The sequence below is a fragment of the Callorhinchus milii genome, unplaced genomic scaffold, assembly GCF_018977255.1.
Source record: "Callorhinchus milii isolate IMCB2004 unplaced genomic scaffold, IMCB_Cmil_1.0 Scaffold17, whole genome shotgun sequence".
Classification (NCBI taxonomy): domain Eukaryota; kingdom Metazoa; phylum Chordata; class Chondrichthyes; order Chimaeriformes; family Callorhinchidae; genus Callorhinchus; species Callorhinchus milii.
In genome coordinates this window covers 4,894,432-5,182,789 of record NW_024704758.1, presented here as the reverse complement: position 1 = coordinate 5,182,789, position 288,358 = coordinate 4,894,432, and the positions used below count along the sequence as shown (strand labels likewise).

The 288,358-nt window shown below is 44.3% G+C and overlaps 11 protein-coding genes and 1 non-coding gene across 30 annotated transcripts in view; 8 read left to right on the top strand and 4 right to left on the bottom strand.

The window, feature by feature from the left end:
- syt8 (synaptotagmin VIII) overlaps positions 1–1,716 on the top strand; it is a 12,197-nt gene extending 10,481 nt beyond the window's left edge. The window contains exons 7-9 of the mRNA XM_007887483.2: positions 289–406; positions 503–636; positions 1,003–1,716. Of these exons, the coding sequence (XP_007885674.1) occupies positions 289–406; positions 503–636; positions 1,003–1,224 (474 nt within the window). The 3' untranslated portion in view covers positions 1,225–1,716. The remainder of the gene's footprint in view (positions 1–288; positions 407–502; positions 637–1,002) is intronic.
- Positions 1,717–13,930: 12,214 nt separating this feature from the next.
- Positions 13,931–26,771, top strand: LOC103175080. The gene is made up of 6 exons (XM_007887843.2): positions 13,931–14,092; positions 14,920–14,981; positions 19,205–19,304; positions 19,645–19,725; positions 23,459–23,643; positions 25,908–26,771. Exons 3-6 carry the CDS (start codon positions 19,217–19,219, stop codon positions 26,769–26,771), a joined length of 1,218 nt encoding a protein of 405 aa, XP_007886034.1. The 5' UTR covers positions 13,931–14,092; positions 14,920–14,981; positions 19,205–19,216.
- Positions 26,772–30,799: 4,028 nt separating this feature from the next.
- Positions 30,800–37,867, top strand: LOC103174881 (troponin I, fast skeletal muscle). Its single transcript, XM_007887482.2, has 8 exons — positions 30,800–30,907; positions 32,131–32,160; positions 32,277–32,280; positions 33,567–33,608; positions 33,704–33,835; positions 35,598–35,687; positions 36,475–36,657; positions 37,428–37,867. The coding sequence occupies exons 2-8, from the start codon at positions 32,153–32,155 to the stop codon at positions 37,515–37,517; spliced, it is 549 nt and encodes a 182-aa protein (XP_007885673.1). The 5' UTR covers positions 30,800–30,907; positions 32,131–32,152; the 3' UTR covers positions 37,518–37,867.
- Positions 37,868–86,593: 48,726 nt separating this feature from the next.
- Positions 86,594–114,350, top strand: lsp1a (lymphocyte specific protein 1 a). Of its 4 annotated transcripts, none has more exons than XM_007887478.2 (12): positions 86,594–86,704; positions 87,901–88,040; positions 94,422–94,668; positions 95,403–95,543; positions 98,630–98,665; positions 99,013–99,056; positions 99,408–99,489; positions 99,929–100,060; positions 101,494–101,592; positions 102,909–103,001; positions 103,815–103,904; positions 112,555–114,350. In XM_007887478.2, exons 1-11 carry the CDS (start codon positions 86,597–86,599, stop codon positions 103,899–103,901), a joined length of 1,209 nt encoding a protein of 402 aa, XP_007885669.1. In that variant the 5' UTR covers positions 86,594–86,596; the 3' UTR covers positions 103,902–103,904; positions 112,555–114,350. The 4 variants fall into 4 exon arrangements, with proteins under 4 accessions (XP_007885669.1, XP_007885668.1, XP_007885667.1 ...); XM_007887477.2 differs by having other exon boundaries at positions 102,906–103,001; positions 112,558–114,350; XM_007887476.2 differs by having other exon boundaries at positions 102,906–103,001.
- On the bottom strand, positions 107,401–120,491 carry prr33 (proline rich 33). Its single transcript, XM_042341565.1, has 3 exons — positions 120,216–120,491; positions 112,793–112,861; positions 107,401–110,591 (listed from the first exon to the last, which is right to left on the bottom strand). The coding sequence occupies exons 2-3, from the start codon at positions 112,822–112,824 to the stop codon at positions 108,689–108,691; spliced, it is 1,935 nt and encodes a 644-aa protein (XP_042197499.1). The 5' UTR covers positions 112,825–112,861; positions 120,216–120,491; the 3' UTR covers positions 107,401–108,688.
- Positions 120,492–121,902: 1,411 nt separating this feature from the next.
- Positions 121,903–143,174, top strand: tnnt3a (troponin T type 3a (skeletal, fast)). Of its 10 annotated transcripts, none has more exons than XM_042341353.1 (16): positions 121,903–122,013; positions 127,020–127,060; positions 127,568–127,581; positions 129,190–129,213; positions 129,940–129,966; positions 130,806–130,823; positions 131,790–131,813; positions 135,189–135,210; positions 135,684–135,729; positions 136,144–136,260; positions 136,935–137,012; positions 137,496–137,609; positions 138,182–138,291; positions 138,639–138,729; positions 140,385–140,425; positions 142,827–143,174. In XM_042341353.1, exons 2-16 carry the CDS (start codon positions 127,041–127,043, stop codon positions 142,873–142,875), a joined length of 795 nt encoding a protein of 264 aa, XP_042197287.1. In that variant the 5' UTR covers positions 121,903–122,013; positions 127,020–127,040; the 3' UTR covers positions 142,876–143,174. The 10 variants fall into 10 exon arrangements, with proteins under 10 accessions (XP_042197287.1, XP_007885664.2, XP_042197283.1 ...); XM_007887473.2 differs by lacking the exon at positions 140,385–140,425 and adding an exon at positions 139,571–139,611; XM_042341349.1 differs by lacking the exons at positions 140,385–140,425; positions 142,827–143,174 and adding exons at positions 139,571–139,608; positions 139,876–139,987.
- Positions 143,175–145,957: 2,783 nt separating this feature from the next.
- On the top strand, positions 145,958–153,812 carry gatd1 (glutamine amidotransferase class 1 domain containing 1). Its single transcript, XM_042341637.1, has 9 exons — positions 145,958–145,987; positions 146,536–146,679; positions 147,395–147,471; positions 148,351–148,456; positions 149,122–149,229; positions 150,340–150,434; positions 151,053–151,146; positions 151,589–151,700; positions 152,927–153,812. Exons 2-9 carry the CDS (start codon positions 146,631–146,633, stop codon positions 152,931–152,933), a joined length of 648 nt encoding a protein of 215 aa, XP_042197571.1. The 5' UTR covers positions 145,958–145,987; positions 146,536–146,630; the 3' UTR covers positions 152,934–153,812.
- Positions 153,813–155,890: 2,078 nt separating this feature from the next.
- On the bottom strand, positions 155,891–161,403 carry LOC103174874. Of its 3 annotated transcripts, none has more exons than XM_007887466.2 (5): positions 160,793–161,403; positions 159,807–160,174; positions 159,024–159,123; positions 157,914–158,097; positions 155,891–156,520 (listed from the first exon to the last, which is right to left on the bottom strand). In XM_007887466.2, exons 1-5 carry the CDS (start codon positions 160,907–160,909, stop codon positions 156,381–156,383), a joined length of 909 nt encoding a protein of 302 aa, XP_007885657.2. In that variant the 5' UTR covers positions 160,910–161,403; the 3' UTR covers positions 155,891–156,380. The 3 variants fall into 3 exon arrangements, with proteins under 3 accessions (XP_007885657.2, XP_007885658.2, XP_007885659.1); XM_007887467.2 differs by having other exon boundaries at positions 157,938–158,097; XM_007887468.2 differs by having other exon boundaries at positions 156,466–156,520; positions 157,918–158,097.
- A 1,912-nt stretch (positions 161,404–163,315) lies between these two features.
- Positions 163,316–174,890, bottom strand: taldo1 (transaldolase 1). Its single transcript, NM_001292912.1, is given in 8 exon segments — positions 163,316–163,536; positions 166,289–166,434; positions 167,879–168,076; positions 168,477–168,652; positions 169,878–170,009; positions 170,246–170,353; positions 171,329–171,452; positions 174,720–174,890. Coding segments are annotated over 8 exon segments (1,020 nt in total). The 5' UTR covers positions 174,823–174,890; the 3' UTR covers positions 163,316–163,503.
- A 2,770-nt stretch (positions 174,891–177,660) lies between these two features.
- Positions 177,661–236,937, bottom strand: eps8l2 (EPS8 like 2). Of its 5 annotated transcripts, none has more exons than XM_042341413.1 (21): positions 236,795–236,937; positions 213,944–214,006; positions 211,817–211,866; positions 202,141–202,205; positions 201,593–201,754; positions 200,287–200,436; positions 198,711–198,790; positions 197,201–197,322; positions 196,560–196,642; positions 196,066–196,192; positions 195,332–195,420; positions 193,266–193,340; positions 192,533–192,681; positions 191,744–191,942; positions 190,793–190,920; positions 187,731–187,845; positions 184,832–184,972; positions 183,462–183,594; positions 182,398–182,581; positions 181,362–181,494; positions 177,661–180,697 (listed from the first exon to the last, which is right to left on the bottom strand). In XM_042341413.1, the coding sequence occupies exons 3-21, from the start codon at positions 211,860–211,862 to the stop codon at positions 180,623–180,625; spliced, it is 2,256 nt and encodes a 751-aa protein (XP_042197347.1). In that variant the 5' UTR covers positions 211,863–211,866; positions 213,944–214,006; positions 236,795–236,937; the 3' UTR covers positions 177,661–180,622. The 5 variants fall into 5 exon arrangements, with proteins under 5 accessions (XP_042197347.1, XP_007885654.1, XP_042197348.1 ...); XM_007887463.2 differs by lacking the exon at positions 236,795–236,937 and adding an exon at positions 220,663–220,854; XM_042341414.1 differs by lacking the exon at positions 213,944–214,006.
- A 6,539-nt stretch (positions 236,938–243,476) lies between these two features.
- On the top strand, positions 243,477–267,642 carry ppp1r32 (protein phosphatase 1, regulatory subunit 32). The gene is made up of 14 exons (XM_007887465.2): positions 243,477–243,622; positions 249,065–249,182; positions 250,198–250,252; positions 250,977–251,094; positions 252,051–252,204; positions 253,356–253,484; positions 255,276–255,339; positions 257,986–258,098; positions 261,310–261,381; positions 262,635–262,721; positions 263,832–264,017; positions 265,870–265,955; positions 266,706–266,870; positions 267,335–267,642. Exons 1-14 carry the CDS (start codon positions 243,477–243,479, stop codon positions 267,411–267,413), a joined length of 1,572 nt encoding a protein of 523 aa, XP_007885656.2. The 3' UTR covers positions 267,414–267,642.
- Positions 267,643–284,249: 16,607 nt separating this feature from the next.
- On the top strand, positions 284,250–284,322 carry trnal-uaa. Its single transcript has one exon. It is a non-coding gene; the product is annotated as a tRNA-Leu (tRNA).
- Positions 284,323–288,358: the final 4,036 nt, after the last annotated feature.

Here is a 288,358-nt window from a genome sequence, read left to right as displayed (position 1 = left end):
CAAGAGGAGGTGACAATTTTCCTCATGTATAAAATAGACCCCTATCCTTTTCACAAGCCTTCCACCACTATCCCTACTCTGTACCCTTTTATCCCCATTTCTCCCTTGTACCTCTCCACCCTCACAAACCACATGAAGCACATCCTTGACTACTTCCCCTCCCAGCTGCTGACTGCCCAATTGTCTCTCTTCCGGCCCATGTTGGTGGACATAGTTCCATTAGAAACAATGCTTTTTCCTTACACCTCAATCTCAGGGTATTAAACATTTCCCATTATTCTCCGTCAGCCAGACAAACTTGGTGAGATCTGCTTCTCCCTACGTTACGTGCCTACGTCTAACAAGCTGACAGTGGTCATCCTGGAAGCTAAAAACCTGAAAGTGATGGACAAAGATGGTGCATCAGGTAAGAGCTTCAACTGGGAACGTTTATTCCGACAGGAAATATTATTCCTACAGATCAAATCATCTGAAGACATTTCTTTGCTCTTTGCTTCCACAGACCCTTTCATTAAGATACATCTGGTTGAAGACAAGAAAAAAATCAAGTCGAAGAAGACAAGTGTGAAGAAGAACACTTTGAACCCATATTACAATGAGTCCTTCAATTTCACTGTAACATTTGAACAAATACAGGTAAGGAAAGAGCGTCTGGCAATTTGGAACGAGCAACAAGGGGTAACATCTCATAGAGTCTTGGCTATCCACAATTTTACATTTATATACAACAAGAACAACTTGCCCTTCACTATTACAGTACAATCTGGTGAAGCACTTTGAGATGTCTTGCTGACGTGAAAGGCGCTGTCTCAAATGTGAACATTTAAAAAAAAAAGAAAGTATGGAACTGGAGAAACATTATTGTGTGGAGAATCGGCAAGGCTAGGCTTTATAGGGCTTGAAATGTCCAAAGTCCTTGCGGGAAAAACAATGACGCTAAGAGGATGGATCTCGGTGTGAATGCTGTCTGCTGATGGCTTGCCTGTGTTTTTTTTGGCACAGACGGTGAGGTTGGTGATCTCCGTGTGGGATCACGACAAGATGAGCAAGAACGATGCCATCGGGAAGCTTTTCCTGGGCTGCAATGCCACCGGCAACCAGCTGCAGCACTGGTCAGACATGCTGGCCAACCCAAGGAGACCCATCGCTCAGTGGCACTCTCTCCAGTCCATGGAGGAGGTGAACAGTTCGCTCAAACTAAAGTCTCGTTATCTTCCTTTCTGACGCCTCTTGCATGCAGCTACCTATTACCTATTTATGACAGCTCTTACAATTCCGTGCTGAAGCCTCAGGAGCTGAGAGGAGGGAGCCGCGAGGTATTCCAATCACCTTCCGAACTACAACACCAGCAGAAACCTGGACAAGTCGGACCCGCACAGTCATCTCGCGCAGCCTGTCCATCTCACGCCGGGCACCTCTAACAACGCACTCCCCCAGCACTGCACTGAAGTGTCAGCCCATGCTATCAGCTCAAAGTCCCAACACGGGGATTGAACCCATGACCTTCTGACTTAGAGGAGAGACTGCTGCCAACTCTGCTAGGCTGTCAGCTACAAATTAGCTCTTGATAAGATTGAGATGGTATCTGCAGTTGAGTTTTAGCAAGTAACAGGAAGCAGCCTCAGAATTCTTCAGATAAGCAAACTCAGATCAACAGATTCAAGATAGAAGTAGATAAATATTTGTTAGGTCAGGATAATAAGGGATATGGGGCAAGTGTGGGTAACTGGACTTGAGGTAAAGATCAGTCTGATCTTATAAAATGGAGGAACAAGCTAGAGGGGCTGAATGGCCTACTCTTCTTTCTATGTATCTATGTATAACAACAACAACTTGGATTTATATAGCTCCCTTCATGAAGAGCAGCGTCTCAGAGCGCTTAACAGTGGCAGAGCATGACGCCGAGCCAAAGGGAGGGTGGAGGTTACTGTAAGCACGGGCGAAGAGGGAGGTCTTCAGTTGTGATCTAAGAAAGGGGAAGGAGGGGGCAAAGTGGAAAGATTGAGGGAGACAGTTTCAGAAGTTTCAGTGGAGGGGATGAGGGACAGGCAGGAGGCCAGAGCCACCCGAGCAGAGGCAGTGGATAGCGGCGTGAGGAGAAAGCAGGTCAGAGAGCTAGGGAGGTAGATCAATTGACAAATTTGGCTAAAACCTGATTGCACACCACTTTCAATCTTATACCAGGGCAGAATTGTTTAGTTTGGTATAACAGCGCATTTGAAATGCTGTGTATTAATTTATTTGTGATCTGGATCAAATCCTCTTAACTGTGGGCTATGTGCTTTGTGTGTTTGATGCCTCGTGATCTGATGTCTCGAGAAATCTATAGAATATAATATAATAATTCTTGCATTTGGTATAGCGTCTTATCATGTTTTCGAGATGTCTCAAAGCACTTCACAGGATATACAGTAAAATGAATTGACTGTATACATGTGTCAGACAGGAATAATCTTCAGCCGAAGTTTCCTAAGACACATAGCACTCATCACACCAGGATCTCTCTCACACTGGTGTGCTGGTAGCAGAAAGCTAGAAATTAGATATCACAGGCCTCATTGTTAACAGCGACTCCTCACCCCTAGGGTTCACAGTGCACAGCCTTTATCTGGGAAAGCCTTGTCACAGACAGGCTATCTGAAATATTCCAATCGACACAACTCTTATATAGTAACTTTGTAAGTGTGTGAGAATGTGCATGTGCACATGTAACTGTGTGTGTTGTGTGTAAGGGGTGCGTGTAAGTGCGTTTCAGGAGAGAGTTAGGGTGGAGAGAATGAATCGTAACTCACAGACAAATGCATTTCAGAAATGAAACTCCCTACTTTGCATTCACAGGCCTGAGATTTCTGCCACAGAATCGGCTGCACTAAGCAGTTAGGTTTGTGCATTTGCTTGTGCTATGATTTTCTTAGGTGCAATTTAAGCGGTTGTCACGGAGATCTTCAGCCCTGCATCCTGACTACCAAACACACAGCGACTTAGTCCTGTCAACATTTATTTTCTTCACAACCGTCACAAATGATTTTCGCCAGCACATTCAGCCCTGGGGCAGTGTGTCCTGATAGATAGAAACACACCCACTGTTAAATAACCTTTCCACTGCTTGTTAGAGGCAGAACAATGGGTCTATCCCTGAGCAGCGCTAGGGAACCAATGAAATGAAAAGTAGCCTAATACAAAGTACCAAGAAGTACATTATTGAAAGGCTCCTGAAAAGTATGTAGGTGAGCCCTTCGCAGATGAGTATAATTATGCCCAGAGTTCAAATGCACCGAAAAGGTGTCAACTAATGCTTATCTGAGTATAATGAAAGGCCTTTAGGACTCCAAATATAGAAATAATGGTGAGCGCCAACGTTGAGTGAACATAGAAAATGTTGATGGACGATAAATATCAGTGCCTAAGAGGTTGCGTGGGTGATCAAGGGACCGTCCATAAACACCAATCTTTTGCAGAAGAATTGCAAAGGCTACCTTCACAATTCTTGTCCAAAAGATTGGTAGTTATGGACGGTCCCTTCCTTCCTTTCAAAATTGTGACCAGAAGAGAGTGATGGATTTTTGGGATTCCCCTAAAATTGCCCTTTTTTCCACAAAACACATCGAGAGTGATTGATCACAGAAGTGTCAAAAGGTTGTAAGTTAAAGCCTCAGATATGGACTTTGAGCTACTGTTATAGGCTGACACTCCACTGAAGTGCTGGGGGTGCATTGCATTGTCAGAGGTGTTATCCTTCAGAGGCGGCGTTAAACCAAAGTCCCATTTGCCTGGTTAGGTGGATGGTACAGATCCCATTGCACTATTTGAAAAGAAAATTTGCCCTGTGCAACTTTAAACCTATATTATCTTGCTTCACTAAAGTATTGATCTGGGTTTACTTATTTTATCCCATTTAAAATATTATACACCTCTGTAAGGTTTCCTCTGAGTCATTTTCTCTAGAGTTGTAATTTCACGACATACCCCAGAAAAAGTTTCTTTATCCAGAGGGTAATTAACAACTGAAACAGGTTGAAGGGTGGTTGAATCCAGGAAACTGGACACATTTATAAACAACTTGATGCGGTGCTAGGTGGACAGTAAGGTGGGTATCCTGGTATGTTGAATATTCTGGAAGGATAAATTCAGGTGGGCCAAAAGGCGTTCTTCATCCAAACCCATCTTGTGAATAGTGTGTGTTTGTCACAGTTTCTCGCTGCCTCCTAATGCCAGGCCGTTGACGGGGACTGAATTTCTGTGGTTTTAAGAATGATTTGTCACGTAGCCCAGTGAAACTGCTACGAGAACGAGCAGTCTAACAAGTTCATCTGGGTTTTTGAAGATTTACTTGGATAATATTTTTGAAAACACATCCCTTTTATTGATATGATCTCTTCGTAACATGCAATGCAGTCGGGCATTTTTCTTCTTAAATAAATAATAATAATCCATTCATTTGATATAGTGTGCCTTTCACTTTAGGATGTGTCAAAGCATTTAGCAGGATTTACACTGTATTTTTGTAGGTTAAAGTCATGATCATGTATTGTGCACACAGCAATATCAAACAGCAATGACCTGACTGACTAATTTTATCTGAGAGATTGGTCACTCAATCCACCACTGTTTGTGAGACACTGCTGGGTGCCATTAACTGCCACGTTTTGCACACAAAATATACAGTCTACACTTTACAATATATTTTGTGAAACGCTTTGAGATGTCTCAATGACATGATACGTTGCCATATCAAGTGCAAGGATTATTATTATTATTATTATTATAGGAGGAGGAGAGTTCAATACCCCCACCTCACTGACCCTCTCTACTTTCAAATTCCATCTGAACACCTTTCTCTGTGACTGTGTGAACCTTTAATATTTGGGGGATTGTTGGCTAGGACACTGGGAGAGAAACACCCTTCTCTTTTCGAACAGCACCATGGGATCTATAATGTCCACCTGAACAGGCAGACGGGACCTTGGTTTCAAGTCTCATTCAGCGATGGGCTTGAGTCAAACATCCAGATGGCCAAAAACAAAATCAGTGAGGAAAAATCACAACATCAGGCTTAAAGCCACAACCCTTTTGAGCTAGAGGTGAGAGTGCTAAACTGGTTGCACGAAGAAGGAAGAGGCTGGTGAGATTAAATAAAATCTTCCCTTTCTAGTGTTAAAAAGAGCATCTTTGTCCTCAAGATTAAATCAGAAAGCTTCTCGGCAGCATCGATTCAGCTACTTAGCACCATTAGAGATCCCTCCTGTTTCTGAATGACTACATACTTGCTGTGGTCCAGTGGTGAATCTTGGGGCTAATTAACTAGTGACAAGAAAGTGCAGCGTTACAAATTGCATCCATGCAGTGCGATGTACGTCACTTTCTTTCATCCATGCCCTTTCACACTCAGGACCAGTAGATCTTTGCTATCAATTGGATCCCATCTATGAATCCTCTTCACCGCTGCTGCTATTGTACACTAGACCTGTTGCCGGCTAAACCCTTGCACTCGACTTTAGATTCTCATGCGCATTGCATGAAGCCAAGACAAAGAGATCTCAGAGCGAGCTACCTGACATTTCAACACAATCGCTTCTCAACAGGCTCAGGCCCATGGGAAGAAAACCGTCGGTAATGGAACAGATGAAAGGAAAGTGAGTGGAGAATTCTCTCCACTCTCCAACAACCCCCCTCCCCTAATCCCTCTCCCCACAACATCTCTGCACAAGCACAAACATATGATCCAATTTGAAACCTCAATGCAATGTCAGTGAATTCTTAGCAAGGGTTAGCTTTTGTCTGGATAATATGGGACTAATCCCATTCACACTCTAACCTGAAAAAGTTTGGAGTAGATTAGGCTCTGGGGACTGTTGGGTTCCAACAGCTCAAGTTCAGAGATATTTCTGATGAGGTCTCCGGTGTGCTCCACTCCACTGTTCCACCCAATTTATTTGAATGGACCACAAACCGTTTTGCTTGTGATTTGCTAGTGTTTTATATAAGAAGATGGGAGAGGAGTAGGGTTTACTTGGGGCTGAGATTTCTCCAAAACTGACACACCTGGTGATGGAATATCAGAATCTGACCATTCCTCACTGTGCCAGCCAGGTCTGCAGGCCGTCAAATCGCCGTTAATGTACAGCTTGGCTCATCGGTAGGACCTGAAGGAGTAGACCAGTTACTAGGGAGGAATTTCTTCCCACTTGGACTACTAGTCATTTGGATCCTAAGCGGATGAACAGTTGGAAGTATGAGAGGCCATGCCTACAATGGCAAGCTGCATGGTTTTGGCTGGTTAAACTCCAGCAATACCCCTCCGCATTTGTCTCTCCCAAACCAATGCCTCAATTATCTGTGGTTAAGTGAGCAGGGTACATCCCTCTGCGGAGACATTCCCCTCCAGACACAGGGACATTTCAATACATATGTGAAACTCTGCACAATTTGGTTTGGATACTCCTAAATTGGTTGATGGGTTTCCACGTACGTCAGATACCCGGCTGGTCAAATAAATAAAAAATGGAGTGTCAACATGGACTATGAGCTGAAATCTTGCAACGTCCTTTTGTTCTTGATCAGACGGTTGCCTAACACTCGTGGAAACCCATTACCATGCTTAAGAGTATCCAAACCAAAGGGAGTGATCCACACATTGCTGCCTACACGTGGAAATTTCCCAGTATCTGGAATGGAACTCCCACTCTCCCTCCAGAGGGACACACCCTGCTTACCTAATCCTAGAGAGTATGAGGCACAGGTTGGCAGGAGGTTTGGGGACTCCACGGTGTGCGTTCCTGAAGTGTCTTTAAGGAGAATCCACTCACCTACACAGAGGATAGTTACTAGTTGGTCATTTGACATCCGATAAACACGAGTTTGAGGCCTCACCAGGTTCCAGGTATCACACGTTTGAACCCACAGTCTTCTGACCAGAGGGAAATATAGCAGCCCTCTACAGCCTTGCTCCTCCTTACCTCTATAACCTGTTAACTTCAGACTGACCTGTCCGCTCCTTCCACTTGGCGGACTCTGGTCTGCAACATATCCCCCCAACCCGGACCACCATTGACGGTCAGGCACTTCAGCCCTTCTGCCCCCACTCTTTGGAACTCCATCCCACAGTCCCTTTGCCTCGCTCCCTCCTTTGCCTCCTTCAAGGCCCATCTCAAGACCTTCCTCTTCAACCGCGCCTTTGGGTCACCCTCCTATCTCCGACCTCCCTGCTCTCCACCCATCCTGATCCCAACCACCAGCTAAGCTGCACACCTTTGACTGTCCAGTGATTTTAAATGTTCTCCTGAGGTAAAAGGCGTTATACAAATGTCATTTGTTGTTGTAGAAAATAGTTCAGTGTGAAAAAGATTAGGGCACCTTTCTCCTAAACAACAATCTGCTCAGCAGCTTTGCTCCTTTTTTTAGGAAGCACAACAGTTTGCTGTAGGCGTGTTGGTTGACTCACTTGACTACTGTTTACTCGATTATGTTGAAAAGAAAATGAGTCATTATTTTACACCAAAATTTACATGCACTGAATTAGTTCTGGATGTGAGAGAAACCTCGCATATTATAAAGGAATAAATTAACCATTGTATCAATAGTTTCAGCCATCAGTCAGGGGGCAGTAAAGATCTCGTGTTGGAAACAGAAGGGAGTTTCCTTCTAATGTATTGGCCAACAATAACCCCAGATAAATTGATCATTCTCTTCATGGGGTTTACTGTGAAGTGTAGTGACTGCGCAAACTAGCTGAAGTATTTGCCCCCAGCAGTGTCCACCAAACAGCAATGTAAGTGAATGACCAATTTTATGCAGCGAATTGTTGGCCAGGACAGTGGGAGAAACTACCTTCTCTTTTTGATTAGTGCCATGGGATCTTTAACGTTCACCCAAACAGGCAAAAGGGGCCTTGGTTTAATGTCACCTCTGAAAATGCAGTGCTCCCCCAACCTAGACTGATCTCAAAACCCCGACATGTGGCTTGAACCCACAACCTTCTGACTCAGAGGAGAGAGTGCTACCAACTGTGCCAGGCTGACTCCTGAATTAACAAGCTTGCTAATTTTAAGTTGGATTTGTGCTAAACATCTCATTGCTAAAAGTATTATTGATGGAGCAGCCAGTGAAAAGAATTAGTCACTTTTAAATGCAGGGAGTTTTCAGGCAAAATCTGACAAATACCCTACGGTGAACAACGAGAGAGCAATCCTGCAGCTAAGGGGGCAAAAGTCACTTCCCAATCTTCTGCAGTTTGTGTAGAAAGGGCCACAGAAAGGCGAGACTAATTAAAAACGACGCTCACACATATATAGCAGGGCTACAGTAAATGATCAGATAGATTCACTCGGTGTCTATCACCACCACCCACACCCTCTTTCCCCTTCCCCCCACATAGATGGCTGGTCTCCATAGCAGCAAACACAGGCTTCTGCTGCAACTGGCTGTCACCATGGGAAATCCGCAACCTGCCAGTCAGACAAAGCGACGGCAACATAGCCCAGATGCCAGGCGTGTGTGCTCGCTGTTGTATTTCATGTCTTGAATAGGTGGAGATAATAATAATAAGACAAAGAATTCTTGCATTTGATATAGCGCCTTATCACGTCATTGAGATGCCTCAAAGAGCTTCACAGAAAATACTGTAAAGTGAATTGACGGTGTATTTTGTGGGTGAATGTGGCAGCCAATTGCGAACAGCAATGTTTCACAAATGGGTGCTATATCAAATGCAAGGATTATTATTACTATTATCTTGTGACTACCATTGGGACAGTTCATGTGTGAAGAGAATTATGACTTGATATCAATTTCACCATTATATTAATTAAATTAATTAAAATTGATCCCAACATCTCAGCAGCATTTTTAATATCAATTTAATGCCGCAGGGTGAAATTTAAAAGAAATGGGGAGGGGGCGGGATAAAAATTCTCCAAGGGTTCTTCGATGCAGAGAGTTGAAAGCTCCAATTGAGAGCTCCAATAAACCTCTGCAATGAACAGCTCTGCAGCCTGGAACACACACTGTGATATTCACTCATAGTGAATATCACAGTGTGGAGAACTCTCATTGAACTGAGCAGCGATTGCTTGACTTCTATATGATCCTTCAGCAGAGGCGGTAATCAACACAAGTGGGCAATCTATAGTAATATAGCCATTGAACCATCCATTGAGTGACTCATGCTTGAACAACCTCGAGCTGTTAGTGGTCCTTAGAGATCTCTGATTTGACTTAATATATTGTGCTTTCGTGTCGAGGGCGTGACAACCTTTATTCCCTTACAAAGGACTAGAGGGGTCAGTTTGGTTCTGATGTTACTCTTGTTACTTAATGTTCCAATATTACTTGGATTCACGTTTTCCCCCGTGACCCAGACTGACAGGCAAAAGCTCAAATTTTTTCTGAACTTATTTCAGATGTACTCAACCCGGAACTCAACAATAATGAGCAGTAATTTGGTAACCTCATAAACAGAGAGGCCACAGGAAGACTAGTGTGGTCAATGTACGTACCTCACCCATGTGTGTGTGTGTGGGTGGGGGAGGGGATAGGTTGAGGTGCTGAAGTGCAGAGGATGGTAGAGTGAGCAACATGGAAAATGAGATCATATTGGCGTCAGCTTGGTTCAGTTAGTAGTAACTCTCGCCTCTGAGTCAGAAGGTTGGGTTCAAGCCCCACGTCAGGACTTTGAGCTCTAATGTAGTGTTGGGAGAGTGTTGCGTTTTCAGAGATGCTCTGAGATGCTATACTGTGTGAAGGACACTATTATAAATGCAAGTTGCTGTTATTAATATCTTTTGGATGAAATGAAAAATCAAGGCCATCTTCTTTTTCAGGTGGATGTTAAATGTCTCGAGGCACTACTCAAAGAGTTTCTCCCGGTGTCCCGGCCTACAATCCCCCAGATAAAATTGATCATTCACTTCATGGGTGTTTGTGGGACATTTTTGAATAGCACCAAGGGATCTTTAACGTCCACCTGAACAGGCCGACAAGATCTCAGTTTAATGTCTCCGAAGGGAGACCTCCGAAGGGTGGCACCTCTGACAGTGCAACACTCCCCCAACACTGCACTGGAGTGTCAGCCTGGACTGTGTGAGTTGGAAGTTCTGACCCGGGCTTGAACCCGCAACCTTCTGACTCAGAGACGAGAGTGAGGCAGAAATTGAACCTTTTACATTCAGTGTCCAGCAGGCCGTGGGCCTGAGTCTGAGTCTTCACTCGAGTACAAGAAAGTCAAGCAAAAACTGGATTTACCTGCATTATCTCCTACCAAGCCTTAATGAAAATTTCTCATTGTGCAATCCCCAGACAGGCACTCACTCATTAATGCGGTGATACATACGCAAAGTGTAGTCCAACATCATTACAAGATGCACCTCCTGTTTCTCTTTACTGCCCTCTCCCCAGTAAAGTGGCAGCTTTTATGACATGAAAGAGACTATCAAAAGCCAGAAGGCGACGCCTTTTGTACCCAAAGGGCCATGCTGGGGTAAGTGACTGTCACGTGTCTCACTGCATGCTAATAGCAAACCACATTTGGCTGATGCTGCAGCTACGAAGAAGCCAGTGAGTTGTTTCCAAAGCCTTTTGTTGTGTTAATAAATAGATTTGACATTATACCACAGTTCAGCCATCAGCTCTCTCTCTCCGCATTGCTGAGAGCTCATTAACAACAGCCCCATTGGCTCCACACACATCCCAGAGAGGGTTCGAGCACGCACTTATTCGATACTTTGTCACGAGTCTCTTACATTGCAAAGAGGGAATGACTTTCATGCCACCCCCAGCACGCTTTGCCAAAAGTGCCGTGGCAAATAACGCCTTGCTTTCACAAAAAGGTTGCTCACTGCATCCATCCATGTATAAGCCTGGCTCAGTTGGTAACTCTCACTTTTGGTTGAGATAGTTGTGGGTTCGAGCCCCTCATCAGGGAATTTGAGCTCAGAGTCTAAACTGACGTTCTGAGACAATGCTCAACTGAGTGTGACCATAACCATCCTTTGGATGAGGCTTTAAATCAAAGTCCTCTCTGTCTGTTCAGGTAGACATGAATGTCACTATTTAAAAAGAGAAGGGAGTTTACCCTGACGTCCTTGCCAACAATTCACCTCCTATCCCTTTGTGGGATGTTGCTGTGCACAAATTGGTTGCCATATTTGCCTACAAATACACAGTCACTACACTTTACGGCGATTATCTGTGAAGAGCTTTCAGATATTTTGATGTTACCAGCGCTGCATCTGCTGCAAGGATTATCATACATTTGATCATAAAATCTTTATTGCAAGGACCATTTGTAATAGACTGAAAGTATTGCTGCTGCAGTAATAATAATCCTTGCATTGGATTTCATGCTTTTAATATCAAAATATCTCAAAAATGATTACCGTCAAATCTAGGAAGTGTGTATTTGTGGGTGAATGTGGTAGCAAAATCCCAACAAGCAGCCATGGAGTGAATGATCAATTTCATTTGGGGAATTGTTGGCCAGGACACTGGGAGAAACTCCCTTCACTAGAGAGTGCTAGCAACTCTGAGCCAGGCTGACACACAACATCACATAAGTGTACGCTTTTCGTTATATTAACTAAGCAAACAAGTAACTTCAAATATTCATGCATTTGGACGCTGCATGGTTTTAGTGGATAAAAGACCTTCAGTTGAGACAACACTGCCACTGGTGTGATGGAGTATTTTCAGCTCCAGCGAAGAGCTGCGATTGATGACAGTATTTAACTCCAATCAGTGACACTTGGCTTTCTTGCACATCGAGCTCTTAATTCCCCTGAGGAAATGCTCTGCTCTTGGTGGGTGGTAGAGGATTCCATTGACACCTCTGAGTGGCTAGCACTGTTGGTTGGTGAGGTATCTCTCCAGACACCACACGAGACTCAGACAGAGGGACATGTACAGACGTGTTCAGTGAGATGTCTGCGTCAACAGCCAAATCTCCTGCTGGAAAACTTTTGCAGCACAAAACAGGCGAAAGCTGAGACAGCAGCATGTTCACACTCTCAATCTCAAGGCTCTCACACTGCAACCGATAATCCATCTGCTGCCGACCATCATAGAATCACAGAACTTTACAGCACAGAAGGATGCCTTTGACTCATTGAGTCTGCACCAGCTCTCAAAGCAAAGTGTTCATTCAATCCACTGCCCTGCCTTATCCCCAAAACGCTTCAAACCGTTATCTTTCATAAACCTGTCTAGGTTTAAAAAACTTTTCCCACTCTACCATCTGATTTAGCAGGGCATTCCACATCCCAACAATGCTCTGAGTGGGAAAACAAATTCTCCTGTTATCAAATTTAACTAAATTAAATAATTTATTAAATAATTAAAATATTAAAGTGTCTAGTTGAAAGCACCCTTGCCCGTGGGCCAGAAGGCTGTTGGTTCAAATCCCATCATTACAAAATATTAATCCTTGCATTTGATATAGCGCTTTTCACGTCAGGAGGACGTCTCAAAGCGCTTCACAGAAGACACTGTAAAATGAATTGACTGTATATTTGTGGGCGAACCCGGCAGCCAATTGCGCACAGCAATGTCCCACAAACAGTCATAGATTGAAAATGACCAATTTATTATTTTTTTGGGTTCTTGGAGGGATTATTATTAGGCTCTGTGTGGAGTAAGGAAACTTGCCCAAGGTATCGCTCTGCCTGGAATTGAACTCAGGTCTCTCGCTTGCAAAGCGAGTGCTCTAACCACTGAGCTACAGGACTCCATCATGTTTCAAGAGAAGCATCAATTGCAAAGTTTTAAAATTAAAATCACAGAACCTACTCTGAGTTTGCCAGTTCAGGTGGGCATTAAAAGATCGCTTGACACTACCTACTCCCAGTGTCCAGGCAGATAAACTGGTTACCACTTTGTGCCTGTTTGTGGAACCTGTTGGAAACAAGTCCAATGTCCTGGACTCAACCAACATTCCTGGTTACCTGTTCCAGTCATTATAGACTGGGGAGGGAGAGGCATTGAAATGAGGCATCTCAGAGGGAATCTTACAAAATGAAACGAGAGTGCTTCCAACTGAGGCTTGGCTGACACCTCTAACTGGAGTGTGTGTATGGTGGGCGGGGAGGGGAAGAGAAATTCTGCTTAGGTTTATGATTTTTTAAATTATTATTTACAAAAACCTAGAGAGAGGTGAAATGGCAACTCCTAGAATGCAAATCGACATGATAAATATCCCAACATTGACACCCTTTTTAAAAAAAACGCAAAATCAACACAGGCAGGAAAAATGGGGTTGGGGAGGATGTTACAATAAAAAGTGTCGCTGAAGCTTTGTATCATTTAAGGGTGCAGCAAAGACTCGTTGTGAAAGGGGGTAAGAAAGAGACAAAGGGTTATTATTATTATTATTATTATTATTATTATATAAAGGGTGTTCGCTCCAAAGGGCTGCCCTGACTGTATTGAAAATGGAGCTGGTGTCAAAATAATACAATACAATCCTCGAATTCGATACAGCGTCTTATCACGCCTTCGAGACGTCTCAAAGCGCTCCACAGAATATACCGCCGAGTGAATTGGCTGTGCAGTTTGCGGGCGAAACGCGGGCGCCAATTGCGCACGGCAGAATCCTGCGCACGGCGGCGGATTGAGTGACCAGATTATTGTCGGTTTACCTTCATTTATTTTTTATATTAAAAAAAAAGGGATTATTGCCCCTGGAAAAGCTTAGGGACAGGAGAGAGGAGGAGGAGAAGTAGAGGGAGAGGAGAGGAGAGGAGAGGGAGAGCATGGAGGCTGCAGGGGTTTCTGTGCTTGCCAAGTCGGTGCTGAGTGAGACCTTGGTGCTGGGTGGGTGGGTGGGTGGGGGGTTTCACACTGAAATTACCTTGAAAAGAACTGTATCCAGGAGACCAGGCTCTGGGGAATGCCAACCAATAGCAAGTCAGGCAGTGCACACAGGCATCCCAAATGCATGTGTGATGGTGACTTGGGGTTGGACTGTCCTCTCTCCCCCTCTTCCCTCTCCATCTCTCGCCTTGATTTGTCAATGAGACCCAGGGAGCTGAGGCAGGCAGATGGGGAGAGTATGGTGTGGAGAGGATACACCGATCTGTTCTGGAGAACTTCGAGTGTCCACCAGGTGAGTGACCAGTAAAGGCGACTTGCGAATCCACGAGCTTTTCCCAAGCGAAGGATCGGATTTTAACCCTATCTCTCTGCTTCCCCCCCACCCCCCATCCCACTCCCACTTTGCAAATATCCCTCCCCCCTTTTTGGCAATGCACTGTTGTTTGGGACTTTGCATTTTTCGTTTTAAGTTGAGTCCCCTTTTGAGACGAATTGTACTGCGTTGCAAAAGGGTTATCCTTTCTGCAAATGCGTCTTTCTTTTAAATAAAAAAACGAGCTCGAATCGTGCCCTGATCGTGGTCTTTGAGGAATTAAATGTCCCTTTAAATGATTCTCAATCAATAGGGTATTTTTTTTTAAAAAAAAGGTAATGTGATTTATTCTGTTTAAACCCGACCTGAAGGGAAAAATTAGGATCGCAATGCTTTATTATTATCTGCATCAGTACAGCACAGGGAGAGAGAGACAGAGAGAGAGAGAGAGATCCACACGTTTTATAGATAGCTTTCATTTATTTCTGCAGGTCAAATGCATTGAATGCAATCAGTGTTTAGCTTTGAACACACCACCAGTCGGGGTTCAGTAAAGTGAGCACATCGCAGACCGAATTTTTAAGATCATCAGCATCAGGAAGCCAGGAATCCATTGCAAACTGCAAAGGGTTTAAATGCAGCTTTAGTGAAAGGGGCAGTGGTTAAAACCCACCGGCTGTGCTGTGCTGTGCTGTGCTGTGCGTGTCTGTGTGTGTGTGTTTACTGTACAAACAGCTGCAATCCCCTGAGGCCACTGGCTGGATTCATCCTAAAAAATCCGCAATCCTTCTCCCCACCCGCCACAGGTTAACGGATCGGATGCAGATTTAAGAAAGGGCGTTTATCTATGGACCGGGGCTGGACGTAGGTAAGTGCATGTTTCGCACTGAGTAAAGTAACTGTGTGTTTGTATGGTGGGGGGTGGGTAGGGTTATGTCATCCCAGCGATAGGGAGATATGAGCCTTAATTTCACTCGATTGCACTTCACGCTCACGACCACTTGCATTCAAACCACAACTAATAACGGTGACAGTGATAGTAATCCTTCCGTTTGATGTGGCGCCTTATCGAGTCTTCGAGACGTCTCAAAGCGCTTCACGGAATATACTGCAAAGCGAATTGACTTGTGTATTTTGTGGGCGAAACGCGGCAGCCGATTGCGCACAGCAGTTAGGCAAACAACAACGATTCGCATTTATATAGCGCGCTTCCTGTGAGGAGCGCTTGACAGTGGACGTCTGATGCCAAGCCAGGGGGAGAGGGAAGAGGGTAGGTAACCGTAAGCACTGTCAGAAAGGAAGGTCTTTAGGTGGAATTTGAAGAAAGGTAGGAGGTGACAAGGCAGAGGGATTGAGGAAGAGTTTCCAGAGTTTCGGGCGTAGTAGCTGAAACGGAGGTCACGAGGGCCAAACAGGAGGCTGGAACCAGTCGAGTGGCGGCAATGAGTAGTGGGTTGGGAGTAAGCAGGTCGGAGAGGTAGGGAGGTGCCAGGGCATGAAGGGATTTGAAGAAGAATGTGAGGATCTTTAAATCAACCCCATTGAGAGAAGCTGAGCACAAAGGGGCTCCAACGAGTCAGGGTCCAACCAAACCGCTGGAACATTCAAGGTGAGAGGGGCAGATCTACTAAAGTGCGGTCCATAGTTGGCGACTGGTGTCCACGGTTATGTTGAGCATTGTCAGAGCGTTGTTGCTGGAACAAGACAACAACATTTGGTGCTGCTATTACGTGTTTTTACCACTACAAAGCTCTTATTTGTCTTATTTGTGTTATTGATTGACACAAACAACTGATTGTTGGACACTGCTGTGTGCAATTGGCAAGCAAAACAAACCAGGTTCAGTTCCCGGGCAGGATGAAACCTCAGGCAAGTTCCCTTACTCCACACATTTATTTACCTAGCAGTAAGTGCGAACCGGTTGTTATTCAATTGGCGGATTGATTTCTGGGGTTAATAAGCCCTTCNAAAAAAAATTGTAATTTGGTCACTCAATCCATGACTGTTTGTGGGACACTGCTGTGCTTAATTGGAGTCATATTTTGCCCACAAAATGTACAGTCAATCCACTTTACAGTATATTCTGTGAAGCGCTCTGAGACGTCCCAAGAATGTGGTAAGGCGCTATAGCAAATGCAAGGATTATTAAGAGCCAAACAGTCATCGATTTGTCAATCTCCCAGTATGACTGGAAACATGAAATGAATTGCTCAAAAAGCAGCACGGATATGAAGGGACAATGACTTTCTTCTGTGCTGGATATTTCTATTGTTGTGGGATTGCTTCCCAATCGTGGCCAATTTCTGTGAAACCTTACACAATGTTTTTCTCATATTGACCATGTAAGAACAAATTTCACTGGACCAGAAGACCCTTGAGTCTATTTGAGCCTTAACCTTTCTCAACACTGACCAGTCGCAATCATCCTAAATAATAGTAATAATCCTTGCATTTGATATAGCGCTTCACAGAATATACTGTAAAGGGAATTGACTGTATATTTTGTAGAATCTAACCAGTTTCTATCACTTCATTTAAGCCCAATAGTGAACCAACCTGTATGTCTTTACAGTGAATAAGCTTGTGCTGTCTATGATGTAGTTCAGTCTTATGGCTGTCATGTGTTTTAGATAGAGAAGATCAAGCTGTGCATGAGGCTGTGACGAGACTTGATCCTTTAGATTGTGGAAGGAAAAGAGTAGGACAGACTAGTTGTCTACCTTTATTAAATATCTTTTGTAATAACAAATTCAAGCTAGGTACTGATTTAGGGAAGCAATAAGAATAATAATCTTAACAATTTCAAGTCAGGAGTACATCTCAAAGCATTTCGCTGGATTCACTGTAAAGTGGAGTGACTGTGTATTATGTAGGCAAATGCATTTGATGAAGCTAGAGAAATGCAGGAAGGCTTGCTCTTATTTTCGGTCAATCTATTTCCTCCACTTTCTCTTTGCATTTTAATGAAATCTCCTTAGTCCCACGTAACCCATCAAGTTTTATATTAATGAGAAGCAGAGTCCCAGAAGAATTGCTGTAAAGTTCTTTTTTTCTCTCTCTACATCAGAGCTGTACTTTTAGGACGGCCTTAGTTTTGAGTAAATTGAGTAAGTACGGTACCCATTGAATCATATGTGGATAGCACATTGCTGCAAATTAATTAAGAGCGTATCATCACCTTCTGCCCATTTCTCTGATGTATAATATTCAGCCTTCACTCTGTTGTAGAACGCTAATTGTTTCAGGCGTTACATAACAACACAGGAAAGAATGCTACTCTGAGCCCTTGGAATTGTCATTTAGCAAGATAGGGCAGCTCGCAGGCTCTCAGCACAGACACGAACACAGATAAATGACTGTACTCTTGTAAGCTTACACAGGAGCACTCATTCTCACTCACACAGACACACACACACACACACACACAATAACACTCACATAAACTGGCAGCCACCATATAGAGAAGCAGCTAAACAGGGGACAGATGAACCGAGGTTCAATTGTAAGCACGCAGGCACACCTTTGCAAGCCAGTTACTCACAAGTGTACAAGCAGAGACATACCTATACAAATAATACAGGCACAAAACGCATGCATACATGCATACATCTACATACAGACACACACACGTACAGGCAGACACACAAATCCACAGCCAGTCACACATAAATGGTGTGACACCGAATACAGGCATAGCCCGTTTTCATGTTGTTGTAATATGCTCAAATTGAATTTGCTAGCAAACGTTTACTTGTGCACATAAAATGAAAAGCACTAAAATATATATTTCAAATGCACCAAATAAATGCTACTTCATTCCCAGTGTCCTGGCCAACAATCCCCAAATAAAATTGGTCACTCACTTCACGGTTATTTGTAGGAAATTCCTGTGTGCAAATTGGCTGCCACGTTTGCCTACAAAATATACAGTCACTGCGTCTTACTATAAATCTTGTGAACCACTTTGAGGAATTTCATCGATATGATAAAGCATTAAGACTGCACAGCTAACAATGCAGTGTAGCCCCAGTACTTCCCTGGAGCGTCAGCCTGGACTAGGTAAGCTCAAAGCCCCAACATGGAGCTTGAACCCACAATATCATCTGGCTTAGACGTGAGAGAGCTACCAAGAGAACAAAAAGGCTGACACCTCTAAGTAAGTATTTTTCTGCAAAACAATTGCAAAGGGTTTTACTGTGACAAGGACATCAACAGACACTGGGACAAAATGTAAGTGGCTTTCCGAGTCACCAGTTTCTAACACGCAAGGCAATATTTCCGTTATTTAAAAACAAATTGAAACCATTAATGTCTTTTTTTAAAACCGTAGGCGAGATATCCTAGCAACCGGCTCACCAGCAAAGCCACACATTTGGTTATTACTGTTATTGAATCGCTCTGGAACTTCCAATTCGTGCCTTCTTAAAGAGCGGGGGAGGGTAGAGTGGAGAGGAGGGAGGGGGAGAGCGAGGGAGGGGGAGAGCGAGGGAGGGGGAGGGCAGGGGAGGGGGAGGGCAGGAGAGGGGGAGGGCTGGGGATGGGGGAGGAAAGGGAGAAATGTCTTGTTTGTTTCATCACAAATTCGTAGTGTCTCAGAGTAATCAGTTTAATGCGATTAAATCCCTGTGCTACGCTGTAGCTTAATAATTGTGGAGTCCTGTAGCATATTGGTTGGAGCCTTGCAAATGAGAGGACCTGGGTTTGATTCCTGTCCAGGGCAAAACCTTAGACAAGTTTCCTTAATCCACACGGCTCTGTTTACCTAGCAGTAAGTAGGAACCGGGTTGTTAGTCATTTGGTAGATCGCTTTTCCGAGGATAATAATTCCTTCAAAATATAAATAAATAATTTAATCACTCAATCCACGACTGTGGGACACTGCTGTACGCAATTGACTGCCGCATTTCACCCGCAAAATATACAGTCAGTCCTCTTCACAATATATTCAGTAAAGCGCTTTGAGACATCTCAATGATGTGATAAGGCGCTATATCAAATGCGAGGTTTATTATTATTATGAAGGGCACTGTATAAATGCAAGTTGTTGTTGTTAATGGATTCCTGACAGTCACAATCCTTGACAAATTTCAGGGGTCCCAGAAAATGGAACCATTGGAGAAATGGCACAGAGACTTGCTGGCACTAAAGCTCCTGGACAAAAAGCTGAACTCCAAGAATAATGGAACCACAGGTGAGCAGGAACGCAGCGCGAAAAAACTTGGGAACAGTCTCGGGACGGACCTCAGTACAGAACCAGGCTGGGCTGCTATTCCTGGGGGAGTCTCAACAAGGGGTGTGGGGTGGGAGTGGCAAGGAGAGTGCAACGGAGCCTATCTCCACCGTACGCTCCAAATCTTAGCCTGTGAGACCCTTTTGTCTTACAATTTAATATTGCGCAGGACTAAAATTCCTTAGAGTGCGTCCTGTGAAGGCTTTGAGGCATCCTCCCATTGTGAAAGGTGTTATGTGAAATGAAAGGTTTATTGCCCAATTATTATTAATTATTTTATGCCTTGTGACTTTGATTTCAGGAATGGTAGCAAAACATCTCCAACAAACGTTTAAGACCAGCGACTGCCCGCAATCTTCCATCCGCTCAGAATGTGGCACAGGTCAGTGCAGCCAACGCCGGGTTTCTTATTAGAAGTAGTTGTTAGAATCATAGTTACTTGCTGCAGGCGGAGATCATTCGGCCCATCAAGTCTATACCAGCTCTGAGAGCAAGCTGTCCAATCAAACCCACTACCCTCTCTTATCCCCAAAGCCCTTCAAGCCTCTATCCTTCATATGCCTGACTACTTCCCTCTTGAAACCTGCAATGAACTCTGCCTGTTCTACCTTATTGGAGATCATAACTCTTTGTGAAAAAAATAAGCTCCCGTACGAAATGCTAGACGGAAAAAGACCAAGGTCCATCTAGTTCACCTTCCACCTTCCTGGCGTCTCATGCACAAATGTCCCGTCTACCTATCTCCTTTTGCTCTTCTTGTGACTATCTTTTATCAATGTCCTCTCGTCACTGACTCCGTCACCAGTGGAAATAGCTTCTTCCTATTCACCCTGACCAAACTCAGGTTTCAGCCTCACAAATGATTTGTATAAACTTAGCACGATGTTAAAATGAATGGATTTAGTTAGCTGCTCCAGAGAACCTGCTGCCTGGGTACTGTATATGAATCAGCAGTAGATGGCACCACCCCTTCTTTTCCTACCAGTGAGTTGAGCTGCTCAGCTTGTCCACACTGCTGTTAAAACATTCGCCCACACACACTTGCTCGCTGCTGGGTTAAGGGAGAGATGCATCAGTCAGTAAATAAAGTCAAGGATTGTAACAAGCGCTGTGTGCTTCAGTTAGTCTGGTTTCTCTGGCTGCAGTGTTGGGGTGGAAGCCTGTGTTATACACAGGACAGCCTAGGGCTGTGTTACATAATCTATAGGGAGTCCAAAGAATCCTGTTACCCCCATGTTTTTTTTCTACAGAGTACTGACCAACAATTGGAATGTGTGGAAGAATTGCTGAAAATTGTACTTAGAAGTACTTAAATGTATTCAGTACAAGTGTTTAATTGTGGAGTCCTGTAGCTCAATGGTTAGAGCACTCGCCTTACAAGTCAAGTGAGAGACCTGAGTTCAATTCCAGGCAGAGGGCGAAACCTTGGGCATGTTTCCTTACTCCACATGCCTAATAATAATCCCTCAAAAAAAAACAATAATAAATTGGTCATTTTCAATCTACGACTGTTTGTGGGACACTGCTGTGCGCAATTGGCTGCCGCGTTCGCCCACGAATATACAGTCAATTCACTTTACAGTATATTCTGTGAAGCGCTTTGGGACGTCTAGAAGACGTGTAAAGGGCTATATCAAATGCAAGGATTATTATTATTACTTAGACATTGAAAGGATCGGTGTGAGTGAGCACTATCGTTTTCATGGCAGATAATGATCCATCACTGTGTTCGGTGCGACATCTCCTGTAACATGAATGGAGTGACGAGGCTTGTTTCAGCACCTGTGTAGTTTCATATCACTGCCTTGTAACAGGGGGCAAGAGGACTTTGTGGACACCCTGTACAATAACGATACAGCATAACTAAAAATTACAAGGATCTGAGATCCTCACAACCTGGCTCTGTTGGTAACCTCTGGGTCTAAGATTGGTGGGTTCAAGTACTTCTTTAGAGACTTGAGCTGACACTCCAGTGCAGTACTGGAGGAAAGCTACATTGTCGGATGTCCCGCCATTCAGGTAAACCTTTAAACTGAGCACCCATCTGCTTGTCTTAAGGTGGATGTTAAAGATCCTGTGACCTATTTGAAAGAGAAGGAAATTTTTCCCTCTGGCCAACAACCACCAGATTATTTTGCCCACAAAATACACAGTTAATTCACTTTACAATATATTCTGTGAGGCACTTTGAGCCATCTCAATGACGTGATAAGGCACTATAACAAATACAAGCTTTTGTCTCCAAAAGCAGTCACTACAGTGGACAGCCACGGTGAAGCACGTTGAGATGTATGAAGCAATAAGATGTAATAAAACTTGTCAAGTCCTTTCTTTCTAACAAGTCCCTAACCCATTAATTCTAACTCTTACCCCTGCGTTATGTCTCACGCATCACCTTTTCTGTATAGTTCGCCTACAACCCCAGGATTTAAGATAAATCCTTTGAAGGCACTCTTTGTGGGATTGTACAGATCTCTCTCCTTAACCCCCTTCCCCCACCCGCTTTCCTCTCTATCTATCTCTGTCTCCCTCCCTCTGTGTTCCTCCCCCTATTCTGCCTCTCCCTCACTTAGCAGTAATCACCTCCCTTTGTTTGGCAGATCTGCACAGTTTACGAGGGTGACTCCAGGGTATTAGCCATTTGGCCTGTCCTCTGCGGCCAGACGGTCTCCCCAGTTCACAAGCCAATAGAGAAATCAGCAGTAAACAGCCACATTGGGTCCTGCTCTCTGTGTTGGTTTTATTCAAAGACCCAAGTAGCCTCGTCCAAGTTAATGTTTAACCCAGGAGCGCAGACGGTCCCAGGATTTGAAAGGTAGTTATCTGGCTCTCATACCCCAGAGTAAAACTGCTAACACTGCTGCTGTACATCACAAGTGTTTCAGCTACCAATGCCTGATCGCTCAATGTAATCTTTCTAAAACTAAGTCCAGTTCCATTAATATGTAAACTCAAGCTTTCAGAATCAAGTAACCAGAGGCTGGAGTAAACTCCAACCTGTCTTTACGTGTTGGTAAGTTTTAATCCGTCAGTTCTGGTTTCACTTCTGCAGGGAAGAGTTAGATGCTTTAAGGAAGCCTTTCTCATCAGTATTTCAGTTTCCTCGATGACTGCTGTATAGTGGGGAAGTGAGCCATACAAAGGTTTCAGCTTTGATTTTTGGTTTGTATTCAGTTCCCTGCACTTGTACTGCTACTAATAATACTTGCATTTGATATAGCGCCTTATCAAGTCTTCGAGATGTCTCAAAGCGCTTCACAGAATATACTGTAAAGTGAATTGATTGTATTTTGTGGGCGGAAACGTGGCAGCCATGGAATGAGTGACCAATTTTATTTGGGGGATTTTTGGCCAGGATACCAAGAGAAACTTTTTCCTGTTTTTGAATAGCACAGTGGGATCTTTAACATCCACCTGAACAGGCAGACAAGACCTTGGTTTAATGTCTCATCCTAAGGATGGAACCTCCAACAATGAAACACACCCCACCCCCCCCAGCACTGCATTGGAGTCAGCTTAGACTATGTGATTCCAAGTCCTGGCATGGGGCTTGAACCCACAACCTTCTGGCTGAGAGGCACTGAGCCAAGCTGCCAAATGTTTCCTCAATGAATCAGCTGCCTGTTTGTTTCACTGCTCCGTAAAGTCGGTCTGATTTAACTGCCCACCATTTGGCAGGAATGAGGAGATGGGTGGTTCCAAGGCTCAGAGAGCAGAAAGGCTTTGCACAGCAGAGAGATCCGTGGAAAATGATTGAATGGAAAAGTCATTTACAGGTTTTTGTTGGAAACCTGAAGCACTCTCAATAATGTGTACAGCATACCGATATTACACAAGTTTACACTTACACAGCACCTTTCACATTGGGAGGAATTAGCTACTTTGACGTTATTTGGAAAAGACTTATACAAAAACAAACTAGCATTTTCTTTAAGCTGTGCTGCATTTCAGATCGCACCTGAAGACTTTCCTCTTTAAACATCAGTCACCTTCCCTCTCTCCCCGGAAACTGCCACAGTTAAGTGCTCCGAGATGTTAGCCCACATGAAAGACCCTGTATAAACGCACGTTGTCGTTGTCTGTTTTGATCAACCTAATTTCCCTTCTCTCCCCAGGTTCATGTCCAGACCTAGCGATGAATAGAGACGAGAGACTGGAATACAAACTCGTGACCATGACGTCCACTCCCAAGCTCCCGGTCCGATCCCATCGGCCCCTCTGCCTCTCCGTCTCCTCTGACGGGAACGGGAGATACAAGCCTTTGGAATGTCAGGAATTCAACAGCAGCTTGAAATCCCAGGTACGGGAAGCATGTCTCCTTTCCAAAAGCGTTGCATGATCTTTAATGTCCACAACAACAAATAACGTTTGTATGGCATCTTTCACTTCGGGAGGATGTCCCAAGGTGCTGGACAGTCAAGTATTTGGATCCGAGTTGGGGGATGGAATCAGGAGGGGTGGAGTGCAGGAAGGGTAACAGTAGGCGGGTGTACCGGTAGAGGTCTAGCTGAAGTGCAGGGGTCTCGGTTTAATGTCTCCGACTGTACAAACACAGTGACTACAACAACAAAGTTACATTTGTATAATACCTTCCACATCAGAAGGATGTCCGAAAGCGCTGGACAGTCAATGTTCCGAACTCGAGCTGGAGGTCAGGATCAGGGAGTGTGAAGGGCAGGGGTAAAGGAGGGTAACAGAAGGCATGGTTGAAGAGGGGGGTCTTGAGGTGGGTCTTGAAGGAGGCAACGGAGGGGGTGAGGCTTAGGGACTGCCGGGTGGAGTTCCAGTGGGTGGGGACAGTGGCAGAATGCCCACCCACTGATGGTGGGGCGGGCAAGACTACACCACACTTTGAGATATCCTCTCGACGTGATAGGAGCTATGGCAAATGCAAGGATACAACAACAACAATTTGCATTTATATTGCACCCTTCACACAGGATAGCATCTTGGAGCACTTAAGAGCGCTTAATAGTGGCGGAGCTGGAGGGGGGAGGTGACCGTAGACTCGGTCGAAGAGGAAAGTCTTCAGGTGTGAAGGGGGGGCATGGAGGAGTTAAGGTGGAGGGACTGAGGAAGAGAGTTCCATAGTCTCGGAGTGTTTTGGCTGAAAGCATGGTCGCTGATGGTGGAGCAGAGAGCGAGGGTGGTGCAGAAGGCTGAACCAGACGAGCAAAGTGAGTGGGTAGAAGAGGGGTACAAGCAGAGTGTATTATTCGTATTATTATTAAATGAAGTGGTGGAACAGGCCCCCAACCACCATCAGAACCCCCATTACTGAGCCATCAGCCTTGGGACACCCGAATGCAGGGCTCAAACACCTAAAGTAGGAAAATAGGAGGAGAATATTCAGCCCATTAAGGCCTGTTCCACCACTTCATTTATTAGACTCTGGTGCATGTTTTACACCCAACGGCCTGTCCTTAGACCGCCCCCTCCCAAGGCTCGCACCACATAAGGTGGTGAAATCCAGCAAAATGATTTAGATTGTGTGTTGGCGTGAGCTAATGTCCAGCCTCTAAACCGCAGAGAGAGAGAGAGGGAGAGCAGCTAAACCACATGGCCACATTAGGGAAAGAGACGGCCAGCCTATCCTGGCCTTTCTCAGTTTCTGTTAAAATTCATGGAGCAGAATTCATTAAAAGACTCTAATTAACATGCAAGATCACAAGCGGGCGATGCTTATCCAAACGCAACAATGCTGCTCTATCAACTCTTGAGGAAGCCTTGTCTGGCACTCAGCAGACTGCCTCTCACCCTTATATGGTGCTCACTTCAAAAGAGCTTCAACTACATCAGTCTTAGAGAGAACCAAGCAAATATCTCTTCATTAGAGAGTCGAGGTTAGCTTCGGAGCAGAAGAATGCCTCTCGCCTCACATGCTGTTGGGAGGCCGGCTGGTTTCAGTGCAGTGCAGGTGGGTTGTGTGGCTGAGTTTGTGAGAGGCTTATGGGAGAGGCGATGGTAGGGTTCGTAGAGGGTGAAGAGTTGAGTTAGTGTGAGCCATGGGAGGAGCTTCAGGGGTGATGGAAGTGGCTCAGGGGTCATGGAGGTGGGTCAGGGGTGTTGGAGGTGTTGTCACCAAGGCTGGGGAATACCGGTATTTAGCAGAGCGTATGTTCCGCTTGGTTCATCCCAGTGACCCAAAGGGGATTTTAAAGAGGTTCGATTCCTCTGTCACATCCTGAGAATGTCGGGGTTTAACAGGGGGACTTCAGTTTGGTTGGACATTTAGGCAACAGATGTGATTATCACTCCCTCAGCTCCCACCCCTCAAGAGTTCTTTCCCCCCCTCCCACACCCCACACCCTGGACTCAAGCACGGTGGCTGAGGTTAAGGAGTGTCGTTGTGGTGTTAACAATAACAACAACAACTTGCATTTATATAGCGCCTGGTGGTAGACTGGAGGGAACGAGGGACCAGCAGGAGGCCAGAATCGGCCGAGCGGAGGCCGCGGGCAGTAGAGTGGGGAGAAAACAGATCAGAAAGGTAGGGAAGTGCCAGGGTGCCAGGGGATTTGTAGATGAGTTAGAGGATCTTGAAATCGTTCTGTTGACCTACAGATGGAGCAGGCGTACACTGCGGGGGCAGCGAGCAGTACTGGAGCCCTGGAGAGAGCCTCCCTGTTCTGCGCCTCGGGCTCTAACACATTAAGCCTGTCCGGCTCCAGTGAGACGCTGACCAAGACCAAGTCCTCGAGCCGCTTCTCCCTCTTCTCGGCGCCTTGGAACAGCAGCTCGGAGTCCGACTCCAACCCCCCCTCCCGGTCCGGCTCCAGGAAATCCAGGAACCACAGCCGCAAGGTCTCAGCCAAGACAGAGAGCGGGGCGGACAGGAAGCAGGGAGCTCCGGTACAGACTCCCACACAGGCCCCAGCCCCAGCTCCGACCTTGCAGTACTCTGAGCCCGTCATTGCTCGAGTGACCGACTGCATTTACGTGGGCAACCTGAACGCTGGCTACAGTGGCCGCACACTGTGCAGAAACAGCATCGACAGCATCATCGACGTGAGCAACCTCCCCGGGGAGCTGAACATCTGCCTGATCCCCTGCACCTGCTCCAGGAGCGTCAGGCATAGCTGGTCGCGGCTCAAGGTGGATACTAACTGGGACACTTTCCCCCTAAAGCGCCAGTGCTTCGAGGACATCAACGAATGCATCAACGCCTCGGCCGGCAAGGGCAAGCGAGTCCTGGTTCACTGTCGGGACGGCTATTCCCTGGCCCCCACCTGCGTCATACAGTACCTGATGCAGAAACAGGACATGAGGCTGATCAATGCGTACGAGCTACTCAAGGCGAAATACCCGCTCAACATCAAGGACTGCCACCAGGACCTCCTGGTCACCCTCGAACAGAGCCTGCGTCCCGGGGACACACATCCCGACTGCTTTAAACAAGCCATCTCCCGCAAGACAGCGTGGACTTAGTGACGGAGCGGGACGTCTCTGTGGGAATTCTGTACAAAATGCCTTAAGATTTCTCTCCACTTGGCGGGAGAGAAAGAGGGGACATGCAAATTGCTCACCTATAGGATTTTACGCTACAGAATATTTTTTTTTAGTGTTTAAGAACCGATGCAAGGACTTCTGTTGGCTGGACCCTTCACTAGGACAATACCTCAAATCACTTTTTGACAATCCCACATTTACCTGCGAACTTTGTTGCTTCTGTTCCATTTTTTTCAAGCTTAATATTAATATTGAACGAATGAATGGTCGATCGCGGACAAAGCTTTCCGAGGACTTGCCCAGCCAGGACCTCCCCACCCACTGGGGCACATGGCTCACAGGTAGAGGTTGTATCTGAACTGTCCAATCTTGTTGATGAGCTCGACGGGCTGTCAGCCAGGCTCAATTGGTAGTGCTCTTGCCTCAAGACCAAATGCTGTGGGTTCAAGACTCGCATTAGGACTTTGAACTTGCATTGCTTAGGCTGACACTCCAGTGACGTGCTGGGAAGCACTGCATTGTCGGAGGTGCTGTCATTCATATGAGATGTTAAACCAAGTCCTGTTAGACTGTTTAACTGGACATTAAAGATCCTATGGCACTATTCAAGAAGAGAAGAGAGTTTCTCTCCCTGTGTCCTGGCCAACAATACCCCAAATAAAATTGGTTACTCAGTTGATGGATGTTTGTGGGATATTGCTGTGCACAAATTGGTTGCCGTGTTTGCCTGCAAAATACATGGTTACTACACTTTACAGTAAATCCTGCGAAGCACTTTGAGACGTCCTCCTGACGTGAAAGGCATTCTACCAAATGCAAGGATTATTGTTAGTTATCAACAGTAATTCTGATCGCGTGGAGTTGCTTGGCTTTGCCAGTCATGTCCTGTCCAAAGCCAGTTCAACCCTAGGAGACGCTGTCTTACCTACTGTCCCCCTCCTCAAGGATTGTATTTTGTGAGGTTGTACTACCTAGTGACACCTTCAATATCAAATTTAAGAAAACAGGAAAAAGCAGCATAGAACAGGGGACCTGCAGCCTTTGTCATGTCATGTTCCCACCAAATATCACATTAAGCAATTAGATTTACAATCAAGCTCTGGTACCAAATTAATGTATAAATTCAAATGCAAATCATCATCTCTCTTCTTCATTCCCTCCTTTTTTCCTTCCTCTCTTTCCTTCTTTGTACCTCTCCACGACCTGATTGCAATTTCCCCACTGATTCTGGTTTGGACTCCTAGTTAATGTAGTTCCTGCGTCTTTCAACCCTTTAATGTGCTTGGATTGTGGCCATGAACGGACTGAGGACAATTGAAAATGAGTCCCTCTATGAGGTTACAATTATAGAAGGTAAAATATTAAATATTCTAACTCCCTCTTTGTGAAGCAAACCCCAGTGGGCTAAAGGGAGAGAGTTCCAGAGAGCAGTACATTGCCACAATTAGTTATGAGTATCAACATGAGATGATGTATCAGACTAAAGAATGCACAATTCCCCTGAGCGATCAAGGGGCAAGAATAGATCAAATGTTTTCAATGGATTCATGTTCCTAAAGAATAACTTGAGGATTCTCCAGACATCTCGTAGGGAATGATGCCCTCTGTCCTGACAGAATAATTAAAGCAAGAGCTGAAGAGCTCATTAAGAGGATGTTTTTATGCAGAAGGTTTTGTTACATGGATTCTTTTGTCAAAAGGGGCTATTGAAACCAAAGCCAGAACATTTACAAAGGAGCTGCGTAAATCATAAGAAAATAAAACAATATAAAGGAGTATGGGAGGGGGGAATTGGAAGACATCTCCTTTATGTTAGACAATGTGCAGAGGGAGAGCTCGGTGGACACAAGAACACGATCTGGCTAAGGGCAACCTGTAACCAAGCCTGACCGACAACACAAAGCTTAGCGATTGTCAGTGCTTGGCCACATCTCTCTCTGGTGGTGGGACTAGAAACTGCTTTCATATCTCAGTCATCTCTCAGCATTATTTGAAAAGACAAGGGAATTTCCTCTGGTGTCCTGGCCAACAACCCCCCCACATAAATTAATCATTCATTTATGTGGGGGATTGTATGCAAATTGGCTCTTGTATGCAAATCGGCTTTCGTGTTTGCCTACAAAATATACGGTCACTACACTTTGTACATACAATCACGCCACACCGTTTACATGAATGGGAACCTCCTAAATCAAAGGAACAAAACTTGTTCCGTCCTTCGGGTGAGACATTAAACCAAGGTCCTGTCTACCTGCTCAGGTGGATGTTAAAGATTCCATTGCACCATTTCAAAAAAGAAGGGAGTTTCTCCCAGTGTCCTGTCCCACAATCCCCCAGATAAAATAATTTCATGGCTCTTTGTGAGACATTGCATTGAGCAAATTGGCTGCTGGGTTCAACCGTAAAATACCACTCACTGCTTTGAAGCACTTTGTGATGTCCTCCAAACATGAATGGCGTTTTAATCCCACTTTCCTGTCTTTTCTCCACTCATTCATAACATCCAGCCTCGACTATGCAAACTCCTTGCTTCTCGGCCTCCCCAAATCCTTCCTCCATTGGCTGCAGATCATCCAGAACTCTGCAGCTCCTGTCCTCTCCTGCACCAGCTCCGTGACCTTATCACTCCCATCCTCGCCCGAATCCACTGGCTTCCCATCACACAGAGGATACAGTTCAAGATCTTGATCCTCACCTTCAAAGCTCCCTCCTATCTCTGCGACCTTCTAACCCCATACAAACATGCCCACCCCCTCCGCTCAGTGGGATCTGGTCTGCTTCATGTCCCGCCTTGCCCACCCCACCATTGGCAGACAGACCTTCTGCCACTCTGCCCCCACCCTCTGTATATTCCATCCCGCAGTCCCTCTACCTCGCCCCCTGCCTTGCCACCATCAAGATCCGTCTCAAGACCCTCCTCATCGACTGTGCCTTCGGTCACCCTCCTCCCCTCCCCCCCCACCACCCTTCATTCTCCCCGATCCCGACCCCCAGCTCCGGTCCGAAACACTGATTGTCCAGCATCTTGGGACATCCTCCCGATGTGAAAGATCCTACACAAATGTAACTTTGTTGTTGTTGTCTTTACTTCCCAAGTAGTTATCTCAATAAGAGCTCCTTATAACACATATAAAACAAAGAAAACTTTTTAAGGGTTTTTGGATCTGGTATTATTGTCTTTATTCAATAATATTTGGAGATTTTCCAAACTGTTTTATGAGGATCATAGCATTTGTGTTTCTCCATCCTCTCTTGGGACATATGAAAGAGTTATTTCTGTACAATGCCCCTCAGCCGGCTGTGTGTCTATGTGTGGGCGTGCTGGTTAATCATTTTTTCAATGGCCAGAACATCAAGAATATCCACCGCGTGAAATGCCAGCTCATCAGATAAAATTGGTCACTCGCTTCAGGGCTGTTTATGGGACATTGCTGTGTGCAAATTGGCTGCTGAGTTGGCCTACAAAATACACAGTCACTACACTTCACAGTAGAGAGCTTGACAACAACAACAACAGCAACAAAATCACATTTATACAGCCTCTTTCACATCTGGAGGACGTCCTAAGGACAGAAGGAGCACTACACAGATTCGGGGGAGGTGACCGTAGGCATGGTCGAAGATGAAGGTCTCCAGGCGTGACCTGAAGTTGGGGAAGGATGGGGCAAGTTGGCGGGATTGTAAGAGAGAGTTCCAGAGTTTTGCGGAATCGTGTAATTATAGTGTGATAATTATTATTATTATTACTTATTATTATCTCTCTTCTATCAAATCCATCAATGAATATTGTCCCTCCAAGCTGGTGGAAGGTGGGTGATGGGATTTTTAAAGAGCTCCCAGCAGCTGAGCTCAATGCAGTTCCTTCAAGTCGTCTTGTTGGGATTTACTTATTCTAAAAGGAGAGCTCGGGTATTTCTGGAGGCAACAGTCCATTGGTCTAAGGAGCACTCATTCCCATAAAGAGAAGTGTGCTTTGCTGACCCATCACATACTGCCATTTATACCACTTACTCTTGAAAGCAAGCCCGAGGGTTGTCACTTGTCACCTGCTCTCTCCACGCTCCGGACGGACCCTGTCTCTCTCTCTCTCTGTCTACACCTCCGTTCTATCTGAGGTGAGATTTCATTTGAGTTTTGTAAATGTTATTCTCTCTTTTCAAATCATGCGTCAGTCGCGCTGCTTTCAACCGACTGTCACCTATTTTGATTGAATTTCACGTTCCCCAACCCTCTTTTAAAAAAATATTTAATCTGCGTTGCATCTATCTCTAAGTGGCTACAATCTTGTGGTGTCCCATAGCATAGTGGTTAGCATGCTTGCTCTGTAAGCGAGAGGACCCAGGTTCGATTCCCAGGCGAAGTGAAACCTCAGGCAAGTTTCTTTACTCTGTTTACCTAGCAGTAAAGTAGGAACCCGGTTATTAGTTGATTGGCAGATCATTTTCCAGGGGTAATAATCCCTTAAATAAAAATTGGTCACACACTCCACGACTGTTTGTGGGACACTGCTGTGCGTAATTGGCTGGTGAGTTTCATCACCAAAATACCCAGTCAAATAACTTTACAATATATTCTGTGAAGTGCTTTGAGACATCACAACGATGTGATAAAAGCACTATAACAAATGCAATGATTATTATTAGTATTATTACCTTAGTTCTGTATTTGCAATGATTTTTCAAACAGATGTAATGTGTTTTTTTTCCAATCAGGTGTCCTTTCTTAAGAATCAGATTTCAAACTTGCAGGTTCTGTTTTTTCCTGCGAGTCACAGCGGATTTTAAATAAATGGGAATGTGGGTGCCGACATAAGTTTTATTAAAAAACAGAGCACAGTAAAGGTTTTTTGGGGAAGTAATTTTAGTTTGACACGTCATTCGGTTCTCTATTACCAATTTGTTGCTGGCAGTTGGAACAAAAATAGAATCTTTTGCTAGGCATCTGGAGAGAGTGAAATGACTTACTAACAGATAGCTCAGATCACCTGGTGCTGAGATTGGAATTACACTGGCCTGAGAGTGAGAGTCTTTGAGAATCCAGTCCAGCCCCGGAAACAGCTGCTCCACTCCTCTACGGACCAAATTTAGAAATGACTTTCTCATATTAAGTACCCAAATGCCTATCATTCTTAAGGATACGGTTTCCGCTGGGTTCTTGGAATGAGCTGGGAAACCTTACAGCGAGTTAACATTTTCAGCTTGGCTCTACCTTCCCATTCGTTAACTGAGTAACTCCAGCAAAGATGTTGATAATTTGATATATTTTGAATTGAGTTGCATTCCTTTATAGCACGTTACCTGACTTATCTTAACTCCTTCGATTGTTCTTGTGGTTACAGAGCGTAAAACAAATCCATCAAAATGGCAGAGTGAGTATTAAATTGTCTTCCTCTCAAGTTGATTCCACTCTTTCAGTGTCTTAAAGCTTTGTCATTAATGGAGTTTGATTTGATTTTAATGATTTTTCTTTTTTTTTCCTTTACAGTGAGGTACGTTGACACCTGGCTGGTTCTGGGTAACATTGGTTGATTGCATGTTGCATCGCAAACTGTAACCAATCAAACCCATTAATTATTCTTGTAAGGCTTCCTAAATTCATTTCATAGCAGCAATACGCTCGCACTGTACAATGTGCGGGCGCCTTTTCCGAAATGGCAAGCTAAGGGCATGATAATCCAGTTATGTTTTATTGCATATAAATATGGAAACAGCATGAATGCCACATCAAGTTACCTTGTCGACCTGATCGTTCACAGCCTACATTCGATTCAGAGAAAGCATGGTTTCTACTCACACCTGCAATTGTTACAACAGCTCCAACAGTGTCCTGGCCAGCAATTCTCCAGATAAAATCAATCGTTCACTTCATGGCTGTTTGTGGGAGATTGCTTTGCTCAAAATGGCTGCCACATTCACCTACAATGGAAGAGATATAGCTTCTTACATCCCCTGAATCAATCAGTCATACTGGGAAAGTACGTAATACTCCATTGGGTAGAAATTTCACCAAGGTCACGACTTACTCTCAGCGACAAAGCCAGGTTTTGCAACCGGAGGAAGGGAATGGATCTTTAGTGGTGCTGCAAGTCCGCAGTTCCCTGTAGCAGCTTCTCGTCAACCGGGCCGTTGGCTACCCTCCTACCCTCACCCTTCCTGCCCTTCACCCCTCCTAATCCAATTCGCCAGCTTGGGTCCAGCACCCTGGGATGTCCTCCCGACATAAAAGCCATTATATTTATGTAAATTTGTATTGTAGTGTTGTACGTATTTACAGAACATAAAGGCAAAGTGTGAGTGAAGTTTGCAGCTTGTCATTAGACAAAAAACGCCTTTTATTGAATGATTAGGACACATTTGTTGAAATTTGAGCATAATTTAAATAGCCTGTTCCTGAATGACCGAATGGGATTTCACAGAACAGAACCATTTAATGATCTTTCCAGCTGACTGGTATTTTCACATTGGGGGAGTAGGGTTGGTGGAGATGGGGATGGGGAGTGGAGAGATGTGAGGTGGGGAGAGAGCAGATGTATGGTGGGATATGGAGTGTGGAAATGGGAGATAGAGAGATAGGGAGTGGGAAGATGGGGATGGAGAGATGGGAGTGGGGTGGGGTAATGAGAACTGTCCATGAGAGAACTGGAAGGCATTGAATTTTAACTGCACGGCGTCTGTGATTTGCTAGCTGCATAATGTCATGTAGTTTATCCCCCCCAACACCCTCTCACTCTCTCTCCTTTTGTTTCATCTCTCCACTGTTACCTTGTTTCCGCAGAAAAAGCCCAAGATGACGGCATCTCGCAGGAACCATCTGAAGGTAATGGTAGACCTTTCAGTATTTGAAAACTTTGCTTGGCTTCGATGAGGTGTGAAAGGCCTCAAAGTGATGATCTGATTGTCTTTGCCCCTCAGAGTCTGATGCTGCAGATTGCCAAGGACTTGATTGAGAAGGAGGATGCAGATAGAATAACAGAGAAGGAGAACTACATGGCAGAGAATTGTGTACCTCTGCAACTCTCTGGAATTTCCATGCAAGAGTTACAGGTTATTTTCAAGACTGTTCTTTTCTAAACTGCCGTGTATTTATCTAGCGCTCTTTCAAGTTCTTTTAGGAAATAATATCTTGGGATACAGTATACGGTTTAGCACATGACATGTGCATGCTGCTGTCAGGATGGTGGAAGGTGAACTGGATGGACCTTGGTCCATCTAGTAATTCTATGCTCAAGTTTGGCATTTTGCTCTGAAAATCCTCAAACCCGAGAGATGAACACTTAAGTGTGGGTGCAGGCAAAGGCTGAAGGAGGATTGAGATACACTGAAACTCTGATAACTCATCACTCAAAGGGAAATAGCTGAAAAGACTACTTATTAGAGTCGACTAGATGTCCAAGAGTACAGTTTCTCAAAAGTACAAAGTATTCGAATAGCCTGAAATTGCATAAGTGGCTAGTTATGTGGGGCTGACGACTTATCCCAGGGGTGAGTTTTCAGAGTTTCACTGTAGTTTAATCAAGCAACATAATACAGAAAGGAGCTAAAAATGCACGAGAACCATCTCATATACTGCTCAGCAATGCTCAGCGTTTCCTTTGAGAGAAAGAACATTAATACTTCTGTTGTGGGAATTTAGACCCAAAAATCCTTAATTAAAGGTTAAGTCTATTTTCAGAGGATGATGTGAGTGGGTGAGTGAGTTGGGGGATTTGTATATTCTTCATTGATTCCTTATTACCTAAATCATTTTAAACATTCTTTTTTTGCTTTGCCATGGCTGTGGAAGAACCGATAATTCAAGCAAGGCTTGTTGGTCAAAGTCAGTTATTCAGTCTTGAGAGAAGACGACTCAGAAGGGACCTTACAGAAGGATACACAATTTTAAGTGGAATTGACAAAGTAAATCCAGAACAATACGTTCGGATGCGCCAAGACAGAAGAAAAAGAGGCCAAAGATTTAGAGTTGCAAAGAGCAACTTTAGAACAGGAGTTTTTTTTTCTTTACCCAGAGGGTAATTAACAACTGGAACAGGTTGCCTGGAAGGGTGATTGAGGCCAGGATGCTGGACACATTTAAAAAACAGCTTGGTGCTCTGATGGGAGAAAGGTAGAATCATAGAGTCTTACAGCACAGGGGAAGGTCCGTCTGTGCTGGCTCTTTGAAAGAGCTACCAACTAGTCCTATTCCCCCATTCTTACCCCATAACTCTGCAAATTCTTCCTTTTTAAGTACCTATCCAATTCCCTTTTGAAAGTTATTATCAAATCTGCTTCCACCACCCTTTTAGGCAGTGCATTCCAGACCATAACAACTCTCTGGGTAAAAACAATTCTCCTTGTCTCCCCTCTGGTTCTTTTGGCAATTATCTTAAATCTGTATCCGCTGGTTACTGACCCACCCGCCAGAGGAAACAGTTTCTTCCTATCTACTCTATCAAAACCATCCTTAATTTTGAACACCTTTATTAAATCTCCACTCAATCTTCTCTGCCCTGAGGAGAATATGCTCAGCCTCTCTAGTCTAGGGATGGGTGTTCTGGAGGAATGAGATCAGATGAGCTGAAGGCCCTTCTTCATTCAAACCAATCTTGGGATCTTGTGCTTTTAGATTAGCACAAAATGGATATTGATGGATTACGTGCTCCTCCATCCATTTATCAAAGGAGCATCTGAGTGGATAGGTCCTGAATTAATTCCCAACTGCAATGCACTCAGTTTCAGTCTTGACCTATGAACTGCTGTGATCAGTGCAAAAGAAAGGAAAGATGTGGTTCCCAATATCCAACCTTCTCACCATGTGTCTCACCAGGATTTGTGTAAGCAACTCCATGCAAAGATCGATAAGGTTGATGAGGAGAGATATGATTTGGAGTCCAAAGTTCAGAAAAGTACTAAAGAGGTAAGGACTATCTTTTCACGTGGCCTTGTTTGTCAACCTCGGAAGATGTTTGCTCTTAGAGAAGAATCATTTAAAACAATACCAACACATAAATACTAATAAGAATGTTGGATAGGCATATTGGGTAGGCATTGTGGAGTCTTGTAACTTAGTGGTTAGATCACTCGCCTCGCAAGCGAGAGGACCTGGGTTCAATTCGCGGGCAAGTTTCCTTACTCCACATGCCTCTGTTCTTATTATCTAGCAGTAAGTAGGAACCTGTTTTTTAGTTGATTGGCGGATCACTTTTCTGGGAATAATAATCCTTAAAAAATAATAACAATAATATGGTCACCCAATCCACGACTGTTTGTGGAACACTGCTGTGTGCAATTGGCTGCCATGTTTTGCCCACAAAATATACAGTCAATTCACTTTGCAGTATATTCTGTGAAGCGCTTTGAGACATCTCGAAGACAAGATAAGGCGCTATATATCAAATGCAAGGATTATTATTATGATGGGTACACATATTGGGTTGGCATGATAGGTTGAATGCTGGGTTTGCATTCTCTCAAAGACAGACTAGTGTCTGTGGTACTAATGCAAACTTGCATTCAGTCTTGATAGCCAGACATTGACCAGCAACATCACACAATACAAAGTGCCTTGTGGGCTCCATTTCATGGTCTTCATGATCAGGGAAAAAAACTGTGGGGAATTTGTTTAGGACAGTTTTAGGTGCATGGGTAAATATTATAACATGATTTTGTCTCTTTCTGTGTCCCTGCAATGGTCAATATTGTAGATTGATGACTTGAACATGAAAGTCTTTGACCTGAGAGGCAAGTTCAAGAGGCCACCACTGAAGAGAGTGCGTATGTCTGCTGATGCCATGTTGCGAGCACTGTTGGGTGCCAAACACAAGGTGTCTATGGACTTGAGAGCTAACCTGAAGCAGGTGAAGAAAGAGGACACTGAGAAGGAGAAGGTAAGGCAGTACGAGTATGATTCATCCTTCACCCTTGTGTCTGAATTTTCCCTTGGAGTAAATGTGGAGCCCAGATGTTGTCTGCGAGCATCGGCAGGACATTGATGCTTTTGTGCTCCTCCCAGAGACCTCTAAGCAATAGACCAGACAAGCAAGACCGTTCTAAGCATTTTTATATAGTACATCTCCCAATGGCCCATTTGATCTCCTCCTTCCAGAACATCCACCGTACTGTGTACAATACTGAGGGCAGTGACTCATTCCACTCAGCTTCCATTAATTCTACAAGCCAAAACCTTATGGGAAGGGTGCTCCTCGCTGGACAAGCAGCAAGAAAGCTTTCCAGAAAGTACTTTCAATAGCAAGCTCTGCAGTTTTAACTGGCTAGACTCTAGCAGTACCCCAACATATACTCTGGGGTCCCCAAGCCTCGGCTGTTGCCAACCTGTGCCTAAAACTATCCGGTAATTGAGTAAGCAGGATGTATCCTTCCAGGGTGAGAGTGCACATCTCATTCCTATATACATCTCTGGTATTTCCAAATGTAGGTGGAATGCATGGACCTCTCAGTTTGGATATCTTAAGCATGATGGTGGGTTTCCGCATTTGTCAGACACCTGGCTTATCATAAAAACCTACCATCTACTCTTAATTGATGCCACCACACCTGGGCTGTGTGCCATGCAGTATAGGTTACCCACAGGCACAGTCCATGCTCTATCTCGGTTCAGGGCCTATACTCAATTCTGACCCATCCTCTGTCACCACAGGAAATGCGGGACGTCGGAGATTGGCGCAAGAACATTGAAGAGAAGGCTGGAATGGAGGGCAGGAAGAAGATGTTTGAGGGCGCTGACTAAAAAACACCAACATCAAATCCAAACATTGTATTTTAATATTTGTAATAAACATATATGTAGGTCACCATTCTTCCAAACCAGTGCTTGTGCCAATTCACTTGGTTTCACATGGATTTTCCCCAACCACAGAACCTGACAGAAGCAAGGACTTAAACTAAACCCACCAACCTTTAAGCTGCTGTATGTCATGTATCTCAGTTCAAGCCCCAGCACACATTCTGAGTCTTACTTGCAATGGAAAAGACGGAGCTCATTGGCTTTAAGATACCATTTGCAGAAAATATATTTTATTTAATGGTTATATGTGCTGCACATCTAAATCTACAGTGTAAATAAACTGTTTAAAGCCAGCTTGATTCATTTTGTAAATCATGGGTACCCTGTAACCTCCTTTGCCTTCCCTCACATTCCCCCCTTATAATAATATATATAATAATTCTTGCATTTGATATAGGGTCTTGTCATGTTTTCGAGAAGCTCTTAATTCTGTTAAACTCCAATAAACTCGCTGAAGGAGTCTTTACAACTTTCAACCAGGGTATTGGTGGGCCGGAGTATGGAGCAGGGTGGAGGGTGAAAGATAATAATAATATAATAATACTTGCATTTGATATAGCACTTTATCATGTTATCAAGACATCTTTTCAGTTATTATTATTTACTAAAGAATAATAAATTATTATTTGTTAATAATCCCTTCAAATTGTTTTTGAAAAAAAATAATTTGGTCACTCAATCCACGACTGTTTGTGAGACACTGCTGTGCGCAATTGACTGCCGCATTTCGTCCACAAAATACGCTGTCAATCCACTTTGTAGTAGATTCTGTGAAGCGCTTTGAGACATCTCGAAGATGTGATAAGGAGATGTATCAAATACAAGGATTATTATTACTATTATTATAAATGGAAATTATGTGGAGATTCACCTTTGTTTTAACCAGGGCGGACTGTCAGTAACACGTTCTGACCAGCAAGGGGAGCAGCAATTTGGCCACATTCACATTAAGCAGCTCCAGATGGAATTGAAGCCCTGTTCTGAGGTTTGGTAACTGACTAGTCTTCAACCTGGATGTTAGAATCTACTCCACAACAACAAATGAGCTTCACACCACTTCATCTCTCTCCAAACCCAACTCCAGCTAGACCAGAAAGTATTTTTATAAGCTGGGAGAGTAGAAAAGTGCGGCCACAATTTTTCCTCGGAATCCGTTACAAACACGCTCCTCAGCTACAAACGATCCCCTTCAGTACACACCCCGTCTGCTACACACACACACAAACACACACCTCCACTACAAGCCTGTAAAAACACAGTGTGCTTATGGCCCCAGGCCTCTGTGCACTGATGCTACTTTACCGTGGGCGGAGTGGTTCCTGACAGGCATGCGCAGTGCGCTGCGAGCAGGAAATGGGCTTCGCTCACCCCGAGGATTGTCTGTGTGTCTCTCTCCTTTATATGTGTGTAACTGTGTGAGTGTGTGTTTCTCTCCGTGTGTCTGTGAGTGTCTGTGAATGTGTGTCTCTCTCTGTCTGTGACTGTGTCTGTGAGAGTGTGTGCGTCTCTGTGTCTATGAGTGTGTGTGTCTTTGTGTGTGTGCTTGTGAGTGTGTGTCTCTCACTGTCTGTTTGCGGTGATGTGGTGGGCCTCGAGTGGCAAGAGGTGGTGACCTCCTGGAGCCCCACAGTCAGGACTAATTCCCAGTGGGCCACCCAGGTTTCGCTGGTGTGACATCAGCAGTACCCTGCTGGAGTACCGCAGATCCCAGCCAGAATCAGAAACCCTGGGAAAGGAGAGGGAGAAAATTGGGAAGGAAAATAAATATTTGCAAACATCATCTTAGGAACATAGAAACTGGAGTAGGCCATTCAGCCCTTGAGCCTGTTCCACTATTCTATTGGATCATGGATGATCTATAACTCAACTTCATGTGGATGGAGCAAAGTGGGGTAAATGGGTGGATCTAGCATCCACAGCCGTTTGGGAGAGAGAGTTTCAGATTTGCAGATTTTGTGTGAAAAAATGCTTCCTAATTTCACTCTGAAATGACCTAAATTTTAAGATTCTGCCCGCTTGTTCTGGAGTCCCCCACCAGAGGAAAGAGTTTTCTGTACCTTGGCTAAAGGATATATTTCAGTAACAACTCTTTATGTTGAAGTGGAGCCTGGGCAAGCACTCACTGTTTTCCTGTCTCAGTGCCTATGGTCTGTTTACAATAAGCCCGTGGGTAATTACAAGGAGTCATAAAACTGCCTCCTCAAACTCTCTGGGAACAATCATCATTAGCTTTTTAAAGGGCAGAAAGTCAATCAAAGTACAAATAACGCACAGTACTAATGTCAGAATTCAGAGATTCTCCAAAAGGGAGCTTGGACAGAAAGGAAACTGGACTCTATTTCCGAATAGAAATAGCGTCGCTCCAGGAGGTTACCCTGCATGAAGGACGCTATATAAATGCAAGTTGTTGTTGTTGAATAAGATTGTGTGCAGTCGGGGTTAGGACTTTGAATTCCAGCACAGTGCTAGGGGGAATGCTGCATTCGTGGAAGTTGCCGACGTTCAATCCATCAGTTCAGGTTCATGTAAAGTTGGTTGGCATAAAGATCCCACGGCATGATTTGAAAAGATAAGGTACTTTCTCCCGGTGTCCTGGCCAACAATCCCCCAAATAAAATTCATCATTCACTTCATGGCGGTTTGAGAGACATTAGTGTGCACAAATTGGCTGCTAGGGCACTCAGGAATACTTATAATGATAATAATCCTTGCATTTGATATAACACCTCATCACATCATTGAGAGGTCTCAAAGTGAATTGTGGATGAAATGCAGTTGCCAATTGCGTACAGCAGTGTCCCAAAACAGCCAAGGATTGAGTGAGCACTTCTTTTTAGGGCTAATTACACCCAGATAGCAACCTGCCAACCAACTAACAACCAGGTCCCTACTTAATGCTAGGTAAATAGAGGTATGTGGAGTAAGTAAATTTGCCTAAAGTTTTGCCCCTCCCCGGAATCAAACCTGGGTCCTCTCACTTGCTTAGCAAGTGCTCTAACTAGTGAGCTACAGGTCTCCATTATTTAAATCCTCCACACCCCCTGCCCCCTTCCCCCATCCCACCTGAATCAGGTCCATTGTCAATGAGAGCAAATTAACTGCCATTCACTTCACCTCTAATGAATTCAGTGAACCACGCATTGGGCTGCTTGATTCACGTGAAGGCCGCTGACTGGATGTGAGCTGCCATTAAAAAGCCCTTCCCCCTGTGGCTCTCAGCAGTGTTTGGTTCAGGATGCTGGGGGTGAAATGGGGCAGAACCCCAGTAAGCCTCTGGCTGTGGCCTCCTACTGCTCTAGCGCAGCTGGAGAGAGGCACATCCCCTCGGCTGAGGTCTCAGTGACTGGCTTCCTGTGTGGAGGGGCTGCTCTCTAATATTACAGGAAGAGCAGCCGAAACGAAGCTCAGCACAGTGCCCAGCCAGCTAGGTCCTTGTGCTACACTTTTCTAAGACGGCGAGAGACAAAGGGAAGGAGAGGCAGGATGGACGACTTGGAGCGTAGACGTGAGCTGAGGAAACAGAAACGAGAAGAACTCTGGCGTCAGGCAGAGAGGTACAATCCGCTTGCCTTTTACGTCTGTGCTGCTTTACTGCTCTCTCTCTCTTTCTCTCTCTCTGTGCAGAAGCTTATGCACTGAAAACAAACCTATTCACAAGCTCCGAGGACAGCAACCCTGGCTTTATGTCTCTTTCTTTATTGTATAAAGCAGTCTTCCTAAAACCACAGGCTTTAAGTTCCTGAGGTACCAAATGGGAGGCTTCTGGAGGATTCTAGTGTTGTTGATGGGGGTGATAACGGAGCCAAGCACTGCTGATATAACTGATACGTTGCACTTAAGATGATGTGTATCTGTTTCTGCACAGCTCCAGCTCCTTGCATTGTTGTCTGTCTAGTCCTTATTATGAGCTGACAGCACAGGATATGCATTGAGGATAAACATCACCTCTTAAACTGTCAATGCTTCATGTCCAACTTATTTCTTAGTGGAGTCCTGTAGCTCAGTGGTTAGACCACTCGCTTTGCAAGCGAGAGACCTGAGTTCAATTCCAGGCAGAGGGCGAAACCTTTGGCAAGTTTCCTTACTCCACACAGAGCCTAATAATACCTCCAAAAACAATAATAAATTGGTCATTTCCAATCTACGACTGTTTGTGGGACATTGCTGTGCGCAATTGGGTGCCGCGTTCGCCCACAAATATACAGTCAATTCACTTTACACTGTGTTCTGTGAAGCGCTCTGGGACGTCCTCCCGACGTGAAAAGCGCTATATCAAATGCAAGGATTATTATTATTATTATTTCAAAACTGCACCACCCACATCCTGAACCTGTACCAAACTCTGAACACCCATCCTCACCAGCTCCACTGGCTCCCAGGCTCCAGAAGGATTGATTTCAAGATCCTTGCCCTCTTCTACAAATCCTTACCTGTCCTAGCACCTGGGGAGGGGACATCACAGCAGAATCTGGCTGTGTCCTCACCCCAGGTCCAAGCAGCAAGTAAAACATAGTTGCTGAAGTCAGAGTTGCTATCAACGGGATCCCATAGTGGATATTGCACTCACCTCGCAAGTAAGAGGACCCCGGTTCGATTCCTGGGCAGGGCAAAACCTTTGGTAAGTTTCCTTACTCTACAAGCCTTTGTTTACCTAACGGTACGTAGGAACCCAATTGTTAGTCGATTGTCAGCTAGCTTTCCGGGGGTAATCATCCCCTTCCAAAAAATGCAATTTGATCACTCGATCCACGACTGTGTGTGGGCAATTGGCTGCCGTGTTTCGTCCACAAAATGCAGAGTCAATTCACTTTACAATATATTCCATGAAGCGCTTTGAGACGTCTTAAACAATGTGATGAGGCACTATCATACGCAAGGATTATTATCAGTAGTATTAGTATTATGATTACTAGTGGAGCACCACCTGGCTCTTGCTATCAGTGATCTTCAAGCAGTTTATCAGTTCAGATCGACAGTGCTGTGAGGTACGTTTAGCCCTGCACTGGTTCCTGTCTAATAGCAATAAAATACCACAGATGATACACTTGGATGTGCGCACACAGTTGTTTCTCGTTTGCTTTAGAATATTTGCTTTAACTCTTTCCTGCACTAACCCACAATAGCCAGTGCGTGTTATAGAACCCAGTGTTCTGTAGGACCTTGACCAGTTCAGTCAAGTTTGTTAAATGAGTCACCTTTTACTGCCTCCGTTTTGAGGAAATTGAACTTTAAATAAAAGCACATAAATTAGCAACACTGTCATTTCCTGTTAACCACAAGAAACCCAAATATCTCCCAGTCCTCGTCCTACTACCACAGCGTCTTAAAAATGTAAGAATTTAGGTTTTCTTTAAAAAAAGATTGAGCAGCAAATTGGAAACTGGTTTCTTTGTAATATAAATTCCGACTTATCCAAAGCCCCACCGCCCACATTCTCACCCACACGAAATTCCGCACACCCATCACCCCAGTCCTCGCCAGGCTCCATTGGCTCCCTGTCTCCCTGCAGATCAATTTCAAGGTCCTCACCTTCAACTGTAAATCGCTTCACACCTTAGCACCTCCCATATCGCATCATCAAGACGTCTCAAAGCATTTCACAGGATATACTGTGAAGTAGTGTATTTTATGGACAAACGAGGCACTTAATTTGCACATAGCAATGTCCCACAAACAGCCGTGAAGTGAGTGGCCAATTTATTTGGGGGATTGTTGGCCAGGACACCGGGAGAAACCGCCTTCTCTTTTCGAATAGTGCTGTATTTAACGTCTACCTCAGCAGGCAGAGGAGACCTCAGTTTAAAATCTCATCTGAAAGTTGGCACCTCTGACAATGCAATGCACCCCAGCATTGATTGAGCAGGTCAGCCTAGTCCTGACAGACCTGAAATGGGCTTGAAATCGCAACCTTCTGACCTTGAGGCAAGAGCGCTACCGACTGAGCCAGGCTGACACACAATGTCTATATGTGAGGCACGTGATCTATAATTGCATGTTACCCACATATCTATACGTTAATAATGATAATGTTTGCATTTGATATAATGCCTTTCACATCTTTGAAACGTCTCAAAGAGCCTCACAGAATATACTGTAAAGTGAATTCACTGCCTATTTTGCGGGCAAAACACTGCAGCCAATTGCGCACAGCAGTGTCCCACAAACAGTCATGGATTGAGTGATCAAATTGAGCGATTTGCTAATCAACTAACAACCGGGTTCCTACTTAGTGCTAAGTAAATGGAGGTATGTGGAGTAAAGAAACTTGCCTAAAGTTTCGCTCTACCCAGGAATTGAACCTAGGTCCTCTCGCTTGCAAGGTGAGTGCTCTAACCACTACACTACAGGAGTCCACTAGATTATCCATTCTATATATATGTTATGCTTACTATAGCTACACGTTATGTAAGCAAGGTATATGACATACACATTTTGTATAGTTATATGTTATCCATGCTATGGGTTACCCATACTTTACCTTTGTGTTATTCCCATCATACCTATATGTTACCCATGCTATTGCTATATCCATACAATGAGTATATGGTATCCTCATTTCCTATGGGTTGGAACATCCTCCTGACCTGAAAGGCGCTACACAAATGCAATTTGTTATTGTTGTTTTTGTTGTTATATCTGTTCTAGGGACATTCAACTGCTCCAGGTTCAGTTAACCAAGTGGTTCTGTTTTAGATGTGTCTCAGTAAGTGTCAGTGTGTAAATACAGCACAATAATCAGCACCACAAGATCCTATCTGCCGACGCAGTGCTAACCAAAGCTGAGAACACTGGAAGCTTTGCAGTCGCACACCAGCTGATACCCATTAGTTACTGGGACACTGTGCGTCATTAGACTGATGTTGCGAAGCAGATTGTGCCTAGGAGTTTACAGTGGTTTGGCTGAGCTTCAGACACGATAACGCCCCAAATCAGATTTTGTTCCTCAGCTATTGCGCCGCCACTCCCTGAGTGTTTTTTTTAAAAAAAGAATTTTAAAAAAGTACCAGAAAGAAAAAAGGGGAAGAATTTGCTGCGTATTGACTCCTCACACACTGTTCAGATCACTTCAGATAATGGCTTGGCACAAAACAGGGGATTATTGTGGAAGGAAGTGCTAATTTAATAGCTCGGGGTGGGGGGAGAAGGAGTCTACCTACTTATGGTCTACATTAAGCACCACTGGGTAGATATTAACTCTACTTAGCATTTCAGAATGTCTCAAATTTGGGAAATTCTTAATTGCCGCATTAATTCTGAAGCTTTTTTTGCTGTAGCTTTCAAAAGCTACAGAAACTCAGCTTCATGATTAAGACTGAATTCAACAACAACAACTTGCATTTATATAGCGCCGTTCAGGATATCATCACGGAGTGCTTAATTCAACAAAATAACACCATTGAGCTTTCTCAAAGTGCTTCACAGGATTTTTACTGTATAATGACTATGTATTTTTACGGTACATCTTGTGAAGCACTTGGAGATGTCTCAACCATGTGATAAGACTCTATGTCAAATGCAAGTAATATTTTTTAGCACCAGTTCAGAAGTTAACCGTCGCTCTGTAATAATATAATGATTGCAATTGACTTAGCCATTGCGACGTCTCAAAGTGCTTCACAGAATATACTATAAGGTGAATTGACTGTATTTTGTGGATGGTACACAAACAGTCGCAGATTGAGTGACCAACTCGTTTTTTATGGAGGGATTATTATCCCTGGAAAGCGATCTGCTAATTGACTAATAACCAGGTTCCTACTTACTGCCAGCTAAACAGAGGTGTGTGGAATAAGGAAACTTGCCTAAGGTTTTGGCCCACCTAGGAATCGAACCTGGGTCCTCTCGCTTGCAAGGTGAGCGCTCTAACCACTACTCATTGTGCTACTCTAAATCTCTTCCTCTCTCCCTCTCCCATTCCATCCACCCACTCCCCCCTATACCCCACTGAGATCAGCTATTCAGTCTTGGGACAATTCCAGGTCTGGATGTTTCAGCCACACTTGAGTTTTGGGTTAAATAACTGAACCATCTGGTAGCTCTAATTCAATAAGGAGAAGCAGAAATTGAGATGCTTCCTCTTGCTGTTGAAGTGAAGGAGGAGTTCACCCATCCTCTTGGCAGCAAAGCTAATTGGTTCTCCACCCCTGGCTGATTGTAACACATCGCTGTGTGCAAATTGGCCCCTGCATTCATTATGGGTAGCTGATCTTACAGTCACAATGTCCCTCTGGACAATATGTCTGGTCAGAGAACTAAGTAGCTAAGTGTGATTTAAAGACAAGTAGATAGGTGGCAAGGTGGAGGATGTTCCAAAGGATCTGGGTATATTGGCTGATGATTCAGCCACCAATAGTAATGGGGAGGGAGGAAAAGGGGAACATGAAGCAAGCCCAAGTTAATCAAACAGAACAGGGTGAGCAGAGGAGCGGGGTATGAGCAGATCACAAAAATGGCAGGAAAGAATTGTCCTCTGTGTGGCAGGGCTGCTAATGGACAGTACAGACACCAGGTGTCAGCCTGGCTCAGTCAGTAGGGCAACTCTTGCCTCTGAGTTCAGCAGGTTGTGGGTTCAAGCCCCACGTCAAGACTTTAGTTCACAGTCTAGGGACACTCCAGTGCAGTGCTGGGCGAGTGCTGCATTATCAGAGGTTCTGACCTTCAGATGAGGCAATAAAGTGAGAAGGAAGTTTCTCCTGATATTCTGGCCAACAATTCCCCCATTGCACAGCAAACTTTAGGCTAGTTTCCTTTCTCTGCATGCCTCTGTTTATCTAGCAATAAGTAGGAACCCAGTTGTCAGTCGATTGTTGGATTGCTTTCCAGGGGTATTAAACCCTTCAAAAACAAAACAAAAAAAAACTATTTGATCAGCAAATCCATGACTTGGTGGGATACTGCTGTGCCCAATTGGCTGCCACGTTTTGCCCACAAGTTACACAGTCAATCCACTTTACAATATATTCTGTGAAGGGCTTTGAGACTTTGAGCTCTCAACGACGTGATAATGCACCATATCAAACAAGAGGATTATCATTATTATTAAAAGCCTTATCAATAAAAAAAGACCCAAACTGAAAGCAGTTGCTGACTTAATCATTTTTATGCTTTCACTGTATATGTTGTTTCTATGTGATATTCTCGTGCATTAGCAATGTTCCCACACGTTGTCTTGTCTGGGAAGTTTCTCTGCTCTGTTTTGGCTGCTTGCCTGGAACAGTCGTTTGTTGGAGACCCCTCCACACTGCAGCCTGAACTGCACGAAGTCTGTGACAGATCCCAGGCCGGTTGCAGTGTGACCTCCTATGTCTGAAAAGGGCCGAGAGACTCAGAGCCCAGGCATCCATCTATCTGCAGGGTCAGCTCGGCTTCAGCTTTCAGGGTAGGGCATGCTGACATCCCAGTACCCTGCCCCATCCAACAACACTCATGGACTGTCTCACTGCGCTATCTCTACTCACATTCAAAAGGAAGGTTGAGGAACTAAATACTCAGCTTTAGCAGCTATTGTACCAGTTCAGGCTATAAAGAAGCTCATAACTAGCACCCAACTACATTGAGGTTAGACTGTAATACCCAGGTATAGCATAGAGTAATATAAGGAGTAAATATAAGGAATCAGTGTGATATCAGGGCATAGAGGCATCAGTTTAATACCAGGGTATTAACCTTAGGACCATTTTGCCTTAAAATTTCAGATCGTGGAAAATTCTTAAACCCTGCCGTAATTTGGAAGCCAGTTTTCTGCGGTTGTTAAAAAGAAACCAAGTTCCAAATAAGGCTTGAATTGAAGAATTTTCCAGTTTCTTAAATTTGAGGCTATACAGGCTAGGTGGAATTTTGAGCCTCACGTCAGCTGTGTTAACCTTTCCATAAATGTGGATTTCACATCATTAAACGTTTTTTTTAAAAAAATCAACAGCTGACCCAGTCTTTAGCTACCGTCTGCCCCACCCATTGCTCCAATACATCTCCTTTATTACAGTCATCGAGCGAGTGATTATTATCCCTGGAAAGCGATCTGCCAATCGACTAACAATCGGGCTCTTACTTACAACTAAGTGAATAGAGACAGGAGAAGTAAGGAAACTTGCTAAGGTTTTGCCTGGGAATCAAACCTTCGTCCTCTCTCTTGCAAGGCAAGTGCTCTAACTATTACACTACAGGATTCTGATATACTGTAAAGTGGAGGGATTGTGTGCAAACAGATCCTGGCTACACTCGATTCTGATCCACTCAATCTCAGCTGCTTTGGGAATATCAACCTCTCCATCTATGGAGACAGTTCTGCTGTGGTTTGCTGGGCAGCCCCTCCTTGCTCTTGGCAGGGCCTCCTGTCACATCTAGAAGGTCAGCAGGTATTGGGTTACATTGAAGGAATGAAATGTACGTCTGCAAGGAGATTTCTTCCTAAGTCAGTCATAAGCCAGCATCTCTGGGCGTGAGGAGGTGCTATCTTTGGAATGGCCAAACTCAATACCATTCATGGTAGAGGCGAGCAAGATATCTCATACGCATACCAAGCAACTGTAATAAAATAAAATCTTTGCATGTCTATGTGATGCAGGGACAGAGATGGGGATGGGAACAGGGACAGTATATAATACTAATCCTTGCATTTGATATAACACCTTATCACATTGTTGAGATGTTTCTAAGCGCTGATACAGAATATATTGTAAAGCAGATTGATTGTGTATTTTGTGAGTGAAATGTGGCAACCAATTGCACACAGCAGTGTTCTAAAAACATTCAGTAACAATTTTTTAGGGGGGATGGATTATTACTCTTGTAAAGCATCCAATCGGGCAATGCAGTGCCCACAAACAGTCGAGGATTGAGAGACCAAATTTTTTAAACATCTTTTCTGGGGAGGGATTATAACCCCCAGACAGTGATCTGGAGTCCTGTAGCTCAGTGGTTAGAGCACTCGCTGCGTTCAATTCCAGGAAGGGCGAAACCTTGGGCAAGTTTCCTTACTCCACACACCTAATAATAATCCCTCCAAAAACAATAATAAATTGGCCATTTTCAATCTACGACTGTTTGTGGGACATTGCTGTGCGCAATTGGCTGCCGCGTTCGCCCACAAATATACAATCAATTCACTTTACAGTGTGTACTGTGAAGCGCTTTGGGACGTCCTCCCAACGAGAAAAGCGCTATATCAAATGCAAGGATTATTATTATTATCAATCGACTAACAACCAGGTTCCTACTTACTGCTATGTAAATGGTGTGGAGTAAGGAAACTTGCCTAAGGTTTCGTCTAGCCTGGGAATCGAACCCGGGTGCTCTCACTTATGAGGCGAGTGAGCTACCTAAGTTATTGTTTGGAGTGAAATTTTAAGATCTAGCTCTTTGACCGCACCGATTGATAACCTCCCCTTCTCACTCGCTTGGCTTCCAACCCTGCCACAGCACAGCGCTCTGAGACGCTATCCTGTGTGTAAGGTGAGGTGCAAATACAGGATGTGTTGTCTGGAGTGAAATTATCTTGGATCGGGAGAGTAGCAGGATGGACAGAATCTAAATGGAGACAGGCTGTGCAGTGTGGTGCTGTGCTGGCACACTGCTGAGCTTTACTGCTGTGAATCTTTGACTATGAAGCTAGGCTCACATTCCTTCAGTTGCTGACTGTCTGACCACTACAGAGGGTCAATGTGTCACCGAGACATGGGATATGAACCGTTTGCTTTTCCTCCAGAGGCCCCCTGTTCCCAGAGAGGGAGAAAAAATATTCACACCAACTGACCGAATCTTCACTTTTGTCTCAAAATCATCAAATGGTACAGAATTGTGAAAAACGATTAAATAATAAGGATTATTATTATTACAGCATTGAGACGTCTCAAAGCGCTTCACAGAATATATTGTAAAGTGGATTGACTCTATTTTGTGGGCGAGATCGGCAGCCAATTGCGCTCAGCAGGGTCCCACAAACAGTCGTGGATTGAGTGACCATTTTTTGTAGATGGATTAATACTTACTTGGAGGAAAACCGATCTGCCAATCGGTTAATAACCAGGGTCCCAGATGCTGTTAAGTAAACAGAAGTGTGTGGAGTAAGGAAACTTGCCTAAGGTTTCACTCCACCAGAGAATCAAACCCAGGTCCTCTCGCTTGCAAGATGAGTATGCTATACAACTGTAATATTGTTGTTGTTGTTACCCAATACGCAACTGGAATGCGGACTGGGCAAAGACTTGTGTGGAGTATAAACACTGGCATGAACTAGTTGGGTTAAGCGGTTTGTTACCATGCTGTTCATTTTTAGTAAATTTTTGTAAACTACTGATTCAGATCCTTTAGGGTTGATCTGAGAGCTGTGGTTCTCTCTCAGGGATTAAAGAGTCCGACTACAAACACCACAGAGAGATTTCCATTTGGGATTAGGACGTTCAGGAAATAATCAGAACCAAGATAATTCTTATCAGCGACTGAAATCAATGGTAACTAGGGACTAAAGTGATGGCAGATGTGTTACAGACTCCAGTCCCATGGGGTCTGTGAATAGCCCAGAGAATAAGAGTCCTGCTACACAGACCATGCACAAAATAACAATCCTTTATATAAAAAATAACGTTTGGGATTTCCGGGTGTTGATTATTAAGTACAATCAATAGGAATACTGCAGGATAGATAAAGAACACAACAACTTGCAATATATAGCACCCTTCATGTAGGCTAACAACTCTGTACAATGGTGGATTTGGATGCCAAGCAAGGGAGAAGCATGAGGTGACTAGGTACAGGTGAAGAGGTAGATTTTAAGGTGGGATTTAAAGATAAATAGGGAGGGCGAGATGGAGAGGTAGAAGAGAAATCCAGAGGTTTGAGGTCCAACAGTACATGTGACTGGTCCATCTCATTATCAAATTCGTCCCCATCTCACCTCACAAAATTTATTCAATTCCTCTTGAATACTAGATGCCTCCCCAGGCAAAATATTCCCCGTATGGATTGAAATCAAATCAAATTCACCCTGACTCCTCTATCTGACGCTCTGATCATTCGATCACATTGAGTCTAGTGTTAGAGTCCAGTGCTGGACAGTGAAGAGTCTGCACCCGGCTGGGTTTTGGAATCAAGAGGGTTGAAGGGTGGCCAAAGACATGGTCAAAGAGGAAGGTCTGAAGATGGGCCTTGAAGGAGGCAAAGGAGGGGGCGAGGTGATGGAGTTCCACAGGGTGGGGGCAAAAAGGCTGACGTCCTGACCGCTGATCACTCCATGCCCTTTGTTTCCTGTTATAAGGCGCTGTGCTTGCTCTAGAGTTGTGCTATGATTGTTTAAGAGTCTTTAAGATAGTTTAACAGTCTGCCTGCAGGCAGACACAGAAATTCTCTCAGGATCAGCTCAGCGTTAGATCAAAGGTGGTTGTTATCAGTGGCTAGAATCAGCCCTGACTACAGTGATCACAGGATTCAATTCCTGGGAATAGAATTTTTTATTCATCAATCACTCTCTTAATAAAGCACTTTAAGGTCAAATGCAACATGAATTCAATGCAGACCACAGCTTCCTCTGCACTCTCACACTGACTTCAGAACAGCACGTCCAATAATAATATGTTCATCTTTTCACAATTGGCTGCTGCGTTTGTCTACAAATACACACATGACACTTTACAGTGAATCTTGTGAAGCTGATGTGAAAAGCTCCATATCAGATGTGAGAATTATCATCATTATATTTTTGCCTTTCAAAAGAAACAAAAGTTGGTAGCACTCTGGCCTCTGCATCAGTAGGTTGTGGGTTCAAGCCCCAAGTCGGGACTTGGGCATCACACAGTCCAAGCTGATACTCCATCGCAGTGCTGGGGTGTGTTACATTGTCAGAGGTGTCATCCTTCGGATGTTCAGGTGGACGTTAAAGATCCCATGGCACTAGTCAAAAAGAGAAGGAAGTTTCTCCTGGGGGCCTGCCCAACAAATCCCCCAAATAAAATTGTCCATTCACTCCATGACTGTTTGTGGGATATTGCTATGTGCAAACTGGCTGTTGCGTTTCACCCACCAAGTACACAATCAATTCAACTTACAGTATATTGTTTTGAGTGTGAAGCTCAGGATTATTATCATAAATGTTTACTCTTAAACAGTTAACAGCAAAAACTCTTCCCAGCAAATGTTAGCTTTGGACTGGCTCCTTTGTGGGTTGGTTATCTCTCTTGTTCTCTTTCTCTTTGAAGATGCGGGAGAAAGGGAATGGCTTTGATCTGTAGTGTTGCTAGATTCTGCAGGATGAGCCTTTCATTGCCAAACCCTTTGAGTGTTGTTTCCAGCATTGCCTTGTAGCTCACAGAGAGCACTGGTTCAATGTACACTGCCCCATACTGAGTGGCTTGTTCACATCGCACACATGGTGAGCAACAGAAGAGAATTTCTCCTGGTGTCCTGGCCAACAATCCTTTTTTTTAAAAAAAACAATTTTATCTGGGGGATTGTTGGCCAGGACACCAGGAGAAACTCCCTTCTTTTTTCTAATAAAACCGTGGGAACTTTAACATCCACCAGAACAGGCAGATGGGTTTAAAGATCTTATCCAGAGGATGGCATCTCCGACAATGCAGCACAACCCCCAGCACTGCATTGGAGTTTCAGCCTAGCTATGATAATATATATTCGCCTTGAGACGTCTTGAAGACGTGATGAGGAACTATATCAAATGCAAGTATTATTATCATAACACTGCCACAGAAAGGCAGCATCGTAATGGAGTCTAGAATGACTGTCATTCCAAGAAACCTTTTGGATGAATCCAATCCAACACGAGCTTCCAAACGCCTGCTTCCATTCACACAATGCAGCCACGGGAGGGCGCCGTGCACCAACGTGTCAGTGCTCCCCCAGACACAGGCATCCAGCACAGTAATGAACTGCAGCCCATTGACTTGCTCAGAGACCAGCCAGTGGAACTCTTCACAGATACAGGAGAAACATCTCTCATCAGTGGCAAAATCTGGAATATTAGGCCACTGGTCTGTGACTGTCCACAGTCTGCACTTCCCAATCCCTAGACTGTCCCGCTCAGTATGCTCTCTCCTCTGGAGAGTAATCACAAGAACGTAAGAAATGCTGGACGAATAAAAACCAAGGTCCGTCTCGTTCGCCTTCCACTTTCCTAGCGGTCGCATGCACATACGCAAACTACTTACGTACTATATCCCATAATGCTGTTTCCTAAAAGAAAACTATCTAATCTGTGTTTGAAAGAATCACTACTTCCTGCTTCAACCATAAAAATGTAAGAAAAATAATAGTCATCATAATAATCCTTGCATTTGATATGGCGCCTTATCATGTCGTTGAGATGTCTCAAAGTGCTTCACAGAATATACTGTAAAGTGGATTGACTGTATTTTGTAGGTGAAACGCGACAGCCAATTGCCCACAAACAGTTGTAGATTGAATGACCACATTTTTTTGGAGGGATTATTACCCCATGGAAAGCAATCCGTCAATCAACTATTAGCCAGGTTCCTACTTACTGCTAGGTAAACAGGCGTGCGGAGTAAAGAAATTTGCCTAAGGTTTTGCCTCCCTGGGAAGATTGCTTGTATATTAAAGTCAGATCTTCAGTCTAGACTGACACATGAGTGCAGGGTTATGTCTGCGCCAGGATCAAAATGATAACACATCAGTGTGAAATGATGAAAGCGAAACAAAACATTCAAATCCCTCCACGGTTTTGCCCCTCCCCTCCCCCCCATGACTTCCTTCAACCCAACCGACCTGGCCACTCCCTTCACTCACCTGCTTCTGCCCCCAGCCCTGTCTGCCTTGTGCGGCCTTTCAGCCATTTTGCCCCCGTTCTCCGCAACTCCATCCTGGAGTCTCTCTGACTCATTTCTGACGCCAAAAGCGCTATACAAACGTAATTTTGTATTGTATGAACTTAAATTGTAAAAAAAAAGGTCAGAGAACTTCCTAGAAAAAGGTAGCAGGACATGAAGAGTTAAGGGATGTGCTTCCTTTTCCAGGCCTGTGTGAGGGCAGGATACGGCTTTGTGAGAAACACAAATGCAGTCAAAGGGGAAGGTCAACCCAAGCCCTGGCCTCTCCTCACACAGCCTGAAGGCAGCACGGGAACTAGACACTGTTCCGAGCTCTGAGGCTGAGGACTGATCTCAGAGTCCTGTGCCCAGCAGCGATCGGCATTCTGGGCCTCATTTTTGTGGAGTCTGCAGCATAGTGGTTAGAGCACTTGCCTCGCAAGCGAGAGGACTTGGGTTTAATTCCCGGGCGAGGCGAAACCTTAGGCTCATTTCCTTACTCCACACGCCTCTGTTTACCTAGCAATAAGTAGGAACCCAGTAGTCAGTCAATTGGCAGATTGGTTTTCAAACTGAACTCCCGCCTACAAATAGACTGTCGCTACACTTGACAGCAATTTACTTTGAAGTGCATCGAGATGTGTTGACATTGTATGAGCTGTGTCAAATGCAAGGATCATCATTGTTGCTTTTTATCACCTTTAGAGACTCAATGCAGTAAATTGGGCAAAATGTCCCACAACATATCTCTTGCATGTGAAGCACTTTCTCTGCTGCTCAAGCCTCCTTGGTGATAACACTGTCTCCCTTAATTTTGTTTTACCAAATTTCTTCCTTCTCCTAAAGGGTGTTTGTCTCCTATTTCCTCCTCACTGGGCTTCATTTCCTCCAGCATCTCACCTCACTATTTGTTTTATTTGTGTCTGAGACAGGAAGTGTCATACCAATAAAAATCCTTACAATTAACACGGGGCCTTATCACATCAGGAGGGTGTCTCAAAGCACTTCACAGGATATACTGTAAAGTGGAGTCCTGTAGCGTATTGGCTAGAGGTCTTGCAAACGAGAGGACTCAGGTTTGATTCGATGAAACCGTAGACGAGTTTCCTCACTCCACACGCCTCTCTACTTAGCAGTAAGTAGTGACCGAGTCGTAAGGCGATTGGTGGATTGATTTCCGGGGGTAATAATCCCTTTTTTTAAAACCAATGGTCACTGAATCCATGACTGTGGAGTGGGGGGGGCCACGGGTTGTGACAACACTGCAGTTTCTCCCCCAACAGAATGCCTGAGAGGAGTCAGGGGGCAGGTATCAAAGGTCAGCATGGCATTCCCCCCCAATAGGACATCGCTCCAGCCTCCAGGAGAGGAGAGAAGAAAATCATTTAATTGAAAGAAAAGTTACAGAAATACAGAGCAAAAACTGTCCGGCTGCCTGGGAGAGTTAAATGCTCTTTAAGACTCCACTCACTGACCAACGCTGGTGCTGGGTTGAGACAGGAGCTGACACGCTTCATTTAACTGCTGACAGACGAGCGGGAATTCTCAGCCGGGCTGGGACCTTGTTGGAGCTCAGGCTGTTGTCTGTGGGTGTAGCTTCAGTCGATGAGAAACAACTCATTCACTCCTGCACCACTTTCTTGGTCGTGCACTTTAAAAAGTACTTTTCACTCTCACGGTTTGGTCCCTATGGTAACAAATGTTATAGGCAAAATAATGTTTCTCGTTTGATGCATGTATTATGGGGGGGGTGTGGGGAGGGAGAGGACGGGTTGCTGTGGTGATGAGGTATGTGAAGGACACTGGTAACGTATTACAGCACTGTTAAAGCTCATTCACGTCCTGGCTGTTTGGGGACATCAGCTGGGCATACGTTGTCTGCTGTATTGGACTACAAACTGATTACCAGGAGGGTTAGAGGGTGGCTGCCCAATGCCAAGATTTCCAATTCCTCACCCACCCTCGCTCAAAACCTTGAGGTGTCAGCGAGCCACAAAGCTTCACAAAGAGGTAGATGTAGTGTAACACACACACTCGCATCCACACTCATACACGCGCAAAAATACATGCGCATGCACTCACCACACACATAGACGGCACACACACATACGCACAAACATAAACGCACAATCAACTACACATGTACACACATATATATACACAGACACACACGCATTCATATCCATACACAGACACACACGCATATAGATAAACAGACAGATGTATACAGATAAACACACACACGCATATAGATAGACACACATACACATACAGATAGACACATACACACACACAGACTGGTTAATGCAGAAATCACAGGAATAGAAATCTCTCCACTGCAGGCCAGCAAATAATCCATCTTTCCTGTGGTTAAGGAGGATTTTAAAACAAACAGCATGCAGTATTCAAATGCCTGCCCTAGTGATTTTAGAAGAACAAGTACCACAAATCTACTAAAGGAGGAAACCAGCAAAACACAGCACCACCGGCTAACAGTCACTTGTAATAACACTAATAAACCTTGCATTTGATGCAGAGCCTTTTACCTCAAGAGGATGTCTTAAAACGCTTCACATGATTTTACGGTAAATGTATTTTGTAGGGGAATCAGCAGCCAATTTGTGCACAACAGTATCCCACAAAGAGACGGAAAGTGAATGACCAATTTTATGTGGGTGATTGTTAGCCGGACAACTGGGAGAAACTCCCTTCTCTTTTCCAATAGTGTTATGGGATCTTTAACATCAACATGAATATTGTGTTAAAATAGCAACTAATTAGGTTAGGCGACTGGGAGGGAGTTACACTGGCTTAGAAACCTTTCACCTCTGAGGCCTGTGCCTCAGCTAATGGGATGAATGATTTCCTGGCTTTAATAACTGTTTATATGGTGGGCGTGAACTCACCCCACAGATAACATCATCTCGTAGAGCTCATGAGCAATGGAACGTCACACTGTTGCACATTGTGGTTGTGGCTGTTCTGAGGTTTGGGGCTCAGCCTGTGCACAAGATGACAGGAGGTTTCAATGAAGAACCATTTGATCTTGTCCACCAGAGCATCCACCCGACAGTCCTCCCGTTACAACATCAAAATGCGTCTCAGCGTCCTTGCCTCTTAATTCCTCTCTCGATAAACAAATACTTCCAGTTGTATGTCCTGAAATTACCCCTTGAAGCTCTAAATCTGTCCCCGCTTGTCCTGTTTCCTGTTTTACAGGCTAAGATGAGGTGGAATGTCAGGCCTTAAAATTGTCACAACACGCCAATGAATCAAACCCATCACTTTGCTAAGACACCCTGTCCTGCAGATTAAAACAACACAGCTTTTTAGTTAATGTATAACACGTCAGTGTGTTACTGGAGCCCATTGTTTATAAAATCAATTTACATTGATTGTTTGTTCAGCCGGGCAGCCTGACACACACAGAATTCCTTCACCAAGCATTAGAGTCTCCGACTCAAACCTTTGAGAGTTCCACCCCTGGATGGAAATCTCCCTTTGTCTATGGAGTGGGCGAAACGCAGCAGTCCGTTGCGCACAGCGGTGTCCCACCGACAGTCGTGGATTGAGTGACCAAATTCTTATTGTTTTTTTAAAGTTTTTGGCAAAATCACATCTCTGATTTTATGAGTTCGGACGGTGCCGGTTTGGCGCATGCAGTCTGCAATGTACAACGCTAAAAGTCAGTCTCCCTGTCTCTCTGCTCCTCTCAATTCACAGTAGAAAGCCTTCTAATGACCTGCCTGCCTTAACCTTCATTCCTGCTGAGGATGTTTTATGTGAAAGTCCAGAAGCGAAGCCTGTTAAGAGAACTATAATGATAGGGTAGCCACCAATTTTTATGGTAGGGATAAAGGACGTTCCACATTTCTGTCTGCGTCCCAGTCTCTGTGTGATGGACACTGAGAAACGTGGTTCAATCTACCCTGCAAGGATAAGGCCTTATCGTCATGTTATCCATCGAAAAGTCACTCCACTATTAACCCTTAAAAAGGCTGCTTCCCTCCGTGATGTTGGCATTGTGTGAGATACTCGGCTACACGGTGGATTGTATCAAGGGGGAGAATGAAAAGAGGGAATGAGAGAAAACAATACAATTTATATTGGGGAAAACAACTTTCACATCAGGAGGGTTCTCAAAGTGCTTGACAAAGCTGGGTGGGCACCCAAGCTGGTGGTGGGAGGTGGGGAGGGGAAAAGATGACCGAAAGCACGGTTCAAAGAGTTGGCCAGGACAGCGGGAGAAAGTCAGGAAACTCAGGTCTTGAACGAGAGGAGAGAATCGGAGGGACTCCGGAATGGGGGCAGAGGTGTGTCAATGGAATCACAGTACAATGCAAAGCTTGAACCAAACCCGTGTCCCTCTGAGCCTTAAGGAAAGTGGAATAGTATGTGCACTCGATTCCATCTTTCTCGCATACTGATCTCCTCAGCTGTGAATGGGTGGTGACCTCAGTCCTGATATCTACAGTCTTTGGGAATCTCGTAATCCTCTTTCATCCCTCCTCACAGCATTCCCGCTGCGCATTATTGCCTCAGGCCCTCCAGTTACTGACAGCAACACTCTGCTCCCCTCACCAAGCTACACTTATATTCCTGCTGTTTGTGTTCATCCTCTCATTTCCCATATCACCCCCTCCCAACACTCAGTTCACAGTCTTATTCCTGCTTTATCTCTCTCCCTCCCCCCATTCCTCCATTCCAGCAGAACTCTGATCCCACGTTGTTCTTACAAGTCAGCATGACTAATTCCCTCATTAAGGAACGCTGTTTGAAATGGTCACGTTTTTGAACCCTGTTGACGCTGCAGATAAAGACAGGGCCACTGACTTATTGTGACCAGTCTCACTTATCCGGATGGAGCTATTTGTGTGCCGTGATGTGAGTAAGATGCCGTTTTGCTACCTGACTGCACCATGGATGAGCACTTAAGAGTTAGTGTCAGTTGTACATTAGGGGACAGGATCCATGTGGCCAGTCGGTTATGCAATTAATGAAACATTACAGCAGAAACTTTGCCCCTATTGGTCGGTACCTGCAATCTATACTTTCAGTCACTGGAGCTGGGATTCTACCCACTTGGCTCCCGTTAAGCCTGCAAACCAAAGCAGCGGGAAGCTTGCCAGACAGTGATATCAACGGCAAGCTATGCTGTTCTAATTGGTTAAACTCCAGCACACTCTGGGGTCCCCAAGCCGTGGCTCCTTAGGTAAGTAGGGTGAGCCCCTCCAGGGAAAGAGTGCGCATTCCATTCTAGAAACAGGGAAATTTCGTATGTAGATAGCTTACATATATCAGACACCCGGCTGAACCAGAGCCCCATCAGCGGAGTGTGGAGCTAAGCACTTGTAGTCTCAGATACAGACAAGAGTGTATTCCAGGCCTCTCGCCTTTGAGTCAGAAGGTTGTGGGTTCAAGGGCCACATTGGGACTTTGAACTCAAAGTCTAGGCTGATACGCTAGTAAATCCTGGAAGTGCTTTGAGATTTCCTCCCAAGTGAAAGGCACTGTAACAAATAAATAATCCTTAAAATTGGTCTAGAGCCTTTCATGTTGGGAGGATGTCCCAAAGTAATTTGCAGGATATACTGTAAAGTGTAGTGGATAGTGGAGTGAGGAGAAAGAAAGTCAGAAAGCTAGAGATTTGTAGGTGTAAAGGGATTTGTAGGCAGGTAAGAGGACCTTGAAATTGATCTGTCCTGTGATAGGGAGCCACTGAAGCCTGGCAAGGATGGTGATACGGATTGTGGTGAGTATGTGGGCAGCAGAGTTTTGAATCAGTTGTAGTTTGTGGGTAGTGGAGCTGGGGAGACCGGCGAGAAGGGCATTAAAATATATGAGGCGGGAGGTGACAAAGGTGCGAACAAGGTTTTTGGCTGCATTGGGTGTGAGGTAACCCAGACTATGTGAGTTCAAAGTCCCGACATCAGGCTTTGACCCACAACTTTCTGACATCAACTGGGCTAGGCTGACCACAAAGAATAACGTACTTTTGCAAACAGAGCCCCCACCCCCACACCACATTCTGCAGCCAGGCCTCTCTCTTTGTGATATGCAGAATGTCCAACTGTGCTGTTATCTCCAACTGTGACCTCTCAGCCTCCAGAATCTTGTGTGTCAAGTGGCTAAGCATGTCATAAATCCAGGAACAAATGTAACAAACTGTGCTGTGTCTCAGAGCCCACTCTGTGTGTTCGAAGCTTGTGCTCAATGCTGGGACAATGTGTTACTTCCCATACTGAAAATCATTGACCTCTCCTCAGCCTGGAGCTGAGCCAGCTCCAAGCCAAAGCTTACTGAAGAGTTTCCGCCCTGTTTTCTTTCAAATCATCCATTTAATTGTGTCTCCCAATTAGATCCATCATTGAGATGGTTTATTTTCCTTTGCCACATTCACTCAGTTCCTGTGTTTATTTTTCTCCTCTCCATCTTCATCTTCATCTGGATGCACATATGATAATAATGATGATACAAGAGTCTAGATATGGGGGTGAGCTGCATTGTTGGAGGTACTGTCCTTCAGATGAAATGTTAAAGCAAAGTCCCGTCTGCCTGTTCAGGCGGACGTTAAAGATTCCATGGCACTATTGGAAAAGTCAAGGGAATTTTTCCCGATGTCCTTTCCACCAATTTTCCAGATAAAATTGGTCACTCACTCCATGGCTGTTTTTTGGGACGTTGTTGTGTGCAATTGGCTGTTGCATTTGCCCACAAGAAATCACCCACAAAAATTACTCACTTTAAAATTCATAGGATCCTGCAAAGCACTTTGACATGTCTTGAAGACATGATGAGGTGCATTATCAAATTAACAAGGATTAATATTATAAAAAGGGCTTTGAAAATGGAGATAAATGGTTTCTTTTAGGGTACCCAGTTTTAATTATAGACTATTCATTGAAGACTTGGACTCACAGCCAAATGTAAGGTGAAGGTCCTACTTACTGTCTGTACCCCTATTATGGTATTGTTAGACCAGTGGCTTCTGTACTTTTTTTTGGTCAGCCGGGTATCTGACACAATGTGGAAAACCATCCCCATGCTTAAGAGTATCCAAGCCAATCTGAGAATTCCATCCATCCCACCGACACATGGAAATCCCAGAGATAGATTGTTGGAATGGAATGCGCAGTCTCTCCCTGGAGGGACACATCGTGTGCACCTAATTCCTGAAAGTATTAGGTGCAGGTTTCAGGAGCCAAGGCTTGGGGACCCCAGAGTGTGTGTTGAAGTACTAATGGAGTTTAATCAGCTGAAACCGCATAGCATTGTTTGGCAAGCTTTCCCACTGCTTATCCAGCTAGGATCACCCCACCAGTTAGGGCCTTGGCTTACAGGGTTAATAGGAATTGTGTGAGAGGATTCCCTGCCCTCAGTGACAGTCTGCCCCTCCAGGTCCTGCTGAGCTGTGGTGTCATCGGCAGTGCCCTTCAATACTGCGGACCCGCCTGGCTCAGGAATCAGACTAGCGAGAACCCCTGTTTCTGCGCATGCATCTTATAGAAAACTTAAAGTGTACATATCAATTCTCCCCCAGGTCAGTGTGTATCCTTGAGCTCTGGCTTTTGGCACTGTGGCCCACCCGGGTGATGTTATCAGTCTCGAAGGTGATGGGTGATGGGTCACAGACATATGTGTTGGTGCTGGCACTTCAAAGATTATTTTTTATATTCCCACTAAACATTCTCCCCTTTCCTCGTAAATCTATGGTGTTATCAAAGAGGCTGACGGATGACTGAGCCACAAAAGCATCCCAGGCATTCACTGTGCTGTCACTGCGGTGATTGAGGTTTGGTGATCATCCAAAGGGATTATTACCCCTGGAAAAAACGATCCCCCAATTGACTAACAACCAGGCTGCTACTTACTGCTAGATAACCAGAGACGTGTGGAGTAAGGAAACTTGGCCAACGATTTGCCCTGCTCGGGAATCAAACCCAGGTCCTCTCACAGGTGGGTGCTCTAACCAATAACCTTCAGGACTCCACGGACTTCATAAACTGGGTATTGTGGGTTTACTAGCCAGGTTTGCTCTTGAGTTCTTGTTTCCCATCTGGGAGAGTGTGAGGATCCATTCAGCAGAGTGGTAACAAAGTTTGTGGCTTGTGGCATGGACATACACCAAGCCTGCATTTAGTGGTTTGGTTTTATCTGTAATACAACCATCAGTGCCAGAGCTAGGCTGAAAGCGTACCACTGTAATTTGAATCCAGCTCCATTTTAGGAACAAAAGCAGTCGATCAAGTTTGTTCCACCATTTTATTAGCCTTTCCTCCACTCTCCAGAGCTCCATCTCCGAGTCCCTCCGACTCGCTCCCTCCATCACCTAGTTCAAGGTCCGTCTCAAGACCTACCGCTTTGACTGCACTTTTATCATCTTTCTCCTCCCCACCACCAGCTTAGGTGCCGAGCCAGGATTGTTAAGCACCTTGGGATGTCCTCCTGATTTGAAAGGCGCAGTATAAATGTAAATGAGCATTGTGTTAGATCAAAGCAGATCATTAAACCTATTTCAACAACACTATCGTTTACATTTAATGAACGTCTCAAAGCATTTCACAGAGGTTACTGGGAGACCAAGCTGGGACTGGGGATGGGGGGGGTGGAATCTGAGGTGGGGAGAGTGGGGGACGAAATGACCAAAAGCACGGTGGAAAAGATGGATCCGTTGCTCAGTCGGCTAGCTGACACGTGCAGAAATTCATTACCATAGTTAAGTGTATCCAAGAGTTTTGCATGTGTCACCTACACATGGAAATTTCCTTGAGTCTAGAATGGAACACAGATGCAGCCTACATACCTAATTTTGGAGTCTATTCGGCACACGTTGGCAAGAGCCAAGACTTGGGGACCCCCAGAGTGTGCGTTGAGGTAACTGCTGGAGTTTAAACAACTAAAGCTCCATCTCTTAACATTGGAAGCCCTGTCTGGCAAGCTTCCAGCTGCTTGCTCAGCTAGGACTTCTCTATCCATTGGTGCTTCAGCTTGCAGGATTAACCGGAGCTGAGCAAATTCCTACCACCAATATCATGGTATGGTAAACCATTGTCAGGACATTCGAAGAAACTTCTTTCTGTCTTTGACTAGTGCTCCTCAGCTCCCATCTGAAGAACAGGCAGACAAGACCTCATGGAGTTCAGAGCCAACAACTGTTTAACCCGCAGGCCAGCGAGTGTGCCACCTGTTTGACACTGCGAAATGGTCTTCACCAGACTGTGTGTGGTTGGCAGCCAACTGAACTCCCATTGACCTGGGAGCTGTGTGAGAGAGGAGGAAAGATAGACTGCACTTCAGTTAATTAGTGCTCTGTGCAGTACATCTTTCACTGGAATGAAATCGCATTCCTGACCAGGATTTTTGTTTTGGAACAAGGTCAGAATTTACTGTCAGAAGTTCACGATCCCCCTCCCACCTTCTCCTCCTCTACTTTGATCTGTGACGGGGGCAGGGGGTGATGGGCTGCTTAGGTAAGGCATCAGTACATTCCTTTCGTTCTTACTCTCTGTGTTTTTATCCTTTTAAATTTCAGCATGTCTTGTCAAATCTTAAGAATAACTAAACATCAACAACAAATTCTGGACAGTCATGTTGTTTTGAATTTATTTTCAGGTTTCATGAGAGAGCAAAGTGATTTTCTTTAATTCAATACAGCTCACCTCAACTTCTGTGTGTGTGTGTGTGTATAGGTGTGGGAGGGATGTAATAACTATTTAGACATACATAAACCAGATTATGTTTTGATATGAAACTGCCGACAGGAGTCTAGCCTGGGTTAAACATTTCTCTAGTACAAAGAGAACATAATTTTGCTCCAAAACATGTATTTTTTATGCTTCTTCTGAAACATTTACAGAACGGGATAATAGTAATTGATAATAATCCTTGCATTATGATGTCCCAAAGCACTTCATAGGATTTATTGTAAAGTGTGGGGGAGGGAGTCCTGTAGCTTATTGGTTAGAGCACTCGCCTCGCAAGCGAGAAGACCCAGGTTTGATTCCTGGGCAGTTAATTGAATCGAAAATGAAGTGAATCGAACTTGGGTCCTCTCACTTGCGAGTTGAGTGCTCTAACCAATAAGCTACAGGACTCAAATCATGTAAAGCGCTTTGAGTCGTTCTCCCAACGTGAAAGACGCTACATCGACTGCAAGTATTAATTATTACTGTTAATAATCTCGGCTGACGCCCAGCCAGAGTCAGGGGGACGTTTCCGTGCGAAGCTCAAAGTTGCAAAAAAAGGAATTGAGTGGGGAGTTATTCCTGTAAAGGTTTACAGCCGGTGTAACTTGGAGAAAAGTACAGGGCAAACTGTGAAATCATTACCGTAAAAAAAATTAAAACTCTGAGAATGTGCCTGGCAAAAACTGGCCAAAAGCTTTTTATACCTTTTATCGTCCTCTCGAGCCAGAGACCTAATGGTTTCTGGGCTCTTTCAGAAATAGCAACAGCTCACTGGAAGCTAATGGATAACATCAGCCAACATCTGGAACTGATATAAAAGCAACTGAACAGTGTCCCGTCTTATTTTGTCTCGGAAAGGCTCTTTCGGGGGAGTATTCCTGTGTCACCCTCCCCCAACCTCCTAATAACCCCCTCTCCCCGAACCCTTCCCCCACTTTCTCACCACCCCCTCAAAGAAAAATCTTACATGGAATTCCTCACGTGCTTACCCCGATGAAGGACATCAATACTAAGAAACTACAGTGGCAACTCTCTGCTGTTAATAATAATATTACTGCTGTTACTATTAATAATTGTGGCATTTGATACAGTGTCGTTAACATCAGAACGCTTCAAAGTGCTTCTGAGGGAATTAGTGTTGTATCAAATCAAGTGGCTGTATCTTTTTAGTCAATTTGTTGTAGTCAATTTGACCCCAAACAGTGAATGATCAATTTATTCATTGGCCAGGACATGAGGAGATATATTTTACAGTATATTCTGTGAACTGCTTTCAGACGTCACACCGGTGTGATAAGGCACTCTATCAAATGCAAGGATTATTATTATTACTGGAACAGAGAAGGTTAAGGGGTGATCTAATAGAGGTCCCAACATTCTGAGGGGTCGATGGCGAGAGCTCATTCCAACTGGTTGGATGAACAGCAAGGAGTTTAGAGATCACTACAAAGAGGAAGGTATGGGTTTATCGTGAAGCCCAAATCTGCTAGATCATGTAACGCTTTGTCGAAGCTAAGAACCTAAGAACATTTAAAAGGGAATTGGGTAACTATTTGAAGGTAAACAATGGAAAAAGGTTACAAGGAAAGAACAGGAAATTGAGTTTACGAGATCACAGGAGCAGTTTGGATGAAGAGGGCCCTTTGGCCCAGTTAATCTCATCCTGGTAGAATACCCAACCTCCTGTCTTCACATTACAGCATCGAGTTGTTTCTTTTAAGATTCCAATGTCCTCAGCTCAATCACCCTCCCCGGTAACCTGTTCCAGCTGTTGATCTACCCTCTGAGCAAAGAAATATTTCCTGGTAACTGTCCAAGATATACAGTGAGCTCCAGCAGAGGAGCTTGCAACAGCGGAGGAGTTTCTTAACAGCAAAGGCATGAGTGAGATGAGGAAAAGTCTCTTCTCTGTGTGAGGAAAATGAATCTGCCACGCGCTAGCCCCAGAAAACCAGAGGAGAAATGAGTTGTGGGATTTAAGGTAGAGGTGGATAGTGACTTGGGGGAGAAGTGGCACTGGATTATAAGTATAATCCTTACATTTGATAGTTCACTTTTAAAGTGGAACGATCTAAAAACGCATTACAACGATTAATATAAAGTATAGTGACTTTCTATTAGTAGGCAAATGCAGCAGCCAATTTGTGTACAGCAATGTCGCACAAACAGCCATGAAGTGAACGATCAGTTTGTTTTGAAGGATTCTTGGCCAGGACACTAAGAGAGATTTCCTTTTCTTTTCGAATGGTTGCCATGCGATCTTTAATGTCTACCTGGACAGGCACAGAGGAAACCTTAGTTTAACGTCGCATCTGAAGGATGGCACCTGTGACAATGTGGTGTTCCTCGAGGCTGCATTGGAGGTTTGAGTCAGCCTAGACTGTGAGCTCAAAGTCCTGACACAAGACACGTCTCTCACATGTTAAACATGCCCTTTCCATATGATTGATGCGTGTGTGTGTCCTTGTTGTTCTTTCCTTGTGTGTCTGAGACTAACAGATGGCTGACATTTGCAAACAGAAATTCGATCGAGAGTTCCAGATGATGGATCACACACAATAACATCACGTGCTGAGCAGTTTATGAATATCGGCAGAACTCACAGAAGATTGAATTGCTGCCGGAAAGGCATCTGCTATTATTTATTGTCATGTTTTCCTCCCCCTCCCCTCTGTCCTCTCCTGACTCCGCAGGGGTAAGGTTACACAGGTCCTGTCCCTCCGGTAGCTTGTCGAAGTGTGAGCCCTGACAATGATTGCTGGCAGCCTATTGTGGAGTGAAAGAGAGGACAGAGAAGGGTGTAGGAGGGATGGAGAGGTACGACAGCTGAGCCTGATCCTGCCCACACCCAAAATCCATGCACACGGACTTTCCTGTGGGGATAATTGGAATATCCATCAGACTGGAAAAGGCCATTATGGTCCATCTGGCACATCCCCAAAATAAAGCAAAGTGCTAACTAATCCGATGCCACTCATTCTCTTTCTCAATCAGTTGCCTAGGTGTCAACCAGCCTCAATTGCTAGGACTCATCTTTGAATCAGAAGGTGGACTTTGATCTTAGAGCCAAGGTTGGCACTCCAATAGATTGCCTGGTTGGCGCTGTTTATTGGATGGCAGCAGATGGTCTCCTGATGTGAAAGGTAATGTGAAAGGACTAGTGTTATTATTTTGCTTGGTCAGATAGCTATCTGATTCCCTGTTGAATTTGCTGACACAATCTGCCTTACTGCCCCCTGGGTTGTCCAGTTCATGTGATCAGCACTGTCCGTGCAAAGTAATTGATAATAATGATAAGAATTCTTGCACTTAATATAGCACCTTATCATGTCATTGAGTCATCTCAAAAGACCCCACAGGATATAATGTAAAGTGTATTGTGTATTTTGTAAGTAAAATGAGGAAGCCAATTGCGCATAGCCATGGAGTGAGTGACTAATTTTATCTGTGGGATTGTTGGCTGGGACACTGGAAGAAACTCCCTTCTCTTTTTGAATAGTGCCATGGGATCTTTAAGATTCACGTGAACGGGTAGAAGGAGCCTCAGTTTAACATCTCCTCTGAAGGATGGTACCCCCGACAATGCAACATCCCCCAGCACTGCATTGGAGTGTCAGCTTAGACTACGTGAGTTTGTGTCCTGGCATAGGATTTGAACCCACAACCTTCTGACTCAGAGGCAAGAGCGCTACCACTGAGCCAAGCCGACACACACACACACACACACACACACACACACACACACACACACACAGGGTGTGTGCCCCTGTGCAGGTTATTTGATCTTATTAAGGATATCATGAGATTACAGTTTGGGATATCCTCTTTGATCACTGGATAGTGACCGGGCACTGAAATCCTGACTGATTTTTGTTCCCTTTCACATCCCAGTGATATTGAGCCCAATTGTAGCGTTCTCCCTTCTCCCCCTCCCTATAATTATCACAAGCTACACATTACAAAGTGACGCTCTTTTCACCCCAAGCCATTGATAATTATGCTTTTAAAAAACCTTCCATGTGAAGCAGTCATAAATATTAGACGCTCTTAAAGGAGGAATGTCTGAGAAGTGCCTGAGTGTAGCTGCCAAGTTCTTTATTAAGATTGGTTTCACACACAAAGACACGTTGTAACTTCATAAGTTGCTCTCTGTATTTAAAGGAGGTCAAAGTACTGCACACTCTTTGAGTATGTGTTAGCTTGGCTCAGTTAGTCGCACTCTCGCTTCTCAGTCAGATGGCTGTGGATTCAAGCCCCACATCAGAGCTTTGAATGCATTTTAGGCTGACACTCGAGTGCAATGATGGGGCTGTGCTGTATTGTTGGAAATGCCATCCTTCAGCTGAAACGTTAAACCGAGGCCCTATCTGCCTGCTTGGTTGGGCATTAAAGATCCTATGGCACTGTTTAGAGACAGGAGTATGTCCTCGTGTCCTGGCCAACAATCCCCCAAATAAATTTGGATATTCACTTCATGATTTGTGGAACATGGCTATGCACAAGTTGGCTGCTGTATACAGCTGCAAATATACAGTCACTACACTTTACAGTAAAATCCTGTGAAGCCCTTTGAGACATCCTCCCAACATGAAAGGCGTTGTATCAAATACAAGGCCTATTTATTATAATGTGCAGTGACTCCATCAACTCTCAGCCACCTGGGTAAAAGAGTCAGAGTCACTCACCGACCCCACCTCCCATGTCCCTCCCTTTGTAAAAAAATATATACAAGAGCAACGAGTTATGGGGGAAAAAAACTCACAGGATGAAATTTACAGTGTTTCAGAAGAATTTTGTTATAATTGTCACAGGGACGGAGTGGTCAATTTCACCCCATGTTTGTTTAGCCAAGTCTGATTTCGGAACAGAAACCAGGAGGTATTTCTTTACACAGAAGGGAATTACTGACTGGAACAGGTTATCTGGAAGGGTGGTTGAACCAGCAGGAACGAGAACTTTAGCCGTGTTTTTTTTTTCGCGTGTCCCTTCTTAGCCCGGAGGCACTCAGGTCAATCGTAGCACCCTTAACCATTACCTGGATTAGATCAGCCAACTCAGCCCAGAGCAGGGATCAAACCTTGAGCCCTAACTGATTTAATGAAATCAATTCCATGCTGGGCAGCACTTCTACCAACGGAGGCCTTGGGGGAAAGCTACAGAATAGTTAGGAATGTTCCTTTCGTAGTGAATTCAGAGCATAGGATTTCAGTTATGATGGAATGTTCATTTAAGATCAAGTTACATCTTAGAGTAAGAACCGTTTCCTGCACTTAACTATTTCCATTCACTGCAATGGACAATGTGATGGATCATGTGTTCGAGTGTTAGGATTCCAGGTAAGACCATCCTGGCGGGACATCCCCAAGGCAGACACGCTCATTTTCTGCTTAATATGGTCTGCCATGTGACGGCATGTTATTACCAAAAAAAAACAGCTTGCAAACTCACCAGGATCTTAAATAAACCTGTCTGGGATCGGGGAAACATCAGGCAAAATTCTAAGCTTCTTTCATGTACAGTAGATTATTTCACTCTGAATGTAGAGAGATTTCAGTGTCAGCCTGGTTCAGTTGGTAGCACTCTCGCCTCTGAGCCAGAGGTTTGTGGGTTCAAGCCCCAAGTGAATGAGTGACCAATTTTATCTGGGGGATTATCGGCCAGGACATCAGGAGAAACTCCTTTCTTTTTGAATAGTAGGATCTTTAATATCACCCAAACAAACCTTTTTCAGTTCAATATCTCATCCAACGGTTGGTACCTCCAGTAATGAATAGTAATAATCCTTGCATTTAATATAGCACTTTATCACGTTGTTGAGACGTCTCAAAATGCTTCACGGAATATACTGTAAAGTGAATTGACTATATATTTTGTGGGCAAAATGAATGCAATCCTTCACTGTAGCAGAGTGTCAGCCTGTCCTACATCTCTCTGATCCTGGTCTGATCTCCTCTCACTGGGTTGCAGTTCTATGGCCGCTGTTTGCCCTCCAGTAACAACAACAAGATTCCATTTATAGAGCGCCTTTCACGTCGGGAGGATGTCCCAAGGCACTGTACAGTTGGGTCAGGACCCGAGCAGGGGGGAAATGGTCAGGGTGAGGGGAGGGAGCGAGGATGGGGTAGAGAGTCGAGAGGGGAGCTGAAGGCACGGTCAAACCTTTCCAAGGTGTAATCCCTTTCCAAGTGCCCATTGTTCACGTGTGAGCCTTGGCAGTGAGTGTCACAGCCTCTCCCGACCTCTCCTCACCTGGCTGCTACTCTGACGGAAGAGGGTGCTAATAGCAGAAACTCTGGCTGGTTTTCACCTCCCTAACCCTGGGAAGGTCAGAGTCAATTCCACCTCCCCATGCACCAATTCCTTTGAAGGGAAGGGGAGTCAGAGCGGGTTTTATTCCCTTTCCCAACAGCAATGTTGTGCACCTACCAATCATTGGCACTACCAGAGGGCATCTTTCAAGGGCACAGCTCAGGGAATGAGGTGTGGTAATGGGCGAGGTGAGAAAGACAGGAGCTGTAGTTGAAGACTGGCCATCTTTATGGACCACACACCCTGTGTGAGTTTACATTTTTGCTGTAAATAATGGGGTTTGTTTGCACTCTGGTTCTTATCAGTAAGTAAATGAACAGTACAATGCCAAGCCTTTGAATTGGTAGGTTATTAAGCGATGTTATAAATGGGCTTCATTGTATGCCTGTTTCATGATGGCAAAACGCCAGCAATGATTTTGTACTGTCAGATCAAATATTCCAAGCATTTTTCACTTTTAAAAAAGGTGTTGTTCCCCACCTCATTGGGAAGTTGTTTTGTGTAGGTTCAGTCCCAATTAAAAGGATGGTTCCCCTTGATGATGAATTTTTTGGGTGGGCTCAACTTCTTAAAGAGACGATCTTCATTTCATTGGGGGTATTTCTGGATTGGCTTAGTTCCAATGAAAGCAGCAGGTTGACCTCAGTAGGAGTTTGGGGGAAGCCAAGTTCCAATCAAAGGGTTTGCCTCATCTCGAGTTCCTTTTTGTTCCCTTTGCAATATTCTCTCCCTGAGACCTGCTTGAGCCAAAAGTCCAAGAGCTGGATAAGAGACTTGAAGAGGTGGGCATCGACATGAGGAAACTTATTATACCTTGAACGTGACTATCTGACAGATATGTAAACCACAATGGGTAACCAACACAGGGCATGGTAGGCTTGCTCATATCTGTGGCCTTCGTGGCAAAATCTCTCAAATGGAACCAGAGTTCACTTTAATATCTTTCCTCAAAATATGAAATAATTGAATGTTTCCCATTCTTTCACAAGATCGTGTCTCGCCAAACAGCAACCATGTGACTTACATATAGAAAATATATGGTCTGTCCTAACAGAACGAGGCTGGAAGGCACAGAGAGAGGAGAAACCTGACTCTCGGCTTTTAGCAGGCGCTGATCTCAGCAATCTCTGTGCTGATAAGCCCAATTTTCTGTCTGTAACGTGTGCTGAATCGGCCACAAGTCTCATTGATTGTTGACCCTGCAAAATAACCTCTACCAGAATCACAGACTCATTGCCTGCCCAGGGAGGCATGCTTAATAGATGCTTCCTGCCCGCTGCTATCCAAACAGCAGGGGAAGAGGGGAAGGGGAGAGAGACAGAGAGAGAGAGAGCGAGCAGTCTGTGATGACACCTCACCGAGCTGTGGGGAATGATGGGGAAGCACGTCAAAGAGACGGGAAACCACTTTATGAATCAGCTGCTCCAGATCCCATCCCAGCACAGCAGCAGCAAAAGATTTACTCTCTTACCTTCTGCTTCCATGGGCTGCCTGCTCACCATGGAAACCGAGCTGCGGAGCTCATTGTAAATTAATAACAATTTAATAAATACTGTTTGCCTCTGTTTACCAAGCAGTAAGTAGGAACCCGGATGTTAGTCAATTGTTGGATCGCTTTCAGGAAGAATCCCTTCAAATAATAATAATAATAGTAATAATTTGGTCACTCAATCCATGACTGCTTGTGGGACACTGCTGTGTGCAGTTGGCTGCCAGGTTTCTCACACAATATAACAGTCAATCCACTTTATAATATATTCTGTGAAGGGCTTGAGACAGCTCATCAATGTGATAGGTGCGATATTAAATGCAAGGATTATAATGCTTGCATTTTGATGGCAATCTGTGCAGTTTTCCCTGGTTCAACTCCAGCAATTAGCTCCCAAGGTCCATTTCTAGTGTCCATAGTGTCCATACATTCCATACCAGACTCAGGGCAATTTCCATGTGTACGCAGAACTATCAGTAGTCTGGTTTGGGCCACTTTTAAACTTGGCAACAGGTTTCCATGCGTGTCAGAGACACCCGGTTGACCCCCAAAAAGGTGAATGATTTTGTATTATTTTTGCAAAATAAAAAGTGCATTTACACAAGGGATGTGCGCAATTGGCTGCCACGTTTCGCCCACAATATACAGTCAATCCACTTTAGAATATATTCCGTGAAGCGCTTTGAGGCACCTCAACGACATGATGAGGTGCTACATCAAATGCAGGGCTTATTATTAAAAGCCACAAGCCTTGCTCATAGTATAGAAGCAGACAGTCGTGTCGGTATTTGGAGGGTGACTTGAGGCCTGTGTTATTTCAGGCTCCAATATTAGATGGAATGTGGTAGGTACATTTGCCTGAGATATTTCCTCCCTCTTTTTCCCTTCAGGAAGGTCACATGGCCCCTGGAGTGTGTGGATTTGGGTGAAGGGAGGGAAATGATGCAGCCTGTATATATATATATATACACATACATATGTGTGTGTGTGTGTGAGCAGATCTGAATGAGAACCACATGCAGGTTCAGTCAGTGTGCAATCACTGAGTCAGTCTGACTGCAGAGCTGTGCAGCTCCAGAGGAATTAACACAGCAGTTTGTCTGCAAGGCAACCCAGAACCTTAAAAACCAGGAGAACAGACACTCTCATTCAGGTCTAACCTCACAGAGCCTCGGAATTAAAGGGCATTTAACTCCTCGAGAGGTGGGGGGGGGGGGGGAGGAAAAGAGTGGAGGGAGAGCTTTTTTCTTTCTTTCCTTTGTGTTGGAGCGTCACACACTGAGGGATATGACCAGTGCTCTCTTAAGGAAAGGGTCCAGCAAGGAGGGTTTGAAGAACCTATTGCGGTAAGCAAAGATGCTTGATTTCTGTTCCCAGTTGATTTCTGTTCCCAGTTGATTTCTGTCCCAGTTGATTTCTGTTCCCAGTTGATTTCTGTCCCAGTTGATTTCTGTTCCCAGTTGATTTCTGTTCCCAGTTGATTTCTGTCCCAGTTGATTTCTGTTCCCAGTTGATTTCTGTCCCAGTTGATTTCTGTTCCCAGTTGATTTCTGTCCCAGTTGATTTCTGTTCCCAGTTGATTTCTGTTCCCAGTTGATTTCTGTCCCAGTTGATTTCTGTCCCAGTTGATTTCTGTTCCCAGTTGATTTCTGTTCCCAGTTGATTTCTGTTCCCAGTTGATTTCTGTTCCCAGTTGATTTCTGTTCCCAGTCACACTCGGGAGTTGTTCAATGCTCAGCTCCTTACCTCCAATCGATCTCTCCCATTCCGTGGAAACACCATCAATCCGACCAGAGTATTAATGATGTGTGTGAATGAATGTGCGGTGATTGAGGGAAGTATTCGAGTACGTTTGAGTGAAGGAGTGTGTTTTAAGTGTGTGTGTGTGTATGTGTGTGCGAGTAAGTGCGGGTGTGCATTTGAGTAAGTGTGTGTGAATGAGTGTGTTTCAAGTGAGAGCGTGTGATTGTTTGGGTGTATTTCAGTAAATGTGAGTGAGTGAGTGAGTTACACAGATATAACACAGTAAACGAAGGTCTGAATCAGAGACAGAGACACAGAGAGAGAGAGAGAGAGAGGGGACAGTCCCCTCTAATCCCCTCCGATCTTAATTTCATTCTTAAAAAAAATTACAATGGCAACTGTTGCCAACAGTGTTGCAAAGCCCCCGAGTTAAAGGGACCATCATCTTCGTGGAGAGGGTTGGGGATTTAATTTCTCCTGATTTCTCTGCAAATCACAGTGACCAGCCACCTCCCAAAAGCAACGTGTGTCAGGGTTTTTTTTGGGTGGGGGTGGGGGTGCCTTATGCCCCTTGTGCAAAGCAAAAATAGCCTCTTCTGTCTTTGATCTTCACCCCAAGAAGACGGACCACCTTGTACTATTGTGATCAATGGGCATCTTCAGAAGACCATTAGTAGGGTCGAGTTTGGGTGGTTTAAAGAGAGATTTCTCGCCAGTGATTCCGCTGCACGTGGATTGAAGCCTGTTGTCCACTTTATTAACCCTTTCCCAGCCCATCCTACGGAGCAACACGAACACGCCGGGTGTTTATAAACAGATTGTGTGAGAGGCGAACGCATCATATTTGTAAATCTGAGGGTTATTGCACACACTTTGTTTTCGTTGTTGTTGCAGTATTGGGCTTTTAACAGTTTTTGTAGAAAATAATAGATGTCTGAGAGCGGCTGGGATCTGATCAAGGGGTTCAGGTAGTTTAATAATCCTTACATTTGATGTAGCGCCTTATCACCTCGTTGAGACGTCTCAAAGCGCTTCACAGAATATACTGTAAAGTGGATTGACTATATATTTTCTGGGAGGAATGGTTTATACATAGAGAACAGTAATAGACACTGGCGGTGATTTACAGGCTGAGATTCATTTGAAAGCTTGAGGTGATGCCCTGAACTATGAGGCTGAACTAAACTCGGGGAGAGATTTATGTGGGTTTTGATTGCAATCTTCCTTTGTGCCCCAGGCCTCTGTCACTGCAGGTGTAGGATACCAGGGATACTCCATGCTAATGTGTGACAGCTCAGCCCAGCCCACCCAGGAGGATGCAGTGTTTGAGCACTAATGGTTGCCAGGAAACCACGGCCTCCTCTGTGCTATAATCTTATGATCCTGTAGGCTGTGTATATAGATCATATCTGTCTCTGGAGGCTTTGTTTTCCTGTTGGATTGGTGGTGCAGGACTGAGCCATAGGGATCAGTGGGTACTGTACTGGGTTCAATGCTTGTTCTGTGCTGAGCTAGCAGATCTCCACCAGGATGGTGAGAAGGACTGACCATGGTAGGCATCTCAACCCATAGCAAATCCCAGTGCAGTGCTGTTACAATTGGACCGAATAAAGGATTTAAGGTATTTTTGTGCTTGGTGCTGTGGAGAAGGTGAATTTCTGTAGATTTATTTCCGTAGTCCTTTGCCTGCCCAAAGTCCTTTACAGCAAATAATAATAATATTAATACTTGCATTTGATATAGTGCTTCATCACATCGTCGAGGCATCTCAAAGCACTTCACAGAATATACTTTGAAGTGAATTGACTGTATTTTGTGGGTGAAATGCAGCAATCAATTGCACATAATAAACAGTGGTGGATTGAGTGACCATTTTTTTTAAAAACCAATTTGATGGAAAGGTACAAATGAGGCAATGATGTCAATGATCCCATGACACAATAGGAAAAGAGAAGGGAATTTTTCCTGGAGTCCTGGCCAACAATTCCCCAGATATCGGTTATTTCCTTTCATGGCTGTTTGTAGAACATTGCTCTGTGCATATTTACTGCTGCATTTGCCTACAAAATAAATACATAGCACTGTAAAATAATTAGGACATTTCAAGGCATTTGCTATATTGATAATAATAATAATCGTTGCATTGGATCCAGCGCTTTACCTTGTCAAAACATCTTAAAAGTGCTTCACAATGATTACTGTGAAGTGCGGTGACTGTATGTGCAGGATATGAATGCTAGTAATAATCTTTACATTTGATACTGCTCTTTATCAGCTCATTGAAATACCTCAAAGCGAATTTCACTTTAAAGTGGAGTGACTGTGTATTTTGTATGTGAATGCAGTAGACAATTTGCATACAGCAAATGTTGGACAATCAGCCAGTTGCTGAATGGCCAATTTCTGTTTGGAGAGTTGTTGAGCTGGACATCGGGAGTAACTCCATCCTCTGTCATATCAGCATCCTTCTCATGTTTCAGTTTTTTGTTGATTGAATATTTCTTGATTTATGGCATATATCAAGAAAATTTATTTTGTTGACCGACTATAAAGGTTGGCTACCACTGCTTTAGGGGCTAGAATTGCCACCATAGACATTGAGACGCAGATGGGCTTTGGCTTTGATCCCATCCTAGTACAAGGTCCCTCAGATGGAACTATATACTCCATTCTTATCCTAATTCCCTGTTCTTTCCCCATACACTTGTACCACTTCAAATATTGATTCAGTTCCCTTTTAAATGTTGTATAGTCAGTCCTAGCTTCAACAGCCACTTGTGGCAATGCGTTACACATTGTATTAATCCACATGTGAAAACAATACCTCTTTGAACTCTTTTCAGCATTATATAGGGCTAGGAGTTGAACACATGTAATAATGCCTTGTGTAAGCCCTGATGAAAGGCATTATCAGACTATTACAACAGAGTAGCATCAATTGCTATGCGTTTGAGAAGTCATTGAAGTCCTATCAGCACATATGGATAGAGATTCCACTAAGGGCTGAATTTACTTTTATTAACGTAGCATTTCAGAATTTTGGCAAATTGTTGAATTCGGTCTCAACTTTGAAACCCATTTTGCATAATTTGTTAAAATAAATTTTTGCAGGACACTGGCTTGAAAATGAAAGGCTGAACTTAAGAATTTGATAAACGCTGAAATGTTATGTTAACGGAATCGCTACCCAATACTCCTGGGATTTACAGGCAAAGAACCTATTTTTGTTAGTCTCGTGCCTTGTGGGGCAAAACTCTTAAAAGTGCAGCTTGGATATCTTGTGACAAGTGTTTCACATCAATTGATCAGTGTGAACAGTGCTGTGTTATTCTTAGATGCATCCACTGATTTTTATCAGGATAATGGGTTTAAGGGTTAATGGTTATTGACTGGAAAAGATGACGGTAATGTCTGCCTCTTTCCCCCCCATCCATAGTGACTGATACTTAGTTTAGCGCATGGAGGGGGGAAGTGGGGGGATGTCTGTATGAGAAGGCATGTGGTGAAAGAGCTCCATTAAACAGGATTGCCTTGTGTCAATTATAGAAGTCAGTCCACACAATCAAACCTCTCCTGGTAAAAGCTTTTGTATCTCCATCGCTCAGAACCAGAGTCACAGACCTGTTTGATTGAAGAGTCTCCAGGGTGAAGTTAAGCTGTAGTTCCCCACACTCCCTCTCCCATTCTTCTTGCTCTGGTGTGATTCATAATCCCTCCGTGCGATCCCGCCACCCCCTCTTTCTCCTTTTTTAAAAAAAATCAAGGATATGCTCTTGAGTTGGGTCTGAACTGGGAGATCTGCATGCAGGAATTGTGCAAATAGTGACTGTGTCTCTCCGCAAGTCCATCCCAGGCTGTGACCACAGCAGATTAGTGTCACTGCACCAACTCAGGTCAGTTCTACACCTGCCCCAGGACACTGTGCCCCACAAAACCACAGTCACTCCACTTTACAGTATCCCATGAAGCGCTTTCAGACGTCCTTCTGACATGAAAAGCGCTATATCAAATGCAAAAATTAATACTGTTATTAAAACTCTTTCTCTAAATCCCTCCTCCCTCCTATGATTTCTTAAAATCTATCTCTGCATCTCCACCTATTCCCCACAACCACCCATTCTCTCACTTGAATGCTGTAAGGCTAAATCTATTGTTATAAATCGTTTTATTCTGTTTGATCCTTTTCCCTGGTTTATTTCCTTTTGATGGCAAGTCCAAACCGAGGAGACTTCAATATAAGGGGGCCAGCGGTGAATCTCAAAGGGAGTTGAGGAGGAACTTCTTCAGGCGGAGGGTGGTGAGAATGTGGAACACACTGCCATATGCTGTGGTTGTATTAACGTATTAGAGAGGAAACTTGACGCTTATATGAAGGAGAGGTTGAACAGAGCATTAACGCCGGTACAGACTAGTCGGGCTCAATGACCTGTTTTCATGCTGTAACTTCTACATACAGTAGTTGTAAGTCTTAACCTGTTGTGTATCTGCGGCTTTGAGCACTCCCTGAGGGTCTTCTGTGGCTGAGGTGTAGAGGTCAGCTCTTCTGTTTCTGGTTGAAGGATTGTGGATCTAGTCCCTATTTAGTGACCTTACCTGTCTCACCCCTCCTTGGGTTTCGATAATGTCTGTGGAGGTCGGCTGAGGATAGGATTGGGCTCATGTTTCTAAATGGGGTTCGAGAGGGAGAGGGCAAGAGAGAGAGAGCAGAAGCGTGTCTCTACCTGTTTGTTTGCTGTGTAAAAGAATTGCTGTATCTTGGGCTGTGATGTAAGTGTGGGATCAGTGATTGAGAGGGAGAATGGGTAACCTCTCATTCAGTGACTGCTGAGTTTGAATGGGTGTCTGTGTGCGGGGGAAGGGGAGCTCAGCTCAGCTCCGCACTGCTCTACTCTACTCTGTCTGGGGTTAGTCAAGGCTGCACAAAAGTATGATCTCAGCTTGGATACATTCAGCGGAAATTAGTTGTCACTTGATTTGTGGAGTGCCAAAAATGACATCAGCTTGATTCAATAATGTGCAGCATTCTCTTCCCCATCTCTCTCTCTCACTCTCTCTCTTCTCTCTGCTCCTCCTCCTCTCTTTGTCTCTCCTTCACCCCTATATTTCTCCTCTTTCTCTCTCTCTCCCCCTCTCTCTCCTTCCTCTCTCCTTCCCTCATTTCTCTCTTTTTCTCTCCCACTTCGGCTCTCCCTCTCTCTGTCTCTCTCTCTCCCTCCCCTCTATATGTACAACACATGTCGCTGTTAATCTTACAAGTGTCTCAGACAGAATCAACATTTCCTGCAGGAAAGCTCCTTCCTTTACTCCAGTAAAATATTGGGAGAGGACTGGACGATGGGAGTTGTAAAAACAAAAACTAGCAGTGGGGTTGAAAACTGCTCAGAGCGTTCTGCAGATGTTGCTGGCAGTACGGTATATGACTCAATGTGAATGCTTTTTGGGTTATGTCACATTCCCAGCTATCCACAAGGTGATCACTGGGCGGAAGGTCAGAGAGCAGAATCCACACAGCTGCCTTCCTCTGAGTACTTTTAGGAAAATGACCCTTGTGGAGCGAGTTTCGGCTCTGGACTCCTGGCCGTGTCGGGGACGATTGGGAGACTGGGCCATTTCTGAGCCTGGTAACTCAAGCAGGCAGCACAATGCCACATTTGTTGCACTGTTCTCTATCGAGAGCCCCCAAGGCTGGTACTGTCAAACTGTAGCAACCCTTTCCTTGACCCGACAGTGTCGATTTACACCAAGTATCCAGAGCTCTGTCTTTGGATACGTTTTAATAATAATAATAATATTCCTTGCATTCGATATACCTCCTTCTCACGTCGTTGAGACGACTCAAAGCACTTCAACAGAGTATACTGCAAAGTGAATTGACTGTATGTTTCAGGGGCGAAACGCAGCTGCTAATTGCGCCCAGTAGTGTCCCACAGTCGATTGAATTACACAGTCACTTTAAATCCACTTTACAATATATTCTGTGAAGCGCTTTGAGACGTCACGACGATGTGACAGCAAAGATTATTATATTTTTCCTGCCTGAACAGATAACAGCAACAACAAAATTACATTTGTATAGCGCCTTTCACGTCGGGAGGATGTCCCAAGGCACTGGACAGTCAGAATTTCAGAGGGTGGAGGGCGGGGGGGGAGCAGGGTGATCAAAAGATAGGCACAATAGCTGAGTACTGCCCCTTTAAGCATCGCTGCAAAGCATTCTCTGCCAACCACTCGCTCTTCACCAAGCTCCTGTTTATTTAGCAAAGTCAAGGTTAAAATATTGATTATGATGCTGATAGTCAAATCTAAACGAACAAATGTAGCCTTTGAGTGCTGTGTAATCTCTTTCCTCTCTTCTGCTGGATAAAGAACAGCATAGCTGTTTCCAGCCCTCCCCTGGTAATGGCAGGCCTGTGTTGGCTTTAATTACCTGTTAGGGCCTCATTAGGAAATATGATATCAGTGGAAGATGTTTATCTATCTTCTCTCCATCTCCCTGGCATTCCAGGGTCCTTGTTAGGTGGGGAAGTAATCCCGGTTTAATTTTGAATGAAATCTGAGATGTGTAGGCATGGAATTTGTGGCATTTAATAACTTGTGATAGTTATCACAAGAAACGTCGCAAATTTCGCTCCCATGATTACTTCTGTCCTCTCCTCCACTCTCTTCGCCTTATCTGTTCTTTCTTCTCTTCCCCCTTCTCCCTAGCTAGGATGGTCCTAGTGGGACAAACAGCTCCCTGAACATTTGCGTGAGTCTAGGCCACTTACGTGTTTTCATTTTTTTCCTCAGTTGAATAAATCAAGAAATATTCAATCAAGAAAATTAATTTTGTTGACCAACCATAGAGGTTGACCATCAAGGTTGGCCACCATTGGTCTGAAGGATTTCGATCAAAATGTCGATGGAGTTTTATATAATCCTGAAAAACCTTGGTGTGCCCATTTACACAGAGCTGTTGAAAGACCTTATTGCTATTGGGAACACTATCCTCAAGCCGACTCCTTTTGACAGTCAATAAGAGTTCTGCCTCCAGTCTGAACTGCAAAGAGAAGTCAGTCAAGGCAGGAGCGGTCAGGGGAGAGACATGGTGTTGCTGTTTCTGGATCTCAGCGCTGGGCATGACACCCGCTGTTGACATGGCAAAGCAAGCTGGCATTCAGTGAATTGCGAAGGGCTGCACTCCATGCAATACTCAAAAGGTTAGGATGTGCACAGTTTGCAAATTGGATAAAAGGTAGAAGCTGGATCCTTTGAGAACGTAAGGCTATCGCAGATATGGGGAAAAAGAAGACATGTTAAAACACAGACGGCAAGTTCCACTAAACCGCCAGCTAAGATTATAGACTGATGCTGTACTTGATGAGACACTAATATCTGCGTCATTATAGAAACATAGAATCTTACAGCACAGATTACATTCTTCCTCAATGCTGCCCAGTGCATTGTTTGTTGTCATCTACCCTCATATTAACAGGAAGCTTTAAGCAGGAGGTTAGAAGATTTTTTTCTAGGGGCTTATTAGAGTGCTGAATGGTTTCTCACAAGGGGTTTTGTCACTGAAGTTATCAGGGAGCCAGAAACCCTGAGATCGATTATACCTCTTCAATCCTGAAGTACAGCAGCTAGTTTTGGAGTGTTTGCGATGACTAACCATTTGACTTCTTGTGGTTCCTGGGCTCAGGTCAATACTCCAGTGGTTAAAGAGTTCCAGAATGCTGCAATAATTCCAAGGTTAATTATTCATCGGAAAAATATCTATCCAAATCTTTGACCTACAGTAGAGCTGTAGATTCATTTGGCACACCGTCCCACAGTCTAAAAACAGACACGACTGCTCAAGTAAAGCCATTAATAAGAGTCAATTGAAGATCTGGCTTTGGAAAGGGCTCCATCGTTCTACGAGCATGAAACTATTTGTCACTTTTGTTCGAGACAATGTTGAACGTGTCTGCCTTTCACACACTATCAACAGTATGCTTGGAAGAGCCCTCACTTTGCGCAGTTAAATGCATTCGCTCCCATTAGCTTGAGGGCACAATAGCAGAAACTGGTGTTTGCTGTGTGTAGAATTCATCCCAATCCAAGCACAGCTTAGTTCCCTGGCAAAACCTACGGGGCTGTTGTTAGGATTCACATGGATACAGACTCCGGTGCTTGGGAATTTTCAGTTAGAGACAATAAACAAAGATGGAGAGATGCAGAGACATTGGCTGTGCTAACAAGGTCTCTGAGGAAGAGAAAACATTATGTGTGTGTTTTACATTCAGCTAGAATTAAGTTTTGACACTGTTTTTCTGCCTTGTCAAATGTCTTCAATTCTTTCTTCTTTTTCCTGAAGATTTTTAACTCCCTTTTCCTTCTACTGGGTCCCAGGTTGCTTCATCTCATTGAGGCAGTAATTGGCGCTACAATTGGGCCTTCTTGGTCAGGGAAGGGAAGCATCATTCAGGGGTTCCCTACTATTAGCTGGGCTAGAAAGTGATGCGTTTGTGTGTGTGTGTGTGTGTGTGTTAAGTGCTGTGAGACATCCTTCCAACATGAAGGGCCGTGTATAAATTTAAATTGTATTGTACACCAAGTGTCGACAGGATTGGGCTTGGCTGTGATTTCCTCTCAATCCAACCTGCCACTCCTCACATACGCGAATGAATAGCCTGCCAACACTCACTGTCAAACTTCTGACTTGATTAAAACGGGCGAGATACGGAGTGTCGGCATCCCAAAAAATAAATAAAGAATAATTTGATCACGCAATCCACGATTGTTTGTGGGACGCTGCTGTGCGCAATTGGGTGCCGGGTTTCACCCACAAAATATACAGTCAGTTCACTTTGCAGTATATTCTGTGAAGTGCTTTGAGACATCTCGAAGACATGATAAGGTGCTATATCCAATGCAAAGATTATTATTTTTCTCTCTGCTATCTGTAAGGGAATTGTATATGAAATCGCACACAATCTATATAGGAATTTATATAGTGTATAGTTTGGGACATGACATGTGCAAGCGATAGCCAGGATGGTAGAACTGAATGGACCTTGGTTTTCTTTCATCTAACAATTCTTATGTTTTTATGAACTGCCGATTAAATCACACATAATTTGCATGTGACTATAGGTGAAATCAATTAGAATTAGGTGTCAAATCAGTTTGAAATCTGGGTCGATTTTGCCTGTCCAGCTATGTTGTAATAATAATAATCGTTGCATTTGATGTAGCGCCTTATCATGTCTTCTCGATGTCTCAAAGCGTTTCACAGAATATACTGTGAAGTGAAACTGTGAAGTATGTTTTGTGGGTGAAAAAAAAGTAATTCTTACTTTCCCGATGTGAAGGCAGTACATGACTGTGTGTGACTGTCCTGTGTGCTGGGCTCTCTGGCAGGCTGACTGCGCAGCGGAGCATGGAGGACGAGGAGGAAATTGCCCGCGAGCGGCGGCGGCGAGCGAGGGAACGGCGTTATGACCAGGAAGACGACGCCTCCTACACCAGCAGCACCTTGTCCACTCCTGTCTCCGAGAGTCTGGGACCAGTGGAGAACAGCCAGTAAGTGCTTCCATAATTAATAATAGTAATAATAATAATAATCCTTGCATTTGATACCTCGCTTTATCACGTCGTTGAGACGTACTCAAAGCGCTTCACGGGATATATTGTAAATATTGGATTGACCGTGTATTTTGTGGGTGAAACATTATAAAGTGGGCCAAAAAATTCAAAGTGCTTTACAATTTTTCAACGTTGAAGGCACTTCATCAAGCTCCAGGAGTGCGTAACTAAAGCACACTCTCGTGCCCTCTGAACAAGCAGCGGGAAGCTTGCTGGACAGCGCTCTCAATGACGAGCTATATTTTAGTTGGTTAAATCCCAGCAGCTACGCCTAACGCACACACACACACACTGGGGTCCCCAAGCTCTAGCTTTCACTAACCTTTGTCTAGTACTTCATGGAATTAGGTAATCAGGGTGTGTGTGTGCATTCTATTTCCTGACATTTTGTCCCCACTATCTCGAATTCCCTCCCGGCTTCCCTCCAACTCTTCCTCCCTCCCTATTCTGCCCACTTTTGAAGCCCACATTAAAATCCTGTACCTCTTTGATTGCGCTTTCAGTCATTCCCCACCACCCCCACCCTCTTCAGCTCCCACCCTGGGGCTGCGTGCCCATTTAGCTGCGTAAAGCACTCGAGACGTGAAAGAGAATGGAAAGTAGTGAGTGAGTTTCAGTGCCTGGAGATTGGAGAGTGCAGGTGATTGTGAGGGAGCACAGGTGCTGGGTGGCTGAGAGAGCAAGAGGGCTGGGAACAGCCAAACACCCTTCCTGCCATTGTCCTGCTCATGTTTAGCTTTGTTCAGGAAGGACTCCATTGCCAATCAAGGACTTTCACTTCATTCTGAACCACATACAACGCACTTAATCTCTCCTGGTAGATCTCAGAGGCGTAGGCATGTGGCAATGTTATTTAACCCTCCCTTAAAGTGACAGTGACTGTCCCTCTTGAAACTGACATGGTTGAAACTGACACTGTCAGTTTCGAGAGGTTGATCTCATCCAGCAGGTTATCGCATTGTTGAGACCAAGCATTTCATAGGTTTCACTGTAAAGTGGAGTGATGTGTATTTGTGCACAGTGATGTCCCACAAACAGCCATCAGGTTAATTATTAATTTACCCATTGGATTGTTGGCCACTACCCTGGGGAAACTCCGTCTTCTTTTCCAACAATGTAACAGGATCTTTCACATCCACCTGAACAGACCCAGATGGCTAATTTGTTTCACGTCTCATCCAAAGGTTGGTACCTTGGGTTTGAGCGTGCTATGGCCCATCAGTATAATACAGTGCACATTTATACAACGTCTTTCACGCCGGGCGGACTTCACATCACTTCACAAAGCTGATTGAGCACTCAAGCTGGGAAAGGGAGGGGTGGCGTGGGGTGGAGACGAGATAACTGCGAAAGGTGTTCTCTGACGTTATAATGATAATAATTCTGTGAAGGGCTTTGGGACAGCTCATTGACGTACGTGATCATTGACTATATCAAATACAAGGATTACGATTATCATTATAAATGCTCAGAGCGCAATTTTCACTGATCCTTAGCTGGCTGGATGTGATTAACAAAGGATCACAGTAATAGTACCAGACTTGTTATTTTTATTCTAATAACCATCTGGCAAGACTCCTTATCCAAATCCCCTTGTTCATGGTCTCTCAAGCCGTCTAATCTCTCCCCGCCATCAGCAACACATCCAATTCCCTCTTGAGATTGTCGACACGTTTGCTGGACTACTCTTTTGACGACAGTTTGCCGGTTTCCCAGGACATTTGCCCCCAAGTCTGGTTACCATTAGTCCCTGGTTTGTGTCCAGCGTGTCAGGTCCTGCCATGCTATTGGCCTGGTTTGCGACCTTTCAGCCTGAAACAAATCAGCCTTTGACAGACAACAACCAGAAAGAAGTCTGTAAAGTACTGTGCACCACTGTGTGTTTCATCGGGAGGGAACGATTAGCGGTGGTAATGTAGCTAATGTTGCAAAATCAGATGAGAACTAGCATGTGATACACACGGTCTCTGAGTGAGGGCACTCATTATAACTTCAGAAATGCGGGAATGTGCAGCTCAACTGCAATGCTTTCTGTTGTAAATATAATAATAATAATAATCCTTACCTTTCACATTCACATGTCTCATAACGCTCCACAGTAAACTTTTACTGTGAAATGGGACATTGCTCTGTGCAAACCTGCCGCTGCATTTGGCTGCCAATCACTGTGTATTTTTGTTGAAGAATGCGGGAGCCAATTTGCGCACAGCAATGTCCCACAAACGATGCCCCACAAGCAGCTATGAAGCGAATGACTGATTTTATTGAGGTGATTTTTGGCCAGGACAGCTTTTCCGATAGTGGCATGGAATCTTTAATGCGAACAGGACACCTGAACAAGCAGACGGCATTTTGGTTTTAATGTCTCATCCGAAGGACGGTACCTCTGACAATGCAGTTCACCCCTAGCAATGGAGTTCTAAGTGCCAGTGTGGGACTTTTGACACAGTTTTTCTTACTATACAAGCTACAACCTACATGCAGTAGGAAACCTTGTACTGAACGCTGTGAGTCGGATGGCCCTGACTGCAATGTACAGGAAACCCAGTCATCTTGGTCCATAACACTTAACGCTCTTGACACCTTACATCCTGCTGTTTGAACCGTTAACCCTCGCCTGACTGAATGCTTGTTAGTCCACACTAAGAGCAGGGTGATAGGGTGATAAAAGAGCAATTGGGTAAAATTTGAGGTCTGTGATATAACCCACAAAATGGGCCTGCGTTAACTCGACTACATCACCTAGTCCTATCGTGCTTTAACCCTGACTGCATTGCACTTGAATGCATAATTATGGAAATAACGGTGGTTTCTCTTGCAGTTAATCTTACCATTGGAGGAAGCAGTATATTACTATATTTAAAACCCTCTATTGTTAAATTATTTGTATGTAAACTGCTAATCTCTTGTTCAATGACAACAACAAAATAGGAGATGGATGTCCGATCGACGCAGTCATTTATTCAATGGAACACTTGTGATGTTTCAGGAATTATTCCTTGTGTTAACTCCTCACCCGCCTTCACTGGCTCCCCATCCCCCAGAGGATCGAGTTCAAGATCCTTGTACTCAGCTTTAAAGCCCTCCAAAGTCTTGCTTCTCCCTACCTTGTGGAGTCCTGTAGCTCAGTGGTTAGAGCACTCGCTTTGCAAGTGAGAGACCTGAGTTCAATTCCAGGCAGGGCGAAACCTTGGGCAAGTTTCCTTACTCCACACGCCTAATAATAATCCCTCCAAAAACCAAAAACAATAATAAATTGGTCATTTCCAATCCACGACTGTTTGTGGGACATTGCTGTGCGCAATTGGCTGCCGCGTTCGCCCACAAATATACAGTCAATTCACTTTACAGTATATTCTGTGAAGCGCTTTGGGACGTCCTCCCGACGTGAAAAGCGCTATATCAAATGCAAGGGTTATTATTATTATTATTACCTCTGTGACCTATTAAACCTTCACCAGCCTGTTGACTCCCTCCACTCTCCTGTCACTGGCCTGCTCCATGTCCCCTGCCCTGCCTCCTCCATTATTGGTGGTTGGGCCTTCAAGCTTTCTATCCGCACCATCAACAGTTTGGCCATCGTGCCCCCACTGCGTGTGGGGGCATTCATCTCACCAAACCTACATATGCCTAACTCGCCACTCCGGATAACTCAACCACAACAAACCTACTCCACAGGTTTAATAGATCTTGACAGATATCTTGAACAGATCTTTTGATCCCAATGACCTTCTTCTGCGTTGTAAATGTTTATGGTTCTGTGGTTTATGGTATTCAGAGCTTTCCAGTGAAGCCAGACAAAGATGTGGGTGATCGGTTAATGAAGCTTACAGAGAAGATAACTCGTCACTGAGCCCTTTTCCCTCGGATTGATGAGTTATAATAATAATAATCATAATAATAATCCTCGCATTTGATATAGCATCTTAAAGTGTCATTGAGATGTCTCAAAGCGCTTCACAAAATATATTGTAAAGTGGATTGACTGTATTTTGTGGGTGAAACATGGCAGCCAGTTGTGCACAGCTCTTCAGGGGTTTATTGCATTTTGATTATTATTATTATCATCATTGTCACAGGTTTGATTTCGGCTCTAAGACGGGCAATTCCACCCTGGATGAGGATGAGGGTTTCAGCGACTGGACCCAGAGGCGTGAGGAGCGTCGGCAGAAGCGTATGGAGGAACTGGGGCATGTGGAGGAAGACCGGGCAGAGGAAATGCGGCCAGGACCTCCCTACGTGTTAAGTGACGGGAACGAGCGAGAGGACCCGGAAGAGGCCAGAGGTGGGAAGCGGAAAACGTGGCGAGCGGAGGAGGAACGTCGAGACCTGGAGAGGAAACGGAGGGAACAGGAGGAACAGGAGGAAGAGGAGTGCCGGAGGAGGGAGCGGGAGAGGAAGAAGAAGGAGGAGATGGAGAGAATGCAGAAAGAGCAAGAGGAAAGGGAGAGGTTGCAAGAGAAGCAGCAGCTGGACGAGGAGAAGGAAGAGAGAGAGTGGCGAAAAATGGAGGGAGGAAAGGTAAGGAACGAGAAGCAGGAATAAAAGCCGTGGTTGTGTTGGTTTATATCTTGTTTCTACTCCTGATGTGAAAGGGAGACTTCACAGCAAGATTCACATTGCAGCATCACATTTAAATCCTGCAAAGCTTCACCACAAATCCCCCCGCTCCCCGCCCCCCCACCCCACCCCAGCAGCTCCTTTTCAACCTGGCTGTTCCCTTTGCTCAAGGCTCAGTGAATACCAGCCAGCTTCATGCCCCCACTACCTCCTCCCCCCTGCCCTATCCACCCCACCATCAGCGGGTGGGCTTTCAGCCATTCTGCCCCCTGCTTTCTAGAGCTCCATCGGAGAATCCCTCCGACTTGCCCTCTCCTAACCCAGTCTGAAAGCCTGCCTCAAAATGTATCTCTTTGACCGCACTTTCGGTCATCTCTTCCCTGCCCCCCTAACAACCCCGCATCCCCCCCTCCCCCCCCAACCAACCTCTTGAGCTCCCACCCCTGACTCAGACGAACAATCAGCTTCCACTGCATCAATGGACCTCTTCCTCTTCTCACACACCAGTGTTGAGAGTAATCCCCATTTAAAGTGGGAGCTGGCACTGGAAATTAGTGCCACTGGGCACTGCGTTAAGCACGCCCACAAACTCCTTTCACTTCACGCCAAAGCAGGAGGCAAACACACGGAATAAATCTCCATTGTGCTGCGCTCACAGATTTGAGTCTTTTTAGCTGGGACTGGACCCAATTGGCATCACACCATACTGACTCAGTGCACCATTCAGTTCCCAGAAGCCAAATGTCCGAGAAGAACTCTTCTCTTTATTGGAAGCCTGAGTGAGACAAGCTCCAAAGCCCACGGTTTAATTATGTGCTCACTTCAGGCTTATCTCCTGGTTCCTTCTGAATGTGGAGGTGAGAGATTTAATGTGGGTGACTGGTCTGCTTTTCCCAAGTTCTGCCGACAAGCAGGTTGGCTGGTCCATCATCAGCAGTGCTCAGGAGCACTGAGGACCCCTTCTGGCTAGGGGAAATGAAAGTGTAACACAGATGTTTCTCTGGGGGCAGAGTGCAAAGAACTTTACACAGTATCTGATCTGGGAAGGCTTTGACTGGGTGCATAAAGTGAAAAAGAAGTACCATACATGAGATATCTCTCTCAAAAGACCCCTTTTGGGTTTTTTTTAAGTAAAGTTTTATTTTTGTGTCATCCAGGGACCAAAAGGAAGTGAAGTCAAAGTTTCCTACACATCCAGGACGTGGGGCGACCGCAGGTCTTATGAGAACAATGGAGACATTGCCCGAGAGAAAACAACATCCCAACATGGGTATGGGATACACAAGATGACTCTAAGGTACTTAGAGTAATTAATAATCCTTACATTTAATAGTGAGCCTTTCAAAACAGGAGCATATCTAAAAGCACTTCACAGGATGCACTGTAAAGTTTAGTGACCCTTTCTATTTTGTGGGAACGTCCCACAAACATCTATCAAGTGAATGACCAATTTTATCTGGGGGATTGTTGGCCAAGACATCGGGAGAAACTCGTTTTCTTTTCAAACAGTGCAATGGGATCTTTGACGTCTTCCTGAACAGGCAGACGGTACCTTGGTTTAATGCAGTGCTCCCCCCAGCACTGCAGTGGAGTGTCATCCTAGACTACAGGAGTTCAAAGTCTTGATGTGGAGCTTGAACCCAGGACACACAGACGAGAGTGCTACCAACTGAGCCTGGTTCATGCAGCAGGCACTGATGGCAAAGTAGGAAGGCCCTTGAACCTTCACTTCTGATCTTTTCTGCAAGTTGTCCTGTTGTAAACACTCCTTCCCTCAACCCCCACCCAACCCCCCACCCCCAACAAAACTTGGAAGAGAAAGGAGATTTTCCCTTTCTTCTTTGCTGATTACTTTTCAGGAAAAAAAATCCCACGATAATCCCTGAAGCTCATTCACCTCCGAATTACACAGTCACTACACTTGACAATGAATTCTGTGAAGTGCTTACGATGTCATCCCATGTGAAGGCTGCTGGTCAAATGCAAAGATTATTATTATTATTATCAAAAAGAATTTTGGGGTGAAATGCAGAGCAACCAGGTTTAAACAAACCAGTGTGCAACGAATGGAGTAAAGACTGGTATTTCTTAACACATTTCTTGCGCTAATTAACTCAGCATTATGAAACATCACACTTTACCCCATTATTGCACACAGTAATATTTCCTGAATAACGGGGAGGAGAGGGAGAGGAAAGATAGGAACAAGCAATTGACCTCAGGTTTTTGCTAAAAGCGGACAACATTGAAGGTTCATTAAGGAACCGTGGAATAAACAAACCAGTCTTCGAGGCTTTTGTAACACACCTCCGGCAACTGAGCTATACTGCACCAGGAAGCTGTGTGATGTTTCTGAGCGCCAATAACTTAAGAAGGAAGTTGTGAATTTGTGGTATGTCATGTGTCTTGGACTCTGTGGTCATAATGACTAGTTTACTGGTTTATATTGAGTTCTTTCCGTAGCTGTAGGAGGCGTCTTCAAATTTTGAGTGCAGAATGGCAGAAATATTGTAATTTTCATTAAAAATGATTTGGCTTTCAAATCAAGGCTGAATTTTAGGAATTTTGAACTGTTACTCTGCCATCCTGAATTTTTGAAACATCTTAGTCTCACTTAGTCTCAGGACTTCCCAGCTAGAAACAAGAAAATGTAGCTATTGTCCCTTGAACGTATTTAAGAGGGAACTTGATGCATACAAGGGAGAAGGGAATAGAGAGGGAGGAGAGAGGATTAGGAGGGTTGGAGGTTCAGGTGAGGTATAAACACTGACAGAGACTAGTTGGGCCAAATGGCCTGTTTTTGTGTTATTCAGAGCAATGCAATGTAACCAATGATACCAGCATGCAGGAAAACACAAGATGATGGAATTTCGGGCCTTAAGATGGTTAAGTGTAATCATTATTATTTTTATACAACAAGTACAAGGGTTATGAATGTCATTATTATAGGTGCTCGTTAAATGTCTGACAAACACAGGTTTGGGTGGATTCCTCGTTGAGGCTGTCTCTTTGAGTCTCCATCTAATGTACCGGATGTTTCACGAATTCCTGCGAAATACTTTATCAAGCACATATTTCAGCCCACAATTATCTAGAAGACTATTTCTGTAACTGGGACTTCCGATGACTCATTGGTTGCTTAGTGTTGAAGCAAAATGTTTTCACCAACACTGCAATTGTGAAAGAAGTCTGAGGTCTGAAATTATTCATGACCTTCAATTTAAAATTTATGGATTCCCGCGATCACATCAGTTTGGATGAAGAAGGCCCTTCGGCCAATCTGATCTCATCCTTCTAATAAATTCCCCATCACAGCATCAAGCTGTTGAGTCTCTCCGAGTCCTGGCCTCAACCGCCCTTCAGATAACGTTGTTCGAGTTGTTAATTACCCTCTGAATAAATAAAAACTTCCTGGTATCTGTCCTGAAATTCCGCTTTGCAACTCTAAACCTATATCCTCTTGTTCTACTGTCTTGGGTCATCTTATAGTATTTATCTGGGTTTACTTTTTTAATCCCATTTAATATTGTATGTGTCTCCATAAGGTCCCCTCTGAGTCTCATGACTGCAAAGCCCCAACCTGTCGCAACCTGGCAAGGAGCAGGTTTACCTTACTGTGTGTGTGTGTCAGCTTGGCTAAGTGGTAATACTCTTGCTTTTGAGTCAGAAGGTTGTGGGTTCAAATCCCACAACGGTCCTTCTATTTGCATAGTCTAAGCTGATGCTCCAATACAGTGCTGGGGGTGTGCTGCATTGTTGGAGGTGACGTCCTTCGGATGAGATGTTAAACCGAGGTCCCTGTTCAAGTGTATATTAAAGATTCCATCACAATATTCAAAAAGAGAAGGGAGTTTTTCTCTCCTGGTGTCCCCCAAATAAAAAAAATGGCTGTTTGTGGACATTGCTGTGTGCAATTTTACTGCCGCGTTTGCCTACAAATACAGTCACTTAATTTCATAGTAAGTCCTTTGAAGCACTTTGAGACGCAATAAGACACTATACCAAATACCAGGATTATTATTTTTATTATCATTATTATTGCTATTCCTGGGATTAGCAAACTCAGCACTGAACCAAGATTCGAATTAGCGCACACCTGATATGTAAGCTACAGCTCTATCCACTACACACCACCACAGGAGGTCCCAAAGGTGGGACAAAGGTATGGAGTTATTTGAAAGTGAGAGCAATGATCTTAGGTCAATCCACTGAGGAACAGAGATTGCTAGTTGTTCACTGGGTCTACCAGATGCCTGGCTGACCCAAACCAAAACCTACAATATTCTATCCCTCATCTTTCTCAATCGATTTCTCCACCAGACTCCTATCTGGTTCCCTCTTGCATTCTCTGACCAAATCCGCCTCCACTGCCCCCCTCTTTCTCTCTCTCTCTCTCTCTCTGTCATCCAATACACAGCTTCACTGCTTCCCTGTGTAATTAATTCTTAATAGTTCCCCTTCCAAGCTTTGTGGTGTGTCTGAGGAAAGGGAGGGGAATGGCTGGGGAGACGTAATGTCAAGTGGTGGCAAGGTACTTCCTCAAAAGAGCTGTACGCACTACGAATCATCTTTCAAACACTGTCAGAGGCACCGAATTTCACCTAGCTTTAGCCTTTATTTGCTGTTCAAATTATGGTATAATCAGCTCAACGACAGAAGTTTTCGAATAGTATCTGAACAGGTAGGGTAGGTCCTCGATTTAACCCCTCATCAGAAGGATGGATCGTTTTCTGGGGGTAATAACCCCTTCCAAAAACAATAAATAAAGAAATAAAATAATAATATGGTCACTCAATCCACGATTGTTTGTGTGACACTTCTATGCGCAATTGGCTGCTGCGTTCCGCCCGCAAAACATATACAGTATATTCTGCAAAGGGCTTGGAGACATTTCAAGGATGTGATAAGGCGCTATATCAAATGCAAAGATCATTATTATTAATAAATAAATGGAAGTTGAGTCTTTTTCTCACTCCCAAAAAATATCTGCTCTGCACACATGTCCTTGCAGAGCTGTTGAGAGTTAGCAGCTGCCCTTGATGTCACCACCACTCCCCTGCACAGCTTCCTTCCTCTCTGGTTTCTTCTCTGTCACTCAGCATTCTGCGCAGGCATCAGTCGCTCGCTCAGCTCCATATCTGCAATGGCCGAACCTCGGAAATCCTCCTTTCGCCACTCATCATGCAGGTAACGCTGCCACAGCCCCTTGAATGCGGGGAAGTAGAGGGGCTGGGTGGGGTGGGGGGGTGACTGAGGGGCACCTTAAGCCATTGCTCTGCACGTTACCGAGTGATCACAGTGTGAGCTCTCTGATCCTCTGGTGCTCTGCGTTGAGGCAGTAGGTGTTTTGTCAAACCTTCCCCCTCTATTTCTCCCCTCGCACCCTCTCCCCCGGCCCCTCCCCCCACCTTTGAGCCCATATCACGGTTGGAGCCAACGCCCTGTTATTTCAATGATTGCATGCAAGTTTAGCTCAACGTAGAGATGTGGCAGAGGAAGATGTGGGCAAAGAATTCACCCACATCTAAATTTACTCATGATTGATTGCATTTCAGCACATCCAGAACTTGGCAAATTGTCGAATTCGGTCTTGACCTTGAATTCGGCTTTTTTTTATGGTTTCTTACAGAAACTTACACAAAGACAGCTTCAAAATTGCAACAATAATGATCCTTGCATTTGATATAGTGCCTTATCATGTCGCCGAGACGTCTCAAAGCGCTTCACAGAATAGGCTGCAAAGTGAATTGACTGTATTTTGTGAGTGAAACGTGGCAGCCAATTGCGCACAGCAGTGTAGCACAAACAATCGTGGATTGAGTGGCAAAACTTTTTTTAAGGGATTATTACCCCCGGAAAGTTAGCCGCCAATCAACTAACAACAGGGTTTCTACTTACTGCCAGGGAAACAGAAATGTGTGCAGTAAGGAAACTTGCCGAAGGTTTTGTCCTGCACGGGAATCAAACCCGGGTCCTCTTGCTTGCAAGACCAGTGTTCTAACCAATTCACTACAGGACTCCAAAAATTAAGGATGGATTTAAGAACATGCCAAGTTCTGGATTTTCTGATCCTGACCATGACCACTCCCCTCCTTCCATTTGTTTGAAGACATGGTGTGTTTTATTTGTGTGTTGTGTTGCAAGCTTTGCCCTCTTGTTTCTGAGTCAAAAGATTATGGGTTCATGTCCCTTGTCAGGACTTTGGATTCTGAGATGACATTCAAGTTTACTACAGGGGTGTGCTCCATTGTCAGAGATACAGGTATCTTCTGATGAGACGTTAAACTGTTCAGATCCAGTCAGACTATTCGAAAACAGAAGGGAGTTTCTCCCTGTGTCGTGGCCAACAATCCCACGGATAAAACAACCACTTACTTCATGGCTGTTATGGGTCATTGCTGTGTGCAAATTGGCTACCTGGTTTGTCTATAAAATACACACTTCACAGCAAAAATCCTGTGACGCCCTTTGAGACATCTTGATAACATGGTGAAGGCGTTGTATCAATTATTAAGGATTATTTTTATTATTCTGTAGGAATTTTGTGTGGGTGTGCGCGCGCATGTGTGTAGGTGGGTGTTAGTATTGGGTATGTGTTATGTGTTTCTTGTTGATAAAGGGATTAAGGGATATGGGGACAAGGCGGGTAGGTGGAGTTAGAATAGATCAGCCATGATCTTATTGAATGGCGGGGCAGGCTAGAGTAGCCGAATGGCCTACTCCTGCTCCTAATTCTTATGTTCTAATCTTATTGTGTAATGCATATGTGTACCAATGTGTGTGTTTTGTGTGTGGGTATTTTGTGCATGTATTATGTATGTATGTATTTATGAGTGTGTATGCTATATATAGGCTATGCATTTCTAAGCTTTGGGGTATGATATAATTATCAGACATCAGTCAGCCCAACCACAGACCGGCTGCTGTGTGTAGATTTGCTTCTCCTGGATTGATAAATGGTATTAATAGCACACCAGGAGGGAGCGGTTATATAAGTGGTTCATTAATGGGATCCGCTATTAACGACTCCCAAGTTAAAACTGGAATTTCTTCCCGGGAACTAAACCCTGAACTGCCAATCTGCTCTGCTCTAGAACTTGGCCCTAGAACTCCGGAAGTAAATTGGAATGCAACCCCTGTTCTTGACTCTTGGGTGATCAGGACTTAGTAGCCCGAGTGATCTTCTCACCCTTCCTCCCAGACCAACAGGGTGGGGACTGGGGGATGGGAGGTAATTTGGATCCTACGACTCTTAGCAAAAAGTATCCTTGAAAAATTAACCAAAATCTCTGACTGTCCTTCAGTACACTGTCTTTATCTCTCTGGACTTCTATTGTATTGCTGGGATGTTCCCTCTCTCAATGCTTTACCTTTGCGACCAACTGCAACCTAACCGATCCGGGCACTCCCTTTGCTCAACACCCTGTCCTCCGTACGATCAGCAGGTGAGTTTCTGCATGAGTCTGCCCTGCTTTCTGAAACCCCATCCTGGAGTCCTCCAACTTGCTTACTCCCACTACTTACAAAGCCCAAATCTACCTCTTTGACCATGCTTTTGGCCACCTCTTCCCTCCCTACGTGGAGAGATTCAGACATATTATCATAATCGTTAATAAGTCCCTTTATTTTTCTCTTCCTCTCTTCTCTCCCCTCTCCCTTCCCAAAACAAATCCCTTAGTGACTCCCCTGAGCCTGAAGATGATGGGGAACTAACTCATCTGGAGGCCGAACAGAAGCTGGAGCAGATCCGGAGGAGCCATGAGGAGAAGGAGAACGAGGAGTACGAACGGCTGAGGCGGAGGCAGAGCGAGTCCGAGCAGGAGCTGGAGGAGCTGAAGAAGAAACAGGAGGAGCGTCGGAAGCATCGGGAAGAAGAGGAGCTATGCCGACAGCAACAGGAAGAGGAGCAGCATGCCCGGGATGAGGTAGGGTGACATCTTAACCTCTTGACACCAGACTAACCTTCCTGTTCCCTCCATGTGGTGGGCACTAGCCTGCTTCATGTCTCCCATCCTGACCTCGCTATCATTGGCCTACAACTTTTTAAAAAAAAATACTTTTCTGTCCCAACCTTCTGGGACTCCTTTCCTCAATTCTTCCGCCTCGGTCCCACCCTCGCCTCCTTCAAGGTGTGTCTCAAGATCTTCCTCTTTGACTGTGCCTTCTGCAGAGGCAGAACGAGGGGTGCCTTCCAACCCCCTTAATTCCAACCCCCAACTCGAATGCAAATCCTTAACTTTCCAACACCTTGGGATGTCATTCCGACGTGAAATGCCTCCATAGAAATGTAACTTATTGTATTTATTATTGGGTGCTGACATTCCAGCCAATAAGGAGAAGGACAATCCCAGTGGATGAAGATCTCACAACACTATTTATAAGGAGAAGGCAGTATCTCAGAACAATAATCCCCCAGATGTAGAATCTTAAAATCATAGAATTTTACAGCACAGAAGGAGGCCATTTGGCCCATCTTGCCTGTACCAGCTCTTTGAAAGAGCTACCAACTAGTCCCACTCCCCCGTTCTTACCCCATAGCCCTGCAATTCTTCCTCGTTTGAACGAAATGTGGTCTCTTTGGTGGGGAGGGTGGCAGCGTGATGCTAATTGTGTTCGGGGACGGGGTGAGTTCTGAACGTGTGGGTGCCTCTCAATGTAGGAAGAGAAGAGAAGAGTTAAAGAGGACATTGAGATACGGAGGATGGAAGCAGCAGAGAGACGCCAGAAAGTACTCAGCATTTCGGCCAGTAGCACAGAGGAAGTGTTTGTTCCCCTCAGCCTCAGAAGCCCAACCTTGAAGGTAAGACTTCCCCATGGATGCCCAAGTGTTACAACGGCGCTGTTGTCGACCCTGAATCTTGACCCAGCTGAGGTAAGATCAGAGGTCAACAGTACTGATATCCCTCAGGTGAGCATCCCAGTTACGTAACCCCAGCTAAATATTTTAGGATGTCTCATGACAGTAGAACAAGAGAACAAAGGCTTAGAGTTGTAAAGAGCAATTTCTGGACAGACACCAGAAAGTTTTTCTTTGCACACAAGGTAATCAATGACTGAAACAGATCATTGGGGAAGGTGGTAGAAGCTTTGGATGGTCCTTTACAGTGATGTAATAAAGTAGTTCATTCCCCCAAAGTATTCCATTGAGTAAAAGCTTCTGCGATGTTGGATTTGAGAGAATATCAGAGAAAGTGTTTTAGAGGGAGAAATATCACCCCTGGAAGTTGAACATCAGGGAGCACCTGTTTCCTGTTCCCCTTTTTCAAACCCAGCAGCATGAACGCTGTGTCTCATACAAGACTTCCCCTCAGCTGACATGCCAATAGAGTCATGTAACTGGGGGACTGGCATTCTTCCCACTCTTCGCGTGTTAACCCTGCAAGCCAAAGCCCTAGCAGATAAGATGGTCCTAGCTGGATATCAGTGGGGGGCTTGCCAGATAGTGCTCTGAATGGAAGCTATGTAGTTTTAACTGGTTAATCACCACCAGTACCCCAGCACACACTCTGGAATCCCCAAGCCTTAACTTTTGCCAATCTGCAACTATGACTCTCCAGAACTAGGCAAACAACAACAACAACAAGATTGCATTTATAGAGTGCCTTTCACGTCAGGACGACGTCCCAAGGAGCTGGACAGTTGGGTCGGGACCCGAGCAGGGGGGGAAATGGTCAGGGTGAGGGGAGGGAAGGGAGGGAGCGAGGAGGGGGTAGAGAGTTGAGAGGGGAGCTGAAGGCACGGTCAAAGAGAAAGGTCTTGAGACCGGCCTTGAAGGAGGAAAGGGAGGAGGCAAGGCGAAGGCACTGGGGGATGGAGTTCCAGAGCCTAGGGGCTGAGAGGCTGAAAGCCCGGCCACCGATGGTAGGGCAGTTAGGGTGGGGGATGTGGAGCAGACCGGAGCCAGCGGAATGGAGGGTATGGGCAGGTAGGTAGGGGTAGAGTAGGTTGGAGAGGTAGTGGGGAGCAAGGCCATGAATGGCCTTGTAGGTGAGGATGAGGATCTTGAATTCGAGATGGTGCGGTGTGCGACCCTTCAGGGAAAGAGTGTGTCAGACACCCGGCTGACCAAAAAGATGTAATGCAGTATCTGATGTCACAGGAAAACCCAGCAACACTGAGAAATGGATCGGCAATAATTTTGGCCACCATGGCCTCCGGACATTAATTTCTAGCCATTGAAATCAGATGAAACAACAGTCAATCATATATATTTTCTGATGTTCTTTATGATTATGAAAAACCCACTTTTCTATTAAACATTCAGGTCAGAAATGGTTTTCCACCAGAGCAGAGCAGGGATCCGATAGAGGTTGTTGACCATTGTAAAATACAGTCAGTAATAAAGTGGTTGCAAATTGAGGATTAGCTCTAGAAAAAAAGGAAGACGTTTTTTTTTCTGCAGTGGTGTTGGAGTGGATTTACCACACATGACTATTGTCATTGAGTTAAAATGTCATTTAAACAGGAATAAGTAATAATTGAGAAAAAAAATAATAATCCTTGCATTTGATATCGCGCTTTACCATGTTATCAAGACCCCTCAAAGCGCTTCACAGGATATAGTGTAAAGTGGTGCGACTGTGTGTACTTTGTGGTGAATGCTGCCGAAAGAGCAGAGAGAAGGACTGAGGGAAGCTAGGACCAGTCGGGCAGTTAGTAGCAGCACAGACTTTATGGGGAAATGGGATTGGAATAGAGCGCTCTGGTGAGGGAAGATAGGCACAGTACAAGCACAAGCACAATAGACTCCTTCTGTGCTTTAAGTGTTCTGTGATTCTATGAAGGCTTTAACCAGAATCCCCTGAAGGACACACACTATCAAATAACATGTAAGTGACACAAAGCACAGGCAAGGACCAGAGACCAAAGGGGAAATGGATTGTTTCCGTAATCTGTTTCTATTAGAGAAGGGAGAGAGAGGAGAAATGAAAGAAACACTTTGGGAGGGGCAGTTAATGGAAAATAATTACACACACACCCACACAGTTTCCCAATAACTCATTATTTCTAAATACAGGTTTAGATTTCTATTCCATTTCCATGTCAGCCTCGCTGTGTGAGCAATATTGTGCATCAGTATATCACAAGAGAGCTCCGATGTGATAAGGGGCTATATCAAAATGCAAGGATTATTATTGTATAGCATCAAGCTGTTTCGAGCAATGTGCTACAGCTGTTAATCACCCTCCGTGTCAAGAAATACTTCTTGGTGGCTGTCCGAAATTTGCCCTTCACAGATTGTCACCTCCTGTGCCGCTGACTGGGGGAATCTGCAATGGCCAGTATTGACACACCGAGAACATCCGTTTAGTGCAACCCTCGAGTGAAACTGAGACATATGGACCAGGATCAATGACTGGTCTGTGTTGGATTTTATCTCTGTTAACAGAGGTATCTAAAATAGGCCTCAGTGCCCTTAGCTAGGGAGGGGAGAAACAGCTCGATTTTCAAACAGAAAGCATTGTTCGTTTAGCATTGCCGGCTTGAATTGGTCACATGATGTATCACTGAACCGGAGTCTGTTAATAAAAACACATGAGGTACGGAGAGGTCCCGTGTGACGTAGCCGAGCAACGATTACGACAGGAAGGTCACAGTGCTTGCCCTCACCTCTCTTCTTCTCCCCTTGCTCCCTGACCTCCCTGCTTTCGACCCAGGGTTCATCCAGCCAGATGTAGCGGAACAGCCTCCCCCTCACTGCCCGCCCCTGCCACACCCAATATATTAAACATCTGGCTGAAATTAGGCAGCATGGCCTTGGCCTCCTCCAAATATATTGTACAACTGCTACTCAGCTTCCAGTCCACGTTACGTAGGCTACGCCACATTTCATACACACTGGGCTACTCTGATGCTGTTTCATATTTCCTGTGTCTGTAATTCCAGAAGGAGTTTGGGATGGAACCAGAAACTACCAGCTTGGTAAGTGATGTCCACTCTTTAGTTTGATGTTTCATACTTTTCTAATTTGATGTCTTATACTTTACTACCAGTAATTCTGACATGCATTAAGATGGGGATCTCAAGCTCTTACTGTGTTCGCGTTACATTTACAGGTTGAGGCAGGGACTCTTCCCACCCCGCTCCTGTAACTCTGTAAGCCAAAGCCTCAATGGGTAATGGGGTCCTAGCTGGACAAGCAATGAGAAGCTTCCCAGACAGCGCTCTCAGTGGCAAGCTGTGGTTTTAGCTCGTTTAACTTGTTAGTTGGAAATCTAGACCAGTCTCAGTGGGTACTCATACCTAACCTAAGTTGTTTCCCTTTACAGATCCTTGAGAGAACGGAGTCCCTGAACCGTTCACTCAAGAAGAGGTAAGAGAACTCGCACCTTGTCTCTAGGGGGCCCTGGTGTCAGCCTGCCTCAGGACACCGAAAAAGAGAAACTCCTTTCTCTTCCCTCGAGCTGCAGGCAATCGGTGTCCAATCGAAAACATCGGCCAGTGACACTCACGGGGTCTGCTATTTCCAAATCCTTTTGCTAATCTCGCAATCTAGAGATCTGCAGTTATTTCTCCGTCCCCCTCCCCTGGTCTACACCCCGCTCGGCTGCTGTAGACCGCTGGCCACCTCAAGTTCCCACTTCCCCTGACGCTAACTTCATGTTGTCCTGATGGTGTGCACACACACACACTGATTTACTGACTGCCCTCTCTTTAATTACAGTAACAGTTTGAAGAAGAGCCAGCCGATAGCCAGTGTACATAAGATCGGTGATCGACTGGAGCAGTACAACACTGCTGTTGAGGTAACCCCACTGTAAACCTGAGACTCAGCGATCATACACTTCATCCACACCCCCAAAATTACCCCCCTCCCATTAAATTACAGATGCATTGATTAAATTACTCTATTCCTCTCTCTCTCTCTAATAATATAATAATAATCTTTGCATTTGATACAGCACGTTATCACATCATTGAGATGTCTCAAAGCGCTTCACAGAATATATCGTAAAGTGAATGACTGTGTATTTTGTGGGCGAAACGTGGCAGCAAATTGCGCACATCAGTGTCCCACAAACGGTCACGGATTGAGTGACTTTATTTTTGGAGGGATTATTACTCCCAGAAAGTGATCTTCCAATCGACTAATAACTAGGTTCCTATCAGATAGTGACAGGCGTATGGAGTAATGAAAGTTGTCTTAGGTTTCCTATTTCTCTGTGTCTCTCACAAACTCCACAGAGCACCACTAAGTCTCTGAGGCACACCTCACTGGACATGCCAAATCCTTTGGAGGACGTCGCCACCAAGAAGAGCATGTGGGAGACGGGTGATGCCTGCAACCACTCATCCAGCAAAGGGGCATTGTCTAAGGTAAGGGAGCAAGTGGTGAGATCTGTGGTCTGTTGCCCTCCCCAATCCCCCACACTATCTGCCTGACGGTATGCCAAACACTATGGGCACTGGATCTCGCAACAACGATAACAAATTACATTTGTATAGCGCCTTTCATGTCGGGAGGATGCCTCAAGGTCTGGACCTTTAGGATTTGGACTCAATCTGGGGTTTGGAATCAGGAGAGATGGAGGGCAGGGAGGGTGGGGGTAGGGGGATGACCGAAGGCACCGTCCAAGAGGAGGGTCTTGAGATGGGCCTTGAAGGAGGCAAGGGAGGCCCTGCGAGGCAAAGGGATTATGGGATGGAGTTCCAATGGGTGGGGGGAGAGGGCTGAAGGCCAGACAGCTGATAGTAGCGTGGGCCAGGGCAGGGACATGGAGCAGGCTAGAGCCCACTGAGTGGAGGTTGCTGTCATGCTCTCCTCTGGGACTTGCAGAGTGGTAGGTTTCTACCCTCCTGGCCCTGGGGCGCTTGCTGTGCCAACCCTATCACGGCAATGCTCCACACGTCCCCAGGATACTCTCAAGACACTCCCAGAAATTCCCTTCTCTTTCCCAATGCGATCTGTGATGGCTGCCTGAACAGACAGCTGGATCTCTAGGTTTAACATCTCATGTGATGGATGACAACTCTTGACAATGCAGCCCCCACTCCACCCTCCCCAGCACTGCACTGGAGTGTCAGCCTAGATTGTGTGAACTCAAAGTGCAAATGCGGGGATTTGAACTCACAACATCTGTCTCTCCGGCGAAGTTGCCGGCGACTGAGCCAGGCTGTTCTGAATGTTTAGTGGCCAACTCGTGTGATGTTTTCTGCACGTTGCGTAAATATAGGATGAAGATTTCTTCCTGCCTGCTAGCTTCCAGTGGGTCTGCCAGTCCACTGTGAACCGCTGCTTAATGAGGGACAGAATGAGCCTGCAGCGCCCCCTAGGTGCAGCTTGTTGGCAGAGTGTTGCAAACGGCCAACATTGCCAATCGCCAGTTTGCGAAGCTGCCAGTGGAGGGGATGGATGGACACTGGATACAGTTATAACATGTAGTTTGAGTCCATGACACTCTATACTATAAACAGGCCCGACCCTGCACCAAAGAGACGCATAACAGAGTCCAATTATTCTCCACTGTTCAAACCTCTTGGTGAAGGGGTCCCACTATCCTTTGCTAGGCTGAGTGCATCCTGTGCAGGATTGTTGAGGAAATTAGTTATTGAAGCCTCTCTCACAGTGTCAGATGGGAAACAGTTTTATGCCTCTCGATGTTGATTCACCCTCGCTTTGGGCAATGAATGCTCTTCGAATGAACATCTCTCCTCTTATCTTCACCCCACTCCTCCCCCTGTCTCCCCACTCCTCTCCACCCCTCCTCCCCCCCCCACTTCCCCCGCACACCTCTGCTGTTTCCACCCAGGAAACCGATGGACTGAAAGTGGGCGTCTCTAATCTCATTAACCAGTGGATAAGCAAGCCTTCAGAGCCTGGCACAAAGGCCAGTCCTTCCAAACCAGGGGTAAGTGATCCCGACTGCGATCCGCAACTACAGCCAACGCTTGGAGAAATCCCACCGATTGTTTTTCTTTAACTGTTTAAGGTCACTCAGAGGAGTGGGATTCTACATGGAATAGGGGGACCCCTGGAGTGAGGTACAGGCTGGAATCTGAATAAGGGGATTGGGGGGGTGGGAGAGAGCAGTTATATAACATGTATATATATTATCTGGAACCTGATCCAATGGCTCCAAATTGGAATTACAGATTGTGGGGAGTGTGCAGTACCCAATCGAGGGTAAGTGACAGCTGTCTGTCTGCACGTCTGGTGGCCTTTGATTGATCGTAATTGTTTAGACATGTCTTCCCCTCTGTCCGCTTCCTGGAGAGACCCACCACTCTGTGCATTTTGTGTGGCTTCCAGGCGGGAGAGGGGAAGCATTGAATGTCTCCAAACCAGTTATCAGCTGTGTTTGGGAGCTGAGTCACAGCGCTGCACAGTGCGAGTCACTGTCTGTACAGTGAGAGTGTGACACTGTGTCTGTACAGTGTGAGTGACAGTGTCTGTACAGTTTGAGAATGACAGTGTGTGTGTGTGTGTGTGTACAGTGTGTGATGCTGCCATTCTTTGCTCTGTGCTATTAGCTCCTCTTTCTCTTCTTTTCAGACTTTCTCCAAATCTTGGACTTGCTTTACCTATTCTTCTGACAGGTAACCTCTGCCTCTGACTAAATCCTCTCTCTACGTCTTCCTACTGTCCTTTATAAAACATTCTGTGTCTCAGCATTTCCTAAGTTTCAGTGAAAGACCCGAGTCCACAGTGCTGTGATACAGAGCAGGACACCTCAATGGCTCAGCTGGTAACAACATTGACCTCTGGCTCAAAAGGTTTTGGGTCGGTCTCCACAGCAGGTGTGGCGTGTAATCCAGGCTGACTCCCCACTGCAGTTCTCAGGGGTCTTTGCTTGCTCAGCAGTTGAGATACTGACCAAGTGAATGGTCTGATACAAGTTAAAGGTTGTGGGACAATGTCACCACCTAGTGGTGGTGCATTTGTGGATTGAATGTCCGAAAAACCTCCCAACGTATGCGTGTCATGGGCTTGGAGACTGAGTGAGCCTGTAGCTAAATAAAGAGGGGGTGATCATTAGAGAGAGTATCATAGTCTTCAATGATGGTACAATATCATTGAAGACTATATTGGAGTGTCAGCTTAGACTATGTGATTCCACAAGGCTTGAACCCACATGCATTGAGTACCTTTGTATTGATGTACTTTGGCTCGTGTGTTGTGTGGTGAGAGTTAATGGAGAGTAACTGTTCCTCATCTTTTCAGCAGGAGATTAAACCTGGCGAAGTGCTGAGCAAAAAGAGTATCTGGGAGAACAAGGCAGATTTCCAAACCTCCAGCAGTTCACCAGGTGGTGGCAACGTAAGTGGAGTGGAGAGGGTTTAGGTCGGTTACTACGTCACAATCAAAAGGAAAATACTCGGTAGCTATTTCTCAGACAGAGCTCAACCACTGGCCTCAACTAAGCAAGGTGAATCCCTGATGAGTAGCAGGGAAGGACCCTTGGGTGATGTTTGTGTATTTTTATGAGAAGATTAAAGGTGGACCTGATGGTAGTTTACAGTGAAATTACAATAATCTTTACATGTGGTATAAAGCCTTTCACATCAGGAAAGCATTTTAAAGCATTTCACAGGATATATTGCCAAGTGTAGTGACTGTATTTTGTAGGTGAAACACAGCAAAATGTCCTGCAAACAGCCATGTGAATGACCAATTTTATCTGGGTGATTGTTGGACAGGACACTGGGAGAAAGAAACTCCCTTTTGTTTTTGAGTAATGCCTTGGGATAAGGCACCCTGATAAGGTGGTATAGCTTACGTAAGGGTTATTAACTTTTCTCTGAGAGGGGGCGATAGATAAAGTTGAAACAAGAAAACAATAGTAAATGTAATGTAATGGAGCAGGATCCCTAGGGAGACGGTGGAAGCAGGCTGAAGACCTGATCGTGGAGCAGGCAGGGCGGGTGATGCCCGTTTCTTTAATGGAGAAAGTGCTGAAAGGGGTTTCGAAATGAGCTTTCGGATTTGTTGGTGTCTGGTCACGCTAGCTTTGAATGCGCAAATCTCATTGTGCGGTCGTAACTCCTGTGGTGGAGTCTGTGGTTTGCTCCTAACTCGTTCGCCTCGTTCCCGCGCTTTTGTCTTCACTGAATTTCTCTGGTTACGTTTCAGAACCAGCCTGCTGGAGTGAGGTACAAGTTTGTGGTAACAGGTCACGGCAAGTATGAGAAAGTCCTCATCGGTGACGAGGAACAATAACAAGTGAGTGACAGTTTCATAGCCCGTGATTTATTCTTCTTAACGATAATAATAATAATCATAGTAATTTTTACATTTGATGCAGTGCCTTTCATGTCAGGAGGTTCAAAAGACACTTTTTCGAAAAAGTGTCCTGGCCAACAATCCTCCAAATATAATTGGTCACTCACTCTACAGCTGTACACAAAACTGGCTGCCACGTTTTGCCTACAAAATAGAAGCTCTTTGAGCCATCCTGACGACATGATAAGGCGTTATTTCAAATACAAGGATTCTAATTATCATTTTCAAATAGTGACGTGTGATCTTTAACGTCCACCTGAATAGGGACAGATGGGACTTCGGTTTAACGGCACCTCCGTCAAACCATAGCTCCCTCAGCACTGCGCTGGAGTGTGTACTGTATTAAATGCAAGTTTTTTTTTGGGGTGTCAGCAAATTCAAGAGGGAATTGGATAGCTGTTTGGCAAAGAAAGCATTGGGGTGTGGGGTGGGGTCGAAGAGACAGTGTGTGCAGTCTGGTTTTATATTGAGACTGGTCAGATGGACAGCAATGTTTTTCTGTTCCTCCTTACTCCTATACAAGTCTAAAAGTGTGGGGTGGAAAAGTTTCAAGTTACGTTTTGATCTCGTTGTGCACAGGCAGATGGTAGATGTATCTGCCGCGTTGGCTTCCTGACTTAAGCCTTGTCCAAGTTTAGGCCATCTGCTGCGAGACTTTGGTTATAAATCAGAAGCCAGCTAATGGCTTTTGTACAGTAAAATCTCAAGTAGTAGTTATTCTGAGTTACTCAGCACAGATTTGATGCAGCGTCTTTCATGTCAGAAGGAAGTCTCAAAGTGCTTCACAGGATTTAATAATAATAATTCTTGCATTTGATTTACTGCCGTTATCACATAGTCGAGACACCTCAAAGCGCTTCACAAAAATGTACAGAATTACTGTAAAATGGTTTTATTGCGTATTTTGTGGGTGAGCCAATTTGCACAAACAGCCATGAAGGGAGTGACCGATTTTAATTGGGGAATTGTTAGCCAGGACACCGGGAGAGAAACTCCTTTATTTTTTTCAAATGGTGGCAAGGAGTCTTTAATGTCCACCTGAACAAGTAGATAGGACCTCGGTTTAGCGTCTCATCTGAAGGACGGCACCTTCGACACTGGTGGATCCCCAGGATTGGGTTGGAGCATCAGCCTAGACTATGAGCTCAACGCCCTGACGTGGGGCTTGAGCCCTGTGACTCCCAAGAGTGCTACCAATCGACTGACAAAGAACACCCAAACACATATTTCAATCTGTTTATTATTTGAATAACTTCCAAAGAAAAAAAATCCAAATGCACAGATCATTATACACCACAGGGGGGATAAATAACATTCCTTTTACAGCGCATTGCTACCTCGGTTGCTCTTTATACAAGTTCTGTACAGTCATTGAACCTCCATTCCGATGAGCTGCAACACCTCTTTGACACGTTTCCCAGTCGTCTCTGAATCAGAGGCATTTGGAAAGTCAGGGGTGAAGCCCTCTTTGTAGTTCAGTCAACCCCCTTCTCCTTGCCCGGCTCAGGGCATTTGAAACCTTCACTGACCCTAACCTCAGCTAGCCTGACTTTGCGACATTCATCATCAACATTAGTACAGGAGCGTTCCAGGACACAAAAATATCTTAGAAAGCAGGTGGCTGTCTGAATATCTTGATACTTATTCACAGGAACAGGAGGAGGCCATTCAGCGCATCAGGCCTGTTCCACCGTCCTGGCAGATATTTTAAGCCATTTTCCCCACATCACTCAACAGCCTGACTTCACAAGTACCTGTCCATCTCCTACATAACCATAATAATAATACTTGTATTTGATATAGCGCTTTATCATGTCTTCAAAACGTCTCAAAGCGCTTCACAGAATATACTGTAAAGTGAATTGACTGTATATTTTGTGAGCGAATGGACATGGATATTTACAACACAGGAGAAAGCCGTTCAACCCATCACATCAACCTAACCCATCACATTTTAAACATCTCACTACGCCCTCAGACTCTTTACTCTCCTGCCTCAGATACAACAGGAGGTTGTAACATTCATCTCACTTGGTTACCAACGTAAACTCTGAGAGCATAAAGGCCAAGCAGTTTATAGCTACCGTCTGCCCCCATATTCCGTGACAATCGTTCCAAGGTGTTCATTCTAATAACATGCCTGTGTAAAGTTCATGGGTTTTGGTCCATTAATATGCCTGCAGCATCTTTCAAGCCACTCAGTGTGAGTGAGCATGCTCTGCCATTAACTGATACCTGATCCCAATCTTGTCCTACAGTTGACAATTGTGTAGGGAAGGATTTGGGGGCAAAATTATTGATGCGGATAATCAGGAAGGATGGTGACGATTATTGGTAAGGACAATTGGCAAAGATATTTGGGAGGATGTTTTGGAAGGACAATTCAGAGGGAGAAATAGGAAGGATGAGGGGTAAGAGACTTGTCCTCAATGTAAGAGCACCGAATAGAATTCAGAGCCTTTCCATCAAAGATTTGTAGCCTCTATTACCATGTGGAGACTGAGGTTTTATTCCCTCCTCCCCTTCCCCTCTACCCTAGAGTGCGAATCCACATCACACCACACTGAAGTGAGAGACCTTTCCAGTAACCTGCCCCGGTGAACACAATAATGAGTCCTCCACCTAATTGTCAGTTTAGAAGCTCCAGACTGTGCGGTTCAGAAATAGTAAGTTGTTACTGTACTGAGTTGCCTCAGTGCCCAGAGCCAAACACCCTGACTAACTTCTATTTGTGAGCAAGTGAAAGCATCTGCTGCATTGACATTGTGAGTGGTATCTGGTTTACGAGCAAAAGCAGCACTTCTCCAGGCTGCTTATATAGAAGTAGGCTAAGTAGCAGCTATCCCTGAACAAGATACCAGCGGTAGGACAATCTGACAATGACATTTAAATCTATTTAAAGTGGTGTGATGTCCACAGTTGTGACTGTCCTTCGAGACAACCTATTATGGGATGTCAACCTCCTTGGGATAGCAGAGATGGAGTGGGACAGCTTCCAATCAAAAGCGTTCAATATAATAATTTCGCCCACAAAATACACAGTCACTACATTTTACAGTATATCCTGTGAAGCGCTTTGAGAGTCTCACAAAGACGTGATAAGGCGCTATATCAAATGCAAGTATTATTATTTTTTATTATTATTATAATAATGCTTAAATTTGATACAGAGCTTTTACATCGTGAGGATGTCTCAAAGCACCTCACGGGATTTACAGTGAAGGGTAGTGACTGGATTTTCCAGGCGAAGGCGGCAGCCAATTTGCACACAGCAATGTCCCACAAACAGCAGTGAAGTGATTGACCAATGACCAATTCAATGCAGGAGAGGGTTCACAGTGCCCGTAATAAATTTCAGGACAGAATCAACCCATTGTATCCCTCTATCGATACTCTTTATTATTAATCCTATTGTCCAGCTCTCTTCCCCATATCCATTAACATTTTTCCTGCTCAGAAGCTTATCCATTTCCCACATTGAATGACTATGGATCCAGCCTCAATAACTATTCGCGCTAATGAATTCCACACCCTAAGCGAAGAAATTCCTTCTCAATCTCTCGCTAGTTCTTTTTGCTAACTTTCCTGTGGCTTCATGACTTTTTGCTCAGATTGGTTCAGTTGCTGATCTCAACTGAATCTAGGTGTCACTCCACTAAAGGAGTGGGCAGCCAGATCCACTGCTCCACACAACACATACCAGTGTATAGAGGGTTTGACAGGCTTGGCAGAGGAAGTGACCCAACGAAAACGAGCGTCTGCTTACATGGACAGGAGAAGATACAACATGATATTGGTTCACTCACCTGCACAGGTCTAGATGCTGGTACAAGCTGGTGCAAGAGGGTGGCTTCCTGAACGTTTCTGCTTCCCCTTGGGCTGTGATTAGTAATATAGGGTTGGGATTTGTGTGGGGTTTATAAAACGATTCGCAAATATTCCTGTTGTAGGTGGGGGGGGGGGCCGGGGTGTCAGACGCTGACCCTCCCAAACTCTGCTCATACATCCCTCTCAATATATGGCCACAATCACGCAGGTCGGAAATGAGATCTGCATCGGGATTCTGGACGGTCAGCGAGAGACATGCCCGGAACTGCTGCTTGGACAGAGAGGCTCCTGTGCTCTAGCTCACCTCCAGCCATTGCCTGTAGTGGCCGAACCCTCTCACATCGTCCCAACTAACAGTAGTTCATCATGTTCACATTGGGCTTCCCCATCCATTACTACGTCAGCCTAAACCCTCTGCACCTTCGCTTACCTTGTAGGTGCCAATGAATGATCATTTTACACCTCGCTTTCCTCAGGCTGTACGAACAAATGGCCCACAGTGTGCGAGCCTCTGATCTATGTGCTGCGGCATAGATTACAGCAAGCTGCACATCATTCAGAATTACTTTACAGTTTATTACATCCGTTAATACTGCGTTATATGTTCAAGGATTTTATTCCTTTTATTAAAAAAAGCTTAAATACTGGCAGTGTAGAGGCGGCAATGCATGTGTGAGTGTGTGAATGAGTGTGCTTGTTTGAATGGGGATATATGTGTAATAAAAGTGTCTATGGTGTCTCTATATGTTTATCTGTTTATGTGTTCATATGCGTGAATGTGTGTCTGTGTGTATATGTGTGAACCTGTCTCTTTCTCCATCCCTTAGTGCAAAGACCATTGGGCTGAGCTTTTTGACCACGTTGCCATTGTGTGTTCTGCACCTCATTGGCTTTCATTATGTCTGCCACCCTTTTGCTTTCCGATTGAAGTCCTTGAGCTCATCATCATTAATGGCTTTGCGGTGCAGCCCCGACTCAATGAGCACACTGGCGATCCTCTTCAGCGGTCTCGCCGCTGCCTCCTTCAGCTTCCTGGCGTCAAACCGAGGCCTGAAGAGGAGGAGTGGCAGGCGGCTGGTGAACGGTGTTGCCTGTGGCTGCTTTGTGCCATTCTCTTGGCTCTCCTGTGTCAAACCCTCTTTAGAGGCGAACATATGATACAGGATGGCGTCCCACATCTTTGTCGCCCGCGAACCTGTTGCCTTCTGAGGCTCTGGCTTGACCTCCTGTGTACTCTTCCGATGCTCCTCTTGTACTGTGGATAGAGGAAGCTCTGGCTCTGGAAACTGTGGTGGCTCTTCATCCACCACCATGTGTTTCTTAAGACGGCTCCAGCCACTTATCTTCTTTCTGGGAGGTTTAGCTCGCTCCATCGACTTAAGCTGAGGCTCTGCTGTAGCGAGTGACTTGTCCACCTTTTGGTTAGTGGTGGTGGGGACAGAGATTGGTTCCTCTGCTTTGCTCTTTTGTGCAGCAATCTCAGTCTTCGTGCTGTTGATGGTCATTTCAAAGGTGTTGATTTCAATCTTGACAGTGTTGGGTTTAGGAACTGCGGAGATGAAAAACCTCATAGGGTCTTGTGGCGCCTCATTATCAGGGGCCTTGGCAGCAGCAGGATCGCTGGTTGGGGTCTTTGCTCGAAGAGTTTCATCAGTGGGGGTCTTGATGACCCGTGAGATGTCTGCGGTGGGTGTCTTCACTCGAATATCTGCAGTGGGGGTCTTCACAGGAACATCTGTGGTGGGGGTCTTCACAGCAACATTTGTAGTGGGGGTCTTCACAGCAACATCTGTAGTGGAGATCTTCACAGGAACATCTGTTGTGGCGGTCTTTACAGCATCATCTGTAATAGGGGTCTTTGCACAAATCTCTAAAGTGGGGGGCTTCACATGAACAACCGGAGTGGGAGTTTTCATGTGAACATCTGTAGTGGGGGGCTTCACTTGAGCATCTGTAGTGTGAGTCTTCGCACAAAACTCTGAGGTGGGGGTCTTGGTTCGGGGAACATCTGGAGTTGGGGTCTTTACACGAAGATCTGCAATGGGGGTCTTTGCTCCTTGAGCCTGAAATGTACGAACTGAAGATCTGGTCACAGCAAAATGTGGACCACTGGTATCGAGATCAGTAACGAGAGGGTCAGGGGTCTTGAATGTAAGTTGTTCAACCGTGGGGGTGTTAAGTCGCGGAATCTCGTTAGTAGGCCACGATCTCTGTGTGTAAGAGACCGGGGCAAAGTGGGGTGAAGCCGTGAATCTTAGTGCCTCTTGTGTCTTGAGGATCGCTGGAAGATTTGGAATGAAGAACCTCTTAATAGGAGGGGCAGGCAGCTGTCGCAACAACTGGATGTGATGCTCAGCTGGTGACTGTGGCCCAATGACTTGTATCTTAGGGAGTGTCTCTTCTTTAGCAAAATTAAATCCTTTGCGTGTGGGGTAGGGGCTTGGGGTGTTCTGAGACCAGGCTGAGACTTGCACTTGTTGGTAAGACAGTCGTGGTGGTTGATGAGAACGAGGCGAGCGGGAACGGTCGTTGTGTTCTAGATCTGGGCTGGCTTCATTGACAGGAGACAGGCTGGAGCGGAAAGGCTTGGAGGAGTAAGGGTGGGACTTATCTGGTGCTTCCAGACTATCGGGAGATTCCTGCGCTGCTTTCTGCTTTGCAATCTTCTTCAAGATCTTCTGTAACTTGAGGTTGTTTTTGCCAGGCTTTGGTGCCAGGGGAGGTGGTGGCTGCGGGTGGGGAGATTTAGGGTGACTGGTAACTGGCAGACTGGTGACAGCCATTAGCATATTAATTCCCCTGAAATAAAATGAAATTAAATACATCGTAAAGTTAGGGGAGAGATTTATTATTATTCATAATATGATTAATTAGAATAATGTTAATAATCTTTGCATCTGATATAGTATCTTTCAAGAGAAAGTCTCAAAGCGCTTCACAGGATTTACTGTAAAGTGTAGTCACTTTGTATTCTGTAGGTGAATGCAGTGGCCAGTTTGCTGTCCCAATTTCCCATAAACAGCCATGAAGTAAATGAGCAGTTTTATCTGAGGGATTGTTGGCTAGAACACCGGGAGGGAAAAACACCCTTCTCTTTTTGAATAGTGCCACGGAATCTTTAACGTTCACCTGAACAGACAGTACTAATAATAATAATCCTTACATTTGCGATCGCACCTTATGTCATCGAAATGTCTCAAAGTACTTCACGGGATATACCGTAAAGTGGTTGGACGGTGTATTTCAAGGAGAAACCGTCTCATCCAAAGGATTGGGCCTCTAAAGATGCACTTACTCCCAGCACTGCACAGCCTTGACGTTGTGAGATAGATCAATGTGAGCCTTGCACCCACATCCTTCTTACTCAGAGGTAAAAGTGCTACAAAACTGAGCCAATTGACACCTTTGGATGAGATATTAAACTAAGGCTGCGTTTGCCTGTTCAGGTGGACATTAAAGATTCCGTAGCAGTATTCAAAAAGAGAAGGGAGTTGCAAATTGCTTGCCACGTTTGCTTACAAATCCACAGTCACTGCGCTCTGCAGTAAAATCTTGTGTTGTACCGTGAGACATGTGAGATGTGATAAGTTGTTACGTCAAATGCAGGGATCTTTAATGTTCACCTGAGTAGATGGTCCTAAACCTATTCACTGAAATGAAAGGGCCGATCTGGAAATCAATCAATAATACATTTATTTGTATTTATTATAGAATGTTAAGAAATAAGATACATAAGAGATTAAGATATAAAAGTCCTTTGCTTAACCATGGTTGGTCTGTGGCTCCAGTGAATGCTGGTTTGACATAGTTTGCTGGTTATAGTATGTAACATCTGACTGTGGGAGACTGTCTTAATCTGTTTCGTAGCGAGTATGTGTAACATGAGCTAACAGCAGGAACCTTTGACCTTAGATGAATGTCCCATAATAATTTAAAAGGCCGGATCCCAACAACTGACTGGTAACGTGCAGACTCAGCTAGTCCTTTACCCTGCATGTCCAGTCCGGGTCTGATTACCAACTTCTCCAAACAGCAACCCACTGCAAGTCAGCAAGACGCAACGTTATTAGTGTACACACAGACAATGTGCCAGATGTGTGTTCGATAGGGCGAAACCTTGGGCAAGTTTCCTTACTCCACATGCCAGATAATAATCCCTTAAGAAAAAAAACAATAATAATTTGGTCACTCGATCCATGACTGTTTGTTGGACACTGCTGTGCGCAATTTGCTGCCACATTTCGCCCACAAATATACAGTCAATTCACTTTATATCAAAAGCAAGGATTATTATTCAGCGCCTTGGGACGTCCTCCCGACGTGAAAGGTGCTATACAAATGTAATTTTGTTGTTGTTGCTCCAGTGAGTTGCCTCTTGATGGGGACTCTGTGGTGAGAGTAGGGGTAGGAGGGTGACCAAAGGCACAATCGTAAGAGGAGAGTCTTGAGATGGGCCTTGAAGGAGGCAAGACGAGGCAAGGCGAAGGAACTGTGGGATGGAGTTCCAAAGGATGGGGGCAGAGAGGCTGAAGGCCCGATGACAATAGCAGGGTATGCCAGGAGCAGCCCACTGAGCAGAGGGAGCGGACAGGTCTGTATGGAGTTAACAGGTCACAGAGGTAGGGAGGAACAAGGGCTTTGAATACAAGGACGAGGATTTTGAACCCTTAATACAAGCATGAAGTGAATGCCTGGCTATTAATTGGGGAATTGAAATTACTAATTCTCCTTCATTTCTCTCTGTCTCTGTCTCTCTTCCCAGCAGCTGCAGTTGAATATTACAAGTCATGAATATCAAAGTTGTGGACCCAGCATCTGGACCAAGAACCATCGAGCTTAATAATGTTACATATTAATTTGTTTTCATTCGTTTACTTATAAACCAGTTAATGTTGCTTATATTGTCATACTGCTATGTTTCCCCCTCTGCTGCTGCATTAGTCACAGATGTGTTTGGTTGAAGAATGATCAAAAGAATGCTCAGAGACACAGAGACTCACCTCATGGGCAGTATAGCCCTGGTTTGGTTCATTCCAGCCCAGACCAAGACCCGGAATATCCACCAATGCCTGTGAGAGAATCGTGTCTTAAAACGTAACATCATACGCAGAATTGTGCAAAACTCTTCAATTCCAATCTTAATTAAGAAGCCGGTTCTTTTTGTGACGCAGTGCCTTATCACTCCGTCGAGACGTCTCAAAGCGCTTCACAGGATTTTACCATGAAGTGTAGTGACTGTGTACTTTGGTGACAAATGTGGCAGCCAATTCTGAGCGCAGTAACGTCCCACAAACAGCCATGAAGTGAATGACCTTTTAAGAAAAGTGACTTCCAAATTGAAATAATCCTTACAAATCCAGACTGAATTTGAGAGTGTTCCACAATTCTGTGCAGATCTTGCAATTTTAAGACAAAGGAGGGTGTCTCAAAGGTTAAGGTGGAATTTTAGGCTGCTATTTTCTGAATGGGCGCAGTAATTTAAAAGACACTGATTTCCTCTGTCTCCCACATTACACACAAAAGCTCCTCAAATTATATTTCCGAAGCAGATTGTCTCAAAAGTAATTCATCTCAGAGCTTGCCTTCTTCAATTCAAAGCATTCTCAGTGTAAATGTTTTGGCCGGTATGTTACTGTGGCGATTCAAAAGCCAGCATCAAACACTTGAGACCTAAAATTTCACTGGTTTCAGCTGTAAGGCCATTTTGTTTTGAAATTTAAGAATTGTGGAAAATCTTAAATTCAATCTTCATTTGATAGCCGTTTTTCTGCAGCTTATGAAACTCCAAATAATGTCATACAGCGCTCTCAATGGCAAGCAATGGGTCTTTTTTTTAGCTGGTAAAATTCCAGCAGTTACCCCAACACACACTCTGACGTCCCCAACCCTCAGCTCTTGCCAACCTGTGCCTAATACTCTCTGGAATCATGTAAACAGGAATGCATCCCTCCAGGGAGAGCGTGCTTATTCCATTCCAGATACAGGAAAAGGTCCACGTGTAGGTAGCATACATATGTGGAATGCTCAGTCTGGTTTGGATACTCTTTAAGCGCAGTGATGGGGTTCTGCATGTGTTAGACACCCAGCTGGCCAAAAAAAAACCCTGGCTAAAATTGTGTGAATATTAACTGTAATGCCATCTTCCTTCACTCCTCCTGCGTAGACAAATAGCCAGGCAGCACTCACTGTTTCGCCTTACAGGTGATGAATGACACTTAGCTGAGGAAGTCTAAAGGGAACCCGTCGTTTTGGTCGAAGTCACTTGCTGATGAAATGGCTGAAGGGCGGGAGAAATATACTCCACAATTCATGTTCCGAGGGAGTTTGGCAACACCCAGGACCTGGTGCTATTCAGACCAGCCTGCAAAAGGCTTTTATCCAATTTGGTCAATACTGGAATTCATTCTGAAGATCCAACTGGAGTCAAACAGGGCCGCACTGATGGGCCACCTGCACAACAGTTTACTGTGCTTGTAATTTTGTATGTCGCTTGTCATATAATTGCTTCTCCTCAGTGTTCTGTCAGAATCCTAACAATGAATGAGCCTTTCTCTGGAAGACCACTGTCTCATTTGTTTCAATGGCTGGATAGTCATGTAAGCTGATTGTTGCGTCCAATATCGCGTCTCATGATGTAATTTAAAATGTCATAAAGCTCTTCGCAGGATTTACTATAGAGTGTGCAGACACGGCAGCCAATTCGCGCACAGCAGTGTCTCACAAACAGCCGTGAAGTGAATGACCAATTTTAGCTGGGAGATTGTTGTCCAGAACACCGACAAAACTCTGTGCAATTTTCAAATAGTGCCATGGGATCTTTAACGTCCCCCTGGACAGGCAGAAGGGGTCTCGGTTTAACGTTACATTCAAAGGATGGCACCATTGACAAAGCATCTGCACTATCCTGAAATGTCAGTCGAGACCATGAATGACTCGAAAGTCAGACTTGAACCTTCTTATGCAGAGGTGAGAGTGCTGCAAACTGAGACAGGATGACATAACAACTAATTACATTTATATAGTGCCTTTCACGTCGGAAGGACGTCCCAAGGTACTGTCACCTGGTCTATAACTGGTTTTCAACAATTGGGTACATTATCAGCCTGAAATTCCACCTAATCTTAACCTGCGAGACTCTTTTGTCTCAATAATAATGGTAATCCTTGCATTTGATATTGCGCTTTATCACGTCTTTGAGACGTCTCAAAGCGCTTAATAGAATATACTATAAAGTGAATTGACTATATTTTGTGGGCAAAATGCGGCAGCCAATTGCGCACAACAGTGTCCTACGAACCGTCGTGGATTAAGTAACCGGAATTGGTCACTCCGGATCAGTGTGATTTATTAACAGTTAGCGGACAAAGACACGTACACACATACACAGAAACACACACACACACCTTCCAGGCTTCCTCCCAATTGCACTGCTCAGCTTCCTTATTAAGAAATCACGTTAAGAAATACTGCAAATTAGATTGTAAAGAATAACAAGGGTGTAGCCTGTAAGTGGATCAGTCAAGTCTTACATTAGCCAATATACCATTCGTTCAACTCAGATCAAGCTATAGCCCTGCTGGGAAACGCCCAGCATCCTAAAACTACAATCCTCACGTCTGCACCTCTCACTGATTGCTGGGTGTGAGGAAATACAAAAGCTGTGAAAATCCAGTCCATTTGCACACATTCCTCAAGTGGAGTATAAACACCGTCACAGACTCGTTGGGTTGAATGGCCTAAGTCTGTGCTGTATGTAAATTCTATGTAAATTCAGCCTAGCACCAACTGTTGGAAAAAAAGTTACATTCCAGTAGTTGACAGTCTCATGAAGGTGCGTTTTGTGCCGTGATCCCACTGAATTCTGCTCTTTGACCCTGTCGATGGTAAGCGTCGGTACCTAGATCCGTGATGGCAAAATCCAATTGACCTTCGCTTCCAAAGACGCAAATACTACTCTTGACAAAAAGGAGCATTTCCAAACAAGCATCCCTATCATGTCTTCTCAAATCAGGACCAGCTAAGTTTAGCCATTTTCTAAATAACCTCCCCCCTCACATGGTGGAAAGTTACTTGACCTAATTATAGACAGAGAAGTCAAGTTAAGGGGATATTTGACACTGTCACCTGTTGGCAGTGTCTCAGTGTACCGCAGCTATGCTCCCTGATAGCATCAAAACTTTCTCTCTCTGCCCCTCACTCGCACTTGATCACCTCTCCCATGTAAATTGAAAAGCTAACACTTCTCTTGCTCTGGCAATCAACATCAAAAGAGCAATGCTCAACAACCACACCCCAAAAGATGGTGTTAAAGGAACATCCAATGAGGCAAAAATTCCACCCAGGTTCGGACTTGCGATCTAGGCTGACACTCCAGTGTAGTGCCGGTGGGAGCACTGCATTGCCAGAGGTGCCATCCTTCAGATGAGATGTTAAACCAACCAATCTGCTTGTCCAGGTGCTGGTTAAATGGCACAAATTGAAAAGAGAAGGGAGTTTCTCCCAGTATTCTGGTCAACAATCCCCCAGATAAAATTGGTTGTTCATTTCATGGCTGTTTGTGGGAAGTTTCTGCGCATTGAATAGGCTGCCACACTCACCTATAAATACACAGTGCTTCACAGTAAATGAAGCTATGAAGCATTTTGAGTTCTTGTGATAATGTGATAAGACCCTATATCAAATATAAAGATGGTTATTATTATTAGTTACTTGACTTTTCAGACTGTTCAGCATTTGGTAAATTCTTAAACAAAGTCTTTACCTTACTCTGTCCAGCACCTTGGGACGTCCTCCCGACATGAAAGATGCCATACATATGTAATCTTGCTGTTGTTTAAAGCTTGTTTAAGAAATACTAAAAAAACAGCTTCAGAGATAAGATTGAATTCAACAATTTGCCAAATTCGGATGGTCTGCAAGACTGAGCAAATCAAATTTGCCCTGAATTTCTCCCCCAATATGTGCTCTACATCTAACTCACATGAAACCTAACAGGAGAGAGTCCTTCATTTACAAAAAGCTCAAAAAACCAGAATGCCGCTAACCGATGGTTTGAAATCCGTGGACTCAGTTTTCCAGGCTTCATCGTTGCGAATCCAGGTCATTTGTACACATTCTCTGTTATAAAAATCCGTTCAATTCCAGCAGTCATCACAATGACACTGGCTTTATTCCGTGACCCTACTTACTTCTGCTCTGTGACCCCCTCCGCTCAGTTCAGGCACTGACAAGCGCTCTGGGATGCTACCCTACGTGAGGGGTGCTGTGCAAATGCAAGTTGTTGTTGTTTGACCCTGCCAGCTCTGGGTTGGCATGGCCTCTGGCCCATTCAATGTGCTTTAAGCGCTCCAAGACACTACGCCATGTGAAGGATAGAATACAAAGGTAAGTTGTTGTTGTTGATAGCACATGGATCACTCATTCGACTCAGGATTTTATGAATTTTACAGCAGTTCCTAGTTGGGCAACTAGGGGACAGCCTTCCTCAACAACAGAATGAGGGGCGAGGAGCGGCAGAGTTGCATGGGGGTAGTTTAACTTGCAGTATTCAAGAGCCGGTTCCACTGCATTCAGTGCAGTTTGGCAGATTTTGCATGCAGGCTTGACCTGTTATGATCCAAAATCCAGCTAAACTCGAAATCTAGTAAAAAGTGAGCTTTGCTGGTGTGGGGAACAGGCGATGGCTCCAGGAGAACAAGCCCAGCTTATCAGTTACAGGTTTGTCTCAGCCAATGTGTAGAAAAGGGAAAATAATTTTCAACGCAAGTGGAAAAAAGAAAACTGCCTTTTATAGTGTTCGGCCACAAAACACATATTCACAACACTTTACAGTAAATCCTGTGAAGCGCTTTGAGATATCCTCCTGGCACTATACCAAATTTAACTATTATTACGATTCTGGCATCTTATTTTGGGACATCTCAAAGTGCTTCACAGGTATGTGTTGTAAGAAGAAGGACTGTTTCCATATTATAATAATCTTTGCATTTGATAGAACATCTTATCATGTCGTCGAACAATCTCAATGTGCTTCACATGATTTTATTGTAAAGTGCTAGGGTGTCAGCCTGCCTCATTTGTTAGCAGCAACAACAACTTGCATTTAAAAAGCGCCCTTCAAGTGACGCGGATACCTTTCAGTAACACGTTCGCTTCTGAGTTAAAAGGTTGTTGGTTCCAGTCCCACGTTGAGACTTTGAACTTACACAGTCTAGATTGACCCTCCAGTGCACTGTTGGAGGTGCCGTCCTTCGAATGGGACGTTAAACCAAGCCCCGTCTGCCTGTTCAGGTGGGACATTAAAGATCCCATGATAGAATTCGAAGAGAGAAGTGAGTTTATCCCAGTGTTCTTGCCAACAATCTCCTAAAAGAAATCGGTCACTCATTTCATGGTTGTTTGTGCGACATTGTGTGCAAACTGGCTGCGGCGTTTGTCTGCAAAACACACTCTACAGTAAAGCCTGTGAAGATCTTTGAGATGTGTTGATGACATGTTAAGGCTTTATACCAAATGCAAAGATTAGAATAATAATAATTATTAATATATCAAATGCAAGCCTTATTATAAAGTGTATTTGTAGGAGAACGGTTTGCAGGCAAACCTAAATGAATAATAATAATTGTGCACTAGTTATCGGGCAGTGGCTTATCAGGTGATAAAGAGACTCATTTTAAGGAGTTATTTAACAGATTAGCGCCAGTGAATGTGAAACTGAGGGTCATTTACTTTCAGGAGTGTTCAATGGAGCGGACAGCCTGTAAAATTATCTGCCTCAGGAAAATGCTGTGTTTACTCTATGGACAGCAGGAAACTGGTGCAAGTAGAGCCCGAGGCTGCTGTGACTCAGAATTCCTTCCTGTTCTCCCCTTCTCCATTTACTTCCTCCTGTAAGGTGTCAGCCTGGCTCAGTGGGTAGCACTCTCACTATTAGCCAGTCAGACGATTACGGGTTCAAACCTCAGGTCGGGATTTTGAGCTCACAATCTCGGCTGACACGCCAGTGCAGTGCTGGGGGTCGGGGAGTGGAGCTGCTTTGTCGAAGGTGCTATCCTTCGGATGAGGAAATTCTCCTTGAGAAAGACATCCCGTTAGCATCCCCGTATTACAATCTGCGGCCTTAGAAGATAGGCTTTCTGTTCAGCCTATGCTGTCGTTCTCGCTTCTGACCAACCCACTCACCAAATACAATACAACCACCAGGTGTTTGACCATCAATTACTAATAATAATATCATATAGACCAGTTCTCTATAAGAGCTTATCAGTCCCGTTTCTTTTCATTTACATGATTTTTCATCTCAGTTTCACTCCATGGAACTACAGAGATCCACAATGCAACCATTCCCTCATTCTGTTGGTGTCGTTCGACAGTGTTAGAAAGATTGAACTTGCAATTTGACAGCATGAACAATTGCTACAGTCACACACAACACAAGTATTTGTGGGCGAACGTGGCAGTCACTTTGCATACAGCGAGACTTACAAAAGGCCATAAAGTAAGTGACCAATTTTTTTTAATCTAGGAAGATTGTTGACCAGGACACAGGGAGAAACTCCCTTCTCTGTTACGAATAGTGCCATGGGATCTTTAAAATCCACCTGGTCAAGCAGACACTTTAACTATCCCACTTACAGTCCTGACAATGTTTCCCTGGAACATCTACCTTGATAATGTGCTCAAGTCCCGACTTGAGCCTTGAGCCCACAATAATCTGCCCCAAAGTCAAGAGTGCTACCGACTGAGGCAAGCTAATGCTTTTTGCTATTAACTACAATGCCTTTTTGCAGGTGATCAGACGCCAAACCAAGCACCGAGTATCTTTCAGTCTCAGTTCACTGTTCACATGTAACAATATTCTCCGATAAAAGATTATTTCATATTCAAAACCAACATTAAAATAACTGCAGAAACACCGCATATCCTTAAAATAAAGTCGATTCACTTTACAATATGTATATCCTGTGAAGCGCTTTGAGACGTCTCAACGACGTAATAGGGCAGCATATCAAATACAAGGCTTATTATTATTATTATTATTATTAAAAACAATAACTTTAAACACTTCCATTCTTTCCACAAAGTATCAAATTGGCATAAACGTTTTCGAAAAGTTCGCAAGTAAAATCCAGTGCAATATACACATATATATTATATATATATAACTGCAGGAGAAGATGTGTGCAGGCTATTTTTTTTATTTAAATCGATTGGGTTGCAACTTGCATCCACAGTAGAGAGAAAGTCTTGAGTTATGCTAACCCCTGGTCTTTCCAATGTAAAGCTAGCTTCATTAATTACATTCCCATTAAGAATTGCCCTGTCTCTACCCTCCAACCCCACCACCTCCACTTGCCCTTTTCTCTCCACAGGCTCGACTAGGGGTTCGTATGCCCTTCGCAGTGCTAAATCAAAGCTATTTACCTGCAGCCTGGCAGAAAGGGTTAAATGCGCCTGTTGCAGAGTGCTGAACGCTTGTGCTCTCAGTGGGATATCACTGGCTCAGAGCTCGGGGTTCCAGAGTGGAGACTCATCGGGGCTTCCTGCAATTGAAAGGGTCAAACTGGCATTTGCTCAGAATAAAGATCACATTAGATGCAGCACAGCGCCCCGACTCTGGCACTGAGCAGAAAGCAACGCCACATCTCCAACACAGGGCGTGTTCATTTCACCCCCACAGACCCTTCCTCTCCAAACATAACTGCTGCAACATTACGCACAGACGCAGACAACTGAGCCTCTGCTCACCCTTGGGGAGGTGAGGTTGGATGTTCCTTGGGGTAGGGGCTGAGATCACAAGCCTCTCTCTCTCTCACACACACACACACACACACATACACATGGGCAACCTCCAGTTTAACAGTGATCCATTCCAGATCCATTCAATTAATGCAAATGTTTAAAATTCTTGTTCAAACAAATGCCATCAGGACTCCCCCCACCCCACCACCACTTAACAACAAACTACTACATCTGTATAGATAGCCGTTCACGTCGGGAGGATGTCCCAAGGCACTGGGCAGTCAATGATTTATATTCATAAAATGAATAGACATTTAGATTCATTAAAATTAATTTAAAAAAACACTCTTAAGAAATTCTCTCCCGAAGCTGCAATCATACATCCCATCAAACTCCCAAGTGACACACTTTAAATTCTCAAAAGTTTTTTTCGGGGAATTAAAAGAGACGAGAGAGCTTTTTAAAAAAGATTATTGAGAAAAATGTACGCAATCGATGGCTGGTTCTGTGTCGCTCTGCGTTTTATAAAGTGGAGTGTTTTCTTAAAAAGGGGGCATTTGAAGGAGAAAAGGTGGCTCGGGATTATTGGGGTGTAGGTGGGGGTAAAATCCCAAGCGTTTGATAACTTGTTACTTGTGTTAATGAACAAATCCTGCAAATGATGCCCCATATCGAATAGTCAAGTCGGTGTAAGGCACAGAGATGTCAAAGTGTGGTAGATTTCAAACAGATCTCGATTATAAACGACAACTCTTGCTCCCAGCAAGATCCTAATCTATCAAGACTTTGACATCTCTGCGCTTTCCGCATACTTGACGGGATTTGTTAATTAACACAAGTAACACATTCAAATTTGGAAATGGATGTAAAGACGGGCGAACAGGTGGGCGTTTGGCAAATCGTGATTTAGAATAAAACTAAGACTTTATCTATTAAACCCACTTAGAAACATCAGATAATGCGAACATTGCAGTCAGATGTATCCAGTCTATTAAGTTAATGAAATAGACATGTGTGCCCCGTGTTCAGATCTACAACAATACCCTCAATTGTATTGACATTGCCCAGTGATATTTGCCCCCTGCCCCGTCTCAAAGATCCTTTTTCAAACACTTCAACTTCCAGCAGAATTTAAGTTCACTTTTGCTTAAATTAAGGCTCTATAAATATCTCCCACCCTCTTGCTTGTCTGATCCCCATACACGTCTGTCTCTCAGCCAACGTTGCCTTTGCATCGCTCGCTTTCCTTAAGGCTTGGTTTTTTCTGCTATAATTAGAAAAAAAATCACGCCGATTTGAATTTCTGGCTGGTGTTTGGGAAAGTGCCACCAATAGAATGTGTTTGAGGATCCGATTTCACTATAAGAACCTCACTGATCCACCCCATCACCCGCACCAAACCAGTCGATCAATCGCAGCCACCAGGGAGGTGTGTGTGTCTCTCTCTCTCTCTTTCTCTCTCTCTCAGCGTTCCTCAGAGGTAAGATTATAAATGTGCTGGTCCCAAAGGAGCAAGAAAGGCCATCAACTAATCAGCACAGAGTGGGGGTGAGGGTGGGGGTAGGTGGGTGGATGTTTCTGTCCACTTTGTATATCATTCCTATTGGGAGACATTTGGCACGGGTTGAACTGTTCTGTGTTGTATTCATCTTGTCCCCCACCTTGCCTGCTCCACTGTTGACGGTCACCTGCCCCCTCTCTGGAACTCTGCCTCACCTCCTCCCCACCCCACTTCCGTCGCTTTCTTCAAAGCCCATCCCAAGACCTTCCTCTTTGACCGTGCCTTTGGTCATCCTCCCATCCCCAATCCCGTGCCTTCGGTCATCCTCCCATCCCCAATCCCTTGCCCTCCAACCCTTTTGACTCCAATCGCCAGCTGGGGTGGAAACCCATCACTGTCCAGTGCCGAGAGATGCTCTTCTGATGTGAAAAGTGCTATATAAATGTTGTTGAGAATGAGATTGGTACCACAAGTTCTCACTTGCACCTTATTGTTTGTTTCTATCCACGACGACTGAACTCTGGTGAAGGGATGTCTGGTGTGGTGTGGTATGGTTCTCAGGGACTATGACTATATATCCCATTGAACAACTATTCGGCTGAAGAGCTGTATAGAGATACAGCTATTGTATGCCCTGCAGTTGAATGGCCATTCAATGAGACAGGTCTTTTATCATGACAGCCCCTGAATGATCACAGTTATTTAAAGGCTGCCTTTCATTTGGAGAAATAAGCACAGTCAAACCTGGCTTGAACGACCTCTCATCTCAGGAGACTGGGCCAACATGGCCTTTATATAAGGGTGGTTCTGAGTAAGCGTTGGTTGTGTGTAGAATTTCTGTCTAGGCTTTTTCCAGTGGTTGTTGGCAGGGGGCAGTTGCTGAATGGAGGTGGTTTCTTGAAGAGGTTTGACTGTATCATTGTTTGTGTGTGTAGGTGTAGGTTTGTGTATGTGTGAAATGCTCTTTGAAATCAACGTAATTCACTAGAAGGCTGATGTGAAAGGACTAGGGTGATGCCTCATCGTGAATCGGTGTCTGCTGGCAGCACACAGTGAGGGGTGGGAATGCTTTGAATGGGATTTGTGGTGGAGCCCTTCGCTTTGAGCTGTGGCAAGTGTGGGTGGTTGATTGGGACGATGGGGATAGGTGTGGGTGGGGGTGTAGAGGTGACCTTCGGGTATATTCCAATAACAGCACATCGAGTGTGTATGTCTGTCTATCTGTCTGCCAGTCCTGTGTCCCAGAGAGGGTCAGAGTGAGATCCATTTACTGAATGAACAGATCGTCCCTTGTTATCACCATTCCTGCTTGGAAATTAATTGGGTCAGTGAGAAAGAGAGAAGAGGCTTGGGAGAGATAGAGAGAGAGAGAGAGAGAGAGAGAGAGAGAACGAAAGAGAGGGGCTTGAGAGAAATGGAGAAAAAAAACCTGGGGGAGAGGGATTTGGGAAAGAGTTGGAATAGGGAGACTGGGAAAAAGAGAATTAAAGAGAAAGAGTATAGTAGAGGATCCTGAATGAGTGCACAAGGTAGTTATAAGAGGAAGAGACAGACTTGGAAGAAAGATAGAGAAGGAGGAAGGGAAAAGGAAAGACACCCGGAGAAAAAAGGGAGAGACTGGTGTAAAAATGAGGCAGGAAAAGAAAACAGAAAAGTCTGCATTAAAATAAATGAAAATATCACAGAGAGAGAGAGAAAGAGAGTGCACAATACATTAAGGGAAAGATAGAAATGTAATGCAAGGGAAAGGATTGGAATAGAAGGAAGGTAACCAGATTAGATTTTCCTGAGGAATCAAGATTTAGATCCAAAGAAATTTACAGCATAGAAGAAGGCCATTCGGCCTATCGTGTCTGTGCTGGCTCTTTTAAAAAGCAATCCTTTCAGTCCCGTTTACCTGCCATATTCCCGTAGTTTACTCCTTTTTGGATATCTATCTAGCTCCATTTTGAAAACTAATATGGATTCTGTCTCAACCACTGCTCCTGGCAGGGCATTCCATATCCTAACTACTCATGTTAACTGTGAGTTAACTATCCTAACTGTGCATGAAAAAAAAATGCTTATTTTCTAGCTATCTTACTTACTGTCTCATTGACCAGTGGCAGTCGTTTTTCTCTATTGACTCTATCAAACCTTTCCTAATTTTAAACATCTCTATCAGGTAACCCTCAACCTTTTTTGCTTCAGCAAAGAAAATACCAGTTCCTCCAAGGCTCTGCTCCTAGATTTGTGAGAGGATGGGTTACTGTGAGTTTATTTCCTCTTGTGAGCAGGAGTTAAGGAATACTCTCAGGGAGTGAGTGAAGTCTCAAAAAGCACTTATTTCACATATCATAATAATAATAGTTGTGTGTTTCACCCACAAAATACACAGGCAATCCACTTCACAGTATATCCAGTGAAGCTCTTTGAGACGTTTCAACTACATGCTAAGGCGCTATGTCAAATTCAAGCATTATTATTCAAAATCTTTGTTTATTTGTATTTTGATACAGTGCCTTTCACATCAGATGGATATCTTGAAATGCTTCTCAGGATTTATTGTAACATGTAGTGACTGTGTGTTTTGTAGGCAGCGATGCTTGCATAGTCAGCAAGTGATTGCTGTCACAGTGATTCTTTCTGGTACTCTCTGGGGTCTTGCTCTGAATAAGCAACCGCGTTCAGTAAATGCAAGTGTCAACATCTGAGAGATTTTAAAGAGATGTGTTTAACTAATTCCCTCATGGCTTGCTGTGGGTATTGATGTTTACACTAGGGGCACCATTCTCTAGTGAAACATGCAGGGGGCAGGGAAATGCATTGCTTCATGGGGATGGAGGGATGCGGTGGGGGTTAGCTCAACAGAATGCATAAGATCCTCATAAAAGATTTAGGAGATTGAATGACTGACTATACTGTCCCAGAATTGCAAGAGATGATAGTAAACCAGTAACACTGAAAAGCAGCTGGGCTGTAGTCTGGCTCCAGAGTCCCATTCCTTTCTGGACATTAAAAAGCAATGGCCTAATTAGGAAAGCGAATGTGCACTTAAGAAATAGCCCAGTAATCGGCAGGAGCTGAAGACGCAGAAATATAATCCCCAAGAGAGCAGAGTAACACATTCCCAGCTGTTGGCTTCCATTTTCTTGGTTACGTGCTAAGCGTTCAAAGACATTGAGAAAAACAAAGTATATCAAGTGTTCTTTACGAATTGACTGTGATCTAGTTTCTGATTTGTGATATTTCACTACAGATTTCTTCCCAAGAAATGAGGGAGGGAGAAATTCCACCTGGATTTATGTCGCATTTCAGAATATCCAGAGTTTGGCAAGTTGTTCAATTCAGTCTCATCTTTGAAGTCGGTTTTCAGTAGTTTCTTAAGGAGACTTTATAGAAAACCAGCTTCGGAATGAAAGGCTGCATTTTAGAACTCGCCAAATTCTAATTGCACCCCTGAGTAATACGTCTGCCTAAATCCTTTTCAAGAGTTTATATTCTATGCAAGTTTGACATAACTCATGAAGGGGAATGTAAGACTGCTATAGTATGAAGGACGTAAATGGGTAAGCATGCATTTGGTTAGTCAATGTGTGTCTAAGCTGCAGTATCACACGTATTATATAATCACGTGCAAAAATACTTGATTTTGCCAGAACAATGGAAGAACACTTTTTTATTGAGATTTTGCATTTCTGCAAACGTATAACTAAAACGCTAAGACTTAAACTAACCCAAGGCGCCCTGAACATCATTTGACCTCTGAGGCTAGTGTTGGAGAAATCTCTCAAGGGTAGTGGCTAATAATCTGTAAACACCGTAATATTACTTTACCATTTCATATGACGGATCACTGCAAACCTTGACTTCAAAGTCAAGACTGAATTCAATAACCAGCCAAGTTCTGGACGTTCTTAAATGCTATGTTAGCAGAGTCAGTGTAGCCACAGGTGGAAGTTTACTCCACATAAGTCATTTTAAAGTGAACCACCTGATATGTAGGAGAAATCCTGGCGATGCCCTGGATTTTGGAAGGTGAACTAGATGGACATTGGACTTCTTTTACCTCGCAAATTCTTATGTTCTTATTTTGAAAGGGTAAATTTGCCGATCAACTCGTGTCTGTTATTCAGTTTTAAAAACGTGTATTTGCCTGACTGGACAGGCGAATGACAAATGCGACGTTAATCCTGCAACCAGACTTTAAATAGACGCTTCTCCTGTGTCATCTGAGGAATGAATCTAAAATAAAATCACTCCTTCCTGTACACTGGCATCAAGAATTCTACTTGAGTTCTCGCCATACACTTTTCCTTTAAGACCTGCTCCGTCCTGCTTTTTTATATACTATATATAAAAGAACACACATTTTTTACACTTGTCTGCTTTTAAACCCCGTTAAGTTTTATAACAGGAGAAAGTTTACGAGCCTGAACAACACTTTAATATGAAACATATGTGTTTTTTTGAAAACCAGCTCTGGAGAAAACTGCAGAGTGGTGTATGCTTGAGTGTGTATATGGGGAGAAATTCATATTTTAATATTTTTATAGTTTGAAACGACGTTTTGCAGCAATGGGTTGGGATGCGGTTGAAATTGTCAAAGTCATTTTTTAATTATTATTACTCTATATGCATAGCATAAATATACAAAGTAACAGTAACTTTGAAGTATCTCTGTGCTTGTCTGACCAGCAGATTTATCGCAGAATGATAAAAAATCTTTGAGCTATCCCATTAAGTACGGACAGCTGCAAATACTGTATTGCTGTTCGTATCTAGCTGAGATGGCAGGTGTCGCCTATGTATTAAGGGGTCCCATTGCCTGTACATCACAAGGATGGGCTGAGCTGTTCAATGTTAAGGGGGTGCGGGTGCTATTTCTGTCAGAGGGTCTTAATGAACTGTCACTCCCTTTAAATGGCAGGGCTTAGTAGGATATGGAGCTTAATTGCCAGTGCTGCTTCTGAGGATACTCTCTTCTCCTTTTTTTCCTTTCGTAGATCTAAAAGGTCCAGCTCAAAATGTCTGACACCGAGGAAACGTAAGTGCAGTATTTTGGCAGTGCTTGTTGATATTTGGAGATTTTTTAACTTAAAGGATGCCATCAGCAATTTTTGTTGCTTAGAGAAAAGCCAACTGCTTAGGTTATGGCAGCAATTGAGAATGGCTTGATGTGTAACGGGTTGTAACAATCATAATAATAACATTATTATTAAAAAGTAACTACTTTAGGAAGCTCAAACATATCAAGAAAAGTAACATAAATTTTTATGTAAAGTGGCAGTGTTATTGGTCTGAAAACCATTTAGAAATGACCGCTACAGAGAGATTTAAACCGTAATAACGTAATAATGACAATAATAGATTATTATATATTGTTATATTTGAACTTCCTAAGATAGCTACTTTTTTGCAGAAGGTTGATATTTTGTTCTCCAGGCATTTTGTCAAGGATGCTATATAAATGCAAGTTGTTGTTGTACAGCTGTTAGGTACTGTTAGTCTTTAACCTTTAATTAATTCGATCTTCTTTCCCCATCTCTTACAGGGAACAATATGAAGGTATTTGCCCCATCCTTTCCTATGGATTGCAAGTATAATGCTTGAACCAGGATTCCAGTTGTATAGTATAGATTTTCTTGCATTGTTAAATGACTGTATACAAGACAACACAATTTATTTACACTTTTGTAACTATTTTCACGTCGGGAGGATATCTGAAAGTGGTTGACACTGACTGATAGGTACCTGAGCTGGGGGTGGGAGCCGAGGGTGGTGGGGAGAGGAAAGATGACTGAAAGGGCGGGCAAAGAGTTATGTCTTGAGACGGACCTTGAATGAGGCGAGGGGGGTGGAAACGAGTCAGAGGGACTCAGGGAAGAAGTTCCAGGAATTTTCAGAGTGGCTGAAAGCCCGCCCTCCGTATCCTTACCGAACAGTCTTTCACACCTCGCTGTTTTGCCTTCATTCAGAGAGCTGCGCAATATCCAAAAAATATTGCTCAATTGAGCCGAAACTCAGCTTTGCACAAGAAAAGCAACTCTTTGCTCTCGGGAATGATCCGATTCTTTCAGAGAAATGAAAAAAATATATTTGCGGTAGCCAAGAGCGACAATTTTACTTTGCGTCATGGGGATTTCAAACCCCTAATCCCAATAAAATGGTAGAAAAAGTGGCACTCTCTTTCAAAGTACATTTTGAAATATTTTCATTTTAGTTATTTAATTAACGAGTGCTTTGTAAATAACTGATACTGCGCCATCTAGTGAAGATCTACACCCATTGCTGACTTACTTTGTAACGTAACCTTTCAACGTGTACCAGATTAATATGTATCCATTTTCATTTTGGATCATCGCACTGACTGATAACTAACGTAGACTTTGCATCCTGTTTAGTGTTTTTAATTCTCCACGGTTAATATTGACCTTTGTTTAACCTTCATTTATTTGGGGATATTTGGTCGATAATTAGTGGCCTTTTCGATCGCGAAAGAAAATATGGGTTGTAAAGTGGCCATGGACTGCACTTCCTTTGTGCTGCACTTGCATGCTGTGAGCAGGCAACACTGCGAACGAGGTGACTTCAACAAGGTCACTGTCCAGCGCCTTGGGACGTCCTCCCGACATGAAAGGCGTTATACAAACATTATTTTGTATTGTCAATGGCGCTGCCTGCTCATAGTGCGGCTGTGCAGCTCATAGGAAGTGATCTTATATCCTAGATGACCGAAAGGGCGGGCAAAGAGTTACGTCTTGAGATGGACCTTGAATGAGGCGAGGGAGGGAAACGAGTCAGAGGGACCAAGGCGATTTATATCCTAGATGTTGGCCATTCTCTAGATAAAACAATACAAAATACGTAAAAACAAGTCAACAATGGAAACTCACTTTCCTCGATTTTGGAGAAAAATCAGAAAACCCGACCAAACAACAACTGCCAATGATTAAGTCAGTAACCGACACACCTAAACTGCAAATGTTGAATGTGTTTAATTTATCTTACATATGCTAACAACACTGGAGTGATTAATATATTGTCTAAGCAAGTTACATGAGATTCATAGCAATGTGTAAACCCAGTGATAGATAAGCATTGAGAAAACACTGAATGCTCATCATTGATTGTGCTGTAACTAAACAGAGCTTTTATCTTTTTGCTGAATTATAGAACAGGAGGAATATGAAGGAACAGGTAATTGGCACTGCACTGCGCTGGGCTGTCATTGTCTATTAGTACTGCCTAGCTCCGAGTAATCACTGACACTAACACTGCCTCATGCCAAGTCATCACTGACATTGGCATGGTAGAGTGTTGAGACCTCATTGACCTGTGACATTGCCTCGTGCTGAACCATCACTGACCATCAGCACTGCAGCAACATAAGAACAGGCGGACGCCAATCACCTCATTGAGCCTGTTCCGACAGTTTATTAGATTGCGGCAGATCCATTAATCACATTTCCCCAACAAGGTAAGGGATGTGGGGTGGGAGATGGGATCCAGCCCTGCACATTCAGAAAATTCAGAATTCGGAAGCTTTGCTTGTTAAGAAAAAAAATGGCTTCTAAGTTAAGACTGAATTTAAGTAGTTTTCAACCATTCTGCGCCAGGTTTCAGCTGAAATGCTCCATCAGGGTACAATCAGCTGGAATTTCATGCCTTCTTGAATCTCCTAGGGATTTTGAAGCAAAGCCTTTTGTGTTTGTGTAGTTCACCTGCAACACATTTCCTTTCAGATGTTTGCTCAAGTGTATTTAAGTGAACAGAAGGTTAAATGCCTGCACTTTGCTCCCATGGGCGACAATAATATTTCTCGGGCTGTGAATTATGTTGGTCAATGTTGTGCCTTTCTTGTCTTTCTTCTCCATCTCCTACTCACTGCTCCGCTTCTTGTCGCTTGCTGCATGTTCATCTCAGCTGTCGAAGAGGTTGAGGAAGAAGGAGGTATGTATTGTAGACAGTAATCCCACCCACCCTTCTTTCCTTCCTTCCTTCCTTTCTTTCAGGTAATTTCTTTTTAAATTGTTTTACGGTCTCTCCCTCTCTGTCACATCCACCAGTGGAGAGACAGGTACTCCCCCTCCCCACCCCATGAATTAACACTGAGAGGCATTGGATACAATGCCCCAGTATTGTAGCATTTAGTGCTAAGTGGTGATTAATAACTGGTTGTCTTTGGGTATGAGGGGAGGTGACTAGAAGGAGATAAATTGATTGTGAAGGCTGTGGGTTAAGCCCCACATCAGGGACTTTGAACTCGTAGTCTAGACATTCCAGGAAGTGTACTGCTGTCCATTGGATGAGATGTTAAACCAAGGTCCCGTCTGCCTGTTCAGGCGGACGTTAAAGATCCAGTGGCACTACTCGAAAAGAGAAGGGAGTTCCTCCCTATGTCCTGGCAAATAATCCCCCTCCCCATGACGAAATTGGTCATTTAAGTGCTCTGGGACACTATCCTATGTGAGGGGCACCGTATAAATAAAGATGTTGTTGTCATTCACCTCAAGGCTGTTTGGCTGCCGCATTTGCCTATGAAGTACACACTGACTGAACTTAATAGCCGCCACTCTGAAGGCCTTTGAGGCATTCCAACATTATAGACGTGATATCAAAGGCAAATATGATTAATGTTAAGCTCTCTGATCCAATAGTTGGCTCAGCAATGATTGGTGAACTCCAAGCCTGGCCAGTGGCCCTGCGCTATGCTCTTCATTGCTAACTAAGTCATTAATCTCTTTGCATCTTTACATTTCCTGCTTGCTGCATGCCCTGGCCGCTCATAGAAGTTGAACAGGAAGAAGGTATGTGACTTTCTGTTCTTACAAATGTTTCACTTCAACCAAAAGTATAAATCAGATACATTAATGGAACCCAGTTTCTGCAGGTTGTCTTTGGGTAATGAGGGGAGGTGACCAGGTGGAGATAAACTGGTATTGAAGGTTCTTCGTTTAAGTCTCAGTGGGTTCCTATTGCTGGCACTCGGGTAATGTGGGCAAATTGTGGAGTCCCGTAGGGTAGTGGTTAGTGCATGTGCCTCGCAAGCAAAAGGACCCACGTTCAATTCCTGGGCGAAATGAAATCTTAGGTATGTTTCCTTACTCCACATGCCTCTGGTTACCTCGGAGTAAGTAGAAACCCAGATGGACTTTTACACTTGGTTTAATTCCTATTATTATTTTCAGGAACATTGTCAGATCACCCCTCAACTTCCTGAGCTCCAGACAAAATAACTTGCATTTAGTCACCAAGTCTCCTCCTGGTGAATTGTCATAAATCCAGTGTATCCCTCCTCCAAATACAGTATCAACACAATAGGGTAGATGAGATCTGACCACTCGGAAACCATGTTTAACGGTGAACACCCAGACCGAGAGTTCCACACGTGGATATATGGTTTCCATTTGTCTAGAATGGACTGTGCACTCTCTCCCCAGAGGGAAGCACACACTCACTTAATCCCAGAGATTAGTAAATGCAGGTTGGCAAGAGCCAAGGTCGATTGGCAGACCACTTTCCAGCAGTAATAATCTTTCAAAAGAAAAACAATGTGGTCCCTCAATCCACGACTGTTTGTGGGTACACTGCTGTGTGCAATTAGCTGACGTGGTTTTGCCCACAAAATACACAAGTCAATCGACTTCACAATTTATTCCGTGTAGAGCTTTGAGACGTTTCAATGACGTGATAAGGCGCTATATCAAATGCCAGGATTATTATTATTCATTTCTGTTTGTTCTGTGTTGTTTTTTTTGGTAACCCCCCAACAGGTTACGGAGATGAAGATGGAGACGGTATTTGTTGTTGACTTTCACAATCTAAATTCACCCAATCCAAACTCTAACAGTTCCCTTTCTCTCCCCCCCCATCAATTCCCTAGGAATAATCCTTCCTGGGAATGTAGTGGTTTGAGGTGTTCCAAAAGCGATCTATAACCGCAAGATTGAACAGATCCTTTGACTAACAGATTTCAGTGCATTAATGACATGTAACAATTCTGACCTAGATCTTAGTTGCCTTTCAGTGGTGATTTGTTAACCTGAACATTGTCCTGTGCAATTTGATTACCTATTGTTGGTCCCCTTCATTCTCCAGAGATTTGTTGTGGTCTTCACTGAGAGACATTCCCTAGTGTGTTTGGTGAGAGGAGGGAGGGAATGAGGGAATAAGTGAGGAAAGGAGTGGATGAGGCGGGGAAGAAATGAAAGAGGGAATAAGAGAGCAAAAGAAAGAGGGAATGAGGGTAGGTAAGGGATTAGGGAGGGAGGGAATTAGGGAGGAGAGAAGGAAGGAATGACGGAAGGAATGAGAGAGAGGGAGGAAAGTAGAGAAAGAATAAGGGCAGGAGTGAGCGAATTAGGGAGGGAAGGAAGGAGAGAATGAATGAGCAATGGAGGGAGGCTCAAGCAGGCAACACTGAAACACCAGCCTGTCTTTTCCATCTGTCTAGTTCGGTCACCAAATTGTACGGCAAAAGCCCTCAAAAAACACAGGACCAAAGTATCTGAGATCAAAGCAATGCGTGATCTCACCCCAATAGCAACGCAGATAGATCCTGTGACAACAAACATCCTGAGGCTCTTGTCCAATAATGAGCTTGGAAACAAATATAAGTAAGAGATCATACATATGTTAAAAAATCACTAAACACTTTTTTGGTGAATGAAAGTGGCTTCTTCTTAAAACAAAACTCAAAACAGAAAAGAGTGAACACTATTTATTTGATCCCTGGACCCCTTTACATCTAAATGGCAGGTGACAAGTCTATGACCACTACCCTTGAAAAATATTGGCATTTTCTGTTCCTATCCCAACTCATGTCTTTAATTTTTTCACGTGTGATGTCATTGAGAAGAGTCCACATATTATTGCCAATGGGATCTAAATACCACCCAGTACCTTGGTTTCCCAACATGCCACCAAACAAAATGTCCCCATCAATGTCTGGTAAGCTTTGACCTCAGGGGAGAGAGTGTAGAGACCATTGAAAACTTCTCCGCTCAACCTTTTAACCAAAAACACTTCTCGAATTGTTTATATTGCAACTGCCATGTTAGTGAGACAGCGAGGCTTGAGGTGGGCAGAATCCAAGTTTACCGAAAATCACCCGTTAGCAAGTCACTGCCCCCACTTTATTCATGGTTGAATTTACATGTGTCTGATGTGATATTAAAACCTTTTCTTAGAATTACTAAATTATTAACGTCTAAATGTTTCATACTTTCAAAGTAATGCCTCTTAGACAATTTAACCCAGTTTAGAGCTGACAATGGAGTTGTACAGACTTGTTAACAGCGGTACCTTTGTGATTGTGCTTTGGAAATGTTTTTTTTTCTAAGTTGGCTTATAGCAAATGTATATGTGTAGCATGTCCGTTAAGAAGGATTCTCCTTGCACTCTCTCTTCCCCTCCCCTCCCCTCAGATCAGAGAAACTGATGGACAATCTGCAAGACTAGTTAATGATTGAATGCTGTGTGCTGAACTCTATGATAGCAGCTTTCCATTTAGTGTTCATAAATTCACAAGATTTGCCCACAAAATATAGTCAATTCACTTTACAGTATATTCTGTGAAGTGCTTTGAGACATCTTGAAGATGTGATAAGGAGCTATATCAAATGCAAGGATTATTATTATTATTTAAGATCAGTCCGGCTGAAGGATGCCCTTTGGCCAAATTAATCTCATCCTTCCATGATACCCACCCTACCGTCTCCACTAATTGTTGCTCGTAGCTCATTCCTCTAACACTAACAATCATCCTCGTTGCTCTTTTTATAATGAGATTTCCTATTCAAGAATCAACATAAAGATCGCTAGTTTAAGGAACGTCTTGACTCAGAAGGTAGTGAGAACGTGATACTTACTGCCAGAAGCTGTGATTGAAGCAGAAAGCATCAGTCTGGTTCAGAGAAAATTTGGTGCATATATGAAGGAAAAGGGAATAGAGGGGTATAGGAGAGGGGAACAGGAGAGGTGAGTGCTCGTGTGGAATAGAAGCACCAGCACAGATTAGATGGGCCGAATGGCCTGTTTCAATGTCATAGATTTCATGTAATTCTAGGTGTAATATCACATGATCCCAAGATTGGTCTAGATGAAGAAGGCCCTTCAGCCCATCTGATCCCATCTTTGCGGGATACTCAACCCTCACCCCTGCACCCCATCCCAGCTGTGTCTTTTTGAAGTAAATGCACTGGCCTCAACATAGATCTCAGAACTCGTGGAAGCTTATGCAAGTGAATTTCCAGACTGTAGATTGCAGATGGGAGATCTTTCCAAGTGGGGCTAGGACAGTCCCTATTTTTTATAGTCATATTTTACATGCCAAACTTTCCTTATCATCTGTGAGGGTCAGCAGGTGATCTGGTCCCTAGCTGATGTTGTCCCATGGGCAGGATCTAAGTGGAGGAAATAAGTGTGAGCTGGATTGCGAATTGAGGATGGGGGGGTGGGGGGGTTTAGACTAGAGCTATATAGCTCCCTGGCTTCTGTTTGTGGGAGACATCTGGCAGGCCTCTCCTTAATCCTGGGGTGTTGCATTTTGCCGTATGGGGAAATCATGAGGCTTAGCGTAGGGGACAGCAGAACCAGAACTTTAACACCAACAAGTACAAAATCCTCCTTCAGAGGTCTCTAGACAAGTGTGCCTGACACAAAGGGAGACAAAAAAAAGGTGTTAGTCTCTATTCCACTTTACTCTGTCTCTAACTCATGCTCTAGCTGACATGGGAATGCTTGATGAACAGTGTAGAGGGAACTTTATGCTGGAGGCAACACAGGGTCGGAGCCATTGAATGGAGTTTACTGGGTGGGTGAGCGGACGGGGGTTGGGGACCACAGGCTGAGATGTGTTTAGTCACCATCTCGCTGCAAAGCACAAATGCTGAGTATTCAGTCATCTGTGGTAACATCTGATACTGATTAACACACAGGCCTGTTTCTTAACCTGCACATTCACTGATGTTAAATCATTCTACTGACGTTGTGATGATTTGGAAATCAGGATTTAACTGTTTATTTTAGATTTCTTTAAAAACGAAACCAATTTTGGGTTTTCGTTAAAAACTAAAAAAAACAGTATTTTGATATCACAAACAGTTGGACCGTTATTATTAACCATTCTCTGACTTTTCTTTCCCCTCTCTACTTTTTCCACCGTGCTTCAGAGGAGGAAAAGCCCAAAACAAAGTGAGTTGGTTGTGAATATGGGAGCGTCTGTAAAGCATGCAGTGTGGAACAGGGTTGGAGCTAAGTGACAGATAACTCTCTCTGACTCTCAATGCAGTGATTTGACCTTTAACTACTGACTGAAGCACATTGTCAGTGCAGAATAAAGGGAGCTTTACTCTGTCATTAATCCTTGCTGTCGCTGACCTGGGAGTGTTGGACGGACATTGTAGAGGGAGGTTTACTGTGTCTCTAACTCATGCTGTCACTGGTCTGGGAATTCTGGATGGACAGTGTAGAGCGAGCTTTACTCTTTATTTCACCTGTGCCGTGGCTGATCCGGGAGTGTTGTGGGCACTGAAGGCTGAAATTAAATGGAACAGATGATGTACAGGATAAAACTGAAATAACAGGGATGTTCTGAAATGTAAAGTAATTGTATTTGCATTGAATTTGGTTCCATGCAACCATTAACTTGTGTCCTTCCATTACAGAATTTCGGCCCCTAAAATCCCAGAAGGAGAAAAGGTTGACTTTGATGTAAGTGTGAAACCAATTCCCTAATCGTTAACCGTGTGTTTCATTTTATGGATATTTTCCTGTAAGTGTTTTTTATAAAAAAAGTAGGGCTCTTAATTTGACATGTTCCTTAACAGAATTCCTTAACAAGTAAATGTGGAATCCTGTATAGTACTGGTTAGAGCACTCGCCTCACAAGCAAGAGGACCCAGGTTCGATTCCCGGGCGGGGCAAAACCTTAGGCAAGTTTCTTTACTCCATGCACTTCTGTTTACCTAGTAGTAAATAGGAACCCATTCCTACTTAATTTGTCGATTGGCAGATCGCTTTATCTGGAAATCTGGAATTCTCTCTCCCAAAGGCTGTGGAAGCTTCCCACAGACCAGCCTCACTGCAGTCTCTGATGAATGACCTCTCCCTCTCTGTCTTCTCCAGGACATCCAGAAAAAACGTCAGAACAAAGATCTCAATGAGCTGCAGTACTTGATTGACATTCACTTTGAGAAGAGGAAGAAGGAGGAGGAAGAACTGATTGCTCTGAAAGACAGGATTGTGAGTGTGTGCGTGTGTGTGTGTCGGAGGTGGGGGGGTGGTCAATATGGAAACATTCCAAAGTTTGGAACCTTCCTGGTTAATTACACCCTAAATATGCAGTCCTATAGCTCAGTGGTTAGAACACTTGTCTCGCAAGCGAGAGACCTGGGTTCGATTCCTGGCAGGTTGAAACCTTGGGCAAGTTTCCTTACTCCACACCAGATAGTAATCCCTCAAGAAAAAAAAATTGGTCCTTCAATCCACGAGTGTTTGTGGTACACTGCTGTGCACAATTGGCTGCCGTGTTTCGCCCACAAACATACAGTCAATTCACTTTACAGTATATTCTGTGAAGCGCTTTGAGACGTCGAGAAGACGAAAAGCGCTATATCAAATGCAAGGATTATTATTATATTATAAATGATTGAAGTTCTCCGCCACCCACCACCTCCTCCGCACGCCCTCTCTAGCACGCTTAATCTTTACGTAAAGCGCTCTAAGACGGGGCCTCGCATGGAGGTTGCTTTACAAGTGCAAGTTGATGTAAATTTTAAAAAAAGTTTCAAATACACCAACAGCGAAACACCAACTTGTTACATCCCGCCACCCCACCTTACTCCGCACTTAAAAGTCAATGCGTGCTGGCTGCTTTTAGAATCAATCTTCACTCCTTTGTTTTGCTCAAACTGCAGGAGAAACGCAGAGCGGAGAGGTCAGAGCAGCAGAGGATTCGCGCTGAGGAGGAAAAGGAACGACAAAACAGGATTGCTGTAAGTCACCCACATCGCCGACTGGGTCAGACTTGGAAACTTGGGAGTGTTTGGTTTGCAAGTCTTAGCGATGAACTGGCCCAGTGGCTTCACTGACACTGGGAGAAGCCAGTGGTTTGGAACTTCAAGTTATTGGAGTTGCCTCTGAGGCAAAGCCTATCAGAGATGTCTCTGTTTCCTGAGGTCTTAGCGAAAAAAAAATGCCATCTATGAGAGGGGAAGGTAAAAGTTATGGAGTTCTTAAATACAGTGCTGTCTCCTCTTCCGCTCTGTGTTTGCAGACTCCAGGTGGGTAATATAAAAGGGGAAATGAAGACCCCTAAAGAGAATTATAGAAGTCTCATGACTAGAGTCTCTTTACTAATTCTGAGCCAAGCTTTGTCTCCTAACTTCTACAAATTGTGTGACAATCGTTCAACGACGTGATAAGGCGTTATATCAAATGTGAGGAATATTATTATTGTCATCAATATTATTCTACAGGAGGATAAAGCCAGAAGAGAGGAAGGTGATGCTAGGAAGAGAGCTGAGGGAGATGCCATGAAGAAGAAGGCCTTAACCAACATCGGAGCTCAGTATGGCAGCTACCTTGCCAAGGTAAGAGGCAACATGGGTGACACCAACATGAGGAAGTGCCTGCCCTCTCCTATTGCATCACAGCTGCTCCGAGACACTGAAGGGCACTATATAAATGCAAGTTCTTGTTGTAGCTGAGATCAGAAGCTCAATTGTCCTGGGGATACAGCTGACTTTGTTACTCATCAATCAGAGGCTCAGAATTTCACGTCGCCTTAGCTATCTTAAGGTCATTTGGGGAGAAATTCCACCTGTGTCTGGATTACTCTATTACGTAGCATTAGCTCTTGGGCATCAGCCTTGCTCAGTTAGCAGCAATCTCGCCTTTGAATCAGAAGGTTGTTGGTTCAAGTCCCACATTGGGAATTTTGAACGATGGAATTCTCTCCCTCAGGCATCAGGCTCCAACATTGTTAACTGTATAGAGCCTTGGTCAGACCCCATCTGGAGTACTGCATTATTTGTAAACAGGAGGGAGTTTCTCCCAGTTTCTCCCCATTCACTTCATAACAGTTTGTGGAGCTATGTGCAAATTGGCTCCTTTGTTCACGTACAGAAATGTGCTAACCTTGTCTAATTGATTGGTGTATCAGGCTGACCAGAAGAGAGGCAAGAAGCAGACAGAAAGGGAAAAGAAGAAGAAAATCCTGGCAGAGAGACGCAAGCCACTTAACATTGACCATCTCAACGAGGAGAAGCTTAAGTAAGTCAGGTGTCTAATCGTTCATCTCTAGTATAAATTAATTTTCTTCCTCAGGAATATACAGGACTGTAAAAGATCAGTGTTTACCATCTGGCCCAACTCAAAGTAAAAAACAAGCTGTACTCTGCTCTGTGCTGCCTTCTACCTCAAACAATAGCTTGCTTGCTATAATTTGCAGTTAGATAATTGCAAATTTGTGCATGTTAAGCAATGGATTCAACATGTTTTTGTATGGAGGACTGGGTTTCCATTTACACACTGTGATATAAACTGATATCATCGTGATGGGGGTGCCTGCAATTTTGACATTGTTAAACCTGTACTCTTTCCATCTGTGTTACCTGCAGGGACAGAGCCAATGAAATGTTCCAGTGGTTGTGTGGGTTGGAATCAGACAAATTTGACTTTGCTGAAAAGCTGAAGAGACAAAAGTATGAGGTATGTATCCCAACCCTCACAGAGCTAATTCTATATCTCAGCACTCCAAGACGCTGCCTCACCTGATTAGGTACTATATAAATGCAAGTTGTTGTTGTCTAAAACCGAGCACCTCAAAAGAGACCAAAGCGGTCAGAAAAGGTGGTCTGCGTCTAGTTACAGACAAAAAGTACCCTCAACATTTACAATGTCCAGTTCAATGTGTTTGGTAAAAGGAAAACTATTCCAGTGTTAGAATTAATGAAGCACAGCTCCTAGTCCTGTTTGTTCAACTAAAGTAAACCTCATATAAGTTGTATCTATTGGGGCCATACATTTAATGTGACTTATGCAAAGTATGAGTATATGTCAAACTTGCATAGTATATAAACTCTTGAACGGGACTTGGGAAGATGTATTATACGATTGATACAGATCAGACTGATGTGAGTTTTACTGTGTAGGATGTTTTCAGTCATCATTCATCCTTTTGTTCTCAGGTCTTTGAGCCAAATCAATCTTTAAATCCTTTGCTTGCCCATTGACTTGGCACCATCTTTGGAATTTAACATTGCATCTGGGACTATGCTGAGAATACATTTGCAGGGCTATGGGGTAAGAGTGAAGAATTGGGATTAGTTGGATAGCTCCTTCAAAGAGCTGGCACAGGCACGATGGGCCGAATGGCCTCCTTTTGACCTGTAAAATTCTATAGTTCTATGACATGGAATAAAAGCAGAAGATCTTTTTCCTGCAGTGTAATTCATATCATATATCATATTTAAATGGTGACCTCCTGGCACAATACTTAATTGTGAACTCAATGTTCCACTGAAATACATATCACTGTAATTTCTTATAGATTACAACAGCACGTAAGAGAGTGGAAGAGCTATCTAAGTTGTAAGTACTAAAGACAGTCATGGTCAAAGATTGCAGTTACAGGAGTCCTGCCTGGTACGTGCATGGGCTGGTTGCATGGTAAGCTTCCAAGGAATTTATCTAGGCTGAGGGGGCAGCAGGCAGCCATTCAGATTAAGATCTTTGTAGCTACCACATTGTTTCAAATTATTGAAGAGTTGTGCTTTGCATTGGCGAAGACAGCATTTGACATAACATTGTGTAAGGTTGCCCTGTGAAGATGCTCATAACAGCAGATAGACAGAGGTTCAACAAGATGATGAATGATGGCCACCAGAAACACAATGGAACATCTTGGTTAAAGACTTTGTTTTTTAATCTCCTCGACACGGGTAGATGGTAAACTAAATCGTTTACCTTTCCAGTGCCCCCTCATTCATTAATGTCCAGCATCTTTCTTTTGTCCTTTGGTCACCTGCTGCTTCCTTCAACCTACTTTCAGGTTAGCTACAACAGTTTAGTTCTCAAGTCAGATCCACGGCTCTCTTCTGTACATCCAGGATCATTGTTCAGCCTCTGTTTTACTCCAGGACCACATGAAAGCCTAGTAAGTGAGCTCTAGGTGCATAAAATTGGGACCAGTAACCCGCTTTTCATCGAACAAGTCATTTCTTGAACTGCTTGGGGTTTCTCTCAGCAGTCATTCTTCTGCAGAATTGTGATCGACACAGATATTCAACTGCCAGGAGATCCCAGGCTCCAGCAACCACAGGTACCGGCATTGGTGTAAACTAACAAACGTATGTTATTTTCAGATTACTACAGCCAGAAATCGCATTGATCAACTTCAAAAGCAGTAAGTACATTGATACCCTTTCCCAGTACAATCAGTCCAAACGACCCTACAAGCATGGACGTCTAACACATCTCTTATTGGATGAAGCTAACTCAAAATTCTGTTCCAACAGGCATGGGACAGGTCTGCAGGGAAATACTCACACAATATTGACTACTGTATTATTTTTGTTTTGCATCGACCTAGTGGTGCCTGTTGGAATGTCATTCTACCTTCATAGAACGTAGAATCGACAAGAACCCAAACCTCGTACCTTCCCGTCTCCACACAATTGGATCATCCTGTTTGACTGCCTTTGCCAGTGTCAACAGGTTCATTTTGGCATTGGTTTCTGCTTGAACTTCATACTTGTGAACTTGTACTGTTCAGTGTCAGGGTAGATAGTTGATTGTGTTTTGAGGAGGTCGACTGATCCGTGACTGGAATAGAGCAGGTTTGTATGGATTTCAATGATGACGTGACGGAGTGTGGCTATGATCCCACCTGTACCCACCCTCACCATTGACACACACTGTCCAGTCCGTCTTCCTGTGTAGAACCTTAGCCCAGCACGGAGTTAGCTCCACTAGGAAGTGGAGGAAAGATGAAGGGAGAAAATGCGACAAACACAATATAAGTGGAAAAGATGTATGTTTCACATTTTTTAAAGTTGTGCAAAGCGACCCTGAATTCCAGTTGTGTGGAGACGCCACAAAGGCTTTAACCTCACTAAATTTCATGCTAAATTCCATTCCCTACCCTGTGTTAATCCATTTACAACGTGTGGTGTTATTATTGTTAAGTTTAATCTCTCTACCATCCTACATGGTGCTATCACTTACACTTAAATCACAACTCAGCATATGATTTGTCTCTGCTGTCTATATTGAGAGTCTTTTGAATAACCACAACAAAGGAACAGAAGGGAAGGCCAGGGATGTATTGGATGCAGGCCATTCCGTGGCACTACACATTATCATCTCCTGCAATCTGTGTCCTCTCACCGTGTCCTTCAAAATTTCCACTTCCCAAGTACGAAATCTATTCCATTGAGGTGTCAGCCCGAAAACATTGGATTTGCAAAGAATTCGCGAGACTTGAATCTTCCATGTGTCTCTTTGGCAATGCAATTCTCACACCGTCGCCTTCTGAGTGTGTTGGAGCAGTGTTCCCAAAGGTCGGCCTGATATATATCCCGTTTCCGCCAGACTTCATTGTCACTAATTATTTGTTTCTCAAATCCAGTCAGTAACCCCTGCATTTTAAAGTCCTTCACTACATATATATGTATATATATATACACATACATTCACCCACAAAATACACAGGCAATTCATTTTACAATATATACTGTGAAGCGCTTTGGGACGTCTCATTGACGTGATAAGGTGCTATATCAAATGCAAGGATTTTATATATATATATTATAGATACATGTATATATATAGATTATATGTATGTGTGTGCATTTCAGTGTTCAAATATGAAATATATTTACTGTATATGTAAATGGATATATATACATTGAATATACAATATTTTCTTAACCGGGGACCGCATTCAAATGTATGGGTTAAAAACAAAGATCTTGTTATTCCTTGTTATGTATGGAGCAGTTCCACATTAACTGCTGCACTACACAGTAATATAATCAAGCTGGAATTTCCCCCTTGTAATTCCGATGGAGTCAAACCCAGTCCTTAGTTGTGCAAAGTTCCTGTGATGGGTCAGGACCAAGTAAAGGGAGGTAAGATCCTTGCTGGGAGCACATGCATTTCAAATGCTTTGTTCAATCGCTCTGAAAATGTACAGGGCCTTTAGGTCTAAATCGCTCCTCTGTCCAGCGTAAGTAATTCATTAATCTTGCACTAAAGCCTGCCAAAGCTGTAGATTGGTAAGTAAAGCATGCCTTTTCTCAGAGGCTGAGTTTGCTGTGCATGCTGACTTGGTTTAATATTTCAAACGTGCAAACTTTGAAAAGGGAACTTGGATGAATCTCGTAAAGGACAGTGTGAAAGGAATGAGCTGCTCTTCAGGTAACTGGGAGTGAAAGGAGCAGAACCTTTGACATGGGGATACAATCCTGATTGTTTACCATTTCAACTGTTCATATTCAGCGCCCAACTGATTAATTTCCTCTCCTGTTGCATCCACCTCAATCCACCAACCCCCGGGGCAGGCTGCAGTTTCCTCTAAGACTTGTCCATCTTCCTCTTTGGTGCACAATGAAAAGTTGTTGAGTTGGGGGTTGGGGGAGGGAAGAAAATAATGGTGCATCAATGCTTCTCATGTCACAACACGGTATCACATGTTCCAACCCAGTGCAGATTGGTTGCTCTGCCATATTGGGAAGTGGCTCCCAGTTCCAGTTTCCTCCACAAACAGTTGACTTGGTTTTCTTTGTGTGTGATCCGCATTGCAGCAGCAAGAAGGGAGCCGGCAAGGGCAAAGTTGGAGGCCGCTGGAAGTAAGCAGTGGAAGAGGGTGATGCCTGCTGCAGCATGACCCCCCCCCCAATTGTGTGGCTCCATGGCTTGGATTCTCGCTGGTTGGGGCTTCATCAGCAGCCAAAGCAATCTACAGCACCATTATGTCCAAGGCTTAGAAACCATCCACTACTCTATCTTATTTCATGGTAGACATTGGACCTTATTGGCAGTTAACTTAACCCTTTATTTACCACGATCCTGCAGTGCCCCTCTTCTCCTATAACAACAGTTTTATCCTTGATCATTCTCGTTTTTGTAAATAAAGTGTGGCATGTAATTTATTCCCTCTCTGACTGGAATATTTGCGTCCGTTTAAAGCATTACATTTTAACATGAGATGTTAAACCAAGGTTCCTATCTATTCAGGGAGATGTTAAAGATCCCATGGAACTATTCGAAAAGTGAAGGGAATTTCTCTCGCAGTCCTGGTTAATAGTCCCCCTGATGAAAGCAAGGAATCATTCGCTTCACCTGTGGGACATTGCTATATGCAAATTGACTGCCATACTAACCTACAAATACACAGACTATTACAGTAATTCTCTGTGAAACGTGTTGAGATGTTTAGACCTTATAACTGCTATAACAAATGCAACGATTATTCTTATTAAAATAGAGATGCCCCACAACAAGTATGTTATATACTGTATTCTCTAATATAGATTGTAGCAAATAGGGAATATGTTCCACCAAACCCAGGTTGTCAATTCGAGAGGATTGCAATGTAGGCAGTAATAAAACTGGAGGCTGAACATTGTTTAATGAAGTAATTGAATAATAAAACATCATTATTATAATTATTATTACAATCCCCTATATAAGTTGGTCACACAAATCATGACTCTTTGTGGGTTATTGCAGAAGCAAATAAAAATAATAATCTTTGCATTTTATATATTGCCTTTCACGTTGGTAACGCTTCATAGAATTTACTGTAAAATTTAGTGGCCGAGCGCGGCAGCCAATTTGCACCCAGCCATATCTCACAAATAGCCACAAAGTGAATGATAGTTGTATCTGGGGATTGCCATGGGATTTCTTATTCCCAGCTGAAAAGGCACCGATGGAACCTTGGTTTAACATCTCCTCCGAAGGACAACTGTTGAGTCTGTTTTCAGCAACAGTCACTACATTTAGGGAAGTTTCTATGTGATAATGTGCTATAAACATCTCTTTCTTTACTCACAATCCACAATGAGAACACAAAATGTACAGTCAATTCACTTCACAGTATTCTGCGAAGCGCTTTGAGATGCCTATTATTATTATTATTATTATTAAATAGTGCTCCATTCACATCCGATGCTGGACAGCCCAGTCTGTAGCCAGCAGATCAGTTTGTTATTTCCATTTCTGACATCCCGCAAAGTGTTTGAAGCCCAAGGATAGAAATGTGACAAGAAAATTTATAGGTTCCACTTTTTTGAAGCGACAATTTTTTTTTACATTTCGGGATTTTAGACGTATAAAAAAGTGGCTAGCGTTTTTTTTTACCATTACGACATTGAGGCCTTGAAGGCAGTGCAGAGGAGAGCAACTGGATGATACAACAACAACAACAACAACAAGATTCCATTTATAGAGCGCCTTTCACGTCGGGAGGATGCCGAGTGTTTGTGGAACGAGCTATGAGCTGGGTCAATAGGAAAGTGTGGAAATATTTGCCCTGTTTTGTGGAAACTTGCGGGGGGTGGTGGAGGGTTGATTGATGCGATTGAGGTACATTTTACTGCCAACCTACATTTTTTCACTTTATTGATCAAAACGAAACATGGGGAAATAACACAGTTTGGATTGTCGCAAAACAATTCTATTAATTTCTTCTTCAACAAAATATGGGTGGCCCACTTGGTGGGAGCTACAGGAGCCTCTCAGAGACCAGCGCTCCACACAGACACAGAGACAGAGACCCAGTGAGAGAGATTCACACACTCACAGACAGACACAGGGAGACTCACAGACATAGAGAGACACACACACACACACTCACAGACAGAGACACACTCACAGACACAGACAGAGACACACACACTCACAGACACACTCACAGACAGAGAGAGACACACACACACACTCACAGACAGAGACACACACACACACTCACAGACACAGACACACACTCACAGACAGAGACACACACACACTCACAGACACAGAGACACACTCACAGACAGACACACACACACACACACACTCACAGACAGAGACACACACACACACACTCACAGACACAGAGAGACACACACTCACAGACACAGACAGAGACACACACACACTCACAGACAGAGACACACACACACTCACAGACACAGAGAGACACACACACACACTCACAGACACAGAGAGACACACACACACTCATAGACACACACTCACAGACACAGACAGACACACACATACACTCACAGAGAGACAGACACACACTCACAGACAGAGACACACACACACTCACAGACAGAGACACACACACACTCACAGACAGATACACACACACCCAAAGACACAGACAGAGACACACACACATTCACAGACACAGAGAGACACACACTCACAGACACAGACAGAGACACACACACACTCACAGAGACACACACACACTCACAGAGACACACACACACTCACAGAGACACACACACACTCACAGACACACACACACACTCACAGAGACACACACACACTCACAGAGACACACACACACTCACAGACAGAGACACACACACACACTCACAGACAGAGACACACACACACACTCAGACACACACACACTCACAGACAGAGACACACACACACACTCAGACACACACACACTCACAGACAGAGACACACACACACACTCAGACACACACACACTCACAGACAGAGACACACTAATAGATACTGAGACACACTCACAGACACAGAGAGAGGGACACACTCACAAACACATACACACAGATAAGAGACACAGACATTGAAGGGGAGGAGTGGGGGGACGAAAAGAAAGAGGAACGCGAGGAAGTGGGTCGGGTGGCTCCGGGGGGACGGGATTGAGGGGGACACCGGGGGGGACCGGATAGAGGGACACACACACACAGACAGACAGACAGGGAGAGAGGTGTGTGGGGGTGGGGGTGGGGGTCTGTGTGTGTGTGTGTGTGGGGTGGGGGAGTGACTGTGTGGGTGTGTGTGGTGGGGGGTCTGTGTGTGTGTGTGGGGGGGGGGGGTGGGGGGGTGTGTGTGTGGGGGGGGTGTGTGGGGGGGTGGGGGGTGTGTGTGTGTGGGGGTGTGGGTGTGTGGGGGGTGTGGGGGTGGGGGTGGGGGGTGGTGGGGGGGGGTGAGGGAGTGTGTGGGGGGTGTGTGTGTGGGGGGTGGGGGGTGTGTGTGTGGGGGGTGTGGGGGGGGTGTGTGTGTGAGGGTGGGGGTGGGGGGGGTGTGGGGGGGGGGTGTGGGGGGTGTTGGAGGGGCAGAGATTGGAGGAAAGATAGTAAATAAGGTTTATGAGGATAAATAAAGATAATAAATCGTTATCAGAGAGGCTGCGGGGGGGGGGGGCAGTGTGTGACAGGCTGGGGCGGGGCTTATTATTGTTGTTATTATTATTATTGATGAGTGGTTTATTATCGATAAATCCTTTTAATATATTAATACAATATTATCAATTAGCGACTGGGCCTTGAGTCCAGCCTCAGAGATCCAACACTCTCCCTCCCCCTCCCCCCACCACCACCGAGCGCTGAGCAGACCTCCCCCCCACCCCCATGGCTGCCAAGCCCACCTGCCTGATCGTGCTGAGCTCCGCGGCACAAGGTAAGTTAAACACAGTCGAATCCGCTTCACTGTATTATCCTGCGAAGCGCTTTTGAGACGCCTCGACGACGTGATAAGACGCGACGTCAAATCCGAGGCTTATTATTTGTTGTTGTCATTATTATTATTATTCGATCAAAGTCAATCAAACACTAACCCAAACGTAGCCCCAAGATTATGCCTCGCCGCCTCTATGGAGTAGCAAGGAGTGGTCAATTTCCAATTCGTCCAACCCTCGGGGGCGGTGGGAGGCGGGGGGGGGGGGGGGGATGTAGGCGAGGTTTTCGTGGAGCTGAGCTGGATCCAAGGTGACGCGCTTGGCAACGGAATGTCGTAACCAGACCAGCCCTCCGTGGGGGCCTACAGTCCGCTTCCCAAGCCTGGCAGTACTCCCGGGCACTGCTGATGGCGGGCACAGCATAGCCTGGCTCACCGGCAGGACTTGGAAGGGATATCTTACTTTATGATACCAACCATTCAACGACAAATGACATTTGTACAGCGCCTTTCACGTCAGGAGGACTTCCCACCCTCTGACTTCCACGTCCAACTAGAGTTGGCACCCGTAGCCCAGAAAGAGGCCATTCAGCCCATCTTGAATGCAAATTCACCTCATCATATTTGGTCTCGGTTACGCAGGGATTATGAAGGCTAGGTTATAAGAGAATGTACTGAACTATTACACTTGTGTTTTCTTTTCTGTTTTTCCCCTCAGGTGTGTCAGCCCAATCACTTTATCACTCCTATACAATATGTAGCACAGCCTTTAACTTGCAGATTGCCACTCCAGGGGTGAGTGCTCTTGATTCTTTCTTTATGCCAGGATGGTATTCAGAGCGTTAGAATGAAAGTTACTCCCTTTGCCCCACCAGCTGTCAGTCACTGAGCCACTTTCTCTCTGGAACCTCCTCCCCAATTCCCATTGCCTCACTCCTTTTCTCCCTGATTTCAAAACCCTCTTAAAAACATATTTCTTTCACCATGTTTTTAGTCCACGTTTTTAAATTCTCCTTCCTTTCCTACCAACTTAGTGTTCTCCATCGTCAGAGAAGTGCTCTTGAGAGATATTCACCCTATATGAAAAGCACTGTATAAGTGCAGGTTGGTGTTATTTAAGTTCGCTGGTCAGACCCACTGTGAACACTGTGTTTGGTCACAAAGGCCATGTGTCTATGTTTGAGAAAGAACAGAAAGCAGCACAGCTGATTCTAAGCTAAGAGGGGATGAACTTGTGTCCTTCTCCTGTTGTGTGAGGGAGGGGGCGGCCGACTGCAAATTATCAGCCATTGGGTGGAATCTCATTTCTCTAAGTTTGATCAATTGATAGCACTCTCGTCGATGGATCAAAAGGTTACAGATTGAGTTTCCATGTTAGAGCTGACAGTCCAGGCCGATATCCCAGTGCTGAGTTGGGCGGAGCGCTGCATTTTTAGAGCTATCATCCTTTGGATGAGACATTTACCAAGACCCAGTCCTGTCCAAGTGGATGTTAAAGGATCCAGCGACAGTATTGGATACGAGACAGCAGTTTCTACCAGTGTTCTGACCAGATGAATCAGACATTCACCTAATGGCTGTTCATGTTACCTCCTATATTTACCCTCAAATATTTTGTTAAAAATTCAACATTATAGAATTATGTTTTCCTACAATGATCTGTGTGTGTAACAGGGGAAACCCATGGACTTTGTGGATCTGGATGAGAATAACTTGCGCTGGATTCAGGACTTTCGCATGAAACCATGTTCAAACCCAGCCAAACTGGAGTCCATCGATGGTAAGATTCTTGTCCACTGTGAGGTCCCAGGTTAACTGCTTTGGTATGCGGAAAAATGAACATTCAAACAATTGACTGGCTCTGTTGGTAGCAGTCTGGCTTCTGACTCTTTGAGATCATGTAGTTTACATTGACGCAGTGCTGGGGAACGCTGCATTGTCGGACATTGTGGGAAGAGGTGGCATCCTTCAGACAAGAAGGTAAACTAAGGTGCATGATCCTATTAATAATAATCCATGCATTTGACATAGCGCCTTATCAAGTCGTTGAGATGCGTGAAAGGGCTTTGGGGAATATACTATAAAGTGAATTAAATGTATTTGTGGGCAAAATGCACCAGCTAATTGCACACAGCAGTGTCCCACAAACAGTCGTAGATTGAGTACCGCATTTTTTTTTGGAGGGATAATTACCACCGGAAAATGATCCGCCAATCGATTAACACCTGGCTTCCTACTTACTGCTGGATAACCAGGCATGTGGAGTAAGGAAACTTGCCTTTGAAAAGAAAGGGAGCGCTTCATAGTTTCCTGGCTGACAAATTGCAAGTTTTAAGAAGTTTGAGAGGCACTCAGGAAAAAGAATCATAAGCTAAAGTTTGGAACAGAAACAGTGCTAATCCTCTGTCATGGAGCTTCCTATTAATTGCTGTTTTCCATTCCCAGGAGCACGATACAATGCAATCCTCATCCCTAACTGTCCTGGCGCTTTGGTGGATCTAGCAACCAGCGGATACCTGGCCAAGATTCTTCAGCACTTCTACACTGAGAAAAGTGAGCGTTGTATTCTGTGTAACCTCTATATATATGCACTGCCTGAAAAGGTGTTGGAAGTATATTCAATAATAACTTTCAAAAAGGAATTGGATATGTACTTGAAAAGGAAAAAAATGACAAGGCAATGGGTTAAGAGTGGGACTAATTGGATACTCCGCATTTCAGACATCCGGCACAGGCATGATGGCTCGAATGGCCTTCTTCTGTGCTTATACGAGTCTATGATTCTATTCTATGATATAACCCGGACTACAGTTTACAATAGATATGTGTAACAATCTATAGTGTTTGTGATAATGTCTTTGGAGACAGATATCACTCGAATAAATGTACTGATATTTTCAATACATGTTGGTTTCTTTGTCCTTACAGACTTAGAAAAGTGAGCTATGAGGAATGACGAACTCAATCGTGGTTCTTTGGGGGAAGCTTTACCTTTATTGGGGCCATGTCTAATCCGCTACGTGTTGATAGTGTAGTTTATAATTAAACAGATTTTCAGCAGAGAAGGAGGCCATTTGGCCCTGTGAGTCTTTACCACTGCCATCTGTATTGTTAAATCATACCGTGGTCTTTAGTTTTACTTTGCAGCTCATGTGTTTTCAATAGAAACCTTAATACAGGCTCAGTTCATTATTGTACCGTGGTCCCAGTAGTGAGGTGCACTCCTGACTCCTGGCACTGATGGGTTCAGAAGGTCTACACAGTACAGCAACATTTCATCAATTTATTTTTCATTAGAGGGCATAAATACAAAATACCTAGCAAACAAGCAAATGGGGAGGTTAGGAGACATTTTTTTTTACACACAGAGTAGTTAGTTAGGATATGGAATGCCTTGCTGGGAGTTGTGTTTGAGGCAGAAACCATATTAGCTTTCAAAGAGAACTGGATAAATATCTGAAAAGAAGTCAACTATAGGTGTATGAGGAAAGAGACTGAAAGGATTGCTCTTAAAAGAGCAAACGCAGACATAGTGGGCGAGTGGCTGCCTTCAATTCTGTATCTTTGTAAGTTTTTAAGTATCCGAACTCACAAAGATGTTTGCTCAAAAGAGGGAGGTGGGTTTACCTGCAGTTTCTGAATGTTTATTTGGCGCAATTGCAGAGCTGATTTGTGCCGTGGGACATGGAGTCGCTGCTTTGTGCTGCGCTACAAACGAGGACAAGTCGTGGTCTTTCCAGGGATACAGTGTCACTGGGGTAAGAGCACAGAATACATATTAGTGTTTGACCTCAGATTGCTTTAATGAGCCCTGGGACTTGGCTCTTGCTTGGGAGACCTGCCTAGCGCTGTTTGGATGGCTCCAGCTCTTGTTTAGATGAGCCTGTTAAACAAGTTTGATTACGGTCTCCATGTGAAAGCTCGGCTCATACCACACGTAAGACTAGAATTACCTCTCAGTTTTATCTGTCAGTGGAAATACAGTAATAATCCTTTCCTTATCACGTCAATAAGTTGTTTCAAAGCGCTGCACAGAATATATATTGTAAAGTGGATTGACTGTATTTTGTTGGCAAAATGCGGCAGCCGAACTGTCGTGGATTGAGTGCCCACATTTTTTTTAGTTCTTAGAGCAGCTAAAGCACAGCAGTCACTGTTGCTGTTAAATAAATGCAATGTGTTGGTGGTATTGCACTTTAGAGAAATGAATTAGATGTAATGATGTTCCTGTCGTTGACGCAAGAAATTGCTGAGCTGGGTAACAGATGTGCCATGTGGATGCCAGTCCTGTATAGGCCATGGCAGAAACAGTGCGATCCAGAGGAAATCCCCAGTTTGTTTCCATCCTCGGTTCAATTGTCCAATTCTCTTTACAGATGTCTGTGTTTGAGTTGGTGAGGAGGAAAGACTTTGCCAGCCTCCCAATTATTGTGGAAGACTTTGTGAAGGACTCCGGAGCCACCTTTAGTGGTAAGTCTTACCTGCAGAGTACACAGTCACTAAATCCTGTCAAGCGCTTTCAGATGTCCTACCGACGTGAAAGGCTCGGTATCAAATACAAGGATTATTATTTCATTAACTCACTGCCTAGTTCTGCTTCAAGATTATAATGATGATAATAATAATCCTTGAATTTTATAAAAGCATCATTCACATCAGGAGGACATCTTTGTAAAGGATCTTTGTGAAAAATTGATGATTGTGGTGGTTGGGCTGTTTTGACACTTAGCGTGTACCATGGATTATGGTAGTCTTTTCAGTCACTGGGACTTTCTTACACGCAAAATGGCTGCAAACAAAAGTCACTACACTTGAGAGGAATTATTATGAATTGCTTTGAGATGTTTTGAATATAGTTCTTCAATGATTCCCATTATGACGTCCACACAGTCACATCTGAATTTCCTTTCAGCGAGTGAACCTGATGCCGTCCATGTGGTGGTTGATCGGCACCTGATAACGGGACAGAACGACCAGTCAACTCTCACCGCCGTCCAGAACCTCATTCTTCTCTGCAATGTAAGGTGAGCGGCACCTCCAGCCAAAAAGCAAAACCTGCCATGGAATTTGAGGACGCTTCCCAAACGGAGTGACCGGGTTCATTAAATTGCAGGTGGGTATGTCTCAGCCGATGTCAGGGTCATGAGGAGTTCAGAAGAAGGCCCTTTGATCTCATCCTTCCATCACAGAATTTTGCCGCCAAAATACATAGTCTAAACTTTACTGTAAATCCTGCTAAGTACTTTGAGCCTTCCCACCAGTATGAAAGGCACTATAATAAATTCAGGGATTATTATTATTATTGTTAATTATTATTACCAAACCGTTTCAAAAATGAGTTCCATTGTCTGGCCTCGTCCATCATTCCTGGTAACCCCAGGAATGTTAGTTGTTAATTATCTTCTGGGTAAAGAAATGCTTCTCATTGTCTGTCCTGAAATTGCTCTCTACATTCCTGAACTTATGCCTCTTGTTTTGGCTGTCTTGCTGTTGCATGCAGTCCATCACATGCCTAAGTGCCTCTGTATATTCTGTGTGATAGTTCATAGTGTGAAGTGGCTTCTAAGAATGAAAGTGCAGCTCATGGGCCCCTGTGTCCTGACCTGTGGATGTGGGGGATAATAAATTGATGCAAACAAAGCTTGGCATGTCTGGATCATGCTTTGAAGAGCGATGAAGAAACAAAAGAAGTTCGGGATGGTTCTCTCCAATAAATGTTACCCTCCCTTCTGCTCCATATGTAGATTGTCTACATAGACTTCCGGTCAGTCAATACAATTGACTTTGCGTCAATGTGACATAATTCTGGGTATTGGAAGAAGTCCAAGTCGTGGAGTTCTGTAGCTCAGCAGTTAGAGCACTCGCCTTGCAAGCGAGACACTGGGTTCAATTCCAGGCAGGGCAAAACCTTGGGCAAGTTTCTTTACTCCACACGCCTAATAATAATCCCTCCAAAACAAAAAAAGTATAATAAATGGGTCATTTTCAATCCACGACTGTTTGTGGGACACTGCTGTGTGCAATTTGCTGCTGCGTTTCGCCCACAAATATACAGTCAAATCACTTTACAGCATATTCTGTGAAGTGCTTAAGGATTATTATTATTAAGTCCCCAAATGCGAATGGGATTTCTTAATAAGGAAATCTGTTGGAAATTTTGTATTCTAGATTCCCTGATCTGCTTGTTATTTTAAACCTCCCTTATACAAGTTACATCGCTTGATCTCATCCAAGTTCTTTGACCTTTCAGGAAATAATTCCTCTTTAGTCCATGCTGGTGTGCGGAGTCTGCAGAACATGTGACTGGGCTGGATGAAGTGAATCAAGGGCAGAGCAAGATCCCAACCTCTTCGTTGTCCACCCTTTATAGGGCATATCGCTGGTGGATACCCCCTCCCCCATGAAACCAGCAGCATCCATCAAACATGGGCTCACCCCACACCCCCCCACCTTGGCTTCGTGGAAATAGCTTGCTGGACCAAACTCTGAACGTTTTTACAAGCCAAGAACAACAATCATTTTGGTCAGGATCACTGATGTCATTCTTACCCAGTAAAACTGCACCCACGTCAACTGTGACTAGATGGAAAGCCCTGTTAATGGTTTTGGTTTATACATTCCTGGCTTTTTCCACTCTTAATGCACTATTGTTTAAGACTGTATCCCTGTTAATTATGACATTCTCCCTGTGATTGATGGAGAGAGTTTACTTGAGGCCTGCAATCCCCCAGATGTATTGATCATTCCTCTTGAGGGGTCAATGAGACCTCGCCAGCAGAAATATCTGCCGACAAAAACAGGCACTAAACTTGACAGTAATTACTGTGAAGCTCTTTGAAATGTTGCAACCCTGATAAGGTGCTGTAAAACAATGCAAGTTTTTCTTTTCATCTGTATTTTAGCCAGAAACACTGCTTAATATGGGAGTCAGTCTCCTTGGATGATACTCTAGTCCTGTTGAAGAGGGATGTGACCACAACATAAGAACACGATTGACAAATTGCTGGTGAAGTGTTGGGGCTTAAAGTAGTGGATATTAGACCTATCTGTTATGGGAACCTCTCTGGCCATTCTTCCCCCTCCCTCAAGGATTTCTTATCTGCTTTGAAACTGAATAAAGTACTTAAGATTGCAAATTGCTCTCTGATTCTATTCCTCTTCTTATTCTCCTCTGTCGCAGTGAGACTGGAAGGCCAATACCATCCGAGACTGGCATTCACATGCCAGGCTCCAAGTTGAGAGGTTAATTTGCCAACAAAATACAGTCACAATGTAGCACTTTACAGTAAATTGTGAGACGCACTTTGAGATTTCCAACCTGAATGAAACGTGCTATATCAAATGCAATGATTATTAGTATTCAGGGTTGCAGCAACAGGAATAAAAGCATTGTAGTTTGTAATACTAGGGCTGTTTGCATGAAACCAAAACAAAGCAAATCAATCTCTTATTTGCACATGTATTTCTTTAACCATTCCTCCCGGGCGTTGAGGGGTGAAATCCTGAACAAGGTACTGGAACATTTCCCTTTAAGCCACTTGCTATGATTGTGAGAGAATGAAGAACCGATCAGGTTTTTTGGGCTCGGGAAATAAGGAGGGGTGTTGTGCTTTTTGGGCTCAGGACCTAAGGGGGGCGGAGGGGGGGGCGTTGGGGTTGTGTTTTTTTTTGAACTTAGGACGTAAGGAGGGGGTGTTTTGTGTTTTTTGGGCTCGGGATGCAAGGGGGGATTTGTTTTTTTGAGCTCGGGACGTAAGTGGGGGGTGTTTTGTGTTTTTTCGGCTCAGGACGTAAGGGGGTGCGGGATGGGGGTGTTTTAACAATTCAAAGCACTAATGAATAATAGAAATGTGAAGAGCAGAAGGAAGCCGTTTGGTCCATCAAGTCTTGTCCAACAAAGCTCTCAATACTAAACTGTGGTTTTAGCTGGTAAAACTCCAGTTAAACACTCTGGTCCACAACCTACACCTAATACTCTCCAGAATTAGGAAAGAGTGCTCTCTAAATTCAGGGAAAGTTGCATGAATGTATTCCACATGTCCAGTGCACGGATATGTGGAATTGTCTAGTTGGACGATGGGTTTTTGGGGCTTTAAACTCGGTTTAGCCAGACATTCCACTGCAGTGACAAAGGTGTGCCGTGCTGTTGGGATGCCGTCCTTCAGATGAGACGTTAAAACAAGGTGACCTGGCCTCAGATAAGAATGGTTGTTCACTTAATGTCTATTTGTGGGACATTGCTATATGTAAAATGTCTGCTATAATGGCTTATCAAACACACAATCACTATGCGTTTAGAGTCAAGCCTGTGAAGGGTTTTTGATGTCTTCCTGAAAGGAGCTCTGCAAGGATTATTATAACCGTTTGAGCCAATTTTATGTGCGTGTGTTTAAAAAAAAACTTTTTGCATTTGTGTTTTTCCCCCAAATCAAGCTTGTTTGATTACAAGAAGCAACTTTTTTTAAATAAAAAAATTCCAATCTGCGAGCAGTGTACAATGATCATGAAATAAACCAGCTTTCGAGACCTGGAACAGAGAGCGGGGTGAGTGGGAGGAGGTGAATTCCAGTGCTCTGATATACGAGGCACGCTCGGTGCTAGAATTCACGACCAATTTATAACGTTTCTCCCAAGTAAGGGAAGGGTTCTCGCTGACCCTATTGACATTGCTTTGCCCCTTCTTTACCTATAAATCCCATCTTAACACCAATGGTAGGAATTCTGTAGCATATGCGCCTCGCAAGGGAGAGGACCTGGGTTTGATTCCTGGGCAGGGTGAAACATTAGGCAAGTTTTTCCTTACTCCACACTCCTGTTTATCTGGCAGTAAGTAGGAACCCGGTTACTAGTCGATTCGCAGATTGCTTTCTGGGCTAGTCCCATCAAAAAAATAATAAATTGGTCACTCAATCCACAACTGTTTATGGGATATTGCTGTGCACAATTGGCTACTGAGTTTTGCCGACAAAATATACAGTCAATCCATACATTCTGTGAAGCGTTTTGATAAGTCTCAACAGTGTGGTAAGGTGCTACAGTTTGTATTGTGTATTAAATGCATGTATTATTATTATTAATCCAGTCATCTCCACCCATCCCCTTTCTCAGCATCTAACCCCACCACTGCAGTGCTACAAGACACTCCTACATGAGGGGCGCTATATAAAAGCAAAAGGGGGTTATAAGGAATTAATCCACACACTGAGTAAAAGTTATAACGTGTTTATTTTACCTCACGCCGAAAAAGCATGAGTGGGTCCCAACGGGCTTCCAGTCAAATGCACCCAACTGAGCATATGCAAAACCTTAATTTGATCCCCAGGCTCAACCAGCACATGGTTCACCAGACTTGACCTCCTCTTCCCCCTTACGTCCTGAACCCCAAAAACACAAAACACCTCCCCCTTATGTCCCAAGCTCAAAAAACACAAAACAGCCCCTTACATCCAGAGCCTAAAACCACCCCCCCTTACATCCCGAACCCAAAAAACACAAATCACCTCCTCTTACGTCCCGAGCTCACCCCCAAAAAATACCTCCCAATTACATCCCGAACCCAAGAAATACAAAACACTCCCCACTTATGTCCTGATCCAAAGGAAACACAAAAACGCCTCTTTACTCGCCCCCGAATCCCATTGATGCAGTGGTGCGTGGCCAGACAATTCATGCTCCCCGTTGCGTCCACTTTGCTTCTCACCTCCTCACACTGTGAGTCGGGCTCGGGATCGAATGATGCTTCTGTGCGACAACCCCGCAAACGATTTCTTTACCAAAACCAGTACCACGTAGAGTACCGCACCTCCCAGCACCAGCCCCACCGTCATGGCTGCATAGTTACGGTCTGGGGGTGGAGAGAAAGACCAAAATGTTTGAACTCCCGGCTGAGTGAGGGGCACTTTGGCGGAGATTAGAGCCCCATTTGTGGAGTTAACAGCAATCCTAATATTTGATACTCTCACATTGGGAGCGCTTCACAGGATAAACTGTGAGACCCTAAGTCATTCAACATCTTCCATTTCTACATCACTACAAAGCCTCATTATCACACCAAAACTTACCTTATGAACTATGAATGTCAAATGCAGTCACTGCACTTCTCATTAAATCCTGTGAAGACCCTTTGAAATGTCTCAAATGACAACAGCTTGCATTTATATTGTTAGGTCAGGGTATTAAGGGATATGGGGATATGGCAGGTAACTGGACTTGAGGTAAAGATCAGCCATGATCTTATAAAATGGCAGAACAGGCTTGAGGGGCTGAATAACCTACTCATGTTTCTATAGCACCCTTGAGGATGGATAGCATCACGGAGCACAAAGACATGGGTGGTCACAGAGCGAGAGAAAGGGGTGGGGGAGGTGACCATAAGTGCTGTTGAAGAGGTAAGTCTTAAAGTGGGATTTAAAGAGACAAAGAGGAGGTGAGACAGAGTGATTGAGGAGTTCCAGAGGTTAGGGGCGTAGCACAGGCGCTATATCAATCGCAAGGATTATTATTATTATAAATATTTCCCGTCTCCAAAGTCTGCAAGAATGAATGATCTAATACTTAAAGGTCTAATGCTCTGTTTAAATTGATACGTTAGCGCATTGACTTGGCAGCTTTGGCTGTTGGACTCCCAGCGCCTGTTTATTAACAAAATGGAAAATTCCAGCATACAGAAGCAAAAGGTTAGACACTTTCAGAGTGAACATACTGCTTCAAGCTGTTACCAGCACCTTGCACTGCCAGACAATCAGCTGTAAGCCTGAGTTTGTGTCAACCTATTTCATAGGCAGGAGTAAAAGAAGACTGGTTATGGCTGTGTGCTAAACACCTGGGATTTATTACCTAGTGTTTAGGTTAAATCTGAAGGGAGTTTCTTCCGATGTTCTGACCAACAATCCACCAGATAAATTGACTATTTACTTCGTGGCAGTTGTGGGACATTGCTGTGTGCAAAATTGGCTGCCACATTCACCTCCAAAAACACACTAGTCATTAAGCCTTAACAGAAATTTCTTTTGAGATGTTATAATAATAATAATTTTGGCAGTACAGGTGCAAGGAATGTTATTTCAATGGCAAGCTGTGCGTTTTTAGCTGGTAGATTCCAGCAGTACCCCAACACACACTTTGGGGTTCCCAAGCCTCGACTCTTGCCAATCTGGGCCTAATACTTTCCAGAATGAAGTAAGCAGGATGTGTCCCTCCAGGGAAAAAATATCACTGTAGTGTTATAATAAGCTTACAGACCCGTCGTACTCCACCCTCACCAAACTGGTCCTCTTTGCTCCTGATGTGGATGGGTCCTGCCCTGACTCGCTGTGTGCTGTGCTGCTCTGCTTCGGTCCCACTGACCAACGCACATCCCAGGAGGCATGGGCCAGAGCTGCACACATCAGGACACAATTGGACATCACACGTAACAAATATCTGGCGGAAGAGAGCAGAGAAAAGGGCTGGTTATAGGCAAGGAACCCGTACATAGGTACAAAGGAAAATCGGAACAGGAGTAGGCCATTCAGTCCCTCAAGCCTGTTATGACATGATGGCTGATCTGTACCTCAACTCCAATTACTTAGACAAAATATCAATCGTGTGTGTGTGTGAGGGGGCAAGAAGAAAAGTGATCGGATGCCTCCCTGCCTATAAAACAGGAGAACTTAGTTCATGGGATTATTGAGTGCTTTGTAGTTTAATACAACCATTTATTCTGACAGAAAACATTTTCCATCATATCCAGCCTCTTGCCCACATTACGCACCCATCTGTATACTGAAGAGGGGAAAATCCCACCCAGGTCTAGATTCACTCTATTAACGCGGCATTTCACAGCATCCAGAATTCAACAAATTCATAAACACAACCTTCATTTTGCTGCCGTTTTTCTGCAACTTTCTTTTGAGAAACTTAGGCTGAATTCTACAACTCGCCAAATTCTGGAAACTGAAATGCTCACTTAATAGAGTAAATCTAGACCTGGGTGGAAGTTTAAGATGACACTCCAACAATCCCCCAGATAAAATTGATTACTCAGTTCATAGCTATTAGTGGGACATTGCTGTGTATAAATTGGCTGCCATGTTTGCCACCAAAATGCAATATAGTCATTGCACTTCACAGTAAAATCCTGTGAAGTGTTTTGAGATGTCTTGACGACGTAATAAGGCTCTGTATCAAATGCAGGTATTATTATTACTTCTACCTGACAGCACAAAGTTTAGATGCCAGCTGTCTAGCTGGGTTTTGGAGCGAGTCATACACCAAGCAGTGGTTTACTCCCTGGCTTCAAATACCAGTGAATTTAAACTCTGTGCTGGGATTATTGCACAGCTGAGCCTCAGTATAAGGAAACATACCTGTGAGGTGCCCTTTGGTAATGAGGACAGTTTTATTGAGTAAACCTTCTCCTTCCCATTTCCACTAGGGTGCTCTGCCACTCTTCTGTTATTTAAACAGCTGTAAAAAACACAAACACACATATACATATATATCAGAATCAATTGTTATCAACACATTACACGTTAATCTGATCTCAAACCCATTGACCTGTGTCAACCTGGCTCAGTGATAGCACTTCTGCCTCTGAGTGAGAAGGTTGTGGGTTTAAACCCCACGTTGGGACTTGGAATCACAATGTCTAAGATGACACTAATTCAGTCCTGAGCGGGGGTGGTTGCATTGTCGGAAGTGCTATCCTTTGGATGAGATATTAAACGAAGGACCCGTCTGCCTATTCAGGTGGACGCTAAAGATCCCATGGCACAGTACTTTGAAGGTAAGACTGGGGGATTGTTGGCTTAAAGTCTCATCCCAAAAATAAAGCAAGATTCTGCCAGCTTCTTCAGCTGAATGTCTCATGGCATTATTCAAAAAAGAGTTTCTCCTGGTGTCCTTAGCCGCCAATCCCCAGATAATTCAGTCAGGACTGGTATTAGGTTGGCTTTTTTGGGTCACCCAGGCGTCTGACAAAAGCAGTCACCGTGCTTAACCGTACCCAAACCAAACTGAGAATTCCACGCAACCCATGTACATATGGAAATTCCAGAGAGATTGTTGGAATGGAATCGCACTCTCCCTGGAGGGACACATCCTGTGCACCTAATTTGGGAAATATATTTTATAAAGTATCACCTGCTTACCCTTGGTGAAGAAGTGTGATGGATACTGAGGAATCTTCCTCTGTTGATATCATGCAGGAGTCCACGTAGAGTGAGAGTTGTGTGGCATTGCTGTGTGCAATGATCTTGATGTATAAAGAGTCCTGAATTGTAGCATTGAATGGGGTGTGAGCACTGGCTGCCCTCCCTCTAGAGCCGAGCTCTCTACTGAACTGGATCTCTAAACTATAATCTCCAGACGCATTACCCACAGTGGTGTTCCACACGTCCCTGGACGGGTGGTGGGATTTACAAGTCACCGGGCTGATCACTCCCACCGGCTGGCCTGCTGCCTCCCTTGTGCGACGGGTGACTGGTTTATTAATGGAGATGGAGTGAGATTGGGGTTCCTGTAAAGAAGATATTGGTGACATTAATCTAGGTCTGAAGATCTTAAGCGCTCTGAGACACTACCCTACATGGAGAACACTATATAAGTGCAAATTGTTGTTGAATGCAGAATTTCACCCACAAAATAATCAATTCACTTACCTGTATATTTTTTGAAAAACTTTTAAGACATCTCAACGACATGATAATGCGCTATATGAAATGCAAGATTATCATCAACAATAATTCCCAGTGAAGAGTGTTGAGATGTTGTGACGTTAAAAGAGCCATAATAATAATCCTTACATTTGATATAGCGTTTTTGTGATGTCTTTGTGACGTCTCAAAGCACTTCACAGAATATACAGTAAAGTGAATTAACACAAACAGTCGTGGATTGAATGACCAAATTATTATTTTATTTATTTTTTGAAGGGATTACCGCTGGAAAAGCAATCCACTAATTGACACTGCAAACACAAGAATTACTGTACAGAACAGAAATCACGCCAGCACATGCATCTCACAAAAGCATTACAGCGTAGCCACTTAAACCATTCCACAAAACAATCTCCCCTCCAATCCCCACGGAAGTGGCAGCCCCTTCTGCCACATTCAGCCAACACATCAAATATTACCTGCAACAGGTCACGGATCACTATGTCAGTGCTCACACCCAAACAGGAGAATCTGGCAGGATAGAAGCTGTGAAGGAGGACAGCAGTCAGAACCAGTGTGAACACACAGAAACACATAGTTCCACACAGGTCTACTATACCCTGACAACAAAGGAGGAACTTCTTGAGCTGAGAGGCACACAAGAGATTCTAGTTCAATACACGAGATAGGAAGAGAACTCTGAGGAAAGCAAAATGTGGTATCCAGTTAAGACCCACAAGGGAGCTGGTGCTGAAGAGCTGACACATTGCACAGTGTGATGCGAGCTGGTTAACAGATTGTCTGGAATTGGTTTGAAGAGAAGGCGACCAAAAATCTTGTATTTATCGCTTGGGATGCTGCCAGGATGAAGTTCGTCAGAGCTCACTTCTAGTGTAAATAAGTGTAATTCTGCTGCAGTCCTTAACCATTTGAGGGCTGCATCCCTTCAAGTCTTTAACCATTTCTCACACGCGCACTTAGGAACTCCACACGCCAATTATTTTATCCCCCTGCAATTAAAAGGTGGTGGTGGAGTCAGACTGACATGCTTGAAGTTTACTGGTTCTTTCATTTCAAGGTTTTGGATTCAAGCCCGAGTTCAGTCTTGGCAGTGCTGGGGGAGTGCTACATTGATGGAACTGTCATCTTTCGGGTGAGATGTTAAAACCAAGCTCCAGTGTGTCTGTTCAAGTGGGAATTAAAGATCAAACGGTGCTAAATTGGTCATTCATGAGAGTTGGGGGTCAGTGGCTGTCCAGGGAGAGACTTTAGAATAAAGACGTATCCTTTGCTCTGAAGTGTAGGGAAATACAGCAGCCAAGTAAGCTTTTGGGCGTACATTCACAAGAACAGCCAAAGTCAAAGAGGAGGACATCAGCAAGGTTCAAAAGAATAAGAGAACAGAATTTAAGGCCAGTCTTATTAGTTGGAAACATCCTAAATTGTAGCCAAATTTGGATTAAGTTTGTACTGAGCGTCAGAACTAATACAACCCCGGCTGCTCCGTTCTCAATGAACACTCTCAGTCCAGGACAGTGTATTGTGAGGGTTGGGGGTCAGTGGCTGTCCAGGGAGAGACTTTAGAATAAAGACGTATCCTTTGCTTACCTGCATGTCATTCATGGTGTTGGGTTGAGCTCTGCACCTACCCCAAGAGTTTGGGCAATGTACTGCCACAAATAAACCACCAGATGGTGGTCCAGAGCAGCTCAGAGAACTGACTCACCACCACTCATACTGCATGGCCCAGTCTGTCAGAGTATGTTATATAGCACGTTATGTAGATTGTCAGCCTGGCTCAGTAATACTCTCACCTGAGACAGAAAGTTTTGGTGTCTGGGTTCAAACAGTGTGCACAGTCTGGACTGAGCTTCCAGGGCAGTGGTGTACTTCTTTGTTGGGAGTGCCGTCCTTTCTGTGTTAATCTGTTCAGGGGCAAATTAGATAACCCATGGCATTATTTGACAAGAGAAGAGCATTCCTCCTGTTGTCCTGGCCAACAATACTCAAGAGCTAAAATTCGTCCTTTAGTTCAGGGCGGTTTGTGGGACATTGCTTTAAGCAAAGCACAAAATACTGCAGAATGCTGGAAATCTGAAACAAAACCAGATAACTCAGCAGGTCAGGCTGCATCAATGGAGAGGAAAGTGAGTCGACGTTTCCGGTCCACGACCCTTCATTAAAACTGGCGTTGACCTGCTGAGTTGTCTCAGCTCTCTCTGTTTTTATTGCTTTAAGCAAATTGTGTGCACTTCAGCTGCTGCATTTTGCCCACAAAACATACAGTAAATTCACTTTAGTTTCCAATCATTTGTTTGAAGCACTTTAAAATGCACCCCTGCCATGAAAGGCTCAATACAAAACATTCACCCCGAAAGGGGACTACCGAACACCTGCATCTGTCCAGACAAGTCTGCGTGTTTTCAGGAGCTACCCAGCTATACCCATGGTGGCAGAAATAAAGAAAAATTCAAAAAATAAACATTTTGGGCTGACTGACCACTGGTTTAGAAGGAAGTTGAAGAGACTGGTTTCAACTTTATGCAAACCCCGATCTCAATGAGGATTGCGAAAACCCTCATTAACCAGAAATAGCTGCTTTCATTGGCTTTGCACAGGTAAGACCTCATAGTATGACTTACTATTATTGTTAATAAGCTGTTGTAACACATGAGTACATGGATCTCCAAATGGAATTTCCAATAGCAGCTCTTCAGCCTTTCCTGTGAACCAAAAGCTCAAAACCCTGAAAAAGATTCTTCTAGTTCAACCACTGCGCCAAAATTTACCATTCATTTACCCGCACCAATTCAGACTTCTCTGGTGCTGATCACGTTCAACGTTAACTACACAATACTGGTGTCAGCCATTCGCTTAAAATCCCAGATCACGAGCTGCCACCTCACACTGTTCACCAGAAACCCAGAGAAGAGGGAAAAAGAATGCAATAGAATTGTACTTAGTCAGATTAGGCAAGATTAAAAAAAAATTGCTAACACACTGGATGTTCTCAAGTTTATTAGAAAGTTTTACAAATTACACAAACCCGCTTTTCTAATCACTGTTCAATGATGTGTGAAGGAATGAAGTGACAGGATGTGGTCCTTTTACATGGTAGGTGAATTGAGTATTGCTCGTTGATCCTTGGTCAAACTATCCTCAATTCCCATATGAAGTGCAAATGTGGATCTTAGCTTCCGTTCTCGATATCCTGAATCCGTTCCTATGGGGTGGAAGGAAGGAGAATAAAAAACAAACATTAAACCAAAACATAGAGATGTGGAAACTTTCTCACACATACAAATCCTGCACAAGAGGAACAGAAGTTTCTAAGAGTGTTAAATCCGTCGATATCTAGGGTATATCAGTTCTTAGCTTCATTTCCAAGCCGACTGCGGTGGCAATGCCTGAGCTATCAAAGTATTGCAAAAATAGGGCAGGTAACTGGACTTTAGCCTTAAATGTGACCAGTCACAATGCCATGAAGTTTGGTGGTTCCACCTGCCTCACCCCCTTCCCCAAAGATATTTTCAGCCCCTGAGGTACAGCTCCAATCATACTCTAGAACTTTCTTCTGATTCATACATGAGGTTAGTCAACAGTTTGTTTAATCACCCACAAAGGACATCTCAGTAGAGCACAATATTCCCTTGTTGTAAAATTATTAGCTGGATATTTCCAATTTTAAAATATCTTGTAATATTTATCAATAAACCTGCTTTGTGTATTATGGTACATTTAATAAAGGTTTGAAAACAAAACATGTATTTTTTTGGCCTCAATGGTTTTGGACAGTGTCCAAGCTACTGAAGTCAATTACAGTTGCAGCAGAAATGCAATAATGGATTGATTCAGACAATTATAATCACCCATTGACTGTTAACCGGATGAATCTAAAAGCAAGATTAGATGGGGAATGGAAGCCAGTGTAACTTTGTAACGGTTCCACTTAGCATTTAAAAAAAACAAATGCAATCTCCAGCAAAGAAACCAATCCGTGGAGTTCAATATTACTCAACACGCATCGCAAACCCTCAGGATTTCTAATACTTTAAATCCACAAACCCCCAAAATCTTGATCTCTAATGCTGATTTCTGAAAGAAAAATCCCAAAAGGAAAAAAACATTTACTGGAATACACAAAGCAAAAATAAACTGGACCTTAAAAATGGATATTCAAAGTAATAATCCTTGTATTCGATCTAGCACCTTATCGCAGCTTTGAAATGTCTCAAAGCACTTCACAAAATATACTGTGATTTGCCTCCATATTTTGTGGGGAAATGCAGCAGGCAATTGTGTACAGCAGTGTCCCCAGAAACAGTGGTGGATTGAGTGACCAAGTTATTATTTTTATTTATTTTTGGAAGGGATCATTACCCCTGGAAAGCAATCTTCCAATTGAATAACAATTGGGTTCCTACTTAATGCTTGGTAAACAGAGGCATGTGGAGTAAGGAAGCTTGCGTAAGGTTTTGTCCTGCCAAGTCAATCAAACCTGGGTCCAGTCATAAACATTATGCTACAGAACTCTGCAATTTATGGTTTGTTAATTTTAGGTCGTGTTGTACAGCTCTACTGCTCATGGACAGCAACAGGCTGTATTGTGTGTCAGCTTACCCTCTGGGTTTTGATTAGCCGATGCTGAACACACAAGCAATCTGCCTTTTCTCTCTCTCAGACTGACAAGCCCCTAGCCAGACAATACGGCTGCACTGGAATTTCCTTAGATCACAGCGGTGTCACTCTATTGGCTCCAAATCTTTCTTCAATGAGGTGAAGAGACAACTGCGCACACCCGTTTCAAATAGAAATGATCAAAGTTTATTCACTAAAAGAATTAAATAGGCATTAGAATGAACACATTTTAAAATCCAAACTAGCAATGATTTTCACAGAACAGTATGAAAAAAAATAAAGTACATTACAGTACTCAAAATTACCCAGCTGTACCTGGTAAAGGATTGATCCCACTATCATTCTGCTGGTATGAAGTGATACCTGCTTTAATAATAATAATCCTTGCATTTGATATATAGCGCCTTGTCACGTCTTCAAGCCCTTCACAGGATACACTGTAAAGTGAATTGACTGTAAATTTTGTGGGCAAAATGCAGCAGCCAATTGCGCACAGCAGTGTCCCACAAACAGTTGTGGATTGAAGTGACCAATTCAATGATTTAGTAAAATTCACAAACTATACTGTAAAGTGGATTGACTATATTTTGTGGGCAAAATTCTAGACATTGAAATTTTCTCCCAAAGAATCCAAATTGAAAAAGATGTGCAATAAGACATAAATCTTTACTCTATTCGCTTTATAGTTTTCCAACTGCCTTGGCAGCCAGCATTTCTACCCAATTTATAATATTCCTTGCATTTAATATTTCTCCTTATCACATTGTTGAGGTGTCTCAAAGCGCATCACAGAATATGCTGTCAAGTGGTGCATTTTGTGGGTGAACCCAGCTCCCTTCTCATCTCCTTAAGAGTTTCCCTTTTGCCAGTTAGGTATTTTTGACCATTTTCCTTCCTGTTCAATTTTTATCATTAAATTTGTTAATCATTTACTAGACACTTCTCCACTTTCATTACTCAATTTCCTAGAAGATCAAGGTCTTTCTCCTTCCAAATTAGACTGGAAGCAAAGGGATTAAGACAATTCTGTATACAGACTGGGCATTTACATTATTTTGTCCGAAGGCTTTTAGGATGATTGAAGCCACCAATCATTTTGACTTATTGCTGCAAATCTCCCAAATGATTTAGCCCACAAAATATACAGTCAATTCGCTTTGCAGTATATTCTGTCAAGCGCTTTGAGACATTTCAAAGACGTGATAAGGTGCTACATCAAATGCAAGGCTTATTATTATTAAGTCAAAATAATTGGGAGAGAAATATTGGGGAATAGCAATTAAAAGACAAGTCGTGTCCCAATAAACTGCTCAACAGGCTCAATGGAACATAGGTACCTTCAACATTTCTTCCAGCTTAACAGCATCAGCTGCAAACTTGCGGATCCCCTCAGAAAGTTTCTCCACCGCCATCTGATCCTCATTGTGCTCCCAGCGGAACGTCCGCTCGTCCATGGTTACTTTCTCGATGTCAAGCTCCTTGGCTGTAAGCAGATAATAGCTTGAGGCCTGATGTCACCCTGAGTGACCATTTTCTTAAATCTCAAATGGATACAGAATTGTGGAATTTGAAAGTACTGTTCTTTTGAAAAGGCCTTGCAGCTAAGATTAGGTGAAGTTTCAGCCACTAGAAATCTTAAAACATTTGAAACAAATTGCTGAAAGTGGTCAACACAAGTTTCCGTTAATGTGTCAAAACAGGATGTGATGCAACAAGGAAGATGACTTTTAATACAAGAGCACAGTTATCAGGAAAACAAATAGCAAATTAAGAAGGAGAATATTATGCAGTTCAAACACTACAAATAAAAAGTACTGAGCAATTAGTAAACTTGCCCATTTCAGTAGCAAGTGCTAAACCTTCAGTTATTTCAGCACCGACCACAATTATGTAATCAAAGCTGTAATAATATCTAGTAACTGTAAAAACAATAATAGCAGACAAGTTAGATGCCATATGACCTGACATATTTCCCATAATTCAAGTCAAATTCAGACTTGGTAGACAGAAAACAGAGGTTATAATACAAATTTTACATTAAGCCCCTTCTCTCTCCCCTCCCCCTCGTTTTTGCTCTGACCAAATGACTTTAAATGACATAAGCCATTAGTTAGCAACAGAATTTGAGTTACACAGTGGAGTATGAGTGTTTCGTTAAGGACTTCAGACAAGGGCTGTTCCATCAAGAGCAAGTTATTAAGGTCAATTTACATTGTTGACAAATTCAGTTTTAACTAAAACCTACAGATATTGTTAGCTCTTAAAAACGACCACATGCCCTGAACAAATGATGTACAACAACACAGAAGCATCTCCATTCTGTTAGCTTTGCTGGGCAGTGTCATCAACATGACATGCCAAGTCCCAGTTAGTTATTCAACAGAATGAATGGCGAGTTGGCCAATAACAAGCAGGTTTAAACATTTCATTCTGAGTATTCAGTGCAAAGCCAATGCCAGAGAATTCGAGTGTAAAAAAAAGGAGGATTATTCTCTAGCCAGAGAAACACCTATATAGCTAGTTATTGAAAACTGCAAGCTGCTGAACCCACCATGTGTTATTGATGTTTAATCAATTTACTCTTGTACAATGAGCAATTTATTGAAAAGCAGCTCAACTCAAGAAAATCCCAACTACAATTCTAGACTACTCTACAGTATTGATTTATAGCGCACAGCAGTCTCCCACAAACAGTCCTGGATTGAGTGACCCAATTTTTAAAATGTATTTATTTATCTAAGGGATTATTAGTCCACGTAAGTGATCCATCTATCAACTAACAGCCATGTTCCTACTCACTGCTAGGTGTGTGGGGTGAGGAAACTTGCCTAAGGCTTTGTTCCGCCCAGGAATCAAACCCTCTCGATTGCGAGGCGAGCGCACTAACCACTACGCTACAGGACTCATGAAGGCAGTGAAAGACTTACCATCTTTCTCCCTCAAGAAGGGAGTTAGCTCCTCAACATCTTTGCTGAGCTCTGTTAGCAGCTTTGGAGAGATTGTGAGGAAGTCACAGCCAGCTAGTTGCTTGATTTCGCCGGTGTTGCGGAATGATGCTCCCATGACAATGGTCTTGTAGTCAAACTTCTTGTAGTAGTTGTAGATTTTGGTCACACTCTTTACACCTAGTGTTTGATTTGCAAAAGCAACAGTGATCAAATCAGGCAACTAAACTGAATGAAGAACTAAACCCCAAACCACTTCAATGTAGCAATTTAAAATGCGATATCTGAACATTACATCAGAACAATGTGTGACGAATGATTAACAAAGGTGTTCACTGACTGCACCCCGAAGCTTTGGTACTTTCTCTCCCCCCAATCCCTCCACCTTGCCCGATACTTCGCTGCTTTTAGATCACAACTGAAGACCTTCCTCTTCGACCATGCTTCCAGTCACCTCCTCCCACCCCCTGGGCTCGACATCAAGTGTTAAGCGCTCCGAGACTCTGCCCCATTTGAAAGCCGCTATTTAAATGCAAGTTGCTGTTTTACAAACAAGGTTCTCACACACACACCACACTACCTGGATCCTCTGCTGGCTTGAAACTCTTCTGATCTGAGTTGGCCACATGCCAGTCCATAATACGGCCCACAAATGGGGAAATTAACGTTACTCCAGCCTCTGCACAGGCAACTGCCTGAGCAAATGAGAAAAGCAGAGTCATGTTGCAGTGGATGCCATGCTGCTCTTCAAGGATCCTATAATAGAGGGTTGCTAAAGTTTAACCACGAACAACAACAGTCAGATCAAAGCACTCAAAGAACATTGGCTATGAAAACATTGTGCAAAAAAGGGGAATAGGATTCACTATTAGATTTTCATGGGCAAGTTAACATCCAAACTTCGGTGAGGCCAATTTAAACAAATTTATATTTATTTATTCCTTTCACCTGAGGAGGCCATCTCAAAGCTCTTCACGTAGCTGACAACCCAGAGTGGCCAAAAGCAGAGTTATACAGATGTAAAGTTTGGGATGGGTCTGAAGGGAGGAAGGTTGGTGTAAACACACCTATTCAAGGATGGATCTTCACAGAACAGGGACAGAATGACTGAAAGTTCATCTCAATTTGTTTAGGGAGAGGGCAGGAGAAAGAAACCAGATGCCATTCCAAATGCACATTCTCCTGGAGTGCCAAAAGAGGTTCCTTATTAGTTTAAGGGGATTAGAAACAGACTCCTTTCTCAAAAATAGACACTAGTATTATCAAATATGATCTCATCAGAATGTACAGAGCCATCACTCATCTACAGTTGGGAAAACAAACTGAGTCAGGATGCCTGCAACCAGTGAAGAAGCTTAGTGCTTAGCCTAGAGGGAGAACTAATCCATATTTGAATGCAGAAAATCTGCAGACCTGACCTTCATTCCTCGCTTGGGCCTGGTTATAAATAGCATTCAGGAGCAAACCCCAATCCTGTATATTAACTGCATTTTGCCAAAGAAAGGTTTGAAAGTATGCAAATTGGAATCACTCTTTCATGGATAGAAAGTATTCAAATCACTTTTTAATTTAGCTAGATTGATGTCTTGTTAGCGATAAGTAGGAACAAGGTTGTTAGTCGATTAGCAGATTGCTTTCCAGAGGTAATAATCCCTCAATAAAAAAATGGTCACTCAATCCATGACTGTTTGTGGGACATTGCTGTGTGCAATTGTGTACTGCATTTTGCCCACAAAATGCCCATAAATTCACCTGGCACAGCTCAAACAGCGCCCTTTGCTGCAGACAAAAATCCTATAAACTAATTCTTAAAAAAATTAATGATTAATGGGGCCCTCACTATTTCTACCAGTTTTTAAGACAAATCCAATGCAAAATGTTCTATGTGTATCCAATTTCAGCATAGTTATGAAATGCAAATGGGACATGTGACTGGGGATGCTTATATTGTTGATTTGCACAAGTTGCAAACGGCACTTACTTTCCAGCCTGGATTCCTTCCCACGTAGAAGAGAGTTTGATAAGTACACGGTCCTTGCAGATCCCTACATCCTTATACAGTTTAATCAAATGCTGGGCCTTTTTGATCATGGCATCTTTGTCAAAAGACAACCTAGTGAGAAAAAGGGGTCACATTTATTTCAGTTCACTTTGGCCTTGATACAGCATTTCTCTTTTCCTACACAGCAGCTTCTCTCAAGACTTGACTTTTTTCTAAATATTGGCCACGTACTTTGTGTGACTGAAAACTTTTAGAAAAAAGCATCTGTAATTAACTGGCATCTAAGTGGAGTTAAAATAGTTCAATCAGGTTACTAAAAGCTTCTGTTAAGTATTAGTTTGTTTTACCTGGCATCAACTTCTGTTGAAACTCTGCCTGGGATTTTTTTGAGAATTTCCATCCCAAAGTTGACAAACAGCTTGTCCATCACGTTGCTGAGTTTCTCCTTCTCGGTCCTGCAAGAGATTCATTTACAGATAAAGCCTTCACAGCACTTTAAGAGTTTATGATCAAGTGGTGTGATTGAATTTGTAGGCGCACATCAATGTCCTAAATAAACAGCCATGAAGAAATTCCTTTTTTTATTAAAACAAAATCTGAAGGATGGTTGACCAGGACACTGAAAGAAAGTCTCTTTTCAAATCATGCCTTGGGATCTTTTAACATCCATCTGAACAGACACATCTTAGATAAGTTCGAAAGTACATGAGCAGTGATTTTCACAACGGAACACTGCAACCATGCTCCTTAGCTACATAAAGAGATAAGAATTTATCTCTTAACACACAAGCTTAAATCCCTTGTAGATGTACTGCTTCTAAAATGAACATTTTTTCAAAACAAAGATCTCATCTTCCTCAAAAGGTGACGCGAGATGGATTTAAACTGAACAAATAGTTCCTGCTTAAATGCCAAGAAATTGGGTGTGTCTGATTGTACTACACTTTACTGGGGTCATTTGAATAAATAGTAGTGATAAGTAATGATAAACTGCCTGGTTAAACAGTAACCATAGGACAATTTTGTATATCTTCAGCTAAGTTGCATCTACTGACTCACAATCAGTCAAATTGAAGCGACTCGAGTACATAAGTGGCGTGAACAAACCCAACATTTCTGATTAGGCCAGAAAAGCCGGAAGGATAGGTTTAAGAGCTCTGGGACGCTACACTGCGCTATGTAAATGCAGGTTGCTGTCGTAGGCAAGGACAAGGAGCCATTCAATCCTTCCAGCCTGTTCCACCAGTTTAGTATATAAAATGTTCAGATAACAGGAGTTCTATTGAACAGCAGGTAAGCTAATCCTGAGAAGAACGTGATTATTCCAATTTGTATTTCTGCAAGGGGGTTACAGTAAACAGGGTTCACACCATCTTTTACAAACACTTTTACCCAACCCCCTTTCAGGCCTTTCATTTAAGATTTCTTACCCACAAAGCTTCTTTCCATATTCAATAGCATTCTCCACAAGTTTTTCATAGGCTGGCATCTGAGCAGCAGCAAGTATGAGGGAAGGGTTGGTCGTAGCATCCTGGGGTTGGAACTCTTTGATGGCTGTGGATCAAAGACATTTAATGAACCACTGATCAACCAGATGTTAACTTCATCACTTTAAGAATTGAGAATCTACACTAACAAGTTTCACCCCTCCACCCCAACTTTCCAAGGCTACTATAACTGTCGCATTTGATAATGCTTTGTTGAGATGTCTTAAAGCCCTTCACAGGATTTAATAATAAATAATAATAACATTGTGATATGATCATTAAATAATACTTTATTAAATAATTATTAAATAAGAATAATTATCACAGGATTTACTGTAAAGTGCAGTGACTGTGCATTTTGTATGTGAAACTAGCAGCGAATTTGCGCACAGCAATGTCCCACAAACACGCCATGATGTGAGTGATCAATAAAATCTGGGTGATTGTTTGTTGACTAGGTCCCTGGAAGAAACCCCCTTCTGAGAAGCGCCACATGATCTTCGACGTCCTCCTGAGCAGGCAGATGGGACCTCCGTTAAACGTCTCACCCGAAGAATAACATCTCTGGTAACACGCAACTCCCTCAGCACTGCACTGGGTGGTCAGCCTTGACTGTGGGTTCAAAGTACTGACGTGGGGCTTGAACCCACAACTATTGGACTCAAATGAGAGTGCTACCAACTCAGCCAAGTTGACAATTAACATACTGTTATAGATGGAAACAAAGTCTCCAAATACAGTTCATCCTTTACAGAAAACACCAGTCAGTCTGATGTAGCACAGACCAGTTTTAGAGAGGTGGGGGACATTGTTACAAGTGCTGTGAGGAATTGTTCTTCTAAATACTTTGCCATGGTGCAAGTCAGGCAATCAAAACATTACAGAAATTTGCATTCAAAACAATTACCCGCAAAGTCAGGGTGACTAAGCAATTTACACTTGTGAATTTGAAAGAGCAAAATATGATGTACTTGGAATAAAGGGAAAGTGCAACTGAACCAGACACAACTGTATGTAAATAGATCTGTTAAAAGTCACTTGTTGTCTGCATACATGTACTCAGTTAGTTACCCTTGAAATATTTCACCCTGAACAGTTCCAACCTACTATGCAACACTGTACACTTGTGTTTTTCCGATGCATCTACTGGATCACTATGTGATCTGATAAGTTATTTTTGAAAATAAATATTTCCCCCAAAGATTAAAAAGGTCAGTGCTAAGACTTGAGGAGTATTGACAAGCCTTACATAACACTGGAAACTGGACACTAAAAAAGTTACAAGTGGTATATGTTTCATGGAATAACCTGCGCCAACTACAGTATCAAATGCAAGGATTATTAGTTATTACTTAATACTGTAGAGCACATTTGCTTTGTTGAGATGATGTTCCCATACCAGGGAAGAACCTTGCCAAATAAATATTTTCACCCATAAAATATACACTAACTTCACTTTACAGTATAGTCTGTGAAGCACTTTGAGACACCTCAAAGGTGTGATCAATGCAAGGATTATTATTATGTACCCAGGTAGACAAACTAGTGTCAACAGGACAGTTCATTTAAGCCAAGCTAAATTCGATTTTTATAAATAAACAGGACATTCAGAATGTGATACTGCTTTCAGATAAAGCTCATACTAAAACCTTCCACAAGATTACACTTTCTCTTTCCTTAGTTGGGGAGAAAGAGGGAATCTGGACAAATTTGCAAAATTATTGACTTGTCTTGATTTCATTCACTAAACTTCCCAAGACAGGACAGTTGTAAAAACTTGCATCTGAACATATAACAGAAGCAGCAGGAACCCTTTGAGCAGACGTTAGCTCTGCAAGATTATTCAACATTTCCTACACATTTGGCAAAGCGCTGGTCATCCAAATAATATATTGCCTGACACTGCTGACTAAGTGTTTGGTTCCAGTGGGCGTGGGTGCAATATTTATCGGAAGTTCAGGAAACACTCCTATTGCGACAAAATTAAATAACAGATGACAAATGTTGCAATGCATTAAGCAATATGCATTGCTCAAACTTCAGCACGGAAACCGATAGATTGAAATATTGTGTTTCCAGTCAAAGCTCGCTCAGATCAGCGCATAATCCAGATAAGTCAAAACTTTGAACTTCAACAAATACTGTATTAATTGATCACGGAACCAGAAAGTCCTGTTGATTCAGTTAATCCACTTCCCTGGGCAGAGTAATCCCAGACAGCTCAGAGTATAGTGCACAGGCCCCATCTCTCTTTACTCGGATAATTAGTGGATAATCACTAAGATATGCAGCCCAGCAGTGCAGCAATAACCAGGAGGCTGGGGGGGAGCTTGGCACACAGATCCGACAGCCCTCCCTTCCAGCGTGAGCTCTTGCCTCACTGCTGTGGGTTTTTTTTCTTAAAAAAATGTTGAAATAATACAATACAGTCAAACCTGTTTCCAGCGACTATTCAGGGATTCGAACAAAGTGGCCTTTACGCAAGGTTCGTTGACCAGACAAACCTTGTACTTCCTCATCCCCACTCCAGAGCCTCCCCACCAAAACCTACTGATAAATACTAAAGAGGGTGAGCCAAACATTGGGGGCAAGTCCCCATCACTCTCCCCACCCCCTCCCCTCCTCTCCCACTGCATTAACTGTTGCTGATTCCACTCCTCGGCATCCAACACACCAAATTGGGCATCTTTCATCGGACTGTGCATGGAAAAAAAAGTCAGCTTTGGCTAATTTTTTTTAAAAAAAAGGTTTCAGTTAAACCAGACCCTCGCCCCAAAGTAGCCCAATAATACAACATGCACAGTCTCTTCTGTGGATAGTAGCAGAGCGGCCAATTTACTTATGAAACAGTGTAAGAAAGGGTGTCCAAAAAGGAGGGGAGGGTGTGTGTGGTGGGGGGGAAGAAAAACATTTTGCAATATTAAATTAAAATGGTTTAATCAATTAGAAACCCGCCCAAGACGCCACAAACCCGCCCAAGACGCCACAAACCCGCCCAAGACGCCACAAACCCGCCCAAGACGCCACAAACCCGCCCAAGACGCCACAAACCCGCCCAAGACAACAACACAAAACGCCCAATTGGGCTACATTGCGCGGGTCCACCCACAAGCTGTGCTTCCTTCCCTCCCTCCCTCCCCCTCTCTGTCTCCCTCGCCGGGCGGCTGAGGGATAAATCGAGGGCCGCGGGCTCGAGTGGGGCAAATAGGCCGCGCAGCGATAGTGCAGACAGATTGGACCGGCGGGTGGGCAGAGCCGCCGAGGGTGTAACCGGGGGTCCCGGGGCGGAGAGGGCTGCAGTGCAGTGCGCGGGCTCGGTCTCGCTCTCTCTCACCGTTGATGTCGCCGGTGTCGGCCACCACTGTGGTGAATCCCTTCAGCTGCTCCAGCACCGACGCCATCTTCTGCTTCTTCGCAGGTGACTCAACTTCTGCCATAGGACGGACGGTGGGTGGGTACGAGCGGTAACCGGGTGCGAGGCCTCTATAAGAGCCGGGGGTGGGGTGGGGGGAGGGGGGGGGAGGAGGGGGTGGGACGGTGGGGTTGAAGGGGGCGGAGTGGATGACGGGCTGCGGAGGGCGGGGCGCTGAGGGGCGGGGCCTGGAGGGCGGAGCCAATCACGAAGGCGAGGGCGGGTGGAAGGCGCATCAGCCAATAGCGAGCGGCGGAATGAGCCACAATCGGCACAATTGGAGCGTCTCCGACGCCGGCCAATGGGAAGCCGCCAGTGAGTCCTCGCTCAGCCAGCCAATCGCGTCAGCGCCACCGCCGCCGTGCGCCAATCAGAGGAGGCCGACCTGAGCCAATCACAGTGCAGGGTGAGCCTACGCAACAATGAGTTCTGACGAAGGGGCGTAGACCCCAAACGTTGGCTCCCTTTCCTCTCTCCATAGATGCTGCCTGACCTGACCTGACCGGCCATTCCAGTCCATTCCCAGCGATCTCGGTTTTTGATACTCCGGGTCTGGTGGCCTCCCCCTCGTTCCCCCCCCCCACCGAGTCCTCCGCCCCACTCTCGGCAGCCGTGCCTTCAGCCACTTACACCCCCCCGAGGCTCTGGAATTCCCTGCCTCACTCCATTCGTCTACCCCCCCCGCCACCCCTTCTCTTCCTACTTTCAGGTCCCTTCTTCTGAAGACTTTTCTTTTCGACCGCGCCTTTGGTCACCTTCCTCCCCCTCCCCCCGGCTCGGTCCCGGGAATCTGTTACTGTGAAGCGCTCTGAAATGCCGTCCGGCGTAGAGGGCGCTATGTAAATCCAAGTTGTTGTTGTGGGAGGTTATAATAACCTGCTTAGAATTGCATCATAATAATAATAATCCTCACATTTGATACAGCGCGTCATCACGTCTTCCGAGACGTCTCAAAGCGCTTTGCAGAATATACTGTAAAGTGTAGTGACTGTATTTTGTGGGCAAAGCAAATTTAATGAATCATTGTATAATGTCATTGTGTGATAATACACCCTCAAATCTGATTCATCACCACTTTTCTCTCTCTTGTGTGCTTTAAACATCTCCAAGCGCTTCACAGGATCTACTGTAAAGTGTAGTGACTGTGAGAGTGGACAGGACAGCCAATTTGCACACAGCAACGTTCCACAAACATCCATTAAGTGAATGGCCAATTTTATATGTAGGAATGTTGATCTGAACACTGGGAGAAAATCCTTTTTTTTCCCTCCAAAAACATGGGATGGGATCTTCAATATTCACTGGAACAGCCAACTTAATGCAGCCAATGATACCAGCAATAGCCTCTTTCAATCACAGCTCACTGCAAACAATTGAGGCAAATCTCCAACCTCTTGCCAAAGAGTAATTTAATTGAACTAACACCTTAGCATTAACTTTAGCATTCCTTGTGAGATTCAGGAAACAGCTCAATCAACTGATGACATAATTACATCGTGATCACAATAGATGAACAGTCATTATTTCCTCAATTGGATTAATTTCTCCCTTCCCTCCTGTCATTTCCCGATACTGCCTGCAGCTAAGAGATTGAGTAAGAAGCCTTATCCCAGACCTCACCCAGTGCCACCACTGACCACGAGGAAATGCATAAGATTACTCAAAACACCTCTTGCTTTAATTGCCTCCAGAAACTCCTGTAACTACTTCTGTTCCCTGGATTGGTAGCCATACCTTTCTGTAAAATTGATACTGCCATTGAACATTTGCAACTCATGCAAACGTCTCTGTGAGCATGGTTATCTCAGTGTCCAAATCCAGCAACAACTTCTGTCAACAGTAATTGGGGAAAGCTCTCAGCTTTCTCTATGATCTGGGGGAGATTGTGAAAGAGAAACAGTAGGAACTGTAAGACATATTGCAGGAAGCGGTCTCTGTTTATTTGGGGACCTTATTTCAAATGGCAGTGTTGATAGTAACACACTGTAGCTGCTCTTATTAATGAGTTAAATATTTCCCATTAGAAGCATGAGGAAAACGTTTGCCAGTGTCAGTGATCAGTGCATGTATCAGATGTCTGTGTGTGTGTGAGAGAGAGAGAGAGAGAGAGTGGGGGGTGGGAAAGAAAGTAAGAAAACAACAGGGTAAAAAAAATGAACATGTGCTAAAAGAGAAACAAAGCCCAGAAGAAAATGGATCTTGTCCCAGGATAGAATGGTTGTCCTGTCTTACTCACACGTGAGTACAGTGTTCAGTGTGGCTCTGCATCCAAATGAATATTATTCTCAATGCAACCAGCTCACATCCAATGATGGAGAGCTCTGGAAAGCTCATTCTTTGTGTCGGAGGTGGGCAGGCACCCATAATGAATAATAATAATCTTTGTATTTCACACTGACTTTAATATTCAGAGGACATCCCAAAGCACTTCACGGGATTCACTGTAAAGCGGAATGACTGTGGATTTTGTAAACAATCGCCGCAACCTCTTTGCACACAGAACATCCCACAAATATTCATTGACTTGAATCCACAACCTTGACTCAGAATCGAGTGTTGCCAACTGAGCCAGACTGATACCTTGTGTGCAAGCTACAATTTCTTTGGATTCATTATGGGTGGAGGGAGGAAGGAAGAATGTTTGTTTCACAGGCAACATTTCATTTTGCCCGGGACATCACTGCTGATGACAGCACTGGAGTGAAGTAGACAGGCATATGATAGAAAAAGGCTTAAAGGGGAAGGGGGATAGAGCGAGTCAGTGAGACTAAATGGAGAACTTATTCTGAGAGCAGCTTCTGCGATGTAAATTTCTCTGAATCTACATTTGCTTTAATAAAAAAAATGCCGACAGCAAAACACCTTAACTTTCTAATTTCTAGGCGTCTTTATTTCACGAAATATGTTCATAATTTTTATAACTACAAAGGTTTTCTCGTTAAAAAATAAAACTCAAGGAAAGTACTCTGCGTGTTCTGTATCTCAGCACTTTTTTCAAATGCAGCTGTTTGAGATCGGCCACACAGCAAATGAGGGATTCCTCTATTTAACCTTTATAAACTCGCACGGTTGATCTTGCAGTCTTGGTTTGAAACCCCTCTTTCTTTATTTCCAGACAAAGTCTATAGCATGAAGCAACGCTTATTTTCTTACAGCATCAAACACATAATTATTATAAGCAGATTTCACATCAACAGATTTTCAGATTGAAAAACCATGAGACCAGAATCAGTCTTGGTGTATTAAACAGAGGCTGATGTCTATACAGCTGCAAAAGATGAGGACTGGAAAACTACATTCAGTTTATTTAAATTGTGTATATATAGATAATAAATTCTGTTCGTTATAGCCTGGGCTCACAGAACCTCAAGAAATGTTTGTAGCCATTACCAGACACTACAACAATGGACAAAAAGACTTTTGTGCTCCAATAGTATGGACAATGGTCTCAGTTATATATTCACTCACGCACACACACACACACACACACATACACACAACAAAGACCTCTTGGAGATTTACATGCTCCCAGGCCGATAATTTACTGCCTGCGGCGGCGATAGCGGAGAGAGATCTGGCAATGTCACTTGCACTCTGTCTAAATGTTTAATTCACCAAGGTCAAAGCAAAGTGGCTGCTCTCCTTCCCATTACAGCTAAAAGCCACAGTAACACACGTCAACGTAGAATTAACACGAGCAGCTCACCAGCATGAAACATGGAGAAGTTCTGTGATACAGTACATGTTTGGATAGGATTGTCGCAATTAGACACAGTATTCATCTCATCAGCTTTGAAAGGTTGAGTGAGGGCTGTGAGGAACCACTAGGATTCAACTGTAAAACCTTCTGATTCTAAGTCAATAGAACTCAGCTGAGTGAGTCCCACAGGACTTTTAACACATCAGAAAGAAAATCTGGGTAGAAAATCCTGACTTGTGAAAAGAGATAGAAAGCGTACTCATTCCTTTATTCCTTGTTGGACTATATTGCATCTTCTCTCAACCCGTTCTCCAGTTTAAATCAGATTAACACTGTTCTCATGTTTCATTAGGAATAAGAAATTGGATTCTTTTCACTTTGGAACAAGGAATATTTCAGGGGGAAATCTGCAATATTTAAGGTGAAACTAGGAAAACGTTCTGACTATGTACCAAAAACTATGTTATAAACATTCACATCCAGTTTTAAACATAATACACCAACTTGAGGCAATGACAATATGTTTGCAGAACCAGACTTCGAAAGATCTGTCTAAACTGATTACATTACATCACAAATCACCTCTAACCAGATTTCAAACTCAAAAGCAGACTTGAAAAGACCAAGTTAGTCTTGATATTCAACTCTTGTCAAAATACACATTTAATGCATCTCTAATTCATTATTATTCCTCAATAATAACAATAAGCCTTGGATTTAATATAGTGAGATGGACGTCTCAAAGCGCTTCACAGGATTAACTGTAAAGTGGAGCCGCTGTGTGTTTGTAGGCAAATGCTCGGCTAGTAACGATGGGACTTAAGGAACGAAGAGTGAGCAATAAACCAAAATCAGAAAACAACAATATCCACTTGCATTTATATAAGCTTTTCATGTAAAAGAATGACTCAAAGCGTTTGACAAACATGGCAGGGATCACCGAGCAGGGAAATAAGAGTTTTAGGGTTCAAATTAACTGTGCCCTAAAGTCCCCATTGTTGACTTCAAATTTAGTTTACAACCTTGGACCATCTAAGGTCTCCCATTTCGAGGAATATAAGCAGGGGCTGAAATGGATGTTCTGGCCCATGTTTTGCTGTATGTTTTACACTGTATTTGTCAGTCAGCTGCTACGCTCTGCTATGCTCCGAGTGGTTATTTGTGTATTTATTAGTGGTTTTTACTGAGAAGTGTAATGACTGTGTTTGTAGGTTAATTTCAGTACAATAGGGTGTCTACACCATGTGTTACACTATAGGTATTGGACCATGTGTCAATCTATTGGGTATCTATTGGACTGTGTGTTAGTCAATAGAATATATTTTGAACTGTGTGTCAGTCTATATAGGGTGTATAGTTGATAGTGTGTCAATCAACAGAGTGTTGATTAGACTGTGGGTCAGTATGTAGGATGTATATTGGACCATGTGTCAGGGTGTCTATTAGACCATGTGTCAGTCTGTAGGGTGCCTAGTGAAATGTGTGTGTTCATCATTCTATGTGATGTATATCGGACAATGCATCTGTAGCATAGAGATGTGTAGTGGACTATGTGTTTGTTTTATAGAGGATGTACATTGGACCATATGTCATTCATAAAAATTGCCCAAGGCTAAGGCTTATTGACGAGTTAATATCCGAAGGCAATAATAATTACAGAACAAAGCAACAATCAGTATTTGAGAAAGTGAAAAGCTTATTTCAACCCATTGTGCATTTTCCTTCACCAATTGTTTTCAATAGCAGAACGTTACACAACATCACATGATTTATTATATAAAGGTTTAAATTGGGCTGTGAGCTAGAGAAGGCTGCAATGGGTGATCTCACTAGGATTGAGCAAAAACAGCATTCATTCTGTGTTCACTTGGCTTCCGTGTTTGGCAACGATTGTTCAGACTTACACTATAACAGCTGCATGCATATATATATGGTACATAAAATTAATAGTTCATGTCAACCACACGACTGCTGACAAAGCACTGTGCAGGTACTGAACAGAGTAGTTTTGTTTTTTCCCTTTTAAAAAAAAACACAGGAATAAAATCCACAAAATTATTCTTATTTTAGCAGTTCTCATTTGTCTGCTTTATTTTCCAATCCCAAAGTGAACTGCGGTGAGAGCCTAATCATCAGTAGAGTCAATCCTCTCCTGCCTTCGCTTCATGATTTCTTCCAGTTCCGACTCTCCTCGGTGCTTCTGCAGAGATTAAATTATGGGACAAAACACAGGGTAAACTTATTATTAATGATATGAATAATAACAATAAAAGTTACATTTGATATTGTGCCTTTCACATCAGAAAGCGCTTCACATGATTTACTGTGAACTGTAAGTGACCGTGTACTTGTAGATAAACGTGGCAGCCAATTTGCGCACAGCAACAGACCGGCCCTTGGTTTAAAGTCTCATCTGAAGGATGCCACCTCCAATAATGGAGCATATCTCCATCACAGCATTGGCATATCAGCCTAGGCGATATGGGTTCCAAGTCTTAACATGGGGTTTGAACCCACAACCTTCTGACTTAGAGGCCAACGTGCTACCAACTAACCCAGGCTGACACTCAATTCATGTGGTTTGTGAGTTTTGTCAGTATAGCGCCTTATCACTCTTCACAGAATATATTATAAATTGGATTGAATGTGTATTTTGTGGGTGAAACTTGGTAGCCAATTGCACACAGCATTTTTGGAGGGATTATTACCCAGGTCTGCTCGCTTGCGAGGCCAGCGCACTGACCATCACGCTGTGGGACTCCACAATAAAATGCAATGCAGACAGAACGTCCGTTGAGCATCAACTCATCTTTGGTGAGGGAAAAGAATTCTGAGGAAAATCAACAACAACAGTGGTTTCTTACATCCAGCTCTGCCTTCTGTACTTGGATTTGACTGTACACACGGCCGCCTTCTTCTCCGCACACCATCCGCAGCTCGTCTTTGTTCAGGGAAAAGATCTGTGCCCCTGTGAGTACCCCCAGACTCATTGTCGTCCTGTAATACAATGCTCCCAGATTTAGGAATTATGATGCGGTGCTTGAATTGTCTCAAAACCCTGTTAATAATAATCCTTGCATTTGATACAGCTCCTTATCACGTCGTTGAGACGTCTAAAAGCGCTTCACAGCATATATTGCAAAGTGGATTGACTGTGTATTTTGTGGACAAAACACAGCAGCCAATTTGCATCCAGCAGTGTCCCACAAACAGTCATGGATTGAGTGATTACANTTTTTTCTTCTGTTCTGCGAAGTGTAGTGACTGTGTATTTTGTAGGCACAGGTTGGCAAGAGCCAAGGCTTAGGGACCAGAGTATGAGTTGGGGTACTGCTGGAGTTCTAACCAGTTAAAGGCACATAACTTGCTGTTGAGACTACTGTCTGGCATACTTTCCCGCTGCTTATCCAGCTCAGCTGGGATGACCTTAACCGTTAGGGCTTTGGATTGAGGAGTTAACAGGAACTGAGTGGAAGAATTCCCTGCCCCCAGTGACTGGTCTGCCCTTCCAAGTCCTGCCGTCTGGTAGGAATGGGTCAAAAGGTTATGGGTTTCAGCCCTTGCTGCAGGTCCTAGCTAGGCTGACACTCCCATGTATTGTTGAGTTAACACTCTAGGTCTGTTCTGGTGGTTCAGATGGACAATAAAGATCCCATGACCCTGACGAACAAGATGTTGGGACAGATGAACTACGGATTAGATTTGAGAAGGGTGGAATCCAGGAGGGGTTGGAAGATGACCGAAGAGCAATCAAATAAGTTGGTCTTGAGACAGACCTTGAAGGAGGCGAGGGAAGGGATGAGGTGAATAAAATAGAATAAGGTGGGAGACGTGGAGCAGGCCAGAGCTTGCCGAGCAGAGGGGGTAATGCAACAAATTCTGGTATTATCCATTACTCACGGTTTGCTGAAGGCTTTTGCATCTAACCAGGCTTTGACCTCCTCAGCACTGGACTCGTAGCTGAAGGGCACAGACACAGATGATTGCTTTGGGAGGTGGAAATTCCGGGCCTGTGGCTTGGTTTTGTTGGAGGTGATTAAATGCAGCAACTCGTCATTCACTTCATCCATCTGGTTGAACATCTCTGTGGGGTTACAGAGAAACACTCAACAAAATCATGATTCATATCCACTACCTCTCCCTCAGGCCACTGAAACCCTCATCCACCTTTTCATTACATCCAGTCTTGACTACGCTAACTCCCTGCTCGCCGGACTTCTCAGTTCTTCCCTCCACAAGCTACAGATTATTCAGAACTCTGCAGCTTGTGTCCTCCCCTGCACTAAGCTCTGTGAGCCAATCTCTCCTATCCTCACCTGGCTTCACTGGCTCCCCATGCCCCCCAGAAGATCCTTGTCCTCACCTGTAAAGAACTCCATGCTCTTGTTCCACCCTACCTCCGAGACCTATTAAAACTTCACCAACCTAATCGCTCTCTCAACTCTGCTGGTACTGACTGGGCAGCTCCACGTCCCCCACCCTTCCTGCTCCACTATTGGCAGTCTGGCCTTCAGCCTTTTTGCCTCCATCCTCTGGACTCAATCCCAGAGCCCTTCTGCCTCTCCCCCTCCCTTGCCTCCTTCAAGGCCTGTTTCAAGAGCATCCTTTTGGTCCATGCCTTTGGTCATCTTCCCTCCTCCACATCATTCTGACCCCAACCTGTAGCTCTGGTGCAAACCCCTCATTGTCCAGCGCCTTGCGACGTCCTCCCGACATGAAAGATGCTATATAAATACAATTTTGTTGCTTCTCATAGAAGACACTTACGGTTAATGGAAGATGGAAGAGAAAGCAAACTCAGAACAATACTTTCAGGTACGTCAAAACAGGAGGACACAAGGGCAACAAGGTCAGGGATGTGACGGGCAATTTCAAGACTGGCAGTGGTAATCAATTCTTATAAGGCTGATTCGGATGGCACAATGTAGAGTGTTTGCACGTGCACACATTTGATGAACACTTACGTTTTTCCCGTGACATAGGCTTGCTGATTATTCCTGGCAGCTCATAGCTTCCCTGCCTTACGTGGCCCGTGAAGGGACCTGGGCTGCTCGGCCCCATGCCTCTGACACCAGGCTCTCCTTTGTACCACTGATTCTGCAGAAAACATTGTCATCTGATGTAACTAGATGCTGCTATCAGTGGAGGTAACAAATAATAATAATTCTTGCATTTGGCGTGGCGCCTTTCACATCGGGAGGACATCTTAAAGCTTCATAGGATAATAATAATCCTTGCATTTGAAATAACACCTTATCACATTGTTGAGATGTCTCAAGGCATTTCACAGGTTATAACTGGGTGAAATTCAGCAGCCAGTTTGCGCACAGCAATGTCCCACAGTCATGGACTAATTTTATTAGCGGGATTTGTTTACCAGGGCACTGGGAAAAAACTCCCTTTTCTTCTCAAATAGTGCAATGGAATCTTTAACGTTCACCGGAACAGGCAGATGGGACTTTGGTTTAACAGCTCATCCAAAGGATGGCACTTCTGACAATGCAACACACCTGTAGCACTGCATTGCGATGTCAGCCTAGACTTTGTGATTCCAAGACCCGACATTGGGTTTGAACCCACAACCTTCTTACTGAGAAGCAAGAGTGCTACCAATGAGCCAGGCAGACGCACAGTGAAGTGCTGTGATTGTATGTTCTGCGGGTGAATGTGGCAGCCAATTTGCAGACAGCAATACCTGCATATATTCATGAAGTGAAAGTTCAATTTTATCTGGGTGATTGCTGGCCAGGACACTAGCGAAACTGCGGAATTTGTTTAGGAGGGTGCATCCCTCTGGGAAGAGAGTGGTCATTTCATTCCAGGCATGGAAATTTCCAAGTATAGGTGGTATACGTATGTGGAACTCTCAGTCTGCTTTGGATAACCTTAGGCACAGTGATGGGTTTCCGCATGTGACCAAATAATAATAATAATAATAGTTGTATTTGTTATAGCGCCTTATGACTTCGTTGAAACGTCTCAAAGAGCTTCACAGAATGTACTGTAAAGTGAATTGACTGTATTTTGTGAGCGATACATGCCAGCCAATTGCACACAGCAGTGTCTCACAAACAATCGTGGATTGAGTGACCAAATTATTATGTTTTTTTGGAGGGATTATTACCCACAGAAAGTGATCCACCAATCAAGGAACAACTGGGTTCCTATTTACTGCTAGGTTAACAAAGGCGTGTGGAATAAGGAAGCTTGCCTAAGCTTTCACCCTGCCCAGGAATCAAACCCACGTCCTCTCGCTTGCGAGGCAAGTGCTCTAACCAAATCGCTACAGGACTCCACAAATATTTTGCCTTTGCTTGTGCACAGTGTTACCTACCGGCTGGCCTTGGCTGTAATGCTGCTCAGGCTGGGCAGAAATCTCATCTATGTTCACAATATCCAGCATATTACTTGGGACAATGCCAATTTCCCCAAACTTGCTCTTCAGTTTCCACCAGGTTTTGTGATCTTCCAGCATCTGCAGGGGGCAGGAGAGAGCCAGCAGGTCAGAGAGAGATCGTTCTACCCTAGGGTGGTGCCCACTGCAATGCCTGCGTACCCCATTGCCTCAGGGAAAACAAACATTTTGTTGTAAAAAAAAGCGCAAGACTTAACTGTTCCTGGGAAAAAGTCACCATTGTGAACACTAAGGAGGCGCAAGAATGAAAATTATAACCTGTGATGTAATAATTAGCACATTGTTGATAGATACGGTCGACGAGTCCAGTCAATGAATAAAGATTGGCTAAAGGTGTGACTGTGACTCTCCCCCCCTCCCCCATTATAATGGTTGTCCATTAATGGGACGTTTTTCCGACGTGAAGCGCGCTATACAAGTGTAATTTGTTGTTGTTGTGCCAAACCCAGCCTATGCTGCCATTCCACTTGCTGGGCTCGAAACAGGCCCTTGAGCTGATGGTTACTAGTTTTACTTAACAACAGGAAAAATAAAACTGAGTTGTGCCAGTAACTCTCGTCCAGAAAGTCCGATGGCAGCATGGGGCAGCTTGAGGCCCAACCATTGACAGAATTGGATGGCGGGGTGGTGGGGGGGGGGCTAAAATTCACAGCAGCGACCAGTCTTTAGTTTTGACTTGACTTTTTTATCAGTGCTGTGATAATCATCAACAGTGTATAGTGCAGCCCCATTTATAACGTGTTTATTTAGGATCCATAAAATCCATGCCAGGCCTGCCATGGGGTGTGGTTGCCGGTCTGGGTTTGTACATTCACTGCATGTGTCTGCTGTAATATTAAATGGCGGCCAGTGTATGGGAAACCAAAATGGATGAGTTCAGGTCATATGTTGCCACTGCTGTCACTTCCTGCTGGCTACTCATGGGCGAGATACAGGAAATGCTGGCAACGGTGACCAGGAAGTTGCAACCCTGAACAACAACAACACGATTACATTTGATTAGTGCCTTTCACACCAAGCTGGGGTCGGGGGGGAGGGGGAGAAGGGGGAGGGGAGGGGAAGGGGGGTGGCCGATGGCATGGTCGAAGAGGAGTCTTAAGGCGGGACTTGAAGGAGGCTAAGGAGGGGGCGAGGCGGAGTGACTGGGGGATGGAATTCCAGAGGTGGGGAGCAGAGTGGCTGAAGGCTCTCCCGCCAATGGTGGGGCGGTTAGGTCAGGGGATGTGGAACAGGCCAGAGCCGGCTGAGTGGAGGGAGCGGGCGGGTTGGTAGGGGGTTAGGAGGTCGCAGAGGTAGGGTGGGGAGAGGGCTTTGTAGGTGAGGACCAGGATCTTGAACTGGATCCTCTAAAGGATAGGGAGCCAATGGAGTCAGGCGAGAATGAGGGAGATGGGGTCACAGAGTTTGGTGCAGGAGATGACACGGGCTGCAGAGTTCTGGATTATCTGCAGCCTGTGGAGGGAGGAGTTGGGAAGGCCGACAAGCAGGGAGTTTGCATAGTCGAGCCTGGAGGTAATGAAGGCATGAACAAGAGTTTCAGCGGCCTGAGGGGTGAGGTAGTGGTGGATTTGGGCGATGTTACGGAGGTGAGGGAAGGCAGAGAGGGTCATGGCTTGGATGTGGGGAAGAAAAGACAGTTGAGGGTCGAACAAGACACCTAGGTTCCTGACTGGAGTTGAAGTGTGCAACCATGAAGGTTGATGCTGCCAGAGCCTGAGGTGCTGAGGCGCTGGCGCGAGCCAATCAGGAGGGCCTCAGTCTTGCTCACATTCAACTGTAGGAAATTTGCCCTCATCCAGGACTTGATGTCCGACAGGGAGTCTGTCAGGATAGCAGTGGTACTGGAGTTGAGAGTGGAGGCAGAAAGATAAGAGTTGGGTGTCATCCGCATACATATGGAAGTTGACCCCATGTCTGCGGATGATGTCATCGAGGGGGAGCATGTAGATATTAAAGAGGAGAGGGCCAAGGACAGAGCCCTGGGGGATGCCAGACATGACAGTGCGGGGGCTGGAGGAGAAATGATTAGAGCTAACAAAGTGGGAGATGTGAGAGAGATAGGAATCGAACCAGGCAAGGGCAGGTCTGCGAAGATTAAGTAAAGAGGAAAGGCGGTGTATGAGGATGGAGTGGTCAACAGTGTCGAAGGCAGCAGAGAGGTCAAGGAGGACAAGGGACAGAGGGAACCCGGATCACAGATGTTCAGAATGTCATTTATGACTTTGATTAGGGCTGATTCCATGCTATGGGCAGCACGGAAGCCAGATTGGCGGGTTCAAAGAGGAAATGGCAAGAAAGAAAGGAGCGAGCTGGGACGCGATAACTCGATCCAGGAATGGGAGATTAGAGATGGGGTGGTAGCTGGAGAGAAGGGATGAGTCCAGGGAAGGTTTTTTCAAGATGGGTGTGATGATGGCTGTTTTTAGGGAGGGTGGGAACTGAACTGGTGGACAAGGAGAGGTTGATGATGTGATGACGTCGGATAGGAGAGGGGCCAGAAAGTGGAGCTGGGAGATGAGAGAGGTAGGGATGGGATCGAGGGAACAGGTGGTGGGTTTGAGCTTGTGGACAGTCGTGGTGAGGGAGGAGGGGTTGTCCTTAGCCTCTGAAGTGATCCCAAAACTTCAATGAGATTGTGCGGTTAACTTGACTGCGAAAAACTGCTTGAACTTTGACTTCTCCACCTCCGCCTCAGTCCCACAATATCTCCCGAACCTCTCAATCGGAGTCTGGCTGTGGAATTAATGAGAGATACTGACTGATTCCACACACAAGGTCAGCGCTGCCCAAGACAGACCAGAGAGAAAAGGCTGCTCACCTCCAGGATCTCATCCTTCATGACAGAAAGCTCGCTGGAATTTCTTGCCACAAAGTCATATATCACCCGAACAAGTTTCTTTGCCTGCGGGGGGACTGGCGCATCGTAGCTTCGACTGAAAGATCACAAGACAAGTTTGGATGAAGAAGGCTCTTTGGCCCTCTGATCTCGATCATCCAGAACAAATACCTCTCCCTTCCTGACAACCTCTGGGTAAAGAAATACTTCCTGGTGTCTGTCCTGAAGTTGTCCTTTGCAACTCTGAACCTGCGTCCTACTGTTTTGGTGCAATCTGAAACTGCTGGACTTCTCTGATGTAAAATAGACAGCAATTCAATGATTACTCATCTACTGCCTTACAGGAAAGCTTTATCGAAACGTCTCAGAGGAATATCATAGAATTTCTCTTTCCGAATGATGTCAATGGGATCTTTAACATCCAAATAAAGAACAGGCAGATGGGACCTCGAACAATGCAGTTCTCTCCTAGAACTCAGCTGAAGTATCAGCCTAGACTATCATCTCATCTTCCAGACTCCTTTAAAAGCTTTAAAACTTTAAAAGCTTTGTTGTCACCCTGGCTCAGTCGGTAGCACACTCGCCTCTGGGTTAGAGGGTTGTGGGTTCAAGCCCCGAGTTGGCACTTTGAGCTCACAGTCTAGGCTGACCTTTCAGTGCATTGTTGAGAAAGTGCTGTATCCTTGGAAGTACTCAGATGAGACAATAAACTGAGGTCCTGTCTACCTGTTCAGGTGGCTATTAAAGATCCCACAGCACTAATGGAAAAGAGAAGGGAGTTTCTCTCCACGTCCCGGCCAAAATCCTCCAGATTAATTGGTCACTCACCTCATGGCTCTTTGCGGGACATTAGTGTCTTAAACGCGTGCTGAGTTTCCCTTTACGGTTGGTTGACAGACATGCTTTCCTTTGTTTCTTAAAAATCGTGTTCCACAAACTGAGCGTACGTATCGAACGCTGTCTGTTTCAAGTCAGTCCAGTTAATCATACCTACCAGAAGTCCATTCCCACAGAGATATCTAATCTATTGCCATGGAGCTGTACCCCCCCAAGTGTGTGTCTCTCCAAATATCGTCACTTAGTTTAAACAGAAGGCCCGCACCTCAGGGGAGCCCTCTCCACCTGTTCCCATTCCTGCCTTCCCCACGCTCTCCACCCTGCGCTTACTCTTTGCTTTTTGGTCAGTTTGAAAAATTAAACCCTGATGGAGTGAAAACAATTGATACCCGTCGTCTCCAGTTAACAAAGCACATCATACTGGTACACAGTGCAAGGCAACAGCTTGTATTTATACCAAATACCTATTACTTGCATATAGAAAGTTTCATGGCTGTTTGTGGGAAGTTGCTATAAGCAAACTACCTGCCACATTCGCCTACAAAATCCGCAGTCACTGCACTTCAGAGGAAAGTCCTGTGAAGTGCTTTTGAGACATCTCAATGACAAGACACCGGGAGAAACTCCCTTCTCTTTTCGAAAAAAATGCCACAGGCTACCTGAACAGTAGACGGGACCTCGGTTTAACGTCTCAGCCAAAGGACGGCACCTCTGTCATTGCAGTGCTCCCCCAGCACTGTATTTGAGTGCCAAATGCTAGCTTCCAAATTCAGGCTGAATTGAAGAATTTCCCACAATTTGAACCATCTTAAATTTGAAATGCCTTTAATTCCAGCCTTCTGGTCTCTGCCAGTACCACTATTAACCTAACTCCAGATGGCGTGTTAACTTTGACCCACATAGCTCTCTCTCTCTCTCCCCACTTCCGACAGGAAATATTCTCTAGCCTGGATGACAGGAGCATACTGTGAACAACAGGAAGGTGGCTGTATCTCCGGGCTTATCTGCTTCCATGGTAATTAGAGGCTATTAGCTATATTAAACCACCTTGAGACTTATGGGTCAATGGACCCTTCAGGTTTTCAATGAAGCCTTTCAGTCCTGGCTTTGTTTACAGGTTTAAATGACGTAAAAACATTTCAAAACACAACCTGCAATACAACAAACAACTTGGCCAACAAAACGCACAGTCACTACACTCTGGCCTAGCAGATAATCCCCAGAAGAAATGTAGTCATTCACTCCACAGCTACGTTTGTGGGATGTTGCTGTGAGCCAATTTGGCTGCCACGTTTGCCTACAAAAAAATGTGGTCACTGCACTTGGATCTCCTGTGAAATGCTTTGAGATGTCCTCCTGACACGAAAGGCGCTGTATCAAACATAAGGACTATTAAGAATAATAAGCAAAAGTAATATGGTTTTTACTGTAGTAATAGTAATCCTTGCATTTGATATAGCGCTTTTCACGTCGGGAGGATGTCCCGAAGCGCTTCACAGAACACACTGTAAAGTGAATTGACTGCATAGTTGTGGACGAACGTGGCAGCCAATTGCACACAGCAATGTCCCACAAATTGATAGATAGATTGAAAATTAACAATTTATTATTGTTTTTGGTTTTGGAGGGATTATTATTAGGCTCTGTGTGGAGTAAGGAAACTTGCCCAAGGTTTCGCCCTCTGCCTGGAATTGAACTCAGGTCTCTCGCTTGCAAAGCGAGTGCTCTAACCACTGAGCTACAGGACTCCACAATGTAGTGGATGCAGTGACTGTATGTTGAGGCGAATGTAGCAGCCGATGTGCACACAGCAATGCCTCACAAACAGCCATGGAGTGAGTGAGTCAATTTCGGTATTTGGGGGATTGTTGGCCAGAATTCCAAGAGAAACTCAATTCACTTTTAGAATACTGCCGTGGGATTTTTAACATCAACCCGAACAGGCAGATGGAACCTTGGATTAACATCTGATCCAAGGGACAGCAACTCAGACGATGTAGCGCTTCCGTAACAATGCTGTGGAGTTTCAGCCTAGATCATTGCTCCAAGTGCCGCTATGGTACTTGAACCCACAATACTCTGACCTGGAAGCGACAATATTATCAACTGGACCAGGATTGTGTCAGAAGCAAAAAAACACTGATATAGTGTGTCTGCACCAGTGGGAAGGAGCATAATAGACGGAGCACCAGTTAGCCAAAGGTTACCTATCACGCCGAGTGAGGTTGTGTCTGTAGGAATCCACCGGAGGATTCTGCTCAAGGGCTTGACCTCTCTTGAGCGAGGTGTTGCGGGAAGGAAACCCGTTGGGTGGAACGTAAGCAGGTGGCATTGACTGATGGAACAAAGGGAAAGAATAGTATCAGGCAGGATGGGTTTGTAGATGACAAGCGCAACAACTAACAAAGCAAAGCAACATTAAATTAAATTCAGTTATGCCAAACAGCTTCACGGAAAGAAATAAATAAAATCGCTTGCATTTTTATCGTGTTCATAATATCAATAAACATTTCAGTTCTTGCCGGTTTATGTGGAGCAGCCAGATTTCTGCCAGCAAATGCTATGACCAATTTGTGCAGAGTAAGGCTCCCCCCCACCCAAACAGCCATCAGACAAATGACCAATTCATTTGTAAGATTGCTGGCCAAGACTTTTCAAATAGTGTCACAAGATCTTTAATGTTCAAAACTAAGGAAAAGTTTATGGCCAGTGCCTTGACCAACAATCCTCCAGATCAATTGGTCACTGGCTTCCTGGCTCTTCATGGGAGCTTGCTGTCAACAGATGACCTGTTTTTGCCCACAAAATATAGTCACTCCACTTTTCAGTATATATCCTGTGTTGTGCTTTCAGACATTTCAACGCTACATCAAATGCAAGGATTATTATTATTATATATAATGGCCTTCAGATAGAAAAATGTGCAGCCGTAGACGGGTCTTCATTTTAACATCTCATCCATAGGATGACAGCTCCCCCAATGCTGCATTACAGTGTCGGCTTAGTCTGTGAGGCCGATTCTACCAAACAGGGGCTTAAACCCACGACCTTCTGACTCAGAGGCGAGAATGCTACTAACTGAGCCAGTCTGACACCTCTGAGAGCTTCCAGGCTACGTAACAAAGGCCAGGCTTATTCTGGTTTTAAGGTCTCATTACCTCCTCAGAGTAACGCCTCATGCCCTCTGGCATACGTTGTACGTCGCCCATGCCGGGGCCAGGGCCATGGCCGGGGCCGGCGGCGAGCTCTGGCTCCATCTCCCAGGGAACCCCTCGGAAGTGGTCGTGAGGTGGCTCCCAGCCATTCCTGAACTTGGGCCTGTACGGCGGGACAATGTTCTCCATGGGCCAGTCCGCTCTGCCAAGCAAAATAACAAATTAAAAATCAGTCGACACTGACAACCGCAGAAACTAATTGTTACCATTTTCCTACACTTCACAGCTGTGTAAAGGGAAGTGACCTTATTGCCAAGGCCCTGATGTCCTTTATAACAGCAACTTCCATTTATGCAGCGCTTTCACATCGGGAGGACAACAGTAACAACTACTTGCATTCATACAGCTCATGCAGGGAAGCATCCCAGAGCGCTTGTCAGTGGCAGAGCATGACCCCGAGCAGGGAGGAGAGGTGAGGTGACCGTGAGCACGGTTGAAGAGAAAGATCTTCGGGTGTGACCGACTGAGCCAGGTGGGAGAATTGCGTTCATTCCTGGTCCCCATGCCACACAAAAAAATAACTGGAAACCCCAAATGCACCTTGTGTTCAAAGCACCATGGTCCAATGCTACATCTCCATCTCCCCCTGTGGAGAGATCTACCTCAAATTGGGAGTTGAGGTACAGATCAGCCATGGTCTAATGGCAGGACAGGCTCAAGGGGCCGAATGGCCTACTACTGTTCCAATGTATGTCACTAGTGCACTCACCAGGAGCAGTTCCATGTTCTTACCTGGATCTCGTCCAGCATTCGCCCAGCATTTCCCACAGTGTTATCTCTTTGGGGGACAAGTGACTCCTTAGAAACTCCACAGCTTCTTTGGAGAGCAGGGGATTGACAATGGATGCAGGCAACTCTGGTCCTCCTATAGTCTTTAACATCTGCACCAGAAACAGCATTGCGTGAGAACCCTATGCAAGGGCAATGGGATGTTCACCCCCATTATCAGACCTCGTCCCCACACCCATCACTCTTTTACATAGATTCTAATAATAATAATCCTTGCATTTGATATAGCGCCTTATCATGTCATTGAGACATCTCAAAGTGCTTCACGGAATAGACTGTATATTTGTGGGAGAAACATAGCTGCCAATTGGGCACAGCAGTGTCCCACAAGCAGTTGTGGATTGAGCGACCTAATTATTATGTTTTTAAATTAATTTTTACCAAATCCAACAGCTGCCTCTCAACAGCAGATCGAGAATCAGCCGACCTCCCTTCTTTGGGGTACAAATTCCGTTCAGCAGCGCCCCCATTGCCTTTGATGATTTCTCCCATTATAGTTCAGACACAGTGCGAGATACTGAGCCTAACGCACTTTAAGAGCAGGGACGGTGTGTGTGGTCCAGGGAGACCAGATATCAGGAGGAGTAAACAACAGAAAAAGAAAATCAATGCAACTTCCTCCCACCACCCATTAAACCATCTGCACTCAATGCAAGCTGCCATTTTGAGACCTTACCATCTCGAGTGGACCAAACAAAAAGTGAGTCAGTTCCACTGCGTTAGGGTTCTGGATGTGCTTCTTTAGTCTAGCCTGCAGACAAAATAACAGATTGTTATCAGGATCCACTGTCAAATCTTTATTTATTTGTTTTTAGCCCCATTCCGCTCTCATGACCATGAGAGTGGGATGGTGTAAGAACACTAGAGGATGAGTCAAGGCTTGGGGATCCCAGACTGTGTGTTGGGGTAACTGCTGGATTCTAACCAGGTAAAACCGCTTAGCTTGCCATTGATATCGCTGTCTGACAAGCTTTCCCGCTGCTTGTTCAGTTAAGACCACCCTACCCATTCAGGCTTTGGCTTGCAGGGTTAGTAGGAGCTGAGTGAGATGATTCCCTGTCTCCAGTGATTGGTCTGCCCAGTGACCCTGAGTTACTGCAGACCCGCCTGGCTCAGGAACCCGACTCCGGAGACCGCCACAGAGGGCTGGCCCGATTCCAACATTCCATTGCTAAACATGTCACCTTCTAGTAAGTTAAGCTCCAAGAGACCCCACTTACCTCCCCACCCAAGGAGGATAGTCACCAGTTGGTCATACTCAAATTTACATTAGACAGTGGATGGTACATTCACCACTGTTCCCATTATAACCAAGTAATGAAAAGGATGCTATTTTTAGGAGATGAATCCCATTGTTAAGTTAGCACTCTGGCGTCTTGTGACAATAGTGCACACAGGATTCAATCTCTGATAACAAATGAATAGCTGGTTTGAAAAATACAGTAGAATGCTGTAGTGGAGGTCAGCCACTACTCCCCGAAACGCTGGAACACTCAATCCCTCTGCCTTGTCCCCTCTCTACCCTCTTTCAAGTCCCACCTGAAGATCTTCCTCTTTGAACGTGCTTATTCAATTAAGTCAGGCTCGGAGTCAGGCTCCGTCACTGTTAAGCATTCTGAGACGCTACCCTGCGTGGAGGGAGCTATATAAGTGCGAGTTATTGCTGTTGTTCTTGGATGCTCACACAGATGGATTCCAATACATGTATTCAATGTTAAACCATTAGCATTAAGCTTTCCAAGGAGAGTCGTGATATCAGTCAGAGGCCACGCAGAGCTCAGTCTCTGATGCTCAACAAAGTACTTTAATCTACTGCATTGCCTTGCAACATTCACACTGAAAACTGAACGTCAGAATCTCACAATTGACCGATCCCATTTGCTCCCACACAATCGCACAGCCGAGTCCTTAGTGTAATAATAATAATCCTTCCATTTGATACAGCGGCTCTCACGTCAGAAATAAACTCCCTTCTCTTTTCGAATATTGTCCCAGGATCTTTAATGTCCACCTGAACAGGCCGACAGAAGCTTGGGCTTCCTTGTAGCTGAGCTTCTCTAAGGAGACATACTTGGCAATGGAATATTAGAATTGAATCAACCCTCTCTGGTGATCTTGGTAGTCCATTTCCTGAACCTAGCAGGTCCACCATACTCCAGAACCCAGCCAACCTGCCTCATCGGCAGGACTTGAAGGGGCAGATCATTGGGAGCAGGGATTTTTACCACTCAGCTCCTATTGACCATGCAAGCCAAAGTCTAACTGGTAGGGTAGTTAGTCCTAACTGGATAAGCCGCGGGCAGCTTGCCGCATAGTGCTCTCACCGACAAACTATGCTATGTTTAGCCAGTTAAACTTCAGCAGTACCCCCAACGCACACTCTGGGGTCCTCAAGCCTTGGCTCTCACCAACCTGCGCTTAATAATCTCTTGAATTCGATGAGCAGGGTGCATCTCTCCAGGGAGAGTGCGCATTTCAATCCAGACACAGGGAAATTTCCACGTGTAGGTGGCATACATATATAGAATTCTCAGTCTGATTTGGATACTCTTAAGCATGGTGATGGGTTTCTGCATGTGTCAAGACACTCGACTGATCAAAAAAATGATCACATCTTTACATCTGTCTGTGAACCTTCGGGTCTAAATCAACCTTGTCCTAGCCTATGAGACGTCTTTGTGAAAACCGAATGATCCCATGTGAAGGGTGCTGTGTAATGCGAGTTGTAGCCTTTGCTCTCACCAGCAGATTGAAGGCCAGCTTGATTTTCTGTAGGCAGTCAGTGAACTCTGCCAGCACTGGAGGCCTGGCTCGTAAAGTCAGCATTCCCTCTGTGCAGAGAGAGAAAGAGTCATGTCAGCACACAGTGACTTAGGACATACATCGCATGTAGAAACCCTCCAGCTTTTCTGTCCCTACCCTCTGGAACTCCATCCCTGAATCGCTCCACCTTGCCCGCTCTCTTGCCTCCTTCAAGGCTGGTCTCAAGACCTTCCCCTTTGACCTTTGTGCCTTCGGCCACACTCCCATCCTCACTCCCACTACCCTCGATTCCAGCCCCCAGCTCGGGCACTATGCAGCACCCTTGGATTATCCTTCCGACATAAAAGGCGCTGTATAAATGTAAATTTTTTGTTGTTGTTAAAATTTCTCATCTTCTGAGCCTTAAGAGTACGGCCTTAAAATTTTTTGAAAAATGTCAGAAAACCCTTATATTCGGTCTCAAATTGGAAACTAGAGTGGAAGACAAGAGAAAGAGGAGAGAGAGGAGTGGAGGATGCACTGGAGGTAAGAGAGAGAAGAGAGAGAGAAGAATGGTGGGACAGAGGGAAGGAGAGAAAAATGGAGGGAGGGAGGGAGGGAGAGAGAGAGGAGGAGGAAGGCGAGAGAGAGGAATGGATGGAGAGAGAGATAGGAGTGGAGGGCGGGAGGGAGGGAGGGAGAGTAAAAACAGAGAGTAGAGAAAAGATGGGTACCTGCTGGGGCTTTCTTTTTGTTTTTCTTGGCTTTTTTCCTCTGGTTCAGCTGGGCGACGGCCTGTGTAGATTTCTGTAGGTTGGTGATGAAGAACTCAATGTCGTCCAGCGTGCAATTGAGCATTTGCTGAGGAAGCGAAGAGAAGGCGGGCGTGAGCGGGTGTGAGCAGAGTGTGAGGGTGTAAGAGTGGGTGAGAGCGAGTGTAAGCAGGTGTGAGCGGGGTGAGCGGATGAGAGCAGACGATAAAAAACAGTCACTGCATCCTCCAGACATGGGAGGGGGAATGAGGGAAGCGAGGGAGGGTGGGGCGTGGCGGGCGGGGGGTTGAGGGGGGATGGAGGCAATAAGTGAAGGGAGGGAAGGAGAGGTGGATAAGGAGAGAGTTAATTTTCTGTGGGGTGGGTTTATAATGTGATCACCCCCGGGGAGGAGGGAAAGGAGTCCTGTAACCATGGTAACCTGTGTATGGAGCAACACCTCACCAATCACTCACCACATCTTTCTCAACCCTCTGGGCCAGGATTATAGGAGATTCCTCGTATTCCTGGGAGTTCACGCTTCTCCGGTCAAAGTCCACTGTGGAGCGAGACCAAGGGTTAGTCACTGGATCAGCATCTCACCATCAGGTACAGGGCAGATACAGGGCAGATATAGCACACCAACTCACTCACAGTGTAGATATAGCATAGACATAGCACAGCATCTCACCACTAGCACACACATATAGCACAGACATAACAACGCAGACACAACAGCGCAATATTTTTCCAAGTCATCCGGAAAGACACACATGATTTTGCAGCGTGTATGGTGCCATTCACAGGTCGTTGCTGTCAGGTGTAGTTACTATTTTGGAGACAACTGTGGCAGTCACTTTTGTGCACTGCAAAGCCTCATTTGAAGGACGACATTTCCGATAAAGCAGTGCCCCCCAGCACTGCACTGGAGCAGGGACTGTGAAGGTCCCGATGTGAGGCTTGAACCCACAATCTTCTGGTCCCAGAGACAATCGAGCTGCCGACTAAGCCAAACAACCAACACGGGTAAAGCACAGATTTCAAGTTGGAGAGTCTCATTCAGCTACTCCTGAAAAGCACCCTGTGTGAGTGAGGTCTGAGCACGGAGGAGCTTTACCTTGGTCACTTCGAATAAGTCCCCGGCTACTGACGATGCCGGGAGAAGTGGCAGGTGCGGTTCCCTGAGGGTGAGCGGGGATTATGGTCTCTCGCTGTTTCTTCATTTTCTCCTGATTCACCCTGGTAACAAACACAAGCTTATGACAGGCTGGCAGAGTCCGATCACAAATAAGCACAAGAGCTATTTCGCTCACGATTACGCAAATCCTCACCGCGGTGACTAGTATCGAAATCAGAGAGCTTGGTCAGAGCCTCTCTGACCCTCTGCAATACTCTCTAAAATCCCAACCCTAACCTGCTCTCCTCCCATTGCCCTGCTCTGCCCTCTGTACTGTTTAACATTATTTGTTTTGGTCAGCCGACTGTCTGATACACGCGGAAACCCATCCTCATGTTTAAGAGCATCCAAGCCAGTCTGAGAGTGCCACCGACACATGTAAATTCCTGTCTTATGCTCCTTTACTCAACTTATTATATTCCTTAAGTATTCATTCAATTGCCTTGTAAATGCTGTGGATTCTAATTTCCTTGCAAATGCTGCTATGGACTCAAATTTAACAGCCATGTATAGTGAGGCAATCCACATCCCAGTATAAAAACAATCTTTCTAACCTCTCCTTTTTTCTGGTATAAATTCTCAATTCACGGCCCACTGACTCACCATTCAGTGATGACAAGCTGTGTGATTGCTCTATCAATAGCATGCATCATTATGAAAACCTCCACACGATTCGCCCTTATCCTTTGCTCAGGCAGATAAAACCACGCCAGCTTTTCAAGTATTACTCGTCACGACTAAACCACACAGCTTTGTGGACAGCTGACTGAGGAATCTCTTGTGTGCCGCTAGATGTCACTAATATTGTTAGTTAAGTGACACCTTGTGGTTACCGGGGACAGGGAGTCATCCTCCTCAGCCCCTGTTAACCCTGCGAACCAAAGTCCTAACATTAGGCTGGTCTTAGATGGACAAACAGCGGGAAAGCTTGCCAGACAGTGATATCAATGGCAAGCTAAGTAGTTTTAGCTGTTTAGACTCCAGCACATTCTGGGGATCACAAGCCTTGGCTCTTACCAAACTGCACCTAATATATTCCGGAATTGGGTAAGCAGGATGCATCCCTCCAAGAAGAGAGTGCGCATTCCATTCCAACAGTCTATCTCTGCTCTTAATCATGGCGATGAGTTTCTGGATGTGTCAAATACCTGGTTGACCAAAAAAAGATGTACTGGTGACGCCTTGTGTTCTGCAGTAAGTTTCTCAGTCTGCTGCTGGGAGGTCACTCATTGGTCTTAGCATTGTGAATGTCGCAACGTGGGATGTGTTAACGATCACTGGTGATGTCATCAAACGATAGAAAATCAGCCTTCTGCTGCTTTGTGCCCTGTGTTAACCTGAGCACTGAACTAGCCTGAGCCCTACACTAGCTTGACCACTATATTAGCTTGAGCTCTGCTAATCCGAGCCCTGTGTTAGTCTGCCTTCTGCACATGTTTAAAGTCCTTACTTCAAAGTCTGAGGCCGCATTTTTCGCCCGTGTTTGCAGTCAGAAATTGCGCTGTCGACATCAGCGTGGATCATGTCCGCCTGGGGAGAAAGCGCAGAAATAGATTCAAAAATAGGGTTTTTGTGGATGCATTTGGATGAAGAGGGAAAATAAGACAGGAAAACTACAGTCTCGAGACCAGGGAATTTCATTCTTCCCTCACCACCTTCTGAAGTGGGTGGATGGGTGGTGGGGTAAGGGGGGGATGTGTGGGGGAGGGGAGGAGATGACATGAAGACTGGTTGAGAGGCAAGCGAGGGAATGAGAAATCGTTTTAAAATCCTCCTTTTCGAGTCCCACTTGAAGCAAAGCTCCAGCTCAAACTCACTATTTTTTTTGCGCATTGAACCTGATGACTAAGGAGACAGAATAACATAATCTGTACCCACACAGAAAGCAAACCATTCACCCATATTCGCATTCGTTGTGACGCAACACCTTTCACATAGGAAGAATGTTTCTCACACACCAAACAAAGACGGTGGGTGTTTCCCCCACAGGGAACGAGAGGAAGGAGGATTTAAACAGTGTTGACCAAAGGCACGGGCAAAGAGCTATGTCTTTAAGAGGATTTTTATGAGCAGGGAGAGAAAGTGGAGGGAAAGAGCTCCATAGAGGTGCATGCTAGCTGAAGGCTTGGCCATCAACATAAAACAGAGAGCGAGGAATGGGCAGCAGACTGGAATTGCAAGGTCGGAAGCCACAGGAGAGGAATTAAGCTTGTTAATAATAACTTACATTCATATAACTTTATTCACACCACAGACCATCAAACTGGCTGACGTGTTTGCCTACAAAATACACAGTTGCTGCACTTTACAGTGAATGCTGTGAAGTGCTTGGAGATGTTCTGATGTGAAGAGATGCTGTAGTGAACTTGAGGGTTATTTTATTCGCATGCGTAGCTCTCTCATATCAAAAAATACCGAACACAGTACAGCTGTACACTCAGTGCTCTTGGTGATAGGAGAGGTAATTATAAATCCCGCTTCCTGATCTGGAATCATCCTCCCACTGGAAGGAACATCTCTTTTCTCCAGTTAGTATAAACAACAACAACTTGCATTTATATAATTCCTTCACGTGGGGCAGTGCTGGGAGCGCTTAACAGTGACGAAGCCTGATACTGAGCTGGGGAGAGGGAAGAGAGGGAAGAGTAAGCACTGTCGAAGAGGAAGGTCTTCAGTCGTGATCTAAAAGAGAGGAAGGAGGGGGCAAGTCGGAAGGATTGGGGGAAGAGAATTCCAAAGCTTCGGGGCGTAATGGCTAATGGTGCAGCAGAGGGGACAAGGAATGAGCAGGAGGCCAGAGCTAGCCGAGCAGATGCAGCAGGTAGTGGAGTGGGGAGAAAGCAGGTCAGAAAGCTAGGGAGGTGCCAGGGTGTGAAGGGAGTGTGAGGATCTTGAACGATCCCTTCGGGAGCCAGTGGAGGTGGAGCCTGCCAAGGACTGGTGGGATGGGGGCTACGGACTGTAATGTAAACAAGGCATGTGTTACACCTCCCACCCCTCCCCCATCCTCCCACTCAGTTACTCACGTCCACTTCGTCACAGTTGAAGAAATGTATATCAGGTCTATACTGATCTGGGTCCTGGCACACGAGGAGTAAGATTGACGGGTATTTGGAATGGTTGGGAACCGTCTGGCAGTGCTGCACCGTGTTCAGGGGGAAGTTCTCCAGTTCAACCTACGGGTGAGAACACATACTGAGATCAGGAGCCGTTCCAACAGTGGGGACTCCAGCCCAGGCCACACACAGGCACCGAGCACATCAGCCTCCTATTTCCCTCAATGTCGGGATCGATCAGGGACAAACCAGGAATGCCGTCAAAGGGGAAATAACCAAACAGCAGATGTAACAGACTGTCCGCAGCATGGTGTCTCCTGCCAGCACTAGTGGCTTAAAGAGGCATGTGTTAGCAGAGCGGGGTCAGGCTGGTCCAACAGGCGAGTAATAATAGTAACAATAATCCTTGCATTTCATATAGCGCCTGATCACTGTAAAATGAATTGACTATATTTTATGGGGGAAACGCAGCAGCCAATTGCCCACAGCAGTGTCCCACAAACAGTCGTGGATTGAGTGACCAAAGCATTATTTTTTTGAAGGGATTATTACCCATGAAAAAGCGATCCACTGATCGACTAACAACCAGGTTCCTACTTTATTGCTCGGTAACAGAGTAAGGAACCTTGCCTAATGTTTCACTCTGCCAGGGAATCAAATCCAGATCCTCTCACTTGTGAGGCGAGTGCTCTAACCAACACGCTTCAGGACTCCAAATCATTGGAGAATTCGCACTGAATGGTGCAGCTGGTGATGTGGGCTTCGCAGTGGTTCACTCCGAATCCTTCAGCCCAACTCATTCATGCCCCACTTCCCCATTTAGACACAAAGTGGGGTTTATTCCAGCTATGTGGGGCATTTTGAGTAAAATCCTGGAAAGCATTTTGAGACATCATAAGGCGCTATACTGCACCAAATACAAGGATTATCATTTTTAGATCTCATCCCAGATCTGGGCTTGTCTTAGCTCCCTTTACCCAACACTTATAGACCAACAGTCTGACCATCTGTATTTGAGCTATCGATGCTGTGTGCAAATTGGCTGTGCTTGCTGACAAAATGCACAGTCACTATTTTTTATTATAAATCCCGGGAAACACTTTGACATGTCTCGCCGAGGTGCTAGAGTGCTATATCAAGTGCAAGGATCATTATTATCTCCCTATCTCCCAACAAGTCCAGTTAAATGAATAAAGTTAGTTTAGAAGACGGGAAGGGTGTGAACAAGGTGGAGGGACGCTTGAATTTTCTGACAGAAGCTCAGAAGCCCACTTACCTGACTTTCACAGTCCAGCAATCTGACCACGTTTTCATTGATCTGGAGTAACATCTCTTGGGTCCACACCTTCCCCTTGGAATCCAGGTGAAACAGCTTCTTGATGGCATCGTCTATGGTCACAACGGCCTCGCTCTTGTCCATCGAAAATGTGGCAATGTGCTGCAAGTGAAGAACAAAACAGCTTTATTTTGAGAAACTTCACTCTTGCTCCTGGAGAACCTGACAGTATTGTTCTGGCTTTCCAACAAATAGCAACAATTTACAGTTATACAGCGCCTTTGATGTTGGGAAGATGTCTCATACAGGTGACTGGGGGCCAGAGGTGGTGCGTGAAAACCTTTTCGGTGGTGGGGCGGGGGGAGCTGCATAAAACTCAGTTAAAAGGTCGGTCGGTGTCTTTATCTATCCCATTTAACATCTTCTAAATCTCTAGTCTTCACAGTTGAAGAGGCTCATCTTATCATGTCATTCCTCATAGCTTATCCCATGAATGCAGTTTCTTTCCTCCACACCGCCTCTATAGTACTTTCTTTGTCATCGCTTACCTCCACGTGGTACTGTGATGTCTCTTGCTTGATAACATTGTCGTTGGAATACTTCTTCCGTTGTTCTGTAACAGATATTACGCAGGATTAAGCACACTGCCCTTGTTTCCTCTCTTCTGACAGAATGGGAGGCATCAGGCATCAGAGAGTTGGACAACAACAACAACAAATTGTATTTGTATAGCACCTTTTATGTCGGGAGGATGTCCCAAGGTGCTGGACAATGAGGGATATGCACCCAAGCTGTGGGTTGTGATCAGGAAAGGGTGGAGGGCAAGTGGTGTGGAGGAGGGAAGATGATCGAAGGCACGGTCGAAAAGGAAGGTCTTGAGATGGGCCATGAAGGAAGCAAGGGAGGGCGACAAGGCAGAAGGGCTCCAGGATGGAATTCCAAAGTGGTGGGTGTTTAATGGAATTTTGAAGACAGCAAGTGAGAGCAGTTGGGAGGCAAAAGGATTTTGGGAGGAAGGCACAGTGAGCTGAAAGCTCGGCATTGGTGGTGGGTCCAGAGGTGGAGAGAGAGGGGCAACAGGCCTGGGTTTTGGGAGAGTGGGTGTGAGAGAACAGGTAGAGTGAACATCCCCCTTGCTCTTCCCCGTCTCATGAGTCAAAGGTGTCAGATAGCTGAAGCCAAGAGGAACCTTTGTGAGCGACAGGCAGCCCTGCTATCAATAAGGTTAAATAGTAATGATCTTATCAGTGCACAGAATCACCAGCTGCGAGGAAATGGACGTCCATTTGTGCTGTCATTAAACTTGTCGAAATATAAAACCAGCCATTGTTCTCGCTGCTGAATCTATGGCATCTGCCTCTTTCTAGTTGCACAGCAACTCGAATCACTAATCTGATATCATCTAAACATCCTCATATTGCTGTCATCCTGAGGTGTGTGAGGAAAACTGAGCGTCGAGAGACACCTCTCTGATCATCGTCTCTTCCCTAGAAGTAACTTAATGCCTTTACCTTCGCACACATACCCACACTACACCCAGTGCTACCACGCTGTTGTGTTGACCCTTGTTTGTGAGCCAAACTCACAGTAGGAAGCTTATCAAATGTGCAATGGTCTGAATCAATTCCAGGTCCTAACTGTCCAAATAGAGAACAGGCCAAAACAATGCTCTTACTGGTCTTTTAGCAGCATAAATTTTGTGGGCCAGGTCAAGTGCGTCAGCCTGGCTCAGTTGGGAGCACCCTCGCCTCTGATCCAGAAGTTGTTGGTTCAAGACCTGCATTCGGGGACTTTGAGCTCACGTAGTTTAGCTGACACTCCAATGGAGTGCTTGTGGTGGTGCGCTAATTGTTAGAGGTGCCGTCCTTCAGATGAGATGTTAAATCGAGATCCCATCTGCCTGTTCCTTGTGGGCATTCAAAGATCCCATGCCACTATTCAAAAAGAGAAGGGAGTTTCGCCTGATGTCCTGGCCAACAATTCTTCAGTTAAAAAAATGGTCAAATTCAAATCCTGGCTGTTTATGGGCCATTGTTGTATGCAAATGGCACATTCACCTACAATATTGTTGTCAAATCGAGCTTTTGTCTCAAAGAGCTTCACAGAATACCAGAAGTCCACTTTGACTTAAAACAAATTTAAGTTCCGACGGAATTGTGAAAAACTCCTCAAATCAGTCTACATTTGGAAGCCAGTCTCCTGAAGGTTCTTAAAAAGATTCCTACCTTCAGGTTATAATAATAATAATAATATTCCTTGCATTTGATATAGAGCCTCATCACATATTTGAGAAGTCTCAAAGCTCTTCGCAGAGTACGCTGGAAAATAAATTGTATATTTTGTCAGTGAAATGCGGCAGCCAATTGTGCACAGCAGTGTCCCACAAATAGCAACGGATTAAGTGACCAAATTATTTATTTTTTAATTTATATTTTGAAGGGTTGTTAATCACTTGTGAGGTTAGTGCTCTAACCACTACACTACAGGACTTACAGAGTAGAGTGTCTTTCATAAAGGAGAACATCTCAGAGCACTTTACATGGATGGTGGAGCGCAGCATGGTGGGAAGGGAATATTGAAGGCAGCAAGTGAGAGGAGTTGGGATCCAAAGGGATTTCAGGAGGAACGCACAGTGGCTGAAAACTCGGCATTGACGATAAGTCAGAGTGGGTGAGAGAGGGGCAGCAGGCCTGGCTTTGGGGGGAGTGGGTGTGGGAGAGCATGGCTGATATTGGCCAGCCATGAGGGCAGCGTCTTTGAGGGCAGCCAAAGCAAGGCATTATCACTGCACCACAGGCGGCCTGACAACAGACGCTGCTGACATGATCCCAGAGCACAGTGTGTGACAGGATTTGCTGGGGTCTGGCTCCAGTCCAGCTCTCCTTTGTGTTGTACATTCTGGGGGCAGCTTTCCTTGAAATCTCTACAGTCCGTGGGTCTACCATTCCATCTCATTGGGGAGTCCTGTAGCGTATTAGTCAGAGCGCTTGCCTCGCAAGCAAGAGGACCCGGGTTTGATTCCCAGGCAGGGCGAAACCTTAGGCAAGTTTCCTTACTCCACAGTCCTTTATTTATCCAGCAATAAGTAGGAACTCGGTTGTTAGTCAATTGGCAGATTGTTTTCTAGGGGTAATAATCCCTCCCCCACCAAAAAAACAATAATAATTTGGTCACTCAATCCACGACTGTTTGTGGGACACTGCTGTGTGCAAGTGGCTGCCGCTTTTTGCCCACAATTCATTTTACAGTCTATTTTGGTGATGTGTTTTGAGACTTGAGCTTCATGGTACGATAAGGCGCTATATCAAATGCAAGGATTATTATTATTCACAAACTCATGTGAGGACAAGAAGATCGTGGACGCAGAGAAAAGAATACGGAACGACTGCGGAGATAAAATAGCAGTAAAACATCGTTAGGCAGCAGAGAATCTGAAACCCTCAACCCACAGATGGTGGCTTCTCTGTCGGAGCTGGACTGCATTGTTATTTCACACCAGAAACACCTGATCCAGCTCACAATCTACAGGTTTTTGAAACACAAATCTGGCCTCACATAAATTCTCTCCCACTCCTCATTGCTGCCCCTGCACTATGGGCCTTTGCTCATCACTCAGTGGGGTGGTGGGTTCCAGTTCCACGTCAGTCCTTGAGCTCCTGGTTCAGGCTGACAATGTGACACAGTGCCAGGAGAAAGTAGCACAATGTCTAAGTTGCCATTCTGTGGATGGGACACCAAGTCAAGGTGGACATTGGATGTGACAATGTGGACTCCTGTAGTATAGTGGTTAGAGCGCTCGTCTCGCAAGCGAGAGGACCTGGGTTCAATTCCCGAGTGGGAGGATTCCTGTCGATGACTGCTGTCGATGAGCTGGGCTGGCTGTGCTGTCATCAGCAGTGCCCTGGAATACTGTGGACCCGCCTGGGCTCAGGAATCGGACTACCAATACCGCCCCAGAGGACTGGCTAGATTCCATTGGCGAGCATCTCACCTTGGAGCCTGTTCAGCTCCAAGGAGACCCCATATTCCTCTCCCCGCACCCCCCACCTCCCCAGGAGAATAGTAACCACTGTATCAAATGCAAGGATTATTATAAACATATACATAATATATTGACAGCACCAGTGTTATCGAGAAATAATTTATAGAGGATTACTAAGCAACTGGATAGCCAGGGCTCAGGTCAGGAGCAGCTGATCATATTCATTTCCTTTTGGTGTACATCATTACAGCCTTTCAAAATGGGATCCAATTGCTTTCATTATTATTTCATTGACATTGGAGAGCTCGCCTGCTTTCACCCCTGACTCCAATTTGAATATTAGCAGTGTAATAATGATGATAATCCTCACATTAGGTACAGCGCCTTTCATGTCAGGAGGACATCTCAAAGCACTTCACAGGATATACTGTAAAGTGGGGTGACTGTGTTGGAATGGAATCCGCACTCTCTCCCTGGAGGGACTCATCCTTCTTACCTGATTCTGGAAACTACTTGCACGTTGGCAAGAGTCAAGGCTTGGAGGGCGGGAGGAGGGTGGTGGAGGGGGATGTGGGTGGGGGTTGTGGTCCGAAAGCACAGTCAAAGAGGCATGTTTTGAGATGTGCCTTGAAGGAGACGAACGAGTAAGCGAGCAAGCCGGAGGGATCTGGGAACGGAGAGCCGAAGAGCGGTCACCAAGTGGCCGATGGTGAAATACCGAGATTCCTCATTGGAACAATATCATGGTTCCATTAGTTGGGTCAAATTTCACAACTATTATTGAGGGACTGAAGCTTGTGAGGTTTATGGCTCACAGTGGATACGATTCATGGTTGATGACCTATCACAGGCTCTCTCGGTACTCAATCTCATTAAGAACCTGCAGGAGACTGGCTTCCGAATGAAGACTGATTTGAGAAGTTTTTCACAATTTCACAGGACCTTAAGGCGGACAGAATCCAATCGGCAGTCTGAGTGGTCTCACAGGGTTTGGGCGTGCACATGCTGTGAGAAGAAGTTGGCAAGTCTAGCCGTGGGCACCAATGGGGAAGCGACTGCAGTGGCTCGGACTTTAGCTTCACAGTGACATGAGCTACGCCAGCCCCACAGTAACATGGCGTCACTGCCTTCCAATGAGCGCCGGCTGCCTGCACACAATGGGCTCTGTTTCTGAAGTAATATTGGATTACAGCGCTCAGACCACTCCGTGCAACAATTGTGGCTCCAGTTACTGTGCAGTCATTGTGATTTCCTCGTCTGTTGATACCTCTCACAGCAATATAGTGGGGATCCATGTGCACAGACAAGGCAGAACGACGCTCTTTGCATCAAACCCACAATGTTGTCATTCAAGAGGATCAAAGGCGCCAAATTCCACCTGACCTTAGCCTGTGAGACCACTTTGACTTAAAACTAATTCAAGGTCCTGTGAAATTGTGAAAAACTTCTCAAATCAGTCTTCATTCGGAAGCCAGTCTCTTGCAGGTTCTTAAAAAGATTCCTCCCTTTAGGCTATAATAATAATAATGATAATAATCCTTGCATTTGATACAGCGCCTTATTCTACTGTTTTGTTATATCCTAAAGATTTGATCTGGGTTTACCTTTCCAATCCCATTTAAACACCTCTATAAGGTCCCCTTTGTGTTGTCTTCTCTGAGGCTGAAGAGCTCCAACTTGTCTAATTGTTACTCAAAGCTTATTTCTCTAACACTAGGAATCATTGGCCTTACAGCACTTTGCAAGACCTTGTGTGCACAATTGCTGCCATTTTTCCTTACAAAAAGCCACATAACTATGACCATAACTACGGAACCCGGGTTTGAGATATTTCTGCGTGATAAGCAATAAGAACAACAACAACAAGATTCCATTTATAAAGTGCCTTTCACGTCAGGATATATTTTCACGTCATATATTTTCTTATTAGTTATTTCTTCATTTGTCAAGTCTTCTGCCTTCCACATACTGTGTAGAATAACTATTTTTATTGAATTTCTACACTTTCAATAAGTCCAATGACTGTCTCTGTGTAGACATAAATCCAATTAATATTGATAACCAGTTTACATAGTGGTTCCATAGACTGACTGATCCTTCCTTCCTCTGGGGGGCGTTTAAAACGATTAGCGGGAATCGATTCCTTAACCTTCCAAGGACACGTACTTTGGTCCATGGTTAAGCTGTAAACAATGGGCTGATTCAGGATATGAACAACCTTCACCAAGCTGTCTGCTCCCTTCTCTGCTCCAGGCCCTGGCTTGCTCCACATCTCCCACCCTACCTGCTCAACTATCAGTGGTCGGGCCTTCAGCCTTTCTGCCCCCACCCTCTGGAACTCCATCCCGGAGCCCTTCCACCTCGCTCCCACCCTTGCTTCCTTCAAGGCCCATCTCAAAACCTTCCGTTTCAACCGTTCCTTCGGTCATCTTCCCTCCTACACCCAGCCTTGCTCTCCACCCCTCTCTGATTCCAACCCGCAGCTCAGGTGCAAACAGCTCATCGTCCAGCACTTTGGGACTTCTTCCCAACCGTAAAGGCCGCTATATAAATGCAATTTGTTGTTAATGTTTGTTTGTTGTTGTTGTGACATCCAAGGTTGGTCCTGATAATGCAGAGACAACTGAGGTGACGAGGTCAGTGCAATAATCTGAGTTGAAATAAAGGTCCAGACAAAGGGGGAAAAAATCCCACCAGGTCGAATTTATCTTTATTTAATGTAGCATTTCAGAGCGCCAGGAATATTAAAACACAGCCTTAGTTCTGAAGCTGGTTTTATGTAAGCTTCTGCTTAAAATTTAAACTAGTTTCAAAGTTAAGACTGAATTCAACAATCCTCCAAAATCTGAAGAACAACAAATTATATTTGTATAACGTCTTTCACGTAGGGAGGATATCCCAAAGCACTGGACAATCAAGGACGTGCACCTGAGCTGGAGGTTGGGATCAGGAGGGGTTGGGGGCAAGGAGGGTGGGGGTAGGAGGGTGACCGAAGGTGTGGTCGAAGAGAAAGGTCTTGAGATGGACCTTGAAGGAGGCAAGGGAGGGGGCGAGGTGAAGGGACTGTGGCATGGAATTCCACAGGGTGGGTCACTCTCAAATACTGTAAATCCAGACCCAGATCGAATTTCTACCTGAGATTGTCCCAGTGCCTGATAACACAATCTGAACAGCAATGTAAATTGGTCAATGAACACCTTTGTGTGATCTGCAGAAATGTTAGGAAGCCACGTATAACAGCACGTTCCAACATGCAATTAGTTACGCAAATCAATCTCATTTAAACACAGGTCTGATTGTGAGCAGAGTCCAGTGTAGGTGAATCCATTTCAAATGAAGCGAGATCCAATTTGCATCAAAGATTTCCCAATCACAGAAAATCATTTGTAAGTTGCCACAAAGTGCAGTGACTGTCTGTTTTGTGAGCCAACGCAGCAGACAATTTGAACAGAGCAATGTCCCACAGCCGTAAAATGAAAATTTTTATTTGGGGGTCGTTGGCAGGTCACCGGGAGAAAACCCCTTTTCTTTCAAATAGCGCTATGGGATCTTTAACATCCACCTGAACAGGCAGAGGGGACCTCTGTTTAACATCTCATCAATAGGACGACTCCTCTAACAATGCAGAATCCCCTAATGTTGTTGTTCTGTGTTCTGATTTTTAACCCACTGTTTGAGTGTGAGTTCACTGACTAGATTACGCACAGCCACACTCTTAACCCCATTCCCACTACCTTCCAACCCTTTTAATTCCAACCCTCAGCTCAGGTGCAAACCCTCAGTTAAGGGTTTGCACCTGAGCTGAGAGTTGGAATAGTTGTGCAGCACCTTGGAACTTTCTTCCAAAGTGAAAGGACTCTATATAAATGTAATTTATTGTTGTTGAGGTGACTCAAAGAGCTATACTGTAATGCAGTGGTATTGAATTTTTGGTGCTGAATATGGACGAGAGAGGAATTTGGGGACAGAGGTTATGCACAGACAATAAATTCTTCCCATTCCTTCCCATTGAACTTCCCACTTGTAAGCCAAAGTTCAGATACAGGAAAGAGTTACTGGCAGAGCAGTGAAAATGCTCTCTGGACTGGCAATATCACACCCACAAATTTGTATTGGGGCCGATTCAACGACTCTGGGTTGTTAAAGCGTTATCAAAGGTTTCCCATCCCTTGGGACAAAATAAATAATTCCGACCTCACTCTTAAATCAAAGCACATTACAGAAGATTAGGAATCAGATTTTAACACAGGTTATCATTTCCTTCCTGCCATACTCTCCCAACTTAGCCAGTCTTTATCATCAATGCCTCTTTATTGTCCTATGCTACAATCTGTGTCACATTCCCTCTCTTAGAGTTACTTCTCATCACTTCTCCTTTTAACTTCCACTATCCTCCCCTTTCCCTGTGCTGGCCTGTGTTAGAGTGATTGAGAACTCAGAGCAGAGGGTTGGCTTGTTCCCCAGGTTTCCATTAAGATAAACAAACTCAGTCTCAACTATCATCAATCAGGATCCATCATGTAACAACCTGGCTCAGAGAAAGCACTCTCGCTTCTGAGTTAGAAGGTTGTAGATTCAAGCCCTTCGCCAGGCCTTGGAATGACGTAGACTAAGGTGCCGTTCTTCGAATGAAACATTAAACCGAGGTCCCGTCTGCTGGTTCAAGTGAACATTAAAGATCCCATGTCCCCAAAGCAGCTATTGGGTACAATCAGAGTTATTGGCCATGGGAATCTTTTGTTGGGAGTTCATTCCTCACATTCACCACTCTGTGAGAGGTCGGGGTGGGCATGGGGGAGTGTGGGGGGGGTGGGGGTTGGTGGTGTTGTCTCATATGAGACTTTTGAATTTGAAAACAATCCTTACAAAGGGGGCCTTAACAAGAATAACACAATCTAGTAAAACAGTTTGTAAAAAGAGCCCTGGAGGCCTGCCAAAGAAGTGATATTGCTTCCTGTATTTTATTGTCCGTTTATTGCGGAATGAAATGAAAAGGCCTGTGATGTTTGCTCTAGACCCTGAGCTGTGTGTTCAGGCCGCAGGGTATTGAACAAAACCTCTTGTGTTTGTTAACACTAAGGTTAACAAAAGCAGATCACAACATGGATAAAAGTTTAAAAGTTACACAACATTGGGACTGGTCTTTCACTCTCTCTCTGAATATATTAATAATCATAATAATCTTGCATTTGATGTAGTGCCTTATCAAGTCTTAGAGACGTCTGAAAGTGCTTCACAGTATATACTGTAAAGTGAATTGAGTATATTTTGTGGGCGAAACGAGGCAGCCAATCGCACACAGCAGTGTCCCACAAACAGTCATGGACTGATTGACCAAATTATTATTATTTTTAAAAAATGTATTTTTTTTGTAAGAATTATTACCCACGGAAAATATGTAACACACATATTGTATATATATATGGCTAGCAGGACTAATGGGGTGGGGGGGAGATCCGGTCTGTTGCTATACAAATGTAATTTTGTGTTATTGATACAGAATTTCCGGCTAAGTGCCGAAAAAGGCCATCACTGCCATTGTAATTGCTTGAGAGTTGGAAGCTGGAAGCCTGAAGACATTTTTAGTCGTGGATTTTTTAAAAAAAACATGAGGTTTGGGCCTGGTCCATCTAGGTTGGAATTCTGGATGCCAGAGGGTTTACTGTATTTGTTTATATCCTCGTCCTAACCTTTTCAACCTCCATGGTCTTGCCCCATCAGTCCGTACCAACCTGCCCGCTCCCTCCACTCAGCAGGTACTGGCCTCCATCACGTTCCCCCCCACACATCCACCCCATCGGCCCTGTGTCATTTTGTGGGTGAAGACTAGCAAATTTGTGCATAGCAAACAGCCATGATGTGAGTGAACAATTTTTGAGGGGATTGTTGGCCAGGACACCAGGAGAAATAGCCTTCTCTTTTCGAATAGTGCCATGGGATCTTTAATGTCCACTTGAACAGGCAGATGGGACCTCAATTTACCTTCTCATCTGAAGGACACCTTCGACAATGCAACGCTCACACAGCACTGTACTGGAATGTCAGTCTAGACTGTGAGTTCAAAGTTCTCATGTGGGGCCCCAACCTCCTGACTCAGAGCTGCGCCAGGCTGGACAGACCTCAGCAGATAAACCTGAACTTGGAGCAAAGTGCACTCCAAGTGATACAAATGTATAGTTCTTTCAATTGTCAGTTTCAATGCCTTGTAAAATAATTAAATTTCTCCTCCAGTAAGCACTCACCATATAAAGCCTTGGCACTCATTCTGCTCGCATCGTGCCCCGACATTTTGCTGTGGAATAGAAAGAAAGGCAGATCAGTATATTTCACAGCAAATCTTCCTGCATCCAATTTTGCCTACAAAATATGCATTCGTTACAGTTTCTAGTAAATCTCACTTTGCCTTAACATTTTGTACAAGATAGCAACTAGGGTGTCTAAAAGAGAATTTAAGAGGAACTACTTCAGGCAGTGTGTAATTGTGGAACTCGCTGCCTGAAGCAATGGTTTATTAAGATAGTGTAGATGCATTCAAGAGGAAGCTGGATCTTCACATGAGGGTGAGCAGATTAGAAGGATATGGAAAGGTGTAAAGAATGGGTGAGCACTCGTGTGGAGTATAAACACTGGCACGGACTGGTTGGGTTCGAGTGACCTGTTTCCGTGCTGTACATTCTTTGTGATTTGAGATCGCACAAAATGGTGCAAAAGATATTAAGGATCAGCTTTTTTTCAGTGCTGTGCAAAACGGCCACACCAGAAAAAGGACAAAATGGGTTAAGACCAGCTGGAATTTCAGCTCCAAAGAATCGCACTGAAATAAATGATGGCGCCACATTGTAAGATCTGACCTGACCTGATGTGAGCTGGTATTTGATTGTTGCTCTCCCTTTCTTGTGTGTACAATGACACTACAGTGTCTCAGTCGTGTGGATCAGGTGGAGGTGGAGTATAAACACCAGCAAATTTACACACAGCTATGTCCCTCCAGAATGGGCATGAGAATTAGCAGTGGTCTGGAGTACTGCAGTCCTGCCTGGCTCAGGAACTGGGTTATTGAGACCACCACACAGGGTTGTTGGCTCAATTCTAACATTCTGTTGCCAAACATGTCATCTTGGAGACAATTCAGCTCAAAGGAGGCCTTGCTTACCTTACCTCCCCACCAAGGAAGTTGGTCACTAGTTGGTCATTTGACATCCAACTTGTGCAATTTTGAGCCATCACTAGGTGGATGGCAGGTACCAGGAACTCCCTGCGAGCTTCCTGTGGTGGCATGTAGGAATGGAGGAAGCCCATTAATATTGACTTTGTGTGTCTCAGTTGGCAGCACTCTCGCCTCTGAGTCAGGAGATTGTGAATTAAAGTGCTACGATGGAACATGGAACTCACATAGTCTATGCTGTGTCATATACTCGGGCTGCATTGTTGGAGGTGCTGTCCAGCAGATGGCACGTTAAACCAAGATTCCGTCTGCCTGTTCAGGTTAGGAGTTTGTGGATTCAAGCCCCACGTTGGGACTTGGAATCACTTAGTCTAAGCTGACACTCAAATGCAGTACTGGGGGGGTGTTTGATCATTGGAGGTTTATCATGATCATGATATGGCACTATATCAAATGTAAGAATTATTATAAGTGAGCCCAATAGTTAATGACCCAGCACCAAGTCTGCTCTCACAAGAAGTAAACACCAGTCAGATTTCCAGAGGCTCATCTGAAAATCTGTTGATTTGTATTTTTATTACTGGTTAATTATTAATTGGTGGAGAAATAGGGTGTGGAGTCAGATATTGGAGTTGTGCTAAAGTTCAAACATAATGGTGAGCTACAGTTATGGAAAGTCAATACAGTAAAGCAAAATAAAACATGCTGGATGCTTTCTACGCAATATGATCCTCACACAATAAATAAAGATTACTTGCATTCAATATTGCACTTTTCACATTGAGTGGACGTCTCAAGTTGCTTCACAGGATTTACTATAAAGTGTGGTGACTGTGTATTTTGTAGGCAAACAGAAAATTGGTTCAGATAAAGAAATCCCTTCAAGTCCATTTGACCTCATCCATCCAGAATACCCACCCCCCATCCTCCCCTCACAGCATCAAGCTGTTTTTTTTGAATGGATCCAATGTCCTGGCCTCAACCACCCTTCCTGATAACCTGACCCAGTCATTAACTAGGTGGAATGCCTACCCCTCTTCATGCAGGGTTGCGTCTCAGAGCCAGGGGGAGGGGAGAGTTGACCAATGTAATTTTGTTGTTGTTGTTGCAGGCACAGTTAAAGAGCTACAAGTTGAAAGTCACACCCAACGTTCACAGAGGTTGAGTGCGCTGTGTAGTGAATGGCATACACTGCTGTACTTGCCTTTCTTGTCTCTACTGGTGGCCTTGGGCCCCAATATGGTCTGTAGACAGTTTACTCATTCACCTGGGAAGACAAGAGAGGTCCTGCATCAGACTTGGCAAAGAATGAGTGCAACATTGCAACCAAATGAAAAAACATTGCTCAGCGGGGAATGCTCAAAGTTGAGACTTACAATATATCCTGTGAAGCACTTTGATATGTCTCAACCATGTGATAAGGCACTATATCAAATCCAAGGATTATTACTATTATTATAATTATTATATTGAGATGAGCAGAATTTTGGGAAATCTTCAATTTAATTTGTTTATTATTAAGATGGTTAATTTAAGAGCCAAAGAAAAGTGACTTCCAAATTTAGACTGTATTTAAGAATTTTCCAAAATGTAAGATCTTAAAATGTGAAAACAATGGCCTCAGACTAAGATCGGGAGAAATTGGGCCTCACTTCTTTAAAAGAAGATTTTCCAGTGTCTTTGTTTTCAAATTCTGTAAATCTGCAGATAATTCCACCATTGTACTTTCAATGAGTAGCTCTGATATAAGTGGAGGAGGATTGGATTAGCTGGACAGAGAGCATCAGTGGAACAACATGGGTAAAGTGGAATAAAATGGAGGCCAAAGTTTTCAGGAGAGAAGGGGTAAGAATTGTGGGATCGAAACATGCCCACACAAAGAGCAACCATTTACTATCAGATAATTTGTTGTTAGGAATTTCTAATAAAAATATGTTAGCCTGTTGCAACGTAATAAAAGCTTAGTGGGTGGTTGAAGGTTGTAAAAATGGGAGAGTCCATGGCAGCTCTGATGACCACTTGTCTAAAGGTCCACACACAGCCAGGAAACTGAAATAAACAAGGTACCAGCAACTTCATACTCAGAGTCTCATAAAATGCTGTTTCATTCCGAGCTTTTGATTTTCAATTTGCATCGTATCCTTTTTGTCTTTCTGTTCTTAGTAATACAAATAATAATCCTAACATCTGATACCAGCACCTGTCATATCAGGACATCTCACAGTATGTACTATTAATTGTAGTGACTATGTATTTTGTGGGCAAATGCGGAAGCCAATATGTGCACAGCTGTGTCCCACAAACAGTCATAGAGTGAGTGACCAATTTTATCTGAGGGACTGTTAGCCAGGGCACTGGGAGTGAGAAACTCTGTTCTTTTTTCGATTAGTGCCATGGAATCCTTGACGTTCACCATCACATGGTCCTGAGCCCATTTTTGCTCACTGTCATTACCGACGCACATTTCAACACGGTGCATTCATTACATTGTGATCAGAATCTGGAATCGCGGCTAATTATTATTATTATTACACTTCAATCCTCCTCCAAGCCAGGCATTTCTATCACCCATTTCTTAAATACAAACACTTCAAACACCAGGTCTCTCAGAGTCAGCTCAGAAGAGAGCAAATTGACTCATCAACCCTGTACCACTGCCACCTGTTTTCCTAAATCACTTTCATTTTATTAATCTCACTTCCCAGCTCTCTTGTGCTCCTGACCACAGACTTTCTGAAGCAGAAAGAAAGATGGTTTAGATTCCAAACTTGAAGATTGTCTGGTTTCCTCCAAGGCTCAATTCAGTGTTGGTCATGCCATGGACTCTAACCCTTCAACCACAACAATAAACAGATAACAGATCATATCAGATAATAATTTACATTCCATAGAGAGAACTGAGAAAAATAGAGAGTAGAGAGAAAGAGACAGTAGACAGAGAAAAAGAACAGTGAGACTTAGAGTAGACAGAGAGAGAGAATGAGAAAGAAAGAGAATTCATCAGATTATAAAAGTAGTCTATTGCCCATCCATTGGTTGTACCAAATAACACCTCAGAACATGGTGTGCTGGGGCTTTGACGACCAGTGCAACAGCCACAACCATTTTAATGGCAAGTGGTAAAAGTTGGGAAAACTCAAAGCAAAACTGGTGTTTTCAACCTGCACCTAGTGGCTGACCTTTCCGTACCTCTGCACCCAGTTCCCTTTTGACACAGAACTCAGCATTTTCTTGTCCAAAGGCTTCTCATCACTGTGTTTTCTCATTTGTAACTGGTGTACTAAGGCGTACCCAGGAACTTAGGGGCAGATCATTTCAGCCCATCGAGCCTGTCCACTAGTTTATTACATAACGGCAGATAGTAATAATAACAATAATACTCCTTGCATTTGATGTAGCACATTTCATGGCAGGAGGACACCCCAAAACACTTCACAGGATTTACTGTAAAGTGTAATGTGCAAAGGAATTGTCCACAAACAGCTAGGATGTGAATGACCAAATCAAATCATCTGGGGAATTGTTGACCATTACACCGGGCGAGAGAAGCTTCCTCCTCTTTTCGAGTAGCGTACTTGCCTAGGAAGCGCACTACTGGCTGCTGTGTTTCGCCCACAAAAAACACGGTAAATCCCTTTATGTTAGATTCTGTGAAGCACTTTGAAACATTTCAAAGACGTGATAAATCAAATGCAAGGCTTATTATTATCATGGGATCTTTAACGTCCACCTGAGCATGCAGATAGGACCTGGGGTTAATATCTCAACCAACGATGGCACCTCTGACAATGCAGAGCTCTCCTGGCACCACATCGGAATGTCTGCCTAGACTATTCAAATTCAAAAACCTGATTTGGGGTTTGAACACAATTCCTTCTAATTTGAGGTGAGAGTGCAAATGACTGAACCAGAATGTCACGCAGATTCGACACTGTCCCGACTCCCAAAAAAAGAACAAAAGCAAAAGGAGACACTCCCCAAAGGAACTCATGCTAACAATCAGCTGCGTGATCGAGATGAGGGAATGACAACTCTGAATGGGTTCTGAGAAGCACTTAATCGTGAGCTCCCACAGCCCACAAAGTCCCTTTTGTAACTATCACTGAGTATTTTGGGGTTTATTCTATATGTAAAATGTTTTGGCTGAGTTTGCGCTCTCCTGTATTATCAGAGCATAAAACAGCCTTCGGAACAAAGCCTCCAGTGTGGGTGGTTTCTCTCAAAGGTTCGGAGACAATTAGCACAATTTTAAACATGAGAATTAGCATCATTTTGGCAAGTCATGGGGGCACTGAGTCATTCCGCTCAGCTCCTGTTAACCCTGCAAGCCAAAGCTCTAATGGGTACGGTAGTTCTAGCTGGACAAGCTAGACAAGCAGTGGGAAAGCTTGCCAGACAGCGATATCAATGGCAAGCTATGTGGTTATAGCTGGTTAGACCCTAATGCAAACTCCAGAGGGTCCTCAAGTCTTTGCTCTTGCCAACCTGCACCTAATACTTTCCAGACTTAGGAAAGCAGGATGCTTCTCTCCAGGGAGAGAGTGGGCATTCCTTTCCAACAATCTATCTCAGGGATTTATGTATGTAGGTGGGATGCATGCAATTCTCAGTTTGGTTTGGATACTCTTATGCACGGGGATGGGTTTCCACATGTGTCAGAGAGGACGGCATCTCCGACAATGCAGCACACCCCAGCATTGCATTGGCGTATTAGTTTAGACTATATGAGTTCCAAGTCCCTGACTCAGAGGTGAGAGTACGATCAACTGAGCCAGGCTGATATTATTCAGTCTACCAACATCTCAACAACAACAACAACAACAAAATTAAATTTATAGTGCGCCTTTCATGTCGGGAGGACGTCCCAAAGCACTGAACGGTCAGGTGTTCAGGCCCGAGCATGTGGGAGGGATGGTGTAGGGGTGAGAGAAGGCAGAGAGGTGGGAGGGCGACTGAAGGCACGATCGAAGAGAAGGGTCTTGAGACCGGCCTTGAAGGAGGCAAGGGAGAAAGCGAGGCGAAGGAACCATGGGATGGAGTTCTAGTGTGTGGGGGCAGACGGGCTGAAAACCTGGCCACTGATGTTAGGGCGGGTCGGGTGGGAGACATGGAGCAGACCAGAGCCCGCTGAACGGAGGGAGCGGGCAGGTTGGTAGGAAGTCAACACGTCAGATAGGTAAGAGGCGGCAAGGCCATGTATGACCTTAAAGGTGAGGATGAGGATCTTGAATTCAATCCTCTGGGGGATGGGGAGCCAGTGGAGTTGGGCGAGGGTGGGAGCGATGGGGTCACTGAGCCTGGTGCGTGAGAGTACACGAGCTGCAGAGTTTTGGATGATCTGCAGCTTGTGAAGGGAAGAGTTGGGAAGGCCGATGAGGAGGGAGTTCCCGTAGTCGAGCCTTGATGTGATGAATACGTGGGTGAGGGTTTTGGCAGCCTGAGGGGTGAGGCAGTGGCGGAGTCTGACAATGTTGTGGAGGTGGTGGTAGGAAGTGAGGGTCATGGCGTGGATGTGGGGGAGAAAGGACAGTTCAGGGTCAAACAAGATTCCCAGATTCCTGACTGGCTTAGTGAGGTTGAGTGTGCAGCCATGGAGGCTGATGCTGCCAGCACCCGAGGTGCGGAGGCGCTGGCGCGAGCCAATCAGGAGGGCCTCTGACTTGCTGACCTTGAGTTGGAGAAAGTTTTCCCTCGTCCAGGATTTGATGTCTCTTGCCTAGAATGTCCCTTTCTCCTTAACAGCCTCTTTAATCTAAGATGGGCCTCAATGTTTGGTACTGCCCTTGAGGCCTGTGACAGGGGCTGCCTCTCCCAGAAAGGATTACTGGACCTGCTTCACACCTGCAATGTTTATCTTGTGGTAAGTCAGGAATCAGATTATGACACAGAGCAAACAAAAACACAAAACCCTGTGTGTTCTTAAAGTCTCAACAGAACGATTGCAAACAGACTTAAAATGCATTTAAGAAGTAAGTGGTGGGAACTGCAAAGGATAAAACAAAACTGATACAGAACACAATGAGTTCCTGTACAAAATTATAGAAATCACAGACTAGGACTCACTGCCCCTGTATTTTATAAGGTATTTTCCCCCTTTCACGAATACAGAGTCCTGTAGTGTAGCGGTTAGTGTGCTCACTTGGCAAGCGAGAGGACCAGAGTTCAATTCCCGGGTGGGGTGAAACCTTAGGCAAGTTTCCTTAATCCACATGCTTCTGTTTAATGAGCAGTAAGTAGCAACCAAGTTGTTAGTCGATTGGCAGATTACTTTCTGGGGGTAATAATCCCTCAAAATAATTGGTCACTCACTCCACAACTGTTTGTGAGATACTACTATATGCAATTGGCTGTCGTGTATCGCCCACCAAACAGTCAATCCACTTTACAATATATTCTGTGAAGTACTTTGAAATATCTCAATGACGTGATAAGGCGCTATATTAAATGCAAGGTTATTATTATTATACCTCTTTCATTATTCTCCCTTCCTCCTCCCCTGAAAGTCTTTTGGACTCCACCTTCCATCCCTTCTGTACCTCACCCAATTAGATTAGGTATCAACTTGGCTCAGTTGGCAGCGCTCTCACCTCTGGGTCAGAAGGTTATGAGTTCAAGTCCCACATGAGGAAATCTGAGCTCACAATATAGGCTGACACTCCACATTGTATTGCTGGGGGAGGCATGTGTTATTGGAGGTAGCACCTTCTGTTGAAAGTCTCATCAACAGAATGTTGAAAATGGAACAATACGCACAAGGATTTGTCTGGAACTTCTACTCATAATATAGTAATCTTTTCATTTGATGAAGTGAAGCTGGAAGCTCACTGAACCGGTCAGCCCAGTGGAAGTCGTATGTCATAGTATCGACCAAATATTGTGCAAATTTCATGTGTCAATCACATCCAGGTTTGACTAGGCTAACTCCCTACTCACTGGACTTCCCAACTTTTCTCTCCGTAAGCTGCAGTTTATTCAGAACTCGGCTACTCGTGCCCTCTTCTGCACCAAACTTCGTGAGCTGACCATCCCCATCCTCACCCAGTTTCACTGAGTCCTTATCCCCCAGAGGTTCGAGTTTAAGATCCTTGCTCCTCCTTACCTCTGCGACCTAGTAAGCCTTTACCAACCTGTCCGCTCCCTTTGCTTGACAAGCAATGGCTTGCTCCATGTCCCCCGCAGTACCCACTCCACCATCGGAGGTCAGGCCTTCAGTCTCTCTGCCCCCACCTTCTGGAACTCCACCCCAGAGCTCCTTCGCCTTGCCCCCTCGTTCACCTCCTTCAACGCCTGTTTCAAGACCCGTCTCAAAACCTTCCTTTTTAATGATTCCTTTGGTCACCCCCCTTGCCCTCCACCCCTCTTGATTTGAACCCCCATCCCCAGTGCAAACCCTTCACTGTCCAAAGCCTTGAGACATCCACACGCTGTGAAAGTTGCGTTCTAAATGCAATTTGCTGTTGTTGACTAAATAACCCACTCTCACGCGGAAGTGAATCATCCTTGCGTTTGATGCAGCACCTTTCATGTCGGGAAGACGTCTCTGTTTTTGTTCCGCGCCTTTTTTAATTAGAGGAAGATTGAGCTGCACTTGGCAAATGTTGTGCTGAGTGAAGCTGTCAGAACTGGACGAAGCCTGCCAGGCGACATTCCACAGTCTGCTCCCGAGAACTCAATAATTGCAGTGGCTCGGACAGAAGGGTGGGGGCGGGGGAGAGAGACAGGACTCTGACGCAGAGGATGTGGGACCTCGAGTGACCAAAGTATTATTATTTTTTAAAAAATCTTTGATCTCATCTTCACGAAAATCCCGACCCAAACATCCTCCCATCGCAGCACCAAACAGTGTCCAGACGCAAGAGAAAAGGAAACAAGGCCATTTTCTTTGAAACAGGTACCAGCTACGGTTGACAGTAACGCACTTACCTTTTACGGCCAGAAGTAACTCCCAAAGGCAATAAAAACCGCAGTGGAAGGAAAGATTATCTCAGAGACGTGTAGGTGATTCCCAGCAGGATAAACGTATAAGCGGTTCTTTGTAAAATGATATATATATTTTTAAAAAATCAAGAAAGTCTGGCAGATTCAGACAGAAACTGATTTCCTAGTGGTGAGCAATGGTGGAGTCTAAGTGCAAATGGCTTATATGTGCAAAGCTGCGTTACTCATTAATGGATCATCGTTTCCTTATTGTAGGGTATCCGGGGCTGGCCTAGCCCTCCCCACACCTCATATCCCTTGATACTCTCAATGAGACCAGTTTGAAAGGGCAACAGCCGGCTCCAATAGATCAGTGCTTCCACCTCAAGAAGTTAATGTTAGCTTCCTGATAAACTACATGAGACTACAGCCTTCGGCCACAGTTTCATGTGTGAACGTTCACACGTGTATTTTCTCTCTGTGTTTCTTCCCTGCGTCCTGACCGACACTTATTTCATGGCTGTTTGTGGAACACTGCTGTGCACAATCACTTCATTTCACAATAAATCCTGCAAAGAGCTTTGAAATGTCCTTCCAAAGTGATAAGGTGCTATGCCAAATACAACCATGATTATTATTATTATAGCCTGCAGAACACTTTGAGAGTCCTCCCAACATGAAAAGAGCTGTATTAAAGGTAAAGATTGATCCATTCACATCTTCAAGACTGAGGTGGATAGATATTTGTTAGTTCAGGGTATTAAGGGATATAGGACAAGGGTGGGTAATTGGACTTGAGATACAGATCGGCTGTGAACTTATAGAATGGCGGAACAGGCTTGAGAGGCTGAACGAACGGTCTATTGTATGCTTCTAAATTGACTGCACTCAGGAAGGATTGGCAGATGGGTAGCAGATTATGCGCTCATTAATGGCATCCACACGCCCCATAGGAAGTGAAGGGGAAGGAATCTATGGGCGTGCACCCTACTACATGGCAATGGGTTAATGTTCACATAACACCCACATCATTCTGAATAACATTGCACTGCTGCTATCAGGTATGCGAGTCAAAGGAGTCATGTTATTAATTAACTTCTATAACAATTTGGCTGACAGGGTTCCCCCCCCTTCCCCCAAAACTATGCAGGGAGGGAGAATGGATTAATCCAGCGAGCATACCAGGCAGGCAACATACCGAAACGAATGAACTTGATCTGAAGACTAACTAGCTGGTTAGTACGGACGGTCTAGAGTATTTCTTGATGATTTCTTTATCCGAACCACATTGGTGTATACATGTGTCAGACGTGCTGATTCCTCCATTCCACACATACACACACGTGTGCATGCAGACACGCACACACGCACACACAGACAGTGTCACTCTCAAAACAACTTTTTCACCATATGACTGTTGACTTCACCAACTTGTACGATCTCTCTGCAGCACAGGCTCCACGTCCCCACCCTGCCTGTCCCACTATTGGTAATCGGGCCTTCAGCCTGTCTGCCCCCACCCTCTGGAACTCCATTCTGAAGACCTTCCATCTCGCACCCTCCCTTGCCTCTTCAAGGCCCATCTCAAGACCTTCCTTTCAAAGCGCTTCACAGAATATACTGTAAAGTAAATTGACTTTATATTTGTGGGCGAAACGCAGCAGCCAATTGCGCACAGCAATGTCCCACAAACAGTTGTGGATTGAAGTGACCAATTTTATTTTTTTTTGTTCTTGAGGGATTATAATCAGGCGTGTGGAGTAAGAAAACTTGCCCAAGGTTTCGCCCTGCCGGGAATCAGACCCAAGTCTCTCGCTTGCGAGGCGAGTGCTCTAACCACCGAGCTACAGGACTCCTTTTGTCTAATAATTTAGGATTGTGTAGAACTGTCTTAAATTGGAAGCCATTTTTCTATAGCTCTTTTAAAGAAAGGCTGATATATCATAGAATCTTACAGCAAAGAAGGAGACCATTCTGCCCATCCTACCTGTGCGGGTCTGTGAAAGAGCTATCCTATTAGTTCCACTCCCCCGCTCTTTCCTCATAGCTCTGCAACCTTTTCGAAAGTTATTATTGAATCTGCTTCCACCACCCTTTCAGGCAGTGCATTCCAGATCGTAACAACTCACTGCGTAAAAGAATGTCTCTTTATCTCCCCTCTGGTTCTTTTGCCAATTATCTTAAATCTGTGTACTTTGGATACTGACCCACCCACCAGTGGAAACAGTTTCTCCTTAGTTACTCTATCAAAACCTCTCATAATTTGAAAACCTGTATTAAACGTTAAATTTAACAAACCTGTGAACCTTTCCTGTGAAAGCAGGACATCATGGTCTGACAGAATGAGGTTGAAAAGGAGATGAATAAAAAAGTTTGATAATTGAGCAGAAGCTCGAATTAGCACAAGAATAGAGAGATGTGAGGTGATAGATCCTGATGAGAACCATGAGTCATTGATTGCTCATAACTCAGGAGACGTGGGGGGAATGTGGTCGAGGCCGTTGCTGTCTGTAAGTATCGATGGCAACAGAGAAATATAGGACGTGGTTGGAGCAGTCAGGTGGGGTTTGGTGGGGGGTGGGGGCTGATACCACCTATTCATCTGAAGATAAGAAAATATGGAGGGTACATTCTGAAAGCCACAAATATGGAGTCTTGTTGCGTAGTGGTTAGAGCGCTCACTGAGCAAGTGAGAGGACCTGGGTTCGATTCCCGGGCAAGGCAAAATCTTAGGCAAGTTTCCCTGCTGCACACATCTCTGTTTACCGAGCAGTAAGTAGGAAACCTGTTCTTAGTTGATTGGTGTATCGCTTCATCGGTGGGGTGTAATAATCCTTTTTAAAAAAAAGTGGTCGCTCAATCCACGTATTTTGCCCACAAAAAACAGAGTCAATTCACTTTACAGTATATTCTATGAAGCGCTTTGAGACGTCTCAGCTTCATGATCAAATGCAAGGATTATCATCATTTCATTAAACAAAGTCACAATAGACACACATCCTCGTGCTGGATTCCCAACCAGCCTCTTAGAGACTTCCGACTAAACTTGATTATTTTGCCAGGAGCAAGCTATTTGTCCATATTGCCTACCCAAACAATTTCCCACAAGATTCCTTTGATGTATAATACTGTACTATAATAACAACACCTACAATTTCATATAGTACCTATAATGACAAAACACCACAAAGTTGTTCTGTAGCGAATTTTTGTCAACTGTAGTGGATGCGTTTTTTGTAGGCGAATGAGGCAGTCAAAAGTTCGCACAGCATGGTCCCACACAGAGGAATGAAGTGAAGGGATAATTATTCTGGTGGATTGTTGGCCAGGACACTGGGGCAAACTTCCTTTGTTTTCCAACAGTGCCCTGGGGTGTTCAGTGTTCACTGAGGTCAAATGCTGCAACTTGCCTGTTGCATTCGGCTACAAAATACAGTCACTATTTTATCATAAGTGCTTTGTGATGTCCTCTCGATTATTATTATTATCATCAATAAGGTTTTCGACGAGATTTTAATCAATGCCATAGCCTGCCTCAGGGTTTGAGCAACAATCCCACCCTACTCTGTTCTGTGCCCCCATTTTGGACTAGGGTGGGCGGTTGGGGGGGGCAAAAAGAGCATCTGCCATTGGGTTTCAGCTTGAGTGAGCAGAGAGAAAATGCTTCCCCGACAACTGCACAGGGCTGGAGATCTCATCTAAGAGCTTGTAACTTTTGTGGTACATTGATGAGCATCAGACAAGGATTCTGCTTCACTGGTGTAGGTAGGTAGGGGCATGTAAATTGGTGGATGAAATTAGAAGAGGAATTTTATATGGAAGCTGAACTGCTGAACTGGATTTCAGATGCTATGTGCATGACTCACCCTGAAATAATGCCCTGAAAACCAATTTCCACCTGTCTGTGGTATGTGGTGAAACCGGTATTGAAGGAAGGACACAGCATCCACCCTGGAATGTAGTGGGAGTCTCCAGAAGTAATCATCTCCTATTTACATTCGTTCCACTGAGCTTCATCCAATGATCTCAGTGATAACAATAAAATAATGTTAATCCTTACAGCAACAAATGATTGCATTTATATCAGCACCTTTCACGTCATCTGGGGAAATTGTTGACAAGGACAAGGGGACAAATTCTCTTCTCTTTTCGAATAATAATAATAATAATCCTTGCATTTGATATAGCGCTTTTCACATCTTCTAGACATCTCAAAGAGCTTCACAGAATAGACTGTAAAGTGAATTGACTGTATATTTGTGGGCAAAATGCGGCAGCCAATTTCGCACAGCAGTGTCCCACAAACAGTTGTGGATTGAAATGACCAATTTATTATTTTGTTTGAAGGATTATTATCAGGCGTGTGGAGTAAGGAAACTTGCCCAAGGTTTCATCCTGTCGGGAATTGAACCCAGGTCTCTCGCTTACAAAGCACGTGCTCTAACCGCTGAGCTACAGGACTCCACATGGTGACATGGGATCTTTAACATCCACCTGTATAGCCAGGCAGGGCCTCAGTTTAATGTTTCATCCGAAGGACGGCTTCTTTGACTGTGCAGCACTCCTCTACCTGCACCAGGTGGTGCTTTGACCCAAAAAAGCTATTGGGGAAATCGATAGAATGGGTCTATAAGGGTTTTTATGCAAACTGCTAATGGAGTGATAGGTATGTTAACTAAGCACCATTCAGACATGCCTGTTAATGAATCACTGCAATACTGCAGACCAGTTTCCAAACTGGTCAGGTCAGATGATATCATGGACTTTGAAAGCAATGCTTAAACTATTCACCTGCGATATCTGGAGCTTGTAAAGTGAAAAGAATCTTCAGGCTGATCAGAAACCATTATTATTGCAACAATCACGCATGTTCATAACCAGGGCCCTCTGCCAGTTCCAACTTCAGATTGATTTCCTTCCTTCTGATTTCCCCTAGGGTCAGGTGCCAACGTGGCTCAGTTGGTCACTGTCTCACCTCTGGGTCAGAGATGGGAGTTCCTCTCCCCCGGTGTCCTGGCCAACAATCCCGCAAATAAAAAAAATTGATCACTCACTCCGTGGATGTTTGTGGATCATTGCTGTGCGGAACTGGCTGCTGCATATACAGTCAATCCACTTTACAGTATGTCCTGTGAAGCTCTTTGAGACTTTGATGATGCGATAAGACGCAATATCAAATGCAAGATTATTATTACAGTAAACTTCTCATAAGTCGTATCGGTTGGGACCATACATTTATGATGACTTATGCAAAGTATGATTTATGAGAAACTTGCCTACATGGCATCATATCTGAGTTGTGTAAAGTTATGTATAAGTTGGATTTTATATGACTTACACATAACAAATGGATAAGTACACAAGTACTGTAATTCTCTGATGAGTGTATCGGTTTTAGAATTTTATTCTCTTGCTTAGTTTGTTGCTGCACTTGAACAGAGTAAATTTGGCCCCAGGGACACAAAACCTCATCCGGGGACTGTCCCCAGAAATCGGGGATGTATTGTCACCCTAATGCCAGGACCATAGTAATTCTCTAGTCGGCAGGGAAGAATTGAAAATTGAAAAGAATTGGCTTGTGCCAGCATGACCTACAGTTTGGTATTAAATCAAAGTCCCAGAGTGCAAACTGACTCTCCCTTGGCTGACTTTTCAAGGGCATTCAGTGCATGACTTACCAGGTAGAGTGGCAATTTTGGTTTCAGTCTTACACCTGTGCGACGGAGAAAACAGAGGACAAGTCAAGGTCATGTGCTGACTTCCAGCTCTGCTACAGAACCATAAAAAATCAGTTCTGTGCAGTTAGACTCGCTGAGTGTCTCCTGGTGCTGGTTTGCTATAGGAGTCATTCATAGATAGAACCTAACAGGTAGAAACAAGCACTAGCATAGATATCAGCCTTGCTCAGTTGGTAATACTTTCACCTCTGAGTCCGAAGGTTGTGGGTTCAAGTCCCACACAGGCAGACTTTGAGCTAACTCACAGTCTAGGCTGATACTCCAGTGCAGTGACGGGGCAGGGCAGCATTGTTGAAGGTGCTGTCCTTTGGACAAAATGCTAAACCAAGGTCTCCATTACTTTGCTGCTTACTCCCATGCCTTCATTGGTTCAAACCCCAAGGATCTGGCTATGCCAACAGTAATGCTGACAAAGACTATCACCAGAGATATGCAAAACCGAACTAGTGCCTGTAACCCAACCTATGTTATAGAAGAGACTCCCATCCGAGTGTAACAATCAAGATGGCCTGTGATTGAAACATCCTACATTAGATTCTCTTCCCATTTCCATTTATTGCGCCATCACTTTAGTCACTGTGACCTTAAAAGTGTGGGATTAATGTGTTTGGGCCTCAACTATTTACAATCTACATCAACGATTTAGATGAGGACATCGAACTTAATATATCCAAATTCGCGGATGACACTAAACTAGAAGGGAGAGTAAACACCGAGGATGACATTAAAAAAATGCAACGAGATATAGTTAGGCTAGGTGAGTGGGCAAATAGGTGGCAGATGAAGTATAATGTAGGGAAGTGTGAGGTCATCCACCTAGGTGGCAAAAACAGAGATTATTTTTTAGAAGGGGAGAGATTAGAGAGTGTTAGTGTTCAGAGGGACTTGGGTGTCCTTGTACCAGTCACAAAAAGTTAGTTTGCAGGTACAGCAAGCAATTAGGAAGGCTAACGGTATGTTGGAATTTGTTACAAAAGAGTTAGAATATAAGAGTAGGGAAGTCTTGCTGCAACTGTACAGGGCCCTGGTGAGACCGCACCTAGGGTATTGTGTGCAGTTTTGGTCTCCCTATTTAAGAAAGGATGTACTCGCCTTGGAGGGGGTACAAAGTAGATTCACTAGGTTGGTACCAGGGATGAAAGGGATGAGTTATGAGGATAGGTTGAGCAATTTAGGCCTATATTCTCTAGAATTTAGAAGAATGAGAGGTGATCTTATAGAGACCTATAAGATTATTAAAAGGACACGACTGAATAGATAGTGGGAGACTTTTTCCCCTGGTTGGAGAAACTATAACCAGGGATCACAGGCTTAAAAGTAGGAGTAATCCCTTTCGCACTGAGTTGAGGAAAAACTTCTTCACTCAGAGGGTAGTGAATTTATGGAATTTTCTACCCCAAAGGGCTATAGATGCTCTGTCCTGAGATTGATAGATTTCTTGTGGATAAAGGGATTAAGGGATATGGGGATAAGGCGGAGGTGGAGTTAGAATAGATCAGCCATGATCTTATTGAATGGCAGAGCAGGCTAGAGGGGCCGAATGGCCTACTCCTACTCCTAATTCTTATGTTCTTATGTTCTTCAAGGCCTTGATATCCCCAAGGATATCAAGGCTTTGGAGAGGGTGCAGAGGAGATTTACCACAATGGTACTAGGAATGAGGGACTTTAGTTATGGGGAGAGACTAGAGAAGCTGGGATTGTTCTCCTTAGAGCAGAGAAGGTTAAGGGGAGATTTAATAGCGGTGTTCAAAATTATGATGGGTTTTGATTGAGAGATAGGGAGAAACTATTGCAACTAGCAGGTGGTTCAGTAATTAGGGCACATAGATTTATGATAATTGGCAAAAGAACCAGAGGGGAGATGAGAGGACTTTTTTTTTCTTTACACAGAGCGTTGTTACAGTCTGGAATGCACTGTCTGAAAGGGTGGTGGAAACAGATTCAATAACAACTTTCAAAAGGGAATTAGATAGGTACTTAAAAAGGAAAAATTTGCAAGGATATGGGAGAGCGCGGAGAATGGGACTGATTGGATAGCTCTTCCAATGAGCTGGCACACGGACGATGGGCCGAATGGTCTCCTTCTGTGCTGTAATATTCTATGATTTTAGTTTTGTCAATGGGCAATTGTAAAAAATGGGTTCTCCAGTAGTTTTAACAGGGACAGGGGGAGCAACACCTTTAAAGAGCAAAGTTTAAGCAGTGGGACGTCCTCCCGATGTGAAAGGCGCTATACAAATGTAATTTTGTTGTGTTTTGTTATTGTTATAAAAAACGGTTTGCAACAAGAGTGTCATCAGACCTCGACGTTCACTGTGTTGGGAGAAGACTGTATCCATATAAAATGTATGAAAATGGTATCAATATAAAATGTATGATAAAAAGATTGTTCTCTTCTATGTTAATCCATATGTTTGATTGTTGATTGTGGAGAATCAGCAGGATGTTGAAGGTAGTACCAATACAGTACTCTCAGATGGTGCATGTTGGAGGTTGTCAGCAATGAATCAGGACAATAGTCAGATAGAATCTCAAAAGAAGCAATTAGAAGAAATAGAGAAACACTAGCTGGGGTAACAGACAGATGTGTGCTCAAAATGTGCATACATTGGCTAAAGGAGGGAAAACAGAAGAAAACCAGGTAACCTTGGTCCAGGATACATGTTATAGTCGGGAGGTTTTTCATTATAACTAGACCAATTAGTATGAGTTAATGAGTGAGAAAGGAAGAATCAAGCTGGAAGAGTAGAGATTAGCAGACAGATGTATCCTTGATACATCAAGGTTGAAGCCAACCTTATGGGCCTCCTGCACAAACAGGACTTAGGGAGGTAACTGAAAGGAAGACATGTTTTAGAAAAACATCAATTATCTTGTCTGGTCAGACCAAAGGTCAGGAGAGACGTGCAGAATTTGGGAAAAACAACCCCAAAATCTGGATAAAAAGAGTATGTTAGAGGGAGATAGTCAGTCCGGGAGCAGAGATCAGAGGGACGCCATATATCACTAAGCTGCTCGGGCTCAAGAGAAGGAAGATGAAGAGCTGCTGCTGCTGACTCCATTAAACTGGTAGTATGAGTATTTCTTAACTGCATGTAACCAATGTGTTTTTAATATAATAGTCAAGTATAATCGTTATACTTTGATATAATCATTGTATTCTTGTATTGCTTATTGGATCATTTACTTTTCTTTGTATTGTAGATTGATATTACCTGTTGGGTATCGAAATAAAGCACTCAACTGTGTGTCACGCCATATTTGGTATTTGTCGAGTCTTTTGATCGAACCCGGAATTCATTTTTCCCAACAACTGAAAGCCCTGGGTTCAAACACAAATCGCCATGATTATCTAATGCTGAGCATTACTGCCCTGCGGTGAATCCTGCGTTTCTAAACTCAAAGCCAAAGATACACAATAGCTACAAAAACACATCAGGCCTGAAGGCTGCTGGGGGCAATACTTGCTGCAATGCAACTATATTCCTCTATTTCAGTCAAAGTTAAGGCGGTCAATTACAAGTTGGAACAAGCATGACACAGGCCAAGAGGACACAAGAGCAGGATTCAAGCCAGCCGTACTGCAATGCTCCCACTTACCACATTCTCCGAAACGCCACAGTGTCTGAAGAGACACAATAGACTCCTACACTACGGTGACCAATATTATTTTTACATTAGACTACATTGCCTTCTGCCCTTGCAATCTCCCATACTGAACCCATGAGACACAGCACACAGGAGAATCACAAATGGTTCAAGGAAATAAATGTGTTTATTTTGTTTGGTTTTATCTTGAAATAATCGCCTATGACTTGTTTGCAATATCTCTTGGGTGGAGTTCACATGCTTCTTAAAAATGAAGAAGTCAATTAACTGGCTGAATCATGGCACATTTTACAACAATTATGCAAGGATCTCTCATTATTAGCAATGCTGTAAAGCTATCTTGGAATTCCCAACAGCCAAATCAACAGCCAATTGGGATCCTGTGCGTTATTATGCAATATTTACTCATACAGCATTTTGGGAAAACTCTAAGGCAACAAGTCAAGTACTGGATCGTAGAGCCCAATGATGGTCTCTTCAAGGCAAGACATACAAGACAGTGGTATTACCTATTTAAAGACTGAGGGCAACACATTGATAATAATAATCCTTGTATCTGATATAGCACCTTATCATGTCGTTGTGATGTCTCAAAGCGCTACACAGGTAATACTATAAAGTGGAGTGACTGTGTATTTTGTGGGTGAATCGAGGCAGCCAGTTTGCACGTAGCAATACCCCACAGCTATGGAGTGACTGGCCAGCATTGTGATTAAAGTGAACATATTGATTATGCTAATATACAGAGCGACTCTGTTGGAACACGTTACAATTGAGCACCTGCCCCCTTATAGCACAGGTATACTGTAGTACAAAACACCGAAAGCTCAGTACACCCAGGTTCTCAGGCTAAAACATGTCTGCCTTACAGGCCATGAGGTGGCTGCTGACATCACTTCCTGATGACCAATGTATATATATTTTAAATTTTGTTTTAATTTCTAAACTAAAACTGTAAGAAAAAAATGTTGCTGTAGCTAAAGGGGATATGAACATAAGAGTTGCTAGACGAAATAAGACCAAGGTCCATCCAATTTGCCTTCCACCATCCTGGCAGTCATATGCATCTCCCAAACTATATACTGTATCCCAAGATATTATTTCCTAAAATAAATCTATCTAATTTACTTTTGATAGAATCAACACTTTCTGCTCCCACCGTCTCCCCAGGGAGCCTGTTGCGTACATTTACTACTCACTCACTGAAATAGTGTTTCTGCAGATTTGTTTTGAATTTACCCCTATGTAATCCTCTTTGGGATAATTTGAGCAAATGTCCGGATTTCTGGTTCTCTTAGCTTTTAGCCTACTGTCTTAAGATTTAAAGTAATGCAACATTTTGAATAATTCTCGCAACATCCAGTTTTAATTTGGTTTCAATCTGTTTTTCCGCAGTTCTGCATAATATTAACTTTCAATTTGTCTCAAAGCCCTGGTCTGGTTATCTAAACAAGTTTGGGAAACCCATAGATATGTGGGCAAAGCATTTGAGAATAAAATGGAACAACTTGCATTTAGTATCCGTCACGAAGGATAACGTCTTGGTGCGCTTTATGAAGATGCCAAGCAAGAGAGGGGGAAGGTGACAGTATATATAGAACCATAATAATCCTTACATTTTGATAAAACACCTGTCAATTTGCTGAGATGTCTCAAAACACTTTTCATGAATTACTGTGTCTAGTGATTGTGTTTCTGTATTTGACCTTTTAAACAGCGTGAGGTTCCACTACTGGTAAGCGCTCTGAGAAGCTGCCCTGTGTGAAAGGCGCTATATAAATGCAAGTCGTTGTTATAGCTGTATATACATGTCAGGTAATGACAGGCTCTGTTGTGACCACTACCCTCTCACTCCCCAACCCCCCGCCCACCACCCCACCCCCAAGAAAGTAGCACATAATGTATTACCAACCCTCCCACCCGGCCCAACAGCAGCTAAAAATAATTCAATAGCCGAATAAAGACACCATCCCTCCCTCTGAGACCAACAGTCACACACTGAAGGGAGGGTCAATTTCTACCTTGTGCCGATACATACTGTTCTGGCTCATACATAAAGCATGGACTGGAGAGACACTGGCACAGGGGATCTGCAATACAACAGGAGCCAGAGGGAAACCGGAGAACAGGGGACGAAAGAGCGAGAGACAAAGCACAGGCAAGAGGCTATTAACTTTTCAAAGGACTGTTTCAGTGGCTGGCATTAAAGGGCGTCTCTTTCTCTTGTAACTGTATTTGTTTTCTGTACAAGTGTCACCGATCCCAAGCCCTGCACAATATCCTGCTTTGGCGATATGGACCTTTCAGCTGGTCCCACAACTGAGACACTTTCAACCATTGATGGACTGGGCTCAGGATGGAAAGGGCTTGGGTTGGTTACGTAAAATATGGGTCCAGATTCATGTGGGGAGGGGGGGAGAAACTGAATCCAGTAGAAGAGGGGCTGATATGGGGGAGGGCACTGATTTGTTGAGAGCGGGAGATTTATGGGAGGGGAAGGGGGAGCGGTGCATAAAACATCCGCGCGTTTAAATGCCACAGGGCGGTGAGCATCGGCAGCCAATCGGTGAGGGGTGGGGGGAGGCTCTCGGGAAATTTCCTGATTTCTTATCTACTTAATTTGCCCCCCCTTCGCTTTCAACACGCTCTTCACAAGGCGAGTGGCAGCAGGGATGCTGACTCGCTGGGAGAGGAAGGGTTAAAGTCCCTTTCTGCTCGGCGTGCTAACCGAACTTGCTGTCGATCGAAAAACAAAGGCCTCTGTCTCACTGTCAGAGCGACCCCAAGCTTCACAGCTTTGCCATGAACCTCCCTGCATCAGTGGAGCTGCCTTGTGGATGCCACAAACTTGGCAATGGTTTAAATAATGCAACAAACCTCGGTTTCTTTACAGCAATAAACTGTGCAGAGTCTATGACGTTGAAGCATCTCAAAGCTTTTCGCTGATAATCTGAGTAGATTGATCTCAAGATCCTTGCCCTCCAGCACCTCCCTACCTCTCTGACTTGCTTGTACCCCACTCCTCTGCCCATCTCACTCACTCAACACAGGCATCTCCTGATCCCTCTGCACCATCATTGGTGGCTGCAGCTTCAGGCACTAAATCTCTAATCTCTGTTACTCAATCCCTCCGCTCACCCCATCTTTAAATCCCACCTGAAAACCTATCTCTTCGACTGCACCTATGGTCACCTCCCCCTCTCCCCCATTGGCCTCAATGCCCATGGTTAAAGAGGAGGAAAAGAAGGGAGACCCTGATACAGCAACAACTTGCACTTATATAATTCCCTCCACGCAGGGAGTGCGTATTTTGATTAAAGCAGCATTGGGTTCAGCTGTGTTGCCCCTTTCACAAAAGTCAAATCGCTTTTCAATGCTTATGGATCTACCTACATTCACCATTGAAAACCAGGGATCTTTGTGTTACACAACGAGATATCAGCCTGGCTCAGGTAATAACACTCTCACCACCCACATCGGGACTTTGTCCAGGCTGATCTCCAATATAGAACTGGGGGAGCATTGCACAACAGATGACACGTGAAACCAAGTTCCATCTGCCTGTTCAGGTGGATGTTAAAGATCCCATGGCACAACTTGAAAAGAGAAGGGAGTTTCTCCTGGTGTCCTGGCCAACAATCCCCCAGATGAAAAATTGATCATTCACTTCATGGTTGTTGGTGGGACATTGCTGGGCACAAATAGTTTGCTGTTCTCATCTATAAATACACAGACACTTCAAAGAAAATTCTGTGAAATGCTTTGAGATGTTCCGATGTGATAAGACGTGGTATTAAATGGAAGGATTCTTATGAAATCGCATTATAAGGATGTAATGTGATCATTCTATTCATAGTAGCCGATGAACAATAAATGTGACACTGACTTGACTCATGCTGAGAGAATGCCCATTTGGCCAAGGTGTCAACTGATTTAGTCCAACCGAACCTTTCATTAGCCCTTTATAATCACCCACAGAGGATGGAAGAAGAGGGAGAAAGCAAAGGGGATGAAAAGGCCACCTCTTTCTGTCTGGCATAAGAATCACCGCCCAAGAAAAATTAATTGGGGGCTCTCAATAGGAAGCAGGCAAAGTGGACATCACATACACACACACACCCTATACACACATGCCACACACACACACCACATCGCACGCACACGTACGCTTCCTACACAAACTCCCACACACCACACATGACACCCCCACCATAGAACATGACACCCCCACCACACGCACACATGCAACCCACACATGACCCCTCCCGCCACACACACACACACAATATCCCCACCATAGACATGCAACAACCCCCAACCCACACACTCACAATAGCCCCACCGAAGAAACACAACACCTCCCATCCCCTCGTACACATACACACACACAACACCCCTCTCCACACACACACACCCACACAACACCCCCACATATACACACTCGTACACAACAAACACACAGCTTTGGGGCTGCGACACAGCATGCGGGGTGAGGTTTAACAACAACAACAGCAAGATTCCATTTATAGAGCGCCTTTCACGTCGGGAGGACGTCCCAAGGTGCTGAACAGTTGTGTCACTTTAGAACATAAGCCAAAAATTACGGGTAGTCATCGAGCAGAGTGTAGCTGAAGGGAATGATTACCAAGCTGTAACGATAACTCGAAGCTTAGGTGACAGCTGTAAGCTGTTCAAGCTCCCAGGTCACTGTTCAGATCCTCAGCAGAAGTCGAGCCATCGTTTTGAACAGGAATAACAACTTTGCAATCTCTTGCTGCCATCCCTTACTGTGTGGGTGCGTTTTGTTCCCATAGCAACAATAGTGGTATAAACCCAAAACATTACACTCTGCTATGTCCTGTGTTCTTAATGTTCTTAATGGTTAGATATTGACATTTGCAGGATTAAGTGGTCGATGAGAGTTGCAGAGCTGACAGAGTACAAGCTATAAAGTACACAACCAAAGGTGAATGGTATTATAGTCATTTGTGACGCACTCCAATGCTAATTGCAGTCTCCATAAAGGGCAGATTACTTTATTACGCTCGCGTGATACAACCTCCTCGCTGTACTTCAGTCTCAGTGTTACGCCAGGCTAGTGTGTTGATGAAGGCACTGTGAGGGGTTTGGCGTGGAACGAGATTAGACGCAGACACAATGCTTTCACTGTGACCTCAGGATCAAGATCTCCAGCCAAGGCCACGTCTATCATTGACCTCCGACGTCACTCCCTGGAGACCGCTGTACTACCCAATGCAATCAGTGGATATTTTTACCAAACATGTACTAGAATCCAGAGTCCTACAACTGGTCATCCACCTCATAATAATAATATTCCTTGCGTTTGACATAGCACCTTTCACATCGTCAAGATTTCTCAAAGCGTTTCACAGGATATAGCGTAAAGTGCCCTGGCCAACAATCTCCCAAACAAATCGGTCGCTCACTCCATGGCTGTTTGTGGGACGCTGGCTGCAGAGTTCGCCCACAAAATATGTCCTCTCGGTGTGAAAGGCACTGTATTAAATGCAAGGATTTATATGAAGGAGAGGGGCTTGAAAGAGTTTGGGGATAAGATGGGATTTAATTGATCCCCTTGCTCTGAGAGCCAGTGCAGGCTCGCTGGGCTGAATGGCCTCCTTCTGCGCTGTCGATTTCTACCTACTCCACTAGGACCCCAATCTCAGTTTCAATATCCGACCGGCAGCCTCAACACCCAGCAGGGGAGAGGTATCTGTGCACAATCTATGGTACAAATCAACAATTTGGGGGGAAACCGGCCTAAAGAACAGATCCCTTTATAGCAAACTCGCCATTCAAATAAGAACCAGATATGCATTCGGGATATGGAGAAAAAGAGGTAGTGGGACACAGATGCTATAAAGCCATGGAAATATCTGTGTGTCTCAGGTTCAGTGATACACTCCTCCAAAGAGCTCGGGATTGTCATGTAAAATGGAGGAATCAGATTTGTGTGTGTGGGAGATTGGGGTGTGGGGGGAGATTTGTTGGGGAGGTGCGATGGGTGGGGGGGGTTAGAAAAAGCATAAAACCTCGACACATTTAAAAGCAATGTTGGGGCTTAACTGGAACTTCTGAACTAGGCTACACAGGGTGGTAAGCATCGGGAGGCAATCACGGGGGCTACTCAGGAGTTTTCGAACATCCCCAGTGCAACAAACTGCATTTTCGGAATCCTTAGTTCCTATATCCTCAGTTACTGTATGCTCAGCCCACCCCAATCAGGCTGTGTGATTGTGTTAATATCAAAACCCTGTTTGATTCACCTACAGATACAGAGTTACCACACTTTATGTGAAAGCACTTTGAGACAAACGACGACGTGCTCAGGCAAGGATTATTATTATTACTGTGTCATTTGTTCTGCTTCAGGCAAATTGAGAGGTGGACAGATTTGACTTTCAGACAATGCAATTCAGGTCAACAGAGCCACATATCACCAGGAGAGCAGAGATGGGGGAAGGGAAAGGGGTGGGGGGAAGAGAAATAAAAATAGCGCATGACCGGTAACACAATCAAAAACAATTAATATAAAACTAATATTAATGGAAAACTCTCTAAAAAAAATTAATATAGAACAATGTACTCACTCTCGCCTAGAGATCAGATGTTGGGGTTGTGGTGGGAGAAAGTTCCTTTCATTTGCAAAAGCCCTTTAAATGCTGTCTTGAAACTCGTTCGTAAACTTGCAATAAACTTAATCCGCACTTCGCAAGCAAGCAAGTGCAGAGAACAAGCTGCGCTTTAAAACAGGAATAAGTCACTCACCAGCAAATCAGCCAGCCGTGAACCGCAAGCTGTTTACACTGACTCCTCCACCATCGAAACCTGTCACTGCTGACTTTGAGACTTTAAAAGACCAGTGCTGCTGGATTCTTATTTGGGGAACTTTACTCCCGCACAGTGTATCAGACCTGGAACAAGAAGAGGGACAAGGCAATCAGCCCGCAGATGTCTGCTCTATCTTGGATTATTATCTCTCTGTTTTTTTAAAATCGATGCAGAAAGATTAAGTTGATCAGGAGCATTTCTTGCCTAGTTTGCTGTTGGCTTGCTTGTTCTTTCTCTCTCTCTTTCTCTCTCTCTCTGCAGGTTACATGTCAGGCTTACAGGTGGGAGGAGCTGAAATAAGGCAAGCAGGTTACATATTGCTAATGAAACAGACCACAGTGAAACTCACCATTCCAGTGGATCAGACATTCTCTAAGCAGAGGGAGGGAGGGGAGGGGAGGGGAATTCACATTTCAGAGCCAGTGGGATTGGGCAAACTGTTGGTTTTCAACCACAGCAACAGGAAAATCACATTTATACGGTACAAAATGCAAAACAAAATTACATTTGTATAGTGCCTTTCACGTCAGGAGGACACATCACTTGGGGTCGGAAACATTGAGGGTGTCCGAAAGCACAATTAAAGAGAAATATCTTGAGACGAGCCTTGAATGAGGCGAGGGAGAGGGTGGGGGTTGCGAAGAGTTTTTTTTTCAGTCTTCACTTTCACTTTTCTGCTTCTCGAAATAATTTACAGAAAATAGAAGCAGCTTCAAAATTAATAATAATAACAATAATAATCCTTGCATTTGATATAACGTCTTATCACGTCATTGAGAAGTCTCAAAGCTCTTCACAGGATATACTGCAAAGTGTATTGACTGTGTATTTGGTGGGCGAAACACGGCAGCCAATTGAGCATGGCTGTGTCCCACAAACAGTCGTGGATTGAGTGACCAAATTATTAATATTTATTTATTTTTAAGGTTGCATCTAAAAATCTAGACAGCCTTCAGGCACCACACTTTACAATGATCTTTGAGACATCCTCCTGATGTGAAGGGTGCTGTACCAAATACAAGGATGATTGTGTTATTATTATCAATAAATATAAATCGCCAAACTCTCGACAAAACACATAATCAAATGACTTTACAGTATATACTGTGAAGAGCTTAGAGACATCTCGATGACATGATATATCAAATATAGATGCAAATGTAAATGTAAATACTAAACAAATCGAGTAAAACTATACTCAGGTGGAATATCGTTGTTATTTTACCTGAGTTTGGGGCTGAAAATGAATCTATTGAAGTGGACTGTTTAGAGATTTCTAAAAATGTAAGAGATTTCGAAATTCTTTGAAAAGTCAAAAATAAAAAAAGTGGGTTTTATTTATTTATGACATTTTAATGATCATGGTCCCGGCATCTAATGTAGTGACAATTTTGTCACAAACGACTTCATGGTAAATTTCTTTCAATAGATTTCACACACAGAAACTCACATCTCGACCGACAAAAGGCTCCACATTTGCATGTAAATTTCTCTTTACCTGGAACTTTCCTTTATTTCCTTGGAAGGACGCACTGCTCACCTGCCGGAAAGTATTAGGCAGAAGTTAGCAAAGGCCAAAGCTTGGGGACACCAAGGCTTGGAGATGTCCCAAACTACTACTTTACATAACTATAGAAGCGCAAATTGGTGGAGGGAAGTGACCAAAAGTGCAGACAAAGAGATGGGTCTTGGATCCAATTTTAAACGAGGTGAGGGAGGGAGCAAGTCGGCGGGATGGAGTTCCTGAGAGTGGAAAGCTTCTCTGATGATGGTGGGCCAGATAGAGCAGGGACTGAGCAAAGGGAGTTTACCGTTGGAGGAATGAATGATGAGCAATAATTAGGGCTATTCAGTCTTGATAAGAGAGATCTCAGAGAGGACTACAGAGGTCTATGAGATTTTAAATGGGATTGAAAAAATAAACCCAGAATAATACTTTGGGATGGATCAAGACAGTAGAACAAGAGGACACACAGGTTCTGTTGGCCAGATTCAGGGCTGATACCAGAAAGTATTTCTTCACTTGGAAGAAAGCTAATCACTAAACAGATTTCTAGGAAGGATTCATTTAAGAAAATGTAGCGATGGGATTATGGGAAGGTGGATTTTCTCGAGGATAAGATCAAATGGACCAGAAGGGCTTTCCTTATCTGAACCAAACTTGTGTGTGATAGCAAATAATGCAAATACAATGCAAATGACATCCTTATCTGAACCAAACTTGTGATCTTGTGTGATAGCAAACAATGCAATGGTCAACAGCTCATCCCTCACCCAGAGGCACTGAGGGTAATTATAGGGCAACACCTACTCGGCTGGCTGAGATCGGCGAGCTCAGCACTGACCGGGAACTTACAACTCGCTTCTAGCTTTAATCATCTCAAAGTGCTTCAAAAACGTTTTCTGCAGTATGTAGATAGCATGTAGATAGCATGTAGATGGCATTTTATAGGCGAAAACTACACCCAGTTGGCGCACAATAATGTGCCAGAAACAGCCACAACATGCATGTTATTTGGGGAACTGTAGGACACATGCACACTCTATAAACTGAACCCTGGCCTAAGCTACAGCGACGTGGACATTCTGTCAGTTTAAGCTCAGAATGTGACTGAAAGCAACATCTGTCATTGAATTCGGAAACAGCAAGGAACAGGGAGGAGAATCAAGATTCTCTTTAGCTTCAAATTAAACACAGCTGTGTATATATGTGAAGTTATTTCTGAAGGCTTTTATTTGGTAATCAGCATTTACTCCCCTATCCTTTCCGCTTTTATATTCTTTTTTCAACACATTTGTCCAATTCCCTTTTGAAACCTATTGCAACTCTGCTTCAAGCCACTGCTTCTGATCAGGGATTCTACACGTTAATAACCCTCAGCGTAAAATCAATTTGAACCTCTGCCTTTGTTTTGGTCAGCCGGGTCACTTATCACGATTCTTAAGAGTATTCAAACCAAACTGAGAGTTCCACACATCCCACCTATGCATGGAAATTCCTGTGTCTGCAATGGAATGCGCATGCACTCTCCCTGAAGGGATGCACTCTGCTGAACTAATCCTGGAGAGTATTAGGTGCAGGTTGGCGAATACCAAGGGGGTCAAAGAGTGTGGGATAACTGCTAGGAGTCTAACTAGCTAAAACCGCATAGCTTGCCATTGAGAGCACTGTCTGGCAAGCTTGTCCAACTACCCCCGTCAAGGCTTGTAGAGTTACAGGAGCTGAGTTAACTGGTCTCATCTTGGGGCGGGATCGGGGTGGAAGGGATGGGAGGGGTGTCATGGTAATGATCTTAAATTTATTCCCTAAAAGAGTAAAATTATAATTCAAATATTTAAAGGGTGCTTCTGACCACCAGTGTTTGTCTGACCATTTGCAATAAAATAAAATGCGCAATTAGAGCGAATGATTAATTGGCTTCCTTCCTAATCTGTGTTTTACAGATTCTCTAAACGCCAGCTGCTTTGTGGTTGAAGTGTGTGGGAAGATATTCTGAGCCTGACAGTGCGAGGGGAGGGGTAGCTTAGTATCTGCAGGGGCACAGTCACAATCATTCAGCAATCTTGCCCATTCCGTGTTGTGTAGGAATAAATCTTGCACAGTATGAGGCTCACAACTGCTCCCAGATACTTCCACCCAAACATCTCACCCGCGCAGCTGCACACAAGCCAAATCCTTAAACTAGTTGGCAAAGGACATCTACGAAGCATAAATAATAATAATAATCCTTGCATTTGATATAGCGTTTTATCACGTCGTTGAGAAGTCTCAAAGCGCTTCACAGAATCTACTGTAAAGTAAATCGAATCCTCTGAAGCTTTGAGATGTTCTCCCAAATTGGAAGGTGCTGCATCAAATGGAAGGATTACAATTATTAATATCCTGAGCTCACGATCTGTCTGTCACCTGTTACAGAGACATTAGGCAACCAAGCCACTTGAGGCATCTTATTGCAAGGGTACAAATACTATCACAATATCCTGTTAGTACTTTCAGTGGATAATAAAGCCAAATTTACACATTCCTCGGTCAAAGTTCTCACAACTTTAATGTTTGCCTTTTTGCCTTGTCCGTTGGGTGCAATGTTTGAGGAGATCAGACAGGGTGAGTGGGTGTCAATCGTCTCCCAGCACAACAACAAGCACACACTGCCATCCAAGTGGTCATTGGGCAGTCACTGGGGATTAGGTCCTTCACACAGGTACAACTGAGGCACGAATGGGCAAAGTAAACAAAAAGGCTGAGGTAAATGAAAGGTTAGAGCTTGTTATCTGAGACTCTTGTGTGGGAGATAAGAGATGTTAAACTGATGAAAGAAGTGAAACTAAGTACAGGAACAAGCTGCGTAAATGATATAAATGCATCACGAATTTGGCAGTAACCACCTCACTGGCCTCTTCCAAACAAATAAACCCACTATGCTAAGAGTCAATTTGCAGATCAAAGACCGGATCCCATCTGGTCAAAACTTGCAAGATGTGGAGAAAACAACAGGGCACAACTGATGGGTCGATGGCAGATGATTAGAGACACAATAACATCAACAACAAATTACATTTGTATAGTGTCTTTCACATCGGAAGGACGTCCCAAGACGCTGCACTGTTAGGGATTTTGACACAACCTGGGGGTTGGAGATCAGGAGGAGTGGAGCAAGAATGGTAGTGGTAGGAATGTGACCAAAGGCACTGTCAAAGAGGGTAGTCTTGAGATGAGCCTTGAAGGAGGCAAGGGGAGGGGGCGAGGTGAAGAGACTGTGGGATGGAGTTCCAAAAGGTGGGGCACGGAGGCTAAAGGCCTGATTGCCTATTGTGGGGCAGGCAGGCCAAGGGACACGGAGCAGGCCCGAGCCTGCTAAGCATTGAGTGACACATGATTAGAGCCTAAAGGGACAATAGGGATAAGATAGGACAGTGGGTTTGAATGGACGTCTTGCTCTGAGAACTGGTGCATACTCGATGGGTCGAATGGCCTCCTTCTGCGCTGTACATTTCTATGACTCTGATCTATGGAAACTGTGACCCAAATCTGATTCGAGGAATAATTGCTTTCACTACTGAGAGACACCAACTATTGTAGGATAAGACTGCCCTCTGGTGCAGTTGCACGTAGGCACCTGGTTTGAATCAACCACAAATTAAAACTGGCCAGATTCCCAATGTAATGTACAAGGTTCACAAAGTCCTGTTTTGTTCTTTCAGTGAATTCTATTTTCTGTTGCAGATGAGTCGAGTGTATCAATGTCTAACACCAGTAACTTCATCCGTACTCCATCCGTGTTACGGAAGATGTAGCACCAAACATGGCAACGGATGAAAATGATGGCGTTTACACCGATCCATTACCTTGTAACCACAGTATGTAGATTGCAACAGTCAATATAGCTGCTTAAGATGAGTGGCTTTTTCTCATTTCCATATCTTCAGACTCGTGTTGAGTATAAACACCGACACAGACTGGTTGGGCTGTTTCTGTGCTGTGCAATCTCTGTAAATCTACACAAAGAGATGAGGGGGGGAAAAAAGAAAGAGGCAATTCTGATCAAACTCCTCCAAACAAAATACGTTATACGTTATAGTGTACGTAGCAAAAAAAGAGTTGATACAATATTCCTACGTGAATGAAGGACGTCAGGAGTGAAACCAAGGCAAACGGAATGTGGAGGTTGACACCATGTCTGCAGTTGATGTCACCAAGAGGGAACAACAACAACAACTTGGATTTATATAGCGCCCTCCACGCCGGACGGTGTCTCAGAGCCCTTCACAGTAACGAATCCCGGGGCCGAGCCAGGGGGAGGGGGAGGAAGGTGACCAAAGGCGCGGTCAAAAAGAAAGGTCTTCAGAAGGAACCTGAAAGTAGGAAGAGAAGGGGTGGGGTGGGGGGTCGAGGCGAGGCGAAGGGAGTGAAGAAGGGAATTCCAGAGCCTCGGGGGCGTAGTGGCTGAAGGCACGTGAATGCTGAAGAGGAGAGGACCAAGGACGGAACGGAAATCAAACTCATTTTCAAGCTGTGCGATGCTCCATCCCTGGCCCTGCGACTGGAATACTATATACAGTCCTGGTCTCTGCCACATAAAGGGCATCACTTATTCCCTCTGTCTGACCGCAGAGAGCAATGGAGCTGAGCCCCAAGTGTTAGAAGGGATGAGCCACCAGGGAAGAGGAGATCAGTCCGGTGTCAGACGCCTGACTCTCTCCCTCCCCTGAGTCAGTAAAGCTTTCCAGTCTGCATTCTGCACATTTGACATCAACTCATAATCCCAACGATGATGATGAGGATGATGATGTTGGAGTCCTGTAGCTCAGTGGTTCGAGCACTCGCTTTGCAAGCGAGAGACCCGAGTTCAATTCCAGGCAGAGGGCGAAACCTTGGGCAAGTTTCCTTACTCCACACAGAGCCTAATAATAATCCCTCCAAAACCAAAAACAATAATAAAAAAATTGGTCATTTTCAACCGACCACCTACGGTGTCTGTGGGACACCGCCGTGCGCAATTGGCTGCCGCGTTCGCCCCCAAATATACAGTCAATTCGCTTTACAGTGCGTTCTGTGAAGTGCTTTGGGACGTCCTCCCGACGTGAACAGCGCTCTATCGAAAATGCAAGGATTATGATGATGATGATGATGATGAAAAGAAGCCACTTGTGCGGGGCATCCTCGGTGCCAGTCGCCCCTGGCGACGGTTGCCAGGTTACAGGTAAACAACAGTTCGCCCCCGAGCGGAGGGACCAGAGCAGAGCAGAGCGGCGCCTGCAGCACAGGTAAGGAAGGCACCGACACACGGGCACCGGGTTGCAAGGAAATGGCTCACAGGCTCTGCCTTGAGCTGCTCCCTCCTCCTCCACCGCTCGCTCTCTTCCTTCCCTCCCGTTTCCCTCCGACCCCGTTCAAATCGAGCCCCGTGAACCCGCGCCTCAGCCTCTTTCTCTTCCTCCTCCTCCTCCTCCTCCTCCTCGCAACGCCCAACCTCTCTGATGTGGTGCAACTCGCGCCTTTGTGTGGTTACTGTGTCCCTGAGGTTTGACCGTCTGTCTGTCCTCCCCCTTCCCCCCACCTCTCCCTCTCCCCCCTCCCCACCCCCACCCTCACATATCTGCAAAGTATTGCAATTTCAAGAATAGCAATGCAATAAACCACAATAATAATAATAATAATAATAATAATGTTAAGCATAAATCTAGAACTCGTGCAGCTTCTGAAGAAAGTCCTTTGGCTTTTCTCGTCTGCACTAGTTGCCCAGTTTCTCTCCCTCACTGGGGCTCTCTGATCCCTTCCCGCTGCGCTCGCCCCCGGCCGTGGTTCTCCAGGGCACTGGCACAACCCAACCGGGTTCATCAGCAGGACCTGGAAGGGCAGACCAGTCACTGGGGGCAAGGAATCCTCCCACTCAGCTCCTGTTAACCCGGAAAGCCAAAGTCTTAGCTGGACAAGCAGCGGGACATCTTGCCAGACAGTGATATCAATGGCAAGCTATGTGGTTTTAGCTTCTTAGATTCCAGCAGTTACCCCAACGCGCACTCTGGGGGTTCCCAAGCCTTGGCCCTTGCCAACCTACGCCTAATATTTTCCAGATTTAAGTAAGCAGAATGCGTGCCTCCAGGGAGAGAGTGCGTAATCCATTCCAACAATCTATCTCTGGAATTTCCCCCATGGTTTCTGCGCTGGTCGCCAGATCACATCATCTCTCTAATCCCATTCCACTGCTCTGTACTGCATTGTGACTGTGCTCGTTGCCAGCTCCCTCACTGGGGCTCTCTACTCTAATCCCGTTTCGTGGCTCTTTTCCCCTGTTGTGTCTCCGATGGTGCCAGTTTTCCCCCCTACTGGAGCTCTCGATTCTAAACCGATTCTGCTGCTCTCTTCCCCATTGTTTCTGTGTTCATGCCAGCTCTCCCACTGGAGCTCTCTAATCCCATTCCAATACTCTATCCCCCATCATGATACAATGGGTTGACATTAAAGGTGCTATACCAAATGCAAGGATTTTTTTATTATTTGCAGATACCTGTCTACTGTATAAGTAACACATATACTGTATGTAGACAGCGCCTGCTATAAAATGAACGAGTATTTGTAGGCGAATGGAACAAAGGCCCACACAAATGGCCAAGCAATGAATTGAAATGATCAATATATCTGGGGAAATGGTGGCTGGGACTGGGAGAAACTCCCCTTCTCTTTCTTTCTCAAATAGTTTCATGGTATCTTGAATGCCCAACTGAACAGGCAGTGGCAAAATGGCTCACTTCTCATTTTCTGCAGGATTTTCACATGGGTTTATCCTGGTTTCTACCATAAATTCAAAATTCTGTGTACATTTATTTTCTGTCCACAAGAGGGCAGAGGAGCAGCAGTGTACAGTGGTAACCCAATAGCATATACAGCAATGTACAGCGGTAACCCAATAGCATGTACAGCAATGCCTATTGGATTGCCAGCCTGGAGACAGTCACAGCACTGATACAGATACACCTCCAGGCTGGCTCCGATCTCGCCTATCTGGAAGCTGAAGCTCACACAACTAGTGCCTAGGAACAAAAGCAGAAAGGCAGGTCAAACCACAGCTAAGAGAGAAAAAGTCGAGTTCACCTTTACTGCTGGTGCAGTATATGATGACACCTGAGACACTTGCCTAGATTACTGATCAGCAATCACTCCAACATATTCCTGTTTTTTTTGTATAAACCATCTGCACCTCTCGATTAGATGGCAGCCTGTAATCCATGCCTGTATATATGTAAACCATTCAAATCTCAATTAGATTCCAGATTATAATTTACTCCCTGGTATCTATTGTCACATACATATATACACACACCATCTGAATGCTTTGATTAGATTCCAGGCTGTAGTTTACTCCTTCATAAAACCAATGTAGTATATATACACCATATGGGTCTCAATCTGGCTTCTGAGTCAGAAGGTTGTAGATCCAAGCCCCACATTGGGGCTTTGAGCTCACACTAAGATGACTGTCCAATGCAGTGCTGGTGGGAGCTCTGTGTTGTCCGAGATGTCATCTTTCCAATGAGCCATTAAACCATGGTTCTGCCTGCCTGTTCAAGTGAACATTAAAGACCCCATGGCACTATTAAAAAAAAGTTTCCTCTGGTGTCCTGGCCAACAATTCCACAGAAAAAAAGTGGTCATTCACCTCATTGCTGTGTGCAAATTGGCTGCCATGTTTGGCTACAAAATACACAGATTATCTAACAAGCGAGTCTATTATGCTACAGATTGCATGTGGTCACAAGAAGAAGGTGTCTTGATGACTTTTTTTTGCTCCTCGCTTTCCCTTGTCCACATAACCCACATTTGAAGCGAGGATAATTCCCCTTTAAATGAGAGGAGATTTGCAAATCGCACACACACGCACACACACTTCTATCTAATTGCTTATGTATACATAGAAGAGGCTGCCGTACAAATTTGTGCAAAAAGAGGAAGCTGCAGTCCTTGGAAAATTACCAACAAACCTTGAGATCGGAAGAGTATTTAGAGAGATATGTGCGGATTGTACACAGAGGAAAATCTCAAGAAGCAAGCTGTTCGTCTATGTTATTCAACACACAATTCTCTATCAAGTGCACTGAGATGAAGCATCTCCGTTCACTGTTAAAACATTTTGGGTCACACTGACATCATGGTTAGAAAACGATCAGTAGGTTATAGTGCAGCATGACCACAACATCCTGGCCAAGCTTGCTTACGTCTCTAAACCATGTTCATCAGCTCCTTCTGCTTGACTTTCAATCAGACGTCACCCCAATGTCAGAAGGTTGTGGGTTCAAACTCAATGGGCTTCAGCTCACAGTCAGGCCAGCACTCCAGTGCCATATTGTCGCGTGGTTGTAGATGTTGTTCTTAAGTTAAACCAGAATCCTGTCTGCCTTTCCTTCAGATAGATATTCACCCACAAAATACACAGTCAATCTACTTCACAATATATTCTCTGAAGCGCTTTGAGACGTCTCGACTACATGATTAGGCGCTATATCAATTGCAAGGATTATTATTATTATTATGATAAAAGTGGGCACTTTTTGTCAACTGCAGAGGACTGAAGCGCCCCAGGCACACAGTAACATGGTCTGCAAAAATGCTGTAATCGGGAGTCGATTATCCAGATTCTGGTGCAGTAATAATAATAACAATCCTTTCACATACAGTATATAAAATATCACTTGGTTATATTTAGCACTCAGGAGTGGATTGTGCTTCTTTAAGCTAAAAGTTGTTGTTCTTCAATTCCGTCCTATCCTTCTCTATAAACTACAATAGGCTTTAGTTGCATGATCACCAAAAACCGTCCAAGTCTCGTCCAGCAGTGACCATGGCTTTGCGAGTGAGCCTGGACAAAAAAGGCGTTGGGAGAATGGACAATTGGACAGCCTTAGAATCTGCTCTTGTTCTCACCCATTGTCTATGTGCGGGGAAGAAAGTGGAGGATTAAAGGATCGTGGAGAAGAGCAGAAGCTCTGGCTAGTTTACAGGACTGGGATCTATTGCTCCATCTTCATCTCTGACCTGACAGAGATAAGCTAACTCAGTACAGATCAGGGAGTCAAGCCAGGGACGTCCTGTATTACTTAGTAAACCTACCACGGTATCCATTTAACCGAGGGAGCTGTGAGAGAGCCCAAATAAAAGCTCATGAATTAATGCAAAATGATTGATATACTGAACTTGACAAAAGGAAATGGGTTTGCAATATGTATAGAATCCTAAAAGTTCAACCCATTGCATAAACTTACAACAGATTGTACAGATACTGAGGATATAAAACAAATAATAATCTTTCCTTGGATTTGATATAGTGCTTTTCACGTCTTCTAGATGTCTCAAAGTGCTTCACGGAATATACTGTAAAGTGAATTGACTGTATATTTGTGGGCGAAACACAGCAGCCAATTGCACACAGCAGTGTCCCATAAACAGTCATGGACTGAGTGATCAATTTATTATTTTTTTTTCTTGAGGGATTATTATCAGGCGTGTGGAGTAAGGAAACGTTCCCAAGCCTTGCTGGGAATGGAACCCAGGTCTCTCCCTTGCGAGCCGAGTTCTCTAACCACCGAGCTACAGGACTTAATATTATTTATATTGAGGATATAAAACAAGTGGAGACAGAGTTAAAATTGGCTCGATAGGACAGCAGCTTTGTCATAGCACCATATGACTGAGTGTTCACTCAATGAACGAAATTAGTGGGGGGTTGGGAGGAATCTACAGTATGCTGATTGCTAAAAAAAGATCATTTTTACTCAATATTTTGAAAGGAAAATCCTACCATATAAACATAGGGAAAAACAAGAGCAATGCACAGAATGCTTTAAACCCCAGTGTGATAATAGCATGGGTTACTGAGGGCAAAATGACCCTCAACAACCACCTGAGGCCTAATCCGGGGATACTTAATGGCTGTTTGTAGACTTTACAAATGTACAAATCAGTTGCCACATTTGCCTACAATTCCATTACACTTGACAGCAATAACCTACAAAACTCTCTGAGGCATTTCAAAGTTCGAAAACGCTATGTCAAATGCAAAGATTATTATTATGGTGACAGCTCTGTTGCCATTAAATTGTGTTCTATCCTTGACAGTCCCTTTGTCTCCTCCGCAACTTTGCCTCCATCAAGGCCCGTCTCAAGACCTTTCTCTTTGACCGCATCTTCGGTCACCCTCCCCACCCCAACTTCCCTCTACCTCTCCTGAGATCCCAACCCCCAGCTTGGGTTCAATGATTGTCCAGCGCTTTGGGATGTTCTTCCGACATGAAACGGGCTATACAAATATAATTTACTGTTGTTGTCAATGAGTATCTGTCACATTCCTTTCGGGCCATTTGTTACTTGAGCAGAGCAAATGCTGCAGGATGGCAGTGTCGACAGACAGGGAGTCGCTTTATGCAAAGACGAGCTTCGGAGCAGATGTCAATCCTATGAAATTCTACTCCACTACATATTCATCATCATACGGTAGGGCATCGAAGCTTGTACGTATCTGTTTCTGTGTGTGTGTGTTTGTGTGTGGGTATGTGTGTGATGGATGGAACGGTGACAATCACAAAACTCAATTTTTGGGTTACAAATATTCCCATTGGGAAAGATCCTAATGGAGATGTTAAACCAATGGACCGTCAATGAATCGCTGCCTGATTTATCTCATCTTACTCTGGAGGAGCTCCTTGTCTTTCCAGCCTTAATGATACACATTATAGTTCTCAGCCTTTCATTAGCTTTCTCACTGAAACTAAAAAGGTGGCGAACTTTCAGCAAGTCGGCTTGTCCGTTGAGCTACAGATTGTGATCGGGCAGGTATTGTCCTAATAAATCCAGTTTTATTATGATAAAAATATTAACCTTTGATATAGCACCTTATAACATCATTCAGACGTCGCAAAATGCTTCACAGGATATACAGAACTGTAAAGTGGATTGACTGTGTATTGTGCGGGCAAAACGCTGCAGCCAATTTGCACATAGCAGTGTCCCACAAACAGCTGTGGAGTGAGTGACCAATTTTTTATTTGGGGGTTTGTTGGCCAGGACACCAGGAGAGAGAAACTCCATTCTCTTTTGGAATAGTGCCATGGGATCTTTAACATCCCCTGAACAGGCAGATGGGATCTCTCGTTATTAGAAAGCATCAAAAGCCTAACCCAGTAGGTCCAGACTTTCATTCACCAAAACGATTCATGCATAAAAGCCTCCTGTCTGGTAAACCCAGGTCCTAGTGGCCTGCTGTAGTGATTTAGGTGGACACTGATTCCATACCACGGTTTTGAGGAGGAATAGGGCACCCTGGCCAATATTCCTCCTTCATCTAAATTCAAGCTACAAATTCACCTCATTGCTGTGTGTGGGACGTTACTCATGCAGATTAAGTGCTGCGATTGCTTGCATAACAATCACCACACTTCAAAGTAAATCACTGTGCGAAAGGCTTTGAGACACATCAACGTAACAGGGCTGTACATCCAAAGCAATTATTACTATTATTTCACATGTTGCAGTAACGGAGTGTATCAGAATTAAAAATAGCTGACCATTGTGAAACATTTTCTTGCCTTTAAAGAGCAGTAAACGGTGTCATGTGAAGTGCAGGCTGTACGTAAGTGTGTGTCGGGAGTCTACACATGCACAGGAAAGATGTGCATCAATAACAAACTCCTTCAACTCAGCAGACTTCAGGCTCCAAACCCGAAACTCTCAGCTTCTGTGACCAAGCCAAGTGCTCAGTGTTTTTCTAAAGAGATTGCTGATGCAACAGAACTGATTGCTGCATATCTCAGCTCATGTCCTCATGTTACTTTTGATGTTAACCACACAGCAAGTCCAGCTTCCGCTAACCCTAGTCCTTCAGACCAGACCTCGCATAGATGGAGGCATATCTAAATTTCCTTACTCCACACGCCTCTGTTTACCTAGCAGTACGTAGGAACCCAGTTGTTACTTGATTGGCAGATCACTTTCCAGGGGTAATAATCCTTCTCCCCAACAAAAATGTGGTCATTCAATCCACGACTGTTAGTGTGCAATTGGCTGCCGCGTTTTGCCCACAAAATATACAGTCAATTCACTTTACATTATATTCTGTGAAGCGATTTGAGACGTCTCAAAGATGTGATAAGGCACAATATCAAATGCAAGGAATATTATTATTATTATTAGATTTGTAATGGATCAGAGATAGGTCTGTAGGAGTTCAATTAGTTGAGCACTGACCTTGGAATCAAGAGTTTGGGATCAAATTTGAGTGCATAAAACCAAGCAGCCAATTGCGCAAGCAATGTCCCATAAACACTCATGGATTGAGTGAGGGATTATTACCCCGGAAAGTGATCCGCCAATCGACTTATAACCGGATTCCTACTTACTGCTAGGAAGCAGTGGCGTGTGGAGGAAGGAAACTCGCCTAAGGTTTTGCCCTGCTCGGGAATCGAACACGAGTCCTCTCACTTGACATCAGTGCCAGTCACGGTAAGTCTGCCTCCACCTCCTGGACTGTCTGGTTTTCCATCTGAAGGAGGCTATAGAGTAGCCGAGTGGGGACGAGAACAGGAAAACTCAGGGAAACAGTTTTGTAATGTGTTGTCTTTTGCATTGTAGGTCATGAAGGATTCAAACCCAGGCTTGGCTTGCACTCCGGATCTGGCTATGTGCCAAACCATCGACCTACTTTGTTCTACACATCGAAGTTAGACAGGCATGACAACCCGGTGCTTGGGTAAGAGCAAGCTCAGAGGAACAGCTGATTGAGAAAGCTGCCAAAACACGTCGCCGTACAACAACCTGAGAGAACTGGCATAGACAAGCTGATACCACTCGTCTTTTTCTTCTACCTTGGGCACTTTGCTATGATTTGTGTCCAGCAGTGATTGGACACTCAATTACATGCCATTTCCTTCCCCTCAGGAGGTTAGAAACCACATGCCTAAGACCATGGTGTGAACCATATGTATAAACCATGCTGTGGCATTGAATATTGGTAAACAAATGGTTACATGACTGAGGTCACCCTGTTATACACGAGCTGACTGCTCTGGTAACCTCCGTGAATGCCGCCCTATGCTCGAGTGACTGAATTATGAGCTGTAGCATTTGGAAAGAGGTTTGCCCTTGGGTCAGCCTGGATCAGTTGGTAATTCTCTCACTTCTGGGTTCAGAATGTTATGAATACTGATCTCAGTTCGGGACAGTTCAGACTGACACTCCAGAGCAGTATGGGAGGAGTTTTCTAATGTCAGAAGTCCTGTCTGCAGATGAGATGTCAAACCATATCTATCCATTCAGGTGGAAGTTAAAGATTCCACAAGACTATTTGAAATGAAAATGGTGCCCTGGTCAATAGGCCTCAAACAAATTTATCATTTCTAAACAACTGTTTGTAAGATCTGCACGTGATCTCCAGGATGGTGCAAGGCAAACTGGATGGACCTTGGTCTTCTTTTGTCTAGCAATTCGTATGTTCTTGTGTTTAACCATTAGGGCCATCAGAGCTTTTGTTCACAGAATTAATGATCTCTGCACCTTGATAAGTCTCACTGACTAGCCAGAGAGACTGGCCAACTGTACTTGAAATTATATGATATATCTTTTTAGAGTGAATTCTGTCACCGTCTGCAAAGAGATACATTTTTTTCAGGAGTCTAACCTTTCCTTTTCACTCTGCTCTGTCTCTAGGGTGCTTTTGAAAGATAACTATGTCTCGGTCACCAAGAAGCATTTCACACCATATAAGCTCCCAAGTGGCAGAGAAGACTTTCCTTACAAAATACACCCTAAAGGGAGTGGATTCATGCGAGAGAAGCCACTTAACATTCCAGTACAGAGAGATGTAAGAGAAAATGCACTGTGCCTTTCATTCGAATTGTACATTTAAAGTGTCATTCGGTAGCACTCACATTTATGGGTCAAAAGATGTGGGTTCAAACCCAACTTTGGGACTCCAATGCAGTGCTGGGTCATGTTGCATTGTCAGAGGTGGCATCCTTTAGATGAGGTGTTACACCAAAGTCCTGTCTGCCTGTTCAGATGGACAATAAAGATCCCATGGCTCCACTTGAAAAAAGAAGGGCAGGAGTGCAACAGAATGGGCTGGGCTGACATGAAGCAATAGTAAGACTGCATTTAAGAATTTTTCCAAATCTTGTAAAGCTGTGAAATATTTAGCAATACGTTAAGCAAATCCCCCTCCCCTCCACACACCCCAAATTTCTTGACTATATACTGTATACTGACACATGAGAGATTGGCAGAATTGCACCTTTGGCAATGCTGCTCCAAGGCAGATGGACACACCTCATGGGAGAAGCTGACCTGCCACATTGCATTCGAACTGGCACCTAGCCTGAATGTCTCTGTCCTGTCTGGTGCAATGATGCAGGGAGCGGCAAAGAGAAGCGGTCAGCTCCTGAGGGCAGCTTGAGGCACAAAGCTGTGAGAGACACAGTTCACCCATGCACTGCTGAAAGTGAAGGCACGAACGATGACAACAAAAACAACAACAACTTGCATTTACATAGTGCCCCTCACGCAGGGCAGGGTCCTAGAGTGACAAAGGGAGCTGCTACCATGAGAAAGGTGTCCTATCTCTTCTCTGCTTCTCTGCTTGGGTAACAAGGTGTCAGTCTGGCTCAGCTGTCAGCAGTCTTATCTCTGAGTCTAAAGCATGTAGGCTGAAGCCCACATTGTACCTTTGAAATTATATAATCCAGGCTGACACTCCAATTCAGTGCTGGCAAAGTATTGCATTGTCAGAGGTGCCATCTTTTTGGATGAGATGTTAAACCGAAGTCTGGCCTGCTTGTTCAGGTGGACGTTAAAGATCTTGTGGCACTATTTATTAAGCAAACTACGAATCACCTGTCATAGTCGATACAGGTAACCCTGACCAGAATTTAAGACCAAACGTGTGCCATCAGCCTCAGAGGTCACGTCCATTGCAAGGTCTGGTGCTACCTCATTGTTCTTACTTTTATCCTGCAGATGAAAGAGGTCCACGTTGACACAAAAAAACATGGGCCAGTGTCCCTGGTAGGAATTGAACCCAAGTACTCGCCTTTGCTGCATAAAATACAACCAAAGGATGTAGTGCAACAGGAAAACTCAGGTCATGTAAGTACAGCATAGCACTACAGCCACGCGTCATTTACCAACCCAAATGTTTCTTTATGGACTGGTGCTCCTCTCAATATGCAGCTAAACATTCAGGCAAGTCGCCCTTTGCAACTCTAAACCCGTGGCCTCTTCTGCTACTGTCACAATGCTTCTGAAATTAGGACAATCCATTTACAAGTAAAACAACAAGAGCAACTTGCATTATATAGCATCTTTCACAAAGGGAAGCATGCCCGGGCGCTTAACAATGGCGTAGCCATACGCTGAGCAGAGGATGGGGGGGACAGTTGAAGAAGAAGGTCTTCAAGGTGTGATCTGAAAATGGGAAAGGAAGGGAGCAAGGCAGAGGGATTGAAGGAGACAGGTCCAAAGTTTTAGGGCATAATGGCTGAAAGTACAGCCGCCGATGGTGAAACCGAGGGGATAAAGAGGAGGCTGGTTCCAGCTGAGCGGAAGTGGAAGGTGGTGAAGTGGGGAGTAAGCAGATCGGAGAGGCAGTGAGCTGCCAGAGCATGAAGTGATTTGTAGACAAGTGTGAGGATCTTAAAGTTAATGTGTTCTGTGCTAGGGAGCCAGTAGAGCCTGGCAAGGACTGGTGTGATGGGGGTACGGAGTTTAAAATGGGTGAATACAGGCAGCGGAGTTTTTGAGTTAGTTGGATTTTGTGGATAGTGGAGCTGGGGAAGACCTGCGAGGAGGCATTGGAATAGTATATCAGGTGGAAAGGAATTTTATTTTGCGAAAAAAAATACTTGGAACAAACCCCTGGCACTTCTTTCCTCGGTGAAAGAGCCGTGTGCTGGGGGACTGGGAGCAAGAGAAAGGGAACAGCCTTTGACCAAGCATCGCAGGATCACTGCTAATATCAGTAATTAAATCACATGCTAATTACCCTCACAGAGGCACAGGGCAAAGCATCGCTTGTGGGAATGGAGGGAGATCGAACTGGTTATATAAAATGTCAGTGTAATTTTGGAGACTAACTGCATGTGAGCTTGAGTGAGTCAATTACCTGGGCTCTCTCATTGAGGCCTTGATTGCACTATGGCAATTAATAATCCTACTTCTGTGCAGTTAGTACTGCTAGTACTTTGACCTGACCCCCTCCTCCCCTCTCGATGCCACACTCAGCTGATCTGTGCCTCTCTCCCCCTTCTCCCCTGCGTGCCATTTTCCTTGGACATTCCCAACCCTGGTTTGCCAGAACCCTGAAATTCCACCTAGTCTTAGTATGTAAGACCATTTCTTCTTAACAATGAAGATTTGCATGGAATTGTGAAAAATTCTTAGTATTCTATCTTACATAAGAAGATAAGAATTTGCTGGACGAAAGAAGACCAAGGTCCATCGAATTCGCCTTCCACCATCCTGACAGTCACTTGCCCATGTCAAGTTCCAAACTATGTACCGTATCCCGGGATATTATTTCCTAACAGAAATCTATCTAATTTCTTCTCGAAAGAATCAAAACTCTCTTAATTTTGAAGCCAGTTTGCCCGCAGCAATTTTAAAAAGTTTTTAAAAAATCTAATAATTTAGGCTGTTGTTGGACTGAATGATCTCTTCTTGCTCCAAGTTTTCTAACCTTCTGACCTAGAAATTAAGGGGTATGAGAGATGGACTATGATTGCTTGTAAATTTAATTAAAATATGTTTTTTTCCCTTCAATTTGCCAGATGGACTGTAATGCCCTTTCCTGGCACTTCCTCTGTTTCAGGATGTGGCTCCCGCCTGTGCATTATAAACCCATGAGAGAGTGACCATTCCCTCTTTTGTTCTTTGGTGCAGGGACCAAAATTCATGTCCACCGAATACAAGAGTAAATACAAGCCGAAAGCATTGGAGATACCAGGTACCTGACCTCAAAGTACTGCGCAACCAACGGGATGGAATACCCCTCATTATAGACCTGCATTGTCCAGGCAACACATGTTCACGCTAAATGGAATTTTTACCCATTTCTGTGACCACAGCCTTTGATGAAGTGTAGAATAGACGTAGGAGTCCTGCAGCTCAGCGGTTAGAGCACTCACCTTGCAAGCGAGAGACCTGGGCTTGATTCCCAGCAGGGCGAACCCTTGGAAGTTTCCTTACTCCACATCCCTGATAATAATCCCTCAAGAATAAATAACAATAATAAAATTGGTCACTGTTGTGTGCAATTGTCTGCTGCGTTTTGCCCACAGTCAATTCACTTTACATACATTCCGTGAAGCACTTTGAGACTCTAGAAGACGTGAAAAGCCCTTTATCAAATGCAAGGATCATTATTATTATTATATGATTGCATAGAGAGATACCTTATTGTATGTTACAATGTTTTACAAAACAAAAATAACGTTTGTATAGCGCCTTTCACGTCAGCAAACCATATTCAGAAGTTTGGATAGCATCCCACAAGGGTAAAAGTAATAGTTTTAACCATTAGCACTGCTGTAAGTCCCACCCCTAATAATAATCACCTCAAAGTACTCCCACCCCTACTAATATTCGCCCTCCAAGGGCATTTCACACCTCTGAGTGTTTGTAGAGGCATTGCAATGAGGCTTTGCACTCTGACACATCGGTCTGTCATGCAGATGCCGGGGGAGGTGAAAGGGCTTGGGAATGGGCAGGGCTGCTTGGGCTCTGCCCGCTGTGCTTGCCCCCTTACTGTGAAACTGCCCCCACACACTGTGTAGGAGGTTTCCGGCATAGGGAGGGAGAACGAGAAAGGGCCAGATCTACAGAGGGTCTCCCAAAAGCAGTTGCTCCATTATTAACCAGGCACCAACTAAAAATCAGAGAAAGATCGATCCATTTGATGGAGCACATTGGCAATGACGGAGCACATTGGCAAAGGCAGTGCAGCACACTTACACTGCTAAGGTTTATTCAGGCCTTTAAAAGATTTTACTTATTAATTTCCTGAAAAGGTTTGTAAGGAACAAGAATTTTTGTTATCGCCTCTTGGCCTACGGTTTTTCACACTATCATCCTGCAAATTGTAATGACTAATCCATAGGTTGTTACATAACAGCGTTTAATAGACACCTTTATATTATCAGCGCAGACAGCAACCTTGTTGAGCAGTGTAATAGTTTCGGATTTCTGGCATGATTCCTCCTACACATGGACACAATATCCTTGTGCTGGTTAATAGGGAGCAGCACGGATAAAAAAAATCTAGACGCCCTGTAGAGAAAGAGAGACACGCGTGGACACACACAGACACAGAAAGAGAACGTGTGTGTAACTGTCACAGGATCAAGAGAGGTGGAAGAAAGCCTTTTGTCCTATTTTTCTTATCTTTCCAGCTTACACCTCCCGTCCACTACCAACACAGCTTCAAGCTGTTTATTAAAGAGGTCCAGCATCCTGGCCTTAACCCATGAGGGTGTTCCTCATAGCTCATCCGTTCAAAACAGCCACGTGGCTCTCTCCTCCATAGCAAACCCCCTGTGTTGCAGTGACCACAATCTAAATATATAGCTGTGTGTACACACATTGTGTTCTTGCCAACAACAACAACAAATTACATTTGTATAGTACCTTTCACGTCGGGAGGACATCCCAAGGCGCTGGACAATCAGTGTTTCGGACCCTAGCTGGGGGTCGGGATCAGTGAGGGTGAAGGGCAGGGGGAGAAGGAGGCTGATCGAAGGCACGTTCGAAGAGGAAGGTCTTGAGACTGGCCTTGATGGAGGCAAGGGAGGGGGCGAGATGGAGGGACTGCAGGATGGAGTTCCAGAGGGTGGGCGCAGAGTGGTACAAGGCCCACCCACCAACGGTGGGGCGGGCGAGGCAGGGGACATGAAATAGGCCAGAGCCTGCTGAGCTGAGGGAGCAAGCAGCATGGTAGGGGGCTAGGAGGTCACAGAGGTAGGGGGGAGCAAGGCCATGGAGGGCTTTGAAGGTGAAGACCAGGATCTTGAACTCTATCTTCTTTGTGATGGGAAGCTAATGGAGTTGGGCGAGATTAGGGGTGATTTTCAGATCCCTGCTGAAGACCTTTCTCTTCGACCGCGCCTTTGGTCCCTTCCTTCCCATTCCCCTGGCTTGGCCCCGGGATCCGTAACTGTGAAGCGTTCTGAGCCACCGTCCGGCGTGGAGGGCGCTATATAAATCCAAGTTGTTGTTGTTATAGGGTTGTGGGCCTGGTGCGCTAGAGAACGCGGGCTGCAGAGTTCAGGATGATCTGCAGCCTATGGAGGGAGGAGTTGGAGAGGCCGACAAGCAGGGAGTTTGCGTAATCGAGCCTGGATGTTATGAATGATAACAACAACAAATTAAATACATATTTTCAGTTTGGCTTGGTTTAGAAAATTGGAAGCATGTTTTCCGTGTGTGTCACACCCGGCTGACCAAAATAAATTGGGGTCAGGGGCTTAGCATTTATCATTCTCCATAAACATCTAGTGACATATGTAAAATAAAACAGCCTTGTACTTTATCTCCTTACATCTTGAGTGCTGCATGACACTCGTATGCTCTCACTGAATATTTTACATGTTAACAGCTTTGACTCAGCATCGGAGAGTGGGACTTAAGGAGAACAGTGGGTTCACAGAAGGTTTAGGAATGGAACCAATCACATACCACCCACCCCCGACTTACAAAGGGGACGTCCCGGTGAGTGCTGTTCTGTCATCAACTTCATCTAAAATTATCTGCTGAGGGCAACTTTACAGCAGCCAGTGTTGCCACCTGATCACTGTAATTCCTCATGGCCTTAGCCATAAGAATATTGCCTTAAAATCAAGCAGCAATAGCCAGCATTATTTCCACTCTCCCGCTGCGTCCTTCCAACCGCCAGCTCCTGCCGCTGTCATGAGAGGACGGTTCACTGGCGGAGGGAGGAAGGGAGGGAGCGGGCGGCCTGGAGTTGTAAATGATCTTGGGCTGGATGAAATCATCCGCTGGGCCTGATACGGCCTGTGGGCCACCTGTTGGACCACCCTGATATTGGTATTGGCTCAGTTGGTCGCACTCTTGCCTCTGCTTCATAAGGTTGTAGGTTCTCACCCCTCATAGGGGCTTTGAGCTCACAGTCTAGACTGATGCTGCAGTGTAGTGCTGGGGGAGCGCTCCATTTTCAGAGGCGTCATCCTGCGGATGAGATGTTGAACCGAGTTCCCGTCTCCTTGTTCAGGTGGACGTTAAAGATCAGGTGACATTATTTGAAGAGAGTGTCTCCCGGTGTCCTGGCTAACAGTCATTCACTTCTGGAACTTTGTTGTATACAAACCGAGTTTGTCTACAACCATATTGTCACTGCACCTGACAGTAATTCCCAGTCAAGCGCTCTGAAACGGTTTGACATTATAGACGCTACACCAAATGCAACACCTATTATATACGGCCTTTCTCCGCCTCACTTACTGTCCCCATGTCAATGCCTCAGGCAACTGAAGGAGGCAGCCTCTCGCAGTGAAGGGAATGATTTCATGCTTCTGAAAGGCCCTTTTTATGGTCAGGCACTGCTGGGATTGCTAGGTAACAGTTGGCTTGGCAACCAACCCATACTGTGTGTCGCTCTTTCAGATCTTGGCCTCGGCATCACTCTAAGCTGTGCTCAGCTTGTTTTGGTTTGTCTTAGCTTGTGTGGACCACTAGAATAGTTCAATCGACTTACGTCCTTCACTAGGCAACAACTGACTTCTCCCATCACCCAGCCCTTGCCAGGCTCCACTGGTTCCCTATGTCCTAATGGATTGCTTTCAAGATCCTCACCCTTACCTATAAGCCTGTAAGGTGGATGTTAAAGATCCCACAATACTATTCAAAAAGAGAATACAATTTCTTCCCGTGCGCTGGCCAACAATTCCCCAAATAGGTCATTCATTCCATCCCTGTTTGTGGGATGTTGGCTGTGCACAAATTGGCTGTCGAGTTCACCCAAAAAACACACAGTCGTTCCATTTTAAATATATCCTGTGAAGCTCTTTGGGACGTCCTCCTGATGTGAAAGGCACCATACCAAATGCATTTATTATTATTATTATAAATCCCATCATATACTAGCACCTCCCTCTCTCTGATATTCTCTTCTTATTGCCCCCTCCTCTCGGCTCGTTGTGCATCTCCTGCCCTTTCCGTGCCCCCATCGGTGGTTGAGCTTACAGTTTCTACTTGTGAACTCCCTATCTCGATATATTATATCTATGACCCCTATTTACTGAGTCTCCACTAGCATGGACATTAAATCTATCCCTCCGCCTTGCCCCTTCCTTCCCCACCTTCAGGCCTGAAGACCTCCCGATTCGACCATGTCTACGGTCACCGCCCCTCACCCCCACCCCACTCCCCCCGGTTCGGATTCGGTCATGCTTTGATGTGATATTTACTGACATCACATTTCCCACAAACCTGCCAAACCCTAGCTGGGGTGCTGCATTGCTACAGAAGCTTCACAGCGCTGAACCTGTTCTCTCAGCCCAAGTCCCTCTGGCCTGAAACCACGTCTCAGGCAAGGGAACCTTCACATTCGGTTACTGCCTGGTATTAGCCACACAACAAGAAACACGCCGAAAGAGAAAGAGGTTAAAAATAACTCTCGGATTACACCCCTGGTTGGTTTCCACCCCTCCCCCATTGTCCAAAGGTTTCTCCTTCGACGATGCTCCTCCCTCACAGATAACCTTTGCAAGAGGTCATTACCATCACGATAACTAAGGTGAAGGAGGGGAATCATTAGAAAAATAAAACTTCCAAACCTTTAAGTGCAATTAAAAAGGGAGAGGTTCTGGATTTCTCCCCTCCCCCCCACCAACTCACTCCCCAGTCAGCCTGTCCTTCATTTCTTCCCTAGTTATTAGTGCTCCTGATTCGTTACAGCTCACTCCAGAATATTAACACTTAATACTCTGAATTCCTACTATTCCTTGACATCCATCAAAACAAACTCAAACACAGAATTTCAACAACTGCTTGAATTTAGATAACACCCTTCACATAGGATAATGTCCAGGTGCACTTTACAGTGGACACAGGGGAGGTAGTGGGAGGTCGCCATTGGTATGGTTGAAAAGGGTTTGAAGCAGAATTTAAAGGCAGATAGAGAGGGCGCTAGAGGGAGGGAGTACCACAATTTTGAGGCGTAGTATCTGAAAACTCACCCAGAGCCATTGGGAAGGAGTGGAAAATGTCTGAATTAGCAAATAGTGATTCCCGCTGGGAACAGAAAATGCATCACACTGACAGGTGGGAAAGAACACAATCTACTTCCTGGTCAGTTATCCAATACAATACAAAATTATATTTGTATAGCTCCTTTCACATCGGGAGGCCGTCAACAACAACAACTTGGATTTATATAGCGCCCTCCACGCTGGACGGCGTCTCAATGTGCTAGTTGGTTATAGTGGGGTTCCTGCAGGCCGGCTTGACACACTTACCATCATAGGTTGTGGGACGCACCGCAAGACCAAAATGGAGGTTGAAGAGAGAGGGAAGACTAGTTATCTTTTCATGAAGCAAGGCTGTACTATTATTTCAGAAAGTGAAAGTTTCAACAAGGTAGGGGAGAGGTTGATGACTTCCAGTGAGATCTTATACAAAGTTAAATTCCTATGAAGCGCTTTAATACATTTCAGTGTTATGATAAGCTGCAATATCAAGCCCGAGGATTGTTCTCACTTATAAGGAAAGTGGAAGTGCATTACGCAATCTACTGGGGGTGGGGGGGGCTGAGTTCCCACAACTCAGAGTGACATCCATCCAGTCAATGGAAGGAGCTCCACTTGTATTCCTAAATACGGAACATCCCATTGCAATAACTGGATGTTAGACCCTATTATGGAAAAGGTTTAGAGTTCAGTTAATATTTATTTTTCTGTTGTAGGGATACTGTACAGACCGACCAACTGGAGTCAGCATTACCTCAACAGACTTCTTACCATCAGGAACGCTGCACGTATGTACTTGAAGCTAAACAAGATGAACGTGAACTGATAGTGCCATTGAGTGACTCGTATCCGAACCATGTCAATTGGGTTAATCAATAGTGTAGGTCTAAGCCTGGAGATCTTGCCTTTCATTCAATCAGTTAGGGACAAGAAGAAAAACGCACACCCAAGAAAGGTCTGGATGAAGAAGTCACTTTGTCCCACTTGATTCTATCCTTCCAGAATATCTATACTACCATCCTCCCAGTACAGTAAAAAGTCATGTTATCAAATGAGTAGCCTCATTCAGTTCCTGAGCCAGGTGAGTCCTCAGTACTTCAGGGCATTGCCGATAACAAACTGGCCCAGCCTGGTTCGTCGGCATGATTTGGACAGGCATACTGGGGGCAGAGAACACTGGGGACAGGAATAATTTCCACTCTCTCCTGTTAAGCTTTCAAGTCAAAGTCCTAATGGGTAGTATGGTCCTAGCTGGATCAACAGTGTGCAGGTGATGCTCTCAATGGCAAGGTATGCAGTTTTAGCTGGTTAAACTTCAGCAGTCACCCCCAACACACACTTTGCAGATCCCAAGGCACTTGCCACCCTTCACCTACTACTCTCCAGAATGAGATAAACAGGGTGCATTCCTCTGTGGAGAGAGTGCCTATTGCATTCCAGACACAGAGAAATTTCCATGTGTAGGTAATACATATGTGAAACTCTCAGTCTGGTTTGGATACTCTTCAGCACAGCAATGGGTTTCCATATATGTGTCAGACACCCGGCTGACAACAAAAATAGGCTCAACCATCTGTTAATTACTCTCTGTATAAAGAGATACATCTGGTGTCTGCCCTGTCCACCCACTGTATGACATAGGCAATCCTTGCTTTTCAGTGTTCAAAAATGTGCAATCCGGAGATAATTGCAATTCGTGGAGGGGGATGATTGCGGACTCGGTTACCAAACCATTTTATTTGGGGAGGGCATTCAAAAGCATATTTTAAAACAAGTTTTAAACTAAAAGGGAACCAAACCGTTCTTGGTTAAAGGCTGCAGCAATTCCTTTTAAGACTTATGGCTCTGATTGTGAATTCATATAACTTACAGTCCAACCTTGTGTTCAGTTCCACATCCATGGCCGTAGGCATGTGGATACGTGGCTTTCTACTGCACACACGTTATTCTGTTGATGAGCCCTGATGAATTGATCCCTCAGATGAATGTGGGAGTGATGGTGAAATGGGAATCAAACCTTATTCTTCTCTTCAATACCCAGGGTGACGAATTTCTGCCTATAATTGCAAACAGATTTGACAACAACACAGGCTTCACTCGGGAAGTGGGAATGTCATTGGACACGGCCGTAAGTATGATATTCTACCAATTTATAGTCTTTCAGTTCACACAGTGCAACATTACAGCTACATCAGGCAGGTGCTTTAACACAAGTAGAAAGATGAGATAATGGCATTTTAGTGATTCCTAAACATTAGACCCCCAGTGACCCTGATGAACCTTAATCTATGCGTCTCCGTATCACTATTCTATCCACTGTGGCTCAATGCAAACTAACCCAGTGTTCTTGCATCCGCCAGGATCTCTTGTGTTTTACACAAAAAATGATCTGGCGACAGAGACGGGAAAGAAAATACAGTAATCTTCAGGGGAATGAATGTCCTCATATACCATCCGCAGATCACAGTGATTCTGACACTGGTACATTTCAGGGTGCAGATGAATGAGACCATCTTGCCCAGGGAATTACCAAGAAGGTTCTCAATCATGGGGTCCATTGCAGAAGAGGATGGATAGCTTAGGGAGAAAGTGTGGGAAGGTTGGGTGGGGGGTTGCGGATTGAGATGAGTTAATTTGTTGACTGCTTGTTATGGAGTCCATATAATTCTGGATTTGGAACATGGTAATCATCACTGATTATACCTTTTAGTTTTTAGTCTTTTTGTTTCACCAGTTAAGGCTTACTTCATCTCCATCCTTTGAACACCCAGTGTGAACATTTCCAGCCTCTGTAACCTGCCCTTGTAAATCACCAGGTGGCTGATTCCAGCTTTCAATCCAGTTGCCTTTTGCTGTACTCGCCCCATTGCCAAGATGTCCTGACTGTAATAATGGTGACATGAACAGAGCTGTACTCAGTCATCAGGATGCCACCAATCTGGAGTTCAGGATTACATCCTGTGACCTATTGTTCTTCTACACAGTGACCAAAAAGTTGTGATACCATTACAATGTCTAATAACAACAACAAAATTACAATAAGTCTTAAAGAAATGATTTTTCTTAGATAATAGGGTAGATATGACTTTTTGGTCATATCGGATTGATGTTTATGAAGCTAACCATCACATGAAAGTAGTCTGAAGCTCCTCTCCATTCAGTTTGCATGGAACTACAGAGTCAAATCCTGCAAAGCGCTTTACAGATTCTTGACTAATCAAATATATTAATATTCTAGATGCCACCAGGGCTGGAAAAGGTCCCCACCAACATGGTCGAGAAACTAAAGAAGGAAGATCCTGTCGAATATCTCAACAGAACCCATCAGGACGGGCCCAGCAGCATTAACACCCTTGTCCACTCAAAGCCAGAGAAGGAGCTACTGAAGACCGAGCTCCTGGGCCGAGTCACTGCAGGAAATAAGGTAATTTTAATTTTGGTCAGCCGGGTGTCTGACACATGGCGATGCCCATCACTGTGCTTAAGAGTATCCGACCCAGACTGAGAGGTTCCCGTATAATAATACATTTTATAATAGTCCTTGCATTTTGATATAGCGCCAGGTCAAGTCTCCGAGACGTCTCAAAGCGCTTCCCAGAATATGCTGTAAAGTGAATTGACTGTATATTTTGTAAGTGAAATATATCCGTACCACTCATACATGATAATTCACGAAGTCTGGAAATGGAATGCACACTCTCCTTGGAGGCGTGCGCCCTCCTTACCTAAACCCGGAGAATAACAGGCACAGAGCCATGGCTTTGGGACCTCCAGAGTGTATATTGACGTTACTGCTGGAGTTTAAACACCTAAGACCATGTAGCTCGCTATTGAAAGAAAGGACACCCTAATGAGACCAAGAATTATCGAGGAATCTCACTGATTTCAGATGGCCGATACAGTGAGATCAAAAGAGAGGTCTGGGTAAGAACTCTCTTCAATCCATTAGATCTCCTGCTTTAACGTCTCAGCGGAAAGATGCCATTTCTGACAATCCAATGCTTTCCAAGCACTGCATTGGAGTGTCATCCAAGACAATGAGTTCAAAGTCTCAACACAGAGTTTGAATCCACAATCTTCTGACTCAGAGGCGTGAGAGCTACTAACTGAGCCAGGCTGATGTATGTGGAGTGTGGAGATAACAATAACTGGAGCATAACCATTTTCCAACACATGAATTGTCCCCTCCAACCTATCTCAATTTTTCTTTGAACTGAGTCTCGTGTGAATCTTTCTTGTACCTCTCTCTGCCAAAACACACAGCAGGTTAATTTCACTCAAGGGCAAAATGCAGTTACTGCAACGCAAACTGTTTGACGCACTTTCCTGCGTCCCAGGAATAGAATCGCGCAACACACACCCCCACTGCCATCATTAGTCTACATTGGTTTGGGGTTAAACAGATTAAAACAAAGGCGAGACATTGCTTGAAATTATTACGATACCTGAAGAAATTTATTGTGGTTATTATTTAGATGGCAGCCATTAGGTTCTCTGAGCTGGTCACCTCCGCATTGTATTTGAACTCGCACCCTAAGCTATCAGCCCCCATTTGAAACCGAGTTAAAATTCACTTTTTGGCCACTTCTCCGGCTGTATTGTCTCCAGAGGTTAGAGAATTGGCCTCTTGCCCAGACAACCACATCTGTTACAGAGGCAGTATAATAGTAGATCCATACCAATGGTATAGAGAAGTGCGCACACATAGACTAACTGGGTCACAGACTCCCTGCGATAATGCTGTGTAATTTTTTGCAAGGCGTGACATACTTGAGACGCAGGGTTACCAAGGGATATGGAGAGAGGGTTGGAAGGTGGAATTGAGTTGCGAATTGGCCATGATCTTGGTAAATGGTGGGACAATCTTGATGGACCAAATGGCCTACTCTTGCTCAAATGTTCCTTTTAGCCTGGCTCAGTCAGTAGTGTTCTCACCTCCAAGTCTTAAGGTTGTGGGTTCAAACCCCGCACATGGGAATTTGTGCTGACACTCTATTTTGGTGCTTGGTGGATGCTGTGTTATTGGAGGTGCCGTCCTTCTAATGAGATGTAAAACCCAGTTCTGGTCTGCCTACTCAGGTGGAGGTTAAAGATTCTATCATACTATTTGAAGAGTGAAGGGAGTTTCTCCCGGTGTCCTGGCCAATAATCCCCCAGATAAAGTTAGTTACTCGCTTCATGGCTGTTTGTGGGACATTTCAGTGCTTAACGTGTATCAGTGCGTTGTTTGCATACAGCAAGGATTTTTTTCTCCCCATTTTATTCTTTGATCTTAGCAACCTACTGGATCGACCTCCAATGAGAAAGGTTACATCCCACTGAAGAAGCATCCCGACAGGTTTATGACAAACTACAAGATTGGGTAAGTGATAGCCTTTAAAAAATTGAGAATTAATACAAGAGAGGCTCAGATGCAGATATTTCTTTGCCCTTTTAATTTCTTCCTTCCAAAATACCCAGCTATCAAAGTGGCAAGCAGTTTAAGACCGAGACGCCCTTGTACGATGGGCGCTAAATAAATGCGAGTTGTTGTTCTTAAATTAGTTTATCGGACTGGCCTCAAACACTCTTCCCCCTGATATATATCCTAAAATTGCATTTATATTGCAGGATACAGAGAGGAATGAATGCTGTGAAGCACATGAAGATATTCATGTTACACAAATGACACTATTTAAGTGTAGATTGTAATGCATTTTGAAAATTTGAATGGATCCAGCATCCACAGCCTTTTGGAGGAGAAAGTTACAGATTTCCACTATCCTTTGCATGAAAAAATGCTTCCTGATTTCACTCCTAAATGACCTAGCTCTAATTTAAGATGATAGCCCCTTGTTCTGGATTCCCCCACCAGAGGAAATAGTTTCTCTGTAGCTACCCTATCAATTCCCTTTATCATTTTAAATACATCAATCAGATCATCACCCTTCTAAACTCAAGGGAATACAGTCTTCGGCCAGACAGTTCCTGATATGGGATCTCGGAGGGCCATCGGTGGCGGGGATGGAGGGGGGAAATCTTTCCTTAACATCACAGTCAATGGAGTCTGGAACCATTTCTTGATCCATTAGTTTGTAACTGAATCTATTTTTGCTCTGAACCTCATTCTCAGATACTATGACAAAACTCTGAAAGGATTGGACAGAGAGGGCTGTACATGGGGAGGCATCCAGAAGGCAGCCAGAGATGGCTTCACCCTCAACACCAACATCCACAAACTGGGTACCGACTACAATGTCACAGAGAGCCTACGGCGCATTCACCCACACGTAGCCAGGTAAAGAAGGAAGTCACAGACTCTCTCAATGCAAGAACTTGTATGCCAGCCTGGTGACACAACCGTATAATTATACAATGCAGATTATACAATTATAAGTAATTATATAATAGTAATAATAGTAATTATGAGTTACCATGGCCAATAATCTCTCAGATAAAATTGGCTATTCACTTCATGGCTGTTGATGGGACACTAGCATGCGCAAAATTGGTTGCTGCGTTCAGTCACTACACTTTAAAGTAAAACCCTCTGAAGTGCTTTGAGATGTTTTAACATAATGCATATTAAAACATGCTCTTCCAGTGATCATCATTTCTAGAACAACGCTGTAGCCCATTTTGCATAGAGCATTGTCCCATCAACAGCAAAATCCCTGGTTTCACAAATTTACTGCAAAATATACAATACTAAAGCACTAATCATTACTGTGTAAGTTGTTCTTATTGTTCCTGTGTTTGCAGAACGCTAAAGGCTAAGGACCAATTTTATGATGATCACACATACGACCACAAGCAACGGGTGCCTGGATTGACCACATGAGGGTCAGTCACACTCTCCATAGACAGTGGAGAGGGAGAACCCTCCTCTGGATACAGCAGCCTGAACGCAAGACCATGACGCCGTCTGGATTATGTTAATCTCCAAAGTCTTTACAGAGATAATGGCCACCATATCACCGAGTTTGGCTACCAAACATTTGGGTCTGATAGCTCGTTGGCCAATTAGCACAGAATTGATGTACTCCCTTCCCCAGCAATAAAACAGAGAAAATAATGGATCCACAACAGTGTGTCTAATTCAGGGGTTTGGGTGGTTTATTGTTTTCTATACATTAAGGAGATGCAGACCACTGGATTAGACTTCAGGAGTGAGGTACAAGCTGGAGTCTAATCCAGGGGTCTGCATCTCCACTTACAACGCGCACTCACAATTCCTCTGTACTCGTGCCTGGTCTTTAACGTCTACCTAAACAGGCAGACGGGACATTGGTTTAACATCTCATCCAAAGGACAGATAACCTGGTGCTTTAACTCACACTCTGTGGGGCACCACATTAACCAACCTTCCCTACAACAGGCCAGAGTTTGCAGTACAACAAAGTTTCAGACGTCCTTTCTTTCTTGGGCTTCGGTGAATCTCCTTCAACAAGTTCCAGAGGGAAGAGCTTTATACCCCCAAACCCATTGCCTCCCTCTCACATACAGCCTGAAGCCCCTTTGGAGCGATTAGTAGGTCCCGCATTGACCTTCCTCCTACAGTGACTATCAGTGAGATTACAGACCATTTTTATGCAGTGACATCACACTTGGCATGAAATGGATTAACAAGTGAGTTCCTTCAACAATGATCAGAAACTGATCGCAGCCAGTTTGAGGAGGGAGCACTTGCCTTCAGTCAGTTGAGAGTTTGTTCAGTAATGAACACCTTGTTTCTGTCACAGGCCATTACCATCAACGCTTTCCCATCACCAAGGCTCACAGCTACACAACCCTGAAATTCTGATGATTGATGAAACTGCTTCAAGTAAAGATCTGAAGACGTGACAACCACTCCTCTCCCCGCAGAGAGAGGGTGAGGGAGAGGGCAACGGAGGGAGAGAGGAGAGATTGGATGAGGGGGAAAGGATAGTCTGCAGGTGTCAACCTGGCTCAGTAGTCGTATTCTCGCCTCTGAGTTAGAAGGGTGTGAGTTAAAGTACCAGGATATCTGTCCTTCGGATGAGATGTTAAACCAATGTCCTGTCTGCCTGTTCAGGTAGATGTTAAAGATCCCATAGCACTGTTCGAAAACAGAAGGTAGATTCTCCCAGTGTCCTGGTCAACAATCCCTGAAATAATAAAAATGGCTCACTCACGCCATGGCTGTTTTAATGGGACAGTGCTGTGCACCAACTGGCTGTCACATTTCACCCACAAAATACACAGTCAATCCTGTGGAGTCCTGTAGCTCAGTGGTTAGAGCACTCGCTTTGCAAGCGGGAGACCTGAGTTCAATTCCAGGCAGAGGGCGAAACCTTGGGCAAGTTTCCTTACTCCACACAGAGCCTAATAATAATCCCTCCAAATCCAAAAACCATAATAAATTGGTCATTTTCAATCTACAACTGTTTGTGGGACATTGCTGTGCGCAATTGGCTGCCGCGTTCGCCCACAAATATACAGTCAATTCACTTTACAGTGTGTTCTGTGAAGCGCTTTGGGACGTCCTCTTGACGTAAAAAGCGCTATATCAAATGCAAGGATTATTATTATTATTATTATGCAGTATATCCTGTGAAGTGCTTTGAGATGGCTCGATGACGTGGTAAGGTGCTGTATCAAATGCAAGAATTATTATTATACTGAATTCATATTCCAGGCTGACACTCCAATGCAGTACAGGGGGTTTCATTGTTGGAGGTGCTGACCCTCTAATGAGTCTTTAAATCGAGGTTTCAACTGCCTATACAGGTAGATGCTAAAAATACAGCTTCACGACTTGGAAAGAGAAGGAAGTTTCTCCAGGTGTCCTTGCTAATAATCTCCCAGATGAAATTGGGTCATCCACTTCATGGCTGTTTGTGGCACTTTGCTGTGCGCAAATTGGCTGCCGTGTTTGCCCACAACAGTCACAATTTACAATAAATCCAATGAAGACATCCTCCCGATTTGAAAGGTGAAATTGCAAATGCAAGGATTATTGTTGTTATGGTGGCTACAGCATTCACCACCTCACCTTCAGTCAGCATGTGAGAGGGACAATGATTACGGGAGATTACAGAGAGAATAAGGCAATCAGCAGCCCATTGCCTCAGCTATACACAGAAAGGGGGAATGATAAGAGAGTGTGTCAAGAATTTAACCCTTAAATTGTCAACATTTTACTTAAATGTCACTGGGCAAGGTTACTCTACCAGGATTGGTGTCCAAGGAATCGGCAGCTGACCATAGTGGAAGAAATTGGCACGATCAAGCTTGTGGTGTTAATGAGACACTCACCAGGTTTATATACATCAATTGGCTTCCTGGTTGATTTTCAGCCCATGTTCAGTGGAGTGGGATGGTTTCACCTTCTTCTGACATTTTTCTCTTGTTTGCTGATGGAAGAACATGAGAAAAAAAGGAGATGAAACACCGCTTAACAATTCCCTGAGGGGGTGGGGGTTTGAAGAAAGGTAATAGTTAATATAACAAGGCAGCCTTCATTCTGAATTCTGCTTCTCCTTGCACACAAAGCAAATTGGCAGGCCAATTGGCATGTGTTGTAAAAAATGGAATTATTTTGTGCGTGGGTTTTATTATCCATTAGTCATATTTCCCCTGTCAAGTGGATCATTTTCACAGCTCCGACACCCAGTAAGTACTGAACCATTGTGCCGTGCCTCCTTTTGTTAGCTTCCAGCGCTCACAGGCTAAGGACAGGGAGTGAGATGGTGATTTAATATAATTTAAGAAGATCTTTCCTCCTAGCACAAACCTGCTCACACCCCACTCCTCTCTCTGCACACTTTGCTTGGCTGGCTCTGGCCTTTTTGCATGTCGCCCTACCCCTCTGCTCCACCATCAGTGGCAGAACCTTCAGCCACTACACTCCAAACCTATGGAATTCCCTCCCTCAATGCCTCCACTTTGCCCCCTCTTTACTCATCTTCAAATCGGACCTTAAGACTTTCCTCTTCAATTGTGTCTCGTCTTTCTTGCCAGCTCAGGCATCAAGCTCTGCATTGTTAAGGCTGGAGATTAATAACTCTTGCCTGAACAAATCCACTTTCTGAGCTCATAAAATAATCCTGCTAATCAAGAATCCAAGATAATAATCCTTACATTTGATATAGCGGCTTTCTCGTCAGGAGGACATCTCAAAGGAGAGGATCTCTCAAACAGGAGATCACTACACTACACAGTATCTCACAAGATATACTGTGAAGTGCATTGGCTGTGCATTTTGAAGGTAAATGTGGTCGCCAATTTGGTTCAGCAATGTCCCACAAACACCATGAAGTGAATTAGTGAAGTATACTTCAGCCACTATGCCCCAAAGCCCTGGAACTCTCTCCATCAATCCCTCCACCTTACCCCCTCCCTCCCCACCTTCAAATCTCACCTAAAGACCTTCCTTTTTTGATCATGTTTTCAGTCACCTCCCCCCTCCCTCTCCCCCTGGCTTGGGGTCAGACTCCGCCCCTGTGAAGCGCTCCAGGATGCTACTCAGTGTGAAGAGCTCCATATAAACGCATGTTGTTGTTATTTAGGGATTGTTGGCCAGGACACAAGGAGACACTCTTGTATCTTGTTCCATTAGCATTAGCATTCCATTAGCATTATGGGTTCTTTAACATCCAACCGACACAGGGAGCTCAGTTTCTGAGTCACCTGAAGGAAGGCACCTCTGGCAATGCAGAGTTTCCCTCAGTCCTTCAAGGGTGAGTCAGCCCAGTCTATAAGTTTGATTCCTGATATGGGGATTGAACCTACAACCATCTGACTGCATCAGGCTAACGAGTTGATGGTTGTGGAGCGGAGCGACACTTTGGCACAGTTGTTGTGCCAAAAGATGTCTGTGTGGTCTCCATTGAATTTTGTTGTTGTTCAGTTAAGCCACTTCTAAGATATTGAGTGGGAAGGGAAATGGCTTCCAAATCGAGATCAAATTTAAGATTAGTTTACCAAAACGCTGCACGAACTTACATTTTAAGACAATGGTCTTAAAAGCATGAGGGATTTGTGTGCTCTTGGTTCATTGTGTTTCAGGTAAATAGAAATGCACGGATTAACTTGTTTTTCTCAGCAAACTGGAACAAAAAAAAGGATCATTTATCTAAACGTGAGGAGGGGGTGAGAACAGCAAATATGTAATTCATTCTGCCCATCATATCTGCTGGTTTTAAGAGCTTTGCTGGCTGTCTGACACAGAACATTTATCTATCAACTCCCCTTCACCTCTTCCCAGACCATATTTATATGGATAATTCTATCCAAACAACATAACACAAACCAAATTATCTCTAAACAAGATATTTCTGAATAAACAGATTTGAGCTGAGCCATAATTCACATGAAGGAATCTATCATAACCAATTCGCTAAAAATAACCTGTTTTTGGTAAATCTTCATAACAGAACAGGGAATTGTGTAATAAAAGCTGGGTTGATGTCATAACTATTATGAGTGTCAAACTTTTGATAGATAATAAATAAAAGGTCTTGAATTCGAGGGTAGAAGTGTAAGAGTAAGGGAATGGGATTACAGTAGAGAGCTTGTATTCCCATGAGTTTAGAAGGTTGAGGGATGATCTAATTGAAGTGTTTAAAATGATAAAAGGATTTGATAGGGAAAATACAGAGACTCTATATCCTCTGGTGGGGGAATCCAGAACAAGGGAACATCATCTTAAAATTAGAGGCAGGCCATTGAGGAGTGAAAGCAGGAAGCACTTTTACAGGGTGGATGCTGGATCCATTCACTACTTCAAGACTGATGTCGATAAATGTTTGTTAGGTAAGAGCATCAAAGGCTATAGAGCAAAGGCAGCTAATTGGAGTTGAGGTACAGATCAGTGATGATCTAGTAGAATGGTGGAACAGGCTCGAGGGGCTGAATGGACTACTCCTGTTCCCATGAGCGGTCCAGTAGGGGAGCTAGCAACTGCAGAACAACAACAACTTGCATTGGTGTAAGTGCCTTTCATGTAGGAAAGTGTCTCAGAGCTCTTCACAGAGAGCCGTAACAGATCTGGGAGGCCCCAGATTTAATGCCCATTCTGTGCTGAGTTAGTTGATTCAGTTGGGGCAGTGGGTGAGATGTTACAATTGGTTTTAATGTTCCTTGGTTATCAAGGGGAAAAGTAAAATAAAACAGGCCTGATCGGAATCCATTGACTACCCCTATTTTAGAGTGCCCAGATGTGAATATCATGTTGTTTGTGGGATGTTGCTGTGCGCAAATTGGCTGCTACTTTCACTGACAAGATGCACAATTAATACACTTCACAAGATATCCCGCGAAGCGCTTTGAGACATCTCGAGGATGTGCTAAGGCGCCATATCAAAAAGGGGTATTTCTTAAATTAGATAATAACAATTATTTTTATTATATGCGTCGTTGAGACGTCTCAAAAAAAAGGAAGGTATTAAAAAATATATTCTGAAGAAATTGTAAGTAGATCAGCTGATGGCAAGATCAGACTCAGTGCAAATCTTCCTTCCTTCCTTCCTTCCTTCCTTCCTTCCTTCCTTCCTTCCTTCCTTCCTTCCTTCCTTCCTTCCTTCCTTCCTTCCTTCTCACTTCCCCTCCTCTCTCCCCCCCCCACCACACACAATGTCCCGTACTCCCTTTGAATAGATAATGTTTAGACGCACTTGACTCTCTGTAAAAATGAGCAAGCCAGGAAATGTTGTCCTTGGATCAGAACCCGGCTTGGATTCTTCTTGTCTGCTTATTTAAAAAGAAAAAAACTATTTATTTTGTTTGTAGCTCAGCCAATGTAATCCATCAGGCCACAGTCCACTCCAACTGAAAACACTTCACGTTCCAAATGTGATGTGTTATCAGATGATCTTGTGGGCGAGAGATAACTGGCAAAACTTAGGAGCCGAGAAATAACAAATACACAGTTAATTCCGGGAATCTAGATTGTGCCTTGACCTCCTCCATTAGTTAGACCCAGACTTTAGCATGATAACTTGCAGTTAGATAGCACCTTTGAATTCAACAGGAATGTCTCAGAGTGTTTCATTAATGCAGTGATCACCCCTGAGCAGACAAGACAGAGATTACACAAGATAATAATGACATCTTTGCATTGGGTATAATTCCTTTCTCATCAGAAGGATGTCTTAATGTGCTTCACAGAATTCACTGTAAATTGTCGTGACAGTGTATTTATGTAGGAAAACTGCAGCCAATTTACAAGAGCAATGTCCCACAAACAGACATAAACAGAGTGAATGGATGATTTTATTTGGGGGATTGTTGGACAGGATACCAGTAAACTCCCTTCTCTTTATCGAATAGTGCCATGGGATCTTTAATGTCCACCTGAACAGCCAGACTGCACCTTGGTTTAAGGTTTAATTCGGCACCTCCGACAATGTAATATTCCCCCCACCCTCCCCGGCACTGCAATGGAGTGTTTGCTTAGGCTTTATAAGTTCAAAGTCCCAACATGAGGCTTGAACCCACAGACTCAGAGGGTGCTACCAACTAAGCCACACTGATATACAAGAGGAAACATTGATCAAGATCACAAGAGAGGTTTGGATCAAGAAGGCCCTTCAGCTCATCTGATCCCATCTCTCCAGAACACCTACCTTACCATGTCTCCATCGCCTTCAGCTTTTTTTTAAGTCAGTCCAGTTTGCTGCCTCAACGACCCTTCCTGGCAACCCATTGCAGTCATTAAGACTGAATCAGAGAGATATGAGCAGTTATCACAGGAGTCAGATGGTTGTGGGATCAAGTCCCACATCAAGACTTGGAATCACATAATCTAGACTATCACTCCAATGTAGTGCTGGGGGAGTGCTGCATTGTCGGAGGTGCTGTCCTTCAGATGAGACATTAAGCCGAGGTCCTGTTTGCCTGTTCAGGTGGACGTTAAAGATCCCATGGCACTCTTCAAAAAGAGAAGGAAGTTTCTCTTTCCCAGTGTCCTGGCCAACAATCCCCCAAATAAAACAAAAATGTTCACTCACTACATGCCTGTTTGTGAAACACTGTTGTGTGCAATTGGTTGCCGTGTTTTGCCTACAAAATACAGTCAATCTATTTTACACTTTTGAGATGATATATCAAATGCAAGGATTATTATTATTATTAGAGCAATGATCTGTCATCACACCCAGCATGCAGCACAGAGGGAGGAAATTTGGCTCGTCTTGGTTGTGCTGGCTCTCTGAAAGAGCTCACTCTCCAGGCCAACTTCCTTCCACATAAATTCCTCCACAGGTGACATTTCCTTCCACTCCCTCGCCTCCCTCTCCCTCCAGCCGCACAGAAATCATTGTGTCCATGGTTACATTTTGCATCTCCATCGGCACCTATCCTATTGACCTCAAAGTCACCAGGAGTTAATGGCACAGGATCAAACACTTTCACTGGGAGTCCATTCCATATTCTACAGCCTCGGAGAAGGCCATCCAGCCCATCATGCCTGGGCAAGCTCTCCGTAAGAAATACCTGTTAGTCCAATGTCAATGGCTTTTTATATTTTTTCCCTTTAAATATTTTCCCCGCTACTTACGCAGTAGAGAAGGTTGCTCCCTGTCGCCAGTCTCACTGGTGTCTTGTTTCAATATTACTGCAATTTTAGAAGCTTAGAAACCGTAGAACCATAGAAATTGACACTTGATATGCACTTGGTACAACGATTCGGCATGTCATAACGTCTCAAATTTATTCTGAAACGCAGTGATTTTTTTATAAAGCAAATGTGGCAGATAATCTGCTTGTATCCATTTCTACAGACAGACAGCAAAGCCATGACTGATAAATTAACTTGTTATATTTATGATTTCGGATGAGGAAGGAATATCGGCCGAGACACACAGAGAATTCCCCACTCTTCTTCAAAGTAAGAAAAGGAAAAACAACCTTCTCTTTGTCGAGTGGTGCCTTGGAATCTTTAACAGGTACACAGGTCCTCAGTTCAACACTTTATCCAAAGGATGGCACCTCTGACAATGCTCTTCTTAAAAGAGCCACAGACACTTCCTCCTGTCATGTACCATCAATGTGGCACCTCATCCGAAGCACCTCAACACAGTGCTCCTCCATTACTATATCGGAGTGTTAGTCTAGATCAGTGGTTCTCAATCTTTACAGGACCAACTAACCCAGGCTGCATATGTTAAGTGTTTAGTTTAAGTCTCCTTCTTCCTACTAAGCTCCTGCAAATCAAAGCCCTAATGGGTAGGATGGTCCTAGCTGGACAAGCAGTGAGAAAGCTTGTGGTCTCAATGGCAAGCTATGCAGTTTTAGCTGGTTAGACTCCAGCAATACACACTCTGGACCCCATCCAAGCCTTGGCTCTCGCCAACCTGCATCCAATACTCTCCAGAATTAAGCAACCAATGTGCTTCCCCAGGAGAGAGAGTGTATTCCATTCCAGACAAGGAAGGTTTTCTGTGTGTAAGCACGGTGATAGGTTTCCGCTTGTGTCAGATACCCGACTAACCAAGAAAAGGGATAAACAGGCAAACAATAAAAAGGAGTTTAACCTTATCAAAAATGTACAACACCAATGACAAAACCTGTGGAGTTCTAGCGTATTGGTTTGAGCACTCGCCTTGTAAGCCCGGGTTCGATTCCCAGGCAGGACAAAACCTTAGGCAAGTCTTCTTACATCACACAATTCTATTACCTAGCAGTAAGTCACTATTATGGAGATAGTAATCCCTTAAAAAAGATAATAATTTGGTCACTCAATCCACAATTATTTATTGGCACCACTGTGCACAATTGGCTGCCACATTTCATCCACAGAAAGTCAATTCACTTTGCAGTGTATTCTGTGAAGTTCTTTGAGATGTCTCCACAACATGATAAGTGATGCAAGGATTATTATTATTATTTAAACTTCCATACAGCTTGCTGCTAATTGCTCCATTACTATTTAGCTGTGGCTGATAGGTTGGTATTGTACTTAAGAGCGAAGCAGAGAATAGCTTGCCCATCCCCATGCATTATCGGAATAGATTGTTTAACAGAGTGTAAGTGAGACGTATCACAGTTTCAGTGTAAACACACGCATTCCCTCTGCCACTGGCAGTTGCCATATTTGGTTGCAAGTCATGCTCCCTTCAGCGCTGCCTGTAACACTGAAAGTTTCAGAGTCTTTGACACAGCACTGTGGCCTCCTCATTAACCCTTGATTAATTATATGATATCTTTGGTGGTCTCCTGTACTCACTAATAAATTAGTGAGCAATAATCTGTCGTCAGACAGCGATTCATTTGCATTAATTTAACTGATCTCTTGCGGCATCCATCCTGTAAGCAGTATTATTCTGAGGTTAATTAGGAAATGGACACTGGAGAACACTTCATTTGATGGATACAGAATAGTTGCAGGAAGCGATCTGGCCTGTAGCGGGCCTGGGAGATTCATACACACACATGAACTGAGCTTCAGGAACCTTATGTCTGATTCATGAATAATGGCAAGAGCAGGGAATTACGTGTTATATCAGTCCATGAGTGTGAGCCTTGATTTACTAAATAACTTTATCCAGTGGCTTTTGAACATCCAAGCAAACTGTACATATCCCTTATGGCTCATGGATTGAGAGACCGAATTTTATTTATTTTTTTGAGGAGGGATTATTATCCCCGGAAAAGCGATCCACCAATCGACTAACAGCCGGGTACTTACTTAACTCTAGGTAAGCAGAGGCGTGTGGAGTAAGGAAACTTCTGAAAGCTGCTGATCACTGGCAGAGTGTCGTGTGACACTCTCTATGCTCCAAAATGTGCTCGCTTGTAGTCCAGCCTTGTTAAAAAATAAATGAGATGCTGTCAACACTGAGCTAGGTACTGTTGGACTGAGCACACGACATCGTGTTACCAGAAAATAGCCCTGGAAATAGATCTTGCCTCCACTTGACTGAGCGCCATCGATCAGCTGGCTTAGGTAATCTTATTTGTTTGGAACCCTGACTGCTTTCATGCATCTGCATATGTGAGTGTCTGTGCGTGCGCGTGTGTGTGGGAACATCAGGTGTGGCATGGTTCGTTGGTGATTCTCCCCCTAATAGTCAACAATGCTCACCCTCATAGAACATTACAGCATGGAAGTAGGCCATTTGGCTCAAATAGTCCATGATGGTACTTATACCCCCTATTCCCCTCACCTATTCCCTTCGAATCCCTTCTCCCTCATGTATGCATCAAGTTTCCTTCTAAATTTGTTGATGTTTTCTGTTTCCAGCAGTGACTTTCACGCCCTCTGTGTGAAGAAGTTCCCCAATAAACTCCCTATTAGATCTGCTGCTGGCTAGTTTCTATTAATGCTCTCCAGTTATGGACTCACTGACAAGTGGAAGCAGCCCATTAATGTCCATCTTATGGAATCCTCTCATAACTTTAAACACCAGTTATTAACACCTGTCAAGCCTCACTGTGAATAATAGCTTATCATACAATGGCAAAAGAGGTTTAGATGAAAAGGGCCTCGGTATGTGTGAATGTGAGTGAGGCAGTGTGTGTGAGTGTCCACATAAGTGTGTATGTGTTAGTGTATCAGGCGTTATGTGTATCCATGTGTGTGAGGAAGTAAGTGTGCAAATGATACTGTGTGTAAGAGTGCATGTGTTCATAGGCTTGTATGTTTCACGGGTGTGTGAGTGTGTGATCGAGGGTAACATACCCATATATAACACACAGCCATGGACACACACGTGAATAACAAACACATGTGTATAACCTGCATCCAAGACAGCACTGATGGGAGGAGGGCGTTTTAAACAAAAAAGGTCACATTATTCATTGAAGCTACAGTTGTGTTGCCATTTGCCTTTGCTAGAATTGAGGTCTTTTCTATATTTTATATGTTATGAAAGCACTGCCTGACTGCCCCCAATCATACACTCTCATTAATAAAAGAGAACTCCATCTCGCTTTTTGTTTCATGACGTAGAAATTGATGGATAGAACCCGCACAACCTCAGGGGTTTACATAGCAAAATATAGCTCCACAACATACCATTATAGCGCACTTTGATGAAACTCTACTTCTCTTATAATACAGGGCTCCCGCAGACACGCACTCACCAGCCAAGACCATGAGCTCAAAGTCCCGACGTGGGGCTTTAACTCACAACCTTCTGAAACAAAGCAGGAGAAAGGCAGGGATGAAACTCTTAACAACAACAAATTGCATTTATATAGGGCCTTTCACATCGAATGTCCTGAGGGTTTGCATCCGAGCTGGGGGCTGGAATCATGAGGGGTGGAGGGAATGGGGTGGAGGTGGGTGAATGGCACGGTCAATGAGGAAGGACTTAAGACGGGCCTTGAAGGAAGCAAGGGAGGGGCCAAGACAGTGGTCCTCTGGGATAGAGTTCAAGGGATGGGGGCAGAAAGGTTGAAAGCCTGACTACCGATGGTGGATGGCAGAACAGAGGCCATAGAGCACGCCAGTGACCGGCTAGCAGATGGATGAACAGATTGATATAGTTTTAATAGGTTGCAGAGGTAGGGAGGAGCAAGATCCTGGAGGGCTGCAAAAGAGAGGATGAGGATCTTAAACTCGGGGTGGGGGGGGGAACAGTGAAGCCAGGTGAGGATGGGGGTGATCGGCTCACAGAGCTTAGTGCGGAAAAGAATATGAGTTGCAGAGATCTGAATAATTTGCAGCTTGTGGAGGGTTGGGAAGTCCGGGGAGCAGGGAATCAGCACAGTCAAGCCTGGACGTGATGAAGTGGCCTGAAGGGAGAGGTAATGGCAGAGCCGTGCAATGCTCCGGAGGTAGGGAAAGGCAGAATGGGTCATGGCACAGATGTGGGGTTTAAAAGACAGTTGAGGGTCAAACAAGACACCAAGCTTCCGTACTGGCATGGTGAGGTGCAGATTGCATCTCTGAATAGTGACTCTGTCAGCGCCTGAACAAATTATATAGAATTACATAAAATATACAGCACAGAAACACGCTATTTGGCCCAACTGGTCTCTACTGGCGTTTATGCTCCACGTGAGCCAAATAAATGTCATGGATTTAATTAAAATCCCCCAAATATCCTTCATGGAATCTTGTCAATCGTCACCCTCTGTAATTTTGGATTGTTGGCACAAGGTTGGGATTTTTTTTTAACGACCTTGAATATACTGGAAATGAGAGTTGTGTTCTAGTCTTTCACTGGCACCAAGTCTCAATTGGTTTTTCATCACTTGTTCATAACCTCCGGTCATGTCCTTGGAAGCCAGGGATGGCTCAAAGATTGTTTCATTGATTTTCAGGACAGACAGAGCAGAGATGAAAAAGAAACAAGTGGCGCAAGATCTGTGGCCAACGCATAAGTAAATCAGCCACCTCCTCTTTGAAGATATTTCTGTCACTGCAGTTCAGGGTTAGGCCAACCACAATCCCCGATTACCCGAGTCCTGGCCAGACTTCACTGGCTGCCTGCCCCAGAGAGGATCGATTTCAAGATCCTCACCCTTGTATTCAAGTCCCTACACTCCTCTGCATCTCCCTACCTCTCTGACCTCCTCTCTCTTTAAAACAGTACCCGTTGCCTTTGTTCCTCCGAGTCTGGCCTCCTCCTCGTCCCCCGAGTCCTCTGCTCCACCCTCGGCGGCCGTGCCTTCAGCCACTATGCCCCGAGGCTCTGGAACTCCCTTCCTCACTCCCTTCGTCTCGCGCCCTCTCTTCCTATTTTCAAGTCTCTGCTGAAGACCTTTCTTTTCGACCGCGCCTTTGGTCACCCCCCTCCCCCTGGCTCGGTCCCGGGATCCATTACTGTGAAGCACTCTGAGATGCTGTCTGGCATGAGGGCGCTATATAAATCCAAGTTGTTGTTGTTGTTGTAAATCTGCCACCTCCTCTCTGAAGATATTTCTGTCACTGCTGCTCAGGGTTGGGCCAACCACAATCAAGAGTGTGAAGAGCACAGGCTAGACACTACATTGTAATGAATAATCCTTCTATTTGATGTAGTGTCCACATCGCCAATACTTTTCAGTGTGCTTCACAGGGAATGTGAAGTCCATGCCTAGCCGTGAACCTATCACCTCCATCTTTGCTCCACTGGCTCCCCATACCCCAGCAGACCGTAAGAACAAAAGAACATAAGAACTGCTATATGAAAGAAGACCAAGGTCCATCCAGTTTGCCCTTCACCATCCTGACAGTCGTATGCACATGTCATGTCCCAAACTATATACTGTATCCCAAGATATTATTTCCTAAAATAAATCTATCTAATTTGTTTTTGAAAGAAAAGGATTGAGTTCAAGATCCTCGTCCTGACACTTAAGTCCTTCCATGGTCTTGCCCCATCCTACCCCAGTGATCTCCTCAAACCGCACAACCTCCTCACTCCCTCTGCTCAGTGGGCACTGACCTGCTTCATGTCCCCGCCCCACTATCACCAGTCAGGTTTTCAGCATATCCTCTCCACTCTCTTTAAATCCATCCTGGAATCCCTTCAACTTGCCCTCCCTCGTTTCCTTCAAAGTTTGCCTCAAGACCTTCCTCTTTAACCATGCTATCAGTCAACTTTCCTCCCTCCCCACCACCCCGTCAGCTCCCCCCAGCTCGGGTGCAAACCCTAGGCTGTCCAGCACCTTGGGACATTCTCCCAACATGAACAACGCTGTGTAAATGTGAATTTGTATTGTAATTGCCTTTGGGTGTAATGGCTAGGAATTTGTCAATACAAAAGCCTTGAAGCAAACATCCAAAAGTCTATTTGGAGGATTATCGGCCAGTTCACTGGGAAACACTCCATTCTGTTTTTGAAAAGTGCCATGGGATCTTTAACATCCTGAATGTTTCTTCCAAAGGACAGTCATGTTTGCTTACAAATATGCAGTCACTGCACTGAATAATAATCATAATAATCCATTTGATATCTGGCCTCTCAGTTTGGGAGGATGTCTCAAAGTGCTTCACAGGATTGTGTATTTAGTTGGTGAACTCAGCAACCAATCTTTAACGTCCAATTGAATAGGCAGACTTGGTTTAACGTCTCATCTGAAGGATGGGACCTCTGACAATGTTGTGCTCCCCCGAACACTGCACTGGAATGTCAGTCTAGACTGAGCTCAGAGTCCTGATGTGGGATATGAACCCACAACTTCTGGCGCTCAGAGGTGAGAGTGCTACCAACTGAGCCCAGCGTGTCAGTGATAAATGTAAACTGTTTTGAGAGATGGTACAACACTCTAAAAATGCATGTTTCCTTTCTGCCTTCCAACGTCCCTCCAATAGTCAATATTTGGTTCCGCTTGGAATGCGTCATATCTGCTCTCTACCACATGCTGTAATATGTGAATCCACCTTTCTCCCTGATAAACAAACAATGGAATGGTTGATTAATCTTCCATGTGCTAATTCTTTAAGCGTAAAAGGATCACTGGCTGCATTTGTTTTGTTAAGTGCCTGTGACTCAGGCATTTCATTCCAGGCCTCACCTGCCCCGGTTGCTCATTACACTGATTAAGGGCTGAATTGATGAAAGGGAAATGGGTTATCAAGACTACCACTGAGACAAAGCTCGATCTGAAAAGTGACTCCTGTGTTTCCATTTACAGTGAATAATGCATAGCCTTAGACAACAAGCAAATTCTCTGTGAGCTTCTGTTACTTAGCAACAACCCTTGCATCTTCTGAAATAGCTCTCTTTTTTACGTGGGAGAGGGGTGGAGGTATGTGGGGTCTCTCTGGGGCTGAGTTGGTTCCAAAAGAATACGGGAATGGGACATCGGAATCATTATGTGGCAGTCTCAGTAATCTGGTTCCTGAGCCAGATTGGTGCACTGATGGCAAAATACACAGTCACTACACTTTTGAAATAAAGCCTGCAAAGCACTTTGAGATGATCTCCCAGCACGAAAGGCGTTGCATCAAATTTAAAGATAATAAGATTTTGAGGAGTTTATCATTCGTAGCCTGGGCCATTGTTAGAAAGGAAACACAGTACATCCTTTTGTGGCAGAGAGCCATGTCCTCGAGGAGTACAGACTGAAAAAGATTTGCCCAACTCTTACGCACAGACCTCACAAACACTGGTAGCCAAGATCACAAATGATACATGTACATCCACTGACGAGCTGCCTGTTCTCCAACCATGGCAGTAAGCCTGACCAGGAAACAAGTTCACTGTCTCAATACCAGACTCCACGGTTGTTAATAAAGGCTGTCAGCGATTGCATTAACAGAAGGAAGATGGAGCAGATCTGTGATAAGTGACAGCGAGTGTTCAAAAGTGGGAGGAGGGGAGGGGAGAAAAGCTCTGTGTAATTAGCTTGTCACTTGCACGGTAAAGCTCTCACCTCTCGCGTCCCTGTATTTCGTTCTCTCGTTGCTCTTCCTCTGACAATTCACAGGCTATTAAAATACAAGGAACATCTTCCCGTCTTACCTAATTCAGCTCTCCATATGTTCGACCTGCATCGCAAGCCTTGGCTTTTCACCTGTGCTTCCCAATTATACAAAACGAAAGCCACCAAAGGAAGGTGTGGGAATGGAGCGGGGCATCTCACAGCTGTAGTCAGCTGCTGTTGATGTTGAAATGGAAGAAAAGAAATGAAAGAAACAACTTTTTTTGCTTTTCATGTCAGAACATCAGAAAGTCCTTCACAAGTTTTCTATGAAGTGTGTACAGCGTGGCTCTGTTATAAGGCCCAGTGTGCTTACAGCATAGGTCTAATGTGAACTTGCACTGTACCGGAGACAAAGTGCACCTGGGACTATGTGCTACAAATGGCTCCTGATTCTAAGCCCAGTCTGGCTCAACAGTAGGGCTTGGAAAGACAGACCAGTTGCAGGAGACAGGCATTCTTCCCACTCAGCCCTAACATATAGGGCTTTGGCTTGTTGGTCCTCGCTGGACAAGCAGTGGGAAGCTAGCCAGGCAAAGCCCTCAATGGCAAACTATGCGGTTATCGCTAGTTCGACTCCAGTAGTTACCCCAAAGCACAAACTGCTGTCCTCCTGACGAGAAAGGTGCCAAATCAAAGGGCAATATCAAAATATTATTATGACCCAAGATGTATTCTTGTAGTGTATAGCGCCCTTCACGTATGATAGCTTCTCAGAGGGCTTTACCGTGAGGGATCAATGGGGAGCGGGGAGATGACCATAAGGTGGGATGTAAAGACAAATTGGGGGTGGGTGGGGGGAGATGGAGATGTTGAATGCATGAATCGATTGGTGACCCTTTGAGGGTGGCGTATTCTTGAGACAGTGTAGTTTAACACCATCAACAAAGAGTATTTTGAAAAGCTGAAGAGATTTGTGTGTTGTTTCCAGCAGTTGGAATGATTCGGAGCAGGAAACGGTAAACAGAGGAGCCCCTCTCTCCCTGGGCTGTGCGCACACAGAGCTCCACTAATCAGGAGTGAACACTGGGGAGATAGTTTATACAACTGAGGCATCGCGAGTGTGCCTTTCACAATCCCAGTTGAGTTTGCAAGCTTGATGTCCAGACCTTAGCTGCTCTCTTTGCTCAACTCCCTAGGCTTCACCAACTCTCAGTTCTGCTGTAGTTATTTAGGTTCAGGCTCTTTGCTGGAGTGTTTCAATGTTATTCATATTTTCTAGCTCTGAGTAATAATAGAAAATCAATGTAGTTGATATAACACCTTGTCACTTTAGCACCTCGTCTGTCAGCCTGGCTCAGTTGGTAGCACTCTTGCCTCTGAGTCAGAAGGTTGTGTTCAAGATCCACACTAGTGGGGTCCTGTATCTCAGTGGTTAGAGCACTCGCCTTAAAAAGCGAGAGACCTGGGTTTGATTCCCAGCAGGGCAAAACCTTAGGCAAGTTTTCTTACTGCACACGCCAGATAATAATCCCTCAAGAAAAAAGCAATACTAATTTAGTCACTCAATACATGACTGTTTGTGGGCCACTGCTGTGCGCAATTGACTGCTGCGTTTCGCCCACCAAATATACAGCCAATTCACTTTAGAATATATTCTGTGAAGCGCTTTGAGACTTCTAGAAGACGTGAAAAGCGCTATATCAAATGCAAGGATTGTTATGATTATTATTATCAGGACTTTAAACTCACAGTCTAGGTTGGCTCCATGGCAGTACAATACTGGGGAGCGCTGCATTGTCCTTTGGATGAGACATTAAACTGAGGTCCCCCTCAGGTAAAATTGATCATTACTTCATGGCTATTTGTGAAATGGTGCGATGCAAAATTGGCCGCCACGTTTGACTGCAAATAATAATAACCCTTACGTTTGATATTGCCCTCCACCTTTCCGACCCCAACTCCCTGCTCGGATCCAAATACCTGACTGTCCTGTGTCTTGGGAGGTCCTCCCAACATGAAAGGCGCTATACAAATGTAAGTTGTTGCTGTTGTTGTTACTGCTGGGTAAACAGAGATGTTGTGTGTTTGTGGAGCAAGGAAACTTGCCTAAGGTTTCACCCTGCCTGGGAATCGAATCCAAATGCGAGGATAATTATCATATGAGATCCTTATTTTAGTGCAAGTTGCTGTAGATAAAGATAGCGAGCATATCTGGGATGACCTTCTGTGCAAAGCCACTGCTTGTATCTTAAAGAGTTAGCACACAGTTCAGATCAGACGCTGTCCTTTGAAAACAGTCCTTTGATGTAGCCACGCTGATCACTTCGATTTCATTCCCCTCCTTTCTTCCAGGCTATTATTCAACTGCAATTTTTCCACTAATTATTTAGGGAGGAAAGCCACAGCGATTGACAAGAACAGCTCTTCTGGAGATTATTAATAATAATAAAAAAAACAAGCACGTCAGATCTTTCCTCCAGTGATCTGATCATTTCTCTATCAGGGGATGAGAGCAGATGTCTGTCTCTCCTTTGAGGAGCGCAAAAGCATGTCAGCACCCAAATCAATCACTCAGCCATGTGTGCTGTCAACCACACACAATGAACATTAAGGGACTGTCATTATAAGCCATATGGAATTGGAGATGTCATAATTTGCACAATCCATGCGTTTGATACAGCATCTAAACATCGTCACAGGACACTGTTACTTGCAGTGTTTGTATTTTATTGGCGAATGCAACAGTCAATTTGCACAGAGCAATGAAGCCACAAACAGCAATGGCCCAGGCTCCTCCAAATGAAGGAGCATTTTTTTCCTCTTTGGGGGATTGGTGGCCAGGGCACGAGGACATTTACTTCCTACACATGGGATAATATCGCGGAGAGCTTCACAGTGATTGGATGCCTTGCGAGGGAGAAGGGGGAGGTGACTTTAGGCACGGGTGAAGAGGTAGGTTTTTAAGTTGGAATTTAAAGACAGGGGATGAGGTGGTGAGATCGAGTTCCAAAGGTTAGAGACAAAATGGCTGAAGGTACTAACGCCGAATGGAGAATGGAGTGGGTCAGGGGTGCACAGCAGGCCTGTGTTAGCTGAGCAAAGGGAGTGGGGCATGAGAAGATCAGAGAGGTAGGGAGATGCTGGAGCATGAAGAGATTTGTACATGAGGGTGAGGATCTTGAATCAATCCTTTTGGAGTCAGTGGAGCCTACCAAACTTCCTTCTCTTTTTGAACAGTGCCATGGGATCCTAAAGCCAACCTGAACAGACTGACGGGACCTTAGTTTAACATCTCATTCAAAGGATGGCACCTCCCACAGTGCAGCAGTCCCCAGTATTGCAATGGTGTGTCAGCTCAGACTGTGAAGTCAAAGTCCTGACGCAGAGTGTGAACCCACAGCCTTCTGACTTAGAGACGTGAGTGAGGCTGATGTGTTTCCTCCCAATCCCAATTCTCACAGTATTCTCAAGCCATTTCCTATTTTTTCCACGTGATTGATCACAGCCAAAACCTGTTTAATACAACTCCAGCCAAACTGGATACAATACGCAGACCCAACCCCTTAAAATCAACAGATGAGTCACTCTGACAGACTGGTTTTTAAATAACTGTGTTCACAGACCCAGTGTAAGGTAGATAAACATGCAGATGACCCCAAGTTCGGGGGAACTATAGAGTCAGAGGAGACAGCACAGGTTTTACAAAGAGAGTTTGACAGGGTATGCACATGGGTTGATGACTAGAAAATGGAGTTTATTCTTTATATAATCATTCTCAGCCTGGCACAGTGTGGCATCACTCTCACATCTAGTTCGCCTTCCACCATCCTTGTAGTCCCTTGAGATGTTGTGTCCCAAATTAGATACTATATTCTGAGATAGTATTTTCTATGATCTTCCCGGTAACCTGGCCAATGTCCCTTCTCTTTCCTCAAGTACAGGCAGACAGGACCTCAAGAACACCAACACATCCCTTCATGCCTTACCTCTGTCCAACCCTCCAGTCTCCTCCTACTCCAAGCCGTCACCTGCTCCCTGCACTTAGCTCAGCCTTTCCTTCCCCCTACCACCATCAGTGGCTGAGCTTTCAGATTGTAGTCTCCCTACCCCTATCACGCCCTCCCTCAACATCTCCATCTCCCCCCACCCACCCCCAATTTGTCTTTACATCCCACCTTATGGTCATCTCCCCGCTCCCCATTGATCCCTCACAGTAAAGCGCTCTGAGACGCTATCATACGTGTAGGGCGCTATACACTACGCATGTAGCTGTTGTTGTAGAACATATTCTCTCATTAATAATTCTCCTTTATACACCACAATATTACAACTAAGTTTCTCCAGTGAAAAGGCAAATGCACACATGGTTATCCTATTGATCTTTCATCTGGGCTGTGTGTTTTTTTAAGAGAAAATGAAAAATAAAAGCCTTCCAGGGAATTATATACTTCTTACAAAAATTATAAACACAAAAGGAGTTGCAGTTACTGAGAATAAACTCTTTATTCTTTGCAACCCTCCGGTAAAATCTACACTGTTGACAACTGCTGAATGGCTTGGAATTATATGAAACAGAATCACTATTTCCACCTCTCTCCAATATCACTGGGGAGAAATTCCACCCGGGTCTAGATTTACTCTATTCTCTTTTCTCCCATTCTCTACTTGAGTTCTGTAGTGTATTAGCTAGAGTGCTTGCGTTGCGTGCAAGAGGACCTGGGTTTGATTCCTGGACAGAGTGAAACCTAAGGCAAGTTTCCTTACTCCACACGCCTCTGTTTACCCAGCAGTAAGTAGATCGCTTTCCGGGGGGTAATAATCCAAAAAAATAATAATTTGGTCGCTCAATTCATCCTGTTCAATTCACTTTGCAGTGTATTCTATGAAGCGCTTTGAGATGTCTTGAAGACATGATAAGCCGCTATATCAAAAGCATGGATTATTATATTTATTGAATATTGAAGCCAGTTTTCTATAAGTTTCCTTTAAAAACTATCAGGTTTCCTGGCTGACAATCCCCCAGATATAATTGATCACTCACTTCATGCAGTGTGCAAATTGGCTGCCGTGTTCGGTTACAAAATGTAGTCACTAAATTTCATAGTAAAATCATGTGAAGCCCTTTAAACGTACTCCCCATGTGAAAGGCGCTAAATTAAAGACGAGGATTAATATATTCAATTCAACAATTGGCCAAATTCTGGATGCTCTGAAATGTCTCATAAATAGAGCGGGGTGGAATTTTGCACTGCATGCTGTTATTATGCCTCCTCTATCACCTGCTCTATAATAATAATAATCGTTGCATTTGATATAGCACTTTTCATGTCTTCTAGACTCTCAAAGCACTTCACAGAATATACTGTAAAGTGAATTGACTGTATATTTGTGAGCAAAATGCGGCAGCCAATTGTGTCGTGGATTGAGTGACCAAATTATTATTGCTTTTTTTTTTGAAGGATTATTATCCCCGGAAAAGCGATCCACCAATCGACTAACAACCAGGTTCCTACATACTGCTAG

Bases quoted from the DNA above. Each gene is read 5' to 3' on its own strand.
- LOC103175080 (XM_007887843.2), top strand. From the start codon at position 19,217: ATGGAACCATTGGAGAAATGGCACAGAGACTTGCTGGCACTAAAGCTC. The intron at 19,726-23,458 runs GTCAGTGCAGCC...TTCTCTCCCCAG, and splicing joins CCGCTCAGAATGTGGCACAG to GTTCATGTCCAGACCTAGCG. The intron at 23,644-25,907 runs GTACGGGAAGCA...GTTGACCTACAG, and splicing joins ACAGCAGCTTGAAATCCCAG to ATGGAGCAGGCGTACACTGC.
- LOC103174881 (XM_007887482.2), top strand. The intron at 33,836-35,597 runs GTTATTTTCAAG...GTGTCTCACCAG, and splicing joins TTTCCATGCAAGAGTTACAG to GATTTGTGTAAGCAACTCCA. The intron at 36,658-37,427 runs GTAAGGCAGTAC...CTGTCACCACAG, and splicing joins AGGACACTGAGAAGGAGAAG to GAAATGCGGGACGTCGGAGA.
- lsp1a (XM_007887477.2), top strand. From the start codon at position 86,597: ATGGAGAGAATGCAGAAAGAGCAAGAGGAAAGGGAGAGGTTGCAAGAG. The intron at 101,593-102,905 runs GTAAGTGATCCC...TCATCTTTTCAG, and splicing joins CCAGTCCTTCCAAACCAGGG to CAGGAGATTAAACCTGGCGA. The intron at 103,002-103,814 runs GTAAGTGGAGTG...GTTACGTTTCAG, and splicing joins GTTCACCAGGTGGTGGCAAC to AACCAGCCTGCTGGAGTGAG.
- prr33 (XM_042341565.1), bottom strand. From the start codon at position 112,824: ATGAACCAAACCAGGGCTATACTGCCCATGAG. The intron at 110,592-112,792 runs GTGAGTCTCTGT...ATTTTATTTCAG, and splicing joins AGGGCTATACTGCCCATGAG to GGGAATTAATATGCTAATGG.
- tnnt3a (XM_042341349.1), top strand. From the start codon at position 127,041: ATGTCTGACACCGAGGAAAC. The intron at 137,013-137,495 runs GTAAGTCACCCA...ATTATTCTACAG, and splicing joins AACGACAAAACAGGATTGCT to GAGGATAAAGCCAGAAGAGA. The intron at 139,609-139,875 runs GTTGTAAGTACT...AGATAGACAGAG, and splicing joins AGAGTGGAAGAGCTATCTAA to GTTCAACAAGATGATGAATG.
- gatd1 (XM_042341637.1), top strand. From the start codon at position 146,631: ATGGCTGCCAAGCCCACCTGCCTGATCGTGCTGAGCTCCGCGGCACAA. The intron at 148,457-149,121 runs GTAAGATTCTTG...TTCCATTCCCAG, and splicing joins CAAACTGGAGTCCATCGATG to GAGCACGATACAATGCAATC. The intron at 150,435-151,052 runs GTAAGAGCACAG...TTCTCTTTACAG, and splicing joins AGGGATACAGTGTCACTGGG to ATGTCTGTGTTTGAGTTGGT.
- LOC103174874 (XM_007887466.2), bottom strand. From the start codon at position 160,909: ATGTGTTTCTGTGTGTTCACACTGGTTCTGACTGCTGTCCTCCTTCAC. The intron at 160,175-160,792 runs GTAATATTTGAT...TCTTCTTTACAG, and splicing joins TGATCCGTGACCTGTTGCAG to GAACCCCAATCTCACTCCAT. The intron at 159,124-159,806 runs GTAAGCAGGTGA...TGTTTTTTACAG, and splicing joins ATCACACTTCTTCACCAAGG to CTGTTTAAATAACAGAAGAG.
- eps8l2 (XM_042341413.1), bottom strand. From the start codon at position 211,862: ATGTCGGGGCACGATGCGAGCAGAATGAGTGCCAAGGCTTTATATG. The intron at 193,341-195,331 runs GTGAGAGCAAAG...TTTTGTCTGCAG, and splicing joins AGCTGGCCTTCAATCTGCTG to GCTAGACTAAAGAAGCACAT. The intron at 181,495-182,397 runs GTGAGTAATGGA...ATTGTATTACAG, and splicing joins GCAAAAGCCTTCAGCAAACC to GACGACAATGAGTCTGGGGG.
- ppp1r32 (XM_007887465.2), top strand. From the start codon at position 243,477: ATGATGATGATGATGAAAAGAAGCCACTTGTGCGGGGCATCCTCGGTG. The intron at 243,623-249,064 runs GTAAGGAAGGCA...TTGTCTTTCCAG, and splicing joins GAGCGGCGCCTGCAGCACAG to CCTTAATGATACACATTATA. The intron at 261,382-262,634 runs GTATGTACTTGA...TTCAATACCCAG, and splicing joins TACCATCAGGAACGCTGCAC to GGTGACGAATTTCTGCCTAT.